The sequence below is a fragment of the Bos javanicus genome, chromosome 3 (assembly GCF_032452875.1).
Source record: "Bos javanicus breed banteng chromosome 3, ARS-OSU_banteng_1.0, whole genome shotgun sequence".
NCBI classification, from domain to species: domain Eukaryota; kingdom Metazoa; phylum Chordata; class Mammalia; order Artiodactyla; family Bovidae; genus Bos; species Bos javanicus.
In genome coordinates, this window is record NC_083870.1 from 12,895,193 (window position 1) to 13,183,550 (window position 288,358).

The 288,358-nt window shown below is 41.8% G+C and overlaps 2 protein-coding genes, 5 long non-coding RNA genes and 1 pseudogene across 14 annotated transcripts; 2 read left to right on the forward strand and 6 right to left on the reverse strand.

Annotated features, from left to right (window-relative positions):
* Positions 1-28,560: 28,560 nt before the first annotated feature.
* LOC133239105 (CD48 antigen-like) lies at positions 28,561-129,600 on the reverse strand. Of its 4 annotated transcripts, none has more exons than XM_061402676.1 (6): positions 118,775-118,882; positions 81,120-81,491; positions 66,935-67,225; positions 64,875-64,985; positions 64,395-64,540; positions 28,561-28,839 (listed from the first exon to the last, which is right to left on the reverse strand). In XM_061402676.1, the coding sequence occupies exons 1-6, from the start codon at positions 118,839-118,841 to the stop codon at positions 28,777-28,779; spliced, it is 1,050 nt and encodes a 349-aa protein (XP_061258660.1). In that variant the 5' UTR covers positions 118,842-118,882; the 3' UTR covers positions 28,561-28,776. The 4 variants fall into 4 exon arrangements, 3 of the variants coding, with proteins under 3 accessions (XP_061258660.1, XP_061258650.1, XP_061258644.1); XR_009733724.1 differs by lacking the exon at positions 28,561-28,839 and adding an exon at positions 60,930-61,927 and having other exon boundaries at positions 64,871-64,985; XM_061402666.1 differs by lacking the exons at positions 28,561-28,839; positions 118,775-118,882 and adding exons at positions 60,930-61,927; positions 129,427-129,600.
* LOC133239099 (uncharacterized) lies at positions 43,164-48,152 on the forward strand. 2 transcript variants are annotated; one of them, XR_009733718.1, is made up of 4 exons: positions 43,164-43,411; positions 43,853-43,917; positions 44,482-44,605; positions 46,476-48,152. It is a non-coding gene; the product is annotated as an uncharacterized LOC133239099 (long non-coding RNA). The 2 variants fall into 2 exon arrangements; XR_009733717.1 differs by having other exon boundaries at positions 44,482-48,152.
* A 718-nt stretch (positions 129,601-130,318) lies between the features above and the next one.
* Positions 130,319-151,386, reverse strand: LOC133239119 (uncharacterized). Its single transcript, XR_009733725.1, has 4 exons — positions 151,298-151,386; positions 136,369-151,158; positions 135,763-135,940; positions 130,319-131,065 (listed from the first exon to the last, which is right to left on the reverse strand). It is a non-coding gene; the product is annotated as an uncharacterized LOC133239119 (long non-coding RNA).
* Positions 151,387-168,994: 17,608 nt separating this feature from the next.
* LOC133239120 (CD48 antigen-like) lies at positions 168,995-194,314 on the reverse strand. 4 transcript variants are annotated; one of them, XM_061402705.1, is made up of 7 exons: positions 194,085-194,314; positions 191,613-191,725; positions 187,462-187,839; positions 184,448-184,744; positions 182,542-182,676; positions 182,255-182,340; positions 168,995-181,983 (listed from the first exon to the last, which is right to left on the reverse strand). In XM_061402705.1, the coding sequence occupies exons 2-7, from the start codon at positions 191,683-191,685 to the stop codon at positions 181,891-181,893; spliced, it is 1,062 nt and encodes a 353-aa protein (XP_061258689.1). In that variant the 5' UTR covers positions 191,686-191,725; positions 194,085-194,314; the 3' UTR covers positions 168,995-181,890. The 4 variants fall into 4 exon arrangements, with proteins under 4 accessions (XP_061258689.1, XP_061258698.1, XP_061258713.1 ...); XM_061402714.1 differs by having other exon boundaries at positions 168,995-175,867; positions 194,085-194,308; XM_061402722.1 differs by having other exon boundaries at positions 181,969-182,007; positions 194,085-194,308.
* LOC133239138 (uncharacterized) lies at positions 188,620-191,358 on the reverse strand. Its single transcript, XR_009733734.1, has 2 exons — positions 189,559-191,358; positions 188,620-189,288 (listed from the first exon to the last, which is right to left on the reverse strand). It is a non-coding gene; the product is annotated as an uncharacterized LOC133239138 (long non-coding RNA).
* A 32,136-nt stretch (positions 194,315-226,450) lies between the features above and the next one.
* On the reverse strand, positions 226,451-276,213 carry LOC133239149 (uncharacterized). Its single transcript, XR_009733737.1, has 5 exons — positions 275,227-276,213; positions 274,427-274,611; positions 246,921-247,035; positions 236,726-237,016; positions 226,451-229,054 (listed from the first exon to the last, which is right to left on the reverse strand). It is a non-coding gene; the product is annotated as an uncharacterized LOC133239149 (long non-coding RNA).
* Positions 254,319-256,501, forward strand: LOC133239143 (eukaryotic initiation factor 4A-II-like; annotated as a pseudogene).
* A 1,802-nt stretch (positions 276,214-278,015) lies between the features above and the next one.
* LOC133245281 (uncharacterized) lies at positions 278,016-279,041 on the reverse strand. Its single transcript, XR_009735621.1, has 2 exons — positions 278,955-279,041; positions 278,016-278,339 (listed from the first exon to the last, which is right to left on the reverse strand). It is a non-coding gene; the product is annotated as an uncharacterized LOC133245281 (long non-coding RNA).
* Positions 279,042-288,358: the final 9,317 nt, after the last annotated feature.

Consider the following 288,358-nt stretch of genomic DNA (forward strand, 5'->3'; position numbering starts at 1 on the left):
TTCTGCTTCAGGCTATCTTCTAGATGAAAGTCAAGGGCCCAGCAAAGACAGCAGCCTGGAAAAGGGGCTCATTTTTCCTTCAACCAAACGGTTTTTCTGAACAGCTATGGCTGTGGCCAAGCTTCAGCCATTAAACAGAATACGTTCATTCAAGGCCTTTGGTGTATTGAAAGCCAGGGCAGTGTTTTCTGCTTTCAGTGTAATGGCAGCTATTTCCATGTGTGTCACAGAGCTTTGCAAGCTGTTCAACATTAGGGCCTTGCCAAGATAGGCAGGGCTGGGTCTGCTGATCTAACCGACAAGGACACCAAACACTAGAGACATGAGCCTGAACTGCAGCCCTGTGCTGCCTTACAGAGCATAAGGGAGGACACTTGTCTCCACTACAGAACTTCAACTAATACAAAGACAGAACACGGGGAATGCATCCCTGGGAGCCAGGGTTTCAGGCCTGGCTGCAAATTGAGAGATGACAACAGCAAGAACAACTCAGGACTAAAGGAAAAGATCTGCTCACTGTCTCTGATTTTGGGGCCACAGACCCAATAAAGTTCATACTCAGTGCAGCTCTGAGAAGGTGGTGCTACCAGGCTCTAAAAAGGAAATTTTAAAATTCTTCAGTGGAAAAGAAAGATGTCTCCTAGGTGAATTTCTACCCCTTTCCCAGGATGGTGAATTCATAGTTGCAAACAAATCTTAAGATTTCTTCCATTTTAGTTTTGTGGTAGGTCACGAATTATAGACTCTAAACTTTATAAAGATTTAATTCTGGTGAATCTTTTCCATCTACCCTCCATGATTCAGACACCAGTCTCTTTGGTAATGCTAAAACTACACTCTTGGGGCCCAATTATGTTGGGATAAATGTTTTAGGACCTTGATATTAGCTTCTTTTCTAAAGTCGGTAAGTGTAAGGTCTGGTGGCACCAGATACTCTGACATGTCCTATTAACTCTCTGGATTCTTTTAAATAGTATATTTGTCCACTCTGGCTGCCATAACAAAAATACCATAGACAGAGTAGCTTATGAACAGCAGAAATTTATTCCTTTAGGGTGCTAGAATCTGTGAAATCCACAATCAAGGTGCTGGCAGATTTAGTATCTGGTGAGCATTTGCTTTTTGGTACTTAAATATGTCTTCACATAGCAGAAAGGGTAAAAAGAGCTCCCTGGGGTCTTTTCATAAGGGCATTAATCCCCTTCATGAGGGTCTCTGCCTGCATGACCTACCCACCTACCAAAGGCCCTCACCTCCTAATACTATTATATTGAGGATTAGGTTTCAACATATAAATTTGAAGGGGTCACAAGCATTCAGTATATAGCAAATTGTAAGGTACACAATCTATGAGTTTGCCTTTGGATAATTGGAGCATGAAAAATAATATTAGTAGTAATAACACATTAAGCTTTAAGAGAATGTATGAGATAATTATTCTCAAAGGAAAAAAAGAGCAGGCAAAAGCTCTTATTTACAGAAGACAACAAATAATAAATGTAGAAAAAATGCTGACATTAGGAAATCACCACTTTGCAATCCCATGGTAACAATAGACTCAGCTAAGGATCACCCATGGATGTTAAAATTATTGGATGAGAGGCTGCTAGAGAGATCCACATGATCTCAATTCATCTCTGTCCACAGTACTTGCTAATCAAAAGGGGAATTTTACCTTTGCAATGGAGAGATCTGGCAGGGCCAGTCTTCACTAAGTGATCAAATGTGGCATCACCAGTAGTGGAGGCCCCTGGGTGATCTCTAACGTGGTGCAATGGGAAGTCCAGTCTCCCTTTCACAGAGCTGTTGTCAAAGAAGCTGACCGAGAACCTACGTGAGGAGACAAATTCCGAATGTGGGCCATTCTGAGGGAGATTCCTCAAAACTGCCAGTGTCACAAAAGATGAAAAGAAAAGAGCAATGAGACCAAGGGAGACTGAAGAGACATGACGATCTCATAGGAACCGTGATTGGATTCTGGATCCCAAAAAAGCCGTAGGAGAAATTAGGGGACATTGAATATGGGCTATACATTATTGATAATATTGAATCAATAACCTAATATTATTATATAAATATTTTAAAATATATTTTGAATGCTTTCAAATGATTCATGTGAAAGAAAGAGCACAAATGTGGCACAAAACTTAATTGGTGAATGAAGGGAGGGCATACAGATTTTCATTGTACTGTTCTCTTTTCCAGCTTTTCTGAGGTTTGAAAACTTTTAAAATAAATCAGGTAGGGGAGAAGCACCTCAGACACTTGGCATCAAACTGATAGGCGCCCTGAGGTGCTGAAAGAACTCACCCAGCCCTGCGTGCCATGATTTCCCACTACTGGGGTCATGAGAATCCTGTTTGGCTCAGGCACTGAGACACGTTGGCCAAGGATAAAGCCACACAGGACACCAGGGACGATGACTGAGGCTTTTCATCTAAAATATTTTATTTTAGAATCCTTGAGAATTTAATTTTTGAACTGCCTTTCTTTCCTGAACATTTCCTAATGGGGTGGAGTTTGTTTTCAACATCAGAGTATCTTTGTGTTGGCATGTTATGATTGGAGAAGTAAATATCACCAGACCTCACTACAGGACCTCTGATAGATGGTTAGGAAATATAGATGAAATAAGTAGTTATGGGTAATAGAGAAGAAACTCTCAGCTTCAGGTGCACCGTGAGCTGGAATGGACTTTTGTTAGTCACTGCTCTGACCCATTTTGGAGCTCTCTATAAAACCCCAGCTTCCCAGCTCTGTTCCCAGGAGGCTATACAGAGATGGAATATTTGGTTTGGGGATACATAGATGGGATCAGTAGATATTTTTTTTTGTTGCCCACACCTGTAACTGACCACAGGCTTAACAACAACAGTGAGCTGAACCAAAATCTAGGGAGCTTTAAGATTTTCTCTAAACACTCCCTATTCTTCCCCAGTTAGTGGATGATGGCCATTTGTCCACATGTCTTAACTGACAAGTCTATTCTATCCAAATTCTAGGCATGGGATTTGTTCCCTGTTTTCTTCCTCTCTACCCAGGACCAGTGTGAGCCTGTAATCTAGATAAGTGTGTCTTCTCTGAGGGCTGAAACTTTCCTTCAGGTGGCCTGTCTCAAGTTCCAGCCTGGGGAGAGGTAGTTAGCCACCCCATTTGGTTCTCATGCTTCAGCTTTATTAATCATTGCATTAATATTCTCCAGAGAAACAGAGCTGGTAGTAGATCTATCTACTATCTATCTATCTATCTAGAAGAGGGATTGATTTATTATAAGGAGTTGGCTCATGCAATTATGGAGGCTGACAAGTCCCCAGTTTGCCAAATACAAATCTGGAGAACCAGAAGAGCTGTTGGTGTAATTCTAGTTCCAACGCCAAAAGGTTAGAGACCTAGGAAGAGCCAATATTTCAATTTGAGTCCAAAATTGGAGAAAAGTGGATGTCCCTGCTAGTCAGGCAGGAGAAATTCTCTCTCACTTAGAAGAGGGCCAGCCTTTTTTGTTCTTTCCAGCTTTCAATTGATTGATGAGGTCCATCCATATTAAGAAGGACAGTCTGCTTTACTCAGTTGGCCAATTCAAATGCTAATCTCATTCAAAAACACCTTCATAGACATACCTAGAACAGTATTTGTACAACTCTCTAGGCACCACATGGCCCAATCAAGTTGTATATAAAATTTATCATCATCAACATAAAAGCGATCTACAGGCTACAATATATGTTTTGGTTTTCTTCTTAGTTGGTTCAGAACTCTGACAGGGAAGAGTAGTGTTTCTTTGGGGGCAGGGGGTGAGGATATCCTCAAAGAGGAGAGGTACCTGCCTGGCCTCCATCACTTTGGTGATTAAAAGAATTCTAAGCATTTCAAAGATACACTGGCTTTCTCTTTCTGTTTTTGTCCTTTGTCCTTTCTCAAAGTCCATCTTTCTCTTTGATATCTGGCTGACTCATACAAAATCTCCTGATTTAACTTCTATGTCGACTAGACAACCTTGCTGTCTTTCCACTCTTCTGATCGCCTCTGATCAATACTACCCACTCAGCAGAGATCTAATTCATAAGAATAGTTGTGATTTATTGAAGAATTAATAAATATAAGGCAGCATGCTAGGGCATTATGCTAGAAATGGAAGTAACCTAGATGTTCATGGATAAAGATGAGGTACATATATATAATAGAATACTAGTCAGACATAAAAAGGATGAAATAATGCCATTTTCAGTAACATGGATGGTCCTAGAGATTATCATACTAAGTGAAGTAAGTCAGACAAAGACAAATATATGATATCATGATTATGTGGAATCTAAAAAAAAAATGACACAAATGAAATTATGTACAAAACAGAAATAGATGCACAGACATAGAAAACAAACTTATGATTACCAAAGGGGAAAGGGCATGGGGGAAGGATAAATTAGGAAATTGGAATAAACATATACATACTACTGTATATAAAATAGATGACCAACAAGGATCTACTATACAGCACAGGAAAATATATTCAATATTTTGTACTAAGCTATAAGGGAAAACAACCTGAAAAAGAATATATATGTATGATTGAATGGATTCTCCAGACATGAATATTGGAGTGAGTTGCCATGCCCTCCTCCAGGGGATCTTCCCAACCCAAGGATCGAACCCACGGTGCTTATGTCTCCTGCATCGCAGGCAGATTCTTTACCACTAGCGCCATCTGGGAAGCCCCTTACATATAATATATAACTGAATATATATACACACACACACATATATATATTATATAACTGAATCACTTTGCTGTATACCTGAAACTAACACAACATTGTAAATCAACTATACTTCAATTACATTTTTAAAATAAATAAATAGATAAATACATTTTAGCCATAGAAAGAAAAGAGCACGCACTAGTAAGTTGGAGCTAGCAGCTTCATAGCTCTTCAGTGCATACTCTTCGCCTCTTCACCCAGGGTCCTTAGAGGGCTTAATGAATTGGTAGTAGAGGGCTACATGAATCATGACACCTGGAGTCAGAGGCCTGCCTCCTGTACGGTCTCCTACTGCTAACTATCTGGCCTCTCCAAGCTCTGTTTCCCTCACCCATAAAACAGAAAAAATAACAACAGCTGCTTGGCTGTGTAATTTATCGAAAGAGATAATGTTTGTATAAACATCGTGCAGGTGTTCTCAGAGCAGGTGGTGAGGTACCTGTGTTCATTACAAAGTTTGTATTGCTATCTGTTTGCTGTTATTGGTCCCTACTCCATCATTACAGTGAAGCAGCTGCTGAACTGCCAAAAAGATACTCCAGAAGAAGAGAGTGGAAAATTATTTGTTAGCCCTTTTAATGTGAAAGGAATGGGATAATTAGATTGGAGGTGTCAGAATATGTGCCTTTAGTATTTCAGGGGCTGACCTATGTAATCTGGATTTTATCTGATCATTTAGCAGAGAAATAAAAGCAAAAGGGTGATTTTGCTAGATATACTCTCCCAGGTCTCTTATTGACAAAAGATCATGTTGTTTGCTCACAAAAGAGCTTTGAATAAATTCTAATTCCTTGGGCCAGGGCCCAGAATATCCTGTAGCTCTAGGTTTGCTGGTATCTGGTAGCTGAGGAGATCAAAGGCTGGTATGAAAGAGAGAAAATGAGAGTGCTTGGGTTGATGGGTATTTCAAGGCTTTTCCTCCATGCTCCAGCTCTCAGCTTCCCTTTCTGCCTGACCATTACCATTCTCATTCACATCTCTCCTGTGCTTGTTCCATACTTATGAACCTGCATGTCCACTTAAGTCTTCAAGTGGAGAATCACAGTACAAACCCAATGGATAGGTCTGGTCCAGAACTGGCCATGTGGCCATGTCAATGAGACTGGGTGAGAATTAGAAGAGATGAAGAATAATTTTGAAAGGAAGATATCCCTCACTTACCCTCCTTCTATTGGTCCAGGCTACCCTCTCTTCATCAAGGACACTTTACAGTGCCTTGGCAAAAATAGAATAAGTTCTATGTGTGGGGGCAGGAAGAGGAGAACTTCTGTGCCCATAACCATGGAATAACAGGGGTGTAGAGAAGGTCAGGGAATGGCTCGGGGAACCCAGCAGGACCAGGGATTCCAAGGCTGTGACTTAGGATTTGAGGGATGTGAGCGACCAGGGGGAGGTCAGTCTAATGATCAAATCTTATTTTTAGAGGAGAACTTGAAGGTCATCCACTATTAATACTTTTCTCATGCTTGATTCCCTCCACATTATCCTTCCTGAGACACCATCCAGCCTATGATGGAATATATCAAGGTACAGGAAGCTCAGCACTTCACATGGTCTGAAATTACAGAAGGTTGGAGGTGGAGGGAAGCCTTGAGACCAACTGGACCAGTGAATGTTGTGGTGGAAAATCCTCATGCTGCCTGTTAACCTTGCACTCTGGAAGCCACCTCCCTGTAACTGTCACCTTTAAGGAGATTCTGCTCCTTGGACTTATTAACTAGATTGCTTCCTCCAGGGGTCACCTTCAAACAGCTGGGCTGGTGGAGTACACCAGTGTGGGAGAACCCCAGTTCTCCTTGCTGCCATTCTTTCACTAGTTCACCAAATTTTATTTTGCCTACAACTGAGTCTGGCAGCGCACTAGGCACTTGGAATACATTGGTGAACACAATAGTTCAAGACTCTGCCTTCAAGAAGCTGACAACCTAGCTGAGGAAAATATATGAAACAATAAACATGATAATAAGTAATAGATGTAGTAATTTAGAGGGTGACATGTGCCATGGAGAAAGAAGATGTAGAGCAGAGTAAGGAGGATCAGGAGTGGCCAGCAGGCTGCAGTTTTAAGTAGGGTGGTCAAGGAAGTCCTCACTGAAAAGGTGACATCTGAACAAAGGCAGGATAGGTTCACTGGACAGCTAATAGGCCTTCAAGGGAGGAGGATCCTGGGAAGAGGGCATAGGCTGCAAGGCAGTATTATATCTGACAAGTTTTAGAATAGATGGCAGGGAACAATGGTGGAGGTGGAGAGACCAGTTAGGAGGCTACTGCATGGTCCAGGTGAGAGGTGATGACGGCATGATGGCTCAGATAAGGGGGGTGATCAGAAGGGGCGGGATACTGGATATATTTTGGACACAGAGTGTACAGGATTTCCTGATAGAGTAGATGTAAAATATGAAAGAGGAAAAAAAAAAAAAACTCAACATGACTCTGAAATAGTTGACCTGAGCAACAAGAAGGATGACAACTCAGTCCTGAGCTGGAGAATGGTGGAAGTGAAACAAGTTTGGGGGAAAAGATCAGGAGTTTAGTTTTGAACAAGTTGCATTTGAGATATGTATTGGATGTGTAAGTGGAGATGTCAAATAGACAGTCAGGGATGAACGTCTGGGATGGAAAGAGAGGTCTGGAGACATGCATGTGGGAATCATTGGCATAAAGACAGCACAAGACCATCAAGGGAGTGCCCAGTGGCAGGGAACTCCTTCATGACCACTTCAAAAATTCACTTTGGTGGCCTGCCATGTTTTAGGATGGTCAAATGGTCAATGAGCACAACAATTTACTCCTCTCTTTCTCTAAATCCACCAAAATATTAATTTTTATCATTTATTTGTGACTGTCCTAACAGTTTGCATGTATTATCTTCAGTTCAGTCACTCAGTCATGTCCAACTCTTTGCAAACCCATGGACTGCAGCACGCCAGGCTTCCCTATCTATCACCAACTCCCGGAGCTTATTCAAACTCATGTCCATCGAGTCAGTGATCCTATCCAACCATCTCATCCTCTGTCATCCTATTCTCCTACTGCCTTCAATGTTTCCCAGCATCAGGGTCTTTTCCAATGGAGTCAGTTCTTCACATTAGGTGGCCAAAGAATTGGAGCTTCAGCTTCAATGTCAGTCCTTCCAATGAACATTCAGGACTGATTTCCTTTAGGATTGACTGGTTTGATCTCCTTGCAGTCCAAGGGACTCTCAGGAGTCTTCTCCAACACCACAGTTCAAAAGCATCAATTCTTCGGCCCTCAGCTTTCTTTATAGTCCAACTCTCACATCCATATATGATTACTAGAAAAACCAAAGCTTTGTATTATCTTAGCCCATCCTTAAATAAGCAGTGAGGGAGCTGAATTATGCCCATTTTATAGATGATGATATCAAAGCCCTGCACACACAGTTGTCTAAGACCACAGAATGAATAAATGATGAAGCCAGGTTTCAAACTCAGGAAGTCAATTCTTAACTGCTATGTCATGGGAGTATGTGCTCCAGCAAATCTAAACTTTGGCAATAAAAATAAATTCAAAGAAGAAAAGCAATCCAAGATCCAAGAAAACATGGGACTTGGGTGTGGAATGAGAAAAATCTGAAGCTGACAACAGCATAGCAACCCTAGAAAGCAATGGTCTAAAGACAGAGGGTTCTGTGAAGATTGTATTCAGAAAGCAAGTCACCTATATTGTACAAATTATATGAATAAGAACTCAAAGGTCCTAGGCAGGTCTGAGTTAATTCTAAAAGATAAGATGAAGATATATGATTCTCCAATAACAACAACTGAAATGACAATTAGGAACCTTGGGGGAAATCAAGTATAAGAAAGTCATGGTTCTTTGGAGAAATGTCTGTTTAGTTTTTTGGCCCATTTTTTGATTGGGTGATTTATTTTTCTGGTATTGAGCTGCATGAGCTGCTTGTATATTTTTTATATTAGTTCTTTGACAGTTGCTTCATTTGCTATTATTTTCTCCTATTCTGAAGGCTGTCTTTTCACCTTGCTTAGGGGTTCTTTCATTGTGAAAAAGCTTTTAAGTTTAATTAGGTCCCATTTGTTTATTTTTGCTTCTAATTCCATTACTCTGGGAGGTGGGTCATAGAGGATCCTGCTGTGACTTATGTTGGAAAGTGTTTTGCCTATGTTTTCCTCTAGGAGTTTTACAGTATCTGGTCTTACATTTAGATCTTTAATCCATTTTGAGTATATTTTTGTGTATGGTGTTAGAAAGTGTTCTAGTTTCATTCTTTTACAGGTGGTTGACTAGTTTTCCCAGCACTACTTGTTAAGGAGATTGTCTTTTCTCTATTGTATATTCTTGCCTCCTTTGTCAAAGATAAGGTGTCCATAGGTGCATGAATTTATCTCTGGGCTTTTTATTTTGTTCCATTGATCTATATTTCTGTCTTTGTGCCAGTACCATACTGTCTTGATGACTGTGGCTTTATAGTAGAGCCTGAAGTCAGGCAGGTTGATTCCTCCAGTTCCATTCTTCTTTCTCAAGATTGCTTTGGTTATTTGAGGTTTCTTTGTATTTCCATAAAAATTGTGAAATTATTTGTTCTAGTTCTGTGAAAAATACTGTTGGTAGCTTGATAGGAATTGCATCGAATCTATAGATTGCTTTGGGTAGTATACTCATTTTCACTATATTGATTCTTCCGATCCATGAACATTATATATTTCTCCATCTATTTGTGTCATCTTTGATTTCTTTCAAAGAAGACATACAGATGGCTAACAAACACATGAAAAGATGCTCAACATCACTCATTATCACAGAAATGCAAATCAAAACCACAATGAGGTACCATCTCACACCAGTCAGAATAGCTACTATCAAAAAGTCTACAAACAATAAACACCAGAGAGGGTGTAGAGAAAAGGGAACCCTCTTACACTGTTGGTGGGAATGCAAACTAGTACGGCCACTATGGAGAACAGTGTGGAGATTCCTTAAACAACTGGAAAAAGAATTGCCATATGACCCAGCAATCCCACTGCTGGGCATACACACTGAGGAAACCAGAATTGAAAGACACATGTGTATCCCAATGTTTATAGCAGCACTGTTTAAAATAGCTAGGTCATGGAAGCAACCTGGATGTCCATTGGCAGATGAATGGGCAAGAAAGCTGTGGTACATACACACAGTGGAATATTGCTTAGCTATTAAAAGGAACACATTTGAATCAGTTCTAATGAGGTAGATGAACCTGGAGCTTATTATACAGAGTGAAGTAAGTCAGAAAGAAAAACACCATTATAGTATATTAGCACATATATATGGAATTTTAGAAAGATGATAACAATGACCCTATATGTGAGACAGCAAAAGAGATACAGATATAAAGAACAGACTTTTGGACTCTGGGAGAAAGAGAGGGTGGGATGATTTGAAAGAACAGCATTGAAACATGTATATTACCATATGTGAAGTAGATCACCAGTCCAGGTTCGATGCATGAAACAGGGCATGCACTCAAAGCCGGTGCACTGGGACAACCCTGAGGAATGGGATGGGGATGGAGCTGGGAGAGGGCTTCAGGATGGGGCACATGTACATCCGTGGCTGATTCATGTCAACATGTGGCAAAAACCACCACAATATTGTAAAGTAATTAGCCTCCAATTAAAATAAATTAATTAATTTTTTAAAAAAGAAAAGTCATGGTTCAAATTTGGTGCAAATGAAAGTGTGGGATAATTGGAAAAATGACAGAGTGGAAGAAAAGTGGATTTCATTCATAGAACATTCTCCTCTGAGTGCCCAAGGTTTAATTACATGTTACTTTTCTTTTTTGTGGGCTAATCACAGCAGTTGCTTCTGCAATGAATAATGTTTACAGAATCATAATGCCTTAAATACTATTTAAGGGGTTTCAGTTTTCAGAATCAATCTAAAACATAGGACACTTAATTATGGTGACTCCAGCATTTAGCTACTATAAACATGCTCAATATAAAAGTGATAGTATGGCTGACAGAAATGTGGAGGTGGAAAGCAGAGGGACATATACATGAACTGATTTCCTTGTTTTGTGGAGTGGAAAATCAGTAGATTTTGTCCAACAGTGACACACCAAGAAACAGAAGTGTCTCAGACGGTAAAGAATCTGCTTGCAACGTGGGAGATGTGGGTTTGATCCCTGGGTGGGGAAGATCCCCTGGAGAAGGAAATGGCAACCCACTCCAGTACTCTTGCCTGGAGAATTCCATGGACACAGGAGCCTGATGGGCTCCAGTTCATGGGGCTGCAAAAAGTCAGACACAACAGAGCAACTAACACACACACAACCACTGGAAAACCTAGTAACCTTACAGATCAAAGCCAGCAAGTAGAGGGGGCAGAGAGAAAGGAAGCCCTTCTAATGCCCTAAATTCCTTATCGTTCCTTCAAGGTAGTTAACAGATATTACTTAAAGTTGATAAATTAAGAATTTACATATTATTACATTATTTACATTTGTGGGCTAATATCCAGATTATTCAAAACAGAAATTGCTCATTGCAGGAGTAAACATGGAGCAACAAGGAAGAGAAACTTAAGCTTTTTTAAAAACTGAATATCTTTATCTATTGTTCTAGTTTTAATCATGAACATGTATTTTTTTTAACTTTTTATTTTATATTAGAGTTTAGCCGATTAACAATGTTGTGATAGTTTCAGGTGGACAGCAAAAGAACTGAGCTATACATATACATGTATCCCTACTCTCCCAAACTCCCGTCCCATCCAGGCTGCCCCATAAATGAGCAGAGTTCCCTGTGCTATATAATAGGTCCTTGTTGTTTAGCCTTTTAAAATATAGCAGTGTGTCCCTGTCCATCCCAAACTTCCTAACTATATCTTCCTCCCATTATTTCTCCCCTGGAAACCATAAGTTCGCTAACATGTATTTTTTACACACAAATATGTTTATTTAGCGTGGAGGTGCATCTAAGTAGTTATTACCGGCAAATTGAAAATTCAAAGTAAAGCTGCAGTTCTACCCAGTGACCACTAGATGTCACTGCTCTCTGGGCTGGTGGCAGGTCTGGGAGCAGAGTCCCCAGTAACAATCTCAGGGCTTGGACTGGGAAGGAGGACAGAGGGAGGCAGCAGCTGGCGGCCAGTGGCTTTGCCAGCGGCAGGAGCTGGCATTCTGTGTATAGCCAGCAGTGCCTCAGACATGGGCAGCCTCAGGTTAATGGGGAGCACACAACTCCCCTGTGTAATGAGGGTCCTTTCAGGGGCAAGGAATCCAGTCTTGCTGATAGAGGGACTGGGATGCAGAGGGACAAGTTGGTCCTGCCTAAATACAACCCATGGTCTTTCTGTCTCCACAGCCTCTGTGCACATTCTGCCCACCCACCCCCTAACACACACACACACACCCCCGTCAGTGCAAATAAGAGCTTTAGCAAAATGTTGGCACAGTCTGCACTTAAGGCAGCTTGGGTTATATACTGCTGGAATCCTTGAACAAAAAAGGATGGTGGGACTTCAATACTCAGACTCACCACCAAGAGGAGCTTTACTCACATTTAGATGAGTGTGTGGAAATGCTTTTAGATAAGTTAAGTTATAAAAAATAATTAGGGTAAGAATAAAAAGTGACTTGAAAATTTTCATAGGTCGATACAAACAATTCAGTAAACTTGTCAAACTTCCAAAATACACAGTATTCAAGGATTTATTTTGAATGCTGAAAAGATAGTCGTAGTGTCAAGGGAATGATTTCATTATTCTCTTCCAACAACAAAATTTTAAGCAATTTCTGAATTTTAAAAAATTAAAACCTAAACCCAATGTAATGATTGTGTAATTTGGTGATAACTTTGTAGTGATTTGGTAATTACTGTCTTCCACTTCTTAAACAAACCCTGCCCTATTCCCAGCTCTCAAGAAGGATGAAAAAAAATACACCTGAGACTTGGGGCCATAACTCCCAACCGTTCTCTCCTTCCTTACGTTGGCAGCTGCCCCAGGGCCTGCAACCCACGTTTTCACAAAAGCTCTCAGCAGCTCTTAAGCCTCAGGTTACACTACTATTAAGTTTCAGAGGTTACTAAACTTTATACCTTGCCTACTTTTGTATCCCTAGCTTATATTTCCTGAGCAAGGTATTGGACCATAAAGAAGGCTGAGCACAGAAGAACTGATGCTTTTGAACTATGGTGTTGGAGAAGACTCCTTAGAGTCCCTTGGACTGCAAGGAGATCAAACCAGTCAATTCTAAAGGAAATCAACGCTGAGTATTTATTGGAAGGACTGATGCTGAAGCTGAAACTCCAATACTTTGGCCACCTGATGGGAAGAGCCAACTCATTATAAAAGACCCTGATGCTGGGAAAGATTGAAAGCAGGAGAAGAAGAGGATGACAGAGGATAAGATGGTTGGACAGTATCACCAACTCAATGGACATGAATTTGAGTAATCTCCAGGAGATGGTGAAGGACAGGGAAGCCTGGCATGCTGCAGTCCATGGCGTTGCAAAGAGTCAGACATGACTGAATGACTGAACAACAACAACGGAGTATTAACAAAATCCCCAAATCAAAGAGGTCCAGGAATAAGCAGGCACAAGGGAGCTGAGTACAGAGTCAGAGTCAGGGGAGAGAAAAGTCCAGTTAAAATGGCTGGGGAAAGCTTTAAAGGGAAAGAAGAATGTTAGGCCCTGGGCCCTGTGGAAGGGAAGGGATGGGGGTGTAGGCAGATCTGGGATTCTGACAGGAAGGCTGACGAAATCACAGATACTACTCAGGCTCTCAATCCACAGCAGGACCGGGAGCCACATTCATTAGGTCACTGGTCTCAAAATGGAGGGAACCTTCAGTTTCCATCCTTCTTTTAAGGCCCTTGAAAACCACTAATCTTGTGTGGTGGGTCCATGGGGGCATAGAAACAGAACATCTGCAGGGTTCAGGTGACCAAAAGTAAGGCATGTGGCAGCTGTGTGGCCAGCGGGTGAGGCAGGTATCAGATCTCCAGAGGCAGCTTCGTTGTCTGCCGTGTTTTCTAGAAGAGCCAGTGATAACAAGCAAGCATTCGAGCATCAAAGCGACATGTTGCACAATAGGAAGTGCTCAATGAAAGAGAGGAAGCTGGAGGAAAAAAGCACATCAAGAAAATACATAAAATATCCAAATGATCATTTAAAAACTGGGCTTCGGGTGTCTGAATCCCTGACATAACGCTGGCAGCACCCTTCTCGTAGGTTCCCACTTCCCCAGGCCCTCTCACCTCCACCTGCCTCTGCCCATTTCTGGTAAGAGGGCTATTTAAAAAAGAAAAACCAGAAACCAAAACTAAAAAAATTAAAATGTGACATTAAAATATCATCACGTGGACTTGAAGAAACATTTTCCTGCCCTTGGCACAGCTATGTAAGGGTACACAACACGAATTCTCATGCATCCCTTTGGGGCTAGCTTGCTGCTGTCACTTGAAGACAGTAACCATTTCCTCAAGGGGAAGGTCAACTTTTTGATGATCAATGACTTACTGTCTGAAGCCTCAAAAACTCCCCACTTGGATGCAAAAGGCTTTCACAGTATACATATATATTTTATAGAGAAACACCTACACTTTGTTGTTTGTGAAAGCTATTTTTATAAGACTGACAATTCAAGTAATAAAACGAGTTCTTTCAAACAAATAGGAAAAAAAAAAAAAAACTCAAGAAAAATGATGGGAAGCAGTCTCAGCCTGACAGATGAACTCAGGATAGCCTCATATCCACCAAACAGGCACCAGCAGAGCCACTAAAGGGCTGGTGGCTTCTCAATGGAGAAATTTATACTTTCCCTCTCTCACAACCAGACCATCACTCCAGTCTGGCCATCTACATACAATTGCAAAAGGGCCCTTGGTAATACTGCGGGAAGAGGCTTGACTAGGACATAAATACCAGTGATCAATGTATGTAAGAACATCAGCTTGCCCCAGCACATATGGAAGAATTTATCACCCAAACAGACACAGGCTATACTGTGTGGGGCTATTACCAATGTTCCTATGAACACTCAGCAAAGGAGCATGCCTGTATTAAAAGAAAAGGAGACTTGTAAAAAGACAAAGCCAGAAGCATCCAGAAAGAAAGCTTCTGAGTAGGGCAATGGCAGAATGGGGAGGTAAGGTGGCTCAATTCCTCACCTGAACTGCTCCCTGGTCTTTGGACTGATATCCACAAACATACCAGAAAATTTGCTTTTGTGCTCTACGTAAAGGAGCTGAGAAACATTCAACCTGATGAAAGAAAGTGTACCAGTGCCCAGTACCTTCTGGAGGGGGCATGCATGTGTGTTTCTCTCAGCCAGGGGCAAGAGGTGAGAAGACTGAATTTATTAGTTCACTTGCTTCGTCAGCCATGATGGTGAAAAGGGTCAAAAGGGTTAGAGCCTCCTTAAAGCAGGGCATGCATACTAAGTCACTTCAGTCGGGTCCGACTCTTTGCAACCCCATGGGCTCTAGCCCACAGGGCTCACTTGTCCATGGGATTCTCCAGGCAAGAATACTGGAGTGGGTTGCCATTCCCTCCTCCAGGAGATCTTCCTGACCCAGGGACTGAAGCAGTCTCCTGCATTGCAGGCAGGTTCTTTACTGACTGAGCCACCAGGGAAGCCCGGCACTATGGGGTAGGTGCAACTAATATATTCATGTTCTCATTTTAGAGAAAAGGGAAACAGAGACTCAGTGAAGTTCAGTACCCTGCCTGAGCTCACCCAGTTAGGATGTGACCTAGCTGGGTCTCTGCAGAGCCTGCATGGTCACCAGTTGGTCCAGAATATGTGGGGCCCACAAACCTGTGCTTCATCCCCAGGCTAAACAACCACCTCCAATCCTTGTGGGACATCAGACACCCCCCACCCCTCATGTCTCCATAGGGACCATCCTGTCCCCATGTGGAAACCCTAGGATTGCACTCAATGCTGCCATGCTGCCAGGGGCTCCCAAGTGAGCCCAAAGGTCAGACTCCCTGAAGAATTCTGGTATATTATGGAACCCAATTTGGGTCTGCTCACCCAGGCACAGTAAAGCCAATCCACTAACACAGGGTTGTGCTGAAGGAAAGTGTAGACTTTACAGTAGGCTGACAAAGAGTTTATTGAGCCAGACAAGTAGTTCAAGCAGCTAATGCTCAAAAAGCCTGAACTTCCCAGTGGGTTTCAGGGAGGCATTTTTAAAGACAAGGTGAGGGAGAGGAGTTGCAGGATGTGTGGTCAATTTATGCACAATTGTTTGACTGATTGATGGTGAGATAACAGGTGACATAATTGATGGTGAGATTGATGGTGAGATAATGGTATCAATCCATAAGCTCCAGTATGTCTGGACGCTACAAGCTCATGGTCATCAAACAGTTAACATCTTCCACTTTGGTGGGGGTTGAGCATCTGTAAAACAACTCAGGAAATTTGCACCAGGTACTGTTATCTAGGTACTTCAGAGAGAGGTAAAGCAGAGAGTATGGGGGAGGGGTCCTGCTCAGCTCCAAGTCTCCCAGGGCTCAAGGTTACTTGATCCTGAGATAATTCTTGTCAAGCTCAGTCAAGTCACACACACAATCTACAGTTGGTCGTTGGTAGGCAGGAAACAAATCACGGAGGGGATGGTCGGGTCATCGTGCATAACATGTGGATCTCAGAGCTTAGGTTAGGTAGATCTTCCAGGGTGCATAGCATCTCCCTCCAACAGCACAGACCCAGGGCCTACAGCACAGGGCTCAATGGCCAGGAACCCAATTCTAAGGAAAGTCCTCAGGGCATTGCTGAGAAGGGCTATGCGGAAACTCTGTGCAGCTGATCTCTTCCCGATTCTGGAGAGCCTGCAGCAACGAGGCCGCCACGCTCCTCTTAGTGATAGGCGCCTCTTTCACTTAATGAGAACTCTCTTGTGCTGCCCGCACTCTCCTTTGTTCTTTTTTGTTTTCAACATTTCTTTAGAACACAAGTTCTTATCTCAGGATCCCTGTAACTCTCTCCTGTATAAATAGGACCTCAGTCACAGCGGCACTTGTTATGAATGTCTCCTATCCTTTCAACACCTCTCTGTCCATGACTTCTGTAAATTTATCACATTTGTTTTGAACAGCTTTATATTGTTGTCATTCTCCTTCCTAGCCTTTGTTAAGGCATGTTAGTTAGCCTCACGCTTGTGTTCTTCCCTGTTGTTCTTATTGGGATTACTCGGTCAGTCTACTGCCCTGACCCCTGGGTCTCCATTGGACACATTAAGCCCATGGCCACCTTTGACCCTTTCACAGTGACAAAAGCATAATTTTTTCCCTTGGTCTGTTCACAATTTGGAGCACAGCTCCTCTTTTCAAAAAGAGCTTTTCAAACCTCCTGTGTATAGGATGAATAAACAAAAGGTCCTACTGTAGAGCACGGGGAACTATACTCAATATCCCGTGATAAATCATAGTGGAAAAGAATATGAAAAAGAATATGTACGTATAACTGAATCACTTTGCTCTATAGCAGAAATTAACAGAATGTTGTAAATCAAGTATACTTCAAAAAAACTAAAAAAAAAAAAAAAACCACGCCAAGAATTAACACTCAAAAAAGAAAGACCCTTCTCCAGGCTCAGGCATCTTCCTCTAGTGCAGTGGTTCTCAAACTCCAGGCGGCATCAGACTCACCTGGACGGCCTACTGGACCATGGATTGCCTGGCCCCACTCAAAGAATTTATGATGTTCTGACATAGAGCCCACGAGTTTGCATTTCCAGTAAGTTCCAGGTGATGGCCATGCTGCTGGTACAGAGACCCACTCAGAACCACTGGTTTAAGCAGTACCGTTGTCTCTGGAGCAGAGAAACTTGGTTTGAAGCACATGTGCCTCTTCCCCACTGGGTCACTGTGTCACATAGTCTTTTACCCACTGGCCTCCAGAGTCAGGGGCATCACATGTCCTGATGCAGAGGAGACGTCCTTTACCAGGCCCTGTGAGTCAAGAGATGCAGGAAGAGTCTTCTAAGTGGAACCTTATGTGTATGTGGTAAATAACAGCCTGAAGAATAAGACCCAGTTTTTATATGTGGAACTTTGATTACGTCAGTTACAAAGTACGAGTGTGTCATTGCTTTAGTTTTATATCTGGTACTTCTGTGACTACGGCAGTCAAAACCACACACACTTTTTTTCACACTCACATACACCCAATTAACCAAAAATAACTGGGGACACACACCTACTCCAAATCAATTCCATACAGGGAACTACTTTTAAAAAGACAAAAAGTTACACTCTCCAAATAAAATTAATGAGTCACAAAACAGTCAGATGCAACAGGTAACTTTAAAACACACACAAACAAGTCACAAACTGTTGAAGGCATCACAAACCACAAGTGTCCTGGCACAAGTCCTAAGTCCATATTAATTCTCCATCATTTAACCAGTGTTTATTAGGCATTTACTGTATTCCAAGCCATCTTCTGCAGCTAAGGATACACTAATTAAAAAAGCAAAATCTCAAAGTCCCAATGTTCTAAAAGCAAATTAGTGGGTCATAAAATGGTAAAGTGAAGTAGAATAGAAAACAATAGACACCATCAAGGTTCATCGTATGTCATAGGGTCAGTGATGTAATATGTATTTCTTACCGTGGGTCAGGGGCAAAAACATTTGAGAATCTCTGGTCCTTGCCAAGAGTTCCTTCAGCCTCTGCTCCATTACTTCTGGGGAGGAAACCTACTTCATCCAGGCAGGACACCTTCAATTTCAGGGAGCTGAGAAGAGTCACACCCATGTGGGAGGCAAACAGGAGGTCAGTCATCTGTGGGGCAGTCTTCAACACATATCTCCCACACAATATTTTGTATTTTGGAGTATGTCCCCCATTAAGTTGATTTGGGGAGTGTCCCCAGTGTTTTGGTTAATCTTGTACCTATTTTGGGCTGTCATCATCACACAAATACCAGGTATAAAACTAATGCAATGACTCATCAGTGCTCTGTAACCTCACGTCATTAAGATTTCTCATGTAAACAACAGGTCTTGTTTTTCAGCCACTGTTCACTATAAGTAAAATGCTGCACTTTTCTCCTTTTTCTCCTGGGGCCGCTCAAGACAGGGTCAGGGAAAGGCCTCCTTGGTTTCCATCCATAGAGCATGTCCTGTCTCAAGCTCCATGGAGCTCCTGCACTGTGTCTGAGTGAAGGCGAGACCATCCTTAACCAGCAGGACAAGGATTATGAGCCCAACCTGCCCTGAGCTGACTGGGTTATCTCCTCATTCATTTGGCAAGACTCCCATCCCATAAGACAGAGCAGTACCCCCTCAGGTCTGGCTCAGGACAGTCCACGGCCTGAGCACCACTGTCCTCTGGGAGGCAAAGTGGCTTCTAGGATACCCCAGGGGAGAGGGCAGTGGCAACTTTTTGTTCAACTGACCCTGATAAGAGCTCCAGTGATGTGGAGATGGTGAAAGTGGAGACTTGAATGGACACATTTCAGAAGGGAATGGAGCAGAGTGGGCCTGGGCCCATGCCCTGGATCCAGGGGTCCTGCCCACCTGCTCTGAAGCAGTCCCTTCTTTCTCATCTCTATCTGCCACAGACTCACTGGAATCAGATTCAGTTCTGAGTTCAAAGATTCTCAAGGCAGCAAGGGGACCAAGAGGCTGTCTAATCCATCTCCTCGTCCAGTGCAGAAGACACTTTAATACTTGGTTGGCCAAAAAGTTCATCTGAGTTTTTGTACTATCTTATGGAAAAATCTGAATGAACTTTTTGGCTAACCCAATAGAATCCCTAACTGGTCATTATCTGATGGTTAAACACTTCCGGTGGTGGGTAGCTTATTACCCAGAGGGCACAAGTTCAAGGAATGTTAGAGCCACCACACATACAAAAAGAAAAAAACAGGAGAATTTCAAGTCAAACTGTGTGTATTGTCAGCCCACTGTAATGTGAGAAATGCCTTCCTGAAGACTTCCTCACTCTAAAAGTCATCATTTGTTTCCACATCCTGTTCCTAGCACAGAAATGTAATTCGCTGTTCCATATAGTTGCTTCAAATAGCTGCAGAGCCACAGGGACTGGTGGTCACCTCATTTCAAGACCAGATAAATACTAAAATTTATTCAAGAGGAGGCTGTTTAAATCACCAGTGAATGTGCAGTTCTGCCTCAGGCCACTAGGTGTCACTGACATCAAGCGTGACAGATACTACTTGCGCCTTAGGCTGAGAATCAGATTTCTTTTATTTTTTTATTTATTTACTTATTTATTTTATTTTTTACTTATTATTATTATTTTACTTTACAATATTGTATTGGTTTTGCCATACATCAACATGCATCCGCCACGGGTGTACACGTGTTCCCCATCCTGAACCCCCCCTCCCACCTCCCTCTCCATACCATCCCTCTGGGTCATCCCAGTGCACCAGCCCCAAGCTTCCTGTATCCTGCATCGAACCGGGGCTGGCAATTCGTTTCTTATATGATATTATACATGTTTTAATGCCATTCTCCCAAATCATCCCCCCCTCCCTCTCCCACAGAATCCAAAAGACTGTTCTATACTGTGTCTCTTTTGCTGTCTTGCATACAGGGTTGTCATTACCATCTTTCTAAATTCCATATATATGCGTTAGTATACTGTATTGGTGTTTTTCTTTCTGGCTTACTTCACTCTGTATAATAGGCTCCAGTTTCATCCACCTCATTAGAACTGATTCAAATGTGTTCTTTTTAATGTCTGAGTAATACTCCATTGTGTATATGAACCACAGCTTTCTTATCCATTCATCTGCTGATGGACAGCTAGGTTGCTTCCACGTCCTGGCTATTATAAACAGCGCTGCGATGAACATTGGGGTACACATGTCTCTTTCAATTCTGGTTTCCTCGGTGTGTATGCCCAGCAGTGGGATTGCTGGGTCGTATGGCAGTTCTATTTCTTTTTAAAAGTCACCATGCACACTTTGACGGAGAAGGCAATGGCAACCCATTCCAGTACTCTTGCCTGGAAAATTCCATGGGCGGAGGAGCCTGGTAGGCTGCAGTCTATGGGGTCTCGAAGAGTCGGACACGACTAAGAGACTTCACTTTCACTTTTCACTTTCATGCATTGGAGAAGGAAATGGCAACCCACTCCAGTGTTTTTGCCTGGAGAATCCCAGGGATGGGGGAGCCTGGTGGGCTGCCGTCTATGGGGTCACACGGAGTCAGACACAACTGAAGCGACTTAGCAGCAGCAGCATGCACACTCTGAACTGCAATTTTCACAAACTTATTTCATTACTACATTACTCAAAGGTATACAAATAAAAAATCTATACACCATATGGCTATTTCATAAAAATAAAAATTTTAAGTATAAAATAGAAATGGAGCAATATAATTAATATAAGTTTAATGTGGTGGATAGTGTCATTCTGTCAGAACTAAGTTGGCAATTTCTAATTTAATTGGATGAATGTGTATTCACACTTTTGGGGGGTCTACTGGCTATGGACTTGAGTCTACAAATACGATAAAGTGAAGTCACTCAGTCGTGTACAATTCTTTGTGACCCCATGGACTGTAGCCTGCCAGGCTCCTCCATCCATGGGATTCTCTAGGCAAGAATACTGGAGTGGGTTGTCATTTCCTTCTCCACGGGATCTTTGCCACCCAGGGATCCAAGCCAGGTCTCGCGCATTGCAGGCAAACCTTTTACCATCTGAGCCACCAGGGAAACTAACATTTTAGGGAACAAACACGATGGATCATCATTAAAATCACTTTTAAAATGCTTATATAAAAAGGTACTCATTTTAAACTATCAACCCATTCTTTGATGAGCCAATAATTTGAAGAAAGCAATCTCATTAACTGAATGTACTCATATCCCATTCTACACAGTCTCTTGCAGTTTTAATTCATTATAATGCTAATTATTTTTGAAATATCCTCCTAAAAGAGTTATAAACTGTTACAATTACTATTAACATTTTCTTTGTGCTTCTCAGCCAATGAGAGCTGGTCAGACCCTGAGCAGCAAAAACTACCAGATCCCCTCCATCCTTCCTGACAGCCCCATGAGGTGCAGATGCATAGCAGCTTCACCCCTGCTCTGGAGGTCCTCCTAGCCCCAAGGCCCCACCATAGCTGCCTCCACCAGCTTTTGCTTCAAACACTACTGGCTCCAGAGCTACGAGCCTCTGCAGCTGGTCTCATCTGTGAGGCCAAGTATCTGGGTTCTTCTCCTAGCTTGACTCAGCTTGGCTCAACAGCCTTAGTTCTGGGTCTTCAGAGGCAGGGTCTGAAAGGGGACTGGGCAGAACCACATTCAATGCTGCGGAATCAAGTGAAAAGCTAGGAATCCATGAGAGGGGTCCACTCACTCCCAGTTTCTGAAAATTAAAGGATAAGGAGAGTAGCCCCATCAGCTCACCTGAGCTATTAGCTCTTTCCCGTGGTGCTACTGTACACAATCAGACATGTGAGGACGTGTCTGAACATTTGTTGAAAAAAGTTTCCCAACTTCCATTGTAGCTTCAACATTCTTGCCGAACTTTTGCATTGGGGATTTTCTGCACCAACACAGACGAACTTCTCAAGTGTGGGAAACTGCTTAATTCCAAGTGAACCCAAATATCAGTCCTGCAAAAGACAAAATAGCCTGCTGTATCTGGTACAGGAAAAAAAAAAAAAACCAACAACAACATTATAACTTCTGCAAATCTCTTCAATCTCACCCAAGGATTTCTCCCAAAGGGGGTTTTCAGGGAGCGGTGTTTGCCAGCATGCTGTTTTCTCCAAGCTTGGCTCCTAGAGATGACGATATTAGCAATGATGGCTCCCAGAGTGGCTGGGTCATGTGGAAATGGAAAGACACACACACACAAAACTCAAAGGGGCACTCCTCTCACCAGGAAATAGAACCAGCTTATAAACCCAGGTGGCACTGGTGGTAAAGAACCTTCCTGCCAAAACAGGAGATGTAAGAGACATGTTCGACCCCACGTGTTTGACCCCAGGGTCAGGAAGATCCCCTGGAGGAGGGCATGGCAGCCCACTCCAGTATTCTTGCCTGGAGAATCCCATGGACAGAGGAGCTTGGAGGGCTACAGTCCATAGGGTCACAAAGAGTCAGACACGGCTGAAGTGACTTAGCACATAAAAGCCAAGGGTACTGGCCTGAAATGCAAGTGTTTCTAGCAAATTCAGAGAAAAGCCACAGAGGCTTAGCTCTCAGAATGGTTCCCATGTCTAACCCCACCTGTTTCAGCAACTGAGTAGCTACGCAGACAACACCACCTGGCCCTAACATTTAGGTTCTAAGGGGGAGATCCAAACAGAAAGGGGGCACGGCCTTACTCATAATAAATGGAGGCAAATACCAGATCCAAATGTCCCCACTCCAACCCAGGAGGTAAAAACCTGAATGGATCTAAAACACCGTTGCATAAAAATTAATATTTTTCTCTACGAAACACAAGAAAATCTTGTATGTTTAAAATAGGTGACTTTTACTGTATGTAAATTCAGTTCAGTTCAGTCGCTCTGTCGTGTCTGACTCTTTGCAACCCCATGAACCACAGCATGCCAGGCCTACCTGTCCATCACCAACTCCCAGAGTCCACCCAAACCCATGTCCATCGAGTAGGTGATGCCATCCAACCATCTCACCCTCTGTTGTCCCCTTCTCCTTCTGCCCACAATCTTTCCCAGCATCAGGATCTTTTCAAATGAGTCAGCTCTTCGCATCAGGTGGCCAAAGTATTGGAGTTTCAGCTTCAACATCAGTCCTTCCAATGAACACCCAGGACTGATCTCCTTTAGGATGGACTGGTTGAATCTCCTTGCAGTCCAAGGGACTCTCAAGAGTCTTCTCCAACACCACAGTTCAAAAGCATCAATTCTTCGGCACTCAGCTTTCTTTATAGTCCAACTCTCACATCCAGAGATGACTGATGGAAAAACCATAGTCTTTACTAGATGGGCCTTTATTGGAAAAGTAATGTCTCTGCTTTTTAATATGCTGTCTAGGTTGGTCATAACTTTCCTTCCAAGGAGTAAATGAAAGTGAAAGTGAGGGTCGTGTCTGACTCTTTGTGACTCCATGGACTATAACCTACCAGGCTCCTCTGTTCATGGGATTTTCCAGGCAATAGTCCTGGAGTGGATTGCCATTTCCTTCTCCAGGGGATCTTCCCAACCCAGGGGTCAAACCCAGGTCTACCCCATTGTAGACAGATGCTTTACCATCTGAGCCACCAGGGAAGTCCAATAAGGGTCTTTTAATTTCATGGCTGCAATCACCACCTGTAGTGATTTTGGAGCCCAGAAAAATAAAGTCAGCCACTGTTTCCACTGTTTTCCCATCTATTTGCCATGAAGTGATGGGACCGGATGCCATAATCTTAGTTTTCTGAATGTTGAGCTTTAATCCAACTTTTTCACTCTCCTCTTCCACTTTCATTTAGAGGCTTTTTAGTTCCTCTTCACTTTCTGCCATAAGGGTGGTGTCATCTGCATATCTGAGGTTTTTGATATTTCTCCTGGTAATCTTAATTCTAGCTTGTGCTTCCTCCAGCCCAGCATTTCTCATGATGTATTCTGCATATAAATTAAATAAGCAGAGTGACAATATACAGCCTTGATGTACTCCTTTTCCTATTTGGAACCAGTCTGTTGTTCCATGTGCAGTTCTAACTGTTGCTTCTTGACCTGCATATAGGTTTCTCAAGAGGCAGGTCAGGTCTCAATAAAGACTGGGTCAGTCCTGAAAAATGAACCTTGCTCCCTCTTACCCCTAAGCCTCCATTTTCTTCCAAATCCCAGCTTCATCCTACTAGCTCTGGTCACTGGCATCCTTTACTTTGCCTCTGAAGCATGTGTTATTTGTAATTAAGGATGAGTGTGTGTCTTTCTTTACCACGAGGTTCTCCCTTCAGGTGTATGCTCCATGGATGATTCCTTGTTCATCACTGATGAGCCCAGGACACTACCTCTCACTCTGTCCTTATTTGGTGAAAAGAAGAGGACTCTGAATAAATACTTGTCTGGCATTTGGGTCAGTTCCCAGTACAGTCTGTATTTGTCCTTGAGACTCAGGGCTTCTAAGCCTTTTTTTGGGAATTCAACAAATTCGGTTTGCCTTTAAAGGATGTATTTATTCATTCACACATTTACTCAAATGTATACAATGAGGTAGCCACTACCACAATCAATAAAGCTGTTTCAATCACTTCAAAACTTCCTGTATCCCTTTGTGACCAATCCCCTTCCTCTGGATCCCGTTTGATCCAGGCCATGCTGATCTACTTTCTGACACTCTAATTTTGTCCTTCCTTAGTTTATGTGAATGGAATCTTACCGTGTGTAGTCTTTTGTGTCTGACTTCTTTCATTTGGCATAAGGCACTGGAGAGTCCACCATGTTTTTGTGTGTATTGGTTGTTCATTTCTCATTTCTTTTTGTTGCTGTGTATTATTCCACTGTATGAATGTACCACAGTGTGATTATCAGTTTACCAGTTGGTAGACACGTGGGTTGCTTCCAGAGTTTGACTGTTAGCAATAAAGACACTATGGCTTCCCTGGTGGGTCAGAGGGTAAAGCGCCTGCCTGCAATGGAGGAGACCCAGATTCAATCCCTAGGTCTGGAAGATTGCCTGGAGGAGGAAATGGCAACCCACTCCAGTATTCTTGATTGGGAAATTCCATGGGCAGAGGAGCCTAGCGGGCTGCAGTCCATGGGGTCACAAAGAGTCAGACATGACTGAGCAGCTAACACAACTAACACAATAAAGACACTAAGAAGATGCCTGTCTTTGTGTAGACGTGTTTTCTCAAAACTAGGACTAGGGTGAGGCAAGGAAGACATGTAAGGTACAAAATTTAAGGAGATACCAACTCTCAGGTCACCCAAGTCAACCCTGGGAATTAAATTTTGCTTTCTGGGTATCTGTATTGTGTTACCTAATCTCATCCTTGCTTTTCATTTTTTTAGGACTGTTGAGTCCATATTTGAGTAGAACAGTGAGTTATATGATAAGTGTACATTTAAAATGATAAGAAATTGCCAAATTCCCAGAGTGGATGGGCCATCTTCAGTACCTCCAGCAATGCATGAAAATTCTAGTTGCTCCAAATCCTCTCCAACAATTGGCATTTTTGGTCTTCTTGTATTAGCCATGATAGGGTTGTGTAATGTGTGATTTTAATTTGCATTTCTCTAATAATTAATGACGTAAGCACTTTTTCCACCTTTCATGTGCTTCTTTGCAATTTGCCCTTCATTGAAGTGTCTTTCAAATTATTCATTCATTTTCAGAAGTTGTTCATCACTGGCTTCCTTACTTGTCAGTAATCTCTCATTTTTGTGAGTTGTTCTGCTGGATTTGGACTCTGTTCTTCAAGCCTATCTGGCTTCAGCTTTTTACCAACAAGCTGTACAACAATGGGGTATGAATTCAGTTTTTTTAAAAAAGATTCACAGGTCTGATTTTTTTTTTGTATCTTTATCTGTCAGTAACAGATTTTTCTCTGCTATATCCCTACTTTTATATGGTCTCCCTCTTATATGTCTAGCTTCCACCCAGGGATTTAGACAATTTACTTTGTAACTTGGATCTCATGCCTTTTAGATGGTCATGCTTTCAGATTTTTTCCGCTTTAAACTTCCAGGTGCTGACAGCCCTGAACTCTGATCTGTGTACCTTTAGCTGGAAGGACTGTGGTTTCTCAGTGTTTTGTTCCATAACCATAACTGGGCAATGGGGCTGGGGGGTTGTGTGGCAGTGCCCGTGGGGGCACTTCTCCCCACTCTGATGACAAGTTGAAATTACAATAAAGTAATCCAACCAGTCCATTCTGAAGGAGATCAGCCCTAGGTGTTCTTTGGAAGGAATGATGCTAAAGCTGAAACTCCAGTACTTTGGCCACCTCATGCGAAGAGTTGACTCATTGGAAAAGACTCTGATGCTGGGAGAGATTGGGGGCAGGAGGAAAAGGGGACAACAGAGGATAAGATGGCTGGATGGCATCACCGACTCGATGGACGTGAGTTTGAGTGAACTCTGGGAGTTGGTGGTGGACAGGGAGGCCTGGCGTGCTGCGATTCATGGGGTCGCAAAGAGTCAGACACGACTGAGCAACTGAACTGAACTGAATCATAATTAACACAAAAATGGAGTTAGTTGGCATTTGAGGATCTGGTCTCAGACATGTTTCTGCACAACTAAGAACCTGAACTTTTTTTGAACTGTACCAGACCTAAGGACATCACCAGGGCATTTTGAATATCTGCCAGCTACAAGATCTTAAGATCTCCCCTTGTAACTATACAAACTTTTCAGACCTCAACCAATCCTTCCCTAACCAGCACCCTTACTTCTTGCTAACTTTGCTTATAATTCTTGAGAACTCTTGTAACTAACTATAACCTTGGAGGTTTTGACTTCATAAACCTCCCCCATTAGTTGTCCCATGGAACAAAATTCAAGTACTTCTTTTTTTGTGTGTATTTCTTTAAATAACTAGTTTCTTTAGCATTATGGTTTATTACAGGGTATTGGATATAGTTCCCTGTGATAGGATCTTGTTGTTTATCCATTCTCTATATAATAATTTGCTCCTGCTGGTCCCAAACTCCCAATCCATCCCTCCCCTCAGCCCCTCCGCTTTGGCAACCACAAATTTGTTCTCTGTGTTTGCTTGTTTTGGTTTGCAGATAAGTTTGTGTCATGTTTTAGATTCCATATATAAGAGATATCATATAGTATTTATCTTTATCTTTCTGACTTACTTCACTGAGTATGATAATCTAGAAGTGGCATTATTTCATCCTTTATTATGGCTAAGTGGTATGTATACCCCAGATTTTTTTTTCCACTCATCTGTTGATGGGCATTTAGGTTGTTTTTGAGTTTTGGCTTTTGTGGGTAGTGCTGCTGTGGACATAAGGGTGTGTGCAGGTATGTAGCTATAATACCCACTTCCTTTTTTCTGTTTCACTTGCTACTTCCTCTTCTTATTTTCCCTATCTTTCCACCTCTTCCTCCCCTTCATCCATTCCTTGCCCTTTCCTCCTCCAAGTCCTCCTTTCTGGGCTAGAGGTTAAGGGCACAACAGTTTTAAGTACTTCTTGAATCTGTATCTCCTGGGCTGCAGTCCTAACAAGTCTCCAATAATTACCTTTTTATTTCAATCAGATCTCCATTTCTAAAGTTTTGGTTAACAACTCTTTCACAGTTTCTGCATCTATCAGCCCAGCCCCAGAGTCTTGGTCTGAGGCTCTGAAAAGTTCGAAGCTTTCAGACCCCAGGTTAGGCAGCTGTCAACAAAGAGGGAAAAGTCCCTATAGAACTCTTAGGAGAGGGCTCGGTACCTAATAAGGGTTATAAATGTTAGCTATCATCACAGCTAATCCTCCCAAATCCTGCAAGAGTTTACCATCCCCATATTGTTGTGGAAACAAAAGCTCAGAGGCGAGGTAACTTGTCCAAGTCCCCCAGCCAGTCACTGGTTAGCAGAACTTCGTCCTTTCCATGAAGGAAGCACAGAAACAGTCCAGGCTGCCTTCCTCACGCCCCCAGTGGAAATGCAGCTCTCTGACTCCAAAGCTCTCAGGCCTTCCAGTATAGAACTTATTACAGTGCGACTAACACCACAGTGGGAGAAGGCAATAGCAACCCACTCCAGTACTCTTGCCTGGAAAATCTCATGAATGGGGGAGCCTGGTAGGCTGCAGTTCGTGGGGTCGTGAAGAGTCGGACACGACTGAGAAACTTCACTTTCACTTTCATGCATTGGAGAAGGAAATGGCAACCCACTCCAGTGTTCTTGCCTGGAGAATCCCAGGGGTGGTGGAGCCTGGTGGGCTGCCATCTCTGGGGTCGCACAGAGTCGGACACAACTGAATCAACTTAGCAGCAGCAGCAGGAACACCACGGTGACGCCCTTGAGGGCAAGGTCACTGCCTTACTCATCTTTTGTGCCCTGGGTTGGGCCCTGAAAAAGGCAGGGCTGGATGTGAGCCTGTATCTGTACTGTTGGAGGAAGGAATGAAGATGACTCCAGGTTTCCAGCCTCAGTGAGTGGGAGAAGGGTAGACCAGTTGGTGCAGACCAGGAAGTTGAGAGAGGCTGATGGCCTGGATTTGAGAAGAAAGTGGAGAAAGGAGACATGTAAGGTTAGGTTTGGGCAGGTTGTGATGGAGAGACAGGGAATCTTTCATTAGGATCTGGAGCTGTAAAAATCCATTGGTGGCTCCCCCATCCCCTCTCCACATGGACTGGCTTGTGACCTGAGGTCAAGGTCCCTTCCCTGGACTTGTTACTAATGGAAGACCTGAGGCACACCCAGGAAACCACAGTGTTTAGAACACTTATGCAGCCACCTAACAGAGCCCAGAAAAGGGTTTCTGGCCATTGTGGAGGGGATGAGGAGCCCTGGAATGCAGGGATGAGCTGGAGGAGGAACCCACCACAGCTGTTGTGAGGGGGCAAGATCTCTAGGGAAACAGGACAAGAATAACCACCAAAATGCCCAGCACCAGCCCCTGTGTGCTTCTCTCCTTCTCTCCTGTGGGGGGGGTGGGGTTTGGGGGTGGGTGGGAGGGTGCCTGGGTAGGGGATGGGAGGTTGGGGTGGGACTTTGCCTTCTGCCACGAGGATACCCTCCCTCTCACACTGTCCTTCCCCCCTCTCCTATTTTCCTCCCCTCGGCAGACTGTGTGTGGTGGAGGTAGGGGTGGGGGCAGGCGGGACCACCACGTTCCAGCCCATGGGAGAAAGTAGGTCTTGCCAGCTGTCTCCTCCCCACCTCAGCCCATCAGGATCAGATCCCCTCCTCCTAGGCCTGACAGGCAAACCCGGCACCCACCTCTCTGTGTCTCCTGGCTGCCCACCTCCACTGTGCCCTCACCCTCTCCCCTGAGCAGGATAACAGTGATACAGCCTGATACCCAGAAGTGAAGGGTGAAGGGAGTCCCCTCTCCCTCCCTCCTGGGCTTCTGGCCCTGCTCCTCGGTCTCCCCAGCTCCTCTCTCGCCCAGTCCTCTGTCCTTGGCAGGCCCCAGCCCCAGACCTGCCCCCAGTGCTCTCAACTCTCCCCCTGCCTGGCACTCCCTCTGCTGTGGGAGGGCCCAGCAGCTCCCTGCCCTGGCCTGGCCGCTGGGAGTCCCTGTGGGGCAGGGGAAGCTGGCTTCTGGGATTTCCCCAGCCTCTGGCCAGCAGGAAGTTTGCCCTTGGAGAGGGGAACCTTGCTCCATTCAGCCAGACCAAAGTTCAGGGGAGGCGCCTGGGGACTCCCGCTGATCTCTATCTACTCTTCAGGTTCAGGGTTCAGGCCTCAGAGGCCCAGAAAGCAACCCCAGGTCAGGGTGGGGACCAGTCGGAGGCACTGGAGGGCGGTGGGGGGAGATCTGCATCATCCCAAGACGGATTCGGCCCCCCAGGCTGTGGAGCAGTGGGGAGGGTGCTCTCTGGACGTCTCTCCTCTCCGGGCTGGTTGTGTGTGCCAGGCAGGTGTGGCCTGGGCACAGAGCCCTGATAAGGGGCTGCAGCAGCGCCGCCTCAGCCCTGTGGGCTCCTGGGTGGCCCGGAGCAGAGCGGTGTGCAGGTAGAGTCCACCCCCTGCTTGTCCTGGTCCTGACACTTCCAGGAACCAGAGGCAGGAAAGGAGGTGCCTGGAAGCCTTCCTCTGGTGCCTCAGTCTCCCCTCCCGGGGCTGTGGCTGATGAAAGGATAAACCCTGCGAGTGAGGGTAGGGGGAGAGGCAGCCTCCTTTCCCAGGGGCTCTGGCGGGCAGAGGGCCCCCCTCCTCTCTGAATCTCTCTTCGGCCCTTACTCCCAGGTTGCCCTGTTCCCTGGCTCCAAATGAGCCCCCGGGGACCCCTCAGCAGCAAACACAACAGGGAAAGAGCAAGAGCCCGCCCCGGCGAGGGGCAGGGTAGACAGCTGGGGTGATGCGCACACTCCACCCCGCCCCGCCCCCGCCCCCGCCCGCAGCCGCCCCTCCGCATCTCCCACTCCTCCGCCCCTCAAAACCCGGGTGGGGGGGTCCCCTTTCCAGAGCTCTTCTTCAGGTCGGGCTGTCTCACCCCACAGCTCGGGCAGAGGTAAGAGGGGCGGGGGAAGGCGGAGAGAGAGAGGACTGAGTCGGAGGTTAGTTGAGACAAAAGCGGGTAAGCCTGGGTGGGAAGGAACCACCGCGGGGGCCGGAGCTGGGGTCAGGTGGGGGCAGTCCTGAGGAGCCGATCGGGGAGTTTCTAGGGATGAAGGGAGAAGCTGCGCGCTGGCCCGGCGCCCCCTGGTGGCAGTGCTGCAACGGCAGCCACCCAGTCTCTGACCCGCGGTTGTGGCCACCTGGGTGGTCTTTCCTGGACGTCTGGACAGAGGGGAGGGCACAGCCCTGCACAGGACCCAGGCAGGGTCCTCACTGGCAAGAGCTGGGTTTGAGAAACTGCACAGGAACCAGGGTCTATTTCAGTGCCTGTCAACCCTGTCCACCTCATTTTCTCATCTGACCAGCAAGTGGTGATCATCATGCAAATCTTCGAGGCCCCTTCTGGCATGGGCATCTCGAGATTCCAGGTCTAGATGGACCTGACCTGGCTCCCTGTTTCTGCTCTGATCTCAGACTCTCTTACGGCTCTTGCCTCAGCCACACTGGCCTCCTGTTCCTGGAACATACAGTCCCCACAAGGGCCATTACAAGAGCTGTCACCTCTGCCAGGAAAACTATTCCTTAAGAGATCGACTCCATCATCTCCTCTCAGTCTTTCCTCAGAGGTCTTCTCTTTGACGAAGCCTGTTCTGACCTCCTGATGTAAAACTGAAACCACTCTCCTGAGCCTTATCCCCTAACACACTATACCATTTCCTTATTTATCATGACTGTTGTGTAGTGTCCCTGTCCTTCTATTGGAATGATGGAGATAGAGTATTTTTTGGATTCATTCGTGGTTGTACCCTAAGCACTTGGAGCACTGGTATACCGTAGAGGCTCATTAGGACTCCCCACTATGGCTCAGTTGTAAAGAATCTGCCTATAATGCAGAAGATGCAGGAAATGCGAGTTCAACCCCTGAGTCAGGAAGAACCCCTGGAGGAGGAAATGACAACCCACTCTGTATTCTTGCCTGAAAATCCCATGGACAGAGGAGCCTGGTGGGCTACAGTCCACGTGGTCACAGAGTCTGACATCACTGAGCGACTGAGTAAAGCACAGCACAGCACACAGGGGCTCATTAATACATGTAGAAGGAACCAGTGTACCATGGAAGAGGGTCTGTGGTGGGGGCAGACAGGTCTACCTCAAACAGCTCACATTTCATGCAGAGATGTGGTTGTGCTACTGACAATATAGTGGGGTTTCGTTGAAAGGATCACATTTCTGATGAGCTACTGAAGGGGGAAAGTGGAGAGGAAGGTGAGGGCTCATGGGAAGAACAGAACATAGCTTATCTCCTGCACGCACTGTACCACAGCTGGCATCCAGTTCACCTACATCAGCAATTCCCACTGTGCTCCATCAGCGTGCTCCAGACCAGCAGTTCTGAGAAATACTTCCCAAGAAAGGAGATGGGGCACAAATTCAGAAAACTCTGGGAAATGTATAGACTGGTCCCTTCTGAGATAGTCACAATCCCTACTGCTGTGGGAACATCAGTTTAAATTCTTTAATCTGGTATGTCACAACATACATAACCTTGGGATTCCATGTTCCTTCTTATTTTTTCAAGCAAATCCTTCCTGAGCTTTACTAAATTAGCGTCTGAGTCAAGTTATAACATACTTTGGAAAATGCCAACTTACAAGGTAAAGTTTAACTCTGAGCATGACATCCAAGACTAATCTCAAACATGCCTGACATTTCACCCATTCCATGCAGTTCCCTATTTGCTCACAGCTCTTTTAGCTTCTCCTCCCACCCTACTCCCCATGTCTAAACTTCTTATTGCTGTTGTGATTCAGTCACTCAGTCATGGCCGACTCTTTGCAACTCCACAGACTCTAGCACGTCAGGCTTACCTGTCCTTCACTATCTTCCGGAGTTTGCTCAAACTCATGTCCACTGAATCAGTGATGCCATCCAACCATCTTATCCTCTGTCATCCCTTTCTCCTCCTGCTCTCCATCTTTCCCAGCATAAAGGTCTTTTCCAGTGAGTCGGCTCTTCTCATCAGGTGGCCAAAGTATTGGAGCTTCAGCTTCAGCATCAGTCCTTCCAACCAATATTCAGAGTTGATTTCCTTAGGATTGACTGGTTTGATCTCCTTGCTGTCTAAGGAACTCTCAAAAATCTTCTTCACCACCATAGTTCTTCAGCACTCAACCTGCTTTATGATCCAACTCTCATATCCATACATGACTACTGGAAAAGCCATAGCTTCATCTATACAGACCTGTGTTTGCAAAGTGATGTCTCTGCTTTTTAATACACAGTCTAGATTTGTCATACCTTTTCTTCCAAGGAGCCAGTATCTTTCAGTTCAATTCAGTTCAGTCTCTCAGTCGTGTCCAACTCTTTGCAATCCCATGGATTGTAGCACGCCAGGCCTCCCAGTCCATCAAACTCACGTCCATTGAATCGGTGATGACATCCAACAGTCTCACCCTCTGTCATCCCCTTCTCCTCCTGCCTTCAATCTTTTCCAGCATCAGGGTCTTTTCAAATGAATCAGCTCTTCACATCAGGTGGCCAAAATATTGGAGTTTCAGCTTCAACATCAGTTCTCCCAATGAATATTCAGGACTGATTTCCTTTAGAATGGACTGGATAGATCTTGCAATTCTAGCCTTTTCCGACACCACAGTTCAAAAGCATCAATTCTTCGGCGCTCAGCTTTCTTTATAGTCCAACTCTCACATCAATAAATGACTACTGGAAAAATCATCGCCTTGACTAAATGGACCTTTGTTGGCAAAGTAACGTCTCTGCTTTTGAATATGCTGTCTAGGTTGGTCATAACTTTTCTTCCAAGGGGTAAGCATCTTTTAATTTCATGGTTGCAGTCACCATCTGCAGTGATTTTAGAGCCCCAAAAAATAAAGTCTGTCACTGTTTCCACTGTTTCTCCATTTATTTGCCATGAAGTTATGGGACCAGATGCCATGATCTTAGTTTTCTGAATGTAGAGCTTTAAGCTAACTTTTTCACTCTTCTCTTTCACTTTCATTGAGAGGCTCTTTAGTTCTTCACTTTTTGCCATAAGGGTGGTGTCATCTGCATATCCAAGGTTATTGATGTATCTCCCAGCAATCTTAATTCCAGCTTGTGCTTCATCCAGCCCAGCATTTCTCATGATGTACTCTGTATATAAGTTAAATAAGCACAGTGACAATATACAGCCTTGATGCACTCTTTTTCCTATTTGGAACCAGTCTGTTGTTCCATGTCCAGTTCTAACTGTTGTTTCCTGACCTGCATACAGATTTCTCAAGAGGCAGGTCAGGTGGTCTGGTATTCCCATCTCTTTCAGAATTTTCCACAGTTTCTTGTGATCCACACAGTCAAAGGCTTTGGCATAGTCAATAAAGCAGAAAGAGATGTTTTTCTGGAACTCTCTTGCTTTTTCCATGATCCAGCAGATGTTGGCAATTTGATCTTTGGTTCCTTTGCCTTTTCTAAAATCAGCTTGAACTTCTGGAAGTTTATGGTTCATGTATGGTTGAAGCCTGGCTTGGAGAATTTTGAGCTTTACTTTACCAGCGTGTGAGATGAGTGCAATTGTGCAGTAGTTTGAGCATTCTTTGGCATTGTCTTTCTTAGGGATTGGAATGAAAACTGACCTTTGCTAGACCTGTGGTCATTGCTGAGTTTTCCAAATTTGCTGGCATATTGAGTGCAGCACTTTCACGGCATCATCTTTCAGGATTTGAAATAGCTCAACTGGAATTCCATCACCTCCACCAGCTTTGTTCATAGTGATGCTTTCTAAGGCCCACTTGACTTCACATGCCAGGATGTCTGGCTCTAGGTGAGTGATCACACCATCGTGATTATCTGAGTCATGAAGATCTTTTTTGTACAGTTCTTCTGTGTATTCTTGCCACCTCTTCTTAGTATCTTCTGCTTCTGTTAGGTCCATACCATTTCTGTCCTTTATTGATTCCCTCTTTGCCTGAAATGTTCCTTTGGTATCTCTAATTTTCTTTAAGAGATCTCTAATCTTTCCCATTCTATTGTTTTCTTTGCACTATTTCTTTGCACTGATCACTGTGGAAGGCTTTCTTATCTCTTCTTGCTATTCTTTGGAACTCTGCATTCAAATGGCTATATCTTTCCTTTTCTCCTTTGCTTTTGGTTTCTCTTCTTTTCACAGCTATTTGTAAGGCCTCTGCAGACAGCCATTTTGCTTTTTTGCATTTCTTTTCCACGGGGATGGTCTTGATCCCTGTCTCCTGTACAGTGTCACGAACCTCTGTCCATAGTTCATCAGGTTCTCTGTCTATCAAATCTAGTCCCTTAAATTTATTTCTCACTTCCACTGTATAATCGTTAGGGATTCAATTTAGGTCATACCTATATTGGTCTAGTGGTTTTCCCCACTTTCTTCAATTTAAGTCTGAATTTGCCAATAATAATAATCTGGCCCAGCTCAAGCGCTCCTTTCCACCTTCTGCCTGTGTGTGTTGTCCACCCTTCGCCATTGTGTGTGTTCATCCAGCTCTGTGTCTCAGTTGCTTTGTTTCATTTTGTCTGAGCCCCTCTGGACCTGCTCCTCTCAGGCAGATACGAAGTATGTTCACTCTGCATCCCAAGTCTTGTCCCATGAGCTGCTTCAGTGAACACTGGTGTTTTACCAAAAGTTTTAGTTTTGTTTTAGGTTTGAAGAATTCATTAACAAAACAAACTGCATGTCACACACCATAAACAATTTCAATATATAATAGAGAATTAATGGACTTAATTGCAATATGCAGTCAATGAAAGAAGAGAAATAGGAACAATAGAGAAAAGTAACAGCACATACATCACAAAATTGGGCCAACCAACATGCAGACTTAGCTCTGGGAAGTCCCTCACTAGCAACAATCTGGAGTCCTAATTGGGAAAAGATCCCAGGGGATGCATTCATCCAATGGGCAAGACTACAAATTGCAGTTTCGGGGGCTCAGTTTGTAATCCCAGGCTGCAAACTGATACCATTATCAGTTTGCCTGCAAAAATGTAGCTCTGGTTTTACCTTAATCTTTTTACAATGCTGTTTGTTTCACATTGTGAACCATAGGATTTTGTTAGACTCCACGGGGTTGTTCAGACCTCCAGGGGCTAAAGAATTCCAAGACCACTCCCTTTCTTATCTAAAGTGCCACCTGACTTGCTGTGTTTGCAGGCAGGCACAGAATCCAGGCAGTGTCCAGGCAGGTCAGAAACAAGTTAGAGGCCTGGTCTCCTGCTTCTGAAGCGTGAACAAGATTTCTCCCATGGGTGGAGCCAAACAGAAAGGATTCTGACAGCTCTGCACCTGTAGCCTGGGGAAAGGACACCAACTGCTCCCGCCAGTTACACCCTCCCCGCTTGGTGTCTTTAGTAGCTTCATCTCCATGGACACCTCTCTGCCTTCAAACTGCTAGTAGTCAGCATCCTAAACATGACTGGATTTCTCTAGTGAATAATTTTCAAAGATATGTATAAATAGTTCAACAAAGAAAAATACAAGCACTTAATGGTCATTTGGGCACATGTTTAAACGTACTTTTAGTGGTAGAAATGCAAATGTAATGTGTATCAGGAACCATAAAATGTTCACGCCATCTGTTCTATTGCCCATATCTGGGAATAAATCCTAGGGAAAACCCCAAACGCTGGAAACATTTTATGCTCCAAAGCCATTCACAGTATTCTCTGTTAAAGACATTTTTAGTTGTGAAAAACAATACTGGAAGAACATAACAATTAATGTATAGCTTAATGAATTATAAAGAAACATCCACATAAGCACCACAGGTCACTAGATAGAACACCCCTGCACCCCAGGAATCCCTGTGTCCCCTACAAATCACAAGGTTCCCATCCCTAGAGATAAGCACTTCCTTGCTTTACTCCAGAGTTAGGCATCCATGAACATGATGAATTACTTCCCCTGTTTGAAGGGTTCACAAAAGTGAATGCACAGAGTTTGTGTTTTCTCCTCTCTGGTTTCACCCAACATTAAAAGAGCCTTTTCCTCATGTCCCTTGAAGCCAGGTGCATGCATCTGTGCAGACCAGGTAGTTATGAACAGAACCAAACATTAAATTAAACATTACATTACCAAACTATAACACTCTTCCAGGTTATAGGAGTACGTGAAAGAATGTGTACAAGCTCCTAGCAGGCCGCAAAGGCCTGTCAGGCCCCAAAGGCCACGTCCATGACAGACAATGAGCAAAGTTCACAACTCTTCAATGAAGTATGATGTTTCAGTGATCTGTAAGGAGCATAGTTCCCTTGACACAAATGGCACAAACTACACCTCGAGAGTTTTGATGGTAACTGTGCATAATTACGGGGTTCACAGCATTGAGGATGCCCAAAGTCAAGTCGTGGCATTAAAACCTGGTAGCTCTTTGTAATTTTAATTTATTAGCCATAGCAGTCTCTGTCTCAACTCTCTCCTCCTTTGACCTACTCTTCAACCAGCCATCATGACATTTACCATGAATTTCCTCCCTCAAGAATTTGGACTGCCCGTCAGATTGTTGCCCCACACAATTGCCTCTGTATCTCTGTATGAAATAAAAGGTCATTCATTAAAAAAAAAAAAAAGTCCTGTACGTGGTGTGGGCTTAATACAGTTTCATTCTGCCCGTCAGATTGTTGCCCCACACAATTGCCTCTGTATCTCTGTATGAAATAAAAGGTCATTCATTAAAAAAAAAAAAAAAAAAAAAAGTCCTGTACGTGGTGTGGACTTAATACAGTTTCATTCTTACCTTCCCGCTATGACTTGGGTCTAACTGCATATCGAAACAGGATTCTGCCTGCTCCTACCCTCAGTACTGATCTGCTTCCTCTCCTGCTACCACTAATTCTTACCAGCATTCTGAAACTGAGTTCTGTCGCTCTGGTCACCAGCAACAGAGCAGTCTCAGCATTTTATCTTCTGCTGTTCACACAGCTCCCACCCTCTGAGAATTCCTTAGGATGTTCTAGGAACAGGACAAAGCCAACCCAGGCAGAACCCACCCCTCTGTCTCCCACTCCTCATTCTTCACTATATCCTTAATTTCAGCAATAGTTGTAGTGATTTAATGTAGTAATTAAATTTACATGATTTAATTCAATCATTAAGTAGTAATGGTTTAATCTGTATTGCAGAGGAAAAAAGAAGAAAATACTCAGACTTTTTGGACATCTTTTTTGAAGAAGTGGAGGCAAGAGAAAAAATCTGGAAAATGGAAACAGATGATTGTTCAAGGTTGAAGCATAGGGATGCCTGTTGGAGAGGGGCAGTGATGGGCAGAGTGGAACCTGAAGAAATAGCCCTGGTGCCTTTGGTTTTCTGTCCTTTAAGAAAATCACTGTTGTGAACCCACTGCTCAGTTTCCAGGGTCTTGTGCCCTTTTGCAAATCTTTTGTGATTGCCACTATTGTATATCAGGTTTCAGGGGAAAAGTCCTTGAAAATTCCTATAGGATAGGGAGCAGGCTTTATCGTGGAAACTTAGGGAAGTTGGCCAAGGAAAAAAGAGGAAGTGACCCTGGCTCTCTTATCATCACTTGGAAAAGAGTGGCCAGAGCTCAACAATTTGCTCGACACACAGATGGGAACTGTGCTCTAGAGGAAGGACTTAGATCCCAGGTCATTCCCCCTTCTTACAAGGCGAGGGGTGAAAGTGGGCTTGACAGTAAGGGGATAGGAAGTAAAAGCCTGCATTAAGTGCCAGAAATTTATAAGAGTTTTCTGGGGTTGCAAGCAGCCTAGCACCAGTGTCTTGGGGGATGTGGGACATTTGTAAGCCCTCTGTCCAATGGATAGAGCTCAGGACCTCATGGGACATTGACTGTGGGTGCAGACTCTCCAAATGCAAGTTCAGGTTGTCACTGTGCTTCTGACCAACTGGCTTAAATCAAAAGATCCCATGATCCCCTCCTTAGGTTAAATTAATTTGCTAGAGTATCTCACAAAATGCAGAGAAACATTTTACTTAGTAGGTTACCAGTTCACTACAAAAAGCCATAATTCAGGATCAGCCAGATGGAAGAGACACATAGGACAAAGTATGTGGGAAAGATGCATGGAGTTTCCATGATCTTGCTGGGCATGCCACTTACCCTGATTTCTGTGTTCATCAACCCAGGACTCTCTGAACAAGTTTTATTTCATTTTGTTTTTACTGGAAGCTTCATCACACAGTTATAATTGGTTAAATAATTGGTAGTTGGCAACTGATTCAACCTCCAGCCCCTCTCCCCTCCCCCAGTGCTGGGAGGTGGGACTGAAAGTCTCACTGTTCTAATCACATGGTCTCTTCCCCTGGAAACCAGCCCCAGGCTTACGTGCTTTCTAAAAGGCATCCCATCAACATAAGACACCTTCTAAGCTCTCCAAACTTAGGAAATTCCAAGGGTTTTAGGAGCTTTGTGACTGGAATGGGGATGAAGATTAAATATGTACTTCTTATTATAAATGATAATATCATAGTAATACATGAATATAACTGACTGAAACTAGTATCTGTCTGAAGTACAAAAATCACTGGACTCTAGAGTGGTTATGTCAATAAATTCAGAAAAAGTATTTTACAAAATCCAATAGCCTTTTATAGTAAATACAGCTGAAAAACAAAGAATAGATAGAAATCCCTCAATTTAATGAAGCACATCAATGAAAAATCTACATCTAACATCACACTTAATGATGAAAGACTGGATGATTTCCCCCTAAGGCCAAGAACAAGACAAGGATATCTACTCTCACGACCTCTATTCAACATTGTCCTAGAGGTTCTAGTGAGGGCAATTAAGCAAGAAAAGGGAATATAAACCATCATAAATAATGAAGTAAAACTATCACAATCTGCTGATAACATGATTTTCTACATAGAAAATCTTAAAGAATCCTCTTAAAAACTATTATAACTAATAAATGAGTTCAGCAAGGTCAGAGCAGGCAAGTTTAATACAGTTTTCTAAGGAATGTAAGATAGCCAAAATAATCCTGAAAAAGAGGAGTAGGAGAACTCACACTTCCAGATTTCAAAAGTTATTAAAAAACAACAATAACATAGATAATATGGTACTGGCACAAGGACAGACGTATAGATCAATGGAATAAACTGAGAGTCCAGGAAAAAGCCAACACGATCAACTAATTTCAACAAGGGTGCCACGGCTATTCAATGAAAAATGAAAAATCTTTCCAAAAAATAGTGCTCAAAACATTGGATAGTTTGGTGCAAAAGAATGATGTTAGACCCTTACCTCACACCAAGCTGTGCTTAGCTGCTCAGTCATGTCAGACTCTTTGCAACCCTTTGGACAATAGCCCGCCAGGCTCCTCTGTCCATGGGATTTTTTCAGGCAAGAATACTTGAATGGGTTGTCATTTTCTAACTCCAGGGGATCTTCCCGAACCAATAATCAAACCCACATCTCCTGTGTCTCCAGCACTGCAGGCAGATTCTTTACCTGCTGAGCCATCAGGGAAGCCCAAAATGCAGTCTAGCTGATCCTTAGATGATTTCTATGATCAAAATAGAATTACCCTATAATCCACTAATTCTACTTCTTGGTATGTGCCTAATAGAACTGAAAAGATATGTTCTCAGAAACTTGTACACGAATGTTTGTGCTTAGTCACTCAGTCGTGTCCAATTCTTTGCAACCCCATGGACTGCAACCCACCAGGCTCCTCTGCTCATGGGGATTCTCCAGGCAAGAATACTGGAGTGGGTTGTCATTCCCTCCTTCAGGGGATCCTCCCAATCCGGGGATCAAACCCAGGTCTCCCGCATTACAAGCAGATTCTTTACTGACTGAGCCACCAGGGAAGCCCACACGAATGTTTATAGCAACATTATTCATAATAACTAAAAGGTAGAAACAACTCAAATATCAAACAGTGGGTACATGGATAAACAAAATGTCACACACACACTCTCTCTCTCTCACAACACAGACACATACACACATACCTTGTCACTGTTACCCACCATCTCTAAGTCCTAGAAACTCTGGAGGCCTCTTGTGGGGGAGTGCAAGGCAACCTAAACAATTCAGCACAGCAAATATAACCACCCTAAATGAAGAATGGGGCTTCCCAGGTGGCTCAGTAATAAAGAATCTGCCTGCCAAGCAGGAGACATGAGTTCAATCCTCACACCAGAAAGATTACCTGGAGAAGGAAGTGACAATCCACTCCAATATTCTTGTCTGGGAAATCCTATGAACAGAGGAGCCTGGTGGGCTACAATCCATAGGGTTGCAAAGAGTCGGACATGACTGACTAAACATCAACAAACGAAGAATGAGGAGGTGGAGCCCTCTGTTTGTGGCTCTGCATACCCTAGGAGGGGAGGTGCATACTGCTTGGACAGGGACCAGTCTCTCTGGCTGAGTTCTTTACAGACACGTCCATGATGCCTTTCATAGTCCTTGAGTGATGGCTTCATTTCAGCTGGAACAAAGCAGCCTCTTTATGGAGGAGTTATAGAGGAAATCAATCATTCAGATACATTTTTAAAAGCACATTCTCACTGAATACATTTTCTTAAAGTTACCACATCATCTGAAAAAGAAATCTCTTGATCAATTAAGCTTATTACTCTTGAATGTGTAATTCCTGCCAGTATACACTTTAAATACTCTCTTCAAATAATTTGCCATTAGTCTTATCAAAAGATCTCAAAAAATTTATTTCTTGAGGAAGCATATGGACTCCTTTCACCGATGTCAAACTGACTACAAGAAGACATTTCCAGCCCTTTCCCAGCAAAATATTATATTAATCATTGCTGGAGATATAGTGGTAAACAGAAGAGTCAGGGACTCACAGTAACATAAAGGAAGGAAAGAAAATCTAAACCGAAGAAGAATGCGCTGATAAGACAAGTTTTAAGATGGGTCTTAAGAGAAAGTAAATTTGCCATATCATTCTCAAGAGAGTTATGATTTATAATGTACATTTTAAATGTGCTTTATAGTTACAAACATATACAGGAAAATTTCTGCTTCACTTCCACTGAGTAGTCAACAAAAACCAGGTTTAAATTCTAGCAGAAAATTCAATTTCAGAAATTATGGGTTTCAGCATTGGAAGTGAAGGAAGTTCAATCCAACTAGTGCATCTTCTATTAAAAGGGGAATTGTTTGTACTTTCTACAGCAGGTAAGAGTCTCTTCCTTTAGGTGCAGAAAGTGGGTTTGACATCACAAGGGGTGTTTTGCTATACTTTCCCCTAAATCCTCCTTAGGCTTGTGCTCAGGAAGAAAGGGCTTTTCTTGGCCCTCTATCCCCCTTTCCCATGGCCCTAGAATCTGTGTCCTTTACTTCGTGGTGGTGACCAGTTGCAGGGTTTCCTAAGTACGTTTGCGAAGACAGGAAACACAGAGAAGGGGCTTTGGAGACTGAGTGCCACAATCTCTGATCCACCTTACCCAGCCCTCTGCCAAGGGCCCTGGGGCAGCCTTGTGACTAAACGTGGTTCTCAGACCCACAACAACCTTCCTTCACACTGTCTTGTTTAATCTACTGCTGTCAACCAAGAGAGTCCCATAAAACATCTTCCACTTTTAATTGCCTTGTTATGTTCTTAGCCATGGTCTCAAATGAAACAGCAGATGGTATGAATGTATCTGTTAAACATTATTTTGGCTGTGTATAACCAAAATACCTCAACGATAGTGGCTTACACATAATAAAAGTTTAGTTTTTGCTCAGACAAAATGAAACAAATCCAAAATGTTGTATATCTGTACCATGGAATATTAGTCATAAAAAGAATGAAATACTGACACATGAGATGACATGGATGAACTTAAAACATTACATTATGTGAAAAAAGCCAGATTACCAAAGACCATATACTGTAAGATTCCTGTGATATGAAAGTCCAGAGTGAAGAACTCTACAGAGACAGAAGGTAGATGAGCAGTTGCTTAGGGTTTGGAGAGGGCAGGGAAAACAAATGATAGCTAAAGGGTATGAAGTTTCTTTTTAAGGTGATGAAAGTATTCTAAAATTGACTCTCAATGGCTGTACTTATCTAAAAATATACTCAAATATCATTGAATTGTGCTTTTTAAGTGTAAAATGTATATCTCAGCTTTTAAAACGTGATTGTATTTGAAGTGTAGAATAAGAACATGTGCTTTGGAAAGAGGCTGATCTGGGTTTGTCATTCTACTCCTCTCAGCCTCACTTTTCATCTGTAAAGTGGATATAATGGTCACACTTTCCTCATAGACTTTGAGAATTAATAAGGTATTGCATATCAAGAGCTTAGCCTCAGAGCCCTGTACATAGGAAGGAAAATACACAGAGCAAATGTCTGAGGCACACAAAGCCTTTTTAGCTAGCTGAAAAGGAACTTTATTAGAACAGCAGATTTTAGCCTTTAGGTGTGGACAGCAATAGCAAATCAGTCAAAAATATTTCAAGGCCCAAAATGACACTCAGGCAGAGAAATTAGTGGTAAATATTTTTCCCAAGTTGGCAGGAGGCGGGGGCTGCTCTATTGCTCAGATTCTGAAAAGGAGCCTCTTAGATTTGCCAGCCCTGTAGAGAAGGAAGGTAAGTGAGCAGCCCCTCTCCCCAACATGTTGCTAAGCAGAAGGCTCAAAGGAAAGAAAGAGTGGACAGGACAGCAGAATTTTTACATTAATGAAATATGCAGAGGCTAGCTGTCCATCCAGGTCTTGATGAGAATCAGAGGAAGATAAAAGCAGATGGATGGAGTTAGCCCATGGGAGAGTCATCCTGGCAAGAGAGGTTCTTCCTTCATCCTTGTGGACAGACTTTAATGAGTCTGGCGGTATATATCAACATCATTTGTGGAGTCCCATGGACTCTGAAGGCCAGTGGGGAAGAAAGCATTCACTTTTTAATGGGGTTGGCATCTCATATAATGGTGGTGGTAAGAACAAGACTTTTCTCTCTAAACAAATCCCCGAGTGGGATGCAGGGGCCTCTGCCTCATTATTAGTCTGTTTTTTTCTCTAATTGTTCTTTCAGATGGTGAGGCCAGTGGGAAGTATGCATGCATTTAAAACTCCATACCAGAGATTGCAACACTAGAGGTGAACAGTTATTCAGTTACCTCATTTTTTTCTAATGCATATGTGAAATAATTGCATTTCTTGTTTTGTTACCTGCTTGTTCCAGTCTTATGACCACAAATATATAGATGTGTCTCATTTTATTTATTGCATTTCACTTCATTGCATTTTACAAATACTATTTTTTTTTTTACAAATGGAAGATTTGTGTCAATTCTGCATTAAGAAAATAATGGCAACCCACTCCAGTGTTCTTGCCTGGAGAATCCCAGGGATGGGGGAGCCTGGTGGGCTGCTGTCTATGGGGTCGCAGAGTCAGACATGACTGAAGTGACTTAGCAGCATGTTTGTTTACAAATTGAAGATTTGTGGCAATCCTGCATTAAGAAAATCTATCAGAGTTGTTATTTTTAAATTAATGTATGTACATGGATTTTAAAGATATAATGCTATTGAACCTTTAATAGCATTAAAGGTTTAAGTATACTTAAGCTATAGTATAGTTTAAGTATAACTTTTATATGCGCTGGGAAACAAAAAAAATACTGTGTGACTTGCTTTATAGTGATGTTTGCTTTGTTGCAGTGATCTGGAACCCAGCCCACAATATCTCCAAGGTTTGCCATATAATTTATTTTCCTTATCCATTTGCTTTGATTTAATGGCTTTTCTTTCTGGTGAATGAAAAATCCAGTGTTTGTGAGAGCAGGTGAGTTACTGATGCGTATCTACTGATGCATTTTTATTTCATTGTAAACAAGTTTCTGTGGCTCAAATTTAAAATGTAGAAATGAGCTTGTAGAAAACTTAGTATCTAGCCTCAATTATTTTCTATCCCCAAGAACAGTCTTACTTTTAAAAAAGAAAATTAGGAAAATCTGGTGCCATGAAGGGGCACTCCTAGAAGCCTGGTCCAGTGGTAGAGCCAAGTATTCATAACAGAAAGCATCACCTGAAGAATGGGTTCTGGAGAACAGATGTGTTTGTGGAGCATTTGTGGCCTCACTGGGGACATCCAAAGGGCTTCACTTACTAAACCCAGAGACTCCTGAAGCAGGAACGTATCTCCGGTCCTGTGACAGCTCACAGGCTCAGATAAGTTCAGATATTTGTCCAGAGCACTCAGGTAATAAGTAAATGAGATGATTTTCAGATATAATAAGTAAATAACATGTGGCATTGGGAGGAGGCACTCAGGGAGGATTTATAACCTCAAGGACACTGGTCAGCACTTAAAAAATGCTGGTCACTGTGTGTCCTCAGAATCAGGGTCACAACAATCTGCCCTCAGCAACATGTTTCTAGTTGGGTCAGGAAGTTTCAGGAAGATTCTGAATGTGGGAGAAAGAGTTCCCACACTGACCATCACAGGATCAGTGCCCAGCAAGCCTCCTTGCTGTTGGGGAAAGACCTTGTTAATGGGACAGGGATGTCTAAGGTCCCTGGTCTGACACCTGTCCCCAGGCTGAGGAGTCTTTTATAACAAATAAAAAAGTTGTCATTTTATTCTGTATATCATCTTTGACATAATTTTGTCAGCATGAGTATATGTCAAAAAAATCCCAAGTATTATTGAAATATTGTTGCAAATGATACAACTAACAAGGAATTAATCTCCAAAATATACAAACAGCTTATATAGCCTAATATCAAAAACACAAACAATGCAACAAGAACAAAAAAAGGGTCAGAAGATCTAAACAGATATTTCCCCAAAGAAGACATACAGATGGCCAAGATACACATGAAAAGATGCTCAACATTGCTAATTATTAGAGAAATGCAAATCAAAACTACAATGAGTTATCACCTCACGTCAGTTAGAATGGCCATCATTTAAAAGTCTACAAACAATAAATGCCGGAGAAGGTGTGGAGAAGAGGGAACCCTCCTACTTTGTTGGTGGGAATTGTGAAATGCTACTGTCACTATAGAGAACAGTAAGGAGGGTCCTTACAAAACTAAAAATAGAGCTATCATATGCAACCCCACTCTTGGGTATATATCTGGCAAAAACTATAATTTGAAAAGATACATGCATTCCAATCTTCAGTGCAGCATTAGTCAAGACAAGAAAGCAACCTAAATGTCAATCAACAAAGGAATGGATAAAGAAGGTGTAGTATATGTGTATACAATGGAGTACTACTCAGTCATTAAAAAGTATGAAATAATGCCATTTGCAGCAACATGATTGGACTTAGAGATTATCATACTGAGTGAAGTAAGCCAAAGACAAATATGATATTGTTTGCAGGTGGAATCTAAAAAATAAAATACAAATGTACTATTTACAAAACAGATATAAAAAACAAACTATGATTACCAAAGGGGAAACAGGGGATAAATTAGGAGGTTGGGATTAATATATACACATTACTATATATGAAATAGATAACTAATAATGAAACTGTGTACAGGCCAATGTGTTCCTGTCTTTTAAAGTAAAATGCTGATGAGAATTAATGATTGGGAAATGTGAAGATGTGGTATTCAGTCACAAAAACAAAGAATAGTTGGGCTAAGGAACTGGTGAGAACTTAGATTACAACTCTTCTTCTTATTTAACTTATATGGAGAGTACATCATTAGAAACGCTGGGCTGGATGAAGCACAAGCTGGAATCGAGATTGTCGGGAGAAATATCAACAACTTTAGATATGCAGATGACACCACCCTTATGGCAGAAAGCAAAGGAGAACTAAAAAGCCTCTTGATGAAAGTGAAAGAGGAGAGTGAAAAAGTTGGCTTAAAACTCAACATTCAAAAAACTAAGATCATGGCATCTGGTCCCATCACTTCATGGGAAATAGATGGGGAAACAATGGAAACAGTGGCTGACTTCATTTTGGGGGCTCCACAATCACTGCAGATGATGACTGCAGCCATGAAATTAAAAGACGCTTACTCCTTGGAAGGAAAGTTATGACCAACTTAGATAGCATATTAAAAAGCAGAGATTACTTTGCCAACAAAGGTCCATCTAGTCAAGGCTATGGTTTTTCCAGTGGTCATGTACAGATGTGAGAGTTGGACTATAAAGAAAGCTGAGGGCTGAAGAATTGATGCTTTTGAACTGTGGTGTTGGAGGAGACTCTTGAGAGTCCCTTGGACTGCAAGGAGGTCCAACCAGTACATCCTAAAGGAAATCAGTCCTGAATATTCATTGGAAGGATTGATGCTGAAGCTGAAACTTCAGCTGAAGCTGAATACTTTGGCTACCTGATGCAAAGAAGTGACTCATTTGAAAAGACCCTGATGCTGGGAAAGATTGAAGGCATGAGGAGAAGGGGATGACAGAGGATGAGATGGTTGGATGGCATCACCAACTCAATGGACATGAGTTTGAGTAAGCTCTGGGAGTTGGTGATGGACAAGGAGGCCTGGCATGCTGCAGTCCATGGGGTCACAAATAGTTGGACATGACTGAGTGACTGAACTGAACTGAACTTCCAAATAACAGAATCACCGAACTCCCAGTTCCCCGAAAGATATAGATAAAGGCCGGAAACACATTTCTAAGTCGTTTTTCACAGGGAGCAGACTTCCTCCAGATGAAAACTGCTGACTCCATGAACCAGAAGGTTAATGATGCTTGAAATATCATCTTAATGCCAACCAATCCAAGAACTGTCTGGGAGCTGATCATGCCCTGCTCCTTGAACACTATAAAACTCCTCACTACTCTTTCCAAGGTGGGTCACATGGTCTTCCAGGTATTAGCTCCTGTGGCCCCTTTTGCCTGCAAAAGTAATTAAAGCTATCCTTTTCCACTTCACCCAAAACTCTGTCTCCATGTTTCTATTTGGCACCAATGAACAGAGGCCGAGTTTTGGCAACAATAAGTACCTATTGTATAGCACAGGGAGCTACACTATATGTATATATACATTTAGTATGTGTGTGTGTGTGTGTGCACGTGCACACGCTCTGTGCTTAGTCACTCAGTCATGTCTGACTCTTTGCAATCCCATGGACAATAGCCCGCCAGGCTCCTCAGTCCATGGGGATTCTCCAGGCAAGAATACTGGAGTGGGTTGCCCTCCTCCAGGGGATCTTTCCAACCCAGGGATCAAACCGAGGTCTTCCACATTGCCGGTGGATTCTTTAATTTGAGCCACCAGGTAAGCCCAAGAATACTGGAGTGTGTAGCCTATCCCTTCTCCAGGGAACTTCCCAACCCAGGGATCAGTCGGGGGTCTCCTGCATTGCAAGCAGATTCTTTACCAGCTGAGCTACCCAGGAAGCATATATATATATATATATATATATATATATATATATATATATATATATATATGTGTGTGTGAAAGTGAAAGTGAAGTCGCCCAGTCGTGTCCGACTCTTTATGACCCTGTGTACTGTAGCCCACCAGGCTCCTCCGTCCATGGGATTCTCCAAGCAAGAATACTGGAGTGGGTTGCCATTTCCTTCTCCAGGGGATATTCCCAACCCAGGGATTGAACCCGGGTCTCCCGCATTGTGGGCAGATGCTTTAACCTTTGAGCTCCCAGGGAAATCTCACACACACACACACACACACATATATATATATATATATATATAAAGAGAGAGAGAGATTCATTTTGCTGTACACTTGAAACTAACACAAAATTATAAATCAACTATTGTTGTTAGGTGGCTCAGTCATGTCTGACTCTTTGCAGCACCATGGACTGCAGCACGCCAGGCTTCCCTGTTCTTCACCATCTCCAGGAGTTTGCTCAAACTCAAGTCCATTGAGTTGGTGATACCATCCAACCATCTTGTCCTCTGTCGTCCCTTTCTCCTCTTGCCTTCTATCTTTCCCAGAATCAGGGTCTTTTCAAATGAGTCAGCTCTTTGCATCAGGTAGCCAAAGTGTTGGAGTTTCAGCATCAGTCTTTCCAATGAATATTCAGGACTGATCTCCTTTAGAATGGACTGTTGGATCTCCTTGCAGTCCAAGGGACTCACAAGAGTCTTCTCAAACACCACAGTTCAAAAGCATCGATGCTTCAGTGCTCAGCTTTCTTTATGGTCCAACTCTCACATCTATATATGACTACTGGAAAAACCATAGCTTTGACAAGATGGACCTTTGTCGGCAAAGTAATATCTCTGCTTTTTAATATGCTTTCTAGGTTGGTCATATCTTTTCTTCCAAGGAGAAAACGTCCTTTAATTTCATGGCTGCAATCATCATCTGCAGTTTTGAGCTCAAGAAAATAAAAAATCTTTCACTGTTTTCATTGTTTCCCCATCTACATGCCATGAAGTGATGGGACCAGATGCCATAACCTTAGTGTTTTGAAGGTTGAGTTTTAAGTCAGCTTTTTCACTCTCCTCTTTCACTTTCATCAAGAGGCTCTTTAGTTCCTGTTCTACTTCAATAAAAATTATACACACACACACACACACACATATATATATATACATATACACATGTACAAATACAAATGAAATGTTCTAAAAATTTAGAGTTTGGGGGCATGAAGTGCTGAAGATAAGTCTGTGGACTTTGAGATTTTCTTATTGAGGAGTGAGTATCTTTAGAGAAATTAGCCAACACCCCTGAAAACAGCACTGATGAAATGTACTTGGTGGAATCACCGAGGAGTTATAACAGGCAGTGAGATGATGTGTATTAGGATTTGAAAAGGAGAGCAGGAAGAGGGGTCAAGAGCAAGGATGAGAGCAACAGACACTTATTGAGTGTTTATCTAATGATAAAGAAATCATGTCCATTTTCAGTCAAGGAAACTGAGGCTTCAGAATTTACATAACTTACTGAAGGTCAAACAGCTAATATCTGGCAGAACTGTTACCTGAACCTAATGCTAGTGCCCCACATCCTTTCATGATACCAGGTGCCCTCTCAGAAACGGTGGTCTTGATCCTCCCCAGACCCTTACCAGCCCTTATCTTCTCTAAGAAAGAAAGAAACTGAAGTCGCTCAGTCGTGTCTGACTCTTTGTGACCCCATGGACTGTAGCCTACCAGGATCCTCCTTCCATAGGATTCTCCATGCAAGAGTACTGGAGTGGGTTGCCATTTCCTTCTCCAGAGGATCTTCCTGACCCAGGGATCGAACCCAGGTTTCTGCATTGTAGACAGATGCTTTACTCTCTGAGCCACCAGGCGAAGGTCCCTTCTCTAAGTTCAGTTAAGTTCAGTCGCTCAGTCCTGTCCGACTCTTTGCGACCCCATGAATTGCAGCACGCCAGGCCTCCCTGTCCATCACCATCTCCCGGAGTTCACTCAGACTCACAACCACCGAGTCAGTGATGCCATCCAGCCCTCTCATCCTCTATTGTCCCCTTCTCCTCCTGCCCCCAATCCCTCCTAGCATCAGAGCCTTTTCCAATGAGTTAACTCTTCACATGAGGTGGCCAAAGTACTGGAGTTTCAGCTTTAGCATCATTCCTTCCAAAGAAATCCCAGGGATGATCTCCTTCAGAATGGACTGGTTGGATCTCCTTGCAGTCCAAGGGACTCTCAAGAGTCTTCTCCAACACCACAGTTCAAAAGCATCAATTCTTTGACACTCAGCTTTCTTCACAGTCCAACTCTCACATCCATACGTGACCACTGGAAAAACCATAACCTTGACTAGACGGAACTTTGTTGGCAAAGTAATGTCTCTGCTTTTCAATATGCTATCTAGGTTGGTCATAACTTTCCTTCCAAGGAGTAAGCATCTTTTAATTTCATGGCTGCAGTCACCATCTCCAGTGATTTTGGAGCCCCCCAAAATAAAGTCTGACACTGTTTTCACTGTTTCCCCATCTATTTCCCATGAAGTGATGGGACCAGATGCCATGATCTTTGTTTTCTGAATGTTGAGTTAAGCCAACTTATTCACTCTTCTCTTTCACCTTCATCAAGAGGCTTTTTAGTTCCTCTTCACTTTCTGCCATAAGGGTGGTATCATCTGCATATCTGAGGTTGTTGATATTTCTCCCAGCAATCTTGATTCCAGCTTGTGCTTCTTCCAGTCCAGCGTTTCTCATGATGTACTCTGCATATAAGTTAAATAAGCACGGTGACAATGTACAGCCTTGATGTACTCCTTTTCCTATTTGGAACCAGTCTGTTGTTCCATGCCTAGTTCTAACTGTTGTTTCCTGACCTTCATATAGATTTCTCAAGAGGCAGGTCAGGTGGTCTGGTATTCCCATCTCTTGAAGAATTTTCCACAGTTTATTGTGATCCACACAAAGGCTTTGGCATAGTCAATAAAGCAGAAATAGATGTTTTCTGGAACTTTCTTGCTTTTTTGATGATCCAGCGGATGTTGGCAATTTGATCTCTGGTTCCTCTGCCTTTTCTAAAACCAGCTTGAACATTTGGAAGTTCACGGTTCACATATTGCTGAAGCCTGGCTTGGAGAATTTTGAGCATTACTTTACTATAGTGTGATATCAGTGCAATTGTGCGGTTGAGCATTCTTTGGCATTACCTTTCTTTGGGATTGGAATGAAAACTGACCTTTTCCAGTCCTGTGGCCACTGCTGAGTTTTCCAAATTTGCTGGGATATTGAGTGCAGCACTTTCACAGCATCATCTTCCATGATTCGAAATAGCTCAACTGGAATTCCATCACCTCCACTAGCTTTGTTCGTAGTGATGCTTTCTAAGGCCCACTTGACTTCACATGCCAGGATGTCTGGCTCTAGGTGAATGATCACACCATTGTGACTATCTGGGTCATGACGTTCTTTTTTGTATAGTTCTTCTGTGTATTCTTGCCACCTCTTCTTAATATCTTCTGCTTCTGTTAGGTCCATACCATTTCTGCCCTTTATTGAGCCCATCTTTGCATGAAATGTTCCCTTGATATCTCTAATTTTCTTGAAGAGATCTCTAGTCTTTCCCATTCTGTTGTTTTCCTCTATTTCTTTACATTGATCACTGAGGAAGGCTTTCTTATCTCTTCTTGCTATTCTTTGAAACTCTTCATTCAGATGCTTATATCTTTCCTTTTCTCCTTTGCTTTTTGCTTCTCTTCTTTTCACAGCTATTTGTAAGGCCTCCCCAGACAGCCATTTTGCTTTTTTGCATTTCTTTTCCATGGGGATGGTCTTGATCCCTGTCTCCTGTACAATGTCATGAATCTCAGTCCATAGTTCATCAGGCACTGTATCCATCAGATCTAGTCCCTTAAATCTATTTCTCACTTCCAATGTATAAACTTGCCCTCAAATACAGAACAGCTGTGGGCCTTTTGAGCAATTCTGAGACTAGCCACCAGGTGACGACATTGCTGGGCTATGGTTCAGGCCGCCTCCCTTGGGAGGATAGGTGGAGGGATGTCTGTGGAAGTTGCCGGGTGCTGGATGGTTTTCACCGTATTTACTTAGTTCTCCCAACAACTCTGGGAAACAGGTATTATCTCATTTTATAGAGGAGGACTTTGAGGACCTGCCCATGATTATCCAGCCTGTGGTATCAGCAGGAATGGAATCAGTGTGTGTCTGTCTGTAAAAGTCTTGCCTCCCAGCAGGCTGATCTCCCAAATACAAAGTTGTTCTGTCCTCTCAGGATACACAGCCTGGTGGGCAGGGTGATGAGCCTGGGGTGGGGTGTCTAGTGAAGGAGAAAGCTGGGTGAGGATTGTCTAGGCCTTCGCTTTGGTTACTGCAGGGGAGAGATAGGTTTTAGGGTGGAATAAAGTACAGCAGCCATGAAATTAAAAGACACTGACTCCTTGGAAGGAAAGTTATGACCAACCTAGATAGCATATTCAAAAGCAGAGACATTACTTTGCCAACAAAGGCTCATCTAGTCAAGGCTATGGTTTTTCCAGTGGTCAGGTATGGATGTGAGAGTTGGACTGTGAAGAAAGCTGAGTGTCAAAGAATTGATGCTTTTGAACTGTGGTGTTGGAGAAGACTCTTGAGAGTCCCTTGGACTGCAAGGAGATCCAACCAGTCCATTCTAAAGGAGATCAGCCCTGGGTGTTCTTTGGAAGGACTGATGCTAAAGCTGAAACTCCAATACTTTGGCCACCTCATATGAAGAGTTCTCATTGGAAAAGGCTCTGATGCTAGGAGGGATTGGGGGCAGGAGGAGAAGGGGACGACAGAGGATGAGATTATTGGATGGCATCACCGACTCGATGGACGTGAGTTTGAGTGAACTCCAGGAGTTGGTGATGGACAGGGAGGCCTGGCGTGCTGCAATTCATGGGGTCGTAAAGAGTCAGACATGACTGAGCAACTGAAATGAACTGAACTGAACTATAAGTACAGTGAAGACCACTCCTGTGGACCCCTAGGATGCTGCTGCATTGCAGACCCATGGACCACCCTGGGGAAGTCGTCCTACTGCCTTGGGCGAGGCTGCCTTTTCCTCCTGGTAACAGTTGTCTGTGTTTCTGGGCAACGCTACCTGAATATGTGTCTGCAGATTGAAATGTTAGATTCACCCCAGACAGTGATGTGCTAGAAACACCTGGAGCTGGCTTGTGAAAGCTGGCTTTATGCGTCTTTTCCTGAGTCTGTGCTCCGTGTCAGCATGCTGGTGGTTTGAAATGAGCCATGGAGGGGGTATCCACACCACTGAGACTGACAAATTCTAGAGACCAGAGCTTTCTCCTCCTGAAGAGGCAGCTGTTAAACAGTTCCCAGCACCACTCTCCCCCAGGGAAAATGGGTGGGAGCAGAGAGATGGACCAAGGGCCTGAGGGAACCCGTGGATTTACAGCTTCCATCTCAATCTCACTCCAGGCCTTCAGTTAGAGAAGAAAATAGATTCTCCTAGAGTGGAGTTGCTGCACAATTGAAATTGCTCTTTTCTTCTCTCTTCCTTATTGTTGCTGAGAGCAAATAACTGAGTATGAAACATGCATAAGCTGTGTCTCCACTGGAAGCAAGATGGTGGACGCGGACTGTGTCTTTGGGCCCAACCCGTGATGGACACTGCCTGGGTCCTAAAGAGGTGGGGCGCCCGCAGGGGACTGGGTGGCTGTGGGGTGAACTGTGGGGGGACGGAGCATGCGCAATGCCCATCTCAAGACTCAGTGACTGCAGCAGATGGTGACTGGACAGGAAAGGAGGGGCCTGGCGACGTGCTCCTTACAAGTGTGCTCAGTAAATATTTGCTGACTTGAAATCGGTCATGGGTGCAGCTTTGCTGAAAGCTGTCTGCCTTGTTTAACATGTGTGATATCTCAGCATTCTCTCAGGAGGGATGGGACCAGGGTGAGTCAACAGGACACCTGCTGGGGTAGGATGGGGCAGGGTCTCAGGGGGCCACGTGAGGGGGCCCTTGTGGATTGACCCCTAAAATGGGAAGGTTTTTCCCAGTTACCTGCTCCTGCTGGGGCTCTCCCTCCCCTCTGGGTGAGCACATTTTCAGGGTTGTGAGTAGGGATCTGCCTCTTCCCTGTGGGGCAGTCGTCCTGAGCCCTTGGTGTGGGTAGAAACTTGTGCTTGGTCCAAATCCTGCTGGGTGGAAGACAGATGCTAAGAACTTGTCCAGCCAGGAACAAGAAGGGAAACCTTATGATATATGAAGCCCAGAAGAAAGAGGCCCAACTGATGTCGTTCAAGTGAGAGTCACCTACAAACTGAGGTTGAGCTGGAGCCCTCCCAGGAGCTGGGCACAAGACTGGGGTGGGAGCAGTCCCTCTACCGGGGGAATTCTCCAGGTTTAAACGGCAATGTAGTTGTATGTCTGATGGGATGGATGTTCAGATTAAGCAGGAAAGACCCTGTGAAAACTGGACCATGAGACTCTCTAGGAGGACAGTTCACTGCCCCAGGGAGTAGGGCAGGTCCACCAGCCTGCAGCTCACAGACAGCGAGGGTCCCTGGGCCCTGCTGGGAGACCAACCAGCTGAGGCTTCTCAGGCCAGCAGGCTCTGCAGGTCTGGGTTGTGGTGGGAGATTAAGGCCTATTTGTGACTCACTAAATGCTGGGGACGTGGTTGTGGTTGAGATTATCTTGATCTCAGAGATGGTTGAGATGCAGCCATGGGCCTTAGTTACTCTATCTGCGGTGTGTGAGGATGGTGAGAGGCCGCCCTGGGGCAGTCCTGGCCTCCCTCCCTCTCATGTGGCTTCTCAAGGTTTGAAACCATCTCGAGTGGGAGATTCACTGCACCAAGAGGAACTTGGATTTGGAAAGACCAGTGGTCTGAAAGAGCAGGACCTGGTCTTAGGCCAGACTCTGCCATGGACTGACTTTCAACACCTTGGGGTTCACCAGTTAACCTCTCTGGAGCCTCTGTTTTCTCATCTGAAAAATGGGAAGGTAATCACAACAGTACTTATCTGCCTCTCACAGGTGAAAGTGCTTTTGCACTGGAAAGTAACTAGATAGGCGGGAGGCATTGATGGTGGTTTAGCTCCTGGGTGCCCCTGATGGGCTGGACACTGGGGGGAATGTCTGTCGTGTAGATTCAGCAGGAAGAGGTGAAGTGGTGCCCCGTGTATCCAGGAGTCAGATTTATCCCATCCTTCAGTTCAGTTCAGTTCAGTCACTCAGTCGTGTTGACTCTTTGCAACCCCATGAATCTCAGCACGCCAGGCCTCTCTGTCCATCACCAACTCCCAGAGTTCCCTCAGACTCACATCCATCGAGTCAGTGATGCCATCCAGCCATTTCATCCTCTGTCGTCCCCTTCTCCTCCTGCCCCCAATCCCTCCCAGTATCAGAGTCTTTTCCAATGAGTCAACTCTTCACATCAGGTGGCCAAAGTACTGGAGTTTCAGTTTTAGCATCATTCCTTCCAAAGAACACCCAGGGCTGATCTCCTTTAGAATGGACTGGTTGGATCTCCTTGCAGTCCAAGGGACTCTCAAGAGTCTTCTCCAACACCACAGTTCAAAAGCATCAATTCTTCAACACTCAGCTTTCTTCACAGTCCAACTCTCACATCCACTCCCATCCTTAATCCTTTAGAATTCAGCCCAGGGCTGGGCTCCCACCTCATGGTCACAGGCACAGGGTCCCGTCTCAATTACTTAAGCAGAGGACCTCCCATCGCCCACCTTTGGGGGCCCCTCACCCACCAGAGAGGTTTTCAACTTATGTTTGAAATACAGCCCGGCAGCTCTGTGCAGTCAGGTGCCACCTTAGGGTTGGGGGGCAGGGATGTCAGAATGAGAAGGATTTCCTGAGGCCCAATACCCACACAAGCTGCTGAGTTCTCTCCAGACTGCATTCAGGATTTTGAAGTTTTGTTTTTGTTTTAGAAGAGCTTTCCTTTGTTAATGTCTGAGAAAGAAATGCCTGGCGTCATGGTCATTGGATGGTCACGCCTGGGCTGGGGGAGGGTTCAAGTGTTGACTGTTTCATGCCCAGACCTCCCAGTAGGTTGGTTCCCTGTTTCAGCCCCATTCTCACCCCACTCTCCTTCCTACCTGGCCCTCTGAGCTTGAGTCCTTGTGGTTTCTCTGGACAGATGACTCATCCTTTGCTGTGTCCCTGCCTGCATGTTCTAGGTCAGTAGTTCTCAAATTTGGCTGCACACTGGGCTTATCTGAGTCATTAAAAAATGTATGCCCACCCCCTGGGCACAACCCCAGAGATTCTGATGTAATTGGCCCCAGGTCTGATTCTGCCTTACTAGGCAACCATTCTCCTTGTCTCTGAAATTCCAGGCATCTCTGGTCTGCTGAATGGTTGCCTCCCTGTTTCTCTTTGATGTGACTGATACACTTAAGCACAATACTTTTACTATAGTTTTATAGTTCCAGGGAAGAAGAGAACACACATGCATTTATCTGGTTCAAGAACATCTTTTTTTTTTTTTAATTTTAGTTTATTTTTTAACTTTACAATATTGTATTGGTTTTGCCATATATCAAAATGAATCTGCCACAGGTATACATGTGTTCCTCATCCTGAACCCTCCTCCCTCCTCCCTCCCCATACTATCCCTCTGGGTTGTCCCAGTGCACCAGCCCCAAGCATCCAGTATCATGCATCGAACCTGGACTGGTGACTCATTTCATATATGATATTATACATATTTCAATGCCATTCTCCCAAATCTTCCCACCCTCTCCCTCTCCCACAGAGTCCAAATAAGAAGTCCAAAACCTAATTTCAGTCTACATGTCCAACGCCCATATTCAACCACAACTTTACACTCTGTAATTTGGCAAATACAAACTCCAAAACTCTTTCCTTTCACCCATCTTCACACAGCTCTTTCCCTACATCTGTGGCATCACTGTTGCTGCTCCCTTGGTAACTCCTAAGCCCAGAGAAGAGCTATGGCTCAGCCTCTGCATCTCCCGACCTTCCTTCTGCTCTGAAATGGCTCCAACAGTTTCAAGCTCCTCACTGTCACACAGCCATAGTCAGAGGCAAACACCAGTGGGCAACTTGGAGTAGGAATTTCTCCTCTCCCGCCTTCCTCTAGTCAGGATGGAAGTCATTTTCAGAAGCTCCCAGAAAACTTTTCTTACCTATCATTGGCCAGAATAGGGTCACCTACCCACCATGAGGCTTCCCTGGTAGCTCAGGCGGTAAAGAATTCGCCTGCAATGTAGGAGACCTGGGTTCGATCCCTGGGTCGGAAAGATCCCCTGGAGAAGGGAAAAGCTACCCACTCCAGTAGCCTTGAACTGTATAGTCCATGGGGTTGCAAAGAGTCAGACATGACTGAGTGACTTTCACTTTCACCTGCCACGAGAACATGGGGATTTCCCCACCTACACCCCATATACCAGATATCTCATCTTGCAGTAGGATCAGTCAGGGCTCTGTTAGTAAGAAAAGGGAAGGCTCTGGGGGAGAAAGTGGAAGTATTTTATTTCTCCATTCCTTCTGTGTCTTCCTTGGGGAACGAGTTATCTACATGTTTGATTCCCATGGTCAGTCCATTTTGCTCTAATTGCTCCCCTCTTGTTTTCTACATTATTTTCTCATTCTGTCTTTCACATCACTGATGGGATTTTCTGTCATGTTGATGCTATTCTTTGTATTTTTGAATTCTTCAAAAGAATTTTCTCCTCAATTATTTTCTTAGCTGCCTCACCCCAACTCCCTTCATATTCTATGAGTTCATCTTTTACCTGTGGTTTCATCAATCTGTTTTGCAACCTGTTGTTTCTTTCCTTTATTTTGGAGGACCAAATATTTGTGTAAGTCTCTGGTTAGTTTTTGTTTTGTTTTGTTTTCTGCTTTTTCATCTTTGATTGGAGTCTTTCTGTTTGTTCTGCTGTTTGATTCGGCAAACCTGTGCATTTGCATTCCTTTGACCCTGCCTTCTGTCAGGACCCTGAAGTCTGAGCACATGAGTTAGAGACCTACATGTAACGGCTTGTGTTCTTTGTGTGGTCTCACAGCTGCCTGGTGAGGGTGGGAGGAGAGCATGGGCTCTGGGCAATGGAAGTTGGAGAACCCTGCCTGCTCCACTTGCTCCAGTTCTGAAAACCACAGAGAAACAGTCTCCTCTGGGTGGGTCTTCCTGTTTCACTAGGAGTGCCTGTGTGGTTCTGCTCCCTTTCCCCTCCTCCCTGTCACCCTGGGCCCGCTGTGATGTGGCCTCCTTGTGGGTCATAGGCTTTCCGTCCCCTCACCCCACTGCCCTGTGTCTGCTGCCTTTACCATCTGGGTCTCTTGCTCCTGGAATGGTGTTTCTCAAACTAGTGCATTTTATAGTCTCGGGCTGCTGCAAGTGCCCTGTTAGAATGTTTATATTTCTTGCTTTCATTTCAACAATAATCTGAGAGTTTAATAATCTGATAATTAGTATGTATATATTTGGATCTTGCAGGTGCCCACCTTATAACAAAGGCATTTTCAGGGCTGCATTTTCTTTTGTGTTAAAGAATCTTCATGGGGGGACCAGATAATGGCACAGACCACCTGGTGGATGGTTCACATGGAGGAGACAGGTGGGAGGACCAGTCCTGAGGTGGGGCAGAGTGACAGTAATTTCCTTACTATTGATGCTGGCACCACTCCGAGTGCTGTGTGTCTGGTAACTCAGTGACTGCCAACAGCTCTATGAAGGAAGGCCTGACAACACCCCTCTCACAGCTCACAACATGAGGGCACTGGGAGGTCAAAGCCTTGCTCAAGCATATGTATGCAGCTGGTAAATGGTGTGAGGATATGATGCAGGTACCTGGGCCCCAAAGCTTAATTTCTTATCCATTAAGCTGTAAGGCTCACGTACATTTGCCCAAAGGTTAATTCAGCTAAAACCAGTTTGCTGAAAGATAGTTTATAGAAAAATCCATTTTCTAAGTGGGCAAATCACAGGATGAACAAGTTGATGAATTTGATACATTTACAAAATATTTGTTTCTATTAATTGTTAATAAAAATTTGTTATTTGAATCAGATGGATTACCAGAGCCCGTGAGAATTTTGGGGATAAAAGACCCCAGGGATCTGGCTTCAGCCTCCCTGGCCTCAGCCTGCCAGTCCCTCTGCCTGTCAGTCTCATCTCTCTGCCCTCCAGTCTCTCCTCTCAGGCTGTCTTGTGAACTGACTTCTCTCTGTGTCTCCAGCACGGAGCTGGGTAGAGAGACATGGAACATTGCTTTAAGTGCTCCTAGGAAGAAATAATGAAAACCTGTCAGCTAAAATAACAGAAATCTTCAAAAACTGTTAAACCATTTTTTATCCAATATAAATTGCTTTAAGTTTTACACCTAGCTAAAAAAATAAGTTTCTGGTAAATGAATATATTTGATCACTTTGATGACTTGTTGATGACTTGATCATTCACTAAATTGGCATTTGACAAATTGGCTCCCTTCTTCCCCTCAGCACCTCTCCAACAGGCACATCAAATTCAAAAGTTCCTGCTAGGTAGCTGTCAGGGACATGTCTGACTTGTGAGAAGAGTTATGGGGTTCATCTTTGTGGTACAAATTCATAAAAGTTCATTAGCAGTAATGTTGTAAATACCCATTATGGGTGCAAATACCCAATAAAGAACATTCTTATCCTGTAATTCCAGTGGCAAGTAAATACATATATGTTGAATGAAGACTTCAATAATGCCATGCTAATATTTTTTTTTTCAGGTAAATAAACCAATTTTGCAGGTCTATCATTTGTTACCAGGCAGAGTTTTGGTTAAGATGAGGTTCTGGTAAACAAAGACTTTAATCAAGTGTTGGTATAATAAATGTATTTGAATTAGCATTTTTTGTATTAAAGTTAAAAAAATATTAAATATAGAACCTGATGTGAGCCTGCAGTTTTTTTTCCCCTCTTAATACCAAACCAATGGTTTAATTTCAGCAAAACCAAAACACCCATCATGTTACATTAAAGTTGCATGTTTCAGTCTGAATATGTTTGAATAATCATTGCCCCACTGTTTTGCTGCTTGGTTCTAATTTATTTTATATACATTGTTTTGGTTTATAATAGGAAAAATATAAGCACAAGACATTGATATAGAGTTTCATATTTATACATCTTCATATAACATAATAAAAATTAAATTAACACTGAGTAATGAGAACCATTTTCTTTAAAAAAATCTTTTTTTAACTATAAAGCAAATTTTAAGTTATTACACAAAATGAGGATAAAGGGGTCTCTAATAAGCATGACACAAATACCAAACTGACCAAGTAAAGCACTAAAGAAAGTACAAGAGAAGTTCTTTTATAAATAAGGATGCAAAAATCCTAAAGATATTGTCAAACACCATCACATTAAAAAATAATATACATTAACTGAGATTTATCTAATATTGAAATAGTTCAATCCTAAGACATATATTAATTTATTATTAAGTATTAAAAAAGAAAACCATATGCTATCTTCACAGGTGATAAGTGGGAAACAATAAAATTTAATACTTTATTCTTGGTAAAATTCTAATATGTGAGATAAAATAAAACTAAATACATACTTCCTTAACATGATACAGCAGATATGCCTTACCCAAAACACAACATCATGCTTAATGGAGAAACACTAGAAGCATTTGTATTAGAGTTAGGAACAATATAATGATATGCTTTATCATCATGATTATTTAACATGATTTTGGAAATATTAGCCAATTCAATTAGATAAGAAAAGGGAATGAAGCATAAACATTGGAAAGAAGGAAGCAAAAGTTATAATCACTTGTTAACATTTTTATTTATCCCTAAATTCAAAGGGATCAAATGAAAAACTGTTACAAACAGTAGAGACGTTAAGTAACATGGCTTAATACATGGTTCATATGTGTTATCTTAATAAAATTAGAATACACAGGGGGAACAAGACCCTATTTTTAATAACAACAAAATGATGAAGAATTATTATTTCAATAAGATATGCCTTCTGACTTTTGTGCAAGCATGTATAATTTAATGAAAATATAAGAGTATGTGAATTGAACTTTGAAAACCTAGATAGTACATTTCCTGTGTCTATAATTAATTCTAGTATATAACAGAGCTCAAAAAAAAAAAAACAAAAACAGTTTACTTTTCTTTCCACCACTCCCCTCTACAACACAGCTGACCTTGAATCTTGTATCTACAGGCCTCTTTTTTATAATAGTCAAGGGGCATTCTTTTCACTATTCATAGTGGTGAGCTGACTGTGAAACCCTGAAGGTCCTCCCCACACGGCCCATCCTTTTCAGGGGCCCCAAGTTCCTCCCTATTCAGATAAATCATCTCTTTCCCCCCACTATCCCTGTGCAGGTCTTGCCTGACCATGAGTATACCCTAATAGGATTAATAGGTTCACAGGTCCAAAGTGTGGCTGAAGGCTGAAGGCTTTGCTTCTCATATTTGGTTATTTAACTGGCAGAGCCACCACCTACCATCTATGATGTGAGAAAATTTTTGTGGGAATTTGGGGGAGCAGCTCAGTGAGATTGGTCAGGAAGACCTAGGCTCTAGTCCTAGATCCACCTTAAGGAGGGATCTTTGGGGGCCCAAGGGTAAAGGGGTAAAGGGATGGGGCAGACCTTGCCAAGGTCCCCCTCATGCTCTGGTTTTATCATGGTCTAAGCATCACCCTGGGGTTCTGGACTTGTCCGGATCTTCTCGTAGACAGTATGGATGGCCAAAGTACACTCAGGGTTATCTGTGTGGCAGTTGCCCTTTTCCAAGTCTTTCTACAATTCAAGCAGAGTTTAGGAGTGGTCTTGATCAATTTCTAAGCATCAAGTAGAAGGATAAGTCAAGCTACATCTCTTTATGAGCTTCTTGTCTTCAACAGGTTAGTTCTGTCTCTCAAGCCTGATAACTCCCCCAAACACAGCTTCAGCACAGACTCTCTCTTGAACATTGTAGGATCTTTGCATTTGCTCTATCTTCTACCCAAGATACTACCTCTCTCCCCACTCCAAGACCTCCATTTTGCTCACCCCCTCATTTCTTTCATGGTCTCTCTTCTTGGTGAGTTTTCCCCTGACAGCCTTAGTTAAAATCACACACTACCTACCCCATCTCTCTTTTCTGCTTTATTTTCTCCTAACACTTATTATCACCCAGAACTTGATGGCTTGCTTATTGACTTGTCACTCTCCATCCCCTCACCCTAGAATATTCTATGAGACCAAGGACTTTTCTTGCTTTGTAGACTTTCATAGCTCAGATTAAAAACAATTCAGGGAACACAGTAGGTGCTCAACAGATATTTGATGAACTTTAATTTGTAAATCACTTTGCTCTCAAAGTTGCTGTGGAAAGCTTAAAAGTGTCAAGTAAATGTAAGCTATTATTACTATAATCCTCATTTTATAAAAGAATAAACTGAGGCAGAAGGAGGGAAGTGATTTTCTAGAGTTGATCAAGAAGTCTGTGTCACAAACTCATTTTATGAAACAAAAACAGACTCACAAACATAGAAAATGAATGTATGGTTACTAAGGGGGAAGAGGGGGTGAGGAGAGATAAATTAGGAGTTTGGGATTAGTAGACACAAAATACTATATATAGAATGGGATAAATAACAAGGTTCTACTGTACAGTATAGGGAACTATGTTCAATACCCTGTAACAAACCATAATGGAAGAGAATATGGAAAAGTATATGTCTATCTATCTAAAACTGAATAACTTTGCTGTACACCAGAAACTAACCCAACATTGTAAGTCAACTATACTTCATTAAAAAAGAAAAAGAAATCTGTGTCAGAGCCTCATATCCATTTCTCCAGACTCTTCTTTATGCCACCCTCATCGTTTTTGCACTTAGCTTCCTGTCTCCTTGAAGGGAGTTTATTTTCTCCACCAGACTGGGAGCTCCCCAAGGGCAGAAACTGAGGTGCCAGGGGCTTCAGCATGGGGCTGCATGTCTGGGTCAGATGTTGCCTCATCTGTTTCTCTATCCCAAAGTCACTCATTGTTCCCCTCCTGTGCTTCTCTGCAGGGGTATTAGGGTTTGGGTCACAATGAACAATTTCCTAAGTTCCCCGAGGCCCAGGTTAGGTAAGGATGTAACCCAGAGGGACTGACACGGGAAGTCACAATGTGGAAGGCATTGAGGCAGCTGGGGACAGTGTGTGGAAGACTAGGCTGTGAACGAAGACACCCCTATTCTGCCTCGTTTGCATGGTTCTCTGATAAGTCCAAGTATTCCCTCTATGTCTCACTTTCCCCTACTATAACCTGCTGGGACTGGACCAGATCCTGATGCTTTGTGACTCAATCATCTAGCATTGTCCCCTCTTTGGGGAAGTCAAAGGATGAGAGAGGAGAGAACCTGGGCATCCCTGCTTCTCTTCTGCTCACCCTTTTAGTCCAGTGGTTCTCAATGGGGGGCCAGGATCACTTGGGATCAGTATCACTTGGGAATTTGTTAGAAATACAAGTTCTCAGGGCTGCCTTAGACCTACTGAATCAAAAACTCCTGGAGTGGGCCCAGAAAACTTCATTTTTAACCAAGCCCTTCAGGTGTTCCTGATGCAAGCTCTATTTGAGAATCATTGCTCTGGGAAGTCCCTTAGATGTCCTCTTTTCCTCCTGTAATTGCTGTCTTCAGTTCTTCCCCGCTGGTGAAATTATTCCATCTGTGACTGTAGCACCAATTTCCAACCAAGGGTCAGTAGCCAACATGAGATGCCCTCCTAGGAACACCTCACCAATGGGAGGGCATCAAAACATGTACCGAAAGATGTGGTATTATTGGTAGGATCCCAGGTAGGTAGGACAGAGAAAGACTTGAGGAAGAAGAGGAAATGAGCTTTTCCTGGCCCTCCTCAGCTCCTTAGGTCTGCTCTCAACCCTGGACCTGCTAGTGTGCCCTCCTTTTACTCCCTTGGGTTTTATATAGGTGATGGGGTCTATGAGACACCTGGTCATTTATACTTTTCTGCTCTGCCAACCCTCCTCCTTGGGTATTGGAGAGGATGTGATGAGGCTATGGACATACAAGTGGAGTATGCTCCCCATCAGTGGTTTCCTAACTTGGCACCTCAGCTCCCAGCATGCTGTGGGTAGCCAAGCACAGCAACCATATTGCCCAAAGCAAGGGTTGGACCCAGAATGTGATAGGGAATAGAATACTCTGGATTTCCCCAGACTTACTGCCTCTGAGAACATAGCAGACCTGGTATGATTTGATTCCCTTGAACCCACCTTAAGGTGTCTCTGGAAGCTGATCTCTTCATAGGGAGAGTCCAGGCTGTTGGTCACATCAGTCTGAAGGTTAGTAGATTCCTCTGTGGGAAGGGCCTGGGGAGTAGCTTTCAAGCCTGAAGCCTCTGGCAGGAGAGTGGACCCACCTATGTACAGCAGACGCTCAATGAGAATGAGTGGAATTGGAGGTGATCCCTTGTAAGCCCTTGAGTGAGAGCAGTCATTGCTCTCTGGGTCATGGATCAGGTCCCAGACTCCTGTCTTGTCCCTGCCCTCCTCTGTTCTTCCTTTCTGGACATGCACGTGGCTTCTGCCCCCAGCATTGCTCTATCCTAGGCTTCTATCAAGATGATTCATGGACGAGGTCAATGAGCCTCTACCTGCCCACTGCCCTGCCCTCCTCCCTGGGGTCTTGATCCATGCCCTTCCTCCAGATCCCCCTCACCCCAGCCCTCCCCTCAGGGTCTACCCAGCACCTGCCTCTCCTGGTCTGCATCTTCTTTCTCATCCAGATCCACACTCCAGCTCCTAGGCTCACCATCAGGACCATGAGAAGGATGCCAAGCCAAAGCCATTTGCTCTGAAGAGAACCTGGAGTCAAAGGCTGGTGTCAGATCTGCTCAGTCAGGCCTGTTGGGTAGGCAATGGGGAGCAGGTGGGCCCCCCCTGCCCCTGGCTCAGAGCCTGTATCTTGAGTGTACATCCTTGATGTAGCTCTGACAAGTTTCTTCCTTTCCAGTCTCTCTACACACTAACCACTATTACTATAATGTTTCATCACCAGACTTTCTGTCCAATCTCTGAACAGGACCCTCAGAGGCTTCCATTAGTTGTGTGTGACATTGTTCATCCCCTTCACCTGCCTCTTTTCTCAGACTCCCACAAGAAAAATACATTCTAAGAGGAGGAAGGGATAAAGGACACTGGGATAGACCTTAGGCTTGTTCTTTTCTCTGTTTGGGATGTCTTTTCTATAACCCCACAAGAAAACTCCTATTCATCCTTCAAGGCCCATCTCAAGTGTTCCCATATCTGTGATGCCTTTCCCAACTCAGGCAGAAGTTGCTCAACTTTTTCTTCCTCCCTTCCTCCCTCTTTCCATCTCTCCCTCCCTCTTTCTTTTCCTTCTTTCCTTCTTTCCTCCCTCCTTCCCTCCCTTCCTCTCTTCCTTTCTTTCTTTCATACCAAAATCATATACTTTGTATTTTATCCAACTTTATTGTTTAACATCTGGTTTTTTAAAATTAATTTATTTTTTAATTGAAGGATGCTTGCTTTACAGAATTTTTCTGTTTTCTGTTTTTATATTTAGAAATTTATTCTTCCCCTTCTTTGAACTATCTTCTGATAATTACTGACATGTTCTGTGTCACACACATAACTGATATCTGATATTTGATATTACTGATATATGATACTGTGCTGATATCTTCTTGCAGATCACTTCTTTTCATTCTCACAAGAGCCTTGTGAAGTACATACAATTATTATCCACATTATGGAAAAGCTATAAAAATTAAGTAACCTGTTCAAGTCTCACAGCCAGTGTGTGGTGAAGCCCCCACTACACTGTAAGTTCCTTGAGGACAGAGATTTATCTTATTTTTCACTGAGCCTTTCCCCCCATCATCAGCACCCAGTAGGCACTCAGTTGTGAGGGTTGAAATCTGAGTGAGTGAGGAAACGAGATGAAAGAGACCATTCAGACAAGAGCCCCACATGAGCAAGTAGGGGTCAGGAGGGCATTGGTGGGATAAGGCAACTGAACTAGTAATTATACCTCCTTTTTAACATCAGTTGTTCCTGCTTTATATTCCTAGGGAAAGTAGGGGACTTCTTTCCCTAGGCATTTTACAATGCCACAGTCTGAGGCTCTTTTGTAAGGGTTCACACCCCATAACCCACCCCACTTAGTCCCTTTATGTAACCAAGGTGTTGCTCTAGGCTGATGGGGAAAGTATAGTAATGGGTTGTAGTGACCACAGGTTCTCACACTGCTCAGAGGAGGGTTGAACTGTGGTTTATGTACTCAGAGGTGGTAACCATCCTTTGAAAGGACAAGTCTGGAATGCAGCAAAAATTGGGCATCTATCAGCCTGAATGTGCTATGCGAGTCCCACCCACCCAGGGTAAGGGCCAGAGTCTGCGTGACAGGAGTATTCCATGGTTGGGGGCAGGGTGCCCTGAGTTCCTTAGTGTTTACTCCTCAGATCTTTCTCCTCCTCTGCTCGGATCTGATGTCTAATTCAGCCTCCCAGGCTCATTGATATTGGGAAAGGGAGTGCACACATGCCAGTCTCACATTTATGTTCTGGGTGAAGCATTAGTCTCTGTAATTGGTCCAGTTTCTGGATTTGTAGGTTTCAAGACTGTAATGAGGCTGTGGCCATTCACTGAGGTGGGGATGTTTTGGTTGCATTCACATACACTGCCTTAAAATGTTCCTCAGTTCTCCCCATTTTCTTTGAGATTTACCAGCCTTGCCCTCCCCTAGTCTCTGCTGGCTCATTTTCATCACCTTCCTAGCTGATCACACTCACCCCTCCAGGGACAGATGTCCTCCAGGTGTAAGGTTGCATTCTTCTCTTCTGCAGGGTTGCTAACCACGCAGGTGAGGTGACTGTTGATGTGGCTGATAGGCAGGCTCAGGCTTAGGTTCCTGGAGTTGGGGAGTATCCCTCTCTGCTCCAGGTGCCTGGGGAGGCCCTGGCTTAGCCAGGTCACTGTCAGGTTCCCTGCGTTTCCTGGGATCTCACATTCTAGACTGATGTTGCACCAGCCTGATGTGTTAGATGATGAAAGAATCTGGATCTGGGGGTGGGGGATGGGATCTGGGGTGAGAGGGGACAAGAGAGAAGCTGAGCTTCAGGACTGGAGGCCAATCTAAACGCATCACCTTTCTCAGCACGTGATACATCTGCACGAGATTTCTAACTGTAGGCCTGGGGAAGGAACCTACTCTCCCTAGCCTAGGAAGTTCTGATTCCCAGCCCACTGACAGCTTAACCTTCCATGTTCAGTTATGTCTAGACAGCTAAATTATCATGGATGCCTGGAGTGCTGCAGTACATGGAGTCACAAAGAGTTGGATATGACTTAGTGACTGAACAACAGCAACAATCTGATAATTATATAATTATAAGTAAATACATGATATGTCAATATATGGTAACCATATATATTATTGTATATACAATAAATAAAACATGAGAAACACTTAAAATACACTGTAAAGACATGTTTACAGTCTTGTTTTGTTTAGAGAATTAAAAAATATTGATTATCTTCAAATGTTAAAGTAAAAATGTAAGTTTAGTAACCAGTGAAATAAAAGTACAATTTTGTATAATTTCCAAACTGCTAGAGAAGTTTGGATAAAATAAAACTGTATTAATAAAACAAAAGGCAAGAAAAAACTGATAAGAAACATTAAATAAGATGTCTGGAGTAGGTCCATACATGTAAAAAATTAAAATACATCTGAATGCATTATATCCCCCTATTAAAAAACCAAGACCCAAATTAGGTAAAACCAGCTATGTGTCATTTATATTAATGATACAGAAAGATCAAAAAGACAGATGAAAAATAATAAATGAGGAAAATGTCAACCAAATGATTGTCAATGTGGCAACAGTCACTATAGACTGCTTTCATCTGAGATGAAAAACATTAAGCAGGCCAGAGATATTTTAGATTATTATGTACCTAGCAACATGATTTGGAAATGCATAAATCAAATCCACTAATACTACAATAGATGGTTTTACTATGGCAGATATAAATGGATTAGAGGACAGGATGTAACATAGGTAAACACAGATGTTAATGGCCAGGTGGCCAATCTGGTAGGTAACTCACTCTATGCTCAGTCCCTCTTTCCTCACTGTCCTTGACTTTGTCTATTGAAGAATCTAGAAAGCAAAATTCTCCATTTCAGTCTTTCTTATATTTGCACTTGTTCTGAGCAGTGAAGTAGGGGCAATTTGCTGCATGAGAGGAAAAGTCTTCACTCCTGAAAAGAGAAAGCTTCAACACAAGAAAAATTATTCCCCCTGTCTTTCTTTTTTTGCTATTTTTTTTTTCTAGAATGATATCTAGAGAAACAGTCATCCTGTTTCAAAGCAACAAGCACGAGAACAAAACCCATGTGCCAATGATGGCAGAACAGAAAAATAGAGTGAGCCTCCACCTCAGGGGTCAATGATGAACAGACACATGGATGCCAGAGAAAGTTACCTCTTGACTTCTGGTTACATGAGAAAAGTAAACCCCCATTTTCTCAAGCCTTTAAAAATCAAGCTTAATGCTAATTGAAGTCAAATATATAACTAACTTACATGCATAGATAACAATAAAAAGATTTGATCAGCAAAATCAAAGCCATTTAAAAAAGAGATCAATCAAAAGAATAAATATTGCTAACCAAACACTTAAAGTTATAAGTAAATGTCACATAGAATGAGAATTGGACATAACTACAGATAAGAGAAGGGCTTCCCTGGTGGCTCAAATGGTAAAGAACCTGCCTGCAATGCAGGAAATGCAGGTTTGATCCCTGGATCAGGAAGATCCCCTGGAGATGGGAATGGCTACCCACTGCAGTATTCTTGCCTGGAGAATTCCATTGACAGAGGAGACTGGTGGGCTACAGTCCATGAGTCGCAAAGAATCAGACACAACTGACCGACTAACACTACTACCACTAGAGATAAGAGAAGATGAAAAATTATAAGGAAACACTGTGTACAACTAAATATCAATAGATTTTAAGATATAAGTGAAATAATGCTTTTCTAAGAAAGTGTTAATGATCAAAATCTTATTAAGAAGCAGCAGCAAACCTGAATACACCCATTGTCTTAGAAACATGACCAAAGATCTGTCCTTATGAAGGTCATGAAGAGTATTTGGTTTCAGGAGTGAGTGTGACCAAATGACCAAAGAAAGAAAACTCTTGCATTATATACTTTGTCTCAGAGCTTGAAATGGCAAAATGACCTCCAGGTCATTCTGAAAGTACAGCTTAACACTCACATCAGACAAGAATACCAAAACCAAAACAAGACAAAACACACAAATCCACGGATTAATGTCAGTTTCAAACAGAATTTAAAATTCCTAAATTAAATATTAGCAAATATAATCACACAATACACTATGATCAAGTTGGATTTATTATAGGAATGCAAAGACAGTATAATTAGGAAATTTACTAATGCAGTTTATGCCATTAACAGATGAAAAGAAAACACAACACCTAACATTTACTGAGCAGGTATGTATTTCTAGACTTAGTTCCAAAGGCTTCACATGAGCTCATCTAACCTCATAATAACCCTATAAAGTTACATGGATTAGCTGTGTCAGTGGAGTCATCTAGGGCAGGGGTAAGCAAAGGGTAAAAGACTGGACAGTAAATATTTTAGGTTTCATAGGCTGTATGGTCTCTTGCAAAAAAGCAAAATGGCTGTCTGGGGAGGCCTTACAAATAGCTGTGAAAAGAAGAGAAGTGAAAAGCAAAGGAGAAAAGGAAAGATATAAACATCTGAATGCAGAGTTCCAAAGAATAGCAAGAAGAGATAAGAAAGCCTTCCTCAGCAATCAATGCAAAGAAATAGAGGAAAACAATAGAATGGGAAAGACTAGAGAGCTCTTCAAGAAAATCAGAGGTGCCAAAGGAACATTTCATGCAAAGATGGGCTCTATAAAGGACAGAAATGGTATGGACCTAACAGAAGCAGAAGATATTAAGAAGAGATGGCAAGAATACAAGGAAGAACTGTACAAAAAAGATCCTCATGACCCAGATAATCACGATGGTGTGATCACTCACCTAGAGCCAGACATCCTGGAATGTGAAGTCAAAGGGGCCGTGGAAAGCATCACTACAAACAAAGCTAGTGGAGGTGATAGAATTCCATTTGAGCTATTCCAAATCCTGAAAGATGATGTTGTGAAAGTGCTGCACTTAAAATTCCAGGAAATTTGGAAAACTCAGCAGTGGCCACAGGACTGGAAAAGGTCAGTTTTCATTCCAATCCCAAAGAAACGCAATGCCAAAGAATGCTCAACCACACAATTGCACTCATCTCACACGCTAGTAAAGTAATGCTCAAAATTCTCCAAGCCAGGCTTCAGCAATACGTGAACCGTGAACTTCCAAATGTTCAAGCTGGTTTTCGAAAAGGCAGAGGAACCAGAGATCAAATTGCCAACATCCGCTGGATCATCAAAAAAGCAAGAGAGTTCCAGAAAACATCTATTTCTGCTTTATTGACTATGCCAAAGCCTTTGTGTGGATCACAATAAACTGTGGAAAATTCTTCAAGAGATGGGAATACCAGACCACCTGACCTGCCTCTTGAGAAATCTGTATGAAGGTCAGGAAACAACAGTTAGAACTAGGCATGGAACAACAGACTGGTTCCAAATAGGAAAAGGAGTACATCAAGGCTGTACATTGTCACCGTGCTTATTTAACTTATATGCAGAGTACATCATGAGAAACGCTGGACTGGAAGAAACACAAACTGGAATCAAGATTGCTGGGAGAAATATCAATCACCTCAGATATGCAGATGACACCACCCTTATGGCCGAAAGTGAAGAGGAACTAAAAAGCCTCTTGATGAAAGTGAAAGTGGAGAGTGAAAAAGTTGGCTTAACTCAACATTCAGAAAACGAAGATCATGGCATCCGGTCCCACCACTTCATGGGAAATAGATGGGGAAACAGTGTCAGACTTTATTTTGGGGGGCTCCAAAATCACTGGAGATGGTGACTGCAGCCATGAAATTAAAAGACGCTTACTCCTTGGAAGGAAAGTTATGACCAACCTAGATAGCATATTCAAAAGCAGAGACATGACTTTGCCAACAAAGACTCATCTAGTCAAGGCTATGGTTTTTTCTGTGGTCATGTATGGATGTGAGAGTTGGACTGTGAAGAAGGCTGAGGGCTGAAGAATTGATGCTTTTGAACTGTGGTGTTGGAGAAGACTCTTGAGAGTCCCTTGGACTGCAAGGAGATCCAACCAGTCCGTTCTAAAGGAGGTCAGCCCTGGGATTTCTTTGGAAGGAATGATACTAAAGCTGAAACTCCAGTACTTTGGCCACCTGATGTGAAGAGTTGACTCATTGGAAAAGACTCTGATGCTGGGAGGGATTGGGGGCAAGAGGAGAAGGAGACGACAGAGGATGAGATGGCTGGATGGCATCACTGACTCGATGGTCATGAGTCTGAGTGAACTCTGGGAGTTGGTGATGGACAGGGAGGCCTGGCGTGCTGTGATTCATGGGGTCGCAAAGAGTCGGACATGACTGAGTGACTGATCTGATCTGATCTGATGGTCTCTTGAAACAACTAGTCAACTTTGCCATTATAGGGAGAAAGCAACCAAATACAACATCTAAACAAATGGGTGTGTGGCTGTGTTCCAATAAAACTTTATTTATAAAGTCAGGTATTGGGCTTTGGTGATGGACAGGGAGGCCTGGCGTGCTGCGATTCATGAGGTCGCAAAGAGTCAGACACAACTGAGTGACTGATCTGACCTGACCTGATTGGGCTAGATTTACCAATGGCTATAGTTTGCCACCCCTTGATCTGGGGTAATTGTTAAAAATACAAATTTATGGGCTCTTCCCAAGACTCACTGAACATGCATCTGGGAAAAACGATATTTTTACATCACTTTAAAAGATCTGATTTAATGAACAGATAACAATTTAAATGTAAAATCAAATGGAATGTCTATTACAAAGTGTGATGAAGCATAGATAGGTGTTAAGGCAGAGTATGTTCTTAGGCATTTAAAGTTCACTTGGCATGTGGTTTTTATGAACTTTTGTTAAGCTCTTTTTAATAGGTAAAGGAATATTAATCAAGATTGAATAACACAAAAATCTTAGAAAAATTAGGTGCATTTCTATCATTTTCCTTAAAAATTGCCTTAATCTATTTGTTTAAAGGAATACTTCTTTAATGCCTCCTGGGGCCTCTATAAAACATCAGACAGATGCAAGAAGAGTAGGGCATGGCTCCTGCTCCCACGTGGACAGCACACCACACACAAATAACTTTAGTGCAAGGCAGAGAGAAATATGAGCCATAAAAGAATTAGGAAAAAGAACTTGCAGACTTCAAAATGGGCATATTCATTTAACAGGGGTGAGAAAAGCCTTTATAGGATATGACAATTCTGAAAGCCCATGAGGTAGGAGAGAGCAAGAAAGAAAGGCTGTACTTGAAGAACAATGTGTTTGGCTAGAAACAAGGCTAGAACACTGGCATTAACTGATGGTGGATCTCTCATGCTGTGATGAGTACTTAGTTCCACAGCAATGGTAAGTAAGCGAGTATTATTGTAAAATTCAATAAGGGAGCTGGTAAATTATCAGGTAAGTTGGAAGCAAGACAAAAGGAAACCAGCTAGTAGCACTTCTACTTTTTCAAGCAACTCTTCTTTTGCTCCACCATTGTGGTTTTCATATGACTTGTTAGTCAAAGCATTCTGACCCTGGTTACATGCGACAGCACAAGCTCCAGGCCTTGACAATCAGAATATGTTATTTCCCTGGTCAGTGACCCATCTAGGGGTAATCTTGAGAACCTAGCCCAGCTAGTAAGAGCCTCTCCCTAGAATTTCCCATGTGAAGTGAGCCAGGAAACTCCCTTTGCTCTCTGGTTGAGTGGGATGCATAGCTGCACAAAGCCATACTCCCAACCACTTGGAGAGGTCCAGGAGAAGAAAGCTGATAGGAAAGGAGGAGAGAGAGAGAGAGAGACACTGAAAAAGAAGATGAGAGAGTACGTGGTTTCTGAATACAGAAGTGAGCCCCTGTCAGTTTTTCAGTTCCTGTGAGCATGAGGGCCAGAGGAACTCCTTTACTGATCTTGCTCCTAGAGATCTAAGCATTTTTATCACAAAAACACTCTTACTGACTAATTTAAGTAGGGTTCCTTAAATGCTACTTGATGCTAAGAGACATAGGATAAAACTCTATTGGTATGATGTCACTGAGAAAGCTATGCCAGGAATTTATCAGCCAAGGAGGAGAGAAAGACAAATTCAGGAATCAGAAGCTGGAGGCCAGGGGGCAGCTAATATGCTCTCCGTCTCTTATCAACAGAAAAACCCAGCTTGGATAGTCAACCCAGTCAACCTAGCCTCTTCTCATAAGATTTCCAATCCCCCCACTCCTCCCCGGCTCCCACTAGGTGAGGTGTGCAGGGAATGTTTTTGAGATGGATATCCCTGGGAGAGCCACTAGTGTATGTCAAGAAGGAAAGGACCAGGTGGCAAGGAGAAGGGTAGAAAATTCAGAGCATGGCACATGGAGGAAAGTGTTGGGAAGCCAGGCTGAAGAGGCAGCCAGGGACCAGATCCTGTGCAGAGTTGCACTTCTTTTTCTGAGTGCCATTTATTCTGTGCAGAATGGGAATGGGGACTGTTTGGTGTTAAACAGGTAAACAACAGGAAGAGCACTACATTTTAAAGAAGATCAAAATATCAGCTGCATGGAGGGTGATTTAGAAAGCAGAAGAGAAGCCAGTCAGGACGCTGATGTGATAACCCAAGCAGAGGTGGTGGAGGATGGAGGCAAAGACGACAGATGGGAGATTGCTCTGGCAGGTTCGATACTCCTTATCTGGACCTTCTTCTCACTCTTTCCTGTATTTCTCCATTGTACTGTCTGCCCAGGAGGTACAGTACCTCCTGTACTGTACTTGGACTCCTTACTAGCCTGGGAGCTCCAGGGAGCAGGCATTGGGTCTTCTCTGGTATCTCTGACTTGCGTCTAGGACAAAGCTTCGTCCTGAAATCTCTCTAACTGGACTTCAGATCAACTAGTTTAAAAGCATTTTACGTGATCAAAACTCCTACTTGGTGTTTTTTTTTTCCACCAAGTTCTGTTGTTTAAGTTTTGCCAACATCTTTTTGTCACTTAAGAACTTTTAAATCAACTTTTCCCAAAGCATGAGTAATATTTTGTTTTCAGGAACAGGTTTGTTTTTTTTTTTTCTTTTTGGCAGCTTGCAGGATCTTTTTCCCCAACCAGGGATTGAACCTGTGTTCTTAGCACCTTTGACAATGAAAGCACAGAGTCCCAACCACTGGGAATTCTCAAGAACAGAGAGAAGAAATCCAGCTCGACCTACAAGAACACCCACACAAGTTTCTTTAACCAGGAAACCTTGACAAGCCACCCATCCAACTCCACCCACAGCGAGGAACCTCCACAATAAAGAGGAACCACAAACTGCCAGAATACGGAAAGGCCACCCCAAACATAGCAATATAAACAACATGAAAAGGCAGAGAAATACTCAGCAGGTAAAGGAACAGGATAAATGCCCACCAAACCAAACAAAAGAGGAAGAGATAGGGAATCTACCTGATAAAGAATTCCGAATAACGATAGTGAAAATGATCCAAAATCTTGAAAACAAAAGGGAGATACAGAAAAATAGCCTGGAGAAAAGGATTGAGAAGATGCAAGAAATGTTTAACAAGCACCTAGAAGAAATAAAAAAGAGTCAATATATAATGAATAATGCAATAAATGAGATCAAAAACACTCTGGAGGGAACCAACAGTAGAATAACGGAGGCAGAGGATAGGATAAATCAGGTAGAAGATAGAATGGTAGAAATAAATGAAGTAGAGAGAAAAAAAGAAAAATGAATTAAAAGATATGAGGACAACTTCAGAGACCTCTGGGACAATGTTAAGTGCCCCAACATTCGAATCATAGGAGTCTCAGAAAAAGAAGACAAAAAGAAAGACAATGAGAAAAATACTTGAGGCGATAATAGTTGAAAACTTACCTAAAATGGGGAAGAAAATAGCCACCCACGTCCAAGAAACCTGGAGAGTCCCAAACAGGATAAACCCAAGGAGAAACACCCCAAGACACATATTAATCAAATTAACAAAGATCAAACACAAAGAACAAATATTAAAAGCAGCAAGGGAAAAAACAACAAATAACACACAGGGGATTCCAATAAGGATAACAGCTGATCTTTCAATAGAAACTCTACAGACCAGAAGGGAATGGCAGGACATTCTTAAAGTGATGAAAGAAAATAACCTACAGCCCAGATTACTGTACCCAGCAAGGATCTCATTCAAATATGAAGGAGAAATCAAAAGCTTTACAGACAAGCAAAAGCTCAGAGAATTCAGCACCACCAAACCAGCTCTCCAACAAATACTAAAGGATCTTCTCTAGACAGAAAATACAGAGAGGGTGTATAAACTCGAACCCAAAACAATAAAGTAAATGGCAATAGGATCATACTTATCAATAATTACCTTAAACATAAATGGGTTGAATGCCCCAACCAAAAGACAAAGACTGGCTGAATGGATACAAAAACAAGACCCCTATATATGCGGTCTACAAGAGAACCACCTTGAAACAAGGGTCACATACAGACTGAAAGAGAAGGGCTGGAGAAAGATACTCCATGCAAATAGAGACCAAAAGAAAGGAGGAGTAGCAATACTCATATCAGATAAAATAGACTTTAAAATAAAGGGTATGAAAAGAGAAAAGAAGGACACTACATAATGATCAAAGGATCAAGCCAAGAAGAAGATATAACAATTATAAATATATATGCACCCAACATAGGAGCACCGCAATATGTAAGACAAATGCTAACAAGTATGAAAGGGGAAATTAACAATAACACAATAACCCTACTCACATCTATGGATAGATCAACTAAACAGAAAATTAACAAGGAAACACGAACTTTAAATGATACAATAGACCAGTTAGACCTAATTGATATCTATAGGACATTTCACCCCAAAACAATGAATTTCACCTTTTTCTCAAGTGCACATGGAACCTTCTTCAGGATAGATCACATCTTGGGCCATAAATCTAGCCTTGGTAAATTCAAAAAAACTGAAATCATTCCAAGCATCTTTTCTGACCACAATGCAGTAAGGTTAGGTATCAATTACAAGAGAAAAACTATTAAAAATTCCAACATATGGAGGCTGAACAACATGCTGCTGAATAACCAACAAATCACAGAAGAAATAAAAATGTGAATAGAAATGAATGAAAATGAAAGCACAACAACCCAAAACCTATGGGACACTGTAAAAGCAGTGCTAAGTGGAAGGTTCTTAGCAATACAGGCTTACCTAAAGAAATGAGAAAAAGGTCAAATAAATAACCTAACTTTACACCTAAAGCAACCAGAAAAGAAAGAAATGAAGAACCCCAGGGTTAGTAGAAGGAAAGAAATCTTAAAAATTAGGGGAGAAATAAATGCAAAAGAGACCATAGCAAAAATCAACAAAGCCAAAAGCTGGTTCTTTGAGAAGATAAATAAAATTGACAAACCATTAGCCAGACTTATCAAAAAACAAAGGGAGAAAAATCAAATCAACAAAATTGAAAATGGGGCAAAACCAATACAATATTATAAAGTAATTAGCCTCTAATTAAAATAAATAAATTAAAAAAAGAAAGAAATGGAAATGGAGATATCATAACAGACAACACAGAAATACAAAGGATCATAAGAGACTACTATCAGCAGCTATAGGCCAATAAAATGGACAACTTGGAAGAAATGGACAAATTCTTAGAAAAGTACAACTTTCCAAAACTGAACCAGCAAGAAATAGAAAATCTTAACAGACCCATCACAAGCACAGAAATTGAAACTGTAATCAGAAATCTTCCAGCCAACAAAAGCCCAGGTCCAGATGGCTTCACTGCTGAATTCTACCAAAAACTTATAGAAGAGCTAACACTTATCCTACTCAAACTCTTCCAGAAAATTGCTGAGGAAGGTAAACTTCCAAACTCATTCTATGAGGCCACCATCACCCTAATACCAAAACCAGACAAAGATGCCACAAAAAAAGAAAACTACAGGTCAATATCACTGATGAACATAGATGCAAAAACCCAGAACAAAATTCTAGCAATCAGAATCCAACAACATATTAAAAAGATCATACATCATGACGAAATGGGCTTTGCCCCAGGGATGCAAGGATTCTTCAATATCCATAAATCAATCAATGTAATACACCACATTAACAACTTGAAAGATAAAAACTATATGATTGTCTCAATAGATGTAGAGAAAGCCTTTGACAAAATCCAACATCCACTTATGATGAAAACCCTCCAGAAAGCAGGAATAGAAGGAACATACTTCAACATAATAAAAGCTGTATAAGACAAACCCACAGCAAACATTATCCTCAATGGTGAAAAATTGAAAGCATTTCCCCGAAAGTCAGGAACAAGACAAGGGTGCTCACTCTCACCACTACTATTCAACATGTGGTGGAAGTTTTGGCCACAGCAATCAGAGCAGAAAAAGAAATAAAAAGAATCCAAATTGGAAAAGAAGAAGTAAAACTCTCACTGTTTGCAGATGACATGATCCTCCACATAGAACACCCTAAGGACTTCACCAGAAAAATTGATGCTTTTGAACTGTGGTGTTGGAGAAGACTCTTGAGAGTCCCTTGGACTGCAAGGAGATCCAACCAGTCCATTCTGAAGGAGATCAGCCCTGGGATTTCTTTGGAAGGAATGATACTAAAGCTGAAACTCCAATACTTTGGCCACCTCAGGCGAAGAGTTGACTCATTGGAAAAGACTCTGATGCTGGGAGGGATTGGGGGCAAGAGGAGAAGGGGACGACAGAGGATGAGATGGCTGGATGGCATCACTGACTCGATGGATGTGAGTCTGAGTGAACTGCGGGAGTTGGTGTTGGACAGGGAGGCCTGGCATGCTGCAATTCATGGGGTCGCGAAGAGTCAGACATGACTGAGCGACTGATCTGATCTGAATCAATGAATATAGTAAAGTTGAAGGATATAAAATCAACACACAGAAATCCCTTGCATTCTATACACTAATAATGAGAAAACAGAAAGAGAAATTAAGGAAACAATTCCATTCACCATTGCAACGAAAAGAATAAAATACTTAGGATTATATCTACCTAAAGAAACTAAAGACCTATATATAGAAAACTATAAAACACTGATGAAAGAAGTCAAAGAGGACACAAATAGATGGAGAAATACACCATGTTCGTGGACTGGGAGAATCAATATAGTGAAAATGAGTGTACTACCCAAAGCAATCTATAGATTCAATGCAATCCCTATCAAGCTACCAATGGTATTTTTCACACAACTAGAACAAATAATTTCACAATTTGTATGGAAATACAAAAAACCTCGAATAGCCAAAGCAATCTTGAGAAAGAAGAATGGAACTGGAGGAATCAACCTGCCTGACTTCAGGCTGTACTACAAAGCCACAATCATCAAGACAGTATGGTACTGGCACAAAAACACACATACAGATCAACGGAACAAAATAGAAAGCCCAGAGATAAATGCACACACCTACGGACACCTTATCTTTGACAAAGGAGGCAAGAATATACAATGGAGAAAAGACAATCTCTCTAACAAGTGGTGCTGAGAAAACTGGTCAACCACTTGTAAAAGAATGAAACTAGAACACTTTCTAACGCCATACACGAAAATGAACTCAAAATGGATTAAAGATCTAAACATAAGACCAGAAACTATAAAACTCTTAGAGGAAAAGATAGGCAAAACACTCTCTGGCATAAATCACAGCAGGATCCTCTATGACCCACCTCCCAGAATATTGGAAATAAAAGCAAAAATAAACAAATGGGACCTAATTAAACTTAAAACCTTTTGCACAACAAAAGAAACTATAAGCAAGGTGAAAAGACAGCCTTCAGAATGGGAGACAATAATAGCAAATGAAAGTGAAAGTGAAGTCACTCAGTCGTGTCTGACTCTTTGCAACCCCATGGACACCAGGCTCCTCCGTCCATGGGATTTTCTAGGCAAGAGTACTGGAGTGGGTTGCCTTTTCCTTCTCCAGGGAACTTCCCAACCCAGGGATCGAACCCAGGTCTCCTGAAATGAAGCAACTGACAAAGAATTAATCTCAAAAATATACAAGCAACTCCTGCAGCTCAATTCCAGAAAAATAAATGACCCAATCAAAACATGGGCTAAAGAACTAAACAGACATTTCTTCAAAGCAGACATACAGATGGCTAACAAACACATGAAAAGATGCTCAACATCTCTCATTATCAGAGAAATGCAAATCAAAACCACAATGAGGTACCATTTCACACCAGTCAGAATGGCTGCTATCCAAAAGTCTACAAGAATAAATGCTGGAGAGGACGTGGAGAAAAGGGAATCCTCTTACACTTTTGGTGGGAATGCAAACTAGGACAGCCACTATGGAGAACAGTGTGGAGATTCCTTAAAAAACCAAAATAGAACTGCCATATAACCCAGCAATCCCACTACTGGGCATACACAACCAGAATTGAAAGAGACACGGGTACTCCAATGTTCATCACAGCACTGTTTATAATAGAGAGGACATGGAAGCAACCTAGATGTCCATCAGCAGATGAATGGATAAGAAAGCTGTGGTACATATACACAATGAAATATTACTCAGCCATTAAAAAGAGTACATTTGAATCAGTTCTACTGAGGTGGATGAAACTGGAGCCTATTATACAGAGTGAAGTAGGCCAGAAAGAAAAACACCAATACAGTATACTAACGCACATATATGGAATTTAGAAAGATGGCAATGATAACCCTGTATGTGAGACAGCGAAACAGACACAGATGTATAGAACAGTGTTTTGGACTCTGTGGGAGAGGGTGAGGGTGGGATGATTGGGAGAATGGCATTGAAATATGTATATTATCATATGTGAAACTAATTGCCAGTCCAGGTTCGATGCATGATACAGGGTGCTCGGGGCTGGTGCACTGGGGTGACCCAGAGGGATGGGATGGGGATGGAGGTGGGAGGGAGGTTCAGAATGGGGAATACATGTACACACATGGAGGATTCATGTCAATGTATGACAAAGCCACTACAATTTGTAAAGTAATTAGCCTCCAATTAAAAAAAATTTTTTTAGTCAGTTTTTGAAGCAACCAATAAAGACATTTCTGATACAACTGTATATTTCTAATAATCAATTTTTGCAGTATTTTACAATTGAAAGTTTTTTTTTTTTTTTTGTATACTCTTGAGTGGGCCTCTATGGCAACCCACTGTAGCATTCTTGCCTAGAGAACTCCATGGAGAGAGGGGCCTGGTGGGGTCCCAAAGAGTCACAACTGAGTGATTAACACTTTTACTTTCACACTCCTGGGGAGCCTCTCAAGTGATCATTCTGTTAAAACTTTCATTGGTTGTTTCTCATGAGATATGTAGCATTAGACCCCATCCTGTGTCCTGTACCTTCCCTCCACCAGCTGTGTGTAGGTCCCTAGAGTGGGGGATGGGGGGGGTGGAGTTTGGATAAGGGTCAAGCCAGGGAGGGGAGGTCAGGTGGTCAGGACTTACCTTGGTTCTGCTAGAGGTGGATTAACTGGAAGGTGACAAAGCTTAAGCGATTTTTTGTTCTTGTTCTAAATAAATACTTTTAAACAAACAAAAAGAAATTGTAGCTAGATTTTTCCTAAGATGTAATTTTTAAAATTTAGTTTTACCTTTAAGGCATCAGAAGAGATGTAAAATTTTCTTAAAAAAGAAATGACTTTTAAAAAAATACCCTGAGTTTAGGCTAACTTACTTTAAATAAAGTGGTTGTTGGAATGCATGCTTGGGGCATGGTCCCACACCTTACCATATAAACAGAGTCTAAATTCTTCCTCATTCGATTTTCCTGAGTTGAATTTGATTTTTGCTGTATATAGTCCACTCATTTCCATGGTGAGATTCCTGATGCTCAAGAAAGCCATCTCTGTTAGGTTGAGTCTGTGCTTGTATATTTCTTCAAGTTCATACCAGTCAGGATTAGGGGTCTGAGGCTTCCAGGACACTAGAAGCCGTGTTTTCTCATCATCCTCAGATTTCCAATTCCATTCAATCTCTCGGACGTTAGGATGCAAAGGGGAGGTCAGTGTCAGCTGGACAGATGTCCCAACAGTCCTTTTCAACGTGCAGGAAGAGCTGGGGTATTTGACAGCTTGAGAATCTGGTGAAGGACTAGATAAGCCTGGAGGAAGAAAGAAGCAGAGCAAATGTTTTGCTATATCTGCTGTCTTCACATCACACTAATTTTACACTTATAAAAAGATTATCTCCGTTTTTACAGACAAGGAAACAAAACTGAAGAGGTAAACTTGCTTAGGCATTGGTCCTGCCTAGAAGTTGATAGTTTTGATTCAAGCACACATCTATCACCCTTCCAGACTCATGCTCTTTCCTTTTCTTGCAGCTTGCACCCAATATGGCCTTTGGTTTAATTCTGCTACTGCTGCTGCTGCTAAGTCGATACAGTCATGTCCGACTCTGTGCAATCCCATAGACGGCAGCCCACCAGGCTCCCCTGTCTCTGGGTTTCTCCAGGCAAGAACACTGGAGTGGGTTGCCATTTCCTTCTCCAATGCATGAAAGTGAAAAGTGAAAGTGAAGTCGCTCAGTCGTGTCCGACTCTTAGTGACCCCATGGACTGCAGCCCACCAGGTTCCTCTGTCCCTGGGATTTTCCAGGCAAGAGTACTGGAGTGGGGTGCCATTGCCTTCTCCATGATTCAATTCTAGGAAATAGAAACGAAAAATATTGAAGTTGATGAGTAATAATACAATTTCTCCATTGTTTCTATACACTAGAAGAAAATTATTTCAGCTCTCTCCTATGCTATCTTTTTTCCCCCCTCAACCCATTGTTTTTTGGTTTCTGGCCACCACTCCTCTGAAATTGCTCTTGATTGAGATATTGATGACTACTTAAAATTAACAAATCCGCATGTCATTAGTCAATCTGTCAGTCCTAACCTTATGGGACTATCTTGCGGCACTTGACATATGACTACTCTTTCTTGAAACTCTACTTATTTGATACAAATTTTTACTCATTGGGCCCTCAGTCCACTTTCTTTCAATAAATGTTTAATGAGCTAGGCATAACTGAGATTGCTAGAGATACAGTGGTGAACAGGTGGACCAGATCCCTGCTTTCATGGAACTACCATTGTAGTCAAGGAGACTGCTGAAAAAATCAGGAGAAAGTACAAGATTTCAGATACTTGTAAGTGCTGTTAAAAAAGGATGTGGCACAGATTTCATGGGGCATGGTTCCACACCTTACCATATAAACAGAGTCTAAATTCTTCCTCATTCAATATTCCTGAGTGGAATTTGATTTTTGCTGTATATCAGATCAGATCAGATCAGTCGCTCAGTCGTGTCCAACTCTTTGCGACCCCATGAATCGCAGCACGCCAGGCCTCCCTGTCCATCACCAACTCCTGAAGTTCACTCAGACTCATGTCCATCGAGTCAGTGATGTAGTCCACTCATTTCCATGGTGAGATTCCTGATGCTCAAGAAAGCCATCTCTGCTAGGTTGAACATCTGAACTCCCTTCTCATCTGAACTCCTTTCTCATATTTATGGAATTTTCTGTCTTATGAAACACAGCCCAGTGTGAAAATGCCTGATACTTTCCCAGCCACCTTTATAGCAGAGACAGCACATAACCTGGGCTCCTCCAGTCAGATGCACCTACTCAGACTTCCAAACAGAAGCTACTGCATGGTGAGAGGGGGACCACAGTATACGTGCTATTGATGCAAGGGTGACAGCGGTTGTGAGGCAAGTCAAGTATCCTGTCAGTGGGATGTAAGCTGTGGTGTCTGTGTCAGAAGCAACAGACCAGTTTCTACTGGACCAGTTCTGTTGTGGCTCCTGGATGAGTCATCTCAGAGCCTGGTCACTGGATCCCTCAAAGGTCTGTGGACCACCTGCTCTCCTTTAATATGAATATTTAACTATCAGTTGATTTCTTGGACTTATATAGTCAAGAAATACAAGAGAAGAAAAAGATCTACAAAATCAACCAAAAACAATTAAGAAAATGGAAATAGGAATATACATATCAATAATTACTTTAAATGTAACTGGATTAAATGTTTTTTAAATTTATTTTTAATTGGAGGATAATGCTTTACAATATTGTGTTGGTTATTGCCATATAACAACGTGAACCAGCCATTGGTATACACATATTCCCTTCCTCTTGAGCCTCCTCCCACCCCACCCCCCACCCCAGCCCTCTAGGTCATCACAAAGCACTGAGCTGAGTTCCCTGTGCTATACAGCTGCTTCCCACTTGCTATTTTACACAGGGTAAGGCAATGGCACCTCACTCCAGTACTCTTGCCTGGAAAATCTCATGGGCGGAGGAGCCTGGTAGGCTGCAGTCCATGGGGTCACTAAGAGTCAGACACGACTGAGCGACTTCACTTTCACTTTTCACTTTCATGCACTGGAGAAGGAAATGGCAACCCTCTCCAGTATTCTTGCCTGGAGAATCCCAGAGACGGGAGAGCCTGGTGGGCTGCTGCCTATGGGGTCGCACAGAGTCAGACACGACTGAAGCGACTTAGCAGCAGCAGCAGCAGCAGTGTATATATGTCAATACTACTCTCTCAATTTGTCCCACCCTCTCCTTCCCCCACTGTGTTCTCTACATCTGTTCTCTACTCTATCTTTACCCACCCTGCAAATAAGTTCATCAGTACCAATTTTCTTAGATTCCATTTATATGCATATATATATTTCTATATATCAACATTTACTTTTCTCTTTCTGGTTTACTTCACTGTTTGGCAGGCTCTATGTTCATCCACAGTCAGTTGATATCTGTTGCTTGTAACCAAAATGCTGATTGACAATTAGAGATAATGTGATAAGATATTGGTGGTTTAATGGATGTGTGAGGCATGGATGGTTTATTAAGAAAGTACCCTAAAAAGATGTGACAGCTAAAGTGAGTTCTGAATGATTAGAGGACAGAATGAATTCTTCCAGGCATACAAATTTTCCAGTGTACAAAAGATCATGGTCTCCATGTGGGATGAATGGAGGACTGTGCCTGGAGTGGACTGAGTGAAGAAGAGATCTGAACAAAGACTAAGGCAGGAAAGGCCTTGTAGGGTTTGTAGGTGGTTTGGATAGATTCTGATTGCCACAGGAAGCTGCCAAATGGTTTTCAGCGGGGTAATATGTGCTTTACATTTTTATTGATCACTTTAGAATACATACTGTGTGCATAATGATTTATAGGAAGGCAAGAAGAGGAAAAGGGATTCCAGTTCAGAGGCTTTTGCAGTAGGTTAAGTGAGAGAAGGATGGTGGTAGGGGATCAGGAGAAATGGGGAGATTCAGGAAATTTTGGAGGTAGAGTTATAGAGACTGCTGATGGACTGGATGTCAGAGAGAAGGAAAAGAAGAATCAAAGATGATTTCTAGGTTTTTGGCTTAAACAATTGGGTAGATGGAGTGACATTTATTGAGCTATAAATATCATTAAAGTCTGGGGAGGAGCAGGTTTGTGGTGAAGGTAGGCATAACACAAGAATTCAGCTTTATACTGTCAACTTTGGCTTCCAAGAACAGATGTTAAATGGGCCACATACATGGGTTAAGCCTGGGGGGCAGATGTCCAGGCTGGAAATGTGGCCCTTAGTGCAGTCATGCTACTTACAGCCATGGGATTAGCTAAAATCACCTAGGGATTAGGTGACTATAGCTAGGGAAGGAAAGAGGGCATAACACTGACCACCAGAGGATTCAGGTCCATTGGGAGAGGTGGAGAAGGAACAGCCAGTGGGGAAGACCAGGTAAGGGCAGGGTGAGAAAAGCCAAAGAAGGAAAGTGTTTCATGAAGGAGGGGTGGACAACTAGGGCAGCGCTACTGAGAGCTGAGGTCAGATTTCCTTTCATTCTTTTCTTTGTCTATTTCTTAGTACTTCCAAAATGCCTTTGTACTTCTCATTCCATTATTACTCATCTCCTTAATACATATACTTCTTCACTATTATATTAAAATAGTTAAATAATACCCATCCTGCTCTTTATTCTCTGTTGCTCACCACCATCACAACTAGAATGAAAATGTAGAACATTCACTAGCCCACATTCCCTGCTCAGCCTTGTACTATTCTTACACCTCCCCCTGCAACATTCTTCCCATTTGAAGGTTTCACTGACTTAGTCAAGTGTTCTGTGTCTAGACATTTATTATATTTTCTCTGAAAATATGACTCCTTGATTTTAAGATTCTTTGTCGCTGTTGTTGTTCAGTAGTCAAGTTGTTTCTGACTTTTTGAGACCCCATGGACTGCAACACACCAGGGTTCCCTGTCCCTCACCATCTCCCAGAGTTTGCCCAAGTTAATGTCCATTGAATCAGTGATGCCACTCAACCATCTCATCCTCTGTCGTCCCCTTCTCCTCCTGCCTTCAATCTTTCCCAGCATCAGGGTCTTTTGCAATGAGTCATCTCTTCACATCAGGTGGCCAAAGTATTAGCTTCAGCATCAGTCCTTCCAATGAGTATTCAGTGTTGATTTCCTTTAAGATTGACTGGTTTGATCTCCTTGCTGTCCAAGGGACTCTCAAAAGTCTTCTCCAACACCACAGTTGGAAAGCATCAATTCTTTGGTGCTCTGCCTTCTTTATGGTCCAACTCTCTCACATGTACATGACTACTGGAAAGACCATAGCCTTGACTATACGGACATTTGTTGGCAAAGTGATGTCTTTACTTTTTAGTACACTGCCTAGGTTTTTCATAGCTTTTCTGCCAAGAAGCAATTGTCTTCTAATTTTATGGCTGCAGTCACAATCTGCAGTGATTTTAGAGCCCAAGAATAGGAAATCTGTCACTGCTTCTGCCGTTTCCTCTTCTATTTGCCATGAAGTGATGGCACCAGATGCCATGATCTTAGTTTTTTAATACTGAGTTTTAAGTCGGCTTTTTCACTCTCCTCCTTCACCCTCATCAAGAAGCTCTTTAGTTCCTATTCACTTTCTCCCATTAGAGTGATATCATCTGCATATCTGAGATTGTTGATATTTTTCCCGGCAATATTGATTCCAGCTTGTAACTCATCCAGCCTGGCATTTCACATAACATGCTACGCGTGTAAGTTAAATAAACAGGGTGACAATAAACAGCCTTGTCATAGTCCTTTCTCAATCCTGAACCAGTCAGTTGTTCCATACAAGGTTCTAACTGTTGATTCTTGAAATGCATATAGGTTTCACAGGAGACAGATAAGATGGTCTGGTATTCCTATCTCTTTAAGAGCTTTCCACAATTTGTTATGATCCACACAGTTAAAGGTTTTAGTGTAGTCAATGAAACAGAGGTAGATGTTTTTCTGAAATTCTCTTGCTTTCTTTATGAAAGCAAGAAAGTGAATGTTGGCAATTTGATCTCTGATTCCTCTGCCTTTTCTAAATCCAACCTGAACATCTGAAATTTCTTGGTTGGCATAATGCTGAAGCCTAACTTGGAGGATTTTGAGCATAACCTTACTAATGTGGAAGATGAGTGCAATTGTCCAGTGCTTTGAACATTCTTTAGTATTGCCCTTCTTGGGAATTGGGATGAGGATTCACCTTTTCCAGTCCTGTGGCCACTGTTGGGTTTTCCAAATTTGCTGACATATTTAATGAAGTCCTTTGATAGCATCAACTTCTAGGATTTTAAATAGCTCTGCTGGAATTCCATCACCTCTACTATAGCTTTATTGACAGCAGTGCTTTACAAGACCCACTTGACTTCACACCCCAGAATGTCTGGCTCTGGGTACATGACCACACCATTATGGTTATTTGGGTTATTAAGATCTTTTTTGTACATTTTTTCTGTGTATTCTTTCTATCTCTTCTTGATCTTACATTATCATCATCTATGCAGTTTAATTACAATTGTTGTGTGGTTTTTTGCTCACTACTGTTTATTCTTTATCTTTCTCTACTGTTCCATGTGGGTTCTAAGTTGCTTCAGTTGTGTCCAACTTTTTGCAACCCTATGGACTGTAGCCCGCTGGACTTCTCTGTCCATGGGATTCTCCAGGCAAGAATACTGGAGTGGGTTGCCATTATTCTTCCTCCTCCAAGGAATCTTCTCAACGCAGGGATTAAACTCATGTCTCTTATGTCTCCTGCATTGGCAGGTGGGTTCTTTACTGCTAGCACCGCCTGAGAAGCCCACCTACTGTTAAGATTAGCTTCTTATTTGATGGACAACTTTTTTGAGGATTTTTCTCAAATAGGCTCTGTGAGTGATATACTCTCTGAATCCTTCAGTTCAGTTGAGTTCAGTTGCTCAGTCGTGTCCGACTCTTTGCGACCCCATGAATCGCTGCACTCCAGGCCTCCCTGTCCATCACCAACTCCCGGAGTTCACTCAGACTCACGTCCATCGAGTCGGTGATGCCATCCAGCCATCTTATCCTCTGTCGTCCCCTTCTCCCCCTGCCCCCAATCCCTCCCAGCATCAGGGTCTTTTCCAATGAGTCAACTCTTCACATCAGGTGGCCAAAGTACTGGAGTTTCAGCTTTAGCATCATTTCTTCCAAAGAAATCCCAGGGCTGATCTCCTTCAGAATGGACTGGTTGGATCTCCTTGTAGTCCAAGGGACTCTCAAGAGTCTTCTCCAACACCACAGTTCAAAAGCATCAATTCTTCGGCGCTTCAGCCTTCTTCACAGTCCAACTCTCACATCCATACATGACCACTGGAAAAACCATAGCCTTGACTAGACGGACCTTTGTTGGCAAAGTAATGTCTCTGCTTTTGAATATGCTATCTACGTTGGTCATAACGTTCCTTCCAAGGAGTAAGTATCTTTTAACTTCATGGCTGCAGTCACCATCTGCAGTAATTTTGGAGCCCCCCAAAAGTAAAGTCTGACACTGTTTCCACTGTTTCCCCATCTATTTCCCATGAAGTGATGGGACCGGATGCCATGATCTTTGTTTTTTGAATGTTGAGCTTTAAGCCAACTTTTTCACTCTCCACTTTCACTTTCATCAAGAGGCTTTTCTGAATCCTTACTTAAGTGCTAATGTCTTCTCTTGTTTAGTCACTAAGTCATACACAACTCTTTTGTGACCCTGTGGACTGTAGCCCAACAGGCTCCTCTCTCCATGGAATTTCTCAAGCAAGAATACTGGAGTGGGTTGCCATTTCCTTCTCCAAGGGAATCTTCTCAACCCAGGGATTGAACCTGAGTCTCCTGCATTCCAGGCAAATTCTTTACTGCTGAGCCATCCAGGATGGCATTGAGGCTGAATGGCAAAGATTGCTCTCCTATTCTCTGAGTAGCACACAGATGCCTTTTCACTGTCATCAAACTTCCAGTTTGCAGATGAAAAGTCTGAATTTTTTTTTTTTCTTTAAAAATATTTTCCCTTTGGAAACTTCTTGCTCTTTTCGTTATATTTCAAGAATTGTACCAGCATATCCTTAGGTACAGGTTTCCCAGGTGGTGCTGGCAATAAAGAACCTGCCTGTCGATGCAGGAAATTCAGGAGACCTGGGTTCAATCCCTGGGTCTGGAAGATCCCCTGGAGGAGAGCATGGCAACCACTCCAGTATGCCTGGTGTGCTACGGTCCATAGGGTGACAAAGAGTCAGACATGACTGAGACAACTTAGTACACATGCACTCACTCTTAGGTACTTGTCTTTTTTTGAGGTCAAATTCTCATACAATTAACACTATAAAGAGTATGATTCAGTGGCATTTTGTGTATTCCCAATGTTGTTCAACTATTATCTCTCTCAATTTTGTTGATCTTTTCAAAAAACTAACTTGTGGTTTCATTGATTTCACTGATTCAATTACTTTTCTACATTCTATTTCATTTATGTCTGCACTAATCTCTATTATTATTTCCTTTTATTCTGCTGGTTTTGGGTTTAGTTTGTTCTTTTGATAGTTCCATAAGATATATATTTACATTGTTGATTTGAGATCCTTTTTAATTTTTTAATGTAGGGATTTATAACCATAATGTAATGTAATGAGCAGTACTTTTAATACATTTATAAATTTTTGTATGTTTTGCTTCATTTTCATTCATCACAAAGTATTTTTTCATTTCTCTTTTGATTTCTTCTTTGGCCTATTGGTTGAATAAGAGTATTTTGTTAAATTTTCATGTAATTACAAATTTTCCAGCTTTCTTTTGGTTATTAATTTCTACCTTTGGGTATTGATATCTACCTTGGACACAGTATGGTCTGAGAAGATAGTTTCTATAATTTTGAACTTTTAAAATTCATGAATTTTTATTCATGGTCTAACATGATTTACCTTATAGAATGTCCAAGTGCAATTAAGAAAAATGTGCATTCTGTTGTTGGGTAGAGTGTTCTATACATGTATTTTATAAATTTAGTTGGTTTATAATATTGCCCAAGTTCTCCATGATTTACTGATCTTTTTCTAGATGTTTTATCTGTAAATAAGGCACTGAAGTTTCCAATTATTTTTGTAAAAATATTTTTCCTTTTAGTTCTGTCAACATTTGTTTCATAATTTGCAGACTGTTGTTTGGCATGCATATTGCATACTTGTTATATTTTCTTGATGAATTGACCCTTTATAGGTATAAAATGTCCCATTTTTGTCTCATAACTTTATTTTTTACTTAAAATCTATTTTTCTAATATCAGAAGTTACCCTAGCTCTCTTTTCACTATGACTTATGTAGATCCCCCCGCCCCCATTCTTTCCCTTTCATCCTATGTATGTCTTGTTGTCTATAGCGAGTCAGGGCAGTTTAATTTTTTCAACTTTATTAAGCTTTTAAATAGCCAATAAAGTCACATAGCTAAAAATGTAAACGGTATAGAATGATAAACTATGAAAAGACTCATGCCTTTTTCCTTTACCCTATAACTTTTCAAAGATATTCTATCTGTATGTATAGAAAACATATACATAATTCCCCTTCTTTTTTACACGAATAACAAGTTATGTAATCTGTTCTGAACAGTGCTTTTTTCCCGCTTGATGATGTAGGTTAGTAATTATTTTATAACAGCACATAAATAACTGAGTTAGTCTTTTGCATAGTCACATAGAATTCTCCTGAATTGTTATTGATCCTCTTATTTTCCAAAGGAAGAATATTTAAATATTCCCCCTTTTTTGACTTTTAATATATGAGTCATACTATTTTCTCTTATTTGTGACATTTTTTCTAACCATGTGGGCTTCCCAGTTGGCTCAGTGGATAAAGAATCTGCCTGCAATTCAGGAGAAGCAAGAGACATAGGTTCGATCCCTGGGTTGGGAAAATTCCCTGGAGGAGGGCATGGCAACCCACTTCATTATTCTTGCCTGGAGAATCCCATGGGCAGAGAAGGCTGGAGAGCTACAGTCCATAGGGTCACAAAAAGTCAGACACGACTGAACCAACTGAGCATGGGGTCAAATCTATCAACTTTTTTTGTTTTTCAGAAGTTTTTGATTGTGCCCTTGTCTTTGTCATACTCAAGCCTTTCTTACTCTTGGCCATTAAATAAATCATCCCATGATTGTTTCGTTTTTCTTGGAATGGTAAAAATTTAGTTTTGAGCAAAAATATCCTTAAAGTATTTTCTATTAACATGACTGAGGTAGTGATGGGACAACTAAACATATTTCTTCCTTGCCTCATAAATAGAGATTTTAGCTTTAGAGAAAGGGTGTGTGTGTGGTTTTTTTTTGTTTGTTTGTTTTTGTTTTTTAATAAACATTAGTCTTACATAAGAATCTTTTTCTCTTTCCAGCCAATTACCAATAATAATAGCAATTGATTTTAATGGGTTATTATGAATTCTGTTAATTGTCTATCATTAGAAAGTATTTCATAAATACCTAGAAAAAAATGGGAGAGACACAAAACTTCCATGTCTTTGGGAAGTTTTTCTAACACATTGAGAATTATTTTGTGTCAATCATCTGGATCTGGATAGAGCTTCTCAGAAGAAAGAATTAGACTGGTGTAGATGGAGAAATTATTTAAATGACGAGTGGAAGTTAATTAGACTATCACTGGGTAGGTGAGAGTTCAGAATGAGGAGGACAGAGAATATTTACAATAAGGAAATAAATAATAGAAGTGGAGGCTTGAATGCAGAATCTAGCAAGATAATTGTAATTAGTCTCACTCAAATGGTGGCTCAGGTGGTAAAGAATCCTCCTGCAATGCAGGAGACCTGGGTTTAGCCCCTGGGTTGGGAAGATCCTCTGGAGAAGGGAATGGTTACCCACTCCAGTATTCTGGCCTGGAGAATTCCATGGACTGTATAGTTCATGGGGTCGCAAAAAGTCAGACACCATTCAGTGACTTTCACTTTCATAGTGTAAGTAAATGTCATGTACTAGCATGTTGTGGGAAATTAATTTGGATTTATTGAAAATTATTAAGTACAAACATGGTCAAAAATCAAAGGAGTTTTGAAAAAATTAAGTAATGGAAGCAATTGAGATTTCTCAAGAAGGTAACCTCTAAAACTGGTCTAATCCTAGTGCTGGGCATCAGTTTGATTGGAGAGAATCCTGGAGGCAGACAAGTGAAGAAACTCTCTAGGTCTGAGTACAATGATACAGACTTAAGATATTATGTTGCTATTCTATATCTTCCTATCAGTAATTATAATAGTAATTTCAATGAGATTATTTTTACCCACATACTATATTCATGTTCCAAAGAATGCAAGACAAGGTTATTTCACCTAAAGTGAAAGTGAAAGTGAAATCGCTTAGTCGTGTCCGACTTTTTTGCGACTACATGGACTGTAGCCTACCAGGCTCCTCAGTCCATGGGATTTTCTAGGCAAGAATACTGGAGTGGGTTGCCATTTTCCTTCTCCAGGGGATCTTTCTGACCCAGGGATCGAACCCGGGTCTCCCGCATTGTAGGCAGATGCTTTACCGTCTGAGCTACCAGGAGAGCCCTAAATGTGACCTTTATTTCTAGGAAGATTTATCCCCTAAGTTATTGCATCCTTTTTAAACTTGTCAACCCTGATGAGCAACATAGAAAAAATTCTAAAAATTCTTATATATTTCTATTAAAACAATAGAAATTCTCAGTCTGCATAATGTATGCTCAGTCACTCAGTCGTGTCCAATTCTCTATGGCCCCATGGACTGTATGTAGCCTGCCAAGCTCCTCTGCCCATGGAATTTTCTAGGCAAGAATACTGGACAAGGTTGCCATTTCCTACTCTAGCAAATCTTCCCAACCCAGAGATTGAATTGTCACCTCTTGCATGTCCTGCATTGGTAGCAGATTCTTTTTTAAAATTCATTTTTTTTTCTTTATATATATATTTATTTATTTATTGAAGCATAGTGGACTTATAACATTTCAGGTGCACAGCAAGATAATTCAGTTATACATATACACATATATATTAGCTTCCCTGGTGGTTCAGTTGGTAGAGTCTTCCTGCAATGCTGGAAATCCGAGTTCGAACCCTGGGTTGGGAAGAACCCCTGGAGAAGGGGAATGGCAACGCACTCCAGTATTCTTGCCATGGAGGAGCATGGCAGGCTACAGTCCATGGGGTCACAAGAAGTCAGACACAACTGAGTGACTTTCACTATACACACTTATTATTTGTCAGATTACTTTCCATTATAGATTACTACAAGATATTGACTAGAGTTCCCTGTGCTATACAGTAAACCTTTGCTGCTTTTTGCATATCTAGTTTTTAAAATTAGAAATCTAGTATTCTGTTTATACTAAGTCAAACAAGTGGAATCAAAATGTCATAAATTTTATAGTTAGGCAAAAATTCATATATTATATATGCCATTTATATACATGCATACAAAAGCTTTTCTACTATGCTTGATAAAGACTTGAGACAGAACATCAAATAAAGAAGAGATGGAAAAATTGGAAAACATAAACTAAATGAAATGGGGGCACTGAATATGAAATGGAAAAATTGAAACAAACTAGATAAAAGTAAAAGATCATCATCTAGTCCAGTTGTTTTAAAAATGGCTGCTCATTAGAAATATATCTGGAGCTCTGGAGATAAAAGCAATACTTTGGAATTTGTATTTTTCAAAAACTTCAAAGATAATTCTGATATGCATCTGGATTTTAAAAAGTGATTACAGGTTTTTTCTCTTAAATGGTAGTTTTGGTGATATAGAATTCTCTTATTTTTCTGTTGACTAATCATGATACAATGGCATTAAGTGAATAATATTTACATTTTTAATTTAAATCTCTGATGTGTTTTTTTTATTTTATTTTATTTTTAAACTTTACATAATTGTATTAGTTTTGCCAAATATCAAAATGAATCTGCCACAGGTATACATGTGTTCCCCATCCTGAACCTTCCTCCCTCCTCCCTCCCCATACCATCTACAAGTAATAAATGCTGGACAGGGTGTGGAGAAAAGGGAACCCTCTTACACTGTTGGTGGGAATGCAAACTAGTACAGCCACTATGGAGAACAGTGTGCAGATTCCTTAAAAAACTGGAAATAGAACTGCCTTATGATCCAGCAATCCCACTGTTGGGCATACACACTGAGGAAACCAGAAGGGAAAGAGACACGTGTACCCCAATGTTCATTGCAGCGTTGTTTATAATAGCCAGGACATGGAAGCAACCTAGATGTCCATCAGCAGATGAATGGATAAGAAAGCTGTGGTACATATACACAATGGAGTATTACTCAGCCATTAAAAAGAATACATTTGAATCAGTCCTAATGAGGTGGATGAAACTGGAGCCTATTATACAGAGTGAAGTAAGCCAGAAGGAAAAACACCAATACAGTATACTAACACATATATATGGAATTTAGAAAGATGGTAACAATAACCCTGTGTACGAGACAGCAAAAGAGACACTGATGATGTGTTTTTTATTGTGATAAAAATATACTTAACATAGAGAACAAGATGGCAGAGGAGTAGGTGGACGTGGAGTACATCTCTCTCTACATCAGGAACACCCCTTCAGACACAGAAGTGCATGTAGAACACAGCTGAGAGCAGATAGGAGTACCTGACCAGTGGAAAAGTATATATAGACCCACGCAAAACTCAGGAGGATGAAGGATAAGGGGGTAAAGCAGGGTGTTAGTAGGACTGGACCTGCCCTCGGTGGGGGGGTGGGGGATGGGGTGGGGAACTGAAGCAGGGATCCGATTCTCACATCAGAGCAATTGTCTGAATCACAGGAGAAACATTTAAGGCTGAGAGGGAAACAACTGAAATGTGGCAGCCTAAATGGAATGAGAATCAGACAGTCTTTGCTGCAGCCATACATGTCCTGGACAGGGACACAGGTGCCCTGGAAGGTGCAGCGGCTGGAAGCTGAAGTTTGGGGAACGTGGAGCAATTCCAGGGCGAGGGCTTCTGTTGAGTGCAGAGAGATGGACTGAGGGGTCGTGAGGGAGGAGATTGTGGTGGGAAATGCTTGTGGAGGAAAGCCAGGTAGCCATGGAAGCAAGGCAATACTGCTGAGTCACACGTAAGGGGTGGAGACACCACCATAGCTTCTCTCACCCCACCCACCAGCATTGGCAGCTGAACAATAAAGAGGCTGGATCATCAAATGCTTGAGTCACTGAACTACAGAGTAGGACCCCACTCAAGGTGCTCCGTTAAGAGACTGATGCACAGAACTACAGAGTAGGACCCCAGCCAGGGGGGCCCCCGCTCTATGTGTCTGACACTCCAAACAACAGAGAAGGACCCCAGGCAAGGGAGCCCTCTAAGTGCTTGAAGGGGCAAAGCTGCGGAGAAAGACTGGCCAAGGAGGTCTTCTGATCTCCAGCTACAGGAGGCTCAAAAAAAGACTCCCATAGGGCCATAACTCCTGCGGTGGAGGCAGTCAGTGTCCCTGCACACTTGGCGCCACCAAAGTCCCTACAAGCCAAGCAGATGCACCACCTTCACACTCAACTCTCACTGGGGCAGAGCTGCCACAGGCAAAAATGTTTTGTGTCTATGCATGCAGGGTCACTTTGGTCATGTCCAGCTCTTTGCGACCCTGTAGACTATGGCCTGCCAGGCTTCTCTGTTGGAGGGTTCTCCAGGCAAGAATACTGGAGTATATTGGCCAATACTGGTTGCCATTCCCTTCTAGAGCATTGTATTTCCTGCTGCCCTAGCCACCAATTCCCCTGAATACCTGGTGCTGCCAGAACCCCTGCGACCCAAGCAGCTGCACCACCACCACACCTGGCCCTCACTGGGGTAAGCTCAAGTCCTCCAGGACAGCCTCAGGAGCAAACCCCAGTGGATGACCCATATGCAGAGGTGGAAATAAAACCACAAGTGAAACCTTATCCACCCAGGGGCAGGGTGGATAAGGAAGAAGACCCAAAACCATCCCATCACCTGTATAAGCTGCAGATTAAATCCACATGATCAGCTAGACAGATTCTATGTCTATGGAATATATAAAAGGACATTGAGAGCTCCCACAAAAGAAAATCCACTAGTTCTGATAGCTGTGGACTTTGGAGGCATGAACACATAGGACAAAGGCCAGATTAGAATCTGAGCTGCGCCCACAACAGGTTAAGAGGTCAACACAGTGTTGGAGGGCATCCTAGGGAGGTGAGGTGGACTGTGACTTCCAGTGAGGGAAAGGACTCTGACACCAGTGACTCAAGAAAAACATTAATTATTCTTGTATTCTGACTTGTTCTATAGATTCTTTCGGATTTTTTTTCCTTTTTCCCCCCTCTGTTGTAGTTGTCGATTTTATTGGCACTATGAAATCTAATTAAGCTTTTGAGCTTTTTTTTCCTCAGTAACATTTTTTATTGTTGTTATAAACCTCTGACTCTACATTGGCATTTTGCAGTTCTGTGGAGTTTTTCTTTTCTGTTTTCTCCTTTTTGAATTTATATTTTTAATTTTTAAAAACTATTATTATTTTTCTACATTTATTCATTTGCTTTTCCTACTGTTCTTTCCCCCTTGCAGTTAAACTTTAATGTATATAAATCTTCTTTATCTACTTCCATTTAACTTGGCATATCTATTCTTCCCTTCTTTTCTTTCTTTCCTTTACTTTCAACGTATTTGTTAGTTTTATTTTCATTGCTTTATTCCCCAATTGGCACTTTGCTTTAGTTTGTTTTCCAGTTTGTGCTTTAGTTAGTTTTGTTCTTAAATGGTAGATATAATTTTTGGTTTCCTTTGTTCACCAGGTCAATCTATTGTACAATATTTTTGTTGGACTGCTTTGATTTTGCTTATGGGTGTATATGTATATGTGTATATTCAGTCACACTTTTTATTGTTGTTATAAACCTCTGCCTCTATGTTGGACTTTTGCAGTTCTATGGAATTTTCCTTTTATTTTTTTCTATTTTCTCTTTATTTAATTTTAATGTTTAATTTTAAACCTATTATTATTTTTTCTACATTTGTCCTTTCTTTGCCTTTCCTACTGTTCTAATTCCCTTGCAGTTAATCTCTAATGAATATAAATCTTCTTTATCTATCTCGATTTAACTTTGCATATCTGTTCTTTCTTTCTTTACTTTCTTTCCTCTCTTTCCACTTTCCTTTGATTTCCTCTCAGAAACCAAGAGGAAGAAAGAATTCAACACTGAAGCCTGGGAAAAAAAGACCTCAAACACAATAAGTTTTAAAAATTAATGAAAAGGCAGACACATACTACACAAATGAAGGAATAAATTAGAAACACAGAAGTCCAAATAAATTAAGAGGAAATAGGCAAACTACCTTAAAAAGAATTCGGAATAATGAAAGTAAAGATGATCAAAAATCTTGAAAACAAAACGGAGAAAATGCAAGAATCAAGTAACAAAGACCTAGAAGAATTAAAGAATAAGCATACAGAAACAAACAACACAATTGCTGAAATTAAAAATACTCTGGAAGGAATCAATAGGAGAATATCTGAAACAGAAGAATGAATCAGTGAGCTGTAAGATGGAAATAACTTCTGAAGAGCAGAATAAAGTAAAAAGAGTGAAAAGAACTGAGGATACTCTCAGAGACCTCTGGGACAATATCACATGCACCAATATTCAAATTATAGGGGAGAAGAAGAAGAGAAAAAGAAAGGGTATGAAAAAATGTTTGAAGAGATTATAGTTGAAAATTTCCCCAACATGGAAAAGAAAATAGTCAATCAAGTCCAAGAGGCATAAAAATTTCCATACAGGATAAACCCAAGGAGAAACATGCCAAGATATATACTAATCAAACTAACAAAGACTAAACACAAAGAAAGAATATTAAAAGCAGCAAAGGAAAAGCAACAAGTAACATACAAGGGAAACTCCATATGTTTAATAGCTGACCTTTCAGCAGAAACTCTGCAGGCCAAAAGGGAATGGCAGGAAATATTTAAAGTACTGAAAGGGAAAAATCTACAACTAAGATTACTGTACCCAGAAAGGATCTCACCCAAAATTGATGGAGAAATAAAAAGCTTTTCAGACAAGCAAAAGTTAAGAGAATTCAGTACCACTGAACCAACTTTACAACAAATGTTAAAGGGACTTATATAGACAAGAAATACAACAGAAGAAAAAAAATTTACAAAATAAACCCCAAACAATTAAGAAAATGACAATAGGAACATAAATATATTAATAATTACTTTCAATGTAAATGGATTAAATGTTCCAACCAAAAGACACACACTGGCTGAATGGATACAAAAACAAGACCCATATATATTCTGTCAACAAGAAACCCACTTCAGACCTCAAGACACATATAGACTGAAAGTGAGAGGATGGAAAAAATATATTCCATGCAGATGGGAAGCAAAAGAAAGCTGGAGTAGCAATCCTCATATCAGACAAAAGAGACCTTAAGATAAAAAATACTACAAGAGATAAGGAAGGGCACTACATAATGATCAAGGAATCAATCCAAGAGGAAGACATAACAACTGTACATATCTATGTACCCAACGTAGGAGAACCTCAATACATAAGACAAACACCAACAGACATAAAAGGAGAAACTGACAGTAACACAATAATAGTAGGAGACTTTGACATGCCACTTACACCAATGAACAGATCATCAAAACAGAAAATTAATAAGAAAACACAAGTCTTAAATGATACATTAGATGAGATGGGTCTCATTGATATCTTCAGGACATTCCATCCAAATGCAGAAGAATACACCTTCTTCTCAAGTGCACATGAAACATTCTCCAGGATAGACCACATCTTGGGTCATAAATCAAACCTCAGTAAATTTAAGAAAATTTAAATCATGTCAAGCATCTTCTCCGACCACAATGCCATGAGACTAGATCTCAACTAGAAGAAAAAACTGTAAGAAACACGAACATATGGAGATTAAACAATACATTTTAAAAATAACCAAGAGGTTACTGAAGAAATCAAGGGAAATAAAAATTCTAGGGAAAAAAATGACAGTGAAAACACAGCAACTCAAAACCTATGGGATGCAGGAAAAGCAGTTCTAAGATGGAAGTTTATAGCAATACAATCCTACCTCAAGAAACAAGAAAAAACATCGAAAAAATAACCTAACTTTACACCTAAAACTACTAGAAAAAAAAAAAGACCCCAAAATTTGTAGAAGTAAAAAAATCATAAAGATCAGAGCAGAAATAAATGAAAAAGAAATGAAAGAAACAATAGTAAAGATTAATAAAACTAAAAGCTGGTTCTTTGAGAAGATAGACAAAATTAACAAATCTTTGCCAGACTCATCAAGAAAAAAAGAGAGAAGAATCAAATAAACAAAATTAGAAATGAAAAAGGAGAGGTTACAACAGACAATTCAGAAATGCAAAGGATTATAAAAGACTATTATGAACAGCTATATGGCAATAAAATGGATAACCTGGAAGAAATTGACAGATTCTTAGAAAAGTTCAACCTGCCAAGACTGAAGAAGGAAAAAATAGAAATTATGACAACTCAATTACAAGCACTAAAATTGAAGCTGTGATCAAAAATTTCCCAAACAAAAGCCCAGGACCAGATGGCTTCACAGCAGAATTATATCAAACATTTACAGAAGAGCTAATGCCTATCCTTCTAAAACTCTTTCAAAAAATTGTGGAGGTAGGAACACTTTCAAACTTATTCTACAAGACAACATGATACCAAAGCCAGAGAAAAATAACACACAAAAAAGAAAACTGCAGGCCAATATCACTGATGAATATAGATGCAAAAATCCTCAACAGAATTTTAGCAAACAGAATGCTGCAACACATCAAAAAACTCATACACCATGATTAAGTTGGGTTTATTCCAGGGGTGCAAGGGTTCTTCAATATATGGAAATCAATGTGATACATCATATTAACAAATTGAAAGATTAAAATCCATATGATAATCTCAATAGATGCAGAAAAAGCCTTTGACAAAATTTAGCATCCATTTATGATTAAAATTCTTCAAAAAATGGGCATAGAAGAAACCTACCTCGGAGGAAGTCCTAAGATGGCAGAAGAATAGGATGGGGAGACCACCTTCTCCCCCACAAATTCATCAAAAGAACATTTAAATGCTGAGTAAATTCCACAAAACAACCTCTGAATGCCGGTTGAGGACATCAGGCACCCAGAAAAGCAGCCCACTGTCTTGGAAAAGAGGTAGGAAAAAATATAAAAGACAAAAAAAGAGACGAAAGAGGTAGGGACGGAGCTCCGTCCTGGGAATGGAGTCTTAAAAAGAGAGAAGTTTCCAATCTCACTGCTGAGTCTGTGGTGAGCCTTGGAAGCACAGAGGGCAACATAACAGGGAGGAAAAATAAATAAATAATTAAAACCCACAGATTATGAGCCCAACGGTAACTCCCCCAGTGGAGAAGCATTGCAGATGCCTGCATCTGCCACTAGCAAGCGGGGGCTGGGCAGGGAGGTGTGGGCTGCATTGCTTAGAGTAAGGATTGGGCCTGAATGCGCTGAGAATAATCAGAGGGAACTAACTTGGGATAGCAAACCAGACTGTGGGATAGCTACCACGAGAAAAGCCCTAAGATACCACCAGGACCGCGCACGGAACAAACGACTGAACAGAATTAGCCGGCTGCAGACCATCCCCCTCCGGTGACAGGCAGCCAGAGCTGGAAGGAGGCAATCACAGCCCCAGAGAGACATTATATACCAAACTGCAAGCAGGCTTCATTGCTAACTAAGACTTCTCGGGGTTCTGGACAGTCATCATCTGCCTGAGAAGGTGCGCCAGTTGTACACCCAGAAAACCGAGCAGCAGAGATGGGAGATGTGATAAGTCACAGTGACCGCGCTCACCAAACACCTCATCACCTGAGCTGCTCAGACCTGGGAAGGGCACAAAACGCAGGCCCAACCGAGCTGCGCCTCTGAGGACTACCTGAGTCCCTGAACCTGAGCATCTTAGACCTGGGAGGTGCATGCAGCCCAGGGCCGGCCTCTGATGGTTCCCGGTGGAGCAACCTAAAGCCTGAGCTTTGTGGGCAGGGAGGGCACACACGCCATGAGCAAGGGCAGGCCTAGTGTGGCTGAGACACTGTGAGCACACGCCAGTGTTATTTGTTTGCAGCGTCCCTCGCTCCCCACAGCGCGACTGAACAAGTGAGCCTAAAAAAAGTGTCCACCACCGCCCCTCCTTGTGTTAGAGCAGAAATCAGACACTGAAGAGACCAGCAAACAGAAGAAGCTAAAACAGAGGGAACCGCCTTGGAAGAGACAGGTGCAATAGATTAAAACCCTGTAGTTAGTACCGACTACATAGGAAGGGGTCTATTAATCTTGAGAAATATAAGCCGGACCAAGGAACTATCCAAAAATGAACTGACCCCACACTGCCCACAACGACACCAAAGAAATTCTTAGATATATTTTTACTATTTTTATGATCATTCTTTTTTTTTTTTAACTTTTTTAAAGTTTTAAGTCCTCTATTACTCCTTTAATTTTCATTTTTATAACCTACTATTACTTCATATATAATTTTTGTGACTTTGTTTTTTTTCTTCTTCTTCTTTTCTTTAATATTGTATTTTTGAAAATCCAGCTCTACTCTAGATTTTTAATCTTTGCTTTTTGGTATTTGTTATCAATTTTGTACCTTTAAGAACCCAATCTTCTGTACCCATTTTTACTTGGGAGCGAGATTACTGGCTTGACTGCTCTCTCCTCCTTTGGACTCTCCTTTTTCTCCACCAGGTCGCCTCTGTCTCCTCCCTCCCCCTTCTCTTCTCTACCCAACTCTGTGAATCTCTGTGTGTTCCAGACGGTGGAGAACACTTAGGGAACTGATTACTGACTGGATATTTCTCTCTCCTTTTCATTCCTCCCTTTTATCCTCCTGGCCACCTCTGCTCGTTCCTCCCTCTTATCTTCTCTGTATAACTCTGTGAACATCTCTGAGCGGTCCAGACTGTGGAGCGCACACAAGGAAGTGATTACTGGCTAGCTTTCTCTCTCCTCTTTTGATTCCACCTCATCTTATTCAGGTCACCTCTAACTCCCTCCTCCCTCTTCTCTTCTCCATGTAACTCTGTGAACCTCTCTGGGTGTCCCTCACTGTGGAGAAACTTTTCATCTTTAACCTACATGTTTTATCAATGGTACTGAATAGAAGGATAAGTCTTGAGACTACTGTAAAAATAAGACTGAAAACCAGAAGCAGGAGACTTAAGTCCAAATACTGAGAACATCAGAGAACTCCTGACTCCAGGGAACATTAAAAGATAGGAGCTCATCAAATGCTTCCATACCTACACTGAAACCAAGCACCACCCAAGGGCCAATAAGTTTCAGAGCAAGACATACCACACAAATTCTCCAGCAACACAGGGACACAGCCCTGAGCTTCAATATACAGGCTGCCCAAAGTTACTCCAAAACCATTGACATCTCATAACTAATTACTGGACACTTTATTGCACTCCAGAGAGAAGAAATCCAACTCCACCCACCAGAACACCGACACAAGCTTCCCTAGCCAAGAAAACTTGGCAAGCCACTGATGCAACCCCACCCACAGTGAGGAAACTCCACAATAAAGAGAACTCCACAAACTGCCAGAATACAGAAAGCCCACCCCAAACACAGCAATATAAGCAAAATGAAGAGACAGAGGAATACCCAGCAGGTAAAGGAACAGGATAAATGTCCACTAAACCAAACAAAAGAGGAAGAGATAGGGAAACTGCCTGATAAACAATTCCAAATAATGATAATGAAAATGATCCAAAATCTTGCAATCAAAATGGAATCACAGATAAATAGCCTGTAAACAAGGATTGAGAAGATACAAGAAAGGTTTAACAAGGACCTAGAAGAAATAAAAAAGAGTCAATATATAATGAATAATGCAATATATGAGATCAAGAACACTCTGGAGGCAACAAATAGTAGAATAAAGGAGGCAGAAGATAGGATTAGTGAAGTAGAAGATAGAATGGTAGAAATAAATGAATCAGAGAGGATAAAAGAAAAACGAATTAAAAGAAATGAGGACAATCTCAGAGACCTCCAGGACAATATTAAATGCTCCAACATTCGAATCATAGGATTCCCAGAAGAAGAAGATAAAAAGAAAGACCATGAGAAAATACTTGAGGAGATAATAGTTGAACACTTCTCTAAAATGAGGAAGGAAATAATCACCCAAGTCCAAGAAACCCAAAGAGTCCCAAACAGGATAAACCCAAAGCAAAACACCCCAAGACACATATTAATCAAATTAACAAAGATCAAACACAAAGAACAAATATTAAAAGCAGCAAGGGAAAAACAACAAATAACCCACAAGGGGATTCCCATAAGGATAACAGCTGATCTTTCAATAGAAACTCTTCAAGCCAGGAGGGAATGGCAGGACATACTTAAAGTGATGAAAGAAAATAACCTACAGCCTAGATTACTGCACCCAGCAAGGATCTCATTCAAATATGAAGGCGAAATCAAAAGCTTTACAGACAAGCAAAAGCTGAGAGAATTCTGCACCACCAAACCAGCTCTCCAACAAATACTAAAGGATATTTTCTAGACAGGAAACACAAAAACGGTGTATAAACTCGAACCCAAAACAGCAAAGTAAATGGCAACGGGATCATACTTATCAATAATTACCATAAACGTAAATGGGTTGAATGCCCCAACCAAAAGACAAAGACTGGCTGAATGGATACAAAAGCAAGACCCCTGTATATGTTCTCTACAAGAGACCCACCTCAACACAGAGGACACATACCGACTGAAAGTGAAGGGCTGGAAAAAGATATTCCATACAAATAGAGACCAAAAAAAAAAAAGCAGGAATAACAATACTCATATCAGATAAAATAGACTTTAAAACAAAGGCTGTGAAAAGAGACAAAGAACACTACATAATGATCAAAGGATCAATCCAAGAAGAAGATATAACAATTATAAGTATATATGCACCCAACATAGGAGCACCGCAATATGTAAGACAAATGTTAACAAGTATGAAAGGGGAAGTTAACAATAACACAACAATAGTAGGAGACTTTAATACCCCACTCATACCTATGGATAGATCAACTAAACATAAAATTAACAAAGAAACACAAACATTAAATGATACAATAGACCAGTTAGACCTAACTGATATCTATAGGACATTTCACCCCAAAACACTGAATTTCACCTTTTTCTCAACTGCACACGGAACCTTCTCCAGGACAGATCACATCCTGGGCCATAAATTTAGCCTTGGTAAATTTTAAAAAATTGAAATCATTCCAAGCATCTTTTCTGACCACAATGCAGTAAGGTTAGGTATCAATTACAGGAGAAAAACGATTAAAAATTCCAACATATGGAGGCTGAACAACACGCTGCTGAATAACCAACAAATCACAGAAGAAATCAAAAAACAAATCAAAATATGAATAGAAATGAGTGAAAATGAAAACGCAACAACCCAAAACCTGTGGGACACCGTAAAAGCAGTGCTAAGGGGAAAGTTCATAGCAATACAGGCATACCCCAAGAAACAAGAAAAAAGTCAAATAAATAAGCTAACTCTACACCTAAAGCAACTAGAAAAGGAAGAAATTAAGAACCTCAGGGTTAGTAGAAGGAAAGAAATCTTTAAAATTAGGGCAGATATAAATGCAAAAGAAACAAAAGAGACCATAGCAAAAATCAACAAAGCCAAAAGCTGGTTCTTTGAAAGGATGAATAAAATTGACAAACCATTAGCCAGACTCATCAAGAAACAAAGGGAGAAAAATCAAATCAATAAAATTAGAAATGAAAATGGAGAGATCACAACAGACAACACACAAATACAAAGGATCATAAGAGACTACTATCAGCAATTATATGTCAATAAAATGGACAACTTGGAAGAAATGGACAAAATCTTAGAAAAATACAACTTTTCAAACTGAACTAGGAAGAAATAGAAAATCTTAACAGACTCATCACAAGCATGGAAATTGAAACTGTAATCAGAAATCTTCCAGCAAACAAAGCCCAGGTCAGGACGGCTTCACAGCTGAATTCTACCAAAAATTTAGAGAAGAGCTAACACCTATCCTACTCAAACTCTTCCAGAAAATTGCAGAGGAAGGTAAACTTCTAAACTCATTCTATGAGGCCACCATCACCCTAATACCAAAACCTGACAAAGATCCCACAAAAAAAGAAAACTACAGGCCAATATCACTGATGAACATAGATGCAAAAATCCTTAACAAAATTCTAGCAATCAGAATCCAACAACACATTAAAAAGATCATACACCATGACCAAGTGGGCTTTATCCCAGGGGTGCAAGGATTCTTCAATATCTGCAAACCAATCAATGTAATACACCACATTAACAAATTGAAAAATAAAAACCATATGATTATCTCAATAGATGCAGAGAAAGCCTTTGACAAAATTCAGCATCCATTTATGATAAAAACCCTCCAGAAAGCAGGGATAGAAGGAACATACCTCAACATAATAAAAGCTATATATTGCAAACCCACAGCAAACCTTATTCTCAATGATGAAACATTGAAAGCACTTCCCCTAAAGTCAGGAACAAGACAAGGGTGCCCACTTTCACCACTACTATTCAACATAGTTTTGGAAGTTTTGGCTACAGCAATCAGAGCAGAAAAAGAAATAAAAAGAATCCAAATTGGAAAAGAAGAAGTAAAACTCTCACTGTTTGCAGATCACATGATCCTCTACATAGAAAACCCTAAAGATTCCACCAGAAAATTACTAGTGCTAATCAATGAATATAGTAAAGTTGCAGGATATAAAATCAACACACAGAAATCCCTTGCATTCCTATATACTAATAATGAGAAAATAGAAAGAGAAATTAAGGAAACAGTTCCATTCACCATTGCAACAAAAAGAATAAAATACTTAGGAATATATCTACCTAAAGAAACTAAAGACCTATATATAGAAAACTATAAAACACTGGTGAAAGAAATCAAAGAGGACACTAACAGATGGAGAAATATACCATGTTCACGGATCGGAAGAATCAATATAGTGAAAATGAGTGTACTACCCAAAGCAATCTATAGATTCAATGCAATCCCTATCAAGCTACCAACGGTATTCTTCACAGAGCTAGAGCAAATAATTTCACAATTTGTATGGAAATACAAAAAACCTCGAATAGCCAAAGCAATCTTGAGAAAGAAGAATGGAACTGGAGGAATCAACTTGCCTGACTTCAGGCTCTATTACAAAGCCACAATCATCAAGACAGTATGGTACTGGCACAAAAACACACATACAGATCAATGGAACAAAATAGAAAGCCCAGAGATAAATCCACACACCTATGGACACCTTATTTTTGACAAAGGAGGCAAGATTATACAATGGAGAAAAGACAATCTCTCTAACAAGTGGTGCTGGGAAAACTGGTCAACCACTTATAAAAGAATGAAACTAGAACACTTTCTAACACCATACACAAAAATAAACTCAAAAAGGATTAAAGATCTAAACGTAAGACCAGAAACTATAAAACTCCTAGAGGAGAACATAGGGAAAACACTCTCCGACATACATCACAGCAGGATCCTCTATGACCCACCTCCCAGAATATTGGAAATAAAAGCAAAAATAAACAAATGGGACCTAATCAAAATTAAAAGCTTCTGCACAACAAAGGAAACTATAAGCAAGGTGAAAAGATAACCTTCAGAATGGGAGAAAATAATAGCAAATGTAGCAACTGACAAACAACTAATCTCAAAAATATACAAGCAACACCTGCAGCTCAATTCCAGAAAAATAAACGACCCAATCAAAAAATGGGCTAAAGAACTAAGTAGACATTTCTCCAAAGAAGACATACAGATGGCTAACAAACACATGAAAAGATGCTCAACATCACTCATTATCAAAGAAATGCAAATCAAAACCACAAGGAGGTACCATTTCACTCCAGTCAGAATGGCTGCGACCCAAAAGTCTACAAGCAATAAAAACTGGAGAGGGTGTGAAGAAAAGGGAACCCTGTTACATGGTTGTTGGGACTGCAAACTAGTATAGCCACTATGGGGAACAGTGTGGAGATTCCTTAAACAAGTGGAAATAGAACTGCCTTATGACCCAGCAATCCCACTGCTGGGCATACACACTAAGGAAACCAGAATTGAAAGAGACACGTGTACCCCAAAGTTCCTCACAGCACTGTTTATAATAGCCAGGACATGGAAGCAACCTAGATGTCCATCAGCTGATAAATGGATAAGAGAGCTGTAGTACATATACATAATGGAGTATTACTCAGCCATTAAAAAGAATACATTTGAATCAGCCTAATGACGTGGATGAAACTGGAGCCTATTATACAGAGTGAAGTAAGCCAGAAAGAAAAACACCAATACAGTATACTAATGCATATATATGGAATTTAGAAAGATGGTAATGATAACCCTGTATGCGAGACACCAAAAAAGACACAGATGTATAGAACAGTCTTTTGGACTCTGTGGGAGAGGGAGAGGGTGGGATGATTTGGGAGAATGGCATTGAAACATGTATAATATCATATTAGAAATGAATCACCAGTCCAGGTTCGATGCAGGATACAAGATGCTTGGAGCTGGTGCACTGGGATGACCCAGAGGTATGGTATGGGAAGGGAGGTGGGAGGGAGGTTCAGGATTGGGAACACTTGTACACCCATGGCGGATGCATGTTGATGTATGGCAAAATCAATACAATATTGTAAAGTTAAAAAAAAAAAAAGAAAGAAACCTACCTCAGTAATGGCCATATATAATAAGCCTATAGCAAATGTTATCTCAATGGTGAAAAACTGAAAGCATTCCCCCTAGGATCAGAAGCAAGACAAGGGTGTTCACTTTCACCACTATTATTCATAGTAGAATAATATTATTCCACTTAATTATTTAATTAATATTATTACACTTAATTTATTAATTATATAATTAATAATAATATCTGGAACTCCTAGCTACAGCAATCAGAGAAGAAAAAGAAATAAAAGGAATCCAGATCAGAAAAGAAAAAGTAAAGCTCTCACTGTTTGCAGATGACATGATGTTGTACATTAAAAAAAAAACCCTAAAGATAGTATCAGAAAATTACTAGAACTAATCAGTGAACTTAGGCAAGTTGCAGGATACAAAATCAATACATAGAAATCGCTTCCATTTCTATATACTAAAAATGAAAAATCAGAAACAGAAAGTAAGGAATCAATCCCATTCACCATTGCAACAAAAAGAATTAAATATGCAGGAATAAGCTTACCTAAGGAGACAAATGACACCACCCTTATGGCAGAAAGTGAAGTGGAACTAAAAAGCCTCTTGATGAAAGTGAAAGAGGAGAGTGAAAAAAATGGCTTAAAGCTCAACATTCAGAAAACTAAGATCATGGCATCTGGTCCCATCACTTCATGGGAAATAGATGGGGAAACAGTGTCAGACTTTATTTTTTGGGCTCCAAAATCACTGCAAATGGTGATTGCAGCCATGAAATTAAAAGATGCTTACTCCTTGGAAGGAAAGTTATGACCAACCTAGATAGCATATTCAAAAGCAGAGACATTACTTTGCCAACAAAGGTTCATCAAGTCAAGGCTATGGTTTTTCCAGTGGTCATGTATGGATGTGAGAGTTGGACTGTGAAGAAGGCTGAGCGCCGAAGAATTGATGCTTTTGAACTGTGGTGTTGGAGAAGACTCTTGAGAGTCCCTGGGACTGCAAGGAGACCCAACCAGTCCATTCTAAAGGAGATCAGTCCTGGGTGTTCTTTGGAAGGAATGATGCTGAAGCTGAAACTCCCCTACTTCGTCCACCTCACGTGAAGAGTTGACTCATTGGAAAAGACTCTGGTGCTGGGAGGAATTGAGGGCAGGAGGAGAAGGGGACGACAGAGGATGAGTTGGCTGGATGGTATCACCGACTCAATGGACATGAGTTTGAGTGTACTCCAGGAGGTGGTGATTGACAGGGAGGCCTGGTGTGCTGCAATTCATGGGGTCAGGAAGAGTCTGACAGAACTGAGTGACTGAACTGAATTGAACTGAACTGAACTGAAGGAGACAAAAGAACTGTACACAGAAAATTATAGGACACTAACAAAAGAAATCAAAGATGACATAAACATATGGAGAGATATTCCATGTTCCTGGGTAGGAAGAATCAATGTTGTGAAAATGATTATACTACCAAATGCAATCTACAGATTCAGTGTGATCTCTATCAAATTACCAAAGGCATTTTTTCACAGAACTAGAACAGGACAAAAAATTTCACAATTTATATGGAAACACAAATACCCCAAATGGCCAAAGCAGTCTTGAAAAAGAAGAATGGAGCTGGAGGAATCAACCTTCCTGACTTCAGAATATACTACAAAGCTACAGTTCAAGACAGTGTGGTATTGGCACAAAAACAGAAATATAGAACAAGGGAATGAGATAGAAAGCGCAGAGATAAACCCATGCACCTATAGGTGCCTTATTTTTAACAAACAAGGCAAGAATATACAATGGGGCAAAGACAGCCTCTTCAATAAATGGTGCTGGGGAAACTGGAAATAAACATGTAAAAGAATGAAATTAGAACACTTCCTAACACCATATACAAAGATAAACTCAAAATGGATTAAAGACCTAAATGTAAGGCCAGAAACTATAAAACTCTTAGAGGAAAACATAGGCAGAACACTTGACATAAATCAAACCAAGATCCTCTATGACCCACCTCCTTGAGTAATGGAAATAAAAACAAAAGTAAACAAGTGGGACCTGATAAAACTTAAAAGTTTTGCACAGCAAAGGAAACTACAAGCAAGGTGAAAAGATAACCCTCAAAATGGGAGAAAATAATAGCAAATGAAACAGCTTACAAAGGATTAATTTCCAAAATGTATAAGCAGCTCCTACAACTCAATGCCAGAAAAATACCCAACCCAATCAAAAAGTGGGGAAAAGACCTAAACAGACATTTCTCTAAAGAATACACAATGGAGTATTACTCAGCCATTAAAAAGAATACATTTGAATCAGTTCTGATGAAGTGGATGAAACTGGAGCCTATTATACAGAGTGAAGTAAGCCAGAAAGAAAAACACCAATACAGTATACTAACGCATATATATGGAATTTAGAAAGATGGTAACAATAACCCTGTGTACGAGACAGCAAAAGAGACACTGATGTATAGAACAGTCTTATGGACTCTGTGGGAGAGGGAGAGGGTGGGAAGATTTGGGAGAATGGCACTGAAGCATGTATAATATCATGTATGAAACGAGTCGCCAGTCCAGGTTCGATGAACAATACTGGATGCTTGGGGCTGGTGCACTGGGACGACCCAGAGGGATGGTATGGGAAGGGAGGAGGGAGGAGGGTTCAGGATGGGGAACACGTGTATACCTGTGGTGGATTCATTTCGATATTTGTCAAAACTAACATAATATTGTAAAGTTTAAAAATAAAATAAAATTAGAAAAAATAGAATTAAAAAAATAAATAAAATAGGCTCACTGGTCTAAAAAAAAAAATAAAGAAGACATACAGATGGCTAACAAACACATAAAAAAAAAACCACATTGCTCATTATTAGAGAAATGCAAATCAAAACTACAGTGAGACATCACCACACACCGGGCAGAATGACCATCATCCAAAAGTCTACAAACAATAAATGCTGGAGAGGGTGCTGAGAAAAGGAATGCTCTTGCACTGATGGTGGGAATGTAAATTGATACAGCCACTATGGAAGATGATATGGAGATTCCTTAAAAAACTGGGAATAAAACCACCATATGACCCAGCAATCCCACTCCTAGGCATATACCCTGAGGAAATCAAAATTGAAAAAGACACATGTATCCCATTGTTTGTTGCAGCAGTATTTACAATAGCTAGAACATGGAAGCAACCTAGGTGTTCATTGACAGATGAATGGATAAAGAAGTTGTGGTGTATATACACAAAAAATATTACTCAGCCATAAAAAGGAATACCTTTGAGTCAGTTCTAATGAGGTGGGTGAACCTAGAACCTATTATATGGAGTGAAGTAAGTCAGAAAGATAAATATACTCTAATGCATATATATGGAATCTAGATAAATGGCACTGAAGAATTTACTTACAGGGGTGCAAAGGAGAGAGAAACAGACAGAGAATAGATTTATGGACATGGCGAGAGGGGAGGAGAGGGTGAGATGTATGGAAAGAGTAGTATGAAAACTTACATCACCATATGTAAAATAGATAGCCAACAGGAATTTGCTGTATGGCTATGGAAATTCAAACAGGGGCTCTGCATCAACCTAGAGGGATGGGGTGGGGAGGGAGATGGAAGGAGGTTCAAAAGGGAGGGGATATATAAATACCTATGGCTGATTCATGTTGAAGTTTGACAGAAAACAACAGAATTCTGTAAAGCAATTATTCTTCCATTTAAAAATTTTAAAAATATACATAACATAAAATTTACCATTTAAACATTTGAAGTGTACACATCAGTGTCTTAAGTATATTTACAATATCATGTAACTATCACTATTATCCATTTCCAGAGGAAATTTCCAGATATATTTAAATCTTTGGTCCGTGTAGAATTTATTTTGATACAAGATACGTGGTATGAATATAATGTTTTATTCCCTTATGGCTAGCCAATTGTCTCAAAATAATTTATTGTGTCTTTTCTGAACTTACTGTGTCTATTCACGTGCTGACATTCTGCTGCTTTAACATCTGTAGTTTTATGATATGTTATAACATCTGGTAGACCTATTCCCTCAATTATGCTTATTTTTCAGAATGTTTCTGAGTGTTCTTGCCTCATAACTTCCCATATAAACAATCTGGATTTAAAAACAAAAATTTCATTGGTAATTTTTCACTGCGGCTGCTAAGTTGCTTCAGTCGGATCACATTTAATCTATAGATTAATTTCAGGATAACCAATTTTTTATAATTTAATCTTCCTATTGGGTCATATGATATGTTTTTCTATTTGTTCAGGCTTCCCTGGTGGCTCAGAGGATAAAGAATCTGCCTGTTTAGGTTTGATCCCTGGGTCAGGAAGATCCCCTGGAAAAGGGAATCTGCTCCAGTATTCTTTCCTGGAGAATTCCATGGACAGAGGAGCCTGGCAAGCTACAGTCCATAGGGTCACAAAAAAGTGGGACACGACTGAGTGACTAACACTTTCACTTCCACTTTTTAATATTTGTTCAATAATTATTCTGTGTGCTTCTATAGCACTTTATATTTTTGTCATGTATCTTCGACACATTTCTCCGTATGTTTACACGTTAGGCATTTTGTTTTCCTGACATCATGTCTTTCTGGTTATTAGTATTATGTAACCTAAGGAGATCCAACCAGTCCATTCTGAAGGAGATCAGCCCTGGGATTTCTTTGGAGGGAATGATGCTGAAGCTGAAACTCCAGTAGTTTGGCCACCTCATGCGAAGAGTTGACTCATTGGAAAAGACTCTGATGCTGGGAGGGATTGGGGGCAAGAGGAGAAGGGGATGACAGAGGATGAGATGGCTGGATGGCATCACTGACTCGATGGACGTGAGTCTGAGTGAACTCTGAGAGTTGGTGATGGACAGGGAGGCCTGGCGTGCTGTGATTCATGGGGTCGCAAAGAGTCGGACACAACTGAGCAACTGAAAGGAACTGAACTGAACTGAATATGTTCATTTATTTCTTTATTTAATTTTGTGTACAACCTTTTTCCTGAATTCTTTTTTTTTAATTATTATTATTTTTTTTACTTTACAATATTGTATTGGTTTTGCCATACATCAACATCCATCCCCCACAGGTGTACACGTGTTCCCAATCCTGAACCCCACCTCCCACCTCCCTCCCCATACCATCCCTCTGAATTCTATTATTTGTATGAATTTTTCTATGGATTCTGTTGGATTTTTCAAGTACAAAATTAAATCATCTATATATTATGATAATAGAATGCTCTTCTTTGAAATTTTATATCTCACTTCTTTCTCTGGTCTGTTGAAATATATTTCTAGGCTCACGACTGAGCCACTCCTGTCTGGGGTGTGGCTCAAATCCAAACTTAAGTAACTTTCATATTCTTGTAAATGTTCCGCTTGACAAGAAAATGAAATATCCTGTCAGCCAATCCCTAAACACCAGACCAACTGTGGGCTCTGCACTTATTTTCTTGTTCCTTGTTTATTTTCTATTTTTCTCTTCCTTATTCATTATTCTTTATCCTATAAAAGCTTTCTGCCACTCATCCTATTTTGCAGTTTTCTGGACCCTTGGAAATGGAGAATGGCCACTTCATGAAGCATTAAATAAAGTTGATCACCTAAGTTGCTTTTGTTAATCATATTTAACACAGATCTAACTGTATTAACTAGTATAATACTATTAAATTATAGTGGTGAAGGTAGAATCATCTGTTGTGTAAACTTTGGTTATAATTAATCTATGAAACTACTGTGCCTGTTACCTTTTAAAGAGTAGGTCTTAGACAATTTAGCCTATTTTTAAAATAAGGTAATGTGTTTTTATGATTTATTTGAAAAACATATGTATTTGGCTCTTTGTCTATTACTCCTGGGACATAGCTCCTAAAGTCTTCGCAGCTTCCTACGTAAGCATTCCAGGGGTAAGTTATGACCAACCTACACAGCATATTGAAAAGCAGAGATATTACTTTGCCAACAAAGGTCCGTCTAGTCAAAGCTATGATTTTTCCAGTAGTCACGTATGGATATGAAAGTTGGACTATAAAGGAAGCTGAGTGCTGAAGAATTGATGCTTTTGAACTATGGTGTTGGAGAAGACTCTTGAGAGTCCCTTGGACTGCAAGGAGATCCAAACAGTCCATCCTAAAGGAAAGCAGTCCTGAATGATCATTGGAAGGACTGATGCTGAAGCTGAAACTCCAATACTTTGGCCACCTGATGTGAAGAACTGATTCATTTGAAAAGACCCTGATGCTGGGAAAGATTAAAGACAGGAGGAAAAGGGGACAACAGAGGATGAGCAGGTTGGATGGCATCACCAGTTCGATGGACATGAGTTTGAGTAAGCTCCAGGAGTTGGTGATGGACAGGGAGGCCTGACATGCTGCAGTCTATGGTGTCACAAACAGTTGGACATGACTGAATGACTGAACTGAATATTTTTCCCAGTTCCTGAATTAGCTCCAGAGCAACAAGGTGAAATGGGTATCTTTTGTTATTCCTAACAAACCCCTTTCATACCACAACTGAAATTTATATTCATTAGGTGACTTTGGAAAGCTCCTTGGGATGGGAGGGAACCAAGCCTATTAGCAAGTTGAAACTTTCAGTCCCATGCTCTTTTATGCTGACAGGGGAGAAGGCCTAGCAACTGAGTTTAATCATCAGTGACCAGTGATTAAATCAATTCTGCCTATGTAATCAAGTCCCCATAAAAACCCAAAAGGATGGGGCTAGGAGAGCTTCTGGGTTGGTGGACCCAGGTAGGTGCTTGGAGGGTGGCACACACAGGAGAGGGCATGCAAGCTCAGCACCTCTTCCCACATACTTGGCCTGATCCATCTTGCTCATCTGGCTGTTCAGAAATTATGTTTTAATAAACCAGTGATCTAGTAAGTAGACTGATCTCCTGTTGTTCTGTGAACTGCTCTAGCAAATTAATCAAACCTGACAAGAAGATCGTGGGAACCTCTAATCTATAGCCAGTGTGTCAACAGCACAGCTAACCTGGACTTGTTACCAGTGTCTGAAGTTGGGAGAGAATAAGGGATTGAACCTTTAGTCTATGGGATCTGACAAACTGATCTGACAGGAGATAGTGTTATAACTGAGGCAAATTGTAGGAAGCCCAAGTGGTAACTGGTAAATGACAAAATTGCTTGGTGTGGGGAAAAGAACTCTTACATCTAGCATCAGAAGTAGTGTGCTAGCAGTAGAGAATAGAGGAGAAACACAGGACTGTGTTTCCATAGCAGGTAATTTATCTGCTTAGATTATTTTCCTCTTCTGGATTCAGTATTGGTAAATTATATTTTTCTAGAGTCACTGCATCTCAGTTTTCAATATATTTGCATAAAGTTAAGCAGAATAGAGTTTTATTTATTTGTATACATGGTTATTTCCTGTTTTTAATTTCTTCTTTTGGGTATTTAGGTTTTCAAGGAAGTGTTTTAAAAGACTGGAGACACAAGATCTTGCTGGTGTGCTGGTGGCGGTGATTCATCGGTTTCATTTTCTTTCAGACAAAACACTGCAAAGCAATGTTTGGTGTTTTTGAAGAGGGAAGTAAATCACTAAAGAGTAAGCAAATAGTCAGAGTTCAGGAAAAGATAGGAATGAGGGAATTTCCAGAGACTAGCAATTTAATGTGGAGAAGGCAATGGCATCCCACTCCAGTACTCTTGCCTGGAAAATCCCATGGACAGAGGACCCTGGTGGGCTAAAGTCCATGGGGTCACTAAGAGTTGAACACGACTGAGTGACTTCATTTTCACTTTTCACTTTCATGCGTTGGAGAAGGAAATGGCAACCCACTCCAGTGTTCTTGCCTGGAGAATCGCAGGGATGGGGGAGCCTGGTGGGCTGCCGTCTATGGGATCACACAGAGTCGGACACGACTGAAGTGACTTGGCGGCAGCAGCAGCAATTTAATGAAGAGACTTTGCAAGAGCTCCACACAGCTGTAAAGCTTCAGTCAGTCAGTCAGTTCAGTCGCTCAGTCGTGTCTGACTCTTTGCGACCACATGAATTGCAGCACGCCAGGCCTCCCTGTCCATCACCAACTCCCAGAGTTCACTCAAACTCACGTCTACCGAGTCAGTGATGCCATCCAGCCACCTCATCCTCTGTTGTCCCCTTCTCCTCCTGACCCCAATCCTTCCCAGCATCAGAGTCTTTTCCAATGAGTCAACTCTTCGCATGAGGTGGCCAAAGTACTGGAGTTTCAGCTTTAGTATCATTCCTTCCAAAGAAATCCCAGGGCTGATCTCCTTCAGAATGGACTAGTTGGATCTCCTTGCAGTCCAAGGGACTCTCAAGAGGCTTCTCCAACACCACAGTTCAAAAGCATTAATTCTTCGACGATCAGCTTTCTTCACAGTCCAACTCTCACATCCATACATGACCACAGGAAAAACCATAGCCTTGACTAGACGGACCTTTGCTGGCAAAGTAATGTCTCTGCTTTTCAATATGCTATCCAGGTTGGTCATAACTTTCCTTCCAAGAAGTAAGCGTCTTTTAATTTCATGGCTACAGTCACCATCTGCAGTGATTTTGGAGCCCAAAAAATAAAGTCTGACACTGTTTCCACTGTTTCCCCATCTATTTGCCATAAAGTGGTGGGATCAGATGCCATGATCTTAGTTTTCTGAATGTTGAGCTTTAAGCCAACCTTTTCTCTCTCCTCTTTCACTTTCATTAAGAGGCATTTTAGTTCCTCTTAACTTTCTGCCATAAGTATGGTATCATCTGCATATCTGAGGTTATTGATATTTCTCCCGGCAATCTTAGATCTGTTTATTTGTGTGGTTGCAAGCTGCCTGACTCTCGAGTCTTTTTTGTTTTTGTTTCACTTTTTTGGCTTTTTGTTTGTTCTCTCTCTCTTATATTTAAAGAAATTTAATAAGTTATTTCTTTCAGGCTACAGAAAATATTCTTTACATGATCAGGGAACAATAAAACTGAGAAAAATGACTAGAGAAAAGTTGGTGCCACTATCCCTAGATCCCAATTCCTGATTTCCAATTCTTTTTCTAGTGCAGCTTCTGGAATCCATTAGAACATACAGAAAAGGATCAAATTCCACAATGACCGAAAGGCTGATAAGAATGTAAATGAGGTCATTTCCATCTCTCACATAGACCAAAACATCCTGTGTGCCCTGCCTTAAGGGCACATGAAAAAATACACCCATAAAACTTTCTCTTGCAAATTTTCAAGGAACTGAAATTAAATATGATGATATGACGCCATATCCTTTAAATGTCTTGAAATTATAATTTTAAATGAAGGACAAGCACTCACTAGTTCAATCAACATCAATTCTTAAAAGTATGAAACCAGTACTGCCTGAATCAGCTTTAATCCCGGATGCATTTAAAGGAAAGAGTTCTTGTTTTGTCACTGTTTTAGGAATGTAAAGGACACTGGCTAGAGCCACTGGGACCCACCCAGCTACCTGCCCTCCCCTCTCAAGTGGGACTTATGTACACACAGCTTTGTTATTGTTGCTCTCAGTCTGCTTATAATTCGGCTGATGCCTGTTTGGGCAAGGCAGGAACAGCTGCACTTTCTTTGGGGGGACTTCCAGCCCTCAGTGGTTGTTTGGCAACTAAAGTGCACAGGCAGAGAGCAGATGGGCAGATGGCTTCCTGTGTTGCCCTTGCCCTCCCACCTACACAGCTCTCTGAGAACATTGCGAAGCGCTGTAATGGCAGAACAGGGGAAGAGCTCTGGATGCACAGAGGGACCAGCCTAGATGTAACTACATCCCTCCCCACCGCCAAAAAAATCAGGACAACCTAAACTGCTCACTGGTCACACAAACTCCATGACCTTAATGAGGTAATTTTAACATTTGCTGACTAAAAAAAGGAAAAAGAATTCAGATTGTGGAGGGCAGTAATGGAGCAGCTGTTTCCTTGCTGAAAAATGTAAATGGGATCATTTTCCTAGAGGTTGGGGAGGGAAGAAAGGGTCAGAAATAGGGAAAGGAGAGTAGTTTCTTTTAAAAATCAGAGGTTCCCCTATCCCTGAATTAAGAGGTCAGAGTTCTCTGTGGGGAGTGGGGGCGGGGAGGGTTAGGACAATGAGGGCCATGCAGCCCTCATCAGCAGCGTCTCTGCAGTCTGAGACAAAACACGGTCCTGGAGGTGGAGGTGGGTGAAGAGTTTAGGAAAGTGTGCAATCTCTGTGTGACTACAACCCCTTTGATTCCAAAAGGAAAATCTTTTCTCTTTTTAAACTGTTGGATTATGATAAAACCATCAATTACGAAACAGTAAAACAATACTTTTTTCTTTTAAATGTCTCTTTGCAAATCTTTCATCAAGATAGAAAAGTATAACATGATGTACTTGAGTATTCTGTGCCCCTACGTCAGACACTAGTCAGAATGTGCTCTGTCTCATTTAATTTCCCAAATGACACATGAAGTTGGGTGTTATTCTATCCATTTTACAAGTAAAGAAGTTGAAGCTCAGACAGGTAAAGCCCACTTGACCCAAGGTATATACATTGGCTGAAGATTTTATGGCCAATATGGGGCAGGACCAGAATTTGTGACCCAATGGGTCTGACTGCAGAGTTCAACCTTACTTTGCACCATAAAAAGGTTGAGGTAAAAAGTCAGGGGGCCAGCTCACAATCCACACACAAGACAGAATCTGCAGCCTTATCTCAGCCTCTGCGGAGTTGAAAACAACTGTAACCATACATTAAGGTCATGAGCTGTAAATGCACATAAAGGTCATCATATGAGAGGTCAGGATCCCACTTCCTCCACCACCTCCCAACCCCACTACCCTCCACCTCTGCAGATGTCCCCACAGCTCAGATGTCCCTGAATATGGGGCAATGGGAGCTTGTCCCGGCCCCTCACTCACCCCACATGTCCCCCTCAGGCTGTAAGGAGAAGACGGAAGAAGTCTGGGGGGTGGGGATCGGGGTAGGGGATGGAGAGAAGGGCCTGAGATTGTGGAGATAATTTTGCCAAACCAGAATCTGAATAATGAGACTGCTCTAATCATTTCAGCAGCAGCAGCCCCACAAAGCAGGGCTAATAATTGCCTTTTGAAGTAAGGGTTTGATGGTGATTTTCCCATCCTGAGGAACTTGCAGACATTCCAGAAAGGCCCTCATCCCTCTTTCCTCCCCTTCAACCCTCAAAGAAGCTTGAGAAACAGAAGGTTGGTACCAGGCAAGCTTCAGCTGCCTACCAGTCTTCCTCACATCTGACTCAGCCTTTCACCACCCTGTCCCAGGAGCAGCCCCACCTGTCCTGTTACTCACCAAAAATGAGACTGATTTGGAGAATCAGTGTCTGGGTGGGGAGCCAGCTGCTGCCTAAGGAATCCATGACTGCCTGCTGACTGTGTTAGACCTCTGGCTCCTCCTCTGCTTGCTCTCCGCCCCTCCCCTCTCTGACCCTCTCTGCACTAGAGTCTCTCCTTGCCTGATGAGTCAAAGCAGAAAGTAAAAAATTAGAGGCTTTTTTTCTGATAAAAATCATCCATGCTGATTATTTAAAATTTGGAAAATATAGAAAATTGTACAGAAGAATAAAGAATCACTTGTTATCACACCTCATAAATCTAACCATCATAAACATTCTATTTTTCCAGGTTACCACGATATTATTGACATGTAGTATATGTAAGTTTAAAAGTACACAACATGATCATGAGATACATGTATGATTGCAAAATAATTACCACAATGAGGATAGTTAATATCTCTCACCCCTCACATAATGACTGTGTGTCTGTGATGATAAAATTTAGGATTTATTTATTCTTTTGATAAGTTTCAAGTATATTATGCAGTATTGTTCATTGCAGTCACCTTGCCATGCAGTAGATCTCCAGAATTTATTCATCTTAATTATCTAAAATGTGTACTTTTTGACCAACATCTCCCCATCTGCCAGCCCAGACAATGACCATTCTGCTCTCTATTTCTATGAGTTCAGCTTTTTTAGATCCTACATATAAGTGAGATCATACAGTACTTACTTTCTCTGTCTGATTTATTTCCCCTATCATATAGCCTTCAAGGTCTACCAAGTTCTCACAAAAGGCAAAAATTCCTTATTTTTATGGCAGAATATTTTCTTTATCTGTTCATCCACCAATGGGCATTTAGGTGTTTCCATGTCTTGACTGAAATGAACATGGAGTTGGGGGATGGGGCAAATATGTCTTTGAGATCCTGATTTCATTTCCTTCAGATATATACCCAGAAGTGGAATTGCTGGATGATATAGCAGTTCTATTTTAAATTTTTTGATAAAGTTCTATACTGTTTTACATAAAGACTGTACCAATTTACATCCCCACTAACAGTGACAGGGAGGCCTGGTGTGCTGCAATTCATGGGGTTTCGAAGAGTCGGACACGACTGAGTGACTGAACTGAACTGAACTGACTGAACAGTGACTAGAACTTGCCTGGTGGCTCAGTGGTAAAAAAAATCCACCTGCAATGCAGAAGACTCAGATTTGATCCGTGGGTCAGAAAGACTGTCTAGAGAAGGCAATGGAAACCCACTCCAGTATTCTTGCCTGAGGAATCCCATAGACAGAGGAGCCTGGCAGTCTATGTATGGGGTTGCAAAAGAGTCAGACAAAACTTAGCAACTAAACAACACCACCAGTGGACAAGGGTTTCCTTTTCTCCAGAGCCTCACCAGTACTTACTGTCTCTTGTCTTTTTGACAATAGCCATTCTAACATATGTGAAATGGTTTCTTATTGTAATTTTGATTGCATTACCCTGATGATTAGGGATGTTGAATGTCTTTCATGTACCTGTTGGCCATTTGTATGTCTTCTTTATAAAATGTCTATTCAGTTCCTCTGTCCATTTTTTTTAATTGATCATAAGCACTCTTCTATAGCTCCCCTTGGATATGTTTGTCTGTGCATTTTAAAATATAATGAGAAAAAATAGATTAACTTTTTAGATAAAGTAGTAGTCTCCAAAGTGTGTTACCTGAGATGATGCACTGAAACAGAAGAATAAAACAGAAGAATTTTCTATCTATATTTTTATTTACAACAAGAAAGAAGAACCCACTCATAGTACGTAATAGAATTCCCTTGACACCCCAACTTGGGCTGTTTGGCAGTCACAGGTGAGTGAATTATCTCAAGAGAAATGCCAGGGTTGAGAGTGGCACTCTCGTTTGCTGGGTCAGTTTCAGATGATTGCTCTTGAGGAGGCATGAACATCACTGAATTAACCAGAATAGAGTGGTTAAGGTAAGAAGCTCCCCTGACATGTGTGAACTAGAGAAAACACATGTAAGGGAAAGAACAAGAAGAAGACAGCTGACCCTCTCCTACACCTGATTAAGTTGTCAGCACATTATGAGGCAAAATTGGTGACTGAATTATGCTGGACAAGAAACTCACCAAAAACTGAAATACAAATAACATGTTTAGAAATTTCCAAGTATAAATCTAGAAAGGAATCTTGGAGGAGGAAATTTACATCTTAGCATCAAATTAGAAATAGTGTATATATTGGTAAAATTTGACATTTGGAGATGGAGGGAAAATATTGGGAAAAAAATTCAAAGTTGTTTAGGTTATGATGAGATCTCTCTTACTAGTTGCCAAGTATATTTCTAACGGACACAGGTGTTTGTTGTAATATTGCTTTAAAATAGAAGGATAATGTAAATAGTCTAAATGTCCTTGCTTTAATTTTTGAAGTAAGAAATTCAAACTCACAAAAATTCAAGAATACCCTATGAAATATGGATTTGTCTCCACTACCGTTAATAATAACCTTACTATAAATGCATATTGAGTCTTTTTTTTAAATTTTATTTTATTTTTAAACTTTACATAATTGTATTAGTTTTGCCAAATATCAAAATGAATCCATCACAGGTATACATGTGCTCCCCATCCTGAACCCTCCTCCCTCCTCCCTCCCCATACCATCCCTCTGGGTCGTCCCAGTGCACTAGCCCCAAGCATCCAGCATCGTGCATTGAACCTGGACTGGCATCTCGTTTCATACATGATATTTTACATGTTTCAATGCCATTCTCCCAAATCTTCCCACCCTCTCCCTCTCCCACAGAGTCCATAAGACTGTTCCATACATCAGCGTCACTTTTGCTGTCTCGTACACAGGGTTATTGTTATCATCTTTCTAAATTCCATATATATGTGTTAGTATACTGTATTGGTGTTTTTCCTTCTGGCTTACTTCACTCTGTATAATAGGCTCCAGTTTCATCCACCTCATTAGAACTGATTCAAATGTATTCTTTTTAATGGCTGAGTAATACTCCATTGTGTATATGTACCACTGCTTTCTTTATCCATTCATCTGCTGATGGACATCTAGGTTGTTTCCATGTCCTGGCTATTATAAACAGTGCTGCGATGAACATTGGGGTACACGTGTCTCTTTCCCTTCTGGTTTCCTCAGTGTGTATGCCCAGCAGTGGGATTGCTGGATCATAAGGCAGTTCTATTTCCAGTTTTTTAAGGAATCTGCACACTGTTCTCCATAGTGGCTGTACTAGTTTGCATTCCCACCAACAGTGTAAGAGGGTTCCCTTTCCTCCACACCCTCTCCAACATTTATTATTTGTAGACTTTTGGATCGCAGCCATTCTGACTGGTGTGAAATGCTACCTCATAGTGGTCTTGATTTGCATTTCTCTGATAATGAGTGATGTTGAGCATCTTTTCATGTGTTTGTTAGCCATCTGTATGTCTTCTTTGGAGAAATGTCTATTTAGTTCTTTGGCCCATTTTTTGATTGGGTCATTTATTTTTCTGGAGTTGAGCTGTAGGAGTTGCTTGTATATTTTTGAGATTAGTTGTTTGTCAGTTGCTTCATTTGCTATTATTTTCTCCCATTCTGAAGGCTGTCTTTTCACCTTGCTGATAGTTTCCTTTGATGTGCAGAAGCTTTTAAGGTTAATTAGGTCCCATTTGTTTATTTTTGCTTTTATTTCCGATATTCTGGGAGGTGGGTCATAGAGGATCCTGCTGTGATGTATGTCAGAGAGTGTTTTGCCTATGTTCTCCTCTAGGAGTTTTATAGTTTCTGGTCTTATGTTTAGATCTTTAATCCATTTTGAGTTTATTTTTGTGTATGGTGTTAGAAAGTGGTCTAGTTTCATTCTTTTACAAGTGGTTGACCAGTTTTCCCAGCACCACTTGTTAAAGAGATTGTCTTTAATCCATTGTATATTCTTGCCTTCTTTGGCAAAGATAAGGTGTCCATATGTGCATGGATTTATCTCTGGGCTTTCTATTTTGTTCCATTGATCTATATTTCTGTCTTTGTGCCAGTACCATACTGTCTTGATAACTGTGGCTTTGTAGTAGAGCCTGAAGTCAGGTAGGTTGATTCCTCCAGTTCCATTCTTCTTTCTCAAGATTGCTTTGGCTATTCGAGGTTTTTTGTATTTCCATACAAATTGTGAAATTATTTGTTCTAGCTCTGTGAAGAATACTGTTGGTAGCTTGATAGGGATTGCATTGAATCTATAAATTGCTTTGGGTAGTATACTCATTTTCACTATATTGATTCTTCCAATCCATGAACATGGTATATTCCTCCATCTATTAGTGTCCTCTTTGATTTCTTTCACCAGTGTTTTATAGTTTTCTATATATAGGTCTTTAGTTTCTTTAGATAGATATATTCCTAAGTATTTTATTCTTTCCGTTGCAATGGTGAATGGAATTGTTTCCTTAATTTCTCTTTCTGTTTTCTCATTATTAGTGTATAGGAAAGCAAGAGATTTCTGTGTGTTGATTTTATATCCTGCAACTTTACTATAGTCATTGATTAGTTCTAGTAATTTTCTGGTGGAGTCTTTAGGGTTTTCTATGTAGAGGATCATGTCATCTGCAAATAGTGAGAGTTTTACTTCTTCTTTTCCAATTTGGATTCCTTTTATTTCTTTTTCTGCTCTGATTGCTGTAGCCAAAACTTCCAAAACTATGTTGAATAGTAATGGTGAAAGTGGGCACCCTTGTCTTGTTCCTGACTTTAGAGGAAATGCTTTCAATTTTTCACCATTGAGGATAATGTTTGCTGTGGGTTTATCATATATAGCTTTTATTATGTTGAGGTATGTTCCTTCTATCCCTGCTTTCTGGAGAATTTTTATCATAAATGGGTGTTGAATTTTGTCAAAGGCTTTCTCTGCATCTATTGAGATAATCATATGGTTTTTATTTTTCAATTTGTTAATGTGGTGTATTACATTGATTGATTTGCGGATATTGAAGAATCCTTGCATCCCTGGGATAAAGCCCACTTGGTCATGGTGTATGATCTTTTTAATGTGTTGCTGGATTCTGGTTGCTAGAATTTTGTTAAGGATTTTTGCATCTATGTTCATCAGTGATATTGGCCTGTAGTTTTCTTTTTTTGTGGCATCTTTGTCAGGTTTTGGTATTAGGGTGATGGTGGCCTCATAGAATGAGTTTGGAAGTTTACCTTCCTCTGCAATTTTCTGGAAGAGTTTGAGCAGTATAGGTGTTAGCTCTTCTCTAAATTTTTGGTAGAATTCAGCTGTGAAGCTGTCTGGACCTGGGCTTTTGTTTGCTGGAAGATTTTTGATTACAGTTTCAATTTCCGTGCTTGTGATGGGTCTGTTGAGATTTTCTATTTCTTCCTGGTCGAGTTTTGGAAAGTTGTACTTCTCTAAGAATTTGTCCATTTCTTCAACGTTGTCCATTTTATTGGCATATAATTGTTGATAGTAGTCTCTTATGATCCTTTGTATTTCTGTGTTGTCTGTTGTGATCTCTCCATTTTCATTTCTAATTTTATTGATTTGATTTTTCTCCCTTTGTTTCTTGATGAGTCTGGCTAATGGTTTGTCAATTTTATTTATCCTTTCAAAGAACCAGCTTTTGGTTTTGTTGATTTTTGCTATGGTCTCTTTTGTTTCTTTTGCATTTATTTCTGCTCTAATTTTTAAGATTTCTTTCCTTCTACTAACCCTGGGGTTCTTCATTTCTTCCTTTTCTAGTTGCTTTAGGTGTAGGGTTAGGTTATTTATTTGACTTTTTTCTTGTTTCTTGAGGTGTGCCAGTATTGCTATGAACTTGCCCCTTAGGACTGCTTTTACCGTGTCCCACAGGTTTTGGGTTGTTGTGTTTTCATTTTCATTCGTTTCTATGCAAATTTTGATTTGTTTTTTGATTTCTTCTGTGATTTGTTGGTTATTCAGCAGCGTGTTGTTCAGCCTCCATATGTTGGAATGTTTAATCGTTTTTCTCCTGTAATTCAGATCTAATCTTACTGCATTGTGGTCAGAAAAGATGCTTGGAATGATTTCTATTTTTTTTAATTTACCAAGGCTAGCTTTATGGCCCAGGATGTAATCTATCCTGGAGAAGGTTCCATGTGCGCTTGAGAAAAAGGTGAAATTCATTGTTTTGGGATGAAATGTCCTGTAGATATCAATTAGGTCTAACTGGTCTATTGTATCATTTAAAGTTTGTGTTTCCTTGTTAATTTTCTGTTTAGTTGATCTATCCATAGGTGTGATTGGGGTATTAAAGTCTCCCACTATTATTGTGTTATTGTTAATTTCTCCTTTCATACTTGTTAGCATTTGTCTTACATATTGTGGTGCTCCTGTGTTGGGTGCATATATATTTATAATTGTTATATCTTCTTCTTGGATTGATCCTTTGATCATTATGTAGTGACCTTCTTTGTCTCTCTTCACAGCCTTTGTTTTAAAGTCTATTTTATCTGATATGAGTATTGCTACTCCTGCTTTCTTTTGGTCCCTATTTGCATGGAAAATCTTTTTCCAGCCCTTCACTTTCAGTCTGTATGTGTCCCCTGTTTTGAGGTGGGTCTCTTGTAGACAACATATGTAGGGGTCTTGTTTTTGTATCCATTCAGCCAGTCTTTGTCTTTTGGTTGGGGCATTCAACCCATTTACATTTAAGGTAATTACTGATAAGTATGATCCCGTTGCCATTTACTTTATTGTTTTGGGTTCGAACTTATACACCGTTTTTGTGTTTCCTGTCTAGAAAATATCCTTTAGTATTTGTTGGAGAACTGGTTTGGTGGTGCAGAATTCTCTGAGCTTTTGCTTGTCTGAAAAGCTTTTGATTTCTCCTTCATACTTGAATGAAATCCTTGCTGGGTACAATAATCTGGGCTGTAGGTTATTTTCTTTCATCATTTTAAGTATGTCTTGCCATTCCCTCCTGGCTTGAAGAGTTTCTATTGAAAGATCAGCTGTTATCCTTATGGGAATTCCTTTGTGTGTTATTTGTTGTTTTTCCCTTGCTGCTTTTAATATTTGTTCTTTGTGTTTGATCTTTGTTAATTTGATTAATATGTGTCTTGGGGTGTTTCGCCTTGGGTTTATCCTGTTTGGGACTCTCTGGGTTTCTTGGACTTGGGTGATTATTTCCTTCCCCATTTTAGGGAAGTTTTCAACTATTGTCTCCTCAAGTATTTTCTCATGGTCTTTCTTTTTGTCTTTTTCTTCTGGGACCCCTATGATTCGAATGTTGTAGCGTTTAATATTGTCCTGGAGGTCTCTGAGATTGTCCTCATTTCTTTTAATTCGTTTTTCTTTTATCCTCTCTGATTCATTTATTTCTACCATTCTATCTTCTAATTCACTAATCCTATCTTCTGCCTCTGTTATTCTACTATTTGTTGCCTCCAGAGTGTTTTTAATTTCATTTATTGCATTATTCATTTTATATTGACTCTCTTTTATTTCTTCTAGGTCCTTGTTAAACCTTTCTTGCATCTTCTCAATCTTAGTCTCCAAGCTATTTATCTGTGATTCCATTTTAATTTCAAGATTTTGGATCAATTTCACTATCATTATTCGGAATTCTTTATCAGGTAGATTCCCTACCTCTTCCTCTTTTGTTTGGTTTGGTGGGCTTTTATCCTGTTCCTTTATCTGCTGGGTATTCCTCTGTCTCTTCATCTTGTTTAAATTGCTGAGTTTGGGGTGTCCTTTCTATATTCTGGCAGTTTGTGGAGTTCTCTTTATTGTGGCGTTTCCTCGCTGTGTGTGAGTTTGTACAGGTGGCTTGTCAAGGTTTCCTGGTTAGGGAAGCTTGTGTCGGTGTTCTGGTGGGTGTCCAGTAATGAGTTATGAGATGTCTATGGTTTTGGGGTGACTTTGGGCAGCTTGTATCTTGAAGCTCAGGGCTGTGCTCCTTTGTTGCTGGGGAATTTGCTTGGTATGTCTTGCCCTGGAACTTGTTGGCCCTTGTGTGGTGCTTGGTTTCAGTGTCGGTTTGGAGGCGTTTGATGAGCTCCTGTCAATTAATGTTCCTTGGAGTCAGGAGTTCCCTGGAGTCAGGGTTTGGACTTAAGCCTCCTGCTTCCATTTATCGGTCTTATTTTTACAGTAGTTTCAAAACTTCTCCTTCTATACAGCACCATTGATAAAACATCTACGTTAAAGCTGAAAAGTTTCTCTACTGTGAGGGTCACTCAGAGAGGTTCACAGTGTTACATGGAGAAGAGAAGAGGGAGGAGGGAGTTAGAGGTGACCCAAATGAGATGAGGTGGAATCAATAGTGGAGAGAGTGGGGTAGCCAGTAGTCACTTCCTTATGTGCACTCCACAACTGGACCACTCAGAGATGTTCACGGAGTTACACAGAGAAGAGAAGAAGGAGGAAGGAGACAGAGGTGGCCAGAGGGATAAAAGTGGGGAATGAAAAGGAGGGAGACAGATCCAGCCAGTAATCAGTTCCCTAAGTGTTCTCCACCATCTGGAACACACAGAAACTCACAGAGTTGGGTAGAGTAGAGAGGGGTTAGGGAGGAGACACAGGTGACCTGGTGGAGAAAAAGGAGAGTCCAAAGGGAGAGAGAGCAGTCAAGCCAGTAATCTCGCTCCGTAGTGAAAAATGGGTCCTGAACATTGGGTTCTTAAAGGTGCAAAATTGGTAACAAATACATAAAAGCAAAAATTAAAAATCTAGAGTAGAGTTTGGAATTTCAAAAATACGATGTTAAAGAAAAGAAGAAGGAAAAGAAAGAGAGAAAAAACGAACAAAGAAAAACAAGCAAGGTCACGAAAATTATAAAGAAAATACAGGTACAAAATCGATAACTAATACCAAAAAGCAAAAATTAAAAATCTAGAGTAGAGTTTGGAATTTCAAAAATACAATGTTAAAAAAAAAGGAAGAAGAAACATAAAGAGAGAAAACAAACAAACAAAAGCAATGTCGCAAAAATTATAAAGAAAATACAGGTACAAATTTGATATCAAATACCAAAAAGCATAAATTAAAAATCTAGAGTAGAGTTTGGAATTTCAGATATACAATATTATATAAAAGAAGAAGAGAATGAAACAGAAAAAAAAAAAAGTCACAGAAATTATAAAAAAAACTGTAGGTACAAAATTGATAACATATAACAAAAAGCTAAAATTAAAAAACTAGAGTAGAGTTTGGAATTTCAAAAATACAATGTTAAAGAAAAGAAGAAGAAGAAGAAGAAAAACAAGGTCAAAAAATTATAAAATATATATATATGAAGTTTGCTGAAGAAGAAAAAAATAGGGTCTTTTTTTTTTTGCAAAGTAATAGGTTGTAAAAGTGAAAATTAAAGGAACAATAGAGGACTTAAAAAAAATTTTTTAATAAAAAAAAAAGAAAGAAAGAAAGAATGATCGTAAAAATAGTAAAAATATATCTAGGACTTTCTCTGGTTTTGTTGTATGGTGGGTTCAGTTCATTTTTGGCTAGTTCCTTGGTCCGACTTATATTTCTCAAGATCTATAGGCCCCTTCCTATGTAGTCCGTAGTAACCACGGGGTTTTAATCTATTGCCTGTAGCTTCCAAGGTGTTTCCCTCTGTTATAACTTCTTCTGTTTGCTGGTCTCTTCAGTGTCTGGCTTCCGCCCTGACACAAAGGGGATGGTGGGGGAAATTTTTTTTTTTTTTTAGGCTCACTTGTTCAGTCGCGCTGTAGGGAGGGAGGGAGGGATGCTGCAGACAAATAACACTGGCGTGCGCTCGCAGTGCCTCAACCACACTGGGTCTGCCCCCACTCACGGCGCGTGTAGCCTCCCTGCCCACACTGCTCGGGCTCTAGGTTGTTCCGCCGAGAACAATCCGAGGCCGGCCCTGGGCTGCATGTACCTCCCAGGTCCAAGCCGCTCAGGTTCAGGCACTTGGGTAGTCCTCAAAGGCGCAGACTCTGTTGGGCCTGCATTTTGTGCTCTTCCCAGGTCCGAGCAGCTCAGGTGATGAGGTGTTTGGTGAACGCCAATGCTGCGACTTATCGCCTCCCCGCCACTCAGTTATCTGGGTGTAAAACTGGCGCACCTTCTCAGGCAGATGTTGACCGTCCAGACCCCCAAGCAGTTTTAGCTAGCGAAGAAGCCTGCTTACAGTTTTATAGATAATGTCTCTCTGGGGCTGCGATTGTCCCCTTCCGGCTCTGGCTGCCTGTTACAGGAGGGGGAAGGTCCGCAGCTGACTATCTCTGTTCAGTCCTTTGTTCCATGCGCGGGCCTGGTGGTGTCTTAGGTTGGGGCTGGCTTTTCGCGTGGTAGATATCCCACAGTCTGGTTTGCTAGCCCAAATTATTTTGCTCAGATAGCGCTCAGGGTATTCAGGCCAGATTCTTACTCTGAGAGATGCAGCCCGCGCCGCGCCTCCCTGCCCAGCCCCCGCTTGCTAATGGCGTATGCAGGCGTCTGCGCTGCTTATCCGCTGGGGGAGTTACCGTAGGGCTCGCAATCTGCGAGTTTTAATTGTTTATTTTTTCTCCCTGTTATGTTGCCCTCTGTGCTTCCAAAGCTCGGCACAGATTTGGCAGTGAGAAGGTTTCCTGGTGTTTGGAAACTTCTCTCTTTTAAGACTCCCTTCCCGGGACTGAACTCCATCCCTCCCTCTTTTGTCTCTTTTTTTTTTTGTCTTTTATATTTTTTCCTACCTCCTTTTGAAGAGTTGGGTTGCTTTTCTGGGTGCCTGATGTCCTCTGCCGGCATTCAGAAGTTGTTTTGTGGAATTTACTCGACGTTTAAATGCTCTTTTGATGAATTTGTGGGGGAGAAAGTGTTCTCCCTGTCCTACTCCTCCGCCATCTTGGCTCCTCCTCCATATTGAGTCTTGAAGTATAAGCTAAGGTTGTATGAGCCATCTTGAACTGCAACTATTAAAATACTGTTTATTTCATGGATATGGATATCTCATATTTTTAGAGATTTTTAAATAGATTTTAACTCCTAGTGTATGACTTTAAAAATGCAATTCACATTTAATAAGCATACATAGTGGTACTGCCTGCTTAAAATCTTTTGTCTTTCACAACCCTGCCATAAAAAGTTTGTAGACTACTCATATAGACTCTATTTCTTTGCCTTCTCTACCTTTTAATGGTTTTGATGATAACCATCCTATTTTCAGTTTTGCTAGTAGTTTTCTATAAATAAATAAAAATGAATTTGAACCTGTTTTTCCTCTTATCATAAATGCTATGCATAGAATGCTATTTCCTTTCCCATGTTCAATGAAAACTGACTATGTTTCGTCTCTTTCTGCCAATTCTCAGTTTTGGTTGATATAATTTGAGGTTTTATATACAGTTTATATGGGTTTCCCACATGGTACTAGTAGTAAAGAACCCGCCTGCCAATGCAGGAGACATAACAGACGTGGGTTTGATCCCTGGGTTGGGAAGATCCCTTGGAGGACAGTATGGAACCCATTCCAGTATTCTTGCCTGGAGAATCCCATGGACAGAGGAGCCTGGCAGGCTACAGTCCATAGGGTTTCAAAGAGTCGGACACGACTAAAATGACTTAGTAAGTACAGCACACATACAGTTTATATAGTTACTGAATCTTGTTTACTTTGTGTCTTCTGTTTTCCAAAAATTTAAAAATATTTACATTACAAGTTTGCTTCTCTAGCAGTTTAAGAGTAATGTGCTGAAGCGGGGCCAAGATCAAGTTGTTTTAAGAAAAAAAGGGGGGTTCAATGTCAGGATTTCATGTACTAAGACTGGAATTTAATCTAGAAAATCTCAGGAAAGTGGGAGCCAGAGCCATTTCTACTGTTTACATCATTCCCCCTATTTTAAAGCAGTGTTACAGCAAACTTTGGTCTGTCAGAAATACATTCAGCTGCTAGTAAGAGAGATATAATCATGATGGCCTAAATAAATTGCAATCTTGTTTTTCTCTTGTTTTCAGATAAACTCTATAAGAATCAATGCAAAGCAAGCCATGGTAATTCTATGAAGCACCAAGTTCCCAGAATCCTTATATTTTTCTGTTCATTGATGTGTGGTTTCCATTCTTGGGGGCTTCCCTGGTGGCTCAGATGGTAAAGCATCCGTCTGCAATGCAGGAGACCTGGGTTCGATTCCTGGGTGGGGAGGATCCCCTGGAGAAGGAAATGGCAATCCACTCCAGCACTTTTGCCTGGAAAATCCCACGGATGGAGGAGCCTGATAGCTACAGTCCATGGGGTCACAAAGAGTCGGACATGACTGAATGACTTCACTTCACTCACTTCCATTCCTGAGGTCACAGGATGGCTGCTGGAGCCCTAACCATCATGTACAAGTTCTGGACATTGCAAAAAAGAGAAGAAGGGATGGGTAAGAGGCTTTTTCTCAAGTCCCACCCAATGACTTCTGCTTGTATCTCATTGCCTTGCCCTGTATTATTAAGGGTTCTGAGAAATGTCCATTTTTAGTTAAGCACGTCACTACCACCAAATATATAGATAGAAAGGATAGAGAGTAGGTAGGCAACTAGGAGTTTCAGCCATAACACCCTTAAACATGATTCTTTGAGCATTTATATGGCTTTACTCCTGTTAAGATAGTTCCCTAGAAGTAGAATTTCAAAATCAAAATGTGCTTCCCCAAAACACTGTGCATGTTTACATTCCCACAAGCAGTGTATGAGAGTTCCCATTTTTCCATAGCCTTGCCAATATTGGCCATTATTAGCTTGATTATCAATTTGATATATGAAAATCGGTATCTTTTTCACTTTTCATTTCCCTGATAACTGGTGAATTTGAGCATCTTTTTACAAGTTAACTTATTGACTTTTACAAATTGGGGTTTGTCTAGGCAAAATACTCTTCCAACTAAGTCACCCTTCACCCCCTCATCCAAACTACCAAACCAAGACTAGGTTTGTAAAGAGTACTCAGAGCTAGAGATGTGTAGAAAGTTGATTGAGCCTATAAAGATAAGTTCTATGACATAGCGTCTGAAAGGGAAATTGAGTTTTATTCTGGACCATGTGAAATTCTAATGAGGAAGAAAAGGCCAAGGGAGACGCTTGTTAATCAGAGTCATAAGATCTGGGTGAAGAGAGAGACAGAAAAGTGATTGTTTAGGATGTTCTGGGAAGTTGTTGATTCAATTCCCATACTTGGCTCACAATGAGGGTCTTTATCTGGAGTTACTCCTGATAGCAGTAGAAATGTCTGAGAAGAGGAAGAAATCAGCTCAGTTCCTGCCAAAGGCTTGGTTGACTTATGGTATTACAGACTCATCCAGCCTGAATAGAAAGATACTTTTTTTTTTTTTTCTACCCAACATAAAAACCCCACATGTTCTACCAATTAATGACACCCCGTCACTTGTCACTGAATAACTCAAAGATAAAAAATTTGTCTGTTCAGGCACCTCTTGGAATTCACGCTTGCATAACTCATTTGACAACTTATTAAACATGCTCTGAAACTCACTTGTATATCCTAGAATGGTCAAAAGCCCTGCTTGGTCTTCAGTAATATTTGACCTCTACATCCTCATAGTCCCTTCCTGGGGCTTTCTCCATTGCTAAATCCCTCCAGATATTTCAGATCCTCCCTATTTGCATTCCACTGAAATGATCCAGTTGAACCAACCATCTTATTGGACTAATAACTTCACTGAACTTCCGGAGGTTGTCATACAAGGAATTACACTGCATAGCCTCTACCATTTTGTTGACACTCCCCTCGCTGTCTATTTCCTTTCAAAGTCAAGTTCTCCTGACAAGTGACTCTTCCCTTAAAGTGAGGTGACCAGTCTTTTCACTCCGATTGCCTGTCTCATGTCTTCAAGATGCCTTTCTCAATCCTTGAAATTTTGGTGAATAAGATTTTCTCCATCTAATTACAACTTCTTAGAAAAATATTTGTAGCCCCTTGCAAATTTTCTCCTACAAGTTGAGAAAGAAAAAACAAATCACAGTATTTACTTGTGGAACTGGGCTCCTCTGTCCTGTGTAATATCACACTCTCTGCTTTTTATAATGGTTAGAGAAGAACTCTTCTGTGGGAACACTTTCAATAATTCTGTAACTTTTTGGTCTTTTATGTCTCTGGCCCTTTTCTTGAGTACATGAATTAATCAAATATGGCTTTCCCTATCCAACCCAGGTACAAGTCCCACTGCATCAGTAGAATGCTTGGTTCAAACTGGGAAATATGCAACTGTTGTTTGATCGAATCTGGCAGCATTCAGGTTTAGAGAAGATCTTATGCCACTCATCCTGCCTGTTCAGAGTCAGGAACCAGCCTGGTATCATGCTCCTGCTCACTAGAAGAGAGTGGTTCTTTGGTGGGTGTGCTTTCTCTTACAAGAAGAGCAGAGTAGTTTGCCTACAAGGTGTCTTAACTGTAGATCTAAAACTACTCATCACTCTGACTCCCCTCATTTCTTGATCTTAATCTCTGGACTCCCAAGGTGGAGTTTGCTTCTGGTGCAGTCTGAAGCACAATACCCTCTCCTGATTTAGGTGAAACAAGTCAGTAGGATTCTTTTGCCTCCCAGGATCCAGGCAGTACTTTGGTTACACAAATCTACACCATATATATTAGGGCTTCTAGGTACTAAGGGCAGGTGTCATTCCTATGAAAACTTCTCTCCTTCGTCCCACAAACACAAAAATTAATTAGTGGATACTGTATATGTCAATGCTTCTTACAAATTTGGTCTGAGGCCTCTTCTGTGGTTAGAGGTGGGAGCTCTTTCTTCCACTACATGGAAGGTTGCTTTGTAGAAATCTAGCTTTAGAGGTTCAACATACTTCCATTGGTCTCCAGCTGAATTGATATCGTCCGCCTCCCATCCAACCCAATATTTTATAATATTGCTACCATCTCTTCTTCCTCCTCAAATTGCTCCATCAAGAACAATAATCTGGTGGTCCATCTGGTGAAGTCCAGGCCTCGTCTGGTCTGTAAGATCTTATTATAAATTCTCCTGCTATGCCATGGTCTAGTGAGCAATGCCCTCATCACTTTCATCATCTTACTAAGTAAATCTCTCTAATCTCAACACACATGTAGAGGCCTCTTCTTCCTCTTGAGCGATATGTGGTCAGAAACCTAATAGGCAAGTCTTTCTGACTGTCAACATTACCAAACATCTGTGAAAATCCTTTCAGACATTGACTTCACAGAGAAAGAGGCATTTGCAGCTTTAAACCCAGGTATGGTCTATAATGCTAGGTACTACAGACTTTCTTTAATCTCTGTCAATTCTATGTCTCCAAAGCCATACTGTGGAATGCCTTCAGTCACAGGCACTACATTTTTTGCTAATGTTTCTTATTTTTGTTAACAGCCTACCTGATGGTTGTTCCCTTAGTTGAAAAATCAGCTTCAGGAAACTCTTTTTCATTAGATGAAACAGGTAGGAAGCCCATGTCAGCCCAGTGTTGGTCACAGGCCTCCTTTCCCTTCCAGGAAAGTTTCCAGTTTCTAAGGAATTGTGGTTCTATTGGATGAACACTAACTTCCAGATTACAGATTCAGGAGTAATTTGTTAGAATTTATTCACTCAATTATGCTCACAAGACAATATTTCAATGTGGGAGAATCAAATGTATCTTATTTAAAATTTAATCATACATAGATATATGCTGTATGCATCTTGTCCCAAGTTCAACAAATGTTAAAACATATTATACCCAGTTATGATGCATTTACCTACAAATACAAAAAGACTTAGAAATCGTGGTGTCTCTTTCCTTATGACAGGGCATAAGGTAAGACAAAATTGCTTTTAACTTTGAGGGGATATATGGATATTCCCTGAATGATTAAACTCCTGAAAACTTTGTCAGAATCATCAATTTTTATGAGATTTATAATCTATTTTTCTTTTGTTTTCTGTTGTATGAAGGCATCTAAGGTAACTTCTACTTCCTTCTCACTACAACGGCAGGATGGAATCCCTATGGTAGATGAGCACAATGGCAGATAAAATGAGATATGATCAGCAGAACAGCTTAGATGCAAAACAACTTAATTCCTGTGGCTGGATGCAAACTGAGCAAGTCCATTCATAGGACACCCAGGAAGCTTTTCTTCAGCAGAACTCAGTGGGCAGCTCTGAGCAGATCATCTGCAGGGACAATAACATTCAACTTTAAGGGATCTGTGTGCTTGAGTGGGCTCCAAAAGCAGCCCAGAGATCAGGGAAGGAGCAAATTATTTTGAGCAAATGTTTTATATCTTCCAACAAAAATTAATGAACAGCTGTGAGGAAACAACTCTTGACTTAGTTATATAGGTGATGGAACAGAAAGCAAACACCTCTGCCCTCAAATTGCCTGTAGTCTATTGAGGGAGCAATAATGCTGAAACTAAGGATGCTGGTAGGCGCAACTAGCATTTATGGACAGGATCAGGTATGAAAGGGAAGTTAAAAGAAGAGAGAAGGTCCTTCATACAAGCTTCATCTGTTCACTTTTTCGAAAAGAAATAAGGAAAGCAGGTGTTTTACAGACTGATGAGTTCTGTAGGAGAGCCATCCAGGACCCAGACTCTGGTCTGTACCTCGGAAGACAGTGAATGTGGAAGCTGAAGGGAACATTGTGAGAGGCAGAGGGAGTTGAGGTGGCAGAGGCACCTGGGTCTCCCCATTTCACCCTGGATGGGTATGTGGTAGATGAGAATGCCATCAATAGACAGATTTATGGAACTCATCAGGTCTCATCCACCCAGATCAGATCTTCTCTTCTGTATCATGGAACCATTCAGTTTCCCTTCCAGACCACATGTTCAATGCCTTTTCAGAGAGTTTGCACCTCTAGTGTTTGTAAGCCTTTCCCATCTGCTTTTGGCTGTGTGGCAAATGAACAGTCTTTCTATTTATGGACCATGACTTTTGGGTAGATACTTGTCCATATTTGTTGATCTTTTTCTGCTTTCACTACTACCCCTACTCATTTTACTTTTTAAAATAGCATTTTAAAAACATTATAAAAGGAAAATAAGCTCTGATGAGCAGCATTAATATTTTTGTTACCATTATTGTTGTCCCAAGAACCTCAGTAGGGGCTGGAGGGATAAGGCACTCTGTCCAATCATCACTCCATGGTTCCTTCCCCACATTGCTCCACCCTGTTGGGTCCAGTTCTGGAACTTTTATTTTCATACACTGGCCAGAGTTCCACTGGAGCAGAATGACTGAAGTAAGTGGATCCCTGTGACAACAAGAAAAACATAATATTCACTGAGAGAGTGAGAATGAGAGAAAAGATAGAAAGAAAAGATAGTTGTAAGAGAGGATCTCAGGAAAATTGTCAGTCAGGAAAAACCAAAGTCCTTGTATGGATAATAGGGTGATTAAAAAGTGCATGAAGCTTTTCAACATAGACACAGGGTAGAGGAGGAACAGGAAGACGGCAGAGCACGGTCAAAGGACATCTCAGCTAAATTTAGGAACAGGCAAATGGACGCAGGACTGAAGTGCTCTGGTCACTCTGTAATCACAGTTCTCTGCCTGGCTTGATATAGATAAGGGAAAAGTAGAAAGACAGAAAAAGATGTTGTGTATATTAGTCAGGATACTCCAGAGAAATAGAATCAAAAGACTGTATATAGAGAGATTTATGTTAAGGAATTGGCTTACATTATTATAAAGGCTGGTAAGTCTAAACTTCAGGGTAAATGATCCAGGCTGGAGAACCAGAGATCTGTTGCTGTAGTTCAAATTCAAAGGCTATTAGGGGGGAAGACACAGGGAGGAACCAATGTTACATTACCCTATAGGGAAAGGAGATTAGCTCAGATCAGTAACTGCACAGTTCAGAGAGACAACCCTGCTCTCCTACTCATCTGGAAGAAAATGTTCTCAGATCCTTAGAATCCTCCTTTGAACTACAATCTGCATATTGTTGGAGTAGACTTAGTTATAACTCACACACTGGCAGGGCTGTACACGTGTTTGTGTGTATGTGTGGGTGTGTGTATGTGTGGGTGTGTGTACGTGCAGGTGTGTGTATGTGCAGGTGTATGTATGTGTGGGTGTGTGTATGTGCATGCATATGTGTATGTTTCTTTTCAGAGGCTAAGGTTTTAGTAAAGTTAGTTTCCTCTAATCTCTGGAAGTCTAACTGCTATAGGTTGAGCTTTCTGGCCAAGCTGGGGAAATTTAAAGTGAGTGAGATCTGAGATACACTTTTGTTCTTTTTGAATTAGTAATTTAGGCAAATAGGAGGCTGCTTTGTTTATATGGGGATAATGATGGTAACAGAAAAAAAGGAGAGAGAAAATATCGTACAATAACAGATAACCTTGCAATATTATCCATGGGCCCAGGTAAACTAGACAAAATTACTCCAGTCTTTCCCATGAAACAAAACACATTTATTGCCAGATTACAGATGTAGTAATAGCTTCTGCTTTCATTTCCTATGGGAAAAAATGATTCATCCCTTTCCCATCAAGCTGTATGTTGTAAAAAAAGGAACTTGATACGTTGCAATATATTAATAGAGTGGCAAGAGAGCTCTAGAGGATATACAAGGAGCATGTCCTCTGGTGTGAAGCCAGAGAGAGGCATGAGGATGGGGCACTGTTCCAGACAATCAAAATAAGGTGGGGGTGTGGTAAGAAGCTGAGAAAAAAGTATGATGACTTGGAGAACGCTTCTTCAGTTTCCTTAACAATAAGGATTAGAAACAGTGAATATTTAATTATTGTTTTCTTACCTCTGAAGGTTATGACAATAAAATGAAATTACTGCATGTGAGGTGCTTAGCATAGGAATTGACATCTTATAAGCACTGGGTCAACTACCCTAGGGAGTAGGAGAGGAAAAAGTCAAGGCAAAGGCCCAGGTTTCTGGAATAGGTCATTGACTGAGAGTAGGAACCTAACATTAGTTTGGAGATTGAAGACAATGAATGGGGCATTGACCATGTTGTAAATGACCCCTAGTGGAGATGCCTAGCAGAGAGTTGGATGCAGGGTCTGATGCTAAGCAGAGGGTGTAGGGTGGAGATATAAACTTGGACAGTAGCAGCATGTGAATGCTATTTGGAGCCCATAGAGTAGCTATCCTAGAGAGAGTGAAAATGCATTAAAGGGAGTCTCTGACAAAAACAATTGACCAAGATAATCACAATGGTATGATCACTCACCTAGAGCCAGACATCCTGGAATGTGAAGTCAAGTGGGCCTTAAAAAGCATCACTACGAACAAAGCTAATGGAGGTGATGGAATTCCAGTTGAGCTATTCCAAATCCTGAAAGATGATGCTGTGAAAGTGCTGCACTCAATATGCCAGCAAATTTGGAAAACTCAGCAGTGGCCACAGGACTGGAAAAGATCAGTTTTCACTCCAATCCCAAAGAAAGGCAATGCCAAAGAATGCTCAAACTACCACACAATTGCACTCATCTCACATGCTAGTAAAGTAATGCTCAAAATTCTTCAAGCCAGGCTTCAGCAATATGTGAACCATGAACTTCCAGATATTCAAGCTGGTTTTAGAAAAGGAACTCAGAGGATTGATCTCAGAGGAACATTTGATCTCAGAGGACCCAGAGATCAAATTGCCAACATCTGCTGGATCATAGAAAAAGCAAGAGAGTTTCAGAAAAACATTTGTTTTTGCTTTATTGACTATGCCAAAGCCTTTGACTGTGTGGATCACAAGAAACTGTGGAAAATTCTTCAAGAGATGGGAATACTAGACCATCTGACCTGCCTCTTGAGAAACCTATATGCAGGTCAGGAAGCAACCGTTAGAACTGGACATGGAACAACAGACTGGTTCCAAATAGGAAAAGGAGTGCATCAAGGCTGTGTATTGTCACCCTGCTTGTTTAACTTCTATGCAGAGTACATCATGAGAAACACTGGGCTGCAAGAAGCATGAGCTGGAATCAAAACTGCCGGGAGAAATATCAATAACCTCAGATATGCAGATGACACTACCCTTATGGCAGAAAGTGAAGAAGAACTATAAGGCCTCTTGATGAGAGTGAAAGAGGAGAGTGAAAAAATTGGCTTAAAGCTCAAAACTCAGAAAACAAAGATCATGGCATCTGGTCCCATCACCTCATGGGAAATAGATGGGGAAACAGTGTCAGACTTTATTTTTTGGGGGCTTCAAAATTACTGCAGATGGTGACTGCAGCCATGAAATTAAAAGACACTTACTCCTTGGAAGGAAAGTTATGACCAACCTAGATAGCATATTGAAAAGCAGAGACACTACTTTGCCAACAAAGGTCTGTCTAGTCAAGGCTATGGTTTTTCCAGTGGTCATGTATGGATGTGAGAATTGGATTGTGAAGCAAGCTGAGCACCAAAGAATTGATGCTTTTGAACTGTGGTGTTGGAGAAGACTCTTGAGAGTCCCTCAGACTGCAAGGAGATCCAACTAGTCCATTCTGAAGGAGATCAGCCCTGGGTGTTCTTTGGAAGGAATGATGCTAAAGCTGAAACTCCAGTAGTTTGGCCACCTCATGCGAAGAGTTGACTCATTGGAAGACTCTGATGCTGGGAGGGATTGGGGGCAGGAGGAGAAGGGGACGATAGAGGATGAGATGGTTGGATGGCATCACTGACTCGGTGGTCGTGAGTCTGAGTGAACTCCAGGGGTTGGTGATTGACAGGGAGGCCTGGCATGCTGCGATTTATGGGGTCACAAAGAGTCGGACACGACTGAGTGACTGAACTGAACTGTGACAAAAACACTGGGAGCACTGATATTGTAGAAAGCATTGAGATAGAGGAAGAGCAGCCAACAAAGGAGCCTAAGGGGGATGGTAGAGGGGTATGAGGAGGCCTAGGGTGTATGATATCAAGGAAACCAAAGGAAAAGAGACTTTAGGAAAGACTTTCTGACTTCTATTAGGAAAGAAGAGTCAACAGTGTCAAATGTTGGAACAGTTGCTGGTTATCTCGTGATGCTCAAAGGAGTAAGGGTGAAGGGATGCTGAGGAGTGAGTCCCTTGGAGGAACTGTAGAAGTTGCTATCATGTGGGAGAGGGAGAAACAGGACAATAGTTAGAGGTGCAAATTCAAGGGAGTGTTTAAAAGTGTACTGAGTACAGACAAGGCAAAGGCACCCCACTCCAGTGCTCTTGCCTGGAAAATCCCATTGATAGAGGAGCCTGGTAGGCTGCAGTCCATGGGGTTTCGAAGGGTTGGACACGACTGAGCGACTTCACTTTAACTTTTCACTTTCATGCATTGGAGAAGGAAATGGCAGCCCACTCCAGTGTCCTTGCCTGGAGAATCCCAGGGACGGGGGAGCCTGGTGGGCTGCCGTCTATGGGGTCGCAAAGAGTTGGACACGACTGAAGCGACTTAGCAGCAGTAGCAGAGAATGTTTAAGGACTACTGGAAAGGAGTTAGAGGCATCAGTGAAGCATGCCATAGAAAGAGGAAGTACATTAGACAGTAAAGTTCCTGAAAAGGGGCAAGAAGAAGGGGCTTAAAACACAGGTGAAAGTATCAACTTTAGATTCTAGGAGCTCAGTGTCATTTGTGGGGGCAGAAGAGAAAGCGGGAACAGGTGTAAATAAATGTGGGTCAGTTAAAATTTAAGTGATAGGGATTTGAAGGCATCACTTTTTCTTTTTCCCAAAGAAAGTATTTTATTGTGTTTAAAATTTGGGGGGAAAGTTATTTATAAGAGTATAAAACATGGTAACCGAAACTTCTGGGTTGAAGTTTTGAGAAGTAGTGCCTCATCTGGTCCTTCTATCACTCACCAGAGAGATCAATCATAGCTCTTTCAAATTCTAAGCCAACAGAACACTTTCATCCTTTGTTGTTTCAAACACATGGTTGCAGAAGGCCTCACTTTTTAAATGCATTTGTTCATTTTTGTCTGGACTGTCTTTGTTGCTCCGAATGGGCTTTCTCTAGTTGTGGTGAGCAGGGGCTTCTCTCTGCTTGCTGTAAGGGGGCTTCTCCTTGTCGTAGTGTCTCTTATTGCAGAGCGTGGGCTCTAGGGCACATGGGCTTCAGTAGTTGCTGCTCGTGGGCTTTAGAGTGTGGGCTCAGTAGTTGTGGCACCTGGGATTAGTTACCCCAAGGCATATGGGATCTTCCCTGACCAGGGGTTGAACCCATGTCCCCTGCATTAGTAGGTGGACTCTTAACCACTGGACAACCTCAGAAGTCCAAGGCATCACTTTCTGACTTCTATGTGTGTTTCCTGATAAACAGGAGGCTCTTTCATTACCCAAGAGTGGCAAGGTAGAATGGAGGATTGGAAGGATATGAAAAAAAGTTAGTAGTATAATGAAAAAAAGTTAGTAGTGTGTTAAAAAATAAAGATGAGCTGTGGAACTCAATTACTTGGATTTGAATCTTGGTTCTGATACTTCCCAGCTGTGTGGACTTGATTATATGATTTAGTCTTTCTATGTCTCCTTTTACTAATCTGTGAAATGAGGATAATGATAGCTATCTCACAGTGTGTTTTTGAGGATTCAATGAATCTAAAGCATGTAGACTAATTAGGACAATACATGGCACATGGCAAGCACTCAATAAATGTTTGGTTCAGTTAAGTTCAGTTCAGTCGCTCAGTCGTGTCCGACTCTTTGCAACCCCATGAATCGCAGCACGCCAGGCCTCCCTGTCCATCACCAACTCCCGGAGTTCACTCAGACTCATGTCCATCGAGTCAGTGATGCCATCCAGCCATCTCATCCTCTGTCGTCACCTTCTCCTCCTGCCTCCAATCCCTCCCAGCATCAGAGTCTTTTCCAATGAATCAACTCTTCGCATGAGATGGCCAAAGTACTGGAGTTTCAGCTTTAGCATCATTCCTTCCAAAGAACACCCAGGGCTGATCTCCTTCAGAATGGACTGGTTGGATCTCCTTGCAGTCTGAGGGACTCTCAAGAGTTTTCTCCAACACCACAGTTCAAAAGCATCAATTCTTTGGCGCTCAGCTTTCTTTATAGTCCAACTCTCACATCCATACATGACCACAGGAAAAACCATAGCCTTGACTAGAAGGACCTTTGCTGGCAAAGTAATGTCTCTGCTTTTGAATATGCTGTCTACATTGGTCATAACTTTCCTCCCAAGGAGTAAGTGTCTTTTAATTTCATGGCTGCAGTCACCATCTGCAGTGATTTTGGAGCCCCAAAAAATAAAGTCTGACACTGTTTCCACTGTTTCCCCATCTATTTCCCATGAAGTAATGGGACTGGATGCCATGATCTTCGTTTTCTGAATGTTGAGGTTTAATGTTAGCTGTTACTAATGCACATTATCTTTAAATAGCTACTAAGCACATAGCTGAGTGCTGAGTGGTGTTAAAGATTGGTTGAGGCTGCTGCTGCTGCTGCTAAGTTGCTTCAGTCGATAGTGTTAATTCATAATGACTTTGTCAAGGAAGGTTGATGATTCTTCCAGGCAACTTGAGTACAGAGGTGGAGGTGAGTTGGATCAATCTAGGATTGCCAAGTAGGTGAGAACACATTTTTATTCCAATTTATTTGCTCATTTCTCCCTTGATCTATCACTATTTATGTCCTATGATAAATTTGTGCAGAATGTTTAGCATGGAAATTAGCTAATACTTAGATAAATACAATTCTTCCTCATGACTTTCCATCTGAATTATCCTGAGAAAGCTTTAACTCAAATTGTCAATATATTTCACCATCAATATCAATATTATAATATTACAATGCCAGTTGTTATGGACTGAACTATGTCTTCCCAAAATTCATATGTTGAAGCCACCCCAGTGTGATTGTCTTTGGAGACACAGCCTTTAAAGAGGTAATTTAAGGTTACTGCTACTGCTACTGCTGCTTCTAAGTCGCTTCAGTCATGTTCGACTCTGTGTGACCCCATAGATGGCAGCCCACCAGGCTCTCCTGTCCCTGGGATTCTCTAGGCAAGAACACTGGAGTGGGTTGCCATTTCCTTCTCCAATGAGTGAAAGTGGAAAATGAGAGTGAAGTCACTCAGTTGTGTCCAACTCTTATCGACCCCATGGACTGCAGCCTACCAGGCTCCTCCATCCATGGGATTTTCCAGGCAACAGTACTGGAGTGGGGTGCCATTGCCTTCTCCAAATTTAAGGTTAAATGAGGTCATAAAAGTGGGGTCCTGATACAGTATGATTGGCATCCTTATAAGAACAGGCAGGGACAGTAATGATGTGTGCATGTGCAGGAGAAAGACCACGTGAAGACATTGAAAGAAGGTGGCCTTCTGAAAACTAAGAATAGAGGTCTCAGGAAAAGCCAAACCTGCCAACACTTTGATCTTGGACTTTCAGCTTCTAATACTGTGACAAAATTCCTATTGTTTAAATGACATTCTGCAGTATCTTGTTATGGTAGCCTTAGCAGACTAATACACCTGTGTTACAGCATACCTCTATATAGTGGTAGGTACAAACTGAAAAATAAGAGCCTGCTCCCTGAGGAATATCCTTCTTGTTTGTAGATGGAAAAGTTCTTGTTGGCATTTTGTACCCCGGACGGTATGAGAGAATATGCCTAGTTTCAGGTCATTTCTGCATTGCTTCAATTCCCCCCATATTCACTAATTCCGTGGACCCAGGTGGCTACCTCAGGTGAGTGAACCAAGAAATATACTTGTCAGTTTCAGTCACTCTTACTGGAAAGGGGTTCTTTTGATGTGCTTCAAAATTCGTTCCTTATATTCCCATAGTCATTCCTGTGGGGCCACATTCCATACAGATATCATATTAGAACAGTTTTCCATTATACTTCTACTTGATTAAATGGCTAGACCACTAGCCACTTCCCTTGAATCAATAAAAAGTCAAACTTGAACCATTTTATTTTTATTTCCTTCAATCAAGCTGTTGTCTTTCCAAGCAAGATGTCAGCTATTCATCGTGGAACTGCCATTCATAAAGCAAGCAGATTTTTGTTGGTCAATAGTTGCTCATAAGCCACTTGTCAAGTGGCCCAAGTGGCCATAGGATTTAGCAATTCCCAGGTGTTTCCAAAGTTAGGCCGTGGGGGAAAGACTACACCTACTTATGAATTCTCCATTCTCTCCTCTAGTAGCATATTCATCTATAAATCATTTCCATTTTATTTTGGAACTCTTCTTGGCATTGTCCTCTCTGTTAGAATATTTCTGATATTGCTCAAGACATTTTGAGTATTTCAGTATAATTTTACAATTTTCAGTCATAAGAGCAATTTTAACTAGCATCCAATAGCAAGCTTGTTGTCTCCCAAATAGTTGCCTCTCAAATTTCTGGTCCAAAATCCTACCAGCCAGCAGTGACTTTTATGTATTATTCACTGACTATTTCCTTAAGCCCCTACTCTCTCCTCAACATGGGGCTACTGTACAGAAAATTTGTTTGTGTTATCACTACAGTGTCAGCTACAAATTGGCATTTGCCATCTACCTCTATAAGAATTAAATCATGTGCTGCTGTAGCTGATGACTTTCAACATCTACTGAAGGTATTTCAGAGTGAAGAGTAAAAATGAGGCACTCTGTGCTCTGGGAAAAACTGGCAGAACAAATCTTCATATAGTTAGATATTTTCAGGAGCTGATTTTATGAGCCTAATTCTTGTATTTCCTCATATCTAGTAAAGCACTAAATTCCTTTAAGGTGATGATTGCTCCTAATGATAGCAGAGACCTTTTACAAAGAAATATGTGTTTGATTGCATGTACTACCCCTTCACCAAAATCACATATATACTGATTTCTCCCTTCCCTACCCGTCTCCCTACCCCCATCTTTGGAGCAGTTTCTCAAACCTATGTGAGATACTATCTCCCTGGCTATAGTCCTCATTTGGCCCCAAATAAAACCCAACTCACAACTTTCACTTTGTACATTTTTTTAAGGTGTCACCAGCTAGATACCAATTGAGTATTAAAGTACTAATCTCTTTTAGCCCACCAGATAGTCTATGCCATTTCAAATGAATGATTTGTGGACCCAGGCAATCTTATTGTTTCTCACTTAGCATGTTCTATCAATATTGACTGAATGGTATATGTACATATCTCTTCTATTTTACAGTATTCATAGGGGAATCATTTCCAACTTAGACATGATATTCACCCCCATAATATATCAAAGCAAAAGAGTCAAAACATTTTTTCATTGTATATATTCAAACATTCTAATTTTCATCCAAACTGTCACCATAATCTCATCACCTGTTATATTACTATATCCCCCAATTGAACTGTAGCCCCTATTAGGATTTTGTCAATCGGTTTTGGAATGACAGTTAATGGGAATCCCAGTCAGAGTTTCAGAAATAGCATTTCTCTACTCCCTGACCATGTTACCAACCATATGCCCCTGGGTCTCCTTTGGTCAGTTCTTCTCTTGAATAGACAGTAGGATCATTGCCCCAGGTGCTTTGAGGTCAAATTTCTCATTCTCAACTTTGTTTTCTAGATTTTTAAATTTCTCAAAACTAGAGTGAATAAAGCAGATTTTTGGAGCTCCTTAACTGTTGTGGGACCAGCAGGGGTTCCCATTAGTCCATCTAACTTCCAAGAGAGCTGCATTGACATTTTTTACACTATTAAAATCTGCTTTATTCATCTCACTTCTTAAAAACCATTTAAAGATTTCCCACCCTCCTAGGATGTTCCCTTGACTCTTCTCATTCAGTTTCACATTCACTTGTAAATTACTCTAATTCTGTTCATTATCTGTTGTTTCAGCATAATTTCTCTTTTGGATCGCAATCCTGAGGCTAGCAGTTGTGGCTTGAAGTGTTTGGAATTCAACGTTGGCCCAGCACCAGGATACACCCTAGCATTCTCTATAATTTTTATTTTAGCTATTACAGATAATAATTACCAATGGATTGAATATCTAGCCTTTTTCTTGCTACTTTGAATTTTCTCATGCATTCAATAAACCAGCTCTTCAGGAGTTGGATCCATCATTTCTAAATTTAATTGACAACTTCAACCTCTAATAACTGGATTGCAGCACAGCTGTAATTCCATACTACTGGTGACATTGAGGACATATAGGAATCAAAGATTTCTCGTCCTTGGCCTCTCATTCTTAGTTTTCTCAAACCATTCTTAGTTTTCTCAGTCTTTCCAGTGAGCAAAACTGTTGCATGGAGTCCCTCTTCCGGCACCAACTGTGAGAGGCAGGCTCACTGTTAGGTTAGGAGGCACTGTCCACACAAGAACACTTACACATCTGGCACTAACTGCAAGTCCAGCCACCCTCAAGTTTTGATAGCTTTGTTAGAACGACTCATGAACTCCTTTTTTCCCTTTCTAAAAAACATTTTTAGTTGTGGTGGTCACAGAACTCCTTTGTTACAAGGACTGTGAAAATTTCATATTTTATGGCAAGACAAAAAATGTAAACTTAAAAAATGTTCTCTACCCTTTGGCCATGTCTCCTCTTCCATGTATTGTGTATCTGCATTGTGCATTGGCGAAACCTTCCCATGGGCAGAAATACCTTTTCAATCTTAAAGAACAACATTCTCTTAGTGCTAACAAGAAACCTCCTTAAAAGAAACATTGCTTCTTAATCTATAAATGGTCACAATGACCCATCACTTTGTACTTAAAGATCTGGATTTTGAAGATTGGTATCTGCAATGATATCAATTTATATCATTTAATGCACAGCCCTCTGTCTCAGAAGCCCGTGTAACTGTGTTTTGATGTCTAAAGGGCAGTACAGTTCTTGGAGCTTTATGAGAAGCTGTTCCCAGGTTATAACTCTCAATTTGGCTTGAATAAAATTTTCTACACAGGGAACTGTATTCAATATCCTGTGATAAACCATAATGGAAAAGAATATGAAAAAGAATATATACATTTCTATACAGCAGAAATTGGCATATCATTGTGAATCAACTATACTTCTATGAAATAAAAAAAAAATCTATTTCTTTCTTAGACTGATTTTTTTTCATCAGCAGGACTCAGGACTCACAGACTCACTGAAGTCTATTATATTCAAGTGTTGGGTTAGTTGCTCAGTTGTGTCTGGCTCTTTGCAACCCCATAGACTATAGCTCACCAGCCTCCTCTGTCCATGGAATTTTCCAGGCAAAAATACTGGAGTGAGAAGCCATTCCCTTCTCCAGGGGATCTTCTCAACCCAGGGATCAAACCCAGGTCTCCTGCATTGCAGGCAGATTCTTTACCATCTGAGCCACCAAGGAAGCCCCAAGATTACAGTTTATTACAAGGAAAAATACAGATTAAAATTAGGGAAAAATACAGAGGGCAAAGTTCAGAAAAACATAGCATCTCATCATGGAGTCAGGATAGCATTACTGTTTCCAGCATCAATGTGTAACAATACACACAGCATGTCAACCAGGAAAGCGTGCTTGTGCAGATTCTCAACATCAGGAAGAAACGAGAGCTTAGGCCTGTACATGCAAGGGACTTCTTTTAATGGAAGAGGATAGCTTTATTTCTTTGCCAGGAAAAGGGGTATATAGCATACTCTTGCCTCTAAAAACTATGTGTCCCAACTTGGACAGGACAGCGAGAAGTTTTATAGTAATGGTTCAAAGAGCATGTGATCAGCTCTTGGACTTTCTTCAGACGAATTGGTGGTGAGGTAAGTAGGAGTCTCCATTATCAACCTTCAGGTTCCAACTGGGGTCTACGTGCTTGTGGGCAGCATAACGTCATTAATCATTAAATTTTCCCATCTGGAGGGGGTTTCAGTATCTGCAAAACAGCTAAAAAATATTATGTAAAATAGATAGTGGGAATTTGCTGTATAAAACAGGGAGCTCAATTGGGTGCTTTGTGACAACCGAGAGGAGTGGGATGGGGTGGAAGTGGGAGGCAGGTTTAGGAGGGAGGGGACATATGTGTACTTATGACTGATTCACATTGTTGTATGGCAAAAACCAATACAACAGTGTAAAGTAATTATCTCTCAATTAAAAATAAATTTGTAAAATGTCAGACAATATTTTTGTGTGTATCTGTAGATGGGGAACTAGGACCTTGTCCCAAGGCTACACTATTGTTTATCTTACTGTTTTGTTTCCTCCTGGTCTCACATCCTTTTCTTTCTCTAATAAACAACTGCTGGAATCTCAGGAAGGTCATGGAAGCTGAATGAAGGCTGTTTCTTGTAATCAAAGAAAAGGAGACACAGAAGGGCTTTGTGCCCAGAAGCTGCATGGGGCCCTGCTCAGTATCACTTTCAATAAATACCCACCTCCAGGTAAAAGGAGAGCACTGAATTAGGTGAAATACGGACATCGGTGGAAATGGGCTCCTCCAGGGAGCCACCAAAGAGGCCAATAATGACAGTTCTTTGCACAAGAACCTTTAAAAAGAGCTCCAGCCCTGTTCTGCTCTTTCAAGTGGCTGCTAGACTGCTAGTTTTACCATGAATTCAAGCTGTTATTTTTCAAAACTACAAGGGAGGTACAGAGTAAAGGGTGGGACTGAGGCAAGTTAAAACACCACAAAGCTCTCTGTTCTTACTGAGACTAAGCTGTTTTTCTTTAATATATTCCTCTTGGGGTGCTGCAAGCCGTTGGTTAATTTTCAGAGTTCTGAAAAGTACTCTAATGTTAACAGGTTTTCCTTATTTGAAACCAAGATTTTTTTCCAAGTTAGATATTTTCCAGTTAAACTTACAAAATTTATTGCTAGTTTTTCTTCCCTAGTGATATTTCCATAGATTCATAAATCACTTTTGTCTTTTCAAAATTCATCCTCATGGTACACTGAAAAGAAGCTATTAAATGTCTTCCCTATCTCCACCCCTAGAACTGCAATTTGTGTTTTTAATACAATAATTTGTCTGTATCAAGAGGCTACATTTCTTATTTTTGTATCAGCTGTAATTATATCTCTTTCATGAGATGCTTTTGTTTTTTCTTATCTGATTGTAATCCCAGAGGTTCCTTACCTTACATACTAAAAAATATAAATACCAACAAATAAAAATAACAGGTTTTCTCAGTGCTTTTATGGAAAAGAGAATTTTGAAGGCTTTTACCCCCACCATTTTCTATACTTTACACTTTAACATGTGTGTTGAATTATATTCTTTTCTCTTCTTAAAGCTAAAGTTGTTCAGTGTTTATATACTCCCCCTTTAATGATCCATTGAAACCACCTGTTATCCTGGTATTATTTTATGAAATTTTGTTCTTTTTAATTAAAAATATTTTTAATAGTAAATAGGTCTAAAGGATGAGGGAAAGAGAAACAGATATTCAAAGATCATCCTCCTGTGAGCCTGCTCCTAGAGCTGCTTTTTCCTCCCTATAACCTAGCCCAGTGTGGTTATCTTGGGCGCAGTGGTCATGAAAAAGAGTACATGCTCAGAGCATGTACTCCGTCTTCCCCTTATCCTATCCCTTATCCTTCCGGGTTGCAGTATCCTCCCCATATCTTCTTTCTTCTCAGGCTTCTCACAGTCCTGACTTGAGTTTCTCAGAATCAACACTCTCCTTCCCTTCCTGGGCATGTCCATGTTTAAGCTGGTGCTGACAGCTTGTGAACATCTTGCCAGGGCTTCCCAGGTAGCACTAGTGGTAAAGAACCCACTTGCCAATGCAGGAGACAAAAGATATGCAAGTTCAATCCCTGGGTCAGGGAGATGCCCCTGGAGAAGGGCATGGCAACCCCTCCAGAATTCTTGCCTGGAGAATCCCATGGACAGGGGAGCCTGGCAGGCTATAGTCCACGGGGTTGAAAAGAGTTGGACATGACTGAAGTGACTTAGCAGCATGAACGTGTAAGGTGGACAAGTTATTTAATCCTCTGGACATCTGGGATGCTTATTCATAAACTACGTGTAATTCTTAGATAATACAGTTATTCTGAGGGTTCAAGTCAATGTATTACAGATTAATTGAAATGATGCATGTAAAGCCATATAATATTAGTAAATATTGCCAAACCTGGAGGCTATAGGGTCATAATACTGATTCCCAGAAAAAGTTAAATGCCAATATTTGCACTGGGGATGTGAAGAGATCACACTCTGAATAAGAAATTGCTTTGCTCATACCGTCTTATGTAGGCAATCAACAAGTTGAAGTTTATGAAAGGTCAGAAAGGAAACTGGCTCATTGATTGCGGCTGAGAGAGAACCCAAGCATAGTTCAGGCTTTCTGTAAAGCTTGACTTCAGTGCCTGACCACAGGTTGACACTGGTGGTCAGGTCTGCCTGAGGCAGAGCTGTTAACCTAAGAAAACAGCGAAGCATAGTAAGTAGGTGGATATAAGGGTGGGATGTATGGAAACACCAAGGTAGTCATAACTGCAGGGAATGAGGCGTATCTAACATAATACCAGACAAATCATAGACCATGGCTATTTCCACATTTATTCTATAATTATTTACTGAGTTCACACTGTAGGTACTGAAGATGAGATGAAAGGCTTTTCTCTTCAGTGGTGAGGCTGTCTCCTTGGAATAAATTTGTTGGCCAGAGGTCAAATAAGAACTGATTTGCTAGCTCCACCCTGGAAGAATCATGTAAAATGCCCCTAGAGCTCGAGCTTTTACTTTTCTCTTGCCTCTGTCCATTCTGATGATTTCTCGGTAGCTGCACAGGTGGCAGGCTGTTGGGAAGCCCAGTACAAAATAGCCGGTTGGAGGAAGTCCTTGGGAAAATGGCGAAGGGCCAGAAATACCCTGGCTTGATGTACCCAGGCAGAAAAACATCTCCTGCCTTTGATTATGCCTGGCGCCAAGATTTAATAACAAATATTAAGGATGTTACTTGAGAAAACAGGTTATGGGATAAGCTCATGGGTCACTTAGAGTGCGCTGTCCTTGAAATATTTTTACTGATTAGAGTATACAGCGCTCTGCTGGCTGTATACTCTAAGCTCTTTGTTCCTACTTCTATAAAAAGGCTTGACTGCAGAAATAAACTTGTCAGTCCTTGCAAGAGACTGTCCGAGTGTCCTTCTTTCAGGTTCGTCGCTTCCAAGTCCCGGGGAGAAAATCCCCAACATAGGCAGCCTGCACTGAGGCCCTGCTCAGGGGACCCCCATCTCTACTGGGCCTCTTTGACCCTGGGATATAACAGCCTCCTCCTTAGTGAGTGGCCTCGCCTCCTGGGAAGGGAGGGAATTGTGTAGAGCCAGGGAGAGGAATGGCTGACTTCTAGGAGGGCTCCTTGGATTCTGATGTCTTTGGTATACAAAAGGAGAAAAAAGCACTGTCTTGTAATTTGTGAATGTGCATTTTGTTTAGAGCTCTGGGATGAACAGAAAAAGCAAAATGGCCTTATGGTGGTGACAAGGCTGCAATGAGAGTACCATTTACCAGGTAGTTGAAGCTATTTTGTTGCATTAGCAGAGAAGTCACTAGAATCTGGAGTGTCTCTGTGTCTGTTGGCAAGGAGGGAGGTAAGAAAGCCGTTTGCCTTATGGGCTCCACACACAAAGAAATGGAGGCCGGATCTGATGCATGAGTTCAGAGGTTCCTGTGGGTTGCACAATGTGGTATTAGGGTAAGAACAGTCAATAAAATTTTGTGTTAACACATATGAACGATTCTAGTTTTATATTATTTAAATACATGTTAAACTCAATCTTGTTTACTACCACACCTTCCTCTAGTACCTTTTTTTTCTTCCTCTTTAAAGATTAGCATCTTTGTAGATCTGAGCGCTTTGCCTTTCTTCTCTAAGTCTTCTTTAAACTTCACCGCAGCTGGTGCTCACTGTCAGCACCTGGGTGGGTCTCCCTGAAGCCTGAGGACCGAGCCGCCTCTCTCCCTGGTTCCCTCCTTTTCAGCAAGTGGGGAGTCTGGCTGGACTGTTGTTTAACCCTCAGCTGGCCAGAAGCCCCTGTTCTGCTAAACCCCTCTAAGTTCTTTCCTTCCCTTTTCCCAGGATAGGCAAGTTGGAGGATGAGCCTCCAGGAGCTTCTCAGATCCTGGTGATGAGACAGCAGTGCTGGAAGAGAAGCCCCTGGGGAGGTCAGAAACAGGGTGGGGAGCTGGTGGGAGCTCCTGCAGGGGAGAAGCTCTGGGCTGGGAGCCCGCAGCCCTGGTGCCAGGTGTGGCTCTGCCCTGTGTGACCCAGGGCAGGTTCACCCCCTGGGGCATCTCCTGCTCTGTGACAGGAGGGGGCTGGGAATGTCCCCTCTAAGACCCCTCAGAGTTGTCATGTCCTGGGATTTAGGACATGTCATGTCCTGGGATTTAGCCACCTCTCCCCAAACCGGCTCTTCTGTGGGGACTTCAAGGCCTCTGCTCTGTCTCTTCACCCTGTCCTGTTCTATTCTTGTATCCTGACAGGGACTGACAACTGGTGAACCTGTTTAGGGAAGCACCTTCAAAGAGAAGACCCCTGACCATCCTGTGGTCACTTCTCAGCTTTCAAGGAGAGAGGGGTGCTCCTCTTTAAGCATCCCCTTGGGAATTCAGCCTGGCCCTCTATTTTCTCTGCCTCTGCTCCTGAGAGGGATCTCGGGACCCAGTGTCCTCAGACGACCTGCTGAAGGACATCACCTCCACCCCACACTGTGTGAAAACTTGGTCTACAAACCACCCTCAAGAAAATATGCTACAGGCTGGGCCCCTTAGAAGTGAAGTGAAGTCGCTCAGTCGTATCCGACTCTTTGTGACCCCATGGACTGTAGCCTACCAGGCTCCTCGGTCTATGGGATTTTCCAGGCAAGAGTACTGGAGTGGGTTGCCATTGCCTTCTCCAGGGGATCTTCCCAACCCAGGGATCAAACCCGGGTCTCCCACATTCTAGACAGATGCTTTACCATCTGAGCTACCAAGGAACTTAGAAGCAGCTAACTAATAATTCTCCCCAAGGTTTCTCAGTTCCTCTTGGTTTAGCAGAAAATTTAGCTACTTTCTTGTGGATCACAGGTGGTGAACTCTCTTGCTAATGCTTGTGGGGAGTGACACAAACATTGCTTTGGCCAGAATTACCTGTGAAAATCTCTTAGGAAGGTAACATTGGAGCCTAAAATATTGTTCCTCAGTCAGACCAACTGCTCCATTTCCCCTTTTGGAAAAAAGGATGTTTCTGGAGCCTAGATTAAATGAGGCACTTATGGCTACTGCCCACTGTTATACTAAGAATTTTTTATTTAAACATTAGAATAATTTTATTTTTTATTTTTTTTAATTTAATTTTATTTAATTTTATAATATTGTATTGGTTTTGCCATATATCAAAATGAATCTGCCACAGGTATAGAATAATTTTAATGTTTGATTCTCTTCAGTTATTTATAATATTTTAAATGTTATTAGGTTCAGTTTGCTGATATTTTGCTGATCATTTTTGTGTCTGCATTTGTAAGATATATTGGTCTATAATTTTCTTGTGGTTTCCTTATCTGCTTTTGGTATCAGTGTAATATTATGCTCAAGAACAAGTTAGAAAATACTCTATCTGCTGTTAATTCTAATTTTAGAAGAATTGGTGCTAATTCTTCTTTAACCGTTTGAGTAAAAATCATCAGTGTAATGACCTAGTCCTGCACTTCTCTTTGTTGGAATGTTCTTTTGGCTACTCCCTCAATCCTTTTATTTGCTATAGGTTTGTTGTGGTTTTCTATTTCTTCTTGAGTCAGTTTTGCTCATTTGTATTTCTAAAAATTTGTCCATTTCATCTACATTATATAGTTTGCTGGTGTTTGAATGTTCAATTTCATTTCTATGATTAGTGATTTTTGTCTTCTATTTAATTTTCCTTTGTCAGTCTCACTAATGGTTTGCCAATTTTGTTGAGTTTTTAAAAAAAAACAATTTTGGTTATGTTGATCCTTTTCATTGTTTTTCTATTATCTATTGAATATTTCATTTATCTCAGCTCTAATCTGTATTGTTTCCTTCTATCTGTTAATTTTGGGTTTTGTTACACTTCTTTTTAGTTTTTTTTTTGTTATTTATATTTGTCTATGCTGGGTTTTTGATGCAGCACATGGGCTCTTTGTTGCTGTTCTTGGGCTTTCTCTAATTATGGTGAATGGGGGCTACTCTCTAGTTGCAGCACGCAGGCTTCTCCTTACAGTGGTTTCTCTCGTTGTGGAGCACAGGCTTTAGGGTACACAGGCTTCAGTATTTGTTGCACATGGGCTCAGTGATTGCAGCTCATGGGCTCAGTTGCCAGGGATCAACTGATCTACATTGCCTGGCAATCTGATCTACATTGCCTGGCAATCTACAGTTGCCAGGCAATTGTAGTTGCCAGGGATCAACTGATCCCTGTAGTTGCAAGGGATCAACTGATCTACATTGCCTGGCAATCTACAGTTGTGGAGCACAGGCTTTAGGGTACACAGGCTTCAGTATTTGTTGCACACGGGCTCAGTGATTGCAGCTCATAGGCTCAGTTGCCAGGGATCAACTGATCTACATTGCCTGGCAACTGATCTACATTGCCTGGAAATCTACAGTTGCCAGGGATCAACTGATCTACATTGGCAGGTGGGTTCTCAACCACTGGACAACCAAGAAAGTCCCTTCATTTACATCTTTAAGGTGTAAAGTTAGATCATTAACCTGAGATCTTTCTTCTTTTTAAATATATGCATTTACTGTCATAAATTACCCTCTGGCTACTGCCTCGCTGCATCCCATGTTTTGGCAGGTTTTCTTCCATTTCCCTACATCTCAGAGTGTTTGCTTTTCTCTTTTTAATTTAAGTATAATTGACTTACAATATCATATTTGTTGCAGGTGTACAGCATAGTGATTTAATACATTACATTATAGTAAATTTTATATGTTTGATCACCACAATAACTCTAGTTACCATCTGTCACCATACAATGTTACTGCAATATTATTCACTATATTCCCTATGGTGTATAATTACATCCCTATGACTTAATTATTTATAACTAGTACTTTGTATCTTTTAATTCCCTTTGCCTATTTCATCCATTGCCTCACCAGTCCTGCCTCTGGCAACCACCAATTTGTTCTCGGTATCCATGAGTCTGTATCTGTTTAGTTATGTTTTTTCATTTGTTTTGCTTTTTAGATGCTACATATAAGGGAAATCAGGACATATTTGTCTTTATTTTTTTGATTTATTTAGCTTAAAATGATATCTTCTAGGCCCATTCACCTCATTGCAAATGCCAAGATTTTATTTTTCTATGCCGAGTAATATTCCATTATATGCATAAGCTACATTTTCTTTATCCATTTATTTATCAGTGGACATTCAGGTTGCTTTGTTATCTTGGCTATTGTAAATAATGCTGTAAAATAGTGCATGTATCTTTTCAAATTAATGTTTTCATATTCTTCAGATAAATGCAGAGAAATGGAATTGCTGGATCCTATGGCGGTTCTACTGTTATGTTTTCGATGAAACTCCATTCTGTTCTGCATAGTGGCACAGTGCCAAAGTGCTCCCTTTTTCCTCATACTTGCCAATACTTGCTATTTCTTGTCTTCTGATAACTGTCTTTCTGACAGGTGTGAGGCAATATCTCATTTTGATTTTGATTTGGACTTCCCTAATGATTAGTGGGAGCTTCCCTGGTTGCTCGGTGGTAAAGAATCTGTCTGCCAATGCCTGCCAATGCAGGAGACAAAGGTTCCATCCCTGGGTCAGAAACATCCCCTGGAGAAGCAAATGGCAACCCACTTCAGTATTCTTGCCTGGAGAATGCCTTGGACAGAGAAGCCTTGAGAGCTGCAGTCCATGGGGTCTCAAAGAGTCAGACATGACTTAGTAACTAAATGACAACAAAGATTAGTGATTTGAGCATTTGCCATGTGTCTGTTGGCCATCTCTGTGTCTTCTTCAGAAAAATTTCAAGTCCTGCCCATTTTTAAATTGCACTGTTTAAGTTTTTCATTTGATATTAACATATATGAGTTCTTTTATAAATTTTGGATATTAATCTCTTATCAAATGTATCATTTGCAAATATCTTTTCTCATTCAGGAGGTTGCCTTTTCATTTTGTTGACAGTTTTCTTCACTGTGCAGAAGCTGTTTAGTTTAACATATTAATGGAGCCATTTGTTTTGGTTGTTCCTGCTACCATCACCTGAGGAGACAGATACAAAAAAATATTGCTAAGAATCATGATAAAGAGCATACTACCTATGTTTTCTTCCAGGAATTTTATGGTTTCAGGTCTTAGATTTAGTCTATACTGAGTTTATTTTTGTATATAGTAAAAGGAAATGGTTTAGTTTCATTCTTTTGCATGCAGCTGTTAAGTTATTTTCAGAATCATTTATTGAAGACACTGTCTTTCCCCATTGTATTTTCTTGCCTCTTATGTTGTAGACTAATTGATCTTATGACTATGAGTTTATTTCTGGGTTCTCTATTCTGTTCTGTTAATCTATATGTCTATTTTTGTGCCAGTACCATATTATTTTCATTATTTTAGCATTTTAGTACAGTTTGAAATCAAGGAGTGTGATGTTTCCAGCTTTGTTCTTCTTTCTCAAAACTGCTTTGCATATTTTTTCTTTCTTTTGTGATTCCATACAAATTTTAGATTATTTCTTTGAAAATTACCACTGGAATTTCAGTTGAGATTGCAACAAATCTATAGATTGTTTTGAGTAGTATGGACATTTTAACAATATTGTTTCTTCAAATTCATGAAAACAAAATTTTATTTCCACTTATTTGTTTATCATCAATTTATTTCATCAGTGTCCTATAGTTTTCAGTGTATAGGTCTTTTCCTTCCTTGGTTAAATTTATTCTCAGGTATTTTATTCTTTTTGATGCATTTTTAAATAAAATTGATTTCTATTTTCTCTCTGATAGTTTGTTAGTAGTGTGTAGAAATGCAATAAATGTCTTGTATATAAATTTTTTATCCTGGAACTTTACTGAACTCATTTATTAGTTCTAATATTTTTTGGTGGAGTCTTTATGATTTCCTATATATAGTATCATGTCATCTACAAGTAATGACATTTTATTTCCTTCTGGTTTCAATTTTTTAATTTCTTTATCCAATGGCTGTGGCTAGTACTCCAAATACTATGTTGAATAAAAGTGGCTAGATTGAGTATCCTTGTCTTGATTCTAATCTCAGAGGAATGTTCTCCTTTGTCTTTTATTACGATCTTTTTTAAACAGTCTATTTTGTCTGATACAAGTATTGCTAACCCAGCTTTCATTTTCATTTGTCTCTTGTAGGCAGCATATAGATGGATCTTTTTTTTTTAACTTTACAATATTGTATTGGTTTTGCCATATATCAACATGACTCCGCCAGAATGTAAATAGACTAAATGTACCAATCAAAAGACATAGGGTGGTTGAATGAATTTTTTTAAAAAAAGATCCATCTATACACGATGGGGAACACGTGTATAGATGGATCTTTTTTTAAAAAAATTCATTCAACCACCCTATGTATTTTGCTTGGTACATTTAGTCTATTTACATTCAAAATGATTATTGATAAATATGTAATTATTGCCATTTTGTTGTCTGGTTGTTTATTTGGTTTTCTGTTCCTTTCTTCTTCCCTTGGCTTTTCCCTTCTAGTTTGATGATTTTTTTGGTGTGTGTGTTATGTTTGGATTCCTTTTTTTTTTTATATCTACTGTACACATTGTTTGTTGTTACAATGATGTACATAATTGTTAAGCTGACAGTCACTTAAAGTTCAGGTGCATTCTAAAAGTACTACATTTTTTCTTCTCTTCCTCCAAATTTAATGTCTTTGATGGAATACTTTACATGGAATACTTTAACTTTGAGTGTATTTATTAAATATTTATTGAAGTTACAGTTAATTTTACTACTTTTGTCTTTTAACTTTCATTCTAGCTTTCAAGTGGCTGATCCATTGCCTTAACTACATATTTGCCTTTACTGGTGAGATTCTTCTTTCTCATTTCTAGTTGTGGCCTTTTCTTTTCTGCTTAAAGAAGACCCTTTAACATTTCTTTAAAGCCAATTTATTGAGTCAGCTTGTTTAGTTTTGCTTGCCTAAGAAACTCTCTCTCTCCTTCAATTCTTTTTAAAATAATTTTTATTTATTTATTTATTTATTGGCTGTTCTGGGTCTTGCAGTGCACAGGCTTTGTCCAGGTGTGGTGAGTGGGGGCCACTCTTTGCTGCGGTGTGTGGACTTCTCATTGTGGTGGCATCTTTTGTTGTGGAGCACAGGCTCTAGGTGTGTGGGCTTCCGCAGGCGCAGCATGTGGGCTCAGTAGTTGTGGTACATGGGCTTTGTTGCTCCGTGGAATGTGGAAACTCCCCAGTCCAGGGATTGAACCCATGTCCTCCACACTGGCAGATGGATTCTTATCCACTGAGTCACCAGGGAAGTCCTCTCCTTCAATCCTGGTTGATAACCTTGTCAAGTAAAGTATTCTGGTTGTAAGTCATCTTTTTTTTTTTTTTTTAATTCAGCACTTTAAATACATCATTCCACTCCCCTCTGGCCTACCGAATTTTTGCTGAAAATCATCTGATAGTCTTGTGGGGGTCCTCTTGTATGTGACTAGTCATTTTTCTCTTGCAGCCTTTAAAATTCTCTCTTTATCTTTCACATTTGTCATTTTAATTATGATCATGTCTTGTTATGAACCTCTTTCAGTTCATCTTGTTTGAAACTCTCTGTCATTCCTAGACCTGGATATGTGTCTCCTTCCCCAGGTTAGGGAAGTTTTTAGTCATTATTTCTTTAAATATTTTTTTTTACCCCTTTCTCTGTCTCTTTTCTCCTTCTGAAACCCTGTAATACAAATGTTGGTACACTTGATATTTTCCCAGATGCCAAACTATCTTCATTTTTAAAAATTATTTTTTTTTTGTTTTTGCTGCTTGATTATCTTCCAGATCACTCATCCATTTCTGTATCATTTAATCTACAATTGATTCCCTCTAGTGTATTTTTAATTTCAGTTGTTGCATTCTTTAGCTCTGACTGGTTCTTTCTTACTTTTCCTAAATCTTTGTGAACTTCTTACTGTGTTCCTACATTCTTCTACCAAGTTCAGTTAGTCTCCTTATGACCATTATTTTGAAGTCTTCATCAGGTAAATCACTTATCTCCATTTTATTAGGGTTTTTATTGCTGGAATTTTATCTTGTTCTTTTATTTACTACTACATGAAACATGTATCTCTGTCTCTTCATTTAGTTTGACTTTCTGTGTTTGTGTCTATGAATTAGGCCAAACCACTACCTCTCCTGGTCTTGGAGGTATGTCCCATTTGTAGACTGTGCTAAGAAGCTTTGGCAGGTTGTCTGGAGCTGAAGTAGATGCCAGCGTGGAATATCCTGGGTTGCACCATACTGGGGCTGTCTTCGCAGGATGGCCAGGGCTGGAGGGGGCACAGGGTAGGTGGTTCCTGTAATGCGCCATGCCAGGATTGCTCTCCAGGATGGCTGGAGTTGGAGCAGACATGGATTGAGGGGTGGGATCCCAGAATATACCAGAGCAGGAGGGCTGTAACAGGGGTAAGCACAGGCCAGGGTTCTCAGCATGCACTGAGCTGGGGCCATTCCAGTGGAGCTGCTACATGCATGCATGCTGAGTTGCCTCATTCATGTCCAACTCTTTGTGACCCCATGGACTGTAGCCCACCAGGCCCCTCTGTCCATAGGATTCTCCAGGCAAGAATACTGGAGTGGGTTGCCATTCCCTTTTCCAGGGGATCTTCCTGACCCAGGGTTTGAACCTGCATCTCTTACGTCACCTGCTTTGGCAGCTGAGTTCTTACCACTAGAGTCACCAGAGCTGGAGTAAGTGCAGGCCTGAGGGGAAGGGTGGTCCTGGGGCACACCACATTGGGGCTACTTTGTAAGGACGGGTGACGCTGGGGCAGGCACAGGTTGGGGAAACCAAGGTGTATGGTTCTGGGCCAACTTAGGGGAAGCTGTAGTTGGTTGGGGTCAAGTGCCTGGGATGTGCTGGGGTGACCTTGGCAGGCCAGCTAGAGTGTCTAGACATATTCCCGCCCGTGCTATCAAGGGGAAGAACAATAATAGTACTCTCTCATGCCTCCAACCCTGGAGAAAATTCCATTTTCCCTTTTGGCAGATGTTCAACAGTTAGTAAATGGATTTCCTTTATGTATGGCCCAGGTGATTTTTTAAACCACTGTTTTATTATTGTGCCCCCCAGGGTGGGCTAATCTGTGCATGGGCCCCTCAGTGATATTCCTTCTTATTGCATTTTTCCACATCAGAAATGGGTTTCCTGTTCATACCACATCTTCATTTTTCCTACCCACCTCTAGGTGGTCACTCTATCATTTGTTGTACAGAAGCTGTTCAATCAGCCTTTAGTTCTTTAGGAGGAATCACTCCCTACAGATGTGTAGATTCAGTATCTGCATGAGAGGAGATGACTGCAGGGTCTTCCTACATTGCCATCTTAGACTAAAAGCCTCCCACTGTTTCTTTCTTTCTTTTTTTTTTTATTTCCCTTGTGTGTTTGCCTTTGATTCACAGGTTGTTTTATTGTGTGTCATTTAAATTCCACGTATTGGTGATGTTTCTAGTCTTCCTTCTATTACTGAGTTCTAGCTTCATTTAAGCATGGTCAGAGAAAATACTTTGTATGATTTGATTCTATTTAAATTTACTGAGCTTTATTCTGTGGCCTAATATAAGCCTCTGAAGCACGGTTCATGCACACCTGAGAACAAATATATTTTTTGTTGTTGGGTGAAGTCATCTATGTGTTTCTGTTAGGGTGAGTTTGTTTTAGACAGTATTGCTCACATCTTCTATTTCCATACTCGTATAATATGTGTGCTCAGTCATGTCCGACTCCTTGCAACCTCATGGACTGTATAGCCCGTCAGGCTCCTCCCTCCATGAGATTTCCCAGGCAAGACTATTAGAGTGCATAGCCATTTTTTATATGTCAAATTGGCTGGGTATGGCACCCACTTATTTGGTCAAAAATTATTCTTGATATCTTCATGAAGGTGTTTTTAGGATGAGATTAACATTTAAATCTATAAAGTTGAGTAAAGCTTATTACCCTTCATGGGCTTCCCTTTAGTGTGGGTGGGCCTCTTCTAATCAGCTGAAAGCCTTAGTACAACAAGGACTGATCTCCTCTGAGCACAAAGAAATTCTTCCAGCAGACTGCTTTTGGACTTAAGCTGCAAATCTTTTCTGAAGCTTCAGCCTTCTGGCCTACCCCTTGAGCTTTTGGAAGCACCAATCTTCCACAGTCACATGAGCCAATTCCTTAAAGTAAATATATATATATATATTTACTATAAAGAAATATATATATATATTTACTATAAAGAAATATATATATTTCTTTAAGTCAGTAAACAAATATACAAACTTATAATTGGAATGTATGTTTGGAATAGACATACTCAGCAACTGGCAGAATCCTCACACTGGTTCCCTGACGTGAAGTGAGAGCTATTCCGGTATGAAAGGTAAAGTGAAAGCCACTAGAACCAACTCTACCTAAAAAAGTAAACCATGGGTAACTCTGTGTTTGCAGAGGAACCTCACAGATTAGTGCCAAGAAATTAAAACATGCAGGGGCATTGGTTCCCATTCCCAACCAACTTGCCTATTTTAACTGTGCAGAAGACAGATGGGTCTTAGAAAATGACAGTGGGTTATAAGAGTTAGGCTTGCTTACAAAGGACTGAGGTGGTGACTTGAGCTACAGCTGCTGTAGCAGATGTGGTTTCACTGCTTGACCAGATTAACTCATCCCCTGCTACCTGGTATATAGCTAATGATCTGGCAAATCCTTATTTCTCCATCCCTGTTTAAAAAAAAATCACTGGAAGCAGTTTTCTTTCTGCTGACAAGAGCAATAATTAAACTTTCATTGTTCTATTTGAAGGTTATATCAACTCTCACCTGAATTGTTGCTGTTCAGTCATTAAGTCACGTCCAGTGCTTTGTGACTCCATGAACTGCAGCACGCCATGCTTCTAGGTCCATCACTAGCTCCCAGAGTTTGCTCAAACTCATGTCCATTGAGTCAATGATGCTATCCAACCATCTCATCCTCTGTCATCCCCTTCTTCTCCTGTCCTTAAACTTTCCCAGCTTCAGAATCTTTGCCAATGCAACATAACTTGCAGGGATCTTGGTCACCTCTCTTTTCCACAATATATCACATTGGTTCTTTACATTGATATTGTGCTGATTGGACCTAATGAGTGAGTAGTTGCAACTAACTCTAGACATATTGGTTAAAACATATGTGTATTAGAGGGTGGGAAATAAACTTAACAAAAATCAGGGACTTTCTACTTTAGTGAAACCTCTAGGGGTTTGATGGTACAGGGCGAGTTGAAATATCCTTTCTAAGGTAGAGGATACTTTGCTGTACATCTGGTCCCTCCTACAACCAAAAAAACCCAAACCAAAACAAAAAACAACCTAGCCACAATGCCTGGAAGTCTGTTTGGATTTTGTAATAACTTGCTCCTCATTTGTATGTGCTACTCCAGCCCATTACCAGATGACCTGAAAAGCTATGAGTTTCAAGTAGGGCCCAGAACAAGAGAAGGCTGTGTGATAGGTCCAGGCTGCTGAGCTAACTTCTTTGTGCTCAAGTCATGTGATCCAACAGATCCACTGGTGCTTGAAGGGGTTGCTGATTGGAGACTTAGCAGCTCTCTATAAGCGAGTCACAGTGAAGGCCCTCAGGATTTTGAAGCACAGCCCTGTCATTGTGGATAATTATTCTCTTTCTAAGAAACAGCATTTGGCCTACTACTGGGCCTTAGTAAAGATTGACGTTTAACCACAGACCACCAAACTATCATGCTGAAAGCAAAGGAAATACAAAATGGGTTATGTAGTTATAAATACCAGCTACCATATTCAAGTTACAGAAATCAGAAGCAAGGACTGTAATTGTCATATACTTTTTCTCATTTTGTTATGAGGACATTTGTGTGTGCAGTGTATATATTTATATTATATATAATGTCTTAAATATCTTTTTTTATTCCATCTCTTATTCCCTTATTGTATAATATAAGATATACTAACTATGACATTAAACTAAAAAACTTCTGCCCAGCAAAATAAATGATCAACAAAATGAATAGGCAACTAGGGAATGGGAAAAAATATTTGCAAATCATAAATCAGATAAAGGGTTAATATCTGAAATACAAACAAGGCACAATCCAGTAGCAAAAATACACAAATGATACATTTTTCAAAAGTACAAAGGAACTTAATAGACATTTTTACAAAGAAGATATTCAAATTACTATTGGTATGTGAAAAGTTGCTCAATTACTAGTCATCAGGGAAATTCAAATCAGAACCAGAGTGAAATATCACCTCACATCTGTTAAAATCACTATTACCAAAAAGACAAGTGATAGCAAGTGCTGCTGAGGAGGTGGAGAAAAGAGAACATTTGTGCACTGTTGATGAAATTGTAAATTGGTGCAGTCACAATGGAAAAGAGCACAGATGTTTCCCCAAAAATTAAAAAGAAAACTACCATATAGTCATCAATTGCACTTCTGGGTATCCTAAGGAAATGAAATCATCATTTCAAAGAGATGTCTGCACCCTCATTTTTATTGTAGCATTATGCTGGGAAAGATTGAGGGCAGGAGGAGAAGGGGACGACAGAGGATAAGATGGTTGGATGGCATCACTCACTCAATGGACATGGGTTTGGGTGGACTCCAGGAGCTGGTGATGGACAGGGAGGCCTGGCATGCTGCAGTTGATGGGGTCACAAAGAGTTGGATACAACTGAGCGACTGAACTGAACTGAACTGATTTACAGAAGCCAAGACATGAAAACAACCTGTGTCTATTGACAGATGAGTGGATAAAGAAGATATGATGTATATTTATATTGCAACGAAATATATGCAGCCATATAAAAGGAGGAAATCCTGTCATTTGAAACAACATGGATGAAAGTTGAGGGCTTGTGTTAAGTGAAATGTGCCAGATGAAGAAAGACAAACACTATGATTTTACTCATATGTGGAACCTTAAAAAAACAAAAAAACTTCATAGAAACAGAAAAAAAGATTGGTGGTGGCCGGAGTTGGGGGTAGGGAAGACAGGAAAAGTCCTGTAGCAGTCCAGAGACTGCCTTACAATTTCTGCGGGGCTTGCATCTCAGATCTTTTGTTCTTCCTGGACTCCTCATCTCACTAGACTCCGTATTTCTCTCCCATATGGCACCTGCCCCCACTCCCCCCATCCCCCCCCACACATGCATGATCTGTTGCTGCAGATCAAAGTCCGCTTTCCTTTTATTTCACAAACATTGCCATCACAAGACCATTGCTTAAACTCTTAACTTACCAAAATGCTCTGTGGTTGGTATGCGTGTGCTTGTTTATGCCTTGACAGGATGGATGGAACATTAAGATTAGACTCCCTTAAAAAGTCCTTGGCATTTTATCAGCCTGGGATGTGTTTTGGCTGACTTCTTTCCAATGTCACAGGCCTCCAGCCACGTGACTGGCTCCCATCTCCAGACCCGTCTTTTCCAGCCTCTTCCACAACAATAATTTCATAATCAAACAGTTACCAAAGAAAGAGCCTTTTCAGGAGAGAAATAGAGGACATAAGAGGGAGTAGTGGCAGATGAGACTGGCTCTGCATTATTATTCAGGTGACCAGGGGATGAACTGTTTCTATTTTGACTCCAAAATAAGAAGCTTCTGACCACAGGCTGCACAGATAGCCTTTGTAAGATATTTTCATATTACTATGCAGAATAGAGGGGAAATAAAGCCTTTGCTGAATAGTCTCTTGTCTGGGATGCTTCAGAGCAGTTTGGGGGAGAGGAGAGGCTAGACTGTAGGTGACTTGCTAGAGGCCACACAGTGGGATGGGAGAGGGGCTGTGATGTTGGGGAGTAATTCCTGAATTTATTTCATAAGTCCCTATCTCTATCTGTTGATTAGCTGCGTGACCTTTTATGGGTCACATAACCCCTTTAGGACCCATGTTTCACATCTGTAATACGGTTTTATATGCAGTGACCTGACTTTCTTGAGTGTGTGGGAGTGAAATCAAACCTACAGGCTATAAAGCCTTGAATACTGGTTCCCAGCACAAGATAAATACCAATATTTGCATTGGGGATATGGGGAGTTGACACTTTCCATTCAGAGCTTTGTAGCTGGGCAACTGACAGTTGACATTTATTGAAAATGAGAAAGGAAATTTGACTCACACTGAAGAGGGTAAGAACCGAAGACAACTACCATATCCAGGAAAGCCTAGCTCAATCTTGCTATAAAAGCATGACTTCTGTGCCTCACCATAGGTTGGCATTGATGATCAAGGCTGCTGGGGTAGAGCTATTGACCCAGGAAAGCAGTAAAGTGTGGGTGGATGATGCGTGTGGGGACTCCCCATCACGATTCCAGGCAGGTCCTAAAGTGATTCATATAGTCTAGCGTTATTTGTTCACTGCCTGCTGTGTTGCTGGGGTTTCAATGCTTATTCTGATTCAGCAAAGAAGATATTGGGAGTGCAGAGATGATCAAGTTCAATCCCAACCTTCAAGAGGCTGACAGTCCAGGGAGAAACTCGAACAACCATAATAGAAAAAGAAAATCACTATGCTGTTGTTACACCCACAACACAGTTGTGAGCCTAGAAACACCCTCCACTGGCCTGAATGCTCCATGATGTTCCCAGAAGTAAAGAAGGTGAAGGCAGTTGGCAGGTCACTGCAAGTTTGCCAATTGAGAACTGGTTTAAAGAATGTGTGCTTGGGAAGAAAATAGCACATGGTGACACAGAAGGGCAAAGAGCTCAGAATGTTTAAGATGGCAGAGGAATTCTCTGTTACTAGAAGCTAACATCCTTTGGAAGGAGTTTTGGCTTCATTTTAGCCAATCAGCCTGGTTTTCTCTCAGGGTCATCTTCCGAGAACTAATTTCTTAGCCCCATTTCCTTCTCTAGGGGATCTTCTGACCCAGGAATCGAACCCAGGTCTCCCGCATTGCAGGCAGATGCTTTAACCTCTGAGCCACCAGGGAAGCCCCCATTTCTTAGCCAGTGGCAAGCAAATCTAGTCACAGTTTCTGTGGCTGGATAGCGTTGTTCTTCTCTGTCATCTGCAGCTGAGCAGGTAGCCTGACATGGGTCCCTGCTGGGCCTCCCAGCTTCTGGGCTGCATTTGCCTTCTGCAGGGTTAGGATTATGGTTCAAGTTTCCTGGGACTTGCATGGCAACAGAGTGGTGCCAGGATATAGATGGATCCTGACCATCTGGAGGGCTGTTTAAGCTGCCAGGGCTTGGGAAGCTGAGCCACTGGGCGCAGCTGAGACAGTATGAGCCACTGGAATCCTCACTATTGCACCCACTGAGCTTCAGCTCAGTTACTCTCATTCTCATCCTATGTTCCAAAAGACTCACTCACTTCCTAGCATCTGTCTTGGAAAGCTGGCAAATGAAAGGAGTGTTCCTTTTTTTCCTGCTCTTGGGGAATAGCTATTGCTCTGTAAACAAAGCTCTGAATCCACTCTGTTATTCAGCCTTTCTGAAAAAACTCCCCGAAAACCCATGGTGGGGTCCTTGTCCTGCTTCAGATCTAAAATTTAAGGGAGAAATGAGCTTCCACCTTAGAAAAGAATCTGCAATCAGGCTGCCGCAAAATTGGAGAAATACTTATATATCTCATAACGTATGTCTATTGCACCCACATTTTTGTTTTGAAAAATAGTTTTTCATAAAAAATGTTGTTTACTTAAACATGTAGTGGATTCATAACAGAATACCACAAACCCTTAAAGTAGCACTCATTTAATATCTCTCAGTTCTGTAGGTGAGAAGTTTGACACATTTGGGTGAGTTTTCTGATCTGGGTCTCGCAAAGCTGAAATAAGTGTTTCAGTTGATAGCATTTTATCTGGAGCTTGGGGTCCTTCTCTAAGCTCATTCTTATTGTTGGAAGAAATCAGTTTCTTGTGGTTACAGGTCTTGCTACATGTTAACTGGAGATGACCTCCAACTCCTGGAGGCCACATCCAGGTACTTCTCCCAGGGCCCCCTCCATCACAGCAGTGTAGAACCTCTCACGCTTTAATCTCTCTGTTCCTCTTTTTCCATCTGGAGAAAACTGTTTTTGAGAAACTCTTGTGAATATATTGCTGCTGCTAAGTCGCCTCAGTCGTGTCTGACTCTATGTGACCCCATAGAAGGCAGCCCACCAGGCTCCACCATCCCTGGGATTCTCCAGGCAAGAAAACTGGAGTGGGTTGCCATTTTCTTCTCCAACGCATGAAAGTAAAAGTGAAAATGAAGTCGCTCAGTCATGTCCAGCTCTTAGCGACCCCATGGACTGCAGCGCACCAGGCTTCTCCATCCATGGGATTTTCCAGGCAAGAGTACTGGAGTGGGCTGCCATTGCCTTCTCCATGTGAATATATTAGGCCTTCTGAATTATCTTCCTTCCTTAAAACTACATAATCTAATCAAGAAGTATAATCGATCATGTTCACAGCTCTGGAAATTAGAGTGAGAAGAGAAATCGTGGGAGCCAATTAAGAGATAGATAGCTATGTATATATATGATTTGTATTTCTATTTGTATTTTGGTTATGTTAAATATTCAACTTTTTTCTACACAGAACTACAAAATTTATAGACTGTCCTTCTGGTCTTCCCTCTGCCACTCTCCTCCCAGTTGCACAGATGTGCTCAGGTACTTGGTACCTGACAGTGACTGAGGAATCCAGCTGCTCTCAACACGATGCAATGAATGTCCCAGTAAAGTCAATGTGTTGAACATAAAGGTTCTGATGGGACCACAGCTTCCTCCTGTGCAACGGAATATACAGATGCATGACTCTCTGGATTTGAACCCTGTATCTGAAGTTGTCCAGTGGTCTCTGGGGAGGAGTCCCTGGTAGGGGTACTTGGTGGAGAAAAGGGCACTGGCTGGGGAATACTGGTTATGCCTATGGCCTTGGTCAAGTAATAATAACAGTAATAGCTTTATTGAGTATTGTTTGGACCAGATTCTGTGCTCAAACCTTTATAAAGGCCTTTATTTTAGAAAGGAGGCCTCAGCAGCCATGCCAAACATGCAGGTGGTATTTGCATGACATAAGGAATAATGAACTGCTAGGTGTGAAGGATAGGCCTGGAACCTGTGAAAGTCTGTTTTTCCAGGAAGCCTTGGGATGCAAGCAGCAATTGCCATATATTGCTCTAATGGCACATAGCATGAGGTCAGCAGAGGACAATTTACATCAATAATTCACGGGCAACTTTTGGCCATGGGGCTCCAGAGACTCTTAGAGACCTGCAGGAAGTTTGATAGTCTCTACAGTGAAGGAGCGTCTGGGGACACTAATAGGAGTGCCTGTCGTATTGTGATTTGGACAGACTCTAGAGCCATTTCTTGTAAGGGGTCACATACAGAGTGGGCTGCTTTGTGAGTAAGAGCAGAAATGGGCTTCAGAAAATTTGTAAACACATTATACATTGCTTTCAGAACCAAAAATGCCTAAAAGATGTTGGGCTTTTTTTAATGTCATGAGTGCTGAAAGGGTCAATTGTTGTTTCTTGATTGTGTAGGGGTGGAGCAACCCTTGACTTCCTAAATAATTTTGAGAAACTTAACCAAAGTGGAAGGATCTTACACTGTGTGGAGCAATGGTCCAACTCTTTGTGAGTTCCTTTGTGAGGATCTGTAGGTCCCGAATGAGTGTGTCAAATGAGTTAGTATTCTCCCTTCTGGGCATATATCTAAAAGCTTTGGAATCAGGATCTTGAAGAGATATCTGAACTCCCATAATTGTTGTAGCATTATTCTCAATAACCAAAATATGGAGACAACTCAAATATCCACCAATAGGTAAATAAATAAAGGAAATGTGAATACTTATTTTTAAGGCTGGAGTATTATTAAGCCTTAAAAAAGGATGAAATCCTACTACTTGGAATAACATGGATGCACCTGTAAGGCATTATGCTCAATGAAATAAGCCAGGCACAGAATGACATATACTGCATGTTCTGGGCTTCCCTGGTGGCTTCAGATGGTAAAGAATCCACCTGCAATGCAGGAGACTCGGGTTCAGTTTCCGGGTTGGGAAGATCCCCTGGAGAAGGGAATGGCTACCCACTCCAATATTCTTGCCTGAAGAATTCCATGGACAAATGAGCCTAGTGGGCTATAGTCCGCAAAGAGTCAGACACAACTGAGCAAGTAACATATTTTTACTTTCACATAGAGTTGCACAAGATGAATATGTTCCAGAGACCTGTTGTAAAATGGAGTGCCTATAATTAACAATAAGGTAAATTTTGTTAAGAGGGTAAATATCTCATGTTAAACATTATTATGCACATACATACATATATGCACACCCTAAAAGGACACAAGAAACTTGCAGAAGTGATGAAAATGTTTATTGCCTGGGCTGTGGTGAAGATAACAAAAGTGTATACATGCGTTCAAACTCATCTATTTGTATTTATTGATTACATATAGTTTCTCATATCAATTATACCTCAGTAAAGCTGGAATGAGGAGTCAAACATCAAAAATGGAATCATACTCTTTATCACATGGAAGCTTGAACGCCCCCTGTCCCTTCTTAACCCAAAGAAGGCTCTGGCTGCTCCTCAATGTGGGCTCTGACAGAAAATTTTCAGCTAGAAGTCATGTATGTACCCTTCCTCAGTCATGTAAATGCAGCGTCAACAGGGTCCTTCAGGACCTAGATTAATCAGAAAGGTGCTTTTCCCATGCTTGAAAAAAGGAAAAGTCAGTTGCTGAAAGGTGGGACAAAACCAGGGTCTATGGTGGCAGACGCACGAGTGGGCCTCCTTAGCCTCCTGGCTGTGCCACACTCTGGGGAGTGGCCATGTGTGGATGGTGGTTTCTCAGGCATCTGGGAATGGCTATAGCAATGACTTCTTAGGGAGTTGCAAGTGAGTGTGTCCAAGGGATTGGTTTTTCTCCCCACTGTAGTGAAGCGCTCTGGAGCAGCTGCCCAGGAGCCTCTGCTTCCACCCCTATGCCTCATCCTTGACATTTAGGGACAGTCTTGCCATCCTCCCCTCCCCCACAGACTGTGAGAAAATCATGAGCACCTTCAGACCACCTTTGCCGCTTCACCTTCCTACTCCTGTCCTTGACAGTGAGACCTAGACTTCTAACCCAGGTGACTCTGTGATCACTGACTGGGGTTGCTGTGACACTGCCTACCACAGCCAGAACCTCCTCTGCTTCAGGCCTGCTGCTTTCCCACATCTGCCATGTTGGGACAAGGGCTGGGGAGCAGTGGGAGCAGGAAGAGCTTTCACTTGGAGGGCCCTGGTCTGATTTGTACGAGGAGGAGGGCACACAAGTGCCTTGAGAAGGGCAGCCACTTCTCATGACTCAGAGTCACTCATGGCTGCAACAGAACTTGCTCCTTCCTCTGCACACTGGAAGGAGTCCCTCAGCAGACAGAATGCCTCACCTGGAATGTCAACATATGGAACTGGGACAGGCTGACTTGGATTTCTTTTCCTCAAGACATTGGAGATTCTAATATACTCAGAATCCTGTGGGTACATAATAGAGGGAGTTGAAGCTCAGAGAGGGTTAGTATGGACTTCTGTCCCCTCCTGTTACTGATATGTGAGCACTGCGTCCTGAGACCAGTTGGTTTGGTTGTGTCATGATGAATTTGGAAGGGCCCTTCCCATGCAGCAAATCTCATACATCTCTTCTCAGTCTACCCCTCAAGGACCTATGTCAGGCTGTTCACCTCGTATTGAGGGCATGCTCTGTGGGGAGTATGATGAAAGCACAGATAAAACTGCCTCCCGGGCTAGACAAACAGCAGGAAGATGTGGGATGTGGACAAGAACAGACATTAAGGAAGAGCCTTAAATTCGGAACGAGGCTGACCTGGATAGTCCAGGTAGAAAAGGGCACTATGCTGACCCCACTGATGTAGGTCTTGAAGGTGACCCCTTTGGGTCATATCAAGAGGAGCTGAAGGGACTAAAATGCTTCAACCTGAAGAAGCAGGCCACAAGACACCTTCCTCATGAAGTCTTTGCCGATTGCACCAGCCAGAAGTGACCTCTCCCTCTTCTGAACTTCTTTGTATATTTTTTCTTACATAAAAGTTTCAGGTATTTTAGCTTTATAATGACATAGCTCCATATTAGATCTCTACCCATCAGTGTGAATATGATTCTCTAGGGTATGGTTCCCCAGGGATTTTTGAGCCTTAGGTCTAGAGACCTTTCAGATCTAAATTTTTAAGTCCAACTGTACTGAAGGCTCCCTTTGAATGTCTCAAAGTCATCACACACTCAATCAGTTCAAAATTGAGCACCTAAGCCTGATCTTCCTTGAGTGTCTCCTACCCTAGCAAATGATGCATCCTTACTATCACCCTTGACATCTTTTTCTACCTCAACTCCATAGCCAACTGATCAGTGAGTCTTCTCAATTTTACTTTCTAAATATCTGTTAAATACATTAATTTTATTTATGTCCTTTATCTGTTTTTTCCACAATATTTCCACTTCCTCTCTCTCCCTTATGTCTGTTAATTCTTCAAAATGTTTATTTTGTACTATAGGCTTGATTCCTTTCTTAATCTCTTTGAACAGGTGAAGTGAAGTCACTCAGTCATGTCCGACTCTTTGTGACCCCATGGACTGTAGCCCACCAGGCTCCTCCATCCATGGAATTTTCTAGGCAAGAGTACTGGAGTGGGTTCCCATTTCCTTCTCCAAGGGATCTAGTCCACACATATACCCTGATGAGGAAGTCTCCCCATAAAACAGTTTAGTATTTTCCCCAGCTTGAGTCTTTGTAAGTTTTGCCTATTTTTTTTATTTTTTTAATTTAATTTAATTTAATTTTTTTAACTTTACAATATTGTATTGGTTTTGCCATATATCAACATGAATCTGCCACAGTTATACACATGTTCCCCATCCTGAACCCTCCTCCCTCCCCGTACCATCCGTCTGGGTCGTCCCAGTGCACCAGCCCCAAGCACCCAGTGTCATGCATCGAACCTGGACTGGCGACGTTGTCTCTGGTTGTAAGAATTCACATCCATCCCCATGCATAATGCAGGCCTGGATTCCAAATTCTCACATTACTCTCATAGAACAGGGCAAGTTTCAGTCCACATACTGGTCCCCCAGAACAAAAGACACACACTCTCTTACACTAATTCTCCCAACTTCTCATGTAACTTTTCACAGCATCCCTACAAGTTCAAGGCCACACTAATATTTCATCCCCACTTACAGACGTATAACTTTGGCCTCTAAGGTATATTTCTGAGTCTGATAACCCCTTGGGACACAAGAATTTCTAATTCCACTCAGCTCTTCAACACTGAATTCCTTCTTGTTTCTGAATTTAAGTAGCATAATTTAAACATTTTAATTACATTTAATCAAGTCTGGGGCTTCCCTTGTGGTTCAGCTGGTAAAGAATCCGTTTGCAATGTGGGAGACCTGGGTTCGACCCTTGGGTTGGGAAAATCCCCTGGAGAAGGGAAAGGCTATCCACTCCAGTATTCTGGCCTAGAGAATTCCATGGACTATATAGTCCATGGGGTCGCAAAGTGTTGGACACAAGTGAGCTACTTTCACTTTTCAATCAAGTTGGCTGTGTGGTTAGAGTTTAAGGAGAAGCTCCTGAGTTAATGTGTCTTATTCTCTGGAGAATTCCGAAGTTTAATCATTGTTCCTTACACCCTCCAACATAGGGCTGAGACAGTCATTGCTTCAGGCAGAGGCCAGAACTCCACTGAGGATGCAAATCTCTGTTCATCCTTTGACTTCCAAAATAGGCAAGAGCCATATTTTATTGATAGAACAAAAGAGACTTGTGTGCTCCAAAATCAGACAGTAGACTAAGAAAAGAGAGTTCATTTGGCAAGTCACAAACTTAAAAGATGCCAGGTAAGACATCAGAGTGGTTTTATACATATATCTGGAAGTAAGTAAATGTTAAAAACGCATTAAGGATGAACCTATAATTAAAAATTAAAAGGAATGTGGTATGTCATTCCCTAGGGGCTCAACAGAAAGTGAGGAGCAAGTCAGGTGATAGGAACTCCAGATAAGATGAGCAGGAATGCAAATCAGAAGCAGCATGGATCCACTTCTTTGATAGGATAGTACTTCCTCCTAGGGATTCATGTTTAGTAAATTGAGCCTCATGTGTTTGGGCAATAAAGGGCTTCTCTAGAAGCACTACAAGGTCCCTTTAGCTTGTGTTCCATGTTGGGGAGGTTCAGATGTTCTCAAGGTTTCTTATGAGGGAGATGAGGTGCTGAGAGGGGCCATAGGCCAGAAAGTGCCTGAGTTCAGAATAAGAAAGGTCAGAGTACAGGGGCCTCACTCCAGAGGAGACTGTGGCAGGAACCAAGGTCATCACCAGTGTTACCCACACTTGCCCCAGACAAGCAGGAGTAGCCACATCTACAGAAAATGCAGCAGAAGTAGAATGAGACCCAGACCAGGGCAAAGTTCCCTGGCAAAGGCCCACAAGGATCAGAGAGAACAGCCAAATAAACTGAGCTCTCTCCCCAACTCCGCAGGCACAGGGAAGCAGTGAGGAACAGTAAGGAGGGTGGTGGTTGACTCTTCCTATTGTGGCAATCAAGCTCTTGGGTTCTCTGGGTGTGACAGCATTTAGGTTGCTGGTTGTTCCTCTCACAGGGCATTTTCATAAGTCCCTTGGATGCCTCTCCTCTCCCATGCTGGGGATCTCACCTACCCTGTCATAGGTGACACTCTCAGGACAGCCACCTATGTCATTCTCTTTGGTTCTTGTGTTGGCTGGTCTGTTTCCATAGGCTCTCTTTATTGGGAACCTATTGCCTCTCCAGATGCCCTTCTTGTCACAGTTCTTTTAAGACCCTACTTCTAGTCGATTAAAAGCATGTTCATTTAGCTCATCAATGTGTTTGCAGTTTCTTTCCAATTAGAAACCAACACCTGAATACTGCAGGCTGTTTCTACAGCATCTCATCCCTTCATTTTCTCAGGTGTAAATCAGACACCTGTCCAGTGCATCCCCAAACTGCAGGGAACACACATCCAGCTCTTAGAATGGTCTCACTGAAGCCTCTGTCACCATGTTGAGGTGAGAGGCAGGTACCCCTCAGATTAAAAGGGGACTTACGCAGCACAGCTCTCTCCAAAGCCATTCTCTTCCCCTTTATCTCCAAATCCTAACCTTATGTCTTCAGTTTGGTTGAGAGAGGGTTAAGAATCTCAAATGAGTTTTCAGAACCTTCTTTAAAAATTCTACAGATGAAAAAAGTATATGCCTAAGAAGTTTCATTACACTGTCCAAGTGCTAGAGAGATTGTGAAGGTTCTTTTTTTTTTTTTTTAAACTTTACATAATTGTATTAGTTTTGCCAAATATCAAAATGAATCCGCCACCGGTATACATGTGTTCCCCATCCTGAACCCTCCTCCCTCCTCCCTCCCCATACCATCCCTCTGGGTCGTCCCAGTGCTCTAGCCCCAAGCATCCAGTATCGTGCATCGAACCTGGACTGGCATCTCGTTTCATACATGATATTTTACATGTTTCAATGCCATTCTCCCAAATCTTTTATTTGTTAATATAAATGTATTTTCCCCATTGGTTGGATGGTATCACTGATTCAATGGACATGAACCTGGGCAAACTCCAGGAGATGGTGGGAGACAGGGAAGCCTGGCATGCTGCAGTTAGTCCATGGGGTCGTGAAGAGTCAGACATGACTTGGTGACTGAACAACAACAACAAATTTCCCCATATGTTATTTTATTAATTTTTTTAAATATTTATGTATTTGGCTATGCCAGGTCCTGGTTGCAGCATGCGGGCTCTTTAGTTGTGGCATGTGGGATCTAGTTCCCTGAGCAGGGTCAAACCTGGACCCCTTGCATTGGGAGTGCAGAGTCTAAGCAACTAGAGCACCAGGAAAGTCCCATAAAGTTTCTGAAAATGCATGTGGAGGGCAAACATGTGATTTCAGCTGTGTGTGGTGACAGTTGGGGGGTACCACAGATGAAAAAGAGCTGACAGACTGGCTGTCCACACTTCTCTAAACTGAGATTTGGTACTGCTTTCTCATTATATAATTTTGAAAACTATTTCACGTCTCTAAGGCCTCAGTTTCTTTAGCTGTGAAAAGCCCTGTCTTCCCAGTTAACTGCTCAGAACGGCATGATATTGGGTGAGTAACAGTCTCTCCAAATACAATAATAAGCTTTTGTTCCCTCTTGCCCCTTTCCCAGATCCTGGCTGAGTAACAGTCCATCACAACAGGCTGGTGCAATGGTCACCCTGCACCACAGGGCCACAGAGGACCTGAAGATGACTTGGATAATCAAGGGCCCCCCAGGGAGCTGGAGCAGAAGAACCTGGGACCAAGCTCTGAGTCTGCCCCTGAGCCAGCCCCAACTCCAGTCTCACCTGTGTGGTCAGTGACCATGTGGACCAGAAAACTGCCACCATAGACCTTGGGGAGCTCTGTTTGGGATCAAAAGCATGCCGAGCAAAGTGAGTGTGCCCACACTTAGATTAATTTTATCAATTCATATTTTTCTAGAAAGTATCCATTTAATGAAGATTTAAAATTAAATAGACAGTAATTAAGAACTACATTCTCTTAAGAGTTTCTCTAGTTATTATTGTTGCTTTGCTGTTTTAAATGTGAAATCTTGCTGAAAGGGTAAGTGATAAATTAGGTGACGCTTCCAGCCTTGAGAGCCACGGGATCCCACTAACCAGTTTGTTGGGTGAAAACCAAAAGCAATTTGGTGGCTCATCTAGCGACAAATGGTGTATTGAGGGAGTATCTTCACCCTCCACATCCTCAACTACAATTTGGAAATGAGAAATAGGATGGGTATTTTAGAGGGATTATTTTTTACTTTTAGAGATTAAATAAAACACTATATATCTGGATCACAGGACAGATATAGCAATTCCCATTGATATCAAGGAAAATCTTATTCTTACATATGCCCATAACCAAAAAATGTCAATCAGAAGGATGGTTAATAAGAAATGGGGCATAAAGAGAGATGGATGACAGAAGCAAACAAAATGTTCCATCAGGCTGGCAGGAGAATTCCATGCCCTGGGCACTTAGGTCCTACCATGAAGATGAAGAGCTCAGATGAGAAGGCCTTTGGAATCCACACCAGCAGCATCTGCTCACCTGCCCCAAGTCAGTGCTCCCCAAGTAGTCCAGTGGTACCTCGGCTTCCAGTGTGGCCTATCTTTGGGAAGAGGATGACTTGGTCAGGCTAACAGGAATACCCATCTGAGTTAGCAAGTATACTTCCCACTGTAAATTAATAAATAAACTTTCTTGTTTTGTTTAACCAGGGTCACTTCACATCTATTATCAAGAGTTTGCACCCACAAGGCAAAAGGGTGAAATGGAGATTCTGGGTTTTGGCTCAGGACCTACATGTCAGACTCTGAACCTTGGTGAACACATTGAAGTGCAACTGATCTTTGAATCATATGGGTTTGAACTGCTAGGTCCATAGGTACACGGTGATTTTCTTCAATAAATGTGTACAACAGTACACATGATCTGTGGTTGCTTGAACCAGTGGATGTGGAACTGTGAATACAGAGGTGTGACTATAAAGTTCTATGGTGAATTTTTGACTGTTCAGGGAGTGGGAGCCCCCTATGTTGCTCAAGAGTCAACTGTAATGACAAACTGTAGGGTTTTGTCATTCATTCATTCCTTAGCTCAATCTATTAGAAACAAAAGGCACATTGAGAAACACTTTGGAAAACACATTCACAGACTTTCTTTGCCATGTACATTCCCATTTGAATTTCATGAAGACTTCATGTAGGCCCAAGGTTTCAGTTCTCAAACCTGATCAAAAATCTAATGAGTATTTCAAAATATAAGTGCACTGGGATGACCCAGAGGGATGGGATGGGGAGGGAGGTGGGAGGGTGTTGGGGAGGGAGGAGGGAGGGGAGGTTCAGGATGAGGGAAAAAATAAAAAATAAAATATAAGTGGTGCCCAGTTTCAGGATACAGTCCAAGCATCTGTTCATTAAAGTTCTCTAGCTGATTTAATGAACATCCTGGGTTGTGAGCAATACATGGGGAGTGTCCATTTGGATAAAAAAATCAGACCAAAATGTTTGCTTTGCCTGAACTATATAGACTGATGTAGACCTGTTAGGGGTTATTTCAATAAAGATCCTGAAGCCGTAAATCAATAAAATAGAAGTGGAAATAAGCATAAGTTCGTTAGCTGGTTTAGATGATAAAGTTCTTGTTGGCATATATGCAGCTTTATCTATCTGAAGCGTTTCTTATCATGTCACTTCACTGTTCAAAAATTTTAATAGATAATTTTTTTAGTTAGTGTTGTAAAGAAACTAATGATATAGAAAAGGAGACAGACCACAGAAGTTAGCTACTGTTAAATTCTTGACATACTAACTGTTGGAACACTTCATCCCCACATAAACATATTTTTATATATTTATAATGTAGGCTAATACCATGCATATTCCATAACTAATTGACTATTTCATGGGAAACTTTCCATTCAAATATATAAGGATATAATTAACTCTTCTTAGTACACAAATAGTATTCCATCATATGGAGAAAATATACTTTATTTCACCAGTATTTAGTGGTCAAGAGCTTCAGAATCCAACTCCAAGATTCCAGTTCCAGCTCTGCCATCTATTAGTTATGTGACTTGAGTAAATTCATTGATTTACCAGTGTAGCCATTTCCTGGGAATAATAATGGTATTTGCATTACAGGATGGCAGTTTATATTTTGAGGCCTCAATATGTACTATCTACAGCCCAGAATAACTAACTTACCCTGTTACACTAGCTATGGAGAAAAATAGCACATGGAGAAGGGAGGAGGTCACCAGAAAGAGTTTGCAGTTTTATATAGGGAGGTCAGTGTAGGTCTTACTGAGAAGTTTGCATCTATAAAAAGACTTGAAGGAGGTCAGGGAATGAGACATCGATACCTAGAAGGAGAGAATTCTAGAGAGGAAGGAGCATGCATGGAGTATTGAAGGACTGGCAGGAAGCCCAGTGTCTGTTAGTGGATTAAGGAAGGAGAGGTGTGAGGGAAAGGAGGCCAGCTGATACAAAATCTTCCAGATAAAGTGGAAGTTTTGAGCAACAAGGAATGTGATGCAACTTAGGTTTTGAAAAGATTCATCTGGATGACATTATGAAAATAGACATTAAAGGATTAAGGATAAAAGTGGGAGACTCTGAGGCCACTATAATAATCCAAGTGAGAAATGATGATGAAATTGGACCAGGGAGGTGATAAGAGGCATTTTGTTATAAACATATTTTTTCATATAGATATACAAAAATAAGTATTCAACTATATATAGAATGTTGAGCTATCAGTATTTTCTGAGAGTGAAAAAGAAATGAAAATGAAGAAAAAAGAAGGAAGTCAAGGATGACACCCAAGTTTTATGGCCAGAACAAAGGGAAGGACTGAGGTGACATTTGGAGGGATAGGAAACTGTAGGAAGCATGTTTGGGGAGTCTGAGTTTAACCATGTCAAGATGGAGATGTCTGTTATACATGCAAGCAGAAATGTCAAGTAAACAGTTGGATATTCACACAGGAGTTCAGGGGACAGATTACGTCTCTAAGTCCTTTTTACCAGATAAGGTCATATAGTCACAAGATTACTGCATGGCCAGAGCATCAAACAGAAATGAGTGTAGACAGTGAAGCGAGGTGGTCTGGGTATGAACCTTGGTTATTCCAAAATTTAGAGGTTGGAAAGATACTGATAAAGAAAACTACAGAGCAACCACCCAGTAAGTAGAAAATAGCAAAGTGAAAACAATATTTCCAGGAAATATATATCCACTGTGGCTGAGAACTTATGGGAAATGAGGATTGAGAATTGACCACTAAATTTAACAATGTGGAGTTCCCTGGTGACTGGAAAAAAAGCAGACTCAATGGAGACATAGGGTCATTGCATAACAAGAAAGAATTCAAGAGAGAAAGAAATTTCTTCAAATAAGGTCAATATGCTCATGAAAACATGTTCAGCATGAATCATTTGAGAAATGTAATTCAGAACCACAATGAGATACCACTTCATCAGCACTGGGATGGATACAATCTAAAAATAACAAGAGTTGGCCATAAAGCGGAGAAATTCTCACACACTGCTAGTGGAACTGCAAAAATGGTGGTGGAAGATGGGGATGAAAGAAGTGGAGAATGGAGTACAGGAAGATTTATGAGGGATAGCACAGTGGAATTTGGTAACTGATTGGGTGTCCAGAATGACAGAGAAAGGAATCAAAATGAGTGAAATTATTATCGCCTATATAACTGATCGTGCCTATAAGTGATCATGCCTATATAACTTACACTCATGAGAACTTCTGTAGAATACTTAGTATCTCTGGATTTTAATTTTTCATTTGTACATTGGAGATTTCAGCATCACACAGTTCTTGAATTATTATGTTGAAATATTATTATGAATAATAATGGAAAGGGAAGCTGACTTGAGAACAGAGATGCTGAAATCCACAACACATCTTGTATAAGAGGAAGGAACTCCCATAAGACTCAAGAAGAAGCAGCTCTGCTTCAAATGTCTCCTCTGAACCAGAGCACAGGGCCTGTTATTGCATGTCTCCCACCCACATCTCCCACTCCATTGTCCTCTTAAGGAACAACTCCCCTTTTACCCACCAACTGCTCCACTCATCATCAGGATGAACTCATTCAAGTTGAGGCACTTGAGTCAGAACCAGGAAACTTGGAAGAGGAACAAACGGAAGATACTCTTTTCTGAATACTCTAGGATTCCAAGAACTTCATTGACCATGTGGCAAAGGAAAAGATACGAATGCTGGAGTTACCTAGGTTTGAATTTAACAATTTGCTCTGCTACCAACTATTTTGGGATATTAGTTGCTTGTCCTACAAAATAGGAATAGTAATTGCAACCCCATGGACTGTAGCCTACCAGGCTCCTCCATCCATGGGATTTTCCAGGCAAGAATACTGGAGTGGGTTGCCATTTCCTTCTCTAGGGGATCTTCCTGACACAGAGATTGAACCCAGATGTCCCGCATTGTAGGCAGACACTTTACCATCTGAGCCACTAGGGAAGTCCAGGAATAAATAGTAATATCTACTCTAAAAGAGTCATATCAATGTATGGCAAAACCAATACAATATTGTAAAGTAATTAGCCTCCAAAAAATAATAAATAAATAAAAATTTAAAAATAAGAGAGTTCTTATAAGAAGAAATAATATTTATAAAATTCATGGGACAAAAGCTGGTTCAATATAGGCTTGAAATGTTGAGTTCCCTTCTTTTTTCTTTTTTGTCTTACGCTTTGGGAATCGAGGTGGGTGGGAAGGGGGTCAATGGATGGTCACATCTCACACTGCTTCTGGACTGATGGCACTGATACCAGCCATGACCGGTCACCTAGGATTCCAGTGAGAGAAGTCATCTTTTTCCCTCTCAGCCTGCTGTTCAGCCTGACAATAAACAGGCTGGAAACAGCCTTATTAAGGAAACTCTGCTTCTTCCTCATCCAGCAGGACCCTAGCATTGCTTCTTATTGCTCAAGATTTTAGTTCAGAACTTTTCTTTCTGAGGTCAGAAATGAAGAAGCTGAGATTGCTAAGCTGGGTGGGAAACCAAGAGATTCAAGAATGCAGGCCAGAAGACAAAAGGATCATAGTACCAGAGTGAGTTCATCTCCAACTCAAGAGCTGGAACGGAAGGCAGGAGACAGAGGCTTTGAGGAGAGGACGACCCCCAGGAAGAGTAGAAGATCCCATACAATACAGTGCAGGTGACATCAGGTCCTCAAGCAATCCTGATTAGGCAGGATTGTTGGGGTTCATCACGTCCATCTTTTCTTCCTTGTGGACTTACTACCAGAAACACCTTCGGTAGATGCTGTGCTCTGACATCAATCTGCTGAGTTCCTGTGGTAGTTGAGAGGAAGAATAGCTCAGACAATTCACAAAGAGAGATGCTTGTCTCTTTGGCACTGGCCTCCTAAAGCCATGACACCCTCCTGAGGGAGCTCTAGATGATGCAGGCAGGGAAAACTGATGACCAACCCAAGTCAAACTATGGCAGCCAAATTGGGTATGTCAATTGTGTCCAAAAAAGTTAGATGTAGGAGAGACCATTTCCAAATCTTTGGGTACATGTAGACCATGTGGCCTGGAAGGGGGTCTAGGATTGGGTGGAATGCTAGGATTCCAACAGGCAGGGACAGGAGTAAGGGGCAGGGAGGGAGCCATCATTTCAGGCAGAAGTATGTGAGTGACCAAACAGGAGGCTGACTAGGATCTGAGGCCAGCAGGTTGTGGGGGATGAGGGTCAGCAGAAGAGGCAGGAGAGGGCTGGTTCACACCTTCTCACAAGCTTCACTTCTCACAGCAGGTTCATTAGAGAGCGTGTGTGTGTATTGGGGAGGGGGTAACACACTGCACTTCCATTCTAATGACTGCCACACTAGACAGGAATGCCCTGAAGCTGCTTTTCTAAGGACTCAAATCCCAACCTAGGTGCTTGAAGGGCCAGAAACAGTACACATTCTACCCACTCCACAGGAGGTGGATTTGAGGTCCACGAGCTGAAGCTGAGGTTAGTTAGTACTAGTGATCAGGAACAAGGGCTGGACCACTGTATAATGTGCACTGGCTATCCCCCCATCACACATACCAACAAATAGATATACACACACAAATACATTGCCCGACATACAACTTTTGCCCTACATAAGGGGCAAAGGAAACCTCAGGCCAGTCTTTTATAAGCTCCCACCTACCCATGCTGCCTCCACAGACGCCCAACTCAGCACCCAGCACCAAAGCCTAACCTTGTCCTCTGTAGTCTGGTCAAATGTCTCCACGCCTGGGCTTGAGTGCTGAGAAAGATACACATCAACCACACAGCAGAGGCTGTGGGGATTATCATGTGCAGGAAGGTCCTCTTTGGGAAGTTTCAGGAGAAGAGGGGCTAGGCGCTGCGTCAGTGATGGAAGAAGAGCTCTCATCCTGCAGGGTGAGGATCTTGAGTGGGAAGACAGCTGGGGAAGTCGACACAGGTTGTGAGAAGGCCACATGTGCACAGGGACTTAAGGGTGGGAGGGTCACGGGGCAGCTGGAGCTGGACCAGAGCTGGGAGACGCAGATGTCTTCAGGAATCAAGCGCCGAGTGGAGGTGTCCTAGTAGTTCTGATTCTTCTGCTTTCTCCAATTAAAGTATCTTCATGGCCTCCCTTTCTGGCTTGCAGACCTCAGTGTAGACAGTACTAGACTCCTTTTCTTCTAAATGTTGTTTATCAACACCCTAGGAATTGAAGTCAGAGAGTTTCTAAAAAAGATGAGAGAGGTCCTAGAGTGACCCATAAGGAAGCTGTGCTGTTGACAAGAAATGCATGTGAATTCCCCCAAAGTGGCCAGCACTACACTGGCCCCAAATTTTAAATTTTCTTAGTAAATAACACTGACGATCTTGAAAGAGTCAGAGACAGATGGGCCAGGAACAGCAGATGACTGGGTTGACAGACCCAGGAGATAGACCCACTAGATCCCAGACTGGGCTCAGCTCCCATTCTCACCTTGTGTGCGGCAGACTCCTGCTGGCTCAGCTCCGCATAGTGGAGGCCACCATCATTGTCCCTCTGACCCTCCTGAACTTCTACACCTGTGTCATACACAGAGTGGAGCTTGAACCTCAGCCTTGAAAGCATATAATTTCCCCCATGGCAATGAACCCAAGGCCAAGCCCACACCCATCTTCCCCTTCTGCATTGATATTCCTTGAGCAGCAAAATGCAGGAGGAAGGCAACCAAGGGTTCAGGGCAGGAGGGGGGACCTGGGGCAAGAAGTAGAAATGCAACCTGCCTCTTCCAGTCGTCATCTTCCTCTTCTTCACATAGGTCTTCCAAAGGAACAGTCCAATTACGCAGATCAACAGGATAATCACGACAGTCCCTATGATGCCTGACAGGGTCTTATCATCGTTGTTTCCAGGTGAATCTGTTTTCCTCACACAGAAAGAATAAAGAAAGTTAATGCAAACAGAACTTGAGACACCTGTTGCTGAGGAAAGATACAGAAGAACAAGTGGAGAGGTCTGAAGCTAAAGAGGAAGAGGAAAGGCAGTATCATTAACTCAAGGTCCTGAGCTTCTGCTTGATGCCAGGGACACTGAGATAAACAATACAGGTCACCCTGGGGGAGATGGAGAAAATACCGAAGTCTTCCAGCTAGAGAGACAGCAGTGCAGTATAAGTTAACACCTTGTACACTGGTCTTCATGGAGGGCCTCCCAGAGGAGGTGATGCATAAACTTCACCTCTGAGGGAGGAGTAGGAGTTTACCAGAAATTCAGGCTGGGCACAGCTTTCCAGAAAGGAGACATAGCTATGTCAAATCTGTAGCCCTGAGGGTTGCAATCATTCCCGATCAGCAGGCAGGAGAGGGACAAGACAAGGACAAGCAGGGTGACGATGATCAGAGAGAAGAGAGCCTCTATCCAGAGGGTCTTATGGGTCATGCTGAGTGTTGAACTTTATCTGAGACTCCAGAATGGAACAAAGGGAAAGGTATCATGAGATTTTAAGTGATGCTGACATATCAGCTCCCACCAGCAGCTCATGGGGGATGGGTTAGAGGGGCTAGACTGCACACAGGATACCAGGTCATTTATTCACTCAGTGAAATACTGAGTGTGAATAGTGCCAGAAGCTTTGTTTGGTATAAGAATTCAAAGGAAAACAAGACATGTCCTTTGCCCTTAAGGTGTTCCAAGCTATGGAAAAGACAAACCCATCAATAGCATTGCTATTCAGTGTGGGGTGGCCATGGACTGTGCCTTAAAGCAGATGATGCCTGAGGCAAGATGGTTACAGCAGCTGCAGTGCCTGTGCAACATGAGATTGAGGCATCTTTTGTTCAAACTTGATTCATAACAGAACTATAACCAAGTGCAGGACATTGGTTATATGCCTGTGACCTGAGGGAAATCCTTCAATAGGAATAAGCAAGGAACTCTTGATTTGGGAGGTTTGATGTGGAAACAGCATTTCCAGAGGCTCAGAAGCTTGCAACTTCAGGACACATTCGGGGAAGCCAAGCAAACAATTCAGTGTGAAGTGTGTGAGGTAAGGAACATGGGCAGAGGAGCTTTGCAGCCCTGAATTCTGCAGGGAATCCCTGGGTCAGACTCCTACAGATGATATAGACCAATCACAAAATCCAGTTGTTTTTCAAAAGACTACAGTGGATGACACACTATGGATAATGGATGAGGTAGGAGAAGGGCTAGAAAGCTATTGCCCTGGGCCAGACCTGACACTGCCCTGCAGCATCTGGGAGGGAAGGAGTGTGCAGAGGGCAACAGGCAGGCAGGTGCAGGCAGCAGGGAGCATGGGTCAGGGGAGGGGTGAGCCCTCAGGGACATACATCTCTAGGGAATGCTTTTGCTGCTGCAGCCCCAGCTCTCTTGGCCTCCCCCACACCACACCTGCTCTACCTCCAGGGCCAGCTGGAACTGAGAGTTGCTCATCTGGAGGTGAACTGACTTGATTTGCATCAAAAACAAATTCCTTTTTTCTTGGGGAAAAAGAGGGGGTAGAGAGGCAGGCATGGACTTGAGAGACAGTTAATGCAGACATGAGCTGACTATACCTCCCAGGCTCCTGAAAGGGGTGACCTGGTAGGAAGGTGGTGCTAATAACATGGTGGGGAGAAAAGCCCAGAGCCCCTAGTTCTCAGAGTGCCTCTCCCTTCTGACAGGTGCACTCACCAGAGACACAGACTTCTCCAAGGCCTAAGGTGGCAGTTTTCTGGTCCACCTGGTTGCTGACCATACAGGTCAAGCTGCCACTGGGCTGGCTCACAGGCAGGCACAGAGTCAGGTTCCAGGACTTGGAGGGTAGTTCTGATGTCACTCTCTGCTCCAGCTCCCTGGGAAGGTCCTTGATCTCCCAGGTCACCTTCAGGTCCTTTGTATCCCCTGGGGCTGTGCACTCCAGAGTGGCATTGCACCAGCCTGGTGTGAAGGATGCTGACTTGACAAGGATCTTAGGAACGGGTACAGTTTCTGGGAAAGGAGGGACAAAAGAAAGGAGCTCACATGATTGGAGAACATTCCAGTCTGTGCATTCTCATCCATTATCTAACTGAAACCCTGGCATTCTCCCTTTAATGATAGTGAATGCATTATATAGATAAACAGAATTTGCCCAGTACTTAATACATAGCAAATGACAATAAAGAGGGGAGCCACTGAATTAAGCCATATGTGATTTCACTAGATTGTGTGCATGTTGAGGAAGCATTAAACATCTCCAACAAGAAAATAAAGCCTGATCCCACCTTCCCAAGACCAATTATTTCTAAGAAAATGGGGCTCCTTCTAGACATGGAGGACGTCTCAGACAGAAGGGCTAATCACAGATCAGGAACTTGGCCTCTTCTTCTGCTCAGATAATGCCTGGGATTTTATAGCCTGTAGAGAAGAAGACGCCTGGTCAGAGCTGGGAGCCCAGAGAAAGGTTCTGTGCTCCGAATAGTGGAGACATGTGTGGGAGACGCGGTGGCAGTGTCAACTACAGATTGGCACTTGCTGTCTCCCTCTACAAGGGTCAAATCATGTGCTGCTGTAGCTGCTGACTGTCACACCCCCCTGGAGGAGTTCAGGGTGGAGAGAAGAGATGAGGCAGTCTGTGCTGGTGTGGGAGAGAGGGGACTGGCAGGACATGTCTTCAGATAGCTCGATATTTTCAGGAGCCTATTTTATGAGCCAAATTCTGGTATCTCATGATATCTAGAAAATCACTAAAATCCTTCTGGTGGTGACTACTCCTGGTGACTAGAAAAAGCTTCTGGAGACTAGTATAAAACTTCTGGAAAAAAAAATGTTCGTATTGCTTATAGTCCTCCTTCACCAGGGTCACATATACACTGACATTTCCCTCTCACTGGAGCAGTTTCTCAGAGCTATCTGGGGTGCTGTCTCCTAGGCTGCCATCCTCATATTGCTCCAAATAAAAACTTAATTCATAGCTCAAACGTTGTGCATTTTTTTAAGTCTATAGTAGCAACTAGGAGAATCCCAGGGACGGGGGAGTCTCATGGGTTGCCGTCTCTGGGGTTGCACAGAGTTGGACACGACTGAAGCGACTTAGCAGCAGCAGCAGCAACTAGGAATCGTAAGTCTGAGTCTGGTTAGAACATGCCACTGAACTTGAGAAGTGACACACTGATAAGTGTGACACTGATAAGTGTCACAGGGGGACCTAAAGCAGCAATAGTCACTCTCTCACAGCAGATATTTTCTTATGAAGGCAGGGACTTTCGGGAAAGAAAGTGTTGGCTAAGTGAGGCTCTCTGGAAGTGCTCCCGTGTAACCATTCTCCTACATCTACCCCAGGCTTCTAGAGCTGGATTGCTGGAGTCTTTGTGAGTGAGGCTGGCCTTGGACTGGCACTGAGTTAAAGGGGAAGAGGCACTGACTACACATGAATTTCTGGATTATGGTAGGTGAATCAGTTCAGTTCAGTCGCTCAGTCATGTCCGACTCTTTGCGACCCCATGAATCAAAGCATGCCAGGCCTCCCTGTCCATCACCAACTCCCGGAGTTCACCTCCTGGAGTTCACTCAGACTCATGTCCATTGAGTCAGTGATGCCATCTAGTCATCTCATCCTTTGTCGTCCCCTTCTCCTCCTGACCCCAATCTCTCCCAGCATGAGTCTTTTCCAATGAGTCAACTCTTTGCATGAGGTGGCCAAAGTATTGGAGTTTCAGCTTCAGCATCAGTCCTTCCAAAGAACACCCAGGGCTGATCTCCTTTAGAATGGACTGGTTGGATCTCCTTGCAGTCCAAGGGACTCTCAAGAGTCTTCTCCAACACCACAGTTCAAAAGCATCAATTCTTCAACACTCAGCCTTCTTCACAGTCCAACTCTCACATCCATACATGACCACTGGAAAAACCATAGCCTTGACTAGATGGACCTTTGTTGGCAAAGTAATATCTCTGCTGGTAGGTGAATAATGGGCCCCAATACTTCCATGTCCAATCCTCAGAACCTATGACTATGATAGGTTACAGGGCAAAGTGGAATTAAGGTAAAAGAATTAAGGTGCTAATCAGCTGGCTTCAAAATAAGGAGATTGTTCTGATTACCTGGTTGGGACCAATGCAATCACAGGGGTCCTTAGAAATGGAAGAAAGAAGAGTAAGGGGGTCAAAGGTGTTAGAATGTAAGAAGAATTGGTCCCACTATTGCCAGCTTTGAAGGTAGAGGAAGGTGGTCATAGCCAAGTGACGCAAGCAACCACTAGAAGTGGGAAATACAAGTAAATGAGTTTTCTTCTGGGACCTCTATAGAGGAACACAGTCCTGCCAACAACTCAACTTCGGCCCAGTGAGACCTATGTCTGACTTCTGACCTAGAGCCTAGTAAGATAGAAGATTTGTGCTGTGCTCAGGCTCCAAATGAAAGCAGCATTATAGCAGCAACAGATAAGCAATACACACATTAAATAAACCTAGACATATAAAGAACAACAATTCCTATGGCAATATAATTTCCCCAAATTTCCATTCTCCTCTCCCAAAATTCTAAAGTGGTTTTATCCCTGGAGTGAATCTCAACTCCTCTCACCATTTGCAGTAAACCCACTTACCCTAATTCAAGGGAGAAAATAGTCTGAACGCTGATGTCTGGAAGGGATCCTGAAAAATGGGGCCTAGCTGACACTCCTAGCTCAAAAGAAGGAGGGAAGCCATGGTGAGGAGGTGTCGCTTACCATAGACAGTGAGGAGGAAAACCTGGTTTAATTCTATTCCTCTAGTGAAGCTGGCTCGAGCCCGGTACTGCCCACTGTCCTCTAGGGTCAGGTTATCAATCCTCAGGAACAGGATGTCAGGCACATGGACCCTGTGCTGGTACTTGTCCTGGAGGCTGACCCAGGTTGGGGTGTCTGCCCCACGGCGGACTCGCAGCATGACGCTGTAGTTTAACTCAGGGCCAAAGCCCCATGAGACCTCCTCTGGGTCAGCTTTTTGATTCTTGGTCACATGAAACAACACAGAACCTCCTCGGATCCTCTGCAGGGTAACAAGTCCAGAATCCTGAACTCCAGGACCAGGTGCTGCAGAATTCTCGACCCCAGTGCAGCAGACACCTAGGGCACAGGTAGGACACAGGAACCACAATTTTTTTTTTTCAGTAACAATAAATGAGAAAACTACATAACCTACATTTTAAATGAAATTCATCCAATATACTCCCTTGATTCTTAGGAGGCAGCCTAGTAAAGTGGATTTAAGCAATTTTAGAATTAAATCCTGGTTCTAGGGAATTGTTACCTTGAGGAGGTAACTTAAATTTTCTAATTTGGAGTTTCCCCACCTACCTCATAAATTGAATGGGATCATGGAGCTTCCCTGATAGCTCAGTTGGTAAAGAATCTGCCTGCAACGCAGGAGACCTGGGTTCGATCCCTGGGTTGGGAAGATCCCCTGGAGAAGGGAAAGGCTCCCCATTCCAGTATTCTGGTCTGGAGAATTCCATAGACTGTATAGTCCATGGGGTCACAAAGAGTCAGACACAACTGAGTGATTTCCACTTTCACCTTCATGTATCAAAAAAACCTAGCAGATTTTCTGTCAATACCAAATGCATAACTGTAGGATTAGCTTCTTAATTGTTGTCCCCTTGTGTTCACATCCTTTTGTAATGCCCTCCCCTGGTGAGTGGGATACATCTAGTGATTGGCTTCCAAGGAATAGACTAGAGCAGACATGATGGATGTCACTCAGTGATACTAGGTTATACAAGACTGTGACTTCCCTCTTGCTTACACACACATCCTCTCTTTCACACTCTCTCTCTCTTGCTCACTCTGAGGAATCCAGCTGCCATGTTGTCAGCTGCCTAAGGAGGGGCCCACATGACAAGAAACTGAGGGAGCCTCTGGCCAATATCTAGAGAGGAACTGGGACCCTCAGCCCAACAGCCACAGGAACTGCTTCCCAGCAGCAATCTCTTGAGAGATCTTGGAATCATAGCTTGCCCAGTGGACCATGGGCTGATGCAGCCCCAGCCCCAGCTAAGACTCTAACTTCAGTCTGGGAGACCTTGAGTCAGAGGACCTAGCTGATCCAACCCTAAGCCCTGACCCACAGAAACTGTGAGACTGAGATTATACCCAGTGGTGTTTAAGGTACTACGTTTTGTGGCGATTTGTTACACAGCAATAGATACCTAACACAAATATGAAGACTGCTATCCTTCCTGCTCTTTCCAGGCAGTGCAGTAGTCAGGAAACTACAGGCTGTGCTGTGTAACAGTTACAATACCTCAGGGTCTTCAAATAAGGGGAGTCTATAGTCCCCACCACAGGTCCCATGAGAAAGTGAGGGAGAGGCCCTGTCATTCATGGAGGAAACTCCAGCTTCTTGTAGCTGCACCCATGGAACTCACAGCATCTTCATAGGCTCCCAGCCCCACAGCAGGAGGGGAGAGAGGAGAATCACACAGGGGTTTCACTGAAACTGTCCACAAGTAGCGTGCTCTCTGCTCATGTTTTTCGACCAGCACTCGTGACAAGTCCCTGGCTACCTGCAAAGGACTAGAATATGAGGGGGAGAGCAAGTGATCATTTAAAGAGCTCTACTGTCCCTGCCACCAAGACAACACTTCCCAATCAGTCCCTGCCAGGCCACAGTGGGCCTTCCTCAGGCACTTTCCTGCAGAGCTGTGACCAGTGGGCACATTTGCTGCAGGGCCACCACCTCCTGAGCCCACCTTCCCTCTTCAGACATAGGCCCAAGGGACCTGATATCCTCTACCCTTTCTGGGGATGAAGTAGGACAGAACAGGATGAGGGAAAGTCCCTTACCCTGAAAAGATGATCAATCTGCTTCTTCCAGCAGGTCAGGATGCACCTGCTGGTCTAAGTTCCTCTCTAGATGTTGGCCAGAGGCTCCCTCAGTTTCTTGTCAGCCTTCCACAGTCCCAGTCCTCTTTCCAATTCAATAAATTCTCACCATTTCAGACCTGTCTCCCTCTGGCTATACTTATTCTCATTTCTGGCTCTCACTGGAAGCAGAGAATAACTCATGACAGTGTTCATATGCCTAAGGGTTTCAGATATTTCTTTGTATTCATTTACTCAGTCATCTTCTCCAGGTCAGGCCTTAGGGGACATCTATCCAGGGCTCCCCCACCCCGGCACAGAGCAGGAGACTCCCCAGGGGGTGAACCTGTCCTGGGTCACACAGGGCAGAGCCACACCTGGCACCGGGGCTGCCCACTCCCAGCCCAGGGCTTCTCCCCTGCAGGAGCTCCCACCAGCTCTCCACCTGTCCCTGACCTCCCCAGGAGCTCCCCTTCCAGCACTACTGTCTGATCACCAGGGTCTGAGAAGCTCCTGAAGGCTCATCCTCCAACTTTCCTGTCCTGAGAAAGGGGAAGCAAGTACTTAGAGGGGTTTAGCAGGGCAGGGACTTCTGGCCAGCTGAGGGTTAACCAGCAGCCTGTCCAAACTCCATACTTGCTGGAAAAACAGGAACCAGAGAGAGAGGAAGCTCAGCCCTGAGAGGCAGGGAGAATCTACCCAGGGCAGATGGTGAGCTGAGCTATGAGGAAGGCAGAAGAAGACTTGGAAAGAGAAGGAAGGGAGTGAGAGATGTGATCTCCAAAAGATCTAATCCTGAAGAAGAAAATAAAGCCAGTTAGAGTGTGGTTACAAACAAGATAGAGTTTATTTAAATAATATAAAATTTAATAGTTGTGAATCAATTTACAATTTTGTCCATTTTCCCTCTTTTTCTTTTATGTAATCTTCCAACCACAGAGCCTATGGAGAAAACTCTAAATAACATAACTTATTTTCAAGTTAAATAAAATTGAAGGGAAGAGAAGAGAAGCTCTATATTTTACTGTTACCTTATAAAGTTACATTACTGAAAAGGAGGTAAGGTTTTACAAAGCTCATTCTTAATTCAAGACATCTGTTTATAAAGTCTATAATTCATTAAATTTCATACAGTTCCTGAAAGTTCATTTAGTGGCTGGAATACTGAAAAATAATTTTTTTTTAAACTTTAATTAAAAATAAAAGCTTAAACAATTAAAGCTTTCCAACTTTCTCCAGAATTCATAATTCCTTGGGCATTAGTGTTTACTCATTAATTTTTAATTTTCTCACACATAATCAGATAGTCCCCAGGAAGTCACGTATATAATTTGGGTTTTGTCCAGTCTGTAGCTCACTTTTCACTTAACTCTGCATAGTTTTCTATGTCTCTTTCCCTTCTTTCCTCCTCTAGTTCACTCACTTAAGAGCCCACATTACCAGTCTACTCTTCCCTTAGTTTCGTCATATTCTTACAACAGGTGGTATACAGAAACCCTTAAATTTGAGAGGCTGCTGTTCCTTTTACAAAAGCAGAATTTCATTTCATTGTATTTAACATCCTGCATCTTGCCTAAGAAATCAAGACTACAGTTGCTTTCTCCATCTCAGACACAGGGTTCTAGTCAACCTCCTCCTCCACAGGGCAGCTGCACAGACTGTCAGGTTCCCTCTGAGTTGTTCCCCAGCCCGTCCAAGGCAAAGAGCCAGCTTCTTAGCCTCTTCCCCTCTCTGCAGGCAGCTCCTGGTTCACCCAGCTTCACATTTCTGCTGCAGAGACAGACTTACCTTCCTAGAAATGTTTTCCTTAATGTAGTGAAGGCTGCCTGAGCTCAGGTGTCTCAGACTCACCACAACAAGAAGATTATTTTGTTCTTCTTTTCACCCCAGGTCTCTAAACCAAAGGCTCTGCATTTGCTAAATAATGGCAGAGATGTTTTGTCTTTTTGTTCACCAAGGACATAGGACATGGAAAGAGCACCCTGCCTCCCTGCTCCCCCCAGAGGCCCTCCCTCCCAGGAGCCCGGATCACTCACTGAGGAGGAAGCTGGTGAATCCTAGGAGCCTGGAGGCCCCGCAGAGGCGGGGGTCTTCTGAGCAGGGCCCCATCACAGGCTGCCTGCCAGCCTGTGAGGCCGCAGAGAAGCATCTAGGAAGAGAAGAAAGAGAGGAGGAGTGTCATTCAAAGGACACTCCTGTTTTCTCCACCCTTAGGGCGGGGCTAACATGTTTTAGTTCATGGGATTGCAAAGAGTCGGACATGACTGAGCGAATGAACTGAACTGAACTGAACATGTTCTAAATGGATAGCCCACCAGCCTGTACTAAACCACTTGGAGGTTTCCTATTAATTTCACCAGCACCTACATTAAGACCTCAGCAAACAGTTGCAGAGTAAATGTATAAACAACTCCACTGTATTGCAGATACCCCAACCCTGTGATCATATCACTCTGATAAACTCTGGAAAAAAATTTCCCAACATATCAGCCACTGTCCCATTCCACTATGCGGCCTCAAGCAAGTCACCTGAGTCCACTCTGTGCTTTCGGAAACTGCTCTGCTGCATCTCAGACAAGAGAATATCCAATACTGCTCTATTTCCTCCAACCCCATCTAGTTAGGGGGGAATGAATCCTTTGGTCAGAAACTTCTGTAAGGAGTTAAAATCCAGGCAACTCGCCCTCTGGTCACTGTAGGGGTGATGAGGAGAGCAAGCCTCATATTTTTCCTCTACTCTTGGAAGTACTGTGAGGACTGTGTGGATCTGCTCCAGGGCTGGGGAGGGAGGAGGAGCCTAGAGAAACAGCAATGCAGTTACAGGCCAGGGTCACTGGGAGAGAGCCAGACAACAAATATTCCAACATTCCATGCTGGCAGAACACCAGGGACTTTTTCAAAATCCAGATATCTAAGGTCAATTCAACATGTCAGCCAGCTAGCCTGTGTAGCTGGAAAGCTGAATCTTTATCAACACCCCCAACTTGTCTAGGTCTTACTACAAATTTCAAATTTATAGATTTATGAAAGACAGATATCATTACAATTATCCTCCTGTTTGGCACATGTGGAAACAGGATCCAGTGAATTTAGTGAATAAACCGAAGGTTGGAAAGTCAACACGTAGTATAGCGCGGCCTGGGACCAGGTCCCTGCACTTTCAGTCCACTGGCCTTTAGAGACCCAAGTCCGTCTCAGTGCAATGAATCTCATACACAAGATGGTTTCAGCCCTTGAGAAGTCACATGATGGGGGAGGGAGACCTAGCCTGGCCCAGGGCAGAACCTCACCTTCCTTACATCATTCCAGGCAGGAAAACTAAGACGCATGGCTGCATTTCAGCAGCCTCTGAGATCAAGGCAGCCCTTGACCAATCACTGTTACCTCCGCTTGCACTCAGTGCGTCACAAACAGCCCAACCCAAACCTGCAAAGGCTGGTCTGAGAAACCGCAGTTGGTCAGTCTCCCAGGTCTGGCCCTCATTGTCTGTGACCTGCAGGCTAGTGGACCCTGCCCTTCTTCCCTGGGCAGTGAACGCTGTCCTCCTAGGGTGCCTCATGGTCCAGATTTCACAAGGTCTTTTCATCTCTGTAGGGAAAGACCAAACTAGCCAAGATGGAAGTGATCAGGCTGTCTTGCCACACAGCCTTTTGCCCCATATTTTGTAAATACATGATTATGTAACAGTTGAGATCACTTATAGTGCTGTGCATGCACATCACAATGTACCTGCTTGGCCACAGCCCACTTTTGTTCCGTAAGCTTATGCTATGTCCACTGGATCAACCATGAGAGGAAAGACTATAGTGTGTCTGCTGCTATGGCTGCTATGCCAGTCAAGAGAGAATAAATGTGTCTACAGTTCCTATGACTCTTTGAGTTTTCTTGCAGCTTCCCCACTCATGCTTTGCCTACCCTGGGTTCAGCGAACAGTGAGATACAGAGAAACAGTCTCAACATCCTTTCTATCAGTCACACCAAGTACATTAACCTTTTAAACCTGAAGAAGCCCCGCCCACCCCCCCGGTGGAGAGGTTGCTCTCACCCTGCGCTTGCGCCCAGCTCCTGGGAGGGCTGCCATCCAACCTGTTTGTCCATGACTCTCACCCCAGCCACAACATTCAGCTTCTTTTTGCTGGGCTTCCTTTACCTCTAAGATTCCCTAGTGATTCTTGGCTGGACTGGTTGCCAGCATCTCTCTTCTGTCCAGGAGGAGAGGACAGACCACGGTACCCAGAACAACCATCTTCCCACAACAGGCATTTGGACCACATTAATCTACCTCACAGGGAAGAGGTGGGCTCCTCAGATTTATGTGCCCCTGAGAACATGCCCACAGGATTTTGAAACCCACAGAGGGAAGGAGAGTCCCAGTATATGCAGATAACTGGGAAAAACATTCCCATTTTAGGGGTCAAACCTCATCCTTTACTGGCCTAAGAACTCCATCAGCCTCCCGCCTGCACACCTGCCCACTCCATGGAGTAAGACCCTTCCCTCCCACTTACTGTCAAATGCCTCCTGATCATTCCGGATGCAGCTTGGATGGTGTCCTGGGAGTCTCCCCATCCTGCCCAAGATGAAATTAGGTCTTCTTGCCACTGGGCTCCCACAGCAGTTCAGCAGGACATTGGTACTTGTGATATAACCAGGCAACACTTGTTCTTGCTCTTTCCTTGAGATACAGAATGCAGTTCCTGTGAACAGAGGTGGCAAGGAGATCCCACTCTCAGTCTGGTGCCAATGATGAATCAGCAGCTGAGAGTGGGTGCCCTATTTATTGACTCACCCTGATCCCAGCCCTCCTGTGAGGACCTGGGGGTCATATGTGCTCTTGAACAAGACAGGCAGCTTTCAGCTAAGCAGCCCATGGCACCTGTGACAGGTTTCCAGTAAGCAAATATTTACTAAGCACACCTGTGTCTCTCAGCACTGCCACAGTCTTCTTTCTGTCCACGTCACCATCTGCTGAAGTCCCTGGAACCTGAGACAGCTTTACAGGCAGCATGACCTCACCCAGCATCTTCCTTCTGACAGACACTTGGCCCCCGAGGACTCTGGGTGCTGTGTTCTGTGAGAAAAATGAAGGCAAGCTCCTCCTTGGCCATGTTTTCACAGACCTGTTCTAGTGGTGCTGAAAATGCATCCCAAGAACATCCACCCCTCATGAGGATAATCTGTAATTCCACAGTGCTATCCTCAGAAATTCAAGTCTGAAAACTAAATTCTTACAGTATTCAAGAACTACCAAACTCTTGGAGACACACTCATGTTGACAAAATTAAAACAATGGTGACCTATAAAGTGGAATGCCAAGTTATTGTAATAAAAATCTGGGGCTAGGTTCCCTTCCCATAAACAGGCTCTCTCCCCAGCAATAAGGAGTTTTGCTGGGCACAGACCCCACAATGTTCATGGTAGGGGCTTCTTTCTCCCTCATTTTGAAACTTCCTGATCCAGCTAAAAACACTTTTCTGTGGGCAGATTTCTGTGACCCCAATTCTTTTAATGAGAACAGTATGGGAAAAGGGAAAGAGTAATTTCACAGTGGATAAGCCTGAAGAACACTCCCTGAATTCAGCCAGGTGATGAAGGTCAGTACACGCTGTGGTGTATCATGGTGATTGTATGTACCCTTGATATGATGCAATGAAAATAGCACTTTCTTCTGTGGTCATCCTCCCCAAATCCCAAACCCCCTAGTCTAATTATGAGAGAAATACTGGAAAATTCCTAATTGAGGGATACTCCATCGAACGCCCAACCAGGGCTCCTCAAAACTGTCATGAGAAAAAAGAACAGCCGAGAAACAGTCACAGCCCAGAGGAGCCCAAGGAGACATGGTGATTAAATACAAGATGATGTCCTGAATGAGATCCTGAAACAAAAGAGATCATTGGATAAAATGGAGAACATCTGAGTAAAGTATGAACTTTTCTTTAAAACATATCAATTTTAGTTTATTAAAAGAAACAAATGTTAGGAGTATAAGGTGCTGATAATGTTGTAGGAAGGGGGACCCCAGAGTCTGAGGGTGGCTCTAGTCTAACACTCAGGAAAGAATTGTCCAAGGAGACACATATGCCGACAAAACAAGAGACTTTATTTGGGAAGGGGCACCTGAGCAGAGAGCAGCAGGGTAGGAGAACCCAGAGAACTTCTCTGCCATGTTGCTGGCAGTTTTATGGTGACGAGATTAGTTTCTAGGTTGTTTCTGGCTAATCATTCTGACTCTGGGTGCACCTACATAACTCAGTCAAGATGGATTCCAATGAGGAGGACTCTGGGAGGTTGTTAGGACAAACGAGCTAATGTATCCTCTCTCCTTTTGACCTTTCCCAACTTCTTCAAGTTGGTGGTGGCTTGTTAGTTCCCTGTTACTTATCTCCTGTCATAAAGTAACTCATGCAAATGGTTACTGTGGTACCTAGTCAGGGCTGGCAGTTTCAGAGTTTCATCTAACAATAATAAGGAAAACTATATATAGGGTATGTGGGAACTCTCAGTACAATTTCCCGAATTTTTCTGTTAATCTAACAGATTTCTAAAAAAAATAAATTTTACTAAAACAAAAACTGCTACCTTCCTGAGCTCATATCCCTTCTAGTTACAACTGCTCAAGAAAGGTATGTTCCTCACCATTTCCACAAAGGCCAGCAAGATCTATGCGTGACTCTCTTCCTCTATTTATACAGGAATACTTGTTTTCAAATATACCCTGTTCCCACTGCTGACCCCATGAAAGCAGAATTGAAAGCCCCATTCGGTTTCTGTCAGGCCTGGCTCACAGATGCTTATACAACATTTATTCAGTAGATGTTTACTGAGCCCTGCCTAGATATCTGTCATGTGCCAGATGCTCATAATGTACAGTGAACACAACATCCCTATTCCTTGTCTGAACAGAGGCCACACCACAGTGGGGAACAGATGTTGAACAAGGAAATGCCTTACGCAGCTATCATGGCAGTTACAGAGAAGAGAAAGTACAAGGTGCTGGGAGGGGAGGAGGGCACTTAAGGGGCAGGGAGGCCCCTCTGAGGAAGGGTGACTAAGCCGAGTCCTATAGATTCTGGTGGCCGTGAGCTCCACGTGGGCAATCCCAGTGGGCTGATCCCTGTCTTCACCTTACTGACTTTTGGCACAGTTCATCACTGCTTTTTTCAAGAAACCTTCTTTACGTGGCTTCCTGGATACCAGAGTCTCCTGATTTTCACCCTGCCTCCCTGGCCACTCCTTCTCAGCCTCCGCTCTCTGACTATGACCTTCTGAGGTCCAAAACTTGTTTCTTGGACCACTTCCCTGTCTGCACAAATCCTTCACCTGAACTCCAGACCCATGTGTACAATTGCCAACTTGAAAACCCAATGTGAAGGTCCTGTACATCACAAACTCCAATTGCATGCCTGAGTCCCCAGACTGCTTCTTCCCTGGTGGTCCTTATCTCAGGAAATGGCACTGTCAATCACCATAGTGCTCATGCCAAATTCCTGGTTTTCACTCAGACTCCATGTCTGACCTGTCAGAAAATCCTGCTACCTCTCCATAATATGTCATGGATCCACCCCCTTCTCCATCCTAAAGGAGATCAGTGCTGGGTGTTCAGTGGAAGGACTGATGTTGAAGCTGAAACTCCAATACTTTGGCCACCTGATGTGAAGAGCTGACTCACTGGAAAAGACCCTGATGCTGGGAGGGATTGGAGGCAGGAGGAGAAGGGGATGACAGAGGATGAGATGGTTGGATGGCATCACCAACTCGATGGACATGAGTTTGGGTGGACTCCGGGAGTTGGTGATGGACAGGGAGGTCTGGCGTGCTGCAGTTCATGGGGCTACAAAAAGTCGGACATGACTGAGAGACTGAACTGAACTGAACTCCCTTCTCACCACTTCCTCCACTTCCACTGTAAGCTGGACTCTTGCTGGTGCCTCCCAACTCATGCCCAGACCCTACCCTTGCTGTACCGCATGCACAGCCAAAGTGAACCTTCAAACCAGTGTCACATCCTGTCCTTCTACTGCTCCAAACACTCTGTTGTTATTCATTCTACTTAGAAAGAAATTCAAGCCCTGGTCTTGTCCTTTCAGGCTCCATGCCATTGTTCCCCAGGCCACCTTTCCCACCTCAGTACTTCAGGGTCTGTCCATCATTCTTCTCCAGCATCATAAGCCTTGTGAACTTTCCTCAAGTGCTTTTGGTAGGCTCCCAGCTCAGGGCATTGTCACATGTCATATTCTCTGCCCAGAATGTCCTTCCACCTACTAAAATGGCTCTCATTCACACTCACTCAGTGCTCTGTCAAAATGCCACTTTCCCAAAGAGGTCTTCCCTTGGAGTTTCATCTAAAAATAGAAACCCTCCTGCCTTCCTCTGCTTGTTCTGTCCTCACACACTTGCCACCACCTGACCCTGCATATCTATTTTGTCATTTGTTGATTACCACTATCTGCCTTAGGACGTGAATTTTTGCAAGCCAGGAATTTATTCATCTTACTCTCTTCTGTATCCCTAGCACTGAGAAAAATAGTAGACATGTCATAAATATTCTTCAGAGGTGGAATAGCCTAATGGTTAAAAGTGTGGCTTCTGGACTCAGACCATTTGACTTGAAATGCCAAAAGTTCAAATTTCCAAAAATTAAAAAAAAAAAAAAAAAAAAAAAGGTGTAGAAAGACAGGCACTTGTACCTTGCTGGTAGTGATGCAAAATGGTAGAACCCATATGGGACACAATTTTGGCCACAACCAAAGAGTCAAATGGAGAAGGCAATGGCCTCTTCCCTGGAAAATCCCATGGACGGAGGAGCCTGGTAGGCTTCAGTCCATGGGGTCGCTAAGAGTCGGACATGACTGAGAGACTTCACTTTCACTTTTCACTTTCATGCATTGGAGAAGGAAATGGCAACCCACTCCAGTGTTCTTGCCTGGAGAATCCCAGGGATGGCATAGCCTGGTGGGCTTCCATCTATGGGGTCTCACAGAGTCGGACACGACTGAAACAACTTAGCAGCAGCAGCAAAGAGTAAAAACTCTGGCTGCATCTGCTCTTCAATCCTATCTCTAAAATGATTTTCCATGGTTGGCATTCATGCAAGTTTATTTTGTTGAATTGTTTCTGAAATCATATGATAGAACATGATCTAAAGATTTATCAGTGAAAGTGAAAGTGAAGTCACTCAGTCGTGTCCGACCCTCAGCGACCCCATGGACTGCAGCCTACCAGGCTCCTCTGTCCATGGGATTTTCCAGGCAAGAGTACTGGAGTGGGGTGCCATTGCCTTCTCCATTAAAAAAAAAAAGTTTTATCAGTAGGGACACTTTAACCGTACTATGAAATGTTCCCATGGTTGGATACTGCACACCTGTAAGAATATCAGGAAGATATCAGAAAGCACTACAGATACTGACTGAAAAGATTTGTAGACTATAACATTAAGTGAAAATAGAAAAGTGTTGACATCTCTCTATATATATGCATATGTAAAATATATGCATTTTATACATATATATACATTTATGCATACATATAAAATATGTAAGCATACATATAAATGTATAAAATATGTTATATGTATACATATAAAAATATATAAAATATGTATATAATATATAATATATTTTACCACCAACCCTTCTTAATCCCTGACAATGCCACCCTATTTACAAAGGTATGGTTAACCTGTGACTTACCCAGAACTTGTCTCCAACCTTAGCTTTGAAGTAACACCATCATTTCAGAGAAATATCAGCAAGATGCCCTCTGTGCCTCTCTACTGCTATTGAGGGCCACTTCCACTAGACTGATGGTCACATAGAACCTACCAGTAGGCTTCTCTACCACCACTTTCACACAGTTAACTTAACAGGCTCATTGGATCTGATAGGCAGAGTGCCTGAAGAACTATGGATGGAGGTTGGTGACATTGTACAGGAAGCAGTGATCAAGACAATCCCCAAGAAAAAGAAATGCAAAAAGGCAAAATGGTTGTCTGAGGAGGCCTTACAAATAGCTGAGAAAAGCAGAGAAACAAAAGGCAAAGGAGAAAAGGAAAGATATACCCTTTTGAATGCAGAGTTCCAAAGAATAGCAAGGAGAGAAAAGAAAGACTTCCTCAGCAATGAACGCAAGAAAATAGAAGGAAACAACAGAATGAGAAAAACTAGAGATCTCTTCAACAAAATTAGAGATACTAAGGGTACATTTCATGCAAAGATGGGCACAATATAGGACAGAAATGATAGGTACCTAACAGAAGCAGAAGATATTACGAAGAGGTGGCAGGATACACAGAAGAACTATACAAAAAATATCTTCATAACCCAGATAACCATGATGGTGTGAGCATCCACCTAGAGCCAGACATCCTGGAATATGAAGTCAAGTGGGCCTTAGGAACCATCGTTACAAACAAAACTAGTAGAGGTGATGGAATTCCAGTTGCTGCTGCTGCTGCTAAGTCACTTCAGTCACGTCTGACTCTGTGCGACCCCATAGACGGCAGCCCACAAGGCTCCCCTGTCCCTGGGATTCTCCAGGCAACACCAGTTGAGCTATTTCAAATCGTAAAAGATGTTGCTGTGAAAATGCTGCACTCAATATGCCAGTAAATTTGAAAAACTCAGCAGTGGCCACAGGATTGGAAAAGGTCAGTTTTTATTCCAATCCCAAAGAAAAGCAATGCCAAAGAATGTTCAAATTGCCACACAATTGCACACATCTCACACACTAGCAAAGTAATGCTCAAAATTCTCCAAGCCAGGCTTCAACAGCACGTGAACCATAAACTTCTAGATGTTCAAGCTGGGTTTAGAAAAGGCAGAGGAACCAGAGGCTGCCAATATCTGTTAGGCCATCAAAAAGGCAAGAGAGTTCCAGAAAAACATCTACTTTTGCTATATTGACTACGCCAAAGCTTTTGACTGTATGGATCAGAACAAACAGTACAAAATTCTCAAAGAGATGGGAATACCAGACCACCTGACCTGCCTCCTGAGAAATCTGTGTGCAGGTTAAGAAGCAACAGTTATAACTGGACATGGAACAACAGACTGGTTCCAAATAGGAAAAGGAGTATGTCAAGACTGTATATTATCACCCTGCTTATTTAACTTATATGCAGAGTATATCATGTGAAATTCTGGGCTGGATGAACCACAAGCTGGAATCAAGTTTGCTCGGAGAAATATCAATAGCCTCAGATATGCAGATGACACCACCCTTATGGCAGAAAGCAAAGAAGAACTAAAGAGCCTCTTGATGAAAGTGAAAGAGGAGAGTGAAACAGCTGGCTTAAAACTCAACATTCAAAAAACTAAGATCATGGCATCCAATCCCATCACTTCATGGCAAACAGATAGGGAAACAATGGAAACAGTAAGATAGTTTATTTTGGGGGGCTCCAAAATCACTGTAAATGGTGACTGCAGCCATGAAATTAAAAGACGCTTGCTCCTTAGAAGAAAAGCTATGCCCAATCTAGACAGCTTATTAAAAGCAGAGACATTACTTTGCCAACAAAGGTCCGTCTAGTCAAAGCTATGGTTTTTTTCAGTAGTCATAAATGCATGTGAGAGTTCGACTATAAAGAAAGCTGAGCTTTGACTTCAGAAAGACTTCAGGAAAGCTGAAGTCTTCAAAAGCCGAAGAATTGATGCTTTTGAACTGTGGTGTTGGGGAAGGCGCTTGAGAGTCCCTTGGACAGCAAGTAAATCCAACCAGTCCATCCTAAAGGAAATCAGTCCTGAATATTCATTGGAAGGACTGATGCTGAAGCTGAAACTCCAACACTTTGGCCTCCTGATGCGAAGAACTGACTCATTGGAAAAGACCCTGATGTTGGGAAAAATTGAAGGCAGAAGGAGAAGGGGATGACAGAGGATGAGATGATTGAAAGGCATCACCAACTCGATGGACATGAGTTTGAGCAAGCTCTGGGAGTTGGTGATGGACAGGGAAGCCTGGCATACTATAGTCCATGGAGTCACAAAGTGTCAGACACAACTGAGTGACTGAACTGAACTGAAAGGTTTATCCACAGCAGTTTGAATCTTTTGCCTGTTAGCGAATTTGCTGGTTAATAGTTAAATGAAGAAAAGAGTTGGTAAATAATAGATATTTTGCATTTGGGAAGGTTGCAGGAAGAGAAGAAACATTGACCAATATGACTGTTTACTCTAGAGAATCTGAATAAGCTTCCACTAACTCCTCTTAGAAGAACATGAAAGCTTTTATCTGTAGTATATAGAGTAATTCTATTTCATGTGCACTTTAGCAAATCAAATGATAGAAACTAGGCTATTGTCACCTCAATACTAGTATTCTTGTATCTTGTCTAAATTTCTGATTTCATAATAGCCCTTAATAGAGTTTAAGCTTAGTTTTGAGATGTTTGGGACCTAATATCAAGAATATCCATTTTTGAAACTGATGTGTCACCGTGTCAATACTGTATCAAACTGGAGAAAACACTGTTCTTCCCCAGTGCCCACATTCATCTGGTTTGTGCAGAATGTAGCTTACTGAGCTACTGAAGAAGAAATGTGAGTATATAGTTTAAGAAGATTAATGCTAATTAGGGAATGCCTCAGAAGCATCCATTATATACAAGATCACACCATATTTCACAGTCCTAGTTAGTAGTTCAATCCAAATTCTCTCATGACAACTGAACTTTATGTAATTTAGGCGTGTGTTTGCTTTGCCTGACAGATGGCTCTGTTTGCTTCTTTGATAGCTAGGACAATAATAATTCCATTATTCTGGCCAAAATAATATTAGCCTTTGGGTTTCAGCCATTTCAGTGTTTCTTCCTACCAGCACAGCATATGAACATATATTGATTAGATTTTTAAGGAAATTGATACATCTGGAACAGTGTGGCTATCTGCAATGCCATCTGCTCAGTCTTAAATCAAATATGACAAAATGGAAGCTGACTCACAGATATAGAGAACAGATTAGTGATTATGAGACGGAAGCAGGTAAGATAAGAACAAAATGGGGAAGAGGATTAAAGGCACAAACTACTAGGCATATTATTTTATAAGCTACAAGAATGAGATGTACAGCACAGCAAATATGGTCAGTATCTATAATAACCATGGAGTGTAATCTATAAAACTATCAAATCATCATGCTGTACTTTTTAAACTCATATAATGTTGTAATTCAACAAAACTTCAATGAAGAGGAAAAAATTGGCTTTAACTCTGTTCTAGTTTCTCCTTTATTTTATGCCCTGGTTTCTCTCCTGTAGCATTATGTCACTTTTCTCTTGAAATCTGAGGCAAATAATTTAGGTTTCTCCAGAACAAAGGGGTGTGCACAGAATGCATAGCAGCTTGCTACTTCTGTACAGTCATTCCCTGCTTTTGTACATCATGAGTTTGAACATGCTCATTGACAGTCAGAATTTTGACTTACCCAGGGGCAGATGCTGGCTTCAGTATGCTGTTCTCTCTCTGACAGAAGTCTTCAGTGTTGTCAGAAATAGTCAAATATGCAGGTAAGAACTATGAGATACATGACAGAGGTCTCCCTTTGGAGACCTTATGCATCCAGAATGATGAAAGTTAAATCACTAGAAAGTAATTTTGCATAGGTCAATTTATGTATTTAGAGTTCAAAATTAAAGTTTTAGAATAGGTGTGTCTTAACATGACAATAATCTCTTAATTGTATGGTATGTTTTTAAATGCCTACAGAACAAGGGAGAAAATCTATGCCAAAACTTTGGGAAACGCTTTCCAACCCAGTTAAGGTTCTAAGTCCTCAGGTTAATTGTGAGTCCCAAGATGTAACTCTTCCAAGGTTTCTTCAATGCCTTCTTTCAGTTTTAGGGTGCAGGATGCTCATGGGTGACATACGACATAAAATGCACTTGAAGTTAAGTATTTGCTTTTATGCTCACACACTCACACACACACACACACACACACACACACCCTTAATTACATGTGGACCAAATGTTCTGCTTGTGTCCTACAACTTTGACTCAATGGTAAGTCTATCAAATCTGTGATAAGTCTATAAAAAATGATTCTCCTTTCCTTTTTAGGTAATTCCATTAAATTAGGAAAATGCGCAACTGTATCATTAAAGATACACCTTGTGAAATTGTTGGGAATATTGTGAGCTCATGGGTTTATTAGAGCATAGCTATGTCTGCATTCTTAACACTCAAGATATCCCTTCCTCAGTTTTATTCCATTTCAAAATATGTAATTAAATATGGTGGCATTAAAATAAAAATATATATATATTTACTGAACACTGACTGAGGCCTCATGGTGGTAACAGGTGAGGGACATGTAAGCCTTCCTGTAGGAATGTTATCTTCCAGCAGGGAGAACATGGGGACAGAACACACTTCAGTGGGGGCCAACACTATTAAACACAAAAGCACTGGTGGTCAAGGGAACAGTCTGGAAAACCTCAAGGAAAAATGATGCCTTGAGCTACACCTCAACCCAGGGCCAGGATTTCACTCAGCTGACTTAGGAGTGGGAGGAAAGGCCACTCCAGGTGGAGGAAACAGCTTGAACTAAGATGCAGAGAGAAGACTACAAAGGAGGCTGTAGTCAAGTCTGCTGCTGTGTGGGGTCCTGGGGAGAGGAGTGATGGTATTTTGTGTGTCGAATCCTTGCACCCATGTTTTTCACATGTAACACTGTTGAACCTGACACACATCTTTTGAGTCAATATTACTTAGTGGCTCAAAAAATATTGATGTTTCTAAACATCCAACAAATTTAGACTTGAAACTATTACTATTAATGTAAGAAAACAAGAGAAGTTACCCTTGGAGAAAGTGGCTGTGGGAAACAAAGTTGGAAAGGATATTGTCTTTTTCTTTAAATATTTACTTGAATTTTTAAATATGTATGAGATCTTTGCCATCAAGGGTCTTTTCCACAGAGAACATAATAAATTGTTCTCTTTGTGTCCCTATTGTTTTAAAAAGTAAACCAGAGCCCTGAGAAAACTCTGCCCACTCCCTCCCCACTGATGAGATCTCCATAAAGCAGCGTGTTGGGAGCAGTGCGCTCTGGAGTGGGTGCTCCTAGGTCTTGTTTAATCAAAGAAGAAAACCTTCCTTTGCTTTTGAAGTGAACACATTCTCTTTCTATTAGCTCCAAAGACCCCAGGCAGGAGGACCCTTGTTGGGGCCCTACTCGAAAAGCTCTGCAAAAGTGTCTAGGATAAGGAGCTCTCAGAACTGGAAGATACAGTCCTCTTTCTTCCTCTCCTACAAAACCACCACTAAGAAGACAGATGAGAGGCAGTCCTAAGATGGCGAGGAATAGGATGGGGAGACCACTTTCTCCCCAACAAATTCATCAAAAGAACATTTAAACGCTGAGTAAATTCCACAAAACAACTTCTGAATGCCAGCAGAGGACATCAGGCACCCAGAAAAGCAGCCCAGTGTCTTCAAAAGGAGGTAGGAAAAAATATAAAAGACAAAAAGAGAGACAAAAGAGGTAGGGACAGAGATCCATCTCAGGAAGGGAGTCTTAAAAAGAGAGAAGTTTCCAAACACCAGGAAACACTCTTACTGCTGAGTCTGTGGCAGGCTGTGGAACCACAAAGGGCAACATAACTGGGAAGAAAAATAAATAAATAATTAAAACCCACAGATCATGTGCCCAATGGTAACTCCACCAGCGGAGAAGCAGCGCAGACGCCTACACCCACCACTAGCAACTGGGGGCTGGGCAGGGAGGCCCGGGCTGCATTGCTTAGAGTAAGGACTGGGCCTGAATGCCCTGAGGACAATCTGAGGGAACTACCTTGAGATAGCAAACAAGACTGTGTGATAGCTACCACACGAAAAGCTCTAACCTAAGACACCACCAGGCCCGCGCACAGAACAAAGGACAGAACAGAGCTAGCCAGCTGCAGACCATCCCCCTCCAGTGACAGGCAGCCAGAACTGGAAGGGGACAATCGCAGCCCCAAAGAGGCATTATCTACCAAACTGCAAGCAGGCTTCTTTGCTAACTAAGACTTCTTGGGGTTCTGGACGGTCAACATCTGCCTGAGAAGGTGCACCAGTTGTACACCCAGAAAACCAAGCTGCAGGGACGGGGGAGGCGATAAGTCACAGGGACCACACTCGCCAAACATCTGGTCACCTGAGCTGCTCGGACCTGGGAAGGCCACAAAATGCAGGTCCAACAGAGTCTGTGCCTCTGAGGACTGCCTGAATGCCTGAACTTGAGTGGCTTAGACCTGGGAGGTGCATACGGCCCAGGGCCAGCCTTGGACGGTTCCCGGTGGAGCAGCCTAGAGCCTGAGTAGTGTGGGCAGGGAAGGCACACGCGCCGTGAGCAGGGGCAGGCCCAGTGTGGCTGAGACACTGCAAGCACATGCCAGTGTTATTTGTTTGCAGCGTCCCTCCCTCCTCACAGCGCAATTGAACAAGTGAACCAAAAAAAAAGTGTCCACCACCACCCCTTTGTGTCAAAGCAAAAATCAGACACTGAAGAGACCAGCAAACAGAAGAAACTAAAACAGAGAGAACCACCTTGGAAGTGACAGGTGCAATAGACTAAAACCCTGTAGTTAGTACCTACTACATAGGAAGGGGCCTATAGATCTTGAGAAATATAAGCCAGACCAAGAAACTATCCGAAAATGAACTGACCCACACTGCCCACAACAACACCAGAGAAAATCCTAGATATATTTTTACTATCATTCTTTTTTTAATTTTTAAAATTTTTAAGTACTCTATTACTCCTATAATTTTCATTTTTATAACCTATTATTATTTTGCAAAAAAAAGAGACCCAATTTTTTAAAGCAAACTTCATATATATATATATATATATATATATATATATATGTATGTATTTTTAAAATAATTTTTGTGACTTTTTTTTTTTCCTTGCTTTTCTTTAATATTGTATTTTTGAAAATCCAACCTCTACTCTAGATTTCTAATCTTTGCTTTTTGGTATTTGTTATTAATTTTGTACATTTAAGAACCCAATCTTCTGTACCCATTTTTACTTAGGAGTGAGATTACTGGCTTGACTGCTCTCTCCCCCTTTAGACTCTCTTTTTTCTCCACCAGGTCACCTCTATCTCCTCCCTTCCCCTTCTCTTCTCCACCCAACTCTGTGAATCTCTTTGTGTGTTCCAGACGGTGGAGAGCACTTAGAGAACTGATTACTGGTTGGATCTGTCTCTCTCCTTTTGATTCCCCTCTTTATCCTCCTGGCCACCTCTGTCTCCTTCCTCCCTCTTCTTTTCTCTGTATAACTCCGTGAACATCTCAGAGCAGTCCAGACTGTGGAGCACACATAAGGAAATGGTTACTGGCTAGCTTGCTCTCTCCTCTTTTGATTCCACCTCATCTCATTCGGGTCACCTCTAACTCCCTCCTCCCTCTTCTCTTCTCCATGTAACTCTGTGAACCTCTTTGGGTGTCTCTCACTGTGGAGAAACTTTTCATCTTTAACCTAGATGTTTTATCAATGGTGCTGTATAGATGGAGAAGTCTTGAGGCTACTGTAAAAATAAGACTGAAAACCAGAAGCAGGAGGTTTAAGTCCAAATCCTGAGAACACCAGAGAACTCCTGAATCCAGGGAACAATAATCGACAAGAGCTCATCAAACGCCTCCATACCTACACTGAAACAAAGCACCACCCAAAGGCCAACAAGTTCCAGAACAAGACATACCACACAAATTCTCCAGCAACACAGGAACACAGCCCTGAGCTCCAATATACAGGCTTCCCAAAGTCACTCCAAACCCACTGACATCTCATAACTCATTACTGGATACTTCATTGCACTCCAGAGAGAACAAATACAGCTCCCACCCACCAGAACACCGACACAAGCTTCCCTAACCAGGAAACCTTGACACACCACCCGTACATCCCCACCCACAGCGAGGAAACTCCACAATAAAGAGAACCCCACAAACTGCCAGAATACAGAAAGACCACCCAAACACAGCAATATAAACAAGAAGAAGAGACAGAGGAATACCAAGCAGGTAAAGGAACAGGATAAATGCCCACCAAACCAAACAAAAGAGGAAGAGATAGGGAATCTACCTGATAAATAATTCCATATAATGATAGTGAAAATGATCCAAAATCTTGAAATCAAAACGGAATCACAGATAAATAACCTGGAGACAAGGATTGAGGAGATGCAAGAAAGGTTTAACAAGGACCTAGAAGAAATAAAAAAGAGTCAATATATAATGAATAATGCAATAAATGAGATCAAAAACACTCTGGAGGCAACAAATAGTAGAATAATGGAGGCAGAAGATAGGATTCGTGAAGTAGAAGATAGAATGGTAGAAATAAATGAATCAGAGAGGAAAAAAGAAAAATGAATTAAAAGAAATGAGGACAATCTCAGAGACCTCCAGGACAATATTAAACACCCAACATTCGAATCATAGGAGCTCCAGAAGAAGACAAAAAGAAAGACCATGAGTAAATACTTGAGGACATTATAGTTGAAAACTTCCCTAAAACGGGGAAAGAAATAATCACCCAAGTCCAGGAAATCCAGAGAGTCCCAAACAGGATAAACCCAAGGTGAAACACTCCAAGACACATATTAATCAAATTAACAAAGGTCAAACGCAAAGAACAAATATTAAAAGCAGCAAGGGAAAAACAACAAATAACCCACAAGGGGATTTCCATAAGGATAACAGCTGATCTTTCAATAGAAACTCTTCAGGCCAGGAAGGAATGGCATGAAATACTTAAAGTGATGAAAGAAAATAACCTACAGCCCAGATTAGTGTACCCAGCAAGGATCTCATTCAAATATGAAGGAAAAATGAAAAGCTTTACAGATAAGCAAAAGCTGAGAGAATACAGCACCACCAAACCAGCTCTCCAGCAAATGCTAAAGGATTTTCTCTAGACAGGAAACACAAAAAGGGTGTATAAGCTTGAACCCCAAACAATAAAGTAAATTGCAATGGGATCATACTTATCAATCATTACTTGAAACATAAATGAGTTGAATGCCCCAACCAAAAGACAAAGACTGGCTTAATGGATACAAAAACAAGACCCCTATATATGTTGTCTACAAGAGACCCACCTCAAAACAGGGGACACATACAGAGAACGTGAAGGGCTAGAAAAAGATATTCCATGGAAATAGAGACCAAAAGAAAGCAGGAGTAGCAATACTCATATCAGATAAAATAGACTTTAAAACAAAGGCTGTGAAAAGAGACAAAGAAGGACACTACATAATGATCAAAGGATCAATCCAAGAAGAAGATATAACAATTATAAATATATATGCACCCAACATAGGAGCACCACAATATGTAAGATAAATACTAACAAGTATGAAAGGGGAAATTAACAATGACACAATAATATTGGGAGACTTTAATACCCCACTCCCACCTATGGATAGATCAACTAAACAGAAAATTAACAAGGAAACACAAACTTTAAATGATACAATAGACCAGTTAGACCTAATTGGTAATTTCACCTTTTTTCTCAAGTGCGCACGGAACCTTCTCCAGAATAGATCATATCCTGGACCATAAATCTAGCCTTGGTAAATTCAAAAAAACTGAAATCATTCCAAGCATCTTTTCTGGCCACAATGCAGTAAGATTAGATCTCAATTACAGGAGAAAACCTATTAAAAATCCCAACATATGGAGGCTGAACAATACGCTGCTGCATAACCAACAAATCACAAAATAAATCAAAATAGAAATAAAAAAATGTATAGAAACTAATTAAAATTAAAACACAACAACCCAAAACCTGTAGGACACTGTAAAAGCAGTACTAAGGGAAAGGTTCATAGGAATACAGGCATACCTCAAGAAACAAGAAAAAAGTCAAATAAATAACCTAACTCTACACCTAAAGCAACTACAAAAGGAAGAAATGAAGAACCCCAAGGTAAGTAGAAGGAAAGAAATCTTAAAAATTAGGGCAGATATAAATGCAAAAGAAACAAAAGAGACCATAGCAAAAATCAACAAAGCCAAAAGCTGGTTCTTTGAAAGGATAAATAAAATTGACAAACCATTAGCCAGACTCATCAGGAAACAAAGGGAGAAAAATCAAATTAATAAAATTAGAAATTAAATTGGAGAGATCACAACAGACAACACAGAAATACAAAGGAGCATAAGAGACTGCTATCAGCAATTATATGCCAATAAAATGGACAACTTGGAAGAAATGGACAAATTCTTAGAAAAGTACAACTTTCCAAAACTGAGCCAGGAAGAAATAGAAAATCTTAACAGACCCATCACAAGCACAGAATTGAAACTGTAATCACAAATCTTCCGGCAAACAAAAGCCCAGGTCCAGACAGCTTCATAGCTGAATTCTACCAAAAATTTAAGAAGAGCTAACACCTATCCTACTCAAACTCTTCCAGAAAATTGCAGAGGGAGGTAAACTTCCAAATTCATTCTATGAGGCCACAATCACCCTAATACCAAAATCTGACAAAGATGCCACAGAAAAATAAAACTACAGGCCAATATCACTGATGAACATAGATGCAAAAATCCTCAACAAAATTCTAGCAATCAGAATCCAACAACACATTAAAAAGATCATATACCATGACCAAGTGGGCTTTATCCCAGGGAGGCAAGGATTCTTCAATATCTGCAAATCAATCAATGTAATACACCACATTAATAAATTGAAAAATAAAAGCCATATGATCATCTCAATAGATGCAGAGAAAGCCTTTGACAAAATTCAACATCCATTTATGATAAAAAAAAAAAAACCCTCCAGAAAACAGGAATAGAAGGAACATACCTCAACATAATAAAAGCTATATACGACAAACCCGCAGCAAACATTATCCTGAATGATGAAACATTGAAAGCATTTCCCCTAAAGTCAGGAACAAGACAAGGGTGCCCACTTTCACCACTACTATTCAACATAGTTTTCGAAGTTTTGGCCACAGCAATCAGAGCCGAAAAAGAAATAAAAGGAATCCAAATTGGAAAAGAAGAAGTAAAACTCTCACTGTTTGCAGATGACATGATCCTCTACATACAAAATCCTAAAAACTCCACCAGAAAATTACTAGAGCTAAACAATGATTATAGTAAAGTTGTAGGATATAAAATCAACACACAGAAATCCCTTGCATTCCTATACACTAATAATGAGAAAGTAGAAAGAGAAATTAAGTAAACAATTCCACTCACCATTGCAATGAAAAGAATAAAATACTTAGACATATATCTACCTAAAGAAGCTAAAGACCTATATATAGAAAACTATAAAACACTGGTTAAAGAAGTCAAAGAGGACACTAATAGATGGAGAAATACACCATGTTCATGGATCAGAAGAATCAATATAGTGAAAATGAGTATACTACCCAAAGCAATCTATAGATTCAATGCAATCGCTATCAAGCTATCAACGGTATTTTTCACAGAGCTAGAACAAATAATTTCACAATTTGTATGGAAATACAAGAAACCTCGAATAGCCAAAGCAATCTTGAGAAAGAAGAATGGAATTGGAAGAATCAACCTGCCCGACTTCAGGCTCTACTACAAAGCCACAGTCATCAGACAGTATGGTACTGGCACAAAGACAGAAATATAGATCAATGGAACAAAATAGAAAGCCCAGAGATAAATCCATGCACCTATGGACACCTTATCTTTGACAAAGGAGGCAAGAATATACAATGGAGAAAAGACAATCTCTCTAACAAGTGGTGCTGGGAAAACTGGTCAACCACTTGTAAAAGAATGAAACTAGAACACTTTCTAACACCATACACAAAAATGAACTCAAAATGGATTAAAGATCTAAATGTAGACCAGAAACTATAAAACTCCTAGAGAAGAACATAGGCAAAACACTCTCCGACATACATCACAGCAGGATCCTCTATGACCCACCTCCCAGAATATTGGAAATAAAAGCAAAAATAAACAACTGGGACCTAATTAACCTTAAAAGCTTCTGCACAACAAAGGAAACTATAAGCAAGGTGAAAAGATAGCCTTCAGAATGGGAGAAAATAATAGCAAATGAAGCAACTGACAAACAACTAATCTCAAAAATATATAAGCAACACCTGCAGCTCAATTCCAGAAAAATAAACGACCCAATCAAAAAATGGGCCAAAGACCTAAATAGACATTTCTCCAAAGAAGACATACAGATGGCTAACAAATACGTGAAAAGATGCTCAACATCACTCATTATCAGAGAAATTAGAATCAAAACCACAATGAGGTACCATTTCACGCCCGTCAGAATGGCTGCTATCCAAAAGTCTACAAGCAATAAAAACTGGAGAGGGTGTGGAGAAAAGGGAACCCCTTACACTGTTGGTGGGAATGCAAACTAGTACAGCCACTATGGAGAACAGTGTGGAGATTCCTTAAAAAACTGGAAATAGAACTGCCTTATGACCCAGCAATCCCACTGCTGGGCATACACATCGAGGAAACCAGAATTGAAAGAGACACGTGTACCCCAATGTGCATTTCAGCACTGTTTATAATAGCCAGGACATGGAAGCAACCTAGATGTCCATCAGCTGATAAATGGATAAGAAAGCAGTGGTACATATACACAATGGAGTATTACTCAGCCATTAAAAAGAATACATTTGAATCAGTTCTAATGAGGTGGATGAAACTGGAGCCTATTGTACAGAGTGAAGTAAGCCAGAAAGAAAAACACCAATAAAAGTATACTAACGCATATATATGAAATTTAGAAAGATGGTAATGATAACCCTGTATGCAAGACAGCAAAAGAGACACAGATGTACAGAACAGTCTTTTGAACTCTGTGGGAGAGGGAGAGGGGGGATGATTTGGGAGAATGGCATTGAAACAGGTATAATATCATACATGAAATGAATCGCCAGTCCAAGTTTGATGCATGATACAGGAAGCTTGGGGCTGGTACCCTGAGATGACCCAGAGAGATGGTACAGGGAGGGAGTGGGAGGGGGTTCAAGATGGGGAACATGTGTACACCCGTGGTGGATTCATGTTGATATATGGCAAAACCAATACAATATTGTAAAGTAATTAGCCTCCAATTAAAATAAATACATTTATATTAAAAAATTGAAACAATAAATGTTGGATTGCTTTCAAATGGGTACTATTTGATGAATATTAATTTTACCACTGAGTCATATCTTATTTTATTTAATCATTACAATAATTAATGACCCCTGTCCTGTTAAGATCCTAATTGGGCTCATGAGAAATCAGAAGTTTGGGGTCACACAGCAGGGAAGGCAGGAACCCAATTGTGAGCACTCAGGGTGAGAACAAGACAGGAAGCACCCTACAAGTTCCAGAGTGCTGTGCATCCATCAGCCCAGGCTGTCTCCAAACTGACCTGAGAGGCAGGAGTGAACCTGTCCACATTCTATAGAAAAACAGGGCAAGTAAAACAAAAACAAAACTGCTCACAGAAGAAATGAAGTGAGGATTTACAGGGAGACAGAGATATAGTTGGGAAAGCCAGTCTCCCCACCCTCCTCTCTGTGGCAGCTCCACCTCAGAGCTCTCTTATCTGGATCAAAAGCTCAGATCTGAGACATGGGATTCTCAAGGGTCCCCCATACCCAGTGATACCCACCATATTCCCAAGCTGTACTATCTCCCACATGAATCTAAATCCCACCACAAAGTATTAACAATTCTCACCACCATAATCATGAATGTGAACCCTCCATGTAGGTTATCCCACTATGACTTCTCACCTAGGCTCATATTGCCCAGGGACCTCACCCCTAATGCCTGAATCCAGGCTGCGTCTTTACATCTGAATTAAGGCTTCACCTTCAATCCACCTCCCCACCCCCAACACATCTAGTTCTAACCACACCTATAAGCCCCTGACTGCTGCTGCTGCTGCTAAGTTGCTTCAGTCGTGTCCGACTTTGTGCCACCACATAGACAGCAACCCACAAGGCTCCCCCATCCCTGGGATTCTCTAGGCAAGAATACCGGAGTGGGTTGCCATTTCCTTCTCCAGTGCATGAAAGTGAAAAGTCAAAATGAAGTCGCTCAGTCGTGTCCAACTCTTAGCGACCCCATGGACTGCAGCCTACCAGGCTCCTCTGTCCATGGGATTTTCCAGGCAAGAGTACTGGAATGGGGTTCCATTGCCTTCTCATAAACCCCTGAAGGCAGTGTTAAAGGCTGAATATTTGTATCCCCACACAATTTATATGTTGAAGCCATAACCCACAATGTGGTGGTTTTAGGAGGTGGCCCTTTGGAAGGTGGTTGCTTTATGATCAAGTCATGAGGGTATAGCCCCAAGGATGAGATTAGTTCCCTCATTAGAAGAGGAGGGGAGAGCAGAGTTTTCCCTGTCCCTCATGTAAGGATACAGCGAGAAGACAGCAATCCTGGAAGAGGGCCCTCGCCAAAAAATACATCAAACAGCAGCTTGATTTTGGAATTCATAGCCTCCAGGTCTATAAGAAAAGTAATTTCTGTAGTTTATGCCATCCATTCTATGGGATTTTGAAATAGTCTTCTCAGAAGACCAAGCAGTAAGTCTTGGAGAGAAAAGGGAATGACTTCACGACCCACCAGAACCAGTTGCAACCAACATTCAAGCATCCCTCAAAGCATCTTCCTTCCCAACTGTCTGGCTTCCCTGGTGTTTCAGAGGGTAAAGAATCTGCCTGCCATGAAGGAAACATAGTTTCTCTCCCTGGGTCAGGAAAATACCCAAAAGAAGGGAATGGCTACCCACTCCAGTATTCTTGCCTAGAGAATTCCATGGACAGAGGAGCGTGGCAGGCTATAGTCCAGGGGGTCACAAAGAGTCTGACACCACTGAGCGACTATCACTTTTGCTTTCACTTTTCCCAACTCTCCCACAGCACTTGAGCATTGGTCCCATCTGGCAGCTGAAGATCAAACTGTCCTAGAGATTTCCTGAGTGTGTCTTCTAATATTAGGTCAACATTCAACAGATGTATAACATGTGTCAACTGTGTGCAACTGTTTGTCTTTGGGATACAGAAACAGAAGGAAAAGTCATTGTATTAGGGGAGTCCAAACTTCAGTGGGGGAAGATGGAAGCAGAAATCACTTCACTGCTGATTGTAAGTGCTACAGTACAGAGGCTCTTAAGAAACATTTTCTTTCACCAAAGATAACAAAACAGAACATGTGAAAACTGAAGGAAAAAAAAAAAAAAGCAAGAAGGCTTCTTGGAGAAGGCATGCGGGATGACCTTCAGAAGACAAGCAGAACACACACAGCCACAAAGAGGGGAAGGGGTTACAGAAATCACAAGTGATGCAATTTTGGGGAGGGGGGCGTGTGAACAGGGTGTCTGTTCCTGACAGAGACCACAGCAGGTACAAACTGGAGGAGACTGGTCCAACATGTGGAAATCAGGCTCCTGGGTCTGCATGTAAGTGCTCTAGGGATGTGAGAAATAGCCAAAGCAGAGGATTTAGAGTTAATTTAAAAACAGGGGGAGAAGTCAAGATGGAAGACTAGGAGGCAGGACAAGTAAGAACTACACACAGGGTTTATAACCACAGCTCTGTGCATCCCAGTCTGAGTTGTGAATTGCTTGCTGTAGAGGTGGTCTAGGTGCTGAAAAGTAGAATTTGGAGTGTGGACTCAGGGAGGGGACAGCTGCTGGCTATGGAAACATAGCTTGAAAGGACAGGAGTAAGTAGCTTCACAACCAAAAAAGAATGTAAAAAAAGCCTGGGACCCCATAGAAGTTAGGCATCATTGTTGAGTGGTATGCAAGTGGCAGGTCCACCATTACAACCCATTTCTCCACCTTCCAGCTTCTTCGGCCTCCCAGGCACCTAGAGGGCACCCATCTGAGCTGGCTGGCCTGCTCCTCAAGCCAAGGCCTACTCCAACAGTGTAGGCTCTGGGGTCCTGAGCACCATCCATCCCAAAGCCTCCTTGTGAATCTGCCCTGAGTGCCTCTGCCTGAGATGGAAATCCGTCAGTGCATGCAGGGACTGAGCGCTAAAGTGTTGGGTTAAGAGACAGAATCCTGGGAGAGGACTGTTGTTTGCTACATAGACACAACAGAGGGGATGGGAGTGAGGGGCTCCATGGCTGGGAATGGTCCTGGAGGAATCCTGGTCTGCTTAGGAAATGAGGCACCACTGTTGAATGGTGCATGGGGGGGGGGGCAACACTGCTCCCCACTCTCCAGTCCCAGCCTCCAAGGCACTGGGAGGGACTCCACCCAAAGTGAGCAACTGCAGTCTGTTTCAACTTTCTACCAGTCCCCACCACAACTCGCCTCCACTGCAAGCTAGTTGTGGCCACCTTGTGCTAGCCAACTGCCTGCCTGTAAGTGTGCCTCATGCAGTCCCTGCTTTGACTCCCTCCCACCAGAGCAGGAAAAAGATACTTGAGGGTGCATACATTAAAAGGTTTGGTCAAAACCAAAGCTGAGCCTTGGGGGTGGTGCAACTAAGAAAGAAGAAAGGAAATCTTTCCATGCAGCTGCACAAGTCATGGAGTAAATCCCACAGGTCAGCTTGGCAAATCTTGCATATGTGGAATACCTGAACAGACAAAGAGTATTCCCACAATTCAAACCTATTTATACTTAAGAGCAGGGAACTTTGAGGGCAAGTACATGTGGGAGCTGGGTCAGATCAGAGTGTAAGCTGGTCCCAAAGTGCCTACAGCAGGTGCACAGACTTATCTAGACATATTGGAGGGCCTTCTGGGGAAGAAAGAATTGGCTCTGTGTCACTGAGAAACTGACTGAGGAAGCCCCAGGAAAATATTCTTATTAGTATTATTCTTTCCTTTATTTTATTTTATTTCTTTTTCATTCGCTGGTGTTGTTTCTGTTTTCTTATTTTGTTAAATCAGATCAGATCAGATCATTCGCTCAGTCGTATCCAACTCTTTGCGACCCCATGAACTGCAGCACGCCAGGCCTCCCTGTCCATCGCCAACTCCCAGAGTTCACTGAGACTCACATACATCGAGTCAGTGATGCCATCCAGCCATTTCATCCTCTGTCGTCCCCTTCTCCTCTTGCCCCCAATCCCTCCCAGCATCAGAGTCTTTTCCAATGAGTCAACTCTTCCCATGAGGTGGCCAAAGAACCCCCAGGGCTGATCTCCTTCAGAATGGACTGGTTGGATCTCCTTGCAGTCCAAGGGACTCTCAAGAGTTTTCTCCAACACCACAGTTCAAAAGCATCAATTCTTCAGTGCTCAACCTTCTTCACAGTCCAACTCTCACATCCATACATGACCACAGGTAAAACCATAGCCTTGACTAGACGAACCTTTGTTGGCAAAGTAATGTCTCTGCTTTTGAATATGCTATCTAGGTTGGTCATAACTTTCCTTCCAAGGAGTAAGCATCTTTTAATTTCATGGCTGCAGCCACCATCTGTAGTGATTTTGGAGCCCAGAAAAATAAAGTCTGACACTGTTCCCACTGTTTCCCCATCTATTTGCCATGAAGTGATGGGACCGGATGCCATGATCTTCGTTTTCTGAATGTTGAGCTTGAAGCCAACTTTTTCACTCTCCACTTTCACTTTCATCAAGAGGCTTTTGAGTTCCTCTTCACTTTCTGCCATAAGGGTGGTGTCATCTGCATATCTGAGGTTATTGATATTTCTCCCGGCAATCTTCATTCCAGCTTGTGTTTCTTCCAATCCAGTGTTTCTCATGATGTCCTCTGCATAGAAGTTAAATAAGCAGGGTGACAATATACAGCCTTGACGTACTCCTTTTTCCTATTTGGAACCAGTCTGTTGTTCCATGTCCAGTTCTAACTGTTGCTTTCTGACCTGCATACAGGTTTCTCAAGAGGCAGATCAGGTGGTCTGGTATTCCCATCTCTTTCAGAATTTTCCACAGTTTCTTGTGATCCACACAGTCAAAGGCTTTGTCATAGTCAACAAAGCAGAAATACATGTTTTTCTGGAACTCTCTTGCTTTTTCCATGATCCAGCGGGTGTTGGCAATTTTATCTCTGGTTCCTCTGCCTTTTCTAAAACCAGCTTGAACATCAGGAAGTTCAAGGTTCACATATTGCTGAAGACTGGCCTGGAGAATTTTGAGCATTACTTTACTAGCATGTGAGATGAGTGCAATTGTGTGGTAGTTTGAGAATTCTTTGGCATTGCCTTTCTTTGGGATTGGAATGAAAACTGACCTTTTCCAGTCCTGTGGCCACTGCTGAGTTTTCCAAATTTGCTGGCATATTGAGTGCAGCACTTTCACTGCATCATCTTTCAGGATTTGGAATAGCTCAACTGGAATTCCATCACCTCCACCAGCTTTGTTCATAGTGATGCTTTCTAAGGCCCACTTGACTTCACATTCCAGGATGTCTGGCTCTAGGTCAGTGATCACACCATCGTGATTATCTGGGTCATGAAGATCTGTTTTGTACAGTTCTTCTGTGTATTCTTGCCATCTCTTCTTAATATCTTCTGCTTCTATTAGGTCCATACCATTTCTGTCCTTTATCGAGCCCATCTTTGCATGAAATGTTCCTTTGGTATCTCTTATTTTCTTGAAGAGCTCTCTAGTCTTTCCCATTCTGTTGTTTTCCTCTATTTCTTTGCATTGATCGCTGAAGAAGGCTTTCTTATCTCTTCTTGCTATTCTTTGGAACTCTGCATTCAGATGTTTATATCTTTCCTTTTCTCCTTTGCTTTTCGCTTCTCTTCTTTTCACAGCTATTTGTAAGGCCTCCCCAGACAGCCATTTTGCTTTTTTGCATTTTTTTCCATGGGGATGGTCTTGATCACTGTCTCCTGTACAATGTCACGAACCTCATTCCATAGTTCATCAGGCACTCTATCTATCAGATCTAGTCCCTTAAATCTATTTCTCAATTCCACTGTATAATCATAAGGAATTTGATTTAGGTCATACCTGAATGCTCTAGTGGTTTCCCCTACTTTCTTCAATTTAAGTCTGAATTTGGCAATAAGGAGTTCATGGTTTGAGCCACAGTCAGCTCCTGGTCTTGTTTTTGCTGACTGTATAGAGCTTCTCCATCTTTGGCTACAAAGAATATAATCAATCTGATTTTGGTGTTGACCATCTGGTGATGTCCATGTGTAGAGTCTTCTCTTGTGTTGTTTGAAGAGGGTGTTTGTTATGGCCAGTGCATTTTCTTGGCAAAACTCTATTAGTCTTTGCCCTGCTTCATTCCGTATTCCAAGGCCAAATTTGCCTGTTACTCCAGGTGTTTCTTGACTTCCTACTTTTGCATTCCAGTCCCCTATAATGAAAAGGACATCTTTTGGGGGTGTTATTCCAAAGGGTCTTGTAGGTCTTCATAGAACCGTTCAACTTCAGCGTCTTCAGCATTACTGGTTTTTAATATATATATTTTTAAATGTTTTATTTTTATCTTATATTTTATTTGTGTTTTTTGCTTGCTTTTAACTTTATTGTTTCTTTTTTATTGTTTTTGTGAGTTTGTTTTCTTCCATTTTCCCCTTATCTTTTTATTTTCCTCTTTTTGTTTTGTTTTGTTAGTTTGCCTGCATGCGAAGTTTTTTCTGTTAGTGTACCTGCATGCTAAGTTGCTTCAGTTATGTCCAGCTCTGTGCAATCCTATAGACTGCAGCCTGCCTCGCTTCTCTGTCAATGAGATTCTCCTGACAAGAATACTGGAGTGAGTTGCCATGCCCTCCTCCCAGGGGACCTTCCAACCCAGGAATCCATCCCACATCTCTATGTCTACTTGCATTGACAAGTGGGTTCCTCACCACTAGCGCCACCTTGGAAGCTCTTTTGTTAGTTTAGCACTTACTGATTGTTCTCATTTTTTAAAATATATTTATTTTTCTATAAAGGATAACTGCTTTATAATATTGTGTTGGTTTATGCCATACATCAACGTGAATCAGCCTTTGGTATACATATGTCTCCTCCCTCTTGAACCTCCTTCCTACCTCCCACCCCATCCCATCCCTCTAGGTTCACAGAGCCCCAGGGTGAGTTCCCTGAGTCATACAGCAAATTCCCACTGGTAATATATTTTACATATGGCAGTGTATATATTTTCATGCTACTCTCTCCATTTGTCCCACCGTCTTCTTCTCCCCACCCCACCCCCAAGTCCATAAGTCTGTTCTCTATGTCTGTGTCTCAATTGCTGCCCTCCAAATAGGTTCATCAGTACCATCTTTCTAGATGCCATATATATGTGTTAATATACGATATTTGCTTTTCTCTTTGTGACTTACTTCACTCTATATAGTAGGCTCTGGGTTCATCCACCTCATTGGTACTGACTCAAATGTGTTCATTTATATGGTTCAGTAACATTCCATTGTGTATATATACTACAGCTTCTTTATCCATTCACCTGTCAATGGACGTCTAGGTTGCCTCCATGGCCTAGCTATTGTAAATACTGCTGCAATGAATATTGGGGTACATGTGTTTTTTCGATTATGGTTTTCTCAGGGTATATAACCAGTAGTGGGATTATTGGGTCATATGGTAGTTTTATTCCAGTTTTTAAAGGAATCTCTATATCGTCTTCCATAGTGTCTGTTTGAATTTACATTCCCACCAACAGTGCAAGAGGGTTCCCTTTTCATTGCATCTTCTCCAGCTTTTAATGTAGGTTTTTTGATGACAGCCTTTCTGACTGGTGTGAGGTGGTATTTCATTGTAGTTTTGATTTGCATTTCTTTAATAATAAGCGAAAATTAACAGAGTCAGACACAACTGAGCGACTGAACTGAATAAAGAGCAATGTTGAGCATCTTTTCACGTGTTTATTAGCCATCTATACTTCTTTTTTGGAGATATGTCTGTTTAGGTCTTTTGCCCACTTTTTGACTGGGTTTTTCTTTTTTATGGTATTGAACTGCATGAGATGCTTGCACATTTTGGAAATTGGTCCTTTGCCTCTTGTTTCATTGGCTATCATATTCTCCCATTCTGAGGGTTTTCTTTTCACCTTGTTTATAGTTTCCTTTGCTGTGCAAAAACTTTTAAGTTTAATTATAATCCACTTGTTTATTCTCATTTTTATTTCCATTACTCTAGGAGATGGGTCATAGAGGATCCCTTTGCTGTGATTTATGTCATAGAGGGTTCTGCCTATGTTTTCCCATAAGAGTTTATAGTTTCTGATCTTACATTTAGGTCTTTAATCCATTTTGAGTTTACCTTTGTGTGTGGTGTTAGGAAGTGCTCTAATTTTATTCTTTACACATAGTTGTCCAGTTTTGCCAGCACCACTTGTTGAAGAGATTGCCTTTTCCACATTGTATATTCTTGCCTCCCTTTTCAAAGACAAGATCCCCATAGGTGCATGGGTCTATCTCTGGTCTTTCTATCTTGTTCCATTGGTCTATATCTCTGCTTTTGTGCCAGTACCATACTGTCTCGATGACGGAGCTTTATAGTATAATCTGAAGTCAAGAAGGTTGATTCATCCAACTCCAATCTTATATCCCAAGATTTCTTTGGCTATTCAGAGTCTTTTGTGTTTCCATACAAATTGTGGATTTTTTTGTTCTAGTTCTGTGGAAAATGTCGTTGGTAATTTGATAGGGATTGCATTGAATCTGTAGATTGCATTTGGTAGTATAGTCATTTTCACAATATTGACTCTTGCAACCCAGAAGCATGGAACACATCTTCATCTGTTTATGTCATCTTTGATTTCTTTCATCAGTGTCTTACAGTTTTCTGTATACAGCCCTTTTGTCTGCTTAGGTAGGTTTATTCCTAGATATTTTATTCTTTTTGTTACAGTGGTAAATGGGATTGATTCCTTAATTTCTTTTTCATTGTTAGTGTTCAGGGATGCAAGTGATTTCTGTGCATTAATTTTTTATCTTGTGACTTTACTAAATTCATTGATTAGCTTTAGTAATTTTCTGATAGTATCTTTAGGGTTTTCTATATATAGTATCATGTCATTTGCAGACAGTGAGAGTTTTGCTTCTTCTTTTCCAATCTGGATTCCTTTTATTTCTTTTTCTTTTCTGATTGGTGTAGCTAGGACTTCCAAAACTATGTTGAATAACAGTTGCAACAGCGGGCACCCTTGTCTTGTTCCTAATCTTAGAAGAAATGCTTTCAGTTTTTCACCATTGAGACTATTGTTTTCTGTGGGATTATCATATGTGGCCTTTATTATGTTAAGGTAGGTTCCTTTCATGACCACTTTTTGAAGATATATTATCATAAGTGGGAGCTGACTTTTGTCAAAAGCTTTTTCTGCCTCTATTGAGATTATCATATAGCTTTCATCTTTTTATTTGTTAATATGGTGTATCACACTGATCGATTTGCATATACTGAAGACTTCTTGCATCCCTGGGATGAACCCAACTTGATCATGGTGTATGATCTTTTTAATATGTTGTTGAATTCTGTTTGCTAGAATTTTATTGAGGATTTTGAAGCTATGTTCATCGGTGATATTGGCCTGTAATTTTATTTTTTTTCTGATGTCTCTGTCTGGTTTTGGTATCAGGATGATTGTTGCCTCATAAAATGAGTTTGGAATTGTTCCTTTCTCTGCAATTTTTTGAAAGAGTTTCAGAAGGACAGGCATTATGCTTTCTCTAAATGTTTGATAGAATTCATTTGTGAAGCCATCTGGCCCTGGTCTTTTGTTTTTGGGGAGATTTTTGATCACTGTTTCTATTCCAGTGCTTATAATTATAGTGTTCATAATTTCTATTTCTTCTGGGTTCAATCTTGGGAGGTTGAACTTTTCTAAGAATCTGTACATTTCTTCCAGGTTGTCCATTTTATTGCCATATTTTGCTCATAATAGTCTCTTTGTATTTATGCATTGTCTAATATAACCTCTCCTTTTTCATTCTTAATTTTTTTGATTTGATTTTTCTCTCTTTTTTTCTTGATGAGTCTGGCTAGTGATTTGTCAATTTTGCTTATCTTCTCAAAGAAACAGATTTTAGTTTCATTAATCTTTACTATCATTTCCTTCATTTCTTTTTCATTTGTATCTGCTCTGGTCCTTGTGATTTCTTTCCTTTTACAAATTTTGGGGGGGGGTTTGGTCTTCCAGTTGTTTTAGATGTAAAGTTAGGTTGTCTTTTCTACATTTTTTCTTGTTTCTTGAGGTAGGATTTTATTGCTACAAACTTCCCTCTTAAAACTGCTTTTGCTGCATCCCATAGATTTTGGAACATTGTGTTTTCATTGACATTTGTTTCTAGAGATTTTTTTTTTTCCCTTTTATTTCTTCAGTAACCTGTCCATTATTTAGAAACAATTGATTTAACTTCCATGTGCTTGTGTTTTTTACTTTTTTTTTTTTTCCTGTAATTGATACCTAGTCTCATAGCATTGTGGTCAGAAAAGATGCTTGATATAATTTCAGTTTCCTTAAATTTACTGAGGCTTGATTTGTTTTCCAAGTGTGGTCTATCCTGGAGAATGTTCCATGTGCATATGAGAAGAAAGTGTATTCTTCTGCATTTGAATGGAATGTCCTGAAGATAACAATTAGGTCAGCCAGTCAGTCAGTTCAGTCACTCAGTCATGTCCGACTCTTTGCAACCCCATGAACTGCAGAATGCCAAGCCTCCCTGTCCATCACCAATTGCAGGAGTGTACCCAAATTCATGTCCGTTGAGTCCATTGATGTCATCCAACCATCTCATCTTCTGTCATCCCCTTCTCCTCCTGCCTTCAATCTTTCCCAGCATCAGGGTCTTTTCAAATGAGTCAGCTCTTCGCATGAGGTGGCCAAAGTATTGGAGTTTCAGCTTCAACATCAGTCCTTCCACTGAACATCCAGGACTGATCTGCTTTAGGATGGACTGGTTGGATCTCCTTGCAGTCAAGGGACTCTCAAGAGTCTTTCCCAACACCACAGTTCAAAAGCATCAATTCTTCTGTGCTCAGTTTTCTTTATAGTCCAACTCTCACATTCATATATGACTACTGGAAAAACCATAGCCTTGACTAGATGAACCTTTGTTGACAAAGTAATGTCTCTTCTTTTTAATATGCTGTCTATGTTGGTCATAACTTTCCTTCCAAGGAGTAAGCATCTTTTAATTTCATGGCTGCAGTCACCATCTGCAGTGATTTTGGAGCCCCCCAAAATAAAGTCAGCCACTGTTTCCAGTGTTTCCCCATCTATTTGCCATGAAGTGATGGGACTAGATGCCATGATCTTAGTTTTCTGAATGTTGAGCTTTAAGCCAACTTTTTCACTCTCCTCTTTCACTTTCATCAAGAGGCTCTGTAGTTCTTCTTCACTTTCTGCCATAAGGGTGGTGTCATCTGCATATCTGAGGTTATTGATATTTCTCCTGGCAATCTTGATTCCAGCTTGTGCTTCTTCCAGCTCAGTGTTTCTCATGATGTACTCTGCATATAAGTTAAATAAGCAGGATGACAGTATACAGCCTTGACGTACTCCTTTTCCTATTTGGAACCAGTCTGTTGTTCCATGTCCAGGTCTGTTGCTTCCTGACTTGCGTACAGTTTTCTCAAGAGGCAGATCATCTGGTCTAATGTGTCACTAAAGGCTTGTATTTCCTTATTAATTTTCTATTTTGATGACCTGTCCATTGGTGTAAGTGGGGAGTGAAAGTTGTTTACTAATACTGTGTTACTGTCAGTTTCTTCTTTTATGTTTGTTAGTGTTTGCATTTGTATTGAGATACTCCTATGATGGGTGCATAAATATTTACAATTGTTATAGCTTCTTCTTGGATTGATACTTTGATCATTGTGTAATGTCCTTCCTTATCTCTTCTAATGTTCATATTTTAAGGTATATTTTGTCTGATATGAGAATTTCTACTCTAGCTTTGTTTTGATTTCCATTTGAATGGAACATCTTTCTCCATCTTCTCACTTTCAGCCTGTATGCGTCTCTCAGTCTGAAGAGGATCTCTTGTAGACAGCATATACATGGGTCTTGTTTTTGAATCCATTCAGCCAGTCTGTGTCTTTTGTTTGGAGTGTTAAGTCCATTTACATTTAAAGTAATTATTGATATACATGTTTCTACTGGAATTTTCTTGTTTTGTTTGTTTTGATAGGTCTTTTGCTTCTCTTGTGCTTCCTGTCTATAAAAAGCCCCTTTAGTATTTGTTGTAAAGCTAGTTTAATGTGAAAGTCATTCAGTCGTGTCCAATTCTTTGCCACTCCATGGACTTCTCTCAGTCCACGGAATTCCCCAGGCCATAATACTGGAATGGGTAGCCGTTCCCTTCCCCAGGCGATCTTCCTGACCCAGGAATTGACCAATGTCTCCTGGATTGCCTCCGGATTTTTGTTTTTAACAACTGAGTTATCAGAGAAGCCCTGAGAAAACTAGTTTGGTGCTAAATACTCTTAACTTTTTCCTACTGAATAGTTTTGATTTCTCCGTTAATTTTGAATGAGATTCTTGCCAGGTAGAGTAATCTTGGTTGTACATTTTTTCCTTTTCAGTACTTTAAATATATCCTACCATTCCCTGCTTGTCTGCAGAGTTTCTGCTCAAAGATCAGCTGTTAATTGTATGGGGTTTCCCTTGTATATTACTTATTGCTTTTTTATATTAAAATTTCAGCTTTATTGAAATACAGTTGACATGAAACATATTGAAAGTTTAAGGTGTTTAGTATGATTTGATACTCATATATATTATGAAATGATTACAACAATAAGTTTAGTTAACACCATACAAGCAGTTTTCTTTTTAATATAATAGATGTACATTTAACTAATTTTATTAATCTTATATCCTATGCAAATATATTTAAAATTTTGTATTTCATACATTGCTATTAAATGTCCATAGGGCATTTAGAAAAGCTGGCAACAAGATAAACATTCCTAAATTTCAAACAGTAGAATTCCTTTTTTGTGTGTGTGATTCAGTTATACATATACACATATATTATTTTGGAAATTATTTTCCATTATAGATTATTATAAGATATTGACTATAATTCTGTGCTATAGAGTAAACATTTGTTGCTTGTTTCATATATTATTTTTAATTTAGAAATTTAATGTTCTATTTACACTGAATCAAACATATGGAATCAAAATGTCATAAATTTTTTAGTTATGCAAAAATTCATGTTTTCTAAATATATAGAATACATATTATTTATATATGTACATACAAAGCCTTTCTACTGTGCTGGATGAAGGCTTGAGACAGAACATTTTTTTTAAAAAAGAGATGGAAAAACTGGAAAACATAAACCAAATGAAAAGGGAGTACTGAATATGAACTAGGAAAAATGAAACAAACTAGATAAAAGTAAAAGATTCTCATATAGCCCAGTTGTTTTTAAACATATCTGTTCATTGGAAACATATCTGAAGCTTTGGCAAAAAAAAAAAAAAAAAAAAACCCGGAATTTGTATTTTTCAAAAAAATTCCAAGATACTCTGATATGCATCTGTGTTCAAAAAAGTGATAACGGGTTTTTCTGTTAATTGGTAGTTTTGATGATATGTGCTGTGCTGTATTTAGTCACTCAGTTGCATCTGACTCTGTGAACCCATGGAATGTAACCCACCTGGTTCCTCTGTCCATAGGGATTCTTCAGGCAAGAATACTGAAGTGGGTTGCTTTGCTCTCCTCCAAGCGATCTTCTCAACCCAGGGATTGAACCCATGTGTCCCACATTGCAGGTGGATTCTTTATTGTCTGAGCCACCAGGGAAGCCCTAGAATACTGGAGTGGGTAGCCTATCCCTTCCCCAGGGGAACTTCCAGTTCCAGGAATCAAATTAGGGTCTCCTGCATTGCAAACGGATTCTTTACTAGCTGAGCTATCAGAGAAGCCCTTTGATGATAGAGAATTCTATTATTTTTCTGTTGACCAATCATGATACGATGGTATTAACTAATAGTTACATAATCACAATAGTAAAAGATGTTTATCAGTTTTCACAATCAATAGCCAGATAAAAATTAACAGACAATTACAGTTGCAAGCCATAATGGAAACAATTAACCTAACAATATAAAATAATTATGTACAATTTGGGGGATCAAACAGGGTGATGTGGTAAGTGCATACATTTACATGTCTTCATCCTCTCTGCCAGTCTATGTCTTTTGTTTGGTGCATTTAATCAATTTACATTTAAGGTAATAATTGAGATGTATGATCCTATTACCATTTTCTTGATTGCTTTGGGTTTATTTTCTGTAGGTATGTCTCTTCCTTCTCTTTCTTCTTGCCTAGAGAAATTCCTTTAGCATTGTTGTAAAGCTTGTTTGGTGGTGCTAAATTCTCTTAACTGTTGCTTCTCTGGAAAGCTTTTGATTTCACCAACAAATATGAAGAAGAGTCATGCTGAGCAGAGTATTCATGATTGTAGGTTCTTTCCTTTCACCCTTAAATGTGTCATGCCATTCCCTTTTGGCTTCTAGTTTCTATTGAGACATCAGCTGATAGCCTGATGGAAGTTCCTTTGTATGTTATTTGCTGCTTTTCCCAAGTTGCTTTTAATATTTTATCTCTGTCTTTAATTTTTGTCATTTTGATTACTATGTGTCTCAGTGTGTTCCTCCTTGGTCTTACCCTGCCTGGGACTCTCTATGCTTCCTAGACTTGGTTGACTATTTCCTTTTCATGTTAGGGAAGTTTTCAGCTATTATCTCTTCAAATATTTTCTTAGATCTTTTCTCTCATTCTTCTCCTTCTGGCACCCCTCTAACACAAATGTTCATGCATTTAATGCTGTCCCTTAGGCCTCGTAGAGTCTCTTCATTTCTTTTTTTCTGTATTCTGTTCTATGGCAGTGATCTCCACCATCCTGTCCAGGTCATTTATTTGTACTTCTGCCTCATTGTTCTGCTATGGATTCCTTCTAGCATATTATTCATCTCTGTTTACTTATTTTTTAGTTCTTCTGGGTATTTGCTAAACATTTCTTGTATCTTCTCAATCTTTGCCTCCATTCTTTTTCCAAGATCTTGAATTATATTCACTATCATTATCCTGAATTATTTTTCTGGGAAGCTGCCTATCTCTGCTTCATTTAGTTGTTTTTCTGGGAATTTATCTTGTCCCTTCATTTGGAACATAACTTTCTGCTTTTTCATACTGATTAATTTTCTGTAATGATTGTTTTAGTCACTATGGGATTGTGGCTCTTCTTGCTTTTTCTGCCTGCCCTCTGATGGATGAGGTTAAGAGGCTTGTGTAAGGTTCCTGATGGGAGGAACTGGTCTGGTGGGCAGCACCTTGCTGAGTAAAACTTTAATTCAATTATCTGCTGATGGGTGGGGTCGCACTCCTGCCATGAGGAAACCCAACCCTTGAGTCTATAGCTCTATTGGTTCAATTCAGTCTCTCAGTCGTGTCTGACTCTTTGCGACCCCATGGACGGCAGCATACCAGGCTTCCCTGTCCATCACAAGCTCCTGGAGCTTGCTCAAACTCATGTCTATCAAGTCAGTGATGCCATTCAACTATCTTATCCTCTGTCTCCCCATTCTCCTCCTGCCTTCTATCTTTCCCAGCATCGGGGTCTTTTCCAGTGAGTCAGTTCTTTGCATCAGGTGGTCAAAGTACTGGAGCCTTAGCTTCAGCATCAGTCCTTCCAATGAATATTCAGGACTGATTTCCTTTAAGATTGACTGATTGGATCTTCTTTCAGTCCAAGAAACTCTCAAGAGTCTTCTCCAACACCAAAGTTCAAAAGCATCAATTCTTCAGTGCTCAGTTTTATTTATGGTCCAAGTCTCACATCCATACATAACTGCTAGAAAAACCATAGCTTTGACTAGATGGACCTTTGTCAGCAAAGTAATGTCTCTGATTTTTAATATGTTGTCTAGGTTGATCAAAGAGTTTCTTCCAAGGATCAAGCATCTTTTAATTTCATGGCTGCAGTCACCATCTGCAGTGATTTTGGAGCCCAAGAAGATAAAGTCTGGCATTGTTTCCCCAACTATTTGCCATGAAGTGATGCCCCAAAACAGATACCATGATCTTTGTCTTTTGAATGTTGAGTTTTAAGCCAGAGTTTTCACTCTCCTCTTTCACTTTCATCAAGAGGCTCTTTAGTTTTTCACTTTCTGCCATAAGGGTGGTGTTATCTTCATATCTGAGGTTATTGATATTTCTCCTGGCAGTCTTGGTTCCAGCTTGTGCTTCATCTAGACTGGCATTTCTCATGATGCATTTTGCATATAAATTAAATAAGCAGGGTGACAATAGACAGCCTTGGCATACTTTTTTGTGTGTAGGTGGTTTTTTTGGGGGGTGTCCATGGGAATCCTCTCTGTTGATGGCTGGATTTATGTTTCTGTCTCGCTTGTTGTTTGAGTGAGGCTTCCTGTACTGGGTGCTGCTGGAAATTGGGCAATGTTAGGTCTTGTATACAGGTGGAAGCCTTCATGGGAATTCTTACTATTTAATACTTTCTGGGGTTTGGAGTTCTGTGGCAGTCAGGGTCCTGGATTCAGTGCTCCTGCTCCAAAACCTCAGGACTGATCTCTGGCTAGAAAACTGAAATTGCACAAGTCATTTATTATGGCATTAAAGGGGGTTAAAACACACACACACACACAAAATGAGAAGCAAAAGACAAACCCCAGAAAAATGGTACATACAAAGTCAGACATTAAAAACAAAAACAATGGAACATACACACACATACACACACCCAAAGAATACCAAAACAATCCAAAGAAAAGAAAGTACAAGATAGTGACCTGGCAAACAAAGAAAACCAAAAATGATATAAACCAATTAAAAACAAAACTGACTAAAACACAAACTAGAAAGCAAAACCAAAACAAAGTGCCAACTGAGGAATAAAGCAAAGAAAACTAAATAAACTAACAAACATGTTGAAAAAAAGAAAGCAAGGAAGGAAAATAGAAAAGCAAAGTTAAATAGAAGTATATAAAAAAGATATATATATAGATATAGATATGAATAACTACAGCAGGAAAAGAACAATAAGAAAAAACAAAACCAAGGGGAAATTTTTAAATTAGGAAAAAGATTTTTAAAATAAAATTATATATTAAAAAAAAAAAACCCAAAGAACTGCAAAAGGCCAACATAGATGTAGAAGTATATGAAGGAAATAAAAAGTGCTATTTAAAAACAGTTCTCAAAAGCTTAAATATGCTAATAGTAACAATCAAATCAACAACCACAGCAACAGAGGAAGAAGAAAAATCCAGAACCAACTGCAGAACAAATCAAAATATAAGAATAATAATAGATGTTTTTCTCAGATATCATCTGCCAGTGTCCTTTCCCTTGCTGTGATCACAGTCCACCTCTGTGTCCCTAGGATGCCCTCCTATACTGGGCTGCTCTCTGGACCTGCTATGGGGACAGCTCAGACTGTAATGTGGTCATACTGTTACGTATTCTTGCCTCCAAAGTGCATATCTGCCAGAGCTACTGCTTTTTCATTTGTAGGGCCTCGCATTGTCCTTTTACATATTCCATAGACACAGAGTCTACCTAGTTGGTCATGTGGATTTAATCTGTAACTTGTACAGCTGGTGAGAAGGTTTTCTATTCTCTCCCTTATCCACACTGCCCCTGGATTTCAACTGTGGTTTTAACTCCACCTCTGCATTTGAATTCTCCACAGGAGTTTTCTCCTTAGGCTGCCCTGGAGGAGTTGGGTCTGACCCAGTGAGGACCTACAAAATGGACTATTGGGAAGAAATGGGTAAATTCTTGGAAAGGTACAGTTTTCAAAGATAAAATCAAGAAGAATTAATAATATAAATAGACCAATCACAAGTAATGAAATTAAATTTTAGTTAAATATCTTTCAACAAACAAAAGTCCTGAATCAGATGGCTTCACAGATGAATTCTATCAGACATTTAGAGAAAAACTAACACACATCCTTCTCAAACTCTTCCAAAAACTTGTAGAGAGAAGAACACAAGGCCAGACAAAGATATCACACACACAAAAAATTACAAGTCAGTGTTAGAGACACAGTCACAAAAATCCTTAACAAAATACTAGCAAACTGAATCTGACAATGCACACACAAAAAAATCATACAGTACAATCAAGAGAGATTTATGCTAGGGAGGCAAGGATTGTTGACTATATGGAGTTCAAGAGCTTTAGAATCCAACACTTAGATTTCAACTCCAGCTCTGCCACCTATTAGCTATGTGCCATTTTCTGGAAATAATAATGGTATTTGCATGATAGGATTGCAGTTTATTCTTTGAGGCCTCAATACCAACTGTCTTTAAACAACAGCCCAGAATAACTGTACCCTGTCACACAGCCTTGTGAAAGTACTACGGAGAAAAATAGAGCATTAAGGAGGAAAGAGGCCACCAGAAAGAGTTTGCAGTTTTATACAGGGTGGTTAGGGGTCTTACTGAGAAGTTAACATCTGAACAAAGGCCTGAAGTAGGTCAGGAAATGAGACATGTGGATACCTGGAGGGAAAGAATTCTAGAGAGGAAGGAGCATGCACAGAGTATTGGAGGAATAGCAGGAAGCCCAATATCTTAGAGTACATTAAGGAAGGAGAGGAGTAAGGAAGATGAGGTCAAATGATATAGGACCTTCCAGATAAAGGGAGCTAATGGGGTAGTTCCGAGCTCACGAGTAATGTGATGCAACTTAGGTTTTGAAAAGATTCATCTGGGTGATATTGTGAAAATAGATATTAAAGGATTAAGTACAAAAGTGAGAGACTCTGAGGCAACTGTGATAATTTAAGTGAGAAACCATGACCCAACTGGACCAAGGAGGTGGTGAGAGGCATTTTGTTATAAACATATTTTTTTTCATATAGATACACAAAAATAAGTATTCAAATATATATAGAATGCTGAAATATATTTTCTAATAGAGAGTGAAAAAGAAATGAAAATGAAAAAGAAGAATGAAGTCAAGGATAAACCAAGGTTTTATCACCAGAAAAAAAAAAAATGGAAAGATTGAGGTGACATTTGGAAGGATGAGAAACTCTATAGGAAGAATGTTTGGGGAATTTGAGTTTAAACATGTCAAGATGGAGATACCTATTATACATGCACATGGAGATGTCAAGTAAACAGTTGCATATTCACACTATGGAGTCCAGGGACGGATTGCATCTCTAGTCCTTTTTGCCACAGAAGGTCACAGGATTACTGCATGGCCAGAGCACCAAAAAGAAATGAGTGTAGACAGTGAAGTGAGGTCATGGCTATGAACGCTGGCAATTCAAAAATTCAGAGGTTGGAATGATACTGATAAAGGAAACTTCAGAGCAACCATCCAGTAGGTAGAAAATAATGGTGACTGCAAAGTGAAAATAGTGTTTCAAGAAGTATAGGTCCACTGTGGCTGAGAACTTATGGGAAATAAGGACTGAAAATTGACCACTGGATTTAACAATATAAAGTCAGCATTGTGACCAGACACAAAAGCAGACTCAATGGAGAGGTAGGGCCAATGCATAGAAAAAGGGAGAACGAAATTGAGAGAAAGAAATTTCTTCAAATAAGGCATACAAATTATTAGTTCAACATGAACAGTTTAAGAAAAGCAATTCAGGACCACAAGCAGTTTCCACTTCATCAGCACTAGGATGGCTAAAATAAATAAATAAATAATGAGAGATTGAGATGAAGTGAAGAAATTCTCATATATTGCTGGTGGAAATGTAAAAGTGTTGCAGCTGCAGGTGGAAGATGGGAATAAGAGAAGAAGAGCAAGTAGAGGAAGATTTAGGAAGGGTAACACAGCAGATGATAGTAACTGTTTGGGTGTCTAGAATGATAGAGAGAAAGAATTAAAATGAGTGAAATTATTATACCCTCCCTGATATTATGCCTACAACACTTACAACTAAAACAGCCTTATTATAGAAACTCTATTTCTTCATTATCCATGTACTACCCAGCAGGATACTAGCATTGGTTCCTAATGCTCAAGCTTTTAAGTCATAATCTTGCTCTCTACAGTCAGAAATGAAGCAGCTAAGCTTGCTGAGGTGAAAGTGGAATCAAGAGACCCAGACATCTAGATCAGCAGACAAGGGACCACAAATCATAGAACTACAGTGAATCTATCTCTGACTCAAGAGCTGGAACTCAAGACAGGAAGCAAAGGCTTTGATGAGGTGAGGACCCTCAGGAAGAGAAGCTCCGACACAATTCAGTGCAGGCTGCCTCAGGTCATCAGGAGGCTGGAAGTGGAAAGGGAAGCCAGGCAGAGTGGTTGAAAGTCATCACGTTAATTTTGCTTCCTTGTGGACTTATTTTCAAAAAAACTTCTGTAGACTGTGCTCTGGGTCTCAGTCTTCTGAGTCCTTGTGGGAGTTAGGTGGAGGGTTGCTTACACCCTTCACAGAGAGGGGTGCTTATCTCTTGGGACTGACCTCCTAAAGACACAGCACACTTCTGAGGGAGGTACAGGTGAGGTTAGCAGAGAAGAGTGATGACTAACCCAAGGCAAACTATGGTAGGGACTTGGTTTTGTCAATGCGTCTGAAAAGGTTAGATGTGAAAGAGACCATTTCCAAATTTTAAGGAACATATAGAACAGGTGACCTGGAAGGGGCTTTGGGTTGGATGGTAGAATTCAAACAACTGGGATGAGAGGAAGGGACAGGGCAGGCATCACCATTTCAGGCAGAAGGATGTGAGTGAGCAAAGAGGAGGCTGACTAGGATATGAAGCCAGCAGGTTGTGGGAGCTGAGCGTCAGAAGAGGCAGGAGAGGGCTGGTTTGGGTCTTCCTTAAACTTCACTGCTTACAGCAGCTTCATCAGTGTGTGTGTGGGGGGGGAGCACCCTGCACTTCCATTCTAATGACCCCCACCCCAGACAAGAAAGGCCTGAGGCTGCTTTCCTAAGAATACAAATCCAGCCTGGGTCCTTCTCTGAGACACAGAAGGTTTGGAAGGGCTAGAAACAGTACAAATTCCTCTTCCCACTCCACAGGAGGTATATTTGAGGTCCATGAACTGAAGCTGAGGTTAGTACTAGTGATCAGGAACAAGGGTTGTGGCACAGGGTATAATGTACACTGGCTATTCCCCCAATGTACATACAGACACACAAACACAATGCCCAACACTCAACTTTTACCCTACACAGGGTGCAAAGCAAAACTCAGGACAGTCCTTTATGGACTCCCACCAACCCATGTGGCTTCCATAGACTTCCAAATCAGCACCCAGCACCAATGTCCTAACCTCTTTCTCCGTGGTCTGGTAAATATCTTCCACACAGTCCCCATGCCTGAGCTGATGTCTTCAGAAAGATATACACCACCGCACAGGAGAGGCTGTGGGGATTATTATATGTAGGAAGGTCCTCTTTGGAAAGCTTAGGAGAAGAGGGGCTAGGCACTGAGTTGATGATGGAAGAAGAGGATTCATCCGGGACGGTGAGGATCCTGAGTGGCAGGGCAGCTTGGGGAGGTGTTAGAGGATGTCAGAAGGACACGTATACCCAGAGAGTTGGCAGCAGGAAAGTCAGAGTAACAGACCAGGGGCAGCCGGAGCCAGACCAGAACTGGGGAGGCAGGTGCCTGCTGGAATCAGGCTGTGAGTGGAGGTGTCCTAGGAGTGCCAAGTCTCCTGCTTCCTCCAATTAAATTATCTACGTGGGCTCACTTTCTGGCTTGTGGACCTGACTGCACACTCTAAGAAGCTCTTTTTCTTCTAACTATGTTCACCAATTACCTATGAATGGAAGACAGAGGGTTTCTAAAGAGCTGAGAGAGGCCCTAGAGTGATCTACATGGAACCAATGCTGCTGATATGAACTGCATGTGAATTCCCCCAAAGTGACCAGCTCTACATTGGCCCCAAGTTTGAAATGTTTTTCATAAATACCACTGACCACGTGCTGAGAGACAGCAGGGCCAGGAACAGCAGATGACTGGATTGACAGACCCAGGAGAAAGACCCATAAGAGCCCAGGCTGGGCACAGCTCCCAGTTCTCACTTTGTATGTGGCCTCTCCAGATGCCTGCTGGCTCAGCTGTGCATACTGGTCTCCACCATCACTGTCCCTCAGATTCTCCTGAAATTCTATCCCTGAGTCATACACAGAGTGAAGCTTGATCTTGGCCTTGAAAACATATACTTTCCCCCATGGCAATGAACCCCAAGGCCAAGCCTATACCCACCTTCCCCTTCCCCAGAGATAATTGTTTTGAGCAGCAAAATAAAGGAGGAAGGCAGCCAAAGGTTCAGTGGGGGAGGGATGGGATGTGGGGCCAGAAGGAAAAGTGAAACCTGCCTCTTCCAGTCTCTATCTTCCTCTTCTTCCCTCGTGTCTTCCAAAGGAACAGTCCAACTCCAGGGATCAACAGCATAACCACAACAGCCTTTATGATGCATGGCAGGGGGTCAGCACTGACCTGTCCATGTGAATCTGTTTTCCTCACACAGAGAGAATGAAGAAAGTTAAGGAAAGACACAGCTTGTAATACCTTTTGCCAAGGGGAGATATAGAGAGAGGAGATGGTGAAGTCTGAGCAAAAGAGGAAAGAGTGAGGCAGTATCATTCATTCACCCAGGTCCCGAGCTCCTGCTTGATGCCAGGGATGCTGAGAGGAGCAAGCTGGGGTCATACAGGGGGAAGACTGAAAATACCAAAGTCTTCCAGCCAGAGAGATGGCAGTGCCATAGAAGTTTATACCTTGTACACTGGCCTTCAAGGAGGGCCTCCCAGAGGAGGTGATGCAAAAACTCAGCCTTGAGGGAGGAATAGGAGTTTACCAGACATTCAGACTGGGCACAGCTTTCCAAGGAGGAGTGGAAATGGCTGTTTCCACTTCCATTTGTTTGTTCCATGACAAATCTCCAGCCCTAGGGGTTGCAGTCGCCCTAGACCAGCAAGCAGGAGAGGATAGGGCACGGGCGAGCTGGGCAAGGAGGATCAGAAGGAGGAAGAGGCTCTTTCCAGAGGGTTTTATGGGTCATGCTGAGTGTTGAACTTTATCTGAGACTCCAGAATGGGACCAAGGGAAAGGTATAATGAGATTTTAAGTGATGCTGACATATCAGCTCCCACCAGCATCTCATGGGAGACAGTTAGAGGTGCTGGACTGCACACAAGATACCAGGTCATTCATTCAGTGAAATATTAACTGAGCAGTGCTAAAAGTTTTGTTTGGTGTAAATTAAAAGAAGAACAGGACAAGTCCTCTGCCCTCAAGGTGTTCCAGGCTGTGGAGAAGACAAACCCATCAATAGCATTGCTACTCAATGTGGGATGGCCATGGACTGCTCCTTAAAGGGGATGATGCCTGAGGTAGGACAGTTACAGCAGCTGCAACATGAGCTTGAGCCACCCTTAGTTTAACTTGATTCATAATGCTACTATAACCAAGTGCAGGACACTGGTTACAGGCCCGTGACCTGAGGAAAATCCTTCAATAGCAATAACTATGGACATGAGAAACTCTTGACTTGGGCGGTTTGATGGTAGAGGAAACAGCATTTCCAGAGGCTCAGAAGCTTGCAATTGCAGGACACATTCAGGGAAGCCAAGCAAACAATTCAGTGTGAAGTGTGTGAGGTAAGGAACATGGGCAGAGGAGCTTTGCAGCCCTGAATCCTGCAGGGAGTCCCTGGGTCAGACTCCTACAGATGATACAGACCAATCACAAAATCCGATTGCTTTTCAAAAGACTACAGTGGATGACACACTATGGATAATGAATGAGGTAGGAGAAGTGCTGGAAGACTATTGCCCTGGACCAGACCTGACACTGCCCTGCAGCATCTGGGAGGGAAGGAGCTCCCCAGAGGGCAACAGGCAGGCAGGTGCAGGCAGCAGGGAGCATGGGTCAGGAGAAGGGTGAGCCCTCAGAGAAATATATCTCTAGTGAATGCTTTTGATGTTGCAGCTCTAGTTCTCTTTGCCTCCCCCCCACCACCCCTGGTCTGCCTCCAGGGCCAGCTAGGACAGGGAATAGATCATCTTCAGCTGGGTGGACAAGATTTTCATTTAAGAAATCCCTGTTTCTTGAGGGAAATGTAGGAATGGAGTTGGACTGGCAGGCAAGGTCTTGAGAGACAGTTAAGCAGACATGCTATGGCTGTACCTATCAGACTCCTTTATCAGGTGACCCATTAAAAGGTGGGGCTAATAACATGGTAGGGAGAAAAGCCCATGACCCTCACCCCTGAGCTCTGACAGTGCCCCTCCCCTCTAGCAGGTGCACTCACCAGAGGCTCAGACTTCCCCCAGGTCTAAGATGGCAGTTTTTTGATCCACCTGATTGCTGACCACACAGGTCAAGCTGGCACTTGGTTGACTCAGGGGCAGGCTCAGAGTCAGGGTCGAGGAGTGTGAGGATGGATCCAGCATTATTCTCTGCCCCCTGGGAAGGCCCGTGCTCCCCCAGGTCACCTTCAGGTCCTCTGTGTCCCCTGAGGCTGTGCACTCCAGGGTGGCATTGCACCAGCCTGGTGTGACAGATGCTGATTTGACCATAATCTGGGGAAGGGGTGCAGGATCTGGGAGAGAAGAGACAAAAGAATGGGGCTCACATGATTGGAGAACATTTCAGTCTGCACATTCTCATCTATTATCTCACTGAAACCCTGGCATTCTCCCCTTAATGATAGTGAACACATTTTACAGATAAAACACAATTTGCAGAACAAGAACAAATAATTTCACAATTTGTATGGAAATACAAAAAGCCTCGAATAGCCAAAGCAATCTTGAGAAAGAAGAATGAACTGGAGGAATCAACCTTCCTGACTTCAGGTTATACTACAAAGCCACAGTTCAAGACAATATGGTACTGGTCCCTAAACAGAAATATAGACCAATGGAACAAGATAGAAGGCCCAGAAATAAATCTAGGCACCTATGGGTACCTTATTTTTTAACAAAGGAGGCAAGAATATACAATGGGGCAGAGACAGCCTCTTTAATAATGGTGCTGGGAAAACTGGTCAACCACCTGTAAAAGAATGAAACTAGAACACTTTCTAACACCATACACAAAAATAAACTCAAAATGGATTAAAGATCTAAACATAAGACCAGAAACTATAAAACTCCTAGAGGAAAACATAGGCAAAACACTCTCCAACATAAATCACAGCAAGATCCTCTATGACCCACCTCCCAGAGTAATGGAAATAAAAGCAAAAATAAATAAATGGTACCTAATTAAGTTTAAAAGCTTTTGCACAACGAAGGAAACTATAAGCACAGTGAAAAGACAACCCTCAGAATGGGAGAAAATAATAGCAAATGAAGCAACTGACAAAGAATTAATCTCAAAAATATACAAGCAGCTCCTGCAGCTCAATGCCAGAACAATAAACGACCCAATCAAAAAATGGGCCAAAGAACTAAACATTGGGCTGCAAAAGCAAAAGCATTCACTAAAGTACTAAACTTCTTTCTCCAAAGAAGACATACAGATGGCTAACAAACACATGAAAAGATGCTCAACATCACTTATTATCAGAGAAATGCAAATTAAAACCACAATGGGGTTCCATCTCACGCCAGTCAGAATGGTTGCTATCAAAAAGTCTACAAACAATAAATGTTGGAGAGGGTGCAGAGAAAAGTGTAAAACTTTTCTTACACAGTGTAAAAACCCTCTTACACTGTTGGTGGGAATGCAAACTAATACAGCCACAATGGAGAACAATGTGGAGATGCCTTAAAAAACTAGAAATAGAACTGCCATACCACCCAGGAATCCCACTGCTGGGGAAAACAGAATTGAAAGAGACACGTGTACCCCAATGTTCATCGCAGCACTGTTTACAATAGCCAGGACATAGAAGCAACCTAGATGTCCATGAGCAGATGAATGGATAAGAAAGCTGTGGCACATATACACAATGGAATATTACTCAGCCATTTAAAAGAATGCATTTGGATCAGTTCTAATGAGGTGAATGAAACTGGAGCCTACTATACAGAGTGAAGTAAGTCAGAAAGAAAAACACCAATGCAGTATACTAATGCATATATATGGAATTTAGAAAGATGGTAATGATGACCTGGAGAAGGCAATGGCACCCCACTCCAGTACTCTTTTGCCTGGAAAATCCCATGGATGGAGGAGCCTGGTAGGCTTCAATCCATGGGGTCGCTAAGAATCAGACACCACTGAGCAACTTCACTTTATACTTTCATGCATTGGAGAAAGAAATGGCAACCCATTCCAGTGTTCTTGCCTGGAGAATCCCAGGGACATGGGAGTCTGGTGGACTGCCGTCTATGGGGTCGCACAGAGTCGGACATGACTGAAGCAATCTAGCAGAAGCAGCAGCAATGATGACCCTATATGCGAGACACCAAAAGAGACACAAATGTAAAGAACAGCCTTTTGGACTCTGTGGGAGAAGGCGAGGGTGGGATAATTTGAGAGAATAGCATTAAGACATATATTATCATATGTGAAACAGATTGCCAGTCCAGGTTCGATGCATGAGACAGGGTGCTCAGGGTTGGTGCACTGGAATGACCCTGAGGGATGGGATGGGGAGGGAGGTGGGAGGGGGGTTCAGGATGGGGAACACATGTACACCCATGGCTGATTCATGCCAATGTATGGCAAAAACCACTACAATATTGTAAAGTAATTAGCCTCCAATTAAAATAAATTAATTAATTTTTTTAAACCCATAATTTGCCAAATACTTAACACACAGCAAGTGACAATAAAGAGGGGAGCCACTGAGGTAAGTTGTATGTGATTTTACTAAATTGTGTGTATGTTTAGAAAGTCTTGAACATCTCCAACCAGAAAATAAAGCCTGATCCCACTTTCCCAAAACCCATTATTTCTAAGAAAACTGGGTTTCTCCTAGAAGCGGTAGAAGTCTGGTACAGAAGGCCTAGTCCTGGATCAGGATCTTGCCCTTCTCTCTTGCACAGATGATGCTTGAGATTGTATAGCCTCTAGAGAAGACAGACACCTGGTCAGCACTGGGACCCCAGAGAAATGTTCTGTGCTCACAGGGATGGACAAATTTGTGGGAGATGCAGCAGTAGCAACTACTATGATAAGTCTGAGTCCGGTTAGAACGTGCCACTGAACTTGAGACGTGATATACTGATCAGTTGGTCATAGAAATCACATGGGAACCTAAGGCAGCAACAGTCAATCTCTCACAGCAGATATTTTCCTAGGCCATTGGACTTTAGGGAAAAAAGTGTTGACTAAGTGAGGGTATCTGGAAATGTTACAGAGTAATTTTTCTCCTACATTTACTGAAGGCTTCTAGTGCTGGATTGGTGGAATCTTTGCATGTAAGGCTGGTCTTGCGCTGGCTCTGAGTAAAAGGAGACGGAGGTACAGACTACCCATGAATTTCTGAATTGTGATAGATGAATAATGGACCCCAAATAAGTCCACATCCAATCCTCAGAACCCGTGGCTATGTTAGGTTACGTGGCAAGGTGAAATTAAGGTAACAGATGGAATTAAGGCTGCTACGTAGCTTGCTTTAAAATGAGGAGATTATTCTGATTACCTGGATGGGACCAACAGTAATCACAAGGGTCCTTAAACATGGAAGGAAGAAGAAGATGAGGTCAAAGGGATAAGATATGAGAAGAATTGCTCCCAATATTGCAGGCTTTTAAGATGGAGGAAGGTGATCCTGAGCCAAATAATATAAACAACCACTAGAAGGTGGAAAATACAAATAAATGAATCTCCTTCTGGAACCTCTAGGAAACAACACAGCCCTGCCAATACCTGACTTTGGCCTGGTAAGACCCGTGTGTGACTTCTGACCTGTAGCTCAGAAAGATAATAAATTTGCTTTGTGTTAAGTCTCCAAATTAAAGCAGCAACAGACAACTAATACACACATTAAGTAAACCTGGACCTAAAAAGAACAATAATTGTTATGGCAATATCATTTCCCCAAATTTCCATTCTCCTCTCCCAAACTACTAAAGTGGTTTTATCCCTGGTATAAATCTCAGCTCCTCTCACCATTTGCAGTAAACCACTTACTTCCTAATTCAAAGGCAAAAAAGAGTCTGAAGGTTGGTACCTGGAAGGGATCCTGAAGAATGGGGCCTGTGTGACATTCCTAGAACAAAAGAACAAGGGAAGCCATAGGGTGGAGTGAGGAGTGTCACTCACCATAGACAGTGAGGAAGATAACCTGTTTAAATTCTATTCCTCCAGTGAAGCTGGCTTGAGCCCGGTACTGCCCACTGTCCTCTGGGGTCAGGTTATCAATCCTCAGGGACAGGATGTTAGGCACATGGACACTGTGCTAGTAACTTGTCCTGGAGGCTGACTCAGGTTGGGGTGTCTGCCCCACGGTGGACTCACAGCAGGACGCTGTAGTTTGACTCAGGACCAAAGCCCCACGAGACCTCCTCTGGGTCAGCTTCTTGATTTTTGGTCACCTAAAATAACACAGAACCTCCTTGGATCCCCTGCATGGGAACAAATCCAGCATCCTCAACTCTAGGACCATGTGCTCCATAACTCTTGACTCCAGTGCTGCAGATGCCTAGGACATTGGAAACAGGAAATGTATTTTTTTTCAGTAACAATAAAGGATAAAATTATATAGCCTATATTTTAAATGAAATTCATCCAATATACTTCCTTGATTCTTAGGAGGCAAACTAGTAACATGATTTTGAAGCAATTCTACTATTAAATCCTAGTTCTAGTGAACTGTTACCTCAAGTAGGTAAGTTTAACTAATCTGCAGTTTCCTCACCTACATTATAAATTGAATGAGATCATGGATCAAAAGCACCTAGCACACTTTCTATCCATACCAAATGCATAACTGTAGGAGGAGCTTCTTAATTGTCCCCTTATGTTCACATCCTTATGTAGTGCCCTCCCCTGGAATGGGGCTGAATCTAGAGAGTGGCTTAGGACTAGACTAGAGTAGATGTGATGGATGTCACTCAGTGATCCTAGGTTATACAACACTGTGACTTCCCTCTTGCTCACACTCTCTCTTCTTCACGTTCACTCTTGTTTGCTCTGAGGAACTCAGCTGCCTGTTGTCAGCTGCCCTAAGGAGTGTCCCACATGACAAGAAACTGAGGTTGCCTCTGGCCAACCTCATTTCCAGGGAGGAAATGGCACCCTCAGTCCAATAGCCACAGGCACTGCCTCCCATCAGCAATCCACGAGAACTCTTGGGATCCTATCTTACCCATTTGACCCTAAGCTGATGCAGCCAAGACTCTGATTTCAGTCTTGAAGACCCTGAGCCAGAGGACTCAGGTGATCCAACTCTAAGCCCTGAACCACAGAAACTGTGAGATTATATCTGATGGTGTTTAAGGCAGCAAGTTTTGGGATAACATGTTACACAGAAATAGATACCTAATACAAACATGAAGACTGCTCTCCTTCCCAGCATCTTCAGGGCAATGTAGTAGTCAGAACAAGCTAGACTGTGCTAGGTGACAAACAGTTACAGAACCTTAGTATCTCAGAACAAGCAGAGTTTATATCTCCTACCACTGGTCCCCTCAGAGAGTGAGGGAAGGATCCTAACTCAAATGTTGGAGGATTTAGTACCTTGTAGCTGCACCCATGGAGCTCACAGCATCCACATAGGCTCCCAGCCCCACTGCAGGGATGGAAGACAGGAGAATCACACAGGGGTTTCACTGCATCTGTCCAAAAGTAGTGTGCTCTCTGCTCATATTTTTTGGCCAGCACTCATCACAAGGCTAACTGCCAAGGACTAGAATATGAAGGGAAGACTGCCGGGGTCCAGCCCCAGCTGATCCAGGGTATTCAAAGGAGAGACGGCTTCGACGACCTATTTATTTATTTATTTATCAAAGATATAAAGAGTAATAGAATAAGGATAGCTCAGTAGGAAAATTCAGCGGAGAAAAGAAGCTGAGTAGCTTGGTTTACGCAGAAAATCAATATAACCTGTGACACCAGGTTAGCTCTGACCACGGAGGCCGCAGGCGCCCTCTCGAATAGCGGAAGGTGCCCAACCTTAGACACCTTCTCGAGTGGGTCTTAGAAGCCCAGGCAAATAAATGGTCGCAGAGGATATCTGCGCTCCAGATGGAGACTCAGCTGGAAGTTAAGGAGAAAAATGACATGGGGAGACCAAGCGTTGGTGAGCAAGGCCCCTAGCTTTATTTTCAACAGGGGCTTATATACCCTAAGTTACACATAGAGGATAATAGGGGATGCAAAGTCAGCAGTCTTTGATCCTTATCAAAAACCAGGGTTTCTTTCCTGCAAATTTATCGTATACAAATGGTTTAGGTGATTTACATCATCTTCTGGCCAGAAGGCCTATTAAAATTTTATGACTCTTGACAAAGACTTATTTTCTCTAAGAGTAATTATTTTAAGGTTTGGCGCCATCTTCTGAAGATAAAATTGCATTCCTATAGGGCGGATGTGTAATGGGTTCACAACAAAGGAAAGAATTTATTACCTTAAGGGTCTAAAGTTACTAACACCAAGGCCACTACTTATTTTTTCTACATACCAACTATTAATTAATACATATTCAAGGATACAATACAGGGGATGTGAAAACTTGGCAACAAACATTGGCTTATCAATGAAATCTTTTACTAGTTTTATTCTGACAGTTTCTAACTCTCTGAGAGGCTCTAAGCTATTTGAATATCTTAAGCTTCCCGTGCCTTTCGAGGCTGGGAGACTGTAAACAATCCTTTGGGAGACTGTAAACAATCGTATGCATAGCTGTAGGAGTCCGGGTAAACTTGTCAGGCGAGTTAGAGAGCTATCTGAGGGGTTTGGATTTAAACACTCCTAGTTGCCCAGGAACTTTATTAATTGGAGCTGTAAGTTAACTCTTTGATAGAGAGAGCGAGATGGTGGTAGGGGACAGCCCCCAGTAAAGTCAGAGGTGAGAGCACAAAGCAATAAAGTAGGCAGACTCTGGTTTTTTGGGGGTAGATGCTCGAGAATATCCGGGGGGACTCCCGAGGCTTGATCCTGCCTTTGCGTATGCCGAGCCTCCATCCTCATGACCTTTGTCACGAGTGGAATGCCTCTCGCCGGCTCCTGGCAGGAGACCTAGTGATCACTTAATGAGCTCTATTGTCCTCGCTTATTTAACTTATATGCAGAGTACATCATGAGAAACGCTAGGCTGGAGGAAGCACAACCTGGAATCAAGATTGCCAGGAGAAATATCAGTAACCTCAGATACGCAGATGACACCACTCTTATGGCAGAAAGTGAAGAAGAACTAAAGAGCCTCTTGATGAAAGTGAAAGAGGAAAGTGAAAAAGTTGGCTTAAAGCTCAACATTCAGAAAACTAAGATCATGGCATCTGGTCCCATCACTTCATGGGAAATAGCTGAGGAAACAGTGGGAATAGTGCTGACTTTATTTTTTGGGGCTCCAAGATCACTGCAAATGGTGATTTCAGCCATGAAATTAAAAGATGCTTACTCCTTGGAAGGAAAGTTATGACCAACCTAGACAGCATATTAAAAAGCAGAGATATTACTTTGCCAACAAAAGTCCGTCTAGTCAAGGCTATGGTTTTTCCAGTGGCCACGAATGGATGTGAGAGTTGGACTATAAAGAAAGCTAAGCACCAAAGAATTGATGCTTTTGAACTGTGGTATTGGAGAAGACTCTTGAGAGTCCCTTGGACTGCAAGCAGATCCAACCAGCCCATTCTAAAGGAGATCAGTACTGGGTGTTCATTTGAAGGACTGATGCTGAAACTGAAACTCCAATACTTTGGGCACCTGATGTGAAGAGCTGACTCATTGGAAAAGACCCTGAAGCTGGGAAAGATTGAGGGCAGGAGGAGAAGGGGACAACAGAGGATGAGATAGTTGGATGGCATCACCGACTCAATGGACATGGGTTTGGGTGGACTCCAGGAGTTGGTGATGGACAGGAAGGCCTGGTGTGCTGTGGTTCATGGGGTTGCAAAGAGTCGGACATGACTGAGAGACTGAACTGAACTGAACTGTCCTTGTGACCCTGAGTTGTGAACAGTGGGCACATTTGCTGCAGGGCTACCACCTCCTGAGCCCACCCTCCCTCTTCAGACATAGGCCCAAGGGATCTGACACCCTCTGTCCTTTCTGGGGACCAGGTACGACAGAAAACAGAATGAGGGAAAGTGCCCTATTCTGAAAAGATGATCAATCTGCTTCTTCCAGCAAGTCAGGATTCATCTGCCGTGATTGGTCTCAGCCTTCCACGGTCCCAGTTTTCTTTCCAATTCAATAAAAGCTCATCATTTCAGACCTGTCTCCCTCCTGCTGCTGCTGCTGCTAAGTCGCTTCAGTCGTGTTCGACTCTGTGCAACCCCATAGAAGGCAGCCCACCAGGCTCCCCTGTCCCTGGGATTCTCCAGGTAAGAACACTGAAGTGGGTTGCCATTTCCTTCTCCAATGCATGAAAGTGAAAAGTGAAAGTGAAGCTGCTCAGTCGTGTCCAACTCTTAGTGACCCCATGGACTGCAGCCTATTAGGCTCCTCCATCCATGGGGTTTTCCAGGCAAGAGTCCTGGAGTGGGTTACCATTGCCTTTTCCTCCTTTCCCTCCTACTGTATTTATTCTCATTCCTGGTTCTCGCTGGAAGCAAAGAATAGCACATGCTAGTGTTCATATGCCCAATGGTTTCAGATATTTCTTTGTATTCATTTAATCACTAATTCATTTAATCAGGCATCCCCTCCAGGTCAGGCTTCAGGGGACATCTGTCCAGACCCCTCTTGTCACAGAAGAGGAAGATTCTCAGGGGGTGAACTTGTGCTGGGCAAAGCCACACCTGGCACCAAGGCTCGTCTCTCCCAGACCAGCGCTTCTCCCCTGCAGAAGCTCCCACCAGCTCCCTCACCCTCTCCCTATCCTCCCGAGGGGCTCCCATCCCAGCACTGTTGTCTCATCACCAGGATCTGAGCAGCTCCTGGAGGCTTATCCTCCAGTTTCCCTCTCTTGAAATGAGGAAGCAAGAACTTTGAAGGTCTTAGCACGGCAGGAACTTCTTGCCAGCTAAGGGTTAAACAATAGCCCAGCCAGACTCCCCACTTGCTGGGGGAAAAATAAAAATAAAAAACAGGAACCAGGGAGAGAGGAAGCTCAGCCCTCAGGCTACAGAGAGGATCCCCTCAGAAGGGAATAATGAGCCCACCTGTGAGGATGATGAAAGAAGACTTTGAAAGGGAAGGAAGGGGGCAAGAGCTGTGATCTACCAAAGGTCTAATCCTAAAGGAGAAAGAAAGTCAGGGAAAGTGTAGTTAAAAACAATATAGTGTAAAAGTTTATTTAAATAATGTAAAATTTAACATTAACAAATCAACTTAAAACTGTGTCTGTTTCTCCCTGTCTCTTATGTAATCTGCCAACCCAAAAGACTATGGACAAAACCCTAGATAACAGAACAGATTTTCCACTTAAAAAAAACTAGAGTAGAGAAGGTCTACATTTTACTGTTGACATAGAGTTTTCTTGTTAAAAAGGAGGTAATGTTTTGCAAAGCTCATTCTTAATTCAAGACATCTCTTTACAAACGGTCTCTAATTCATTAATTTTCATATAACTCCTACAAGTTCATTTAGTGGCTGGGATACTAAAACAAAAAATTAAGACACAAAAAGCTTTCCAACTTTCTCCAGATTTCATAATTTAGTTGGCATTTCCTCATTAGTTTATATTTAATTTCCATATATATAATCATATAATCTTCCAGGAAGTCATGTATGTGATTAGGGTTTTGTCCAGTCTTCAGTTCACTTTTCACTTAATTCCCCGTAGTTTCTACATCCCTTTCTCTTCTCTTTTGCCCTAGTTCACCCACTTCAAGAGCCCACATTACCAGTCTATTGTTCCTTCCATAGTTTCACTATGTTCTTACAACAGGTAGATATACAGAAACCCTTAAACTTAAGAAGCTGTTGTTCCTTTTACAAAAACAGAATTTCATTTCATTGTATTTAACATCCTGCATCTTTCCCAAGAAATCAAGACTACTGTTGCTTCCTCCATCTCAGACAGAATACTAGTCAACCTCCTCCTCCACAAGGCAGCTGCAGAGACTGTCAGGTTCCCTCTGAGTTGCTCCCCAGCCCGTCCAAGGCAAGGAGCCAGCTTCTTAGTCTCTCTCCCTCTCCACAGGAAGCTCTGGGCTCTCCGGACTTCCCATTACTGTTGCAGAGACAGCCTTACCTCCCTCAAATGTTTCCCTTAAAATAGTGAAGGCTGCCTGAGCTCAGGTGTCCTAGACTCACCACAACCAGAAGCTCATTTTGCTCTTCTATTCACCCCAGAACTCTAAACCAAATGCACTGCATTTGCTAAATAATTACAAAGCTGTTATTTCTTTTTGTTCACCAAGGACATTAGACACAGAAGAGGCACCCTGCCCCCCTGCTCCACCCAGAGGCCCTCCCTCCCAGAAGCCTGGGCCACTCACTGAGGAGGAGGCTGATGAATCCCAGGAACCTTGGAGACCCAGCAGAGGTGGGGGTCTTCTGGGCAGGGCCCCATTTCAGTCTGCCTGACACCCTGTGCAATTGCAGAGGAAGCATCTAGAAGGAGCAGAAAGAGAGGAGAGAGTGTCACTCAAAGGGCACTTATGCTATTCTCACCCCTAGGGCGGGGCTAGCACGTTAGTTCTGGTTTGCAGTTCACCAGCCCATATTTAGCCACTCAGAGGTTTCCTATTATTATTGCCAGCACCTACAGTAGGATGTCAATAAACAATTTCAGAGTATAATACTGCACTGCTTCACTATGTTGGAGGTGCCCATCCTGTGGTCATACCAGACTTTTAATCCCACACTCCCCATACTAATACTCCTTGGAATCCCCTTACCTGTTCCCCGTGGGAACAGCTCAGCCCAGATAGCCATGCTCATCCAAAGCAACCTGTGGTCAAGGCACAGAACTCATGCTATTTCAGCCAGGGTAGGCCACAAGTCTGCTGGTTTTGGTATTGTCTCCTATGTCTTCACACTATTTGGTGAGTTTGATTTTCCATAAGCTTCAACTCTCACTTGCCTAAGTAAGAAATTATCAGTAAAAGAACAAAGTTCTTTGAGTGTCATTTCCCGCATCACCAATGCAAATGTTGGCATTTATCTATTGCTTGCACCCTTATGGCTTTCCCTGCCTTATGGCTTTCACTAGTGCTAGGCATGTTCCCTACACACAGGGCAAAGCCAGACCCCACAGGATCTGATGGGCTCTTGTCTGCATCCCACCCACAACTTCCCTTAAGACTCTGCCAACCCTGTACCTGCTATCACAAAGGGGCAGGGAGAGATGTCTACACTCCCCTCCTAGGCACAGACTCAGCTGCCTCAGACTCACTGCTGTCTACTGAGGCTCAGGCTCTGGTCTCTTCTCTTGAGACTAAATACCCCACACCAGAAAACTGTCAGGTTCCACACCTCACAGGAGCAGCCCCACCTATCTAACTCCTGGTCTATAAAGGGGAATGCCAAGTCATTCATTTGAAATAAAAGTCTGAGGACAGATGCCAAACAGGGACTCAAGACACCCCCTTCCTGTGAACAGGGTCTCTCCCCAACAATAAGGTGGCTTGCTGGGCACAGACCTCACAATGGTCACAGTAGGGGGCTTTTCTCCCTCATTTTGAAACTTCCTACCGAATTAAAACACTTTTTTATGGGAAGATGATGTGACCCCAAACCTTTTCATGAAAAGTATAGAGAAAGGGAAGAAGTAACTTCACAGTGGATGAGCCTGGGGAACACTCCCTTCAGCCTGGTGATGAAGGTCAGCATCCTCCGTGGTATGTCATGTGGTAGCATATATCCTTGATATGATACAATGAAAATAGCACTTGCTTCAGTGGTCCTCTACCCAATATCCAAAACTCTAGTCTAATCATGAGAGAAACATTCAGTTCAGTTCAGTTAAGTCGCTCAGTCATGTCCGACTCATTGCCACCCCATGAACCGCAGCATGCCAGGCCTCCCTGTCCATCATCAACTCCCAGAGTTCACCCAGACTCAGGTCCATCGAGTCAGTGATGCCATCCAGCCATCTCATCCTCTGTCGTCCCCTTCTCCTCCTGCCCTCAATCTTTCCCAGCATCAGGGTCTTTTCAAATGAGTCAGCTCTTAACATCAGGTGGCCAAAGTACTGGAGTTTCAGTTTCAACATCAGTCCCACCAATGAACACCCAGGACTGATCTCCTTTAGTATGATTGGATCTCCTTGCACTCTAAGAGACTCTCAAGAGTCTTCTCCAACACCACAGTTCAAAAACATCAATTCTTCTGTGCTCAGCTTTCTTTACAGTCCAACTCTCACATCCATACATGACTACTGGAAAAATCATAGCCTTGATTAGATGGACCTTTGTTGACAAAGTAATGTCCTTGATTTTTAATATGCTGTCTAGGTTGGTCATAACTTTCCTTCCAAGGAGTAAGCATCTTTTAATTTCATGGCTGCAATCGCCATCTTCAGTGATCTTGGAGCCAAAAAAATAAAGTCAACCACTGTTTACACTGTTTCCCCATCTATTTGCCACGAAGTGATGGGACCGAATGCCATGATCTTAGTTTTCTGAGTGTTGAGCTTTAAGGCAACTTTTTCACTCTCCTCTTTCCCTTTCATCAAGAGGCTCTTGAGTTCCTCTTCACTTTCTGCCATAAGGGTGGTGTCATCTGCATATCTGAGGTTACTGATATTTCTACCGGAAATCTTGATTCTAGCTTGTGCTTCCTCCAGCCCAGTGTTTCTCATGATGTACTCTGCATATAAGTTAAATAAGCAGGGTGACAATATACAGCCCTGACATACTCCTTTTCCTATTTAGAACCAGTCTATCATTCCATATCCAGTTCTAACTGTTGCTTCCTGACCTGCATACAGGTTTCTTGAGAGGCTGGTCAGGTGGTCTGGTATTCCCATCTCTTTCAGAATTTTCCACAGTTGATTGTGATCCACATAGTGAAAGGGTTTGGCATAGTCAATAAAGAAGAAATAGATGTTTTTCTGGAACTCTCTTGCTTTTTTGATGATCCAGAGGATGTTGGCAATTTGATCTCTGGTTCTTCTGCCTTTTCTAAATTCAGCTTGAACATCTGGAAGTTCACGGTTCATGTATTGCTGAAGCCTGGCTTGGAGAATTTTGAGCATTACTTTACTAGCGTGTGAGATGAGTACAATTGTGCAGTAGTTTAAGCATTCTTTGGCATTGCCTTTCTTTAGGATTGGAATGAAAACTGACCTTTTCCAGTCCTGTGACCACTGCTGAATTTTCCAAACTTGCTGGCATATTGAGTGCAGCACTTTCCCAGCATCATCTTTTAGGATTTGAAATAGCTCAACTGGAATTCCATCACCTCCACTAGCTTTGTTCATAGTGATGCTTCCTAAGGCCTACTTGACTTCACATTTCAGGATGTCTGGCTCTAGGTGAGTGTGAGTGACCACACCATCGTGATTATCTGGGTCATGAGGATCTTTTTTTGTACAGTTCTTTTGTGTATTCTCGCCATCTCTTCTTAATATCTTCTGCTTCTGTTAGGTCCATACCACTTCTGTCCCTTATTGAGCCTGTCTTTGCATGAAATGTTCCGTTGGTATCTCTAATTTTCTTGAAGAGATCTCGTCTTTCCCATTCAATATTTTTCCTCTATTTCTTTGCACTGATCGCTGAGGAAGGCTTTCTTATCTCTCCTTGCTGTTCTTTGGAACTCTGCATTCAAATGGGTATATTTTCCTCCTTTGCTTTTTGCTTCTCTTCTTTTCACAGCTATGAAACATTAGACAAATCCTAATTCAGGAAAATGTTGCCAAATACCCTACTGCTACTGCTGCTAAGTCACTTCAGTCGTGTCCAACTCTGTGTGACCCCATAGACGGCAGCCCACCAGGCTCCACCATCCCTGGGCTTCTCCAGGCATGAACACTGGAGTGAGTTGCCATTTCCTTTCCAACGCATGAAAGTGAAAAGTGAAAAGTGAAAGTGAAGTCACTCAGTCGTATCCGACTTTTAGTGACCCCATGGACTGCAGCCTACCAGGCTCCTCCATCCATAGGATTTTCCAGGCAAGAATACTGGAGTGGGGTGCCATTGCCTTCTCTGAAATACCCTACAGACTCTCCTTAAAACTGTCATGAGAAAAAGGAACAGCCAACAAACTGTCAGAGCCCAGAGGAGACCAAGGACACAGGATGACTAAATGCAAGATGAGATCCAGGACACTGGGTAAAAATTGAAGGACAACTGAATTAAAGTAGAACTTTCAATACTTACCAACGTTTCCATATTATAACGCTGATATGTCATCAAGGCTCCTCTGCCCTTGGACTTTTCCAGGCAAGAATACTAGAGTGGGTTGCCATTTCCTATTCCATAGGATCTTCTCAGCCTAGGCATTGAACAGACATCTTCTGTGTCTCCTACACTAGCAGCCAGATCCTTTACCACTAAGCCACTTGGGAAGTCCTAACATATTGATATCACTCTATTAATTGCAACAAATATTAGGAGTATAAGATGTTGATAATGTTGCAGGAAATGAGACCCATCCAGGGCCCAAGAGTGGGATCATGTCTAACACTCAGGCATGAATTGTTCGAGGAGACACATGTGCTGACAATGCAAGAGATTTTATTGTGAAGGTGCACTTAGGTAGAGAGCAGCAGGGTAAGGGAACCCAGAACTGCTCTGCCACATGTCTTGTAGTCTTGGGTTTCATGATGATGTGGGTTTCTGGCCCTTCATTCTGACTCTGGGTCCTTCCTGGTGGCACACTCATCACTCAGTCAAGATGGATTTCCAATGAGGAGGATTCTGGGAGGTTGGTAGGACATATGGATTGGTGTCTCCTCTCTTCTTTTGACCTTTCTCGAATTCTTCCAGATGGTAGTGGCTTGTTAGTTCCAGGTTCCTTACCAGGAGCTCCTGTCATAAAGTAACTCATGCAAATAGTTACTGTGATGCCTGGTCAGGGTTTCAGCCAGTGTTTCCTTTAACAATAATAGGGGAGACTGTATGTGGAGTATATGGCAACTCTCTGTACCATCTTGCCATTTTTTCTGTAAATCTAATATAGTTTTTAAAAACTTTTTTTCTTTTTTTAAAGTACTACTTGTCTTGAGCTCATATCCCTTCTGGTTACAACTGCTCATGAGAGATATTCAGGAATGTCCATCACCCTTTCCACAAAGACCAGTGAGATCTATGGGTGACTTTCTTCTCCTATATACACAGAAACACTTATTTCTAGATAAAACCTGTTCCCATTGCTGACCACACAAAAGCAGAATTGAAAACTATTTGGGTTCTGTCCCCAGGCCTGGCTCACAGATGCTCACACAACATTTATTAAGTAAATGTTTACTGAGCCCCTCCTGGATGCCTGTCATGTGCTAGATGCTCATAATGTACAGTAAACACAACTTCTCTGTTCCTTGTCTGAACAGAGGCCACACCACAGCGGGCAACAGGTGCTAAACAAGGAAATGCCTTATGTACATATCATGCCAGTTACAGAGAAAGGAAAATACAGGGTGCCGGGAGGGGAGGAGGACACTGAAAGGGCAGGGTGGCCCCTCTGAGGAAGGGTGACTAAGTTGAGGCCTATAGATTCTGGTGGCCATGAGCTCCACGTGAGCAAATCCAGTGGGCTGATCCCTGTCTTCACCTTACTGACTTTTGGCAGTTTCTTTTTCCAAGAAACCTTCTTTTTTTTTTTTTTTTCAGTTTTTTATTTATTTTTTTAAATTTTATTTTATTTTAAAACTTTACAATATTGTATTGGTTTTTTGCTGGACACCAGAGTCTCCTGACTTTCACTGGCCACTCCTTCTCAGCCTCCTCTTCCTGACTATGACCTTCTGAAGCCCAGACCTTGCTGCCTGGACCACTTGCTTGTCTACACAAGCCTTTTTCTGAATTCCAGACCCATGTATAAAATTGCCTACTTTAGAGTCCCACGTGACGTTCCCATTGCATCTCAAACTCAAATTTCATGCCTGATCCTCAAGCCTGCTTCTTCCCTGGTGGTCCCTGTCTCAGGACAAGGTGCCTCATTTTCCATGGTGCTCAGGCCAAAATCCTTATTCCTCTTGCACTCAGACTCGTGTCTGACCTACCAGTAAATCCTGATACCTCTCCATAAATGTTCATGGATCCACCCCTTCTCATCACATCCACCATTTTCACTTTTCTCTAGAATTCCTGGGGCCTTGCAACACATGCTCAGGCCCCAAACTTGCTGCACTGAACACACAACCAGAGTGGACCTTTAAACTATTGTCATGTCTTATTCCTCTCAAAACACTCTGATGTTAGCCTTCCCACTTAGAAAGAAATTCAAGCCCTGATCTTATCCTTCCAGGCCCACGCCATCTTTTCCCCTGGCCACCTTTACCACCTCATCTCTCCAGGTTCCAGCCATCACTTCCCTCCAGCATCACACGCCATGTGTTTGTACCTCCAGTGCTTCACACAGGCTCCCAGCTCAGGACACTGGCACATGCATATTCTCATCCTAGATTGTCCTCTCACAGTCACTCAGGTCTGTCAAAATACCACTTCCCCAAAGAGGTCTTCCTTATAGAGTTCTTGTTCTTCCTTATAGAGTTCTACTTGTTCTGTCTTCACACACTTGTCACCACCTGACCTTGCATATCTATTTCATCATTTGTTGATTTCCATTATTCCCTTTATGGTGTGAGTTCTTGAGAGCTGGGAATTTGTCCATCTTATTCTCTTCTGTATCCTTAGCACTGAGAAAAATAGTAAACATCTTGTAATTATTCTTTGGAGTTGGGATAGCCTAGTGATTAAAAGTGTGGACTCTGGAGCCAAACCATTTGGCTCAAAATCACAACCACAACCACAACAAAATAAAAAGGGTTTTGAAAAATTAAAAATAAAATAAAAAAAAAATTTAAGTGTAGAAAAACAGTCATTCTGGAACTTGGCTGGGAGTGACACAAAGTGGTAGAACCCATGGGGACAAAATTTGGCAACACCCAAAGAGTCGAAGTGCTATACTCAATACCAGCAAATTTGGTATTGAATATTCCCTGAATATTCATTGGAAGGATTGATGCTGAAGCTGAAACTCCAATTCTTTGGCCACCTGATGCAAACACTGACTCACTGGAAAAGACCTTGATGCTGGGGAAGATTGAGGGCAAGAAAACTCAGCAGTGGCCACAGGACTAGAAAAGATCAGCTTTCTTTCCAATCCCAAAGAAGGGCAATGCCAAAGAATGGTCAAACTACCATACAATTGTTCTCATTTCACATGCTAACAAGGTACTGTTCAAAATCCTTCAAGCTAGGCTTCAACAATACACGAACTGAGAACTTTCAGATGTACAAGTTGCATTTAGAAAAGGCAGAGGAACCAGAGATCAAATTGTCAACATCCATTAGATCATAGAGAAAACAAGGGAATTCCAAAAAAGATCTGCTTTGTTGACCATGCTAAAGCCTTTGCTTGTGTGAATCACAACAAACTGTAGAAAATTCTTAAAGAGATGGGAATTCCAGACCATCTTACCTGCCTTCTGAGAAACCTGCATGCAGGTTAAGAAGAAAGAGTTAGAAGCAGACATGGAACAACTGACTGGTTCAAAATTGGGACAGGAGTACATTAAGGCAGTATTTTATCACCCTCCTTATTTAACATATTTTCAGGATACATCATGCAAAATGCTGAGCTGTTTGAATCACAAGCTGGAATCAAGATTGCCATAAGAAATATCAACAAACTCAGATATGCAGATGAGGCCACCCTAATGGCAGAAATTTAAGAGGAACTGAAGAGCCCCTTGATGAAGACGGAGGAGGAAAGTGAAAAAGCTGGCTTGAAATTCAGCACTCAAGCTTTTTAGTCTGGCACTGGGTGGTTCTTTGGATCATGTATGGTGGCTCCACAGATTTTAACAGCAGAGAACATGGCGGCCCAGAGGGAATGGACCCCGATGGTGTTTCGAGAGCAACTGGAATGAGACTGTTGATAACTTTGATGATATGAACTTAAAGGAGTCTCTTCTTTGGAGCATCTATGCTTATGGTTTTGAGAAACCATCAGCTATTCAGCAGAGAGTTATTATTCCATGTATTAAAGGTATGATGTGGTTGCTCAAGCTCAGTCAGGTACTGGCAAGACAGCCACATTTGCTATTTCCATCCTGCAACAGTTGGATATTGAGTTCAAGGAGACCCAAGCACTAGTATTGGCCTCCACTTTTGGATCAACAGATCCAAAAGGTAATTCTGGCACTTGGAGATTATATGAGAGCAACTTGTCATGCCTGCATTGGTGGAACAAATGTCTGAAATGAAATGCAAAAACTGCAGGCTGAAGCACCACATATTGTTGTTGGAACACCAGGGAGAGTGTTTGATATGTTAAACAGAAGATATCTCTCTCCAAAATAGATCAAAATGTTCGTTTTGCATGAAGCAGATGAAATGCTGAGCTGAGGGTTTAAGGATCAAATCTATGAGATTTTCTGAAAATTAAATACTAGTATTCGGGTGGTGTTGCTTTCTGCCACAATGCCAACGGATGTGTTGGAAGTGACCAAAAAATTCATGAGAGATCCAATTCGAATTTTGGTGAAAAAAGAAGAATTGACTTTTGAAGGAATCAAACAGTTTTATATTAATGTTGAAAGAGGGGAATGGAAGTTGGATACACTTTATGACTTGTACGAGACACTGACAATTACACAGGCTGTTATTTTTCTCAATACAAGGCACAAGGTGGACTGGCTCACAGAGAAAATGCATGCCAGGTACTTCACAGTTTCTGCCCTGCGTGGTGACATGGACCAGAAAGAAAGAGATGTTATCATGAGGGAATTTCGACCAGGGTCAAGCCATGTTCTGATCACTACTGACTTGTTGGCTTGTGGAATTGATGTGCAACAAGTGTCATTGGTTATAAACTATGATCTACCTGCCAACAAAGGTTCGTCTAGTCAAGGCCATGGTTTTACCTGTGGTCAGGTATGGATGTGAGAGTTGGACTGTGAAGAAGGCTGAGTGCCAAAGAATTGATGCTTTTGAATTGTGGTGTTGGAGAAGACTCTTGAGAGTCCCTTGGACTGCAAGCAGATCCAACCAGTCCACTCTAAAGGAGATCAGCCCTGGGATTTCTTTGGAAGGGATGATGCTGAAGCTGAAACTACAGTACTTTGGCCACCTCATGCGAAGAGTTGACTCACTGGAAAAGACTCTGATGCTGGGAGGGATTGGGGGCAGGAGGAGAAGGGGACGACAGAGGATGAGATGACTAGATGGCATCACTGACTCAATGGACATGAGTCTGAGTGAACTCTGGGAGTTGGTGATGGACAGGGAGGCCTGGCATGCCGCAATTCATGGGGTCGCAAAGAGTCGGACGCGACTGAGCGATTGACCTGATCTGATCTGATCTGACCTACCAATCGTGAAGATTATATTCACAGAATTGGCAGAGGGGGTCGATTTGGGAGGAAAGGTGTGGCTATAAACTTTGTTACTGAAGAAGACAAGATTTTTCATGACATTGAGAGTTTCTACAATACTACAGTGGAGGAAATGCCAATGAATGTGGCCGACCTTATTTAATTCCTGGGATGAGACAGTTTTCAATGCAGTGCTCACTGTTGCTGAATAGGCGATCACAACGTGCATTGTGCTTCTTTCGTTGGGAATATTTGAATCTTGTCTCAATGCTCATAATGGATCATAAATACAGATTTTGATAGCAAAGCAACATTAGTCGTGAGCTCTTGTGAGGAAAGTCATTGGCTTTATCCTCTTTAGAGTTAGACTGTTGGGGTGGGTATAAAAGATGGGGTCTGTAAAATCTTTCTTTCTTAGAAATTTATTTCCTAGTTCTGTAGAAATGGTTGTATTAGATGTTCTCTATCATTTAATAATATACTTGTGGACTAAAAGATATAACTGCTGTATAAAATCAGCCAATTATGTTAAACTAGCATATCTGCCTTTATTGTGTTTGTCATTAGCCTGAATAGAAAGGCCTTTAAAATTGATTTTTTTTTTTTTTAGCATTTGAATGCATTTTGTTTGGTATTATATTTATTCAATAAAGTATTTAATTAGTGAAAAAAAAAAAGAAATTCATCACTCAATAAACTAGGATCATGGCATACAGTCCCATCACTTCATGGCATACAGATGGGGAAAAAATGGAAACTGGCAAGTTTTATTTTCTTGAGCTCCAAAATCAGTGCAGACTGTGACTGCAGCCATGTAATTAAAAGATGTTTTCTCCTTGAAGAAAAGCTATGACAAACCTAGGCAGTGTATTAAAAAGCAGAGACATCACTTTGCTGACAAACATCCTTATAGTCAAAGCTATGGCTTTTCCAGTAGTCATGTATGGATGTGACTGTTGGACCATTAAAAGGTTGAGTACTGAAGAAATAATGCTTTCAAAGTGTGGTACTAGGGAAGACTCCAGAGTCTGTTGGACAGCAAAGAGATCAAACCACTCAATTAAAGGAAATCAACCCTGAATATTCATTGGAAGGACTAACGCTGAAACTGAAACTCCAATTCTTTGGCCACCTGATGCAAACACCAACTCATTGGAAAAGACCATGATGCTGGGGAAGACTGAGGGCAAGAAGAGAATGGAGTGGCAGAGAATAAGACGGTTGGATGGCATCACCAAACTAATGGACATGAATTTGACTAAACTCCAGCAGATAATGAAGGTCAGGGAAGCCTGGCCTGCTACAGTCCACTGGGTTGCATAGAGTCAGACATGACTTAGTGACTGAGCAAAAACAACAGCAGAGTCAAAATCCTACTTCCCCTGCTTTGCATTTCCTATCTATAAAACTTCGTCCCATATTGATTGCTGAATTATTTCTGAGAACAAATGATAGAAACTAATCTAAAGATTTGTAAGTTGTTATTGTTCTTGTTTAGTTGATAAGTGATGTCTGACTCTTTTGAGACCCCATTGACTATAGCTTTCCAGGCTCTTCTGTCCCTGGGATTTCCCAGACAAGAAGAATACTGAAGTGGGTTGCCATTTCATTCTCCAGGTGATCTTCCTGATCCAGGGATTGAACCTGTGTCTCCTGCATTGTAGGTGGATTCTTTACTGCTGCTTCACCAGGGAAATCCAAGGTTTTCTCAGTGCTGCTGCTGCTGCTAAGTCGCTTCAGTCATGTCTGACTCTGTGCAACCCCAGAGATGGCAGCCCACCAGGCTCCCCCATTCCTGGGATTCTCCAGGCAAGAACACTGGAGTGGGTTGCCATTTCCTTCTCCAATGCAGGAAAGTGAAAAGTGAAAGTGAAGTCATCCAGTCGTGTCTGACTCTTAGTGACCCCATGGACTGCAGCCTACCAGGCTCCTCCATCCATGGGATTTTCCAGGGAAGAGTACTAGAGTGGGGTGCCATTGCCTTCTCTGAGTTTTCTGAGTAGGGTCAGCTTAATTGTTCCATGGAATGTTCCCATGGTGGGATACTGTACTTCTATATAAATATCAGGAAGCACTATAGACACTAGTTGAAAAGATTTCTAGAATAATGTTCCATGAAAAAAAAGCAAACTGCCAGCATATATGTACATTTATAAAGTCTTCTATTACTGACCCTTCTTAGCCCTTGACAATGCCTCTATATTTACAAAGATGAGTTTGTAAATAGTTTTATTTACCCAGCACCTGTCTCTGACCACAGCCTTGACCACATTTTAGAGAAATGTCAGCACAGTGCTCTTAGTGCCTCGCTACTAATATTGAGAGTCATTGCCAATAGCTTGGTGGTCACTCAGAACCTACCAGGTTCGATGCATGATACTGGATGCTTGGGGCTGGTGCACTGGGATGACCCAGAGGGATGGTATGGGGAGGGAGGAGGGTGGAGGGCTCAGGATGGGGAACACATGTATACCTGTGGCAGATTCATTTCGATATTTGGCAAAACCAATACAATATTGTAAAGTTTAAAAATAAAATAAAATTAAAAAAAAAAATAACCTACCGATAGACTTCACTACCACTGCCCTCACACAGCTAGTCCAACAGGCTCATGCCTCACTTTCCTAGATCCCTACCACCACCCCTCACTGCCTTCTTCCATGTAGTGTGAGGCGTTACATCACAGTCATGGCTTCAGCTAAAATGTTTCACTTGTCAGAAGAGCATTTGTTGGTTGTTTGGAGCCATTGCTGAGCCTCAGGCACCTTCGTTAAGTTGTAGACATGTGTGTCTGATTCTCCATCAGTCTCTTGTTATTTTCAGTTCTCATCAATTTTCAGAGGAACAAATCCTCTAGTTCTTTATTGAGGTCCAGACTGCTTCTATCATCATCCTTCCTGACTCAATCCCCAGCAGCAGCAAAGTCCCCAATCCAGTTCCAGGCTCTGGAAAATGGCCTTTATCAGTCCAAGTACACGATGCCCACACTAACTTCTGCATCTTGGCTCTACTACACTCCCTTTATTGGAAAACCTTCCTTCTTCCCTCCAAACCCATGAAATATATACCCTACCAAGACTGAATCATGAAGAAATAAAAATTCTGAATAGACCAATAATGAGTTATGAAATTGGATCAATATCCAAGCTACTTCCAAAAACAAAAGTCCAGGACCAGATGGTTTCACTGGTAAATTCTACCAAATATTTAAAGAACTAACACCCTCATTCACTTACATTACCAAAAAATAGAAGAGAAGGGAACACTTCTAAAACTCATTTTATGAGGCCAACATTACTGTGACACAAAAACTAGTTATGGACACCACAAGAAAAAAGTTATGGACCAATATCCCTGATAAACATAGATGTGAAACTCCTTAACAGAATAAATACTACCATGCTATACTCAGCAATACAACAAAAGGATTACATATCATGATCAGGCGGCATTTATCCCAGGAATGCAAGAATGTTTCAGTGTCCACAAATCAATCAGTGTGATATAGCACATGAATAAAATGCAGGATAAAAATTGTATGATCATTTCAGTAGATACAGGAAAAGTGGCAAAATTCAATATTTATTTATGAAAATATCTCAACAGGATGGGTATAGAGGAAAAGTACCTCAATGTATTAATAATAAAAGCCATAGATACCAAGCCCACAGCTAACATCACACTCAATAGTGAAAAGCCAAAGGCTTGCAATTAGGCAATGAACATAAAGAAAAGGCAACCAGATCAGAAAATAAGAAGTAAAACAGTCATTACTTGAAGATGACATGATGTTACATATAGAAAACCCTAAAGATTCCACCAAAAAAAATATAGTTAGAACTAATAAACAAACTTATTAAAGTTATCAGATAGGAAATCGATGTACAAAAATCTGTTGTGTTTCTGTATATATCAGAAAGAGAAATTAAGAAAGAAATCCCATTTACTATTGCATCAAAAGAATAAAATACCTATGAATAAATTCAGCTAAGGAATGGGAACACCTGAAAGCTGTAAGATACTGATGATATAAACTGAAGATACAAATAAACTTAAAAGTATTCCACTTTTATTGATTGGAAGAATTAATAGTGCTAAAATGTTCATACTATTCAAAGCAACCTACAGATTCAATGCAATCTTTACCAACCTTCTAATAGCTTTTTTCAGAAATAAAATCATCCTCAAATTTGTATGGAATCACAAAAGACCTCAAATAACTAAAGCAACTTTGAGAAAGAAGAAAAAAGCTGGGACCATAATGCCCTCTGATTTCAAATAATATTACAAAGCTATAGTGGTCAAAACAGTATGCTATCATAGTAGAAACAAGTACATAAGTCAATGGAACAAAATAAAGAGCACAGAAATAAACCAACACATATATAGTCAACTATTTTATGACAAAGGGGTCAATGGGGAAAGAACAGTCTCTTCAATAAATGATGTTGGGAAAACTGAATTAGATCAGATCAGTCGCTCAGTCGTGTCCGACTCTTTGAGACCCCATGAATTGCAGCACGCCAGGCCTCCCTGTCCATCACCAACTCCCGGAGTTCACTCAGACTCACATCCATCGAGTCAGTGATGCCATCCAGCCATCTCATCCTCTGTTGTCCCCTTCTCCTCTTGCCCCCAATCACTCCCAGAATCAGAGTCTTTTCCAATGAGTCAACTCTTCGCATGAGGTGGCCAAAGTACTGGAGTTTCAGCTTTAGCATCATTCCTTCCAAAGAAATGCCAGGGCTGATCTCCTTCAGAATGGACTGGTTGGATCTCCTTGCAGTCCAAGGGACTCTCAAGAGTCTTCTCCAACACCAGACACATACAAAGTAATGAAATTGCCTGAGTAATATTTCATTGTATGAACCGCATCCTTTTTATCCATTTATCTGTTGATGAACATTTAGGTAGTTTCCATGTCCTGGCTATTGTGAACAGTGCTGCAATGAACATTGGGGTATCACTCAGCCATTATAATGGAGAAGGCAATGGCAACCCACTCCAGTACTCTTGCCTGGAAAATCTCATGGGCAGAGGACCCTGGTAGGCTGAAGTCCATGGGGTCGCTAAGAGTCGGACATGACTGAGCAATTTCACTTTCACTTTTCACTTTCATGCAATGGAGAAGGAAATGGCAACCCACTCAAGTGTTCTTACCTGGAGAATCCCAGGGACGGTGGAGCCTGGTGGGCTGCCATCTATGAGGCTGCACAGAGTCGGACACAACTGAAGCGACTTAGCAGCAGTAGCAGCAACTATTATAAAGGATGAAATAATGGCATTTGCAGCAACATGGATGGAGCTATCGTCATACTGATTAAAGTAAGTCAGACAGAGAAAGACAAATATATGATATTGCTTATATGTGGAATCTAAAAAATGATGCAAATGGGTTTATTTACAAAATAGAAACAGATTCATAGACTTAGAGAATGATATGGTTACCAGGGGCAAAGGGAAGAAGGGATAGTTAAAGAGTTTGGAATTAACCTGTAAACACTAAAAAGGGATAACCAATAAGGACCTGTTGTGGCACAGGGAACTCTGCTCAAAGTTACATGGCAGATGGATGGGAGGAGAGTTTGGGGGAGAATGGTTACATGTATATACGGCAGATTCCCTTTGCTGTCCACCTGAAATTATCGCAATATTGTTAATTATCTATACTCCAATACAAAATATAGATTTTAAAAAACTAAAAATTAAAACTTCAATTAACTTTTTTCAATTTAATCAACATTTATTGGACATGTACTGGATATTTGAGAGTTAAAAATTTGAATGAGAAAAGGTCTCTCTCCAAAGCAGATTATTGTTTTATAAAGATGCGGCTTTAGCTTGTTCTTTATTTTTATCTTTAAACATTTTATTTTATATTGAAGTATAGCAAATTTGGAAAACTCATCAGTGGCCACAGGACTGGAAAAAGTCAGTTTTCATTCCGATCCCAAAGAAAGGCAATGCCAAAGAAGGCTCAAACTACCGCACAATTGCACTCATCTCACATGCTAGTAAAGGAATGCTTAAAATTCTCCAAGCCAGGCTTCAGCAGTATGTGAACCGTGAACTTCCTGATGTTCAAGCTGGTTTTAGAAAAGGCAGAGGAACCAGAGATCAAATTGCCAACATCTGCTGGATCATGGAAAAAGCAAGAGAGTTCCAGAAAAACATCTATTTCTGCTTTGTTGACTATGCCAAAGCCTTTGACTGTGTGGATCACAAGAAACTGTGGAAAATTCTGAAAGAGATGGGAATACCAGACCACCTGACCTGCCTCTTGAGAAATCTGTATGCAGGTCAGGAAGCAACAGTTAGAACTGGACATGGAACAACAGACTGGTTCCAAATAGAAAAAGGAGTACGTCAAGGCTGTATATTGTCACCCTGCTTATTTAACTTATATGCAGAGTACATCATGAGAAACACTGGACTTGAAGAAACACAAGCTGAAATGAAGATAGCCGGGAGAAATATCAATAACCTCAGATATGCAGATGACACCATCCTTATGGCAGAAAGTGAAGAGGAACTAAAGAGCCTCTTGGTGAAAGTGAAAGAGGAGAGTGGAAAAGCTGGCTTAAAGCTCAACATTCAGAAAACTAAGATCATGGCATCTGGTCCTATCACTTCATGGCAAATAGATGGGGAAACAATGATTGATTTTATTTTTCTGGGCTCCAAAATCTCTGCAGATGGTGATTTCAGCCATGAAATTAAAAGATGCTTGCTCCTTGGAAGGAAAGTTATGACCAACCTAGACAGCATATTAAAAAGCAGAGACATTATTTTCTCAGCAAAGTTCCGTCTAGTCAAGGCTATGGGTTTCCAGTGGTCATGTGTGGATTGGAGAGTTGGACTATAAAGAAAAGCTGAGCATTGAAGAATTGATGCTTTTGAACTGTGATGTTGGAGAAGACTCTTGAAAGTCCCTTGGACTGCAAGGAGATCCACCCAGTCCATTCTAAAGGAGATCAGTCCTGGGTGTTCATTGGAAGGACTGATGCTGAAGCTGAAACTCCAATACTTTGGCCATCTGATGTGAAGAGCTGACTCACTGGAAAAGACCCTGAAGCTGGGAAAGACTGAGGGCAGGAGGAGAAGGAGACGACAGAGGATGAGATGGTTGGATGGCATCACCGACTCTATGGACATGGGTTTGGGCGGACTCCAGGAGTTGGTGATGGACAGGCAGGCCTGGCGTGCTGTGGTTCATGAGATCGCAAAGAGTCGGACACAACTGAGTGAGTGAACTGAACTGAACTGAGTCGGTAATGCTATCAAACTATCTCATCTTCTGCCGCCACCTTCTCATTTTGCCTTCAATCTTTCCCAGCATCAAGGTCTTTTCCAATGAGTCAGCTCTTTGCATCAGATAGCCACAGTATTAGCACTTCAGTTTCAGCATCAGTCCTTCTAATGAATAGTCAGGGTTGATTTCCTTTAGGATTAACTGGTTTGATCTCCTCGAATTTCAGGGGGCTCTCAAGAGTCTTCCCCAGCTCCACAATTCGAAAGCATCAATTCTTCAGCACTCAGCCTTCTTTATGGTCCAACTCTCACATCCATACATAACTACTTGAAAAACCACAGCGCTAACTATATGGATCTTTATCGACAAAGTGATAGCTCTGATTTGTTTGTTTGTTTAATTAGTTACTTTATTTTAATTGGAGGCTAATTATTTACAATACTGAGGTGGTTTTTGCCATACATTGACATGAGTCAGCCATGGGTGTACATGTGTCCCATGGACCTGAAACCCCCTCTCACCTCCCTCCCTATCCCATTCCTCTGAGTTGTCCCAGTTCACTGGCTTTGAGTGCCCTGTTTCCTGCATCAAACTTGGACTGGTGATCTATTTCACATATGGTAATATTCATGTTTCAATGCTATTCTCTCAAATCATCCCACTCTCTCCTTTTCCCACAGAGTCCAAAACTGTTCTTTACATCTGTGTCTCTTTTGCTATCTCACATATAGAGTCATCATTACCATCTTTCTAAATTCCATATATATGTGTTAATATACTGTATTGGTGTTTTTCTTTCTGACTTACTTCACTCTGTATAGTAGGCTCCAGTTTCATCCATCTCATTAGAATTGACTCAATTGTGTTCTTTTTAATAGCTGAGTAATATTTCATTCTGTATATGTACCACAACTTTCTTATCCATTCATCTGCTGATGGACATCTAGGCTGCTGCAATGAACATTGGGGTACATGTGTCTCTTTCAATTCTGTTTTCCTTGGTGTGAAATCCCACTTCTGGGTGATATGGCAGTTCTATTTGCAGTTTTATAAGGAATCTCCACACTGTTCTCCATAGTGGCTGTACTAGTTTGCATTCCCACCAACAGGTGGATATCTTTGCTTTTTAATATGCTATCTAGGTTTGTCACAGCTTTCCTTCCAAGGAGCAAGAGTTGTTTAATTTCATGGCTACAGTCACTGTCCTCAGTGATTTTGGAGCCCATGAAAATAAAATTTGCCACTGCTTTCAGTTTTTCCCCTTGTATTTGCCAGGAAGTGATGGGACTGGATGTCATGATCTTCGCTTTTTGAATGTTGAGTTTCAAGCCATATTTTTCACTCTCATCTTTCATCTTCATTAAGAAGCTCTTTAGTTCCTCTTCATTTCCTGTCATTGGAGTGGAATCATCTGTATATATGAGGTTGTTGATATTTCTTGTGGCAATTTTGATTCCAGCTTGATTCATTCAGCCAAACATTTTGCATGATGTACTCTGCATATAGGGCTCCATTGGTGGCTCAGCGGTAAAAAATCTTCCTGTAATGCAGGAGCCACAGGAGATGCAGATTCTATCCCTGAGTCAGGAAGATCCCCTGGAGAAGGGCATGGAAACCCACTCCAGTATTTCTGCCTGGAGAATCCCATGGACACAGGAGCCTCATGGGCTACAGACCATAGGGTTGAAAAGAGTCAAACATGACTGAAGCGACTTAGCATGTGTGCACTCTACAGATAAATTAAATATGTAGAGTGACAATGTACAGCCTTGCACTCCTTTCCCAATTTTGAATCAGTCAGTTGTTCCATCTGCAATTCTAACTACTGGTTCTTGACCTGCATATAGGTTTCTCAGGAAACTGGCAAGGTAATCTGATATTCCCATCTCTTTAAGAGTTTGTTGAGAGCCACACAGTCATAGGATTTAGTGTAGTCAGTAAAGCAGAAATAGCTGTTTTTCTGGAATTCTCTTCCTTTCTCTATGATCCAACGAAGGTTGGCAATTTGATCTCTGTTTCCTCTGCCTCTTCAAAACCCAGCTTGTATATCTGAAAGTCTTCAGTGCATGTACTGCTGAAGCCTAGCTTGAAGGATTTTGAGCATAAGTTTGCTAGCATGTAAAATGAGAGCAATAGTACAGTAGTTTCAACATTCTTTGGTATTGTCTTTCTTTGGGATTGGAATGCAAACTGAACTTTTATAGTCCTGTGGGGACTGCTGAGTTTTCTAAATTTGCTGACATATTGAATGCAGTAATTTAACAGTATCATCTTTTAGGATTTTAAATAGCTCAGCTGGAATTTAATCACATTTACTAATTTTGTTCATAGAAATTCTTCCTAAGGCCCACTCCAGGATGTCTGGCTCTAGGTGAGTGACCACACCACCATGGTTATCTCAGTCATTAAGACAATTTTTGTATAGTTCTTCTTTGTATTCTTGCCACCTCTCCTTAATATCTTCTGCTTCTGTTAGATATTCTGTTGATATTTCTTATGACAATTTTGATTCCAGCTTGTGATTCATTCAGCCAAATATTTTGCATGATGAACTCTGCATATAGGGCTTCGCTGGTGGCTCAGTGATAAAGAATCTGCCTGTAATCCAGGAGCCACAGGAGAAGCAGATTCGATCCCTGAGTCAGAAAAAGCCCCTGGAGGAGGGCATGGAGACTCACTCCAGTATTCCTGCATGGATTCTCCAAGCAGGATTTCAGTCCTTAATCATGCCCATTCTTGCAAGCAATGTTCTCTTGATGTATCCCTATTTTCTTGAAGAGATCACTAGTCTTTCCCACTCCATTATTTTCCTCTCTTTCTTTGCACTGTTCATTTAAGAAGGCCTTCTTATCTCTCCTTGGTATTCTCTGGATCTCTGCATTCAGTAGGATATATCTTTCCTTTATTCCCTTGCCTTTCACGTCTCTTCTTTCCTCAACTATTTAGAAAGCCTCCTCAGACAACTACTTTGCCTTCTTGTATTTCTTTTTCTTTGGGATGGTTTTGGTCACTGTCTCCTGTACTATGTTAAAAACCTCTGTCCATATGAAATAGAAACATATTTTAATAGCCTTTAATAGAGTTTAATTTTTGTCTTAATCTGTTTGGGACCTAGTGTTAAGAATATCCAATTCTAAAACTGACGTGTCACTCTGTAATATTGTATCGAGCAGGAAACATCATTGTTTGCTGTTCTGCAACACCAACATTCATCCGGTTTGTGCAGAATATCCTATTAATACCCAGCATCTGGGTATTAATTTAATTTAATTAATCCTATTAATTAAAGTTTAATTAGCTAGTGAAGAAGAAATATGAGTAATTAGACAGTAAATGCTAATTAGTAAGTTATTCAAAAGCCTCCATTATATACAAATTCAAGCCACATTTTACAACCCTAGTTAGTAGTATAATCCAAATCCTATCAGGGCAACTGTTCAGTTCAGTTCAGTCACTCAGTCGTGTCCAATTCTCTGTGACCCCATGAATCGCAGCATGCCAGGCCTCCCTGTGCATCACCAACTCCCAGAGTTCACTCAGACTCACGGCCATCGAGTCAGTGATGCCATCCAGCCATCTCATCCTCTGTCGTCCCCTTCTCCTCTTGCCCCCAATCCCTCCCAGCATCAGAGTTTTTCCAGTGAGTCAACTCTTCGCATGAGGTGGCCAAAGTACTGGAGTTTCAGCTTTAGAATCATTCCTTCCAAAGAAATCCCAGGGCTGATCTCCTTCAGAATGGACTGGTTGGATCTTGCAGTCCAAGGGACTCTCAAGAGTCTTCTACAACACCACAGTTCAAAAGCATCAATTCTTCAGCACTCAGCCTTCTTCACAGTCCAACTCTCACATCCATATATGACCACAGAAAAAACCATAGCCTTTACCAGACGGACCTTTGTTGGCAAAGTAATGTCTCTGTTTTTGAATATGCTGTCTAGGTTGGTTATAACTTTCCTTCCAAGGAGTAAGCGTCTTTTAATTTCATGGCTGCAATCACCATCTGCAGTGATTTTGGAGCTCAAAAAAATAAAGTCTGACACTGTTTCCACTGTTTCCCCATCTATTTCCATGAAGTGATGGGACCGGATGCCATGATCTTCATTTTCTGAATGTTGAGCTTTAAGCCAACTTTTTCACTCTCCTCTTTCACTTTCATCAAGAGGCTTTTTAGTTCTTCTTCACTTTCTGCCATAAGGGTGGTGTCATCTGCATATCTAAGGTTATTGATATTTCTCCTGGCAATCTTCATTCCAGCTTGTGCTTCTTCCAATCCAGTGTTTCTCATGATGTACTCTGCACATAAGTTAAATAAGCAGGGTGACAATATACAGCCTTGACGTACTCCTTTTCCTATTTGGAACGAGTCCATTGTTCCATGTCCAGTTCTAACTGTTGCTTCCTGACCTGCACACAGATTTCTCAAGAGGCAAGTCAGGTGGTCTGGTATTCCCATCTCTTTCAGAATTTTCCACAGTTTATTGTGAGCCACACAGTCAAAGGCTTAGGCATAATCAACAAAGCAGAAATAGATGTTTTTCTGGAACTCTCTTGCTTTTTCCATGATCCAGTGGATGTTGGCAATTTGATCTCTGGTTCCTCTGCCTTTTCTAAAACCAGCTTGAACATCAGGAAGTTCGTGGTTCACATATTGCTGAAGCCTGACTTGGACAATTTTGAGCATTACTTTACTAGCATGTGACATGAGTGCAATTGTGTGGTAGTTTGAGCCTTCTTTGGCATTGCCTTTCTTTGGGATTGGAATGAAAACTGACCTTTTCTAGTCCTGTGGCCACTGCTGAGTTTTCCAAATTTGCTGGCATATTGAGTGCAGCACTTTCACAGCATCATCTTTCAGGATTTGAAATAGCTCAACTGGAATTCCATCACCTCCACTAGCTTTGTTCATAGTGATGCTTCCTAAGGCCCACTTGACTTCACATTCCAGGATGTCTAGCTCTAGGTGAGTGATCACACCATCGTGATTATCTGGGTCCTGAAGATCTTTTTGTACAGTTCTTCTGTGTATTCTTGCCACCTCTTCTTAATATCTTCTGCTTCTGTTAGGTCCATACCATTTCTGTCCTTTATCGAGCCCATCTTTGCATGAAATGTTCCCTTGGTATGTCTAATTTTCTTGAAGAGATCTCTAGTCTTTCCCATTTTGTTGTTTTCCTCTATTTCTTTGTATTGATCACTGAGGAAGGCTTTCTTATCTCTCCTTGCTATTCTTTGGAACTCTGCATTCAGATGCTTATATCTTTCCTTTTCTCCTTTGCTTTTCACTTCTTTTCACAGCTATTTGTAAGTCCTCCCCAGACAGCCATTTTGATTTTTTGCATTTCTTTTCCATGGGGATGGTCTTGATCCCTGTCTCCTGTACAATGTCACGAACCTCATTCCATAGTTCACCAGGCACTCTATCTATCAGATCTAGGCCCTTAAATCCATTTCTCACTTCCACTGTATAATCATAAGTGATTTGATTTAGGTCACACCTGAATGGTTCGATTGTAGTTTCTGTAATTTAGGTGTATACATTGGCTTTGCCTGACAGACAGCTCTGTTTGCTTCAATTTATAGCTAGAAAAATAATAATTCCATTTTCTGGCCAAAAGAATATTAACTCTAGGGTTTTGGCCATTTCAGTCAGTCTTCCTGCCAGCAGAACCTATTAACATACAAGGATTGTATTTTTAAGGAAATTGAAGGATCTGGACGATGTGACTATCTATTCACCCTTTAAAAAAACAAATGAACAAATTCAACAGAACAGAAGCAGACTCACAGATATAGAGAACAGACTAGTGGTTATGAGAGAGAAGAGGGTAAGGGGAAGGACACGGTGGGGAAGGAGATTAAAAAGCATAAACTACTGGGCATATTATTTAATAATTTGGAAGCATATGATGCATATCACAGTAAATATGGTCAGTATTTTTAATAGCTTTGGAGTATAGTCTGTAAAAATATCAAATCACTGTGTTGTACATCTAAAACTAACATAATATTATACTTCAATTATACTTCAATAAAGATAAAAGAAAAATTTACCTTTAACTCTGTGCTCCTTTCTCCTCTTTTCTCTTGTAGCATTAAGCAATCTTTTCTTAAAATCTGAGACAAATAATTGAGGTTTCTCCAGAACAAAGGAGCTGTGCAAACAAGGTACAGCAGTTTGCAACTTGTGTGCATTCATTTCCTGCCTTTGTACCTGATGAGTTTGAACGTGCTCATCAGCAGTCAGAATTTTGACTTACCCAGGGGCAGATGCTGGCTGCAGTGCGCTGTTCCTTCTGTGATGGATGTGTTCAGTGTTGCCAGAAATAATTATGCAGGGAGGGATTGTGAGACATTGGAGAGAGGTCTTCATTTAGATGTATTATGCAACTCAAATGATGAAAGGCAAATCACTAGAAAGTGATTTTTGCACAGACCAATTGATGCATTTAAGAGTTCAAAATTAAAGTTTAAGAGTATTTGTAACTTAATGTACAAATAAACTGTTAACTGCTTGATATGGCTTCAATGTACAAAGAATAAGGGAAAAAATGTATGCCAAAACTTTGGGAAAGGCATTCCAACCTAGTTAATGTTCTAAATCCTAATAGGTTAATTGTGAGTCCTAAGACATATCTCTTCCTGGGTTTCTTTAATGCCCTCTTTAAGTTGTAGGCTGCAGGAGGCTCATGGATAACAAACTATCTAAAAGGAACTTAAATTATTTAAGTATTTGCTTCTATGCACACACACACACACACACACACACACACACCCTTACACCCTTAATTAAATGTGAACCAAATGCTCCACTTATATCCTATTAGTTGGGTTCAATGATTACTCCATCAAATTCTGGACAATGACAAGTCTATCAAATCTTTTCTCCTTGCCTTTTTAAATAATTTCATTAAATTAAAACAATGGGTAACTGAATCACCCAAGACCTACCTTGTGAAATTGTTGGGAATATTGTGAGCCCATCAGTTTGTTAGACCATACCTTTGTCTGCATTCCTAACTCTCAAGGTATCCCTTCCTTAGTTGTATTGCCTTTCAACATGTAAATAAATATGGTGGCATTAAAATTGGGGGGGGGGACTATTTACTGAACATGGATTAAGGCCTCATGGGGGTTACAGGTGATGTAGATACAAGTGCTGCCCTCAAGCTGTAATCTTCCAGCAGAAGGAATATTGGGACAAGGTACTCTTTTTATTTTGGGGAATTTTAATATTGTATTTTAAGGGATTTGATTTAAGTCATACCTGAATGGTTTAGTGGTTTTCCCTACTTTCTTCAATTTAAGTCTGAATTTGGTAATAAGGAGTTCATGATCTGAGCCACAGTCAGCTCCTGGTCTTGTTTTTGTTGACTGTATAGAGCTTCTCCATCTTTGGCTGCAAAGAATATAATCAATCTGATTTCGGTGTTGACCATCTGGTGATGTCCTTGTATAGAGTCTTCTCTTGTGTTGTTGGAAGAGGGTGTTTGCTATGACCAGTGCCTTTTCTTGGCAAAACTCTATTAGTCTTTGCCCTGCTTCATTCCATATTCCAAGGCCAAATTTCCCTGTTACTCCAGGTGTTTCTTGACTTCCTACTTTTGCATTCGAGTCCCCTATAATGAAAAGGACATCTTTTTTGGGTATTAGTTCTAAAAGGTCTTGTAGGCCTTCATAGAACCGTTCACTTCAGCTTCTTCAGCATTACTGGTTGGGGCATAGACTTGGATTACTGTGATATTGAATGGTTTGCTTGGAAATGAACAGAGATCATCCTGTCCTTTTTGAGATTGCATCCAAGTACTGCATTTCGGACTCTTTTGTTGACCATGATGTCTACTCCATTTCTTCTGAGGGATTCCTGCCCACAGTAGTAGATATAATGGTCATCTGAGTTAAATTCACCCATTCCAGTTCATTTCAGTTCGGTGATGCCTAGAATGTCGACATTCACTCTTGCCATCTTTTGTTTGACCACTTCCAGTTTGCCTTGATTCATGGACCTGACATTCCAGGTTGCTATGCAATATTGCTCTTTACAGCATTGGATCTTGCTTCTATCACCAGTCACACTCACAGCCGGGTATTCTTTTTGCTTTGAGTCCATCCCTTCATTCTTTCTTTCATTCATTCATAAAATGGAAGTTAGAAATAGATTTAAGGGCCTAGATCTGATAGATAGAGGGCCTGATGAACTATGGAATGAGGTTCGTGACATTGTATAGGAGACAGGGATCAAGACCATCCCCATGGAAAAGAAGTGCAAAAAAAACAAAATGGCTGTCTGGGGAGGCCTTACAAATAGCTGTGAAAAGAAGAGAAGTGAAAAGCAAAAGAGAAAAGGAAAGATATAAGCATCTGAATGCAGAGTTCCAAAGAATAGCAAGGAGAGATAAGAAAGCCTTCCTCAGCGATCAATACAAAAAATAGAGGAAAACAACTGAATGGGAAAGACTAGAGATCTCTTCAAGAAAAGTAGAGATACCAAGAGAACATTTCATGCAAAGATGGGCTCGATAAAGGACAGAAATGGCATGTACCTAATAGAAGCAGAAGATATTAAGAAGAGGTGGCAAGAATACACAGAAGAACTGTACAAAAAAGATCTTCAGGACCCAGATAATCACGATGGTGTGATCACTCACCTAGAGCCAGATATCCTGGAATGTGAAGTCAAGTGGGCCTTAGGAAGCATCACTATGAACAAAGCTAGCAGAGATGGTGGAATTCCAGTTGAGCTATTTCAAATCCTGAAAGATGATGCTGTGAAAGTGCTGCACTCAATATGCCAGCAAATTTGGAAAACTCAGCAGTGGCCACAGGACTAGAAAAGGTCAGTTTCAATTTCAAACCCAAAGAAAGGCAATGCCAAAGAAGGCTCAAACTACCACACAATTGCACTCATGTCACATGCTAGTAAAGTAATGCTCAAAATTGTCCAAGGCAGGCTTCAGCAATATGTGAACCATGAAATTCCTGATGTTCAAGATGGTTTTACAAAAGGCAAAGGAACGAGAGATCAAATTGCCAACATCCACTGGATCACGGAAAAAGCAAGAGAGTTCCAGAAAAACATCTATTTCTGCTTTGTTGATTATGCCAAAGCCTTTGACTGTGTGGCTCACAATAAACGGTGGAAAATTCTGAAAGAGATGGGAATACCAGACCACCTGACCTGCCTCTTGAGAAATCTGTGTGCAGGTCAGGAAGCAACAGTTAGAACTGGACATGGAACAACAGACTGGTTCCAAATAGGAAAAGGAGTACGTCAAGGCTGTATATTGTCACCCTGTTTATTTAACTTCTATGCAGAGTACATCATGAGAAATGCTGGACTGGAAGAAACACAAGCTGGAATCAAAATTGCCAGGAGAAATATCAATAAACTTAGATATGCAGATGACACCACCTTATGGCAGAAAGTGAAGAGGAACTAAAAAGCCTCTTAATGAAAGTGAAAGAGGAGAGTCAAAAAGTTGGCTTAAAGCTCAACATTCAGAAAACGAAGATTTATTATGGTGTCCGGTCCCATCACTTCATGGGAAATAAATGGGGAAACACTGGAAACAGTGTCAGACTTTATTTTTTTGAGCTCCAAAATCACTGCAGATGATGACTGCAGCCATGAAATTAAAAGACGCTTATTCCTCGGAAGGAAAGTTATGACCAACTTAGATAGCATATTCAAAAGCAGAGACATTACTTTGCCAGGAAACGTCTGTCTAGTCAAGGCTATGGTTTTTCCCGTGGTCATGTATGGATGTGAGAGTTGGACTGTGAAGAAGGCTGAGCGCCGAAGAACTGAAGCTTTTGAACTGTGGTGTTGGAGAAAACTCTTGAGAGTCGGACTGCAAGGACATCAAACCAGTCCATTCTGAAGGAGATCAGCCCTGGGATTTCTTTGGAGTGAATGAGACTGAAGCTGAAACTCTAGCTCTTTAGCCACCTGTTGCAAAGAGTTGACTCATTGGAAAAGACTCTGATTCTGGGAGGGATTGGGGGCAAGAGGAGAAGGGGACGACAGAGGATGAGATGGCTGGATGGCATCACTGACACAATGGACATGAGTCTGAGTGAACTCCAGGAGCTTGTGATGGACAGGGAGGCCTGGTGTGCTGCGATTCATGGGGTTGCCAAGAGGTGGACACAACTGAGCGATTGAAAGGAACTGAATATTATATTTTATAGAGCCATGTATATATAAAGTAATATTTTAACATGTAATCAACACAGCAATTGTCAATGAAATATTTTATCCATTTCCTTTTAAAAAAATATTTTAATTGGAGGCTAGTTACTTCGCAATATTGTGGTGGTTTTCTCCCCTACATTGACATGAATCAGCCACAGGTGTACACGTGTCCCCCATTCCATCCCTCTGGGTTGTCCCAGCGCACCAGCTTTGAGTGTCCTGTTTCATGCATCAAACTTGGACTGGTGATCTATTTCATATATCATAATATACATGTTTCAATGCTTTCTCTCAAATCATCCCACTCTCACCTTCTACCACAGAATCCAAAAATCTGTTCTTTATATCTGTGAGGAACAAGGTACTCTTGAGGGGAGTCAACGTCATTAACCATGGGAGCACAGAGTGGTCAAAGGAACAGTCTCGAAAACCTCAGAGACAAGTGAGGCCTTGAGTTAGATCTCAAGCCAGGGCCAGTATTTCAATAGGCTGACTTAGGAATGGGGAAAGACCGCTCTTGGGGGATTAAGGAGCTTGAACTAAGACCCAGAGAGAAGATTGGGAAGGAAGTCAAATCTGCTGCTATGCGGGGTTCAGGGGAGAAGAGTGATGGTGTCTTGTGTGTCAAGAATCCCCTACATACGATTTTCACATTTAACACTTCTGAAATTGGGATACATCTTTGAATCAATTTTATACTTACTAGTATAAAAATGTTCATGTTTACAAACATCCAACAGATGTAGATTTAATAATATACGGTAGCTACTACTACTATTAATTGTAAGAAAACAAGAGAGGTTACCCTCGATGAGAGTGGCTGCGGGAAACAAAGGTGGAAAGGGTATTGACTTTCTCTTTAAACATTTGTTTGGCTTTTTAACAACATAGGTATATTATATGAGCTTTGTCATCAGGACTGTCTTCCACAGAGAATATAACACAAAGTGTTCTCTTTGTGTCACAGTTTTATTGAAAATTAAACCAATAAATGTTAGATTGTTTTCAAATAGGTATTATTTGATGAATATTTGTGTTAGGCACTGAGTGATACATTATTTCATTTGATCCTTACCATAGCTTGATGAGCTCAGTCCTGTTAATATCCACGTTGGATTCGTGAGAGATCAGAAGCCAGGGGCACACAGCAGGGAAGACAGGAGCCCAGCTGTGAGTGTGGAGGGCAAGAACAAGGTAGGAGGTGCCCTACAAGTTCCAAAGTGCTGTGCGTCCTTCATCTCAGGCTGTCTCCAAACTGACCTGAGAGGCAGGAATGAGATGACTCACATTCTACAGAAAAAAACCAATAAAGCAAAGCAAAACCTGCTCCTAGTGGTAATGAAGTGGGGATGACAGGGATAGACAGAGATGTAATGGGGAAAGCCAGTTGTTGTCACTGTTGACTTGGGGTCTTTGCTCAATTCTTCAAAATAGATCCACTTCCAAGGATCAAAATAGTCTCTCTAGAGCTGGATATTTCCCCCTGAATGAGCCCCAGCCCCAGAAAGGTCCCTGGGCCTCATCTGCCCTGCCTCAGGCAACCTGCCTTCACTACTCAGAATCTGTCTCAAGAGGCGAATCAGAGCCTCCACCTCCTCTCTGAGACTGACTCACCTCATAAGTCTCTTATCTGGATCAAGAGCTCAGATGTGAGGCACAGAATTCTCAAGGGTCCCTCATACCCCTTGGTACCCAGCTATTTTTCTAAATATTTTAACTTTCTTTTCAAGTTCAAAGGATTCATTAACAAAGTAAAATGCTTATTACAAATAAGCAATTTTGATATTTGATAGAGAATTATCTAACTCACTTCCAAAATACAGTCACTAAAAGAATAGAGAAATAGAAACAGTAGAGGAGAGTAACAGCACATACATCACCTAACTGGGTAGACACTTCCAGACTCAAGCATTGCTGGGAAGTCCCGTGTAACAGCAATCTGGAGTCCCAGTTGGGGAAAAGTCCTGGGCAGAGCATCCACTCCCTGAGTGAGAATTCAAATTGCCATTCTGAGGGTTCCTGCTTACAAAACCAGGCCACAAACTGACAGCATCATCGGTTTTTGACAAATTCCTGCTCTAGTTTCAAGTTAATCTTTTTATAATTCTATTTGTTTTATCTTTCAAGTCAAAGGATTTTGTTAAGTCCCAGGCACGGTTGGCCAAACCACCTCCAGAGGCTCAAGAATTCCAAGAATTCCAAGAACTTATTTATTGTGCCATGGCTTGTACTCGCAAGTAGGCACATAATCAGGGCACTGTCCAGACAAGTCAGAAGCAAAGTCAGAAGGCCTGTTCTGCTTTCTTGTCTCTGAAACCTGTATAAGACTACTGCCATTTAATTTCTCTAGTACCACCCCTGTCCCAGCACTGGAAATGGTCAGTTTTCAGTCCAATCCCAAAGAAAGGCAATGCCAAAAAGTGCTCAAACTACCGCACAACTGCACTCATCTCTCAAGCTAGTAATGCTCAAAACTCTCCAAGCCAGTCTTCAGCAATAAGTGAACTACGAACTCCCAGATGTTCAAGCTTGTTTTAGAAAAGGCAGAGGAACCAGAGATCAAATTGCCAACACGCGCTGGATCATGGGAAAAGCAAGAGAGTTCCAGGAAAACATCTATTTCTGCTTTATTGAATATGTCAAAGCCTTTGACTGTGTGGATCACAACAAACGGTGGAAAATTCTGAAAGAGATGGGAATACCAGACCACCTGACCTGCCTCTTGAGAAATCTGTGTGCAGGTCAGGAAGCAACAGTTAGAACTGGACATGGAACAACAGACTGGTTCCAAATAGGAAAAGGAGTACGTCAAGGCTGTATATTGTCACCCTGTTTATTTAACTTCTCTGCAGAGTACATCATGAGAAATGCGGAATGGAAGAAGCACAAGCTGGAATCAAGATTGCCAGGAGAAATATCAATAACCTTAGATATGCAGATGACACCACCCTTATGGCAGAAAGTGAAGAGGAACTAAAAAGCCTCTTGATGAAAGTCAAAGAGGAGAGTGAAAAAGTTGGCTTAAAGCTCAACATTCAGAAAATGAAGATTATGGCGTCCGATCCCATCACTTCATGGGAAATAAATGGGGAAACACTGGAAACAGTGTCAGACTTTATTTTTTTGAGCTCCAAAATCACTGCAGATGATGACTGCAGCCATGAAATTAAAAGACACTTACTCCTTGGAAGGAAAGTTATGACCAACCTAGATAGCATATTCAAAAGCAGAGACATTACTTTGCCAAGAAAGGTCTGTCTAGTCAAGGCTATGGTTTTTCCCATGGTCATGTATGGATGTGAGAGTTGGACTGTGAGGAAGGCTGAGCGCCAAAGAATTGATGCTTTTAAACTGTGCTGTTGGAGAAAACTCTTGAGAGTCGGACTGCAAGGACATCAAACCAGTCCATTCTGAAGGAGATCAGCCCTGGGTTTTCTTTGGAGGGAATGAGGCTGAAGCTGAAACTCCAGTACTTTGGCCACCTGTTGCAAAGAGTTGACTCATTGGAAAAGACTCTGATGCTGGGAGGGATTGGGGGCAGGAAGAGAAGGGGATGACAGAGGGTGAGATGGCTGGATGGTATCACTGACTCAATGGTCATGAGTCTGAGTGAACTCCAGGAGTTTGTGATGGACAGGGAGGCCTGGCGTGCTGCGATTCATGGGGCTGCCAAGAGTTGGACACAACTGAGTGACTGAAATGAACTGAATATTATATTTTATATAGCCATGTATATATAAAGTAATATTTTAACATGTAATCAACACAGCAAGATTATCAATGAAATATTTTATCCATTTCCTTTTAAAAAATATTTTAATTGGAGGCTGGTTACTTGGCAATATTGTGGTGGTTTTCTCCCCTATATTGACATGAATCAGCCACAGGTGTACACGTGTCCCCCATCCCTTCCCTCTGGGTTGTCCCAGCGCACCAGCTTTGAGTGTCCTGTTTCATGCATCAAACTTGGACTGGTGATCTATTTCACATATCATAATATACATATTTCAATGGTATTCTCTCAAATCATCCCACTCTCACCTTCTACCACAGAATCCAAATATCTGTTCTTTATATCTGTGAGGAACAAGGTACTCTTGAGGGGAGTCAATATCATTAACCATGGGAGCACAGAGTGGTCAAAGGAACAGTCTCGAAAACCTCAGAGACAAGTGAGGCCTTGAGTTAGATCTCAAGCCAGGACCAGTATTTCAATAGGCTGACTTAGGAATGGGGAAAGACCGCTCTTGCCGGAGGAAGAGCTTGAACTAAGACCCAGAGAAAAGATTGGGAAGGAAGTCAAATCTGCTGCTATGCGGGGTTCAGGGGAGAAGAGTGATGGTGTCTTGTGTGTCAAGAATCCCCTACATACGATTTTCACATTTAACACTTCTGAAATTGTCATACATCTTTGAATCATTTTATACTTACTAGTATAAAAATGTTCAGGTTTACAAACATCCAACAGATGTAGATTTAATAATATACGGTAGCTACTATTACTATTAATTGTAAGAAAACAAGAGAGGTTACCCTCGATGAGAGTGGCTGCGGGAAACAAAGGTGGAAAGGGTATTGACTTTCTCTTTAAACATTTGTTTGGCTTTTTAACAACATAGGTATATTATATGAGCTTTGTCATCAGGACTGTCTTCCACAGAGAATATAACACAAAGTGTTCTCTTTGTGTCACAGTTTTATTGAAAATTAAACCAATAAATGTTAGATTGTTTTCAAATAGGTATTATTTGATGAATATTTGTGTTAGGCACTGAGTGATACATTATTTCATTTGATCCTTACCATAGCTTGATGAGCTCAGTCCTGTTAATATCCACGTTGGATTCGTGAGAGATCAGAAGCCAGGGGCACACAGCAGGGAAGACAGGAGCCCAGCTGTGAGTGTGGAGGGCAAGAACAAGGTAGGAGGTGCCCTACAAGTTCCAAAGTGCTGTGCGTCCTTCATCTCAGGCTGTCTCCAAACTGACCTGAGAGGCAGGAATGAGATGACTCACATTCTACAGAAAAAAACCAATAAAGCAAAGCAAAACCTGCTCCTAGTGGTAATGAAGTGGGGATGACAGGGATAGACAGAGATGTAATGGGGAAAGCCAGTTATTGTCACTGTTGACTTGGGGTCTTTGCTCAATTCTTCAAAATAGATCCACTTCCAAGGATCAAAATAGTCTCTCTAGAGCTGGATATTTCCCCCTGAATGAGCCCCAGCCCCAGAAAGGTCCCTAGGCCTCATCTGCCCTGCCTCAGGCAACCTGCCTTCACTTCTCAGAATCTGTCTCAAGAGGCGAATCAGAGCCTCCACCTCCTCTCTGAGACTGACTCACCGCATAAGTCTCTTATCTGGATCAAGAACTCAGATGTGAGGCACAGAATTCTCAAGGGTCCCTCATACCCCTTGGTACCCAGCTATTTTTCTAAATATTTTAACTTTCTTTTCAAGTTCAAAGGATTCATTAACAAAGTAAAATGCTTATTACAAATAAGCAAATTTGATATTTGATAGAGAATTATCTAACTCACTTCCAAAATACAGTCATTAAAAGAATAGAGAAATAGAAACAGTAGAGGAGAGTAACAGCACATACATCACCTAACTGGGTAGACACTTCCAGACTCAAGCATTGCTGGGAAGTCCCGTGTAACAGCAACCTGGAGTCCCAGTTGGGGAAAAGTCCTGGGCAGAGCATCCACTCCCTGAGTGAGAATTCAAATTGCCATTCTGAGGGTTTCTGCTTACAAAACCAGGCCACAAACTGACAGCATCATCGGTTTGTGACAAATTCCTGCTCTAGTTTCAAGTTAATCTTTTTATAATTCTATTTGTTTTATCTTTCAAGTCAAAGGATTTTGTTAAGTCCCAGGCATGGTTGGCCAAACCACCTCCAGAGGCTCAAGAATTCCAAGAATTCCAAGAACTTATTTATTGTGCCACGGCTTGTACTCGCAAGTAGGCACGTAATCAGGGCACTGTCTAGACAAGTCAGAAGCAAAGTCAGAAGGCCTGTTCTGCTTTCTTGTCTCTGAAACCTGTATAAGACTACTGCCATTTAATTTCTCTAGTACCACCCCTGTCCCAGCACTGGAAATGGTCAGTTTTCATTGCAATCCCAAAGAAAGGCAATGCCAAAGAATGCTCAAACTACCGCACAACTGCACTCATCTCTCAAGCTAGTAATGCTCAAAATTCTCCAAGCCAGTCTTCAGCAATAAGTGAACTACGAACTTCCAGATGTTCAAGCTTGTTTTAGAAAAGGCAGAGGAACCAGAGATAAAATTGCCAACACCCGCTGGATCATGGAATAAAGCAAGAGAGTTCCAGAAAAACATCTATTTCTGCTTTATTGAATATGTCAAAGCCTTTGACTGTGTGGATCACAACAAATGGTGGAAAATTCTGAAAGAGATGGGAATACCACACCACTTGACCTGCCTCTTGAGAAATCTGTGTGCAGGTTAGGAAGCAGCAGTTAGAACTGGACATGGAAGAACAGAGTGGTTCCAAATAGGGAAAGGAGTTCGTCAAGGCTGTATATTGTCACCCTGCTTATTTAACTTACATGCAGAATATATCATGAGGAACCCTGCGTGGATGAAGCCCAAGCTGGAATCAAGATTGCCAGCAAAAATATTAATAACCTCAGATATGCAGATGACACCACCCTTATGGCAGAAAGCAAAGAAGAACTAAAGAGCCTCTTGATGAAATTGAAACAGGAGAATGAAAATGTTGGCTTAAAACTCAATATTCAGAAAAGTAAGATCATGGCATCTGGTCCCATCATTTCATTGCAAATAGATGGAGTAACAGTGGAAACAGTGACAGACTTTATTTTTTTGGGTCTTCAAAATCACTGCAGATGGTGATTGCAGCCATGAAATTAAAAGATGCTTACTCCTTGGAAGAAAAGTTATGAGTTGTATCTGACTCCTTTTGGCCCCGTGGACTGTAGCCTACCAGGCTCCTCTGTCCATGGGATTCTCCAGGCAAGAATACTGGACTGTGCTGCCATTTCCTTCTCCAATACCAACCTGCTGCTGCTAAGTTGCTTCAGTCGTGTCCAACTCTGTGGGACCCCATAGACGGCAGCCCACCAGGCTCCTGATCTACCTAAACAGCATTAAAAAGCAGAGACATTACTTTGCCAACAAAGGTCCATCTAGTCAAGGCTATGGTTTTTCCAGTAGTTATGTATGGATGTGAGAGTTGGACTATAAAGAAAGCTGAGTACCAGCTATTTAAAAGAATGCATTTGAATCAGTTCTAATGAAGTGGATGAAACTGGAGCCTATTATACAGAGTCAAGTAAATCAGAAAGAAAAACACCAATACAGTATATGAACACACATATATGGAATTTAGCAGAGGAAGCAATGGCAACCCATTCCAGTACTCTTGCCTGGACAATCCCATGAATGGGGGAGCCTGGTAGGCTGCAGTCCATGGGGTCACTAAGAGTTGGACACGAATGAGTGACTTCATTTTCACTTTTCACTTTCATGCCTTCGAGAAGGAAATGGCAACCCACTCCAGTGTTCTTGCCTGGAGAATCCCAGGAATGGGGAAGCCTGGTGGGCTGCCGTCTATGGGGTCGCACAGAGTCAGACATGACTAAAGCGACTTAGCAGCAGCAGCAGCATCATGGAATTTAGAAAGATGGTAATGATGACCCTATATGTGAGACAGCAAGAGACATAGATGTAAAGAACAGACTTTTGGACTCTGTGGGAGAAGGTGAGGGTGGGATGATTTGAGAGAATAACATTGAAACATGTATATTACCATATGTGAAATAGATCGCCAGTCCAGGTTCCATGCATGAGACAGGGTGCTCAGGGCTGGTGCACTGGGATGACTCTGAGGGAAGGGATGGAGAGGGAGGTGGGAGGGGGGGTTCAAAAAGGGGAACACATGTACACCCATGGCTCATTCATGCCAATGTATGGCAAAACCCACTATAATATTATAAAGTAATTAGCCTCCAATTAAAATAAATTAATTTTTTAAAAAGCTGAGCATTGAAGGATTGATGTTTTTGAACTGTGGTGTTGGAGAAGACTCTTGAGAGTCCCTTGGACTGCAAGGAGATCCAGCCAGTCCATCCTGAAGGAAATCAGTCCTGAATATTCATTGGAAGGATTGAAGTTGAAGCTGAAACTCCAATACTTTGGCCACCTAATACGAAGAACTGACTCATTGGCAAAAACCCTGATGTTGGGAGAGATTGAGGACAGGAGAAGGGGATGACAGAGGATGAGATGGTTGGATGGCATCTCCGACTCAATGGACATGAGTTTGAGTTGGTGATAGACAAGGAGGCCTGACGTGCTGCAGTCCATGGGGTTGCAAAAAGTTGGACACGATTGAACCACTGAACTGAACTAAACTGAACTGGACCCCTGCCCCAGGCCTGTACTGTCTCTCACAAGGATCTAAATCCCACTCCAAGTAATTCTCACCACCATAATCATAAATATCAACCCTCCTATGTAGGTATCCCACTATGACTTCTCACCTGGGCTCATATTATCCAGGGACCTGACCCCTAATTGCTGAATCCTCAGCCACATTTTTACATTTGAATTGATGCTCCACAAATCAGTGTGCCCCTCTCCATAGTTCTAATCACTACTATATCACCCTGAGGTTCCCATGAAGGATGAATATTGTGTCCCCCCAAAATTCATATGTGGAAATCCTAACCCCAGTTGGAATGTGCTAGGAAGTGGGTCTTGGAAAGGCAGTTACTTTAAAATGAGGTCATGAGGGTAGAACTCCCAGGATGGAGTTAGTGTCCTTATAAGGAGAGAGAGAGATATCAGACCTGTCCTTAAGGAGACAGCAAGGCAGGAAGAAGTCCTTTGCCAGCAAGGACATCAAGCAGCACCATGATCTTGAACTTCACAGGTTCTAGAATTACAAGGAATCGAATTTGTATTGTTTAAGTCATATAATCTATGGTACTTTGTAATAAAACTCTGAGAAGACCAAAACAGTCTGGAAGAAACAAAGCAAAATCTCCATGGCCCATTGGCGTGACCTGCAAGCAGCACCTAAACCTCCAAAGCATCTGCCTCCCTGCCCACCTGCAGCACCTGGGTGTCAGTGCCACCTGGCGGAAGATGATCAAACTGTCCTAGATAGTTCCTGAAAGAATGTCTTCCAACATCAGGTAGCCCACAAACATGTAATGAGTGTCAGATGTGTGAAGCACCACTGGGATGCAAAGACAGGTGGCAAAGTCAATGTACTAGAGGAGTCCAAAGTCTAGTGGGTGAGCTGGAAGCACAAACCAATTTAGTGCCGATTGTATGTGCTATAGTAGAGGCTCTTAAGCATTTTCTTTCAACAAGAAGAACAAAATAAAGTATTTGAGGACTGAAAGAATACAGAAAAGCCTTTCAGAGGAGGAGTGCAGGAGGACCTGCAAAGATCAGGTGGACCTGGCCACCAGGAGGAGAAGGGGCTGCAGGAATGAGAAGAGATATAGCTCCAAAGTCTGTGGCTGTGTCTCCCTTCCTGACAGAGGCCAAGACAGGTGTAAACTGGAGGCAATTGGTCCAACATGCTGTGAGCTTCAGTTTTCTGAGTCTGCATGTGAGTACTCTAGGGATGTGAGAAATGGCCAAAGCAATGAACTTGGAGTTAATTTAAGAAGAAAAAAAGTCAGCTTCTTAGACATCAAAATTTACCAGGAATACAAGAGTCTGAGAGAGAAGGATGAAGGGGGAGTAAGTGAGCCCATTATCTGCCTAGGTGTTCTCCAGATCCCTCCTCACATGTCTCCAGGTGTTCAAGTAAGGTTGGGGGTCTCAGGATAGAGAATAGCATCAAAGAGGACTGAGGAGTGGAGAACTGACTCTCTCCACGGCCCCTTCCAACTGTACAACTCAGTGTGTGGAGGGCTGGTGTGAATGGGAGGGAGGGTGGGTCACAGGGACAGGCCCTAAGAGGATGGACTTTGACAACAGGATCCTGAAGGCAAAAGTGATGACTAAAGTTGGCAACAGTGAGTTCCTGGTAAACCATCCACTCAGTTCAAGACTCTGCCAGCCAAGAGGAGGGGTGTGGAGGAGCCCCACGTGCAGGGAGGCAGAGCCAGATCGAGGAGACTGGGAGTGAGGCCGGGAGAGCAGGCCAGTGGGAGCCAGGGAATGCGGACAGAACCCAGTGTCACACCCAGATCCTCATGATGAAAATAAAGTAGAGCAGTGAGACTAATATCCTCCTATGAAAACTTTGGTTCTTATGGGTGTGGGTCTGCAGCCTCCATAGGAAATGGAGCCCTGAAACCAGGACCGTCTTTTCCACTTCTGTCCTCAGGCTCCCCTCAGTCCCTTCCGGGAGTGGGTGCTGAATATACGTTTGCTGGATGTGAGGATGACTCAACTTCCACCTGAAACAACCAGAGAATTCCTGAAACAGGTGTCACTGGAAATAAAGGACTCTGGCCTTCGAGCTAACTTTTCCCCAAAAGGAATTCCAGACTCCAGTCAGTGCTCAAAGGAGCCTGCCTGCTTTGAACTCTACTTCTCAGTCTGACAGCCACCCAGTTCCCAGAGGTTCTTACTGCCAAGGCTGCCTCCTCCCACCACCCCTGACCCTAACCCCATGAAACCTACTTCATGCCTGTGCCAGCAAGGCCAAGATCAAGGACCTGTGCAGGCTCAGGACAGGAGACAGCAACTGCTGGCGAAGTGCCAGGTGTGCCTCTCACGCCTGCACACAGGACTTCATCCACAGATTCACTGAGCATCAGCTGAGCATTGCCCAGGTCTCCTAGAAAGCCAGGAGCAGAACTGAACCCTCTGGAGCTCATTCTGGCTTTCTGGGACATTATCCGAACTGGTATTGTGGGTTTCTTCTCCTCTTGGGAGAGTCTGCACCCACCCTCATGAGTTCCATCTATCCCAGGGCAGAGGCTTACAAATGTCCCACGTCTCAACTTCCTGGCGCTGGGCTGCCTGCACTCCCAGAAGACTATTATAATTTGCTTGTACCTAACTCGGACTCTTGAGGTCACTGATATGCCTGTCCCCTCGCCATCAAGGCTGCCCTCACCCATTGCTCTGTAAAAAGGGAGAATGACCTGGAAGCAAGGTCTTTGCTCTGGAGCATGGCTCCAATCTGTGCATCCAGCAAGTCACTGAGGCCCAGCCACTCCTTTTCATGGGATGATGAGAGAGCTGGGTTCACTTCGTATCCTCCCTTTGACAACTTCTCTAGGTAAGTTTTTTTGATAAACTCTATTCCATAATCATATGAATTTTCAGGAACTCTGAGACCTGACTTACAGTAGTGGCAATGACAAAAACAAAAAAAACCAAAAACCCTCTTTGAAAAATGGCATAAGATTACAGAACTGAGTAGTGGAGACACAACAGTGATTTTCTTAAAGCCAGAAAATCAAAGGCACCAGGGCTATTTCTTCAGACCCTACCCCACCCACCACCGCCCCTCCTCAGCCAGGCAGCTTCTCTGCTTCCCCACCACCCCTGCTTCCCACCCTGACATATTCATCTGGTTCCACTTTTCAGATTTTTTTCTCTTGCCTCAACTTCTTTGAAAAAATGTCCCCAAAGCCTGAATAATCACTTCCTCTGGAATACAGATTGAACCATCCCCATTTGTTATTTAAAGATCCACCTTCTGAAATGTGAAGCAGCACCATCTTGTCAAAGAAGGGTCTTTTTGAAGAAGGAGGGATGGCAGACAGAGGGGTGGGCTCCTCCTGGATTGACTACATCTTGTTCCTGGAGGAAAATCCTAAGGAACCCTCATTCTCTCTGTGTGAGACAGAGAGAATAAAACACTGGCGCTGAGACTGCTCTGTCCTTGGTGGCCAGTGGGAGAGAATCTGGATTCAGGATGCTGGTAAGAGGTGGTGGTAGCAGAAAGGGAAGCAGATCAGTACTAGAGATGGGAGTTGGGAGAATCCTGTTTCAGAAATGGAGCAGGGCTCATGTCATACAGCGCAGTAGAGAATGACACTGTATTAAGTGCCCACCGTGTGCAGAGCACTATGCTAGGAGCTTATTTATGTTTTCCCAAACAATCCCTGCAACTCAGCAGTTCTACTCCTTACTACCTGGTCTACAGAAATGCATGCACCTGTCTCCAGGGCATACAAGAGAAAGGCTACTGTAATGTTGAGTGAAAGAAGCCAGAGAGGTAAGAACAGAAACTATGTGGCTTCTCTTGTGTGAATCCCTTCAAATGGCAAAGTAAATAACCATACTTGTAGATGTCTACAGAGGTGGTCAAATAATGGAGAAAAACAAGGAAGTACTCTTCTCTGGGGAAGGGGGACTTGTGATTTGTAAGGGATGCTTGGAGACTCCTGGGATGCAGGGGTGTTCCATCTCATGACCCATGGTGTTTATATTGAGCGGTGGTGGTTTAGTTGGTAAGTCAGACATCATCCTTGCAACCCCATGGACTGTAGCCGGCCAGACTCCTCTGTCCATGGGATTCTCCAGGCAAGAACACTGGAGTGGGCTACAATTTCCTCCTCCAGGGGATCTTCTCAACCCAGGGATTGAACCTGTGTCTCCTTAGTCTCTTGCATTGCAGGCAAATTCTTTACAGCTTAGCCACTGGGGAAACCCCATCTCTTCTTGTATTTTATTCCTATTTTGGTTAGAGAGGCCACATAGGAGCATGCCATGCACTCAAAACTTCACCCAGAGGCTGTAAACCTGGGAAAACATTCATTCAGTTCCCCATGTTTTCCTCTGCAAATCTGAAGTAATTGCATTTCTTGTTTTGTGACCTAATCCTTCTTGTCCTTTGGTCTCAATTATATAATCTACTCTGTTTATCCATATTCTTAAATTTACAACATTTCTTTCTTGTGGGTGAAACAACTACTTTTTGTGGGCAAATATGTTATGGAAACACATTCACATTTTTCATTAATCGTAAACACTGAAACAGTGGCTCACATTGTAAAATATAAAAGTGAGATGGGTGGAGGACTTAGTAGGTGCTTATCTTCAGTATTTACCATCCCCAGGACCATTTTATTTTTTATTGAAAATATAATGTCATGCAGGAGTGTCCCTGGAATTCTGGTCTGCTAGAAAAAACAACATATTCATAATGAAAGAAATAGTTCATATTTAAGGGGTTCAAATTAAAATAGGTATTTTTGTCAAATATCTATTGGGGATTTCACTAGTGGCATGAACAAGTCTTTTTAAATCTAGAGACTCCTAAAATAGATAAATATCCCCCATTGTAAAAAGCTTGCAGGTATATATAAGTGCAGCTATTTCTGGTGTTATTTAGATAATAAGTAAAGAAGATGAAACTCAGACATAACTCTCAAATTTTAAATACTTGGCTCTTCCAGGACAGGAAACTATGGTACCAGCACATCTAGGGAAGGTTTATATTGATAACATGAAAGGCATTGGTCAGCACAGAAGCAGGTTAGTATGTGTCCTCAGGATAAGGGTCATCAGCAATCTGACCTCCAGGGAAGTGTGTCTAATCTGGTACGAAGTTTCCAGATACAGGGAAAATAGCTGCTTCCTGACTATCGCACAGTTTATGCTGAGTGAGCACCCTTGCTTTTAGGGAAGGACTTTGTTCATGAGAAGGTGATGCTCAGGTCCATGATTAGCCACCTGTCCCCAGACAGGGAGTCTTTTATTATTAATGAAAGCTTGCATTGTATATCATTGTATATCTCTACATTGTATATCATTGTTGACATAATTTTTTCAACATCAATGTGCATCAAGAGTCTAAAAGTTTTGAATATTGTAAGAAGAGAGTTTTCAGACTTGAATCACTGAAGGTGCTGTGCTTAGTTGCTCAGTCATGTCCAGCTCGTTGCAACCCCATGAACTGTTACCTGCCAGTCTTCTCTGACCATGGAATTTTCCAGGCAAGAAAACTGGAGTCAGTTGCTATGCCTTCCTCCAGGGGAATTCCCCAAACTAGGGAATGAACTCACATCTCTTGCATCTCCTGCATTGGCAGACAGATTCTTTACAACTGAGCCACCTGGGAACCCTGTTGAAGTCAGGGTTCAGTTCAGTTCAGTCACTCAGTCATGTCCAACTCTTTGTGACGCCATGAACCGCAGCATGCCAGGCCTCCCTGTCCATCACCAACTCCCGGAGTTTACCCAAACTCATGTTCATCGAGTCAGTGATGCGATCCAACCATCTCATCCTCTGCTGTCCCCTTCTCCTCCTGCCCTCAATCTTTCCCATCATCAGGGTCTGTTCAAATGAGTTAGCTCTTCTCATCAGGTGGCCAAAGTATTGGAGTTTCAGCTTCAACATCAGTCCTTCCAATGAACACCCAGGACTGATCTCCTTTAGGATGGACTGGTTGGGTCTCCTTGCAGTGCAAGGGGCTCACCCATAAACTGAGGTGGGGCAGGAGCTCTCTCAGTAGGTGAGCACAGGCAAGGGCTGAGAGCAGTCACTCCACCAGGGGAGCATCTCAGGTTTAAGAGGCGATGTAGTTGGCATGACTGATGGGATGGATGTTAAGACTAAGATTAAAAGACCCTGTGAAAACTAGAAGATTCCCTAGGAGGACAGTTCACTGACCCAAGGATGAGGGCAAGGTCCAACATCCTCCAGCTCACAGACAGTGAGAGTCCCAGGGCCCTGCTCGGAGACCAGTTGAGGCTTCTCAGGCCAACAGCCTTTGCAGGTCTGGGTTGTAGCTGGAGATTCAGGCCTGTTCATGACTCACTGAGAGCAAGGGAGGTGACTGTGGTTTACCAAGGGCTACTCAGATGCTGCAGAGATACAGCTACAAGACCTGTGTTCCTTTGCCGGGGCTGATGTGAGAGAGGTGAGGGTCAGCCCTGGGAAAGGCCTGGTCCTCCCTTCTTGTGGCTTCTCAGGGTCTGAAACCATCTTAGTGTGGGAGAGTCACTGCACTGAGAGGAACTTGAATCCAAAAAGAAAACTGGCAGCAGGTCGGGGGTGGGGAGGGCATTGGAGGCCTGGTCCTATTCCTGAT

What these genes read in the sequence shown, in the direction of transcription:
- LOC133239105 (XM_061402660.1), bottom strand. Translation starts at nt 118,841, where the DNA reads ATGGATTCCTTAGGCAGCAGCTGGCTCCCCACCCAGACACTGATTCTC. An exon ending in GAAGATGCAGACCAGGAGAG is followed by an intron (nt 64,541 to 64,874) that starts GCAGGTGCTGGG and finishes TGCTGTACATAG; the next exon opens with GTGGGTCCACTCTCCTGCCA. An exon ending in GCTTCCAGAGACACCTTAAG is followed by an intron (nt 61,928 to 64,394) that starts GTGGGTTCAAGG and finishes CTTGAATTGTAG; the next exon opens with AAAGACTTGGAAAAGGGCAA.
- LOC133239120 (XM_061402705.1), bottom strand. Translation starts at nt 191,685, where the DNA reads ATGGGGCCCTGCTCAGAAGACCCCCGCCTCTGCGGGGCCTCCAGGCTC. An exon ending in ATTCACCAGCTTCCTCCTCA is followed by an intron (nt 187,840 to 191,612) that starts GTGAGTGATCCG and finishes CCTGTGCCCTAG; the next exon opens with GTGTCTGCTGCACTGGGGTC. An exon ending in TTTCCTCCTCACTGTCTATG is followed by an intron (nt 184,745 to 187,461) that starts GTAAGCGACACC and finishes CTCCTTTCCCAG; the next exon opens with AAACTGTACCCGTTCCTAAG.